The following is a 248,691-nucleotide window of genomic DNA, read 5'->3' as shown; positions in this document are numbered from 1 at the left end:
TGGTAAACAATCCTATAAAGCTCACTCCTTAAGTAATGCAAGTTTCCAGGTAAATCAACTGGACTTTTAGAACAAGGACTTCAGGATTTGACCCTGAACCTGCTTTAACCTTGGTTCTTGCTGGTTTTCATTTGCTGTTCATAGCACATTATACATTAGTACTAAGGAGTATATACTTCTAACACACAAAAATATTTTACATTATAGTACAGGTAGAGAAAATTAATTTTGCTTGCAATGTCATTAGTATGTGTCGTGGTTTAGCCCCGGCCAGCAACTAAGCACCACGCGGCCGCTTGCTCACTCCCCCTACCCCGATGGGATGGGGGAGAGAATTGGAGGACTAGGAGTGAGAAACACTCCTGGGTTGAGATAAGAACAGTTTAATAATTGAAATAAAGTAAAATAGTAATGATAATAATAACAATATAATAATGATAATAATAACAATATACAAAGCAAGTGATGCACAATGCAATTGCTCACCACCTGCCAACTGACACCCAGACAGTTCCCGAGCAGCGATCGCTGCTCCCCGGCACACTCCCCCCAGTTTATATACCGAGCATGACGTCATATGGTATGGAATAGCGCTTTGGTCAGTTTGGATCAACTGTTCTGGCTGTGCCCCCTCCCAGTTTCTTGTGTACCTGGCAGAGCATGGGAAGCTGCAAAGTCCTTGACTGGCATAAGCAGTACTTAGCAACAAGTAAACCATCAGTGTGTTATCAACGTTATTCTCATACTAAATACAAAACACAGCACTATGCCAGCACTCTATCCCAGCCAAAACCAGGACACCAAGTTAAAAGCTAACACCTTCATATCTGCATTGTTCTTTCTTGCATTGAACTATATAACACTGTAGACAAAGGATTCTAGCAAAACTGCATCTTTAGAATGATTTGTACAAGCATGAATACACCAGTAAGGAAAAAAAAATCATATTTTTAAACTACTACAAATATACACAAATCCCACCCTACTTCTTGCACATCTGTGATATCTGTAGTCCAGTATAACATGTCCTGTAAAGCTGAAGATCCAGATAAACTATAGAACTGCTGATGGCAATTCTATCGGAAGCACATCCAAGGTTTGAACTATGTAAATCAGTGGATGGTAAAGAAACACATACTAGAAACCCATAGGTATGACCCAGACTTGCAGACTCTTAGGAGACCACTTTTAACATCTAATTAAGTCTGTAAGAATTCATTGTGTTTCATATAGATTAATTGTAAGAGAAACAGGCTACTAACAGCACCTTAGAACATTACATTTTTAGCTTTATCAAGTATTATGTAATTCAAATAAAAAATTTAAGTCACAAGCTCCTTGTTTTTACTCCTTCACAAAGCCAGTGCCACCTTGGACAGTATTACAATTTCTGTATCTGGAAGAAGGTAGCAAAACAAGGTATGTTTTCTGTGCGTACTTTCTTCACTGTCTTGGCTCTTGTAGGTGCTTCTTGCCAGTAGCTTAGTTCTCAGCTTGCTGTAGATTTGTTATTATTAATTTGGCATCACCATTTTTTTAGATTTCTGTTCAGTGTGGAAATCAGAGCAGCAAGCAGGCTGAAAATCACCTCAGGTATTTGTGTACCAGCACAGCATGGGCAAAGCATATACAATATACACAGTTAAAAAAAAATCATAAAGTATTCATGGTACTGAAGTCACCATAGCTGTACTGCCATTGCATGAAAAGGTATTTCCTTGGATTATTCCTATGTTGAGCAAACATTTTTATTATTTGCAGGCTGAAATTACTTTGTGAAACATGGGCATGCACACACAATGTTTTCCCAATTTTTCCACTGAGGGAGGGACACCACCGCCACCACGCCCTATCCCCCACAGGTAACTCCAGCACTGTATCTCCCCTCAGGCAACAGCAGCTAAACGTGCGCCTAGGTTTCACTATTTCAGGAAGGAAAAGGGCTGAAAAAGGCCCAATCCCCAACGTCATTTTGGAGGTTTGCAAGGTGTGATGCCTCTCCATTTGAGTCCAGCAACAGCACAGGTGGAAGCACACGTATTATTTCGACTTTTAGTATTTTGGTACCTGGCGTTAAAATCCAGGCCTAGGGCCGGAGGCGGCGGGACAGGCAACGGCCGCTTGGTGCCGCCCGCCCCGCCGGACCCGCCAGGGAAGCGCCTCGCGGCCGCGGGAGGCCCTAACGGCTGGCGCAGCGCGAGGGTGCGAGGCCGCGCAGCCTCCTCGGCCAACGGCCGCGAAAGGGCCCCGCCCCCACCCCCCGCCCCAGCTGCGCGAGCCGCGGCCGTGGGCGGGTACCGGGCGCCCCGTAACCGCTCCAGGCCTCACGGTGTTACTTCTCTAGGTGTAAAAGGCTGCTTTTTCTCTGCGTTGTTTTCTGGGTTGTGCCTCCCTTAGGCTGCTGGTTACGGCAGCAAGTGGGGGGGCTCGGTTTTCGGTTTGGAAAGAGCTGGTGGGGTTTTCAGGTTGTTTCTGTTGGTGTCAGCCAGGTCAAATATAGATGTGTTTTGTTTCTTCCATTGCCTCCACCTTTTTTTTCTTTTTTTTTTTTTTTTTGTCAGACTGTTTCAAAGAGCAAATCTGTGTGTGTATCGCATATTAAAATAGACTGTTTTGATCAATTCCATGGTGCTCCTCTGGCTCCTCTTTTTGTGGTAACATGCCTTACAGTTATAATAAATACACATTTTGTCTTTTCTAATGTTAGGTTCTCTACCACAAGCAGTTCATGATGCTATAAAAACATGCACGTGTGGCTTTGCCAGCATGGTACGCGCAGTTGAGACCATGGCATGCCATAGCCTGGGTTAGCAGGGAGTCTCTGAGAAAGAGCATCCTTCCCCACCCCTTCTAGACTATGTCAGATACTTCTGAGAGTTTTCACTAATTCTCCCTGTTTGTGGTGTTGTGTTAAACCATGCAGTTGTGGTTGAGAAAACATTTGCATTCCAGAGGACTTGTCAGTTAATACTGAATATACAACAGATTTGCAGTTGTCTTTTATGATCCGGTTCTTAGGAAGAAAACAAAGACTTGACTTTCTTTAGGCACTGACTGCACTGTAACACTTACTAAAGCCACAGTCATCATTCACAAACACATGTAGAAACAGAATTCAGTCGTAACTCTGTTTCTGCAGTAATATTATCTGATGGCATTCTTTGAGGTCCTGTGTCCTCTGCGTGCTGGATACCTACAAACAGGAATTTCTTAAATGTCTTTATGAACTCCTTGCTGCGTGCTCTTTTATACAATGTTGTGAAGGTAATGCAAACTTCACATCATGCTTCAGCATCCCTTTGTAGTGCCCTTCGTTCTCTACAGTTTTAGAGGGTAGCATATTTGTAAATGGCTGCAGTCTATTTGTACCCCGTTTTCAGGTGGTCAGTTTGATAGTTAGGCTAGGTGCTTAATTCTGCATTTGCCTAAGTTGAAGGCCTGCTCTTCTAGCCCTCTGGGAACTTGGAGCAGCCTTTCATAAAGCTTCTCTGTAGCTACAGCCATAGCTAGTTGTCATCGCTGTGTAATATACTTTCAGCTCCTTCAACCTTTTATTTTTTGCATTCAAGCCATCTTAGGAAAGGAAAAAGAACATTGTGTTACTGACCCTTGAACTTCAGATAAAGACTTCATGGAAAAGACACTCAGGGAGGTCAAACTACAGGCTATGAACAGAGAAGACATTGAGGATAACTTGAGGGCTACTACATCAGAGTGAGTTGCTTTCTGAAGCAAAGGAAATATAATGTCTGGGGGAGTGTGCTTCTGAGATCCTGTTTTATCAATTTGTTATCAAAATCTGTTTGCATGGTGTTGCATTTCTGTGTCATACCACCTCTTCAGGGGAGCACCAAGTTGCTGGTTTTGGGACATTATGAGTTCAGACCAGCCATAAAGCATTTCCTTTTGCCGCCTACAAAAGTATCTGTAGATACTTTTTTGTACTCTTTGTCTATATGCCTTCCACAATCAAATCACATTCCTGATTATATAGAAGATAAATTATTTATTTCCTGGTTTTAAAGTTTTTAGGCATGGTTCTTTCTTCCTTTGGCAAATTCTTATGTTTTCTGTTTGTGGATTTTTTTTTTATTTGTTGCTGCTGTAGTCCCAATGCATTCTAATAAAGATAGGTATCCCCTGCTATGTATTATATATGGAGAAGGCTGTTACAACAAACATTTTTGAGTCTTATTTCATCTGTTTGAGTCCTGGACTTTTGCAAAGCTATTAAGATTTCTCTCATGAAGGATTTCTACTTGGAGTTAGTAAGATTTATTGTTGTTTAATCTTCCCTCAAAAAAATGTCTTCTTATATCTTGGGTGTTTATTCTAAGCAATCTTAAAAATAATTTGTGTTACTGAAATAACACTTACAATGTGCTTTGAGGTATTTGACACCAAAACCCACTAAAACATGTAAGTCTGACAGCCCACAGCACTTTTTTTTTTTTAAAAGTATACTCAGTAAGAAAATCCTTTTCCTTTAAACGTTTCCAAATTATTGGAGGGAATTCTAATGGTAACATCAGTATCATTTAAAAAATAATTCTCTCTGTTCTTATGTGTTTGAGTTAATTTAAATGATAGCTTAAGTGAAAACCAGACTAAAACTTTCTTTTTCCCTCCTTCTCTTTAACTTTTCTCCATATGAAATGAGTTAGATGGTTCTAATTGAAGCCAGAACACTCATATATATGTAAGTATACAGTTTTACAAACAGATATTCTTGTTCTTATTTCAAAATAAGTCCCATGAGGGTAATAAAAACCTGGAGGAAATGGTTGCCAGTATCTCATTCCTGTTGAACAAAATTTGTGTAATTTTCAAAGGCTTAGTTTGTGTTCTCATTTTCAAAATATTACAATCAGTAGCTGAATTTCATGCATATGTCTGAAAGTGAAGGTTTGGCATTGAATGAACCCCCAGATTCAGAGTTATGGGTTTGCATTTTAAACAGTCTGAACCTGTGGCTTCCCTATGAAGTTGTCAGACATGAACTCTACTCAGTCTCAGCATTTGTTTTTGCAGTAGTTGTTGTAGATTCACTTTAGCCCATGATCAGGTTTTCCCAGACTGGCTTTAATGGTTCATTTTCAAAACAAATGTGTTTTTTCAGAGTAACTGTCAGTTATACGTAAGGAAAGTGACTGTCTGCAGTTGTTTTGCGTTCAACTTTTCCAGGGCTCTCACAGGGCAAGCTAATATGTGATGGGATGCTTTTAAGATCTAGCCCATACACTGAAGGGAGACTGTGCTAAATAGGTGTTTTTGACAATGATTGACATGTAGGTGCCTTCAAGGAAGGCAAATGAGTTATCTCCTGAAAAAAAAAGTAGAATTATTTCAGGAGATTTAGTTAAGCTATGTCATTTAGGGGGAAATTGAGATGCCAGAGATGGAAGGGATTTCCTGTTCAGAATTTTAAGGGACTGTCCAGTTTTACTGAGAGGCAGATGTTCACAGAACAGGCTTTTTTGTAAAACGTTTCTGTTTGTGTGCTATGGCTTTTTAAATTAAATTGTTTTCTTGTTTTAGAGGCCGTACAGCAGTTAATTTGAGCAGCCCTAATAATAGTGTTTTGTTATGCCTGGGTAATACTGCAATGTTGACATGCTATAGCATTACTATTATTCTGAGATGTGTTTATTTTTAATCCTGTTGCTATTATCCTTGAATGTTCAGGTTTCTAGCCTGCTTACCAGTTTCCTTAGAATGGTTTTGGGAGTCTCCAGGTTTTGAAAGAAATCTGTCTCATAATGTGCCTTTTTATCCTGCTCAGGAGCAATTCAAATGCATAAAGAGGAGATGCTTCCAGCAAGGCACCACAAATATAATTTAGTAGGTAATATGGACAGAAATAAGTTATTAATCTGGGAAAAAATATGAAAGAAGCATCCAGAAAACATGACTGGGATATTATGAAGTTTTGCTGCTTTATAGCTGGGACAGAAATTTAACCAAGTATAGCGATTCTTTGCAATCTAGAAATGGAGACCCTTGGCTTAAAGGGTTACACTGAAACCATGATTTGTATAACATAGTGTCTGTTCTCTCCTTTTGTGACTAGTCCTGGTCTTTGTGAGCCCGTGTTATGTTTTTACTTAACAAAAAAACCCAAACAAACAAACAAACAAAAATTGCTTCCTTGAGGATACCCTGGCTTTTACATCAAAGAGCAGAAAAAGAACCAGATTATCACATACAAGTAAAATCCACCAAGAATGTTGCATCCCTGCTGTTTGGGTAGATTTGTAAACATTGCTCTCTTTTTGGTTGTTACTCTTTTTAGGATAAAGTAAGCTGGATCAAAGGGATTATTCTTTTGATGATATGTATTTGCCTTTTATCTGCCTTGGAAAATAAATGTGAATACTTAGCATCATATCAGCAGTTACTTGTTTTCACTTATGTTGCATGTGTTATTCACACTTCTCAGACAAAAATGCAGCCTTCTGTGGTGTCTGCAATACCCAGACATTTTGGTCTTGAGGCTGACCTCTCTGAAATGGGGTGGTTATGAATGTAGGGTTGGATACTCATCTTCAATATTTCATGCTTGGCAGATCGAGGACAAGTCCGTCAGAGCTTCCCCTAGAGGCTGTCAAATTCTGCAGATATGTAGTAGGGCTGAATGCAGTGACTCCTGTGTCATCCATATGTGTTGAGATTTGACAGGGCTACACTTTCGCCCACCACAGACTGTCATGTGAGGCATTCTGCTGCTCCTACGAGAATGCTGATTCATATATAGGTGGCTGTAAATCCCTTTGGCAAAAATGAATTTCAGAAGAGTTGAAGAATTGGCCCCTTGTTGATAATTCTTTTATTAAAAGTTTATCTTAACAGTTCTTTCAAATAAATAGTGTTGAACATGAAGAGTAAATCAAGAAAAAAATGTTTGCTGTTCACCCATGAAACAATGAATTTTAATTCAGAGTTCTCAGTAGATCTGGTTCTATTGGCTGTACTCCCTGTTCCCCGTACAAGGCTTTGGCACTCAGAAAATGGAAATGGCAATGTGCCATATGCCACATATTAAAATTGCACTGTTATAAAAGCAAGGGAAAAAGCACTTTGCAGTGCTTTCACTTATCATTCAGTGCCAGCTGGCAATGTGGGATTGGAAAGGCTATTGGTTAGTCTTTTATATTTGGTCTTGGTTGCTGAATAATAAATAATGGGTCTATCTTCCCTGGCACCTTTTATCCTAGGATCTTGAACTGTTTCAATTCTGCCTGTGGATGGGAAGGGTTTAATTAAATAAGCCCATTGCAGGTGTTGTGAAGTAGGCTTTTATTAAAGTGTTCCTTTACATGACTGTGCTGATACACACACAGGTGTTAATGCCAGTGAATCTGTGGAATGCTGCTTACAGTCTGTGTCCCATTCTGTTGATCATAATCAAAATGAAAAGATAAAGCCTCACTTGCGCTAGAAATGCAGACCCCAGCCTATATGAAGGGAGGGATTTTTTTTTAAATAGCTCAAATTCTTTAAAACAGATGCCTTAATGTTTCCATCACATTCAAGAACTGCCTGTGCACCATCTTTCCACCTCAATTCTTCATGCTATTGTAGCTGTGATCGTAAGTGGGATTCTATTGTACTTAAACAAACATTAGTGTTACTTCTTCTGTGAATGCCCAGTCTAAGATGACCATTAATTTGGGTCAGGAAGAGAGAGGCAATTTAAAAACACCTTCCTCTGCATTTATTTGTTAAAAATCTTGTCTTTGTTTTAACTATTGATTTTGCTATGTTTTGGTGTGGTTACTGATTTTTTGTTAACTCTCCCCCATCCTCTGTTTTTGTCTGATCCATTTCTGTAGCTATTGTTCCTCTTGTGTTTCTTCTTCTCTCATAGAAGAACAGCAAGTTTAAAATACTCTGTGACATCTTTTAAGATGTAGTAGCAGTGAAGAGCAATTTTACTTTATAAGGCACAGATTTGCATAACACTTGACAAATGGCCTGCCTAAGAGCTTGAAGTGTAACTGCTGAATTCAGTGGGAGGCTTTTCATTACTTTCAGCATGTTCCAGAGCAGACCCTGAGTGCCTGGTACAGAGAGCAGTGGGATATGAAGGCCTGTATGGGCTCAAAGATCTTAGCAAGAAGCAAGAGGTGTGTGGGAGTACAAAGGTTATGACTGCAGTAGTTCAAAGTCCTCTAATTTATCTAGGTGACTTCAGAATGGTGATGTAGATTAATACCAGCTTGCTTCTGACATTTACAGTTACCATTGGAGCACATGCACATTTCCAGTTTGCAATCATATTATGTATATTGATTTAGGTACCAAACACTGTTGACTACGGTAGGTCTAAGCTGTAATGGTGGTTTTCCTGATCTGCATGAGTAATAGGATTTTCCTGGCATGCCACCAGGGAAGTTTGTGCTTGTTGAAAGGCAATATGGAAGAAACCTACCTGATAGGGAGCATATGCTTCTCTTTGTCCATTTTTCTACAAGCATAGACAAATGTGGAGTAAACCTTTTTGTAGGAGGCCACTGGGCTGCCAGGCTGTGTGCTTGCAGTTCTGGGCCATGCAGTACTAGTATTTTCTGGCTTTTCTCTTTTATTGTGTAATATGTTTGTGTATGTATGCGTGTGTATATTTATACTTATTCATATAATGTGTGTGTGTGTAATGTGTGTGTGTGTGCATATATATAGGTACGGAAAGAAAGCGGAGAAGTTTGAGAGTTTGTGGTGAAACTGCACTACATTCCATGCTGTGCTAGGATAAAAGGAGAAGGTCAGTGACGCAGGCCAGCTTAGACCCAAGGGAGAACTCCTTTTAATACCAAATGTGGTGGTGTGTATAACATGCTATGTAGGAACAAAACCATCAGGGAGTAATCTTGGAGAACTTTCAGTGCTGCCAGGTGATTGTGGGCATCCAGCCCAAACCTGATGTGCAGTCATAGACATTCTGGAATACTTGGGGGAAAATGGAAAGCTGAAGTAGTGTCATCTTCTATTCCCACAACTGGAAGCCAAATTATACCATATTCAGCTGTAAAGAAACTTCTTTCTGAATTGTGCAGGGATCAGAAAAGTTCTAAAGCATGTTTATAAGATGATCATTGGAATATAAATATGGCTTAATAATGACAGTCAACTCTTTGAAGTCCTACTTGGGGATTTCAATAATTTGGAACCTGAAATAGGAATGATTCTATGATCCAGTCTACTTCACTGTAATCTTTGCTGACTTAAGCACTGTTTTCCCATGTTGAGACTTGTGCAATGTGGGGAAAAAGACTTGGTCATAAAGAGTAGCTAAAAGAGATTTTGATAATAAATAGTAACATTGCCTCTGTGTTTACCTGTCTGGAAAATGCATGTCTGCAAAGAATTTGAAAATAGAAAAATTAAATTCTAAACATGGGTTTCCATAGTTCTGTGGAAATTGATCATAAAACTTGTATAATGTTATCAAATAAAAATAGGGTTTTTTTTGCTAGCTTTGGTATATTATTAGTGTCTATGTAAAAAGGGCTGCTATATATATGTAAGAATATGTATGTACAGGTGACAAAAAATAGATTATATCAGAAAAATTAACTATGTTTCTCCATGCATTTTCTGGGAAAGATGAAAAAAAAAAAAGATTATTATTGCTTATATTTGTTTAGGTCTAACTGTGTTTTCAAGAAGAGCTATAATTACATAAAGAAGACTTGGTAGCTGCACTTCACGGTGGTGTCGTCTTTTCTGTGAAGATGTAAAAATGGACCAACTAGTCCTGTGGTAAGTTATTACTGGCAAAAAGTAAGCAAGAACAGTAAGCATTACTGAATAAAACCAGCATCTCTGTTTAGAGAAATGTGAAATGTCACAGCAAGTGAGTTCTGGAATCTGCATTTCCAGCATTTTCTTTTAGGCACTAAGATTTCAGTCTGGCTAGGTTTTGCACTTTTGTGGCCTGGAAAGGACTGGAGAGTTACAAAAGGGTTTTGTTTACAAGAAATCTCTCAAGTCACCAGGATAACTGTTCTAAAATGGCATTCATTCAGCTGATCATGTCAGAACAGGTCTATTCTGATGAACTTTCAAAATACTTTCAAGGAATGTAAAGCAGGATGTTAACAGTTTAAATAAGCTAAATGCACAAGTATTAGGGTAGATATGAAAAGCAAAATTATTCTTTTGTTAATAGCAAATAAAGCTAATCTTTGGAGTGAAAGCTTGTCTTTATTTGCTGGTTCTGCTATCCAAGGGTCTGACTGTTACTCTTTTACATCCAGAAACACTCGAATCATCCTCTTAGCTTGTCTAAGGCGAGCCACTTCAATACTGTGGTCAGTGCGCTGATGGAAGCAGTCCTGTAGCTGTTGTGAGTTTAATTGCTATTTGTAATAAACATTTCACTTAAAAGTCTTCTTTTCATTATATTAAAAGAAAATGAAATTTAAAAGGTTTGCTTTTTTCAGAAGTAATGAAGTTGCTAAATGAAGGAAAAAGTGGAAGAGAGGAAAAAGTGAAAACACTACAGAAGGGGGCTGTAGGATGAAGGCCTGTTCATGATTTGTTGGGTTTTTTTTAAATTTTTTTTATTGCACTCAGACATAGCACAAGACTATGTCTTCTAGGGCAGGAGGTAAATTATTTGGTAATATCTGCTAGCTGGTATAGTTCATAAAAACATAATAAAACTAGGGTAATGGTGTCCAGTCTGCAGCAATTACAATCAATCAAATGCCTGACACCTGGCCTGCAGATAGGTTATACCTGTCTGAATAGGCTGGAGTAGGGTGGCACCCAGGAGGTAACGCGTGTGTGGATGAGCCAGTATAAGCCAATTTTCAGCAATGGGTGGTAGCAGTAAGCTTTTGGACCAGACTAGTCTTGGCCTGTGAAAAGCTGTATATAAACACTACTGATGGTCTCGGGGAAGAGAGAAGCAGTGTATTTTCATTGCAACTTCCTCTTGCTGAAAAGCTTCTTAGCCTTACTTAACATACCTTGAAGACTAAAAATCATCAAATAACTGAGAGCCACCCTTACAGCACCAGACTCATGGCATCATGTATCTAATGTTTGACTAATATTTTTGATAAATGATTCATCTTCAGCTGTTAGGAGTTGAGCATAAAAAAGAAAAATTGAAATTTTGAGACTTGTCTGTGTCTTATCCCTCATTAGGGTGATCTCTGCTTTGCTGTTAAGAGTGGTTGTGACAGGGGCAAGTGTTCGTGAGCTATATTTTTTTTAATATGTAAAGCTGTAAAGTATTATTTCCTTATCTTGGCACCTGCAATTCTATGCCCTTCTGTACATATCTGACAAGATAATTGCCTACATCCCTGTTAAGTGTAGGGATTGAGAAATGGGGTAGAACTGTAACTAACTATGGTGGAGCTGAAAACATCCATATCACTTAAATTGGGCTCTTCATGAATACACCTGTGACTACTTTGTTTAGAAAAGGCACTCCGAGAGAGGAAGATGTTAAGCCACCTGCTGTCTTGGTGGCTTTGCAGTTTCAACACAGGCCTGGGTTATTTTTGATGTCTAAAAACTGCTTCTGCTTGTTAAACAGTTGTAGGAACAAACCCAAGAATCCTTTATTTCCCCTTTTGAGAAACTGCACAAGTGATTTCTTTCTTCCTTGCTTTCTGTTTCTGAATTTGGATTTTGCATTCACTTCCGCACAGTGAATCCAAGCCTGTCACTGCCGGGAAAAGCAGTTATGTCACTGAGCTATTATCTAGAAGTGCTACTACTTTTTCCAGCTGTGCTACAAAAACAAACAGCAATCCTTCTCTGGTCATTCATAGAACAACTGTAGGCACACAGGATTGTGGGACGAGACCTGGACTGTCCATGTTCTAGACAGATCAAGGAATTCAGATATAGTGCGGTGGCAACTGTTTCCTCTAAGGTAACTAGCTGCTTGTCATCCTTCATGCCTGCAGCTTTGGATAAGCTTTGCTTGAATGTCTGTTTCTTCCCAGACATTGTATAGGAAATATTGGTACACAACTTTGAGATTTGGATTCCATCCAGGCCTGAAAGACAGATGTGTCAGTGTGCCATTCATAGGTGTCTAGGTTTCTTACTGAACCCAATGATGTCAAAAGAAGATCTATAGTAAAGGCTGGTTTTGGTGAAATGATCTGGGGCAGCTTTCAAGTTGCTATGTAAGGCAGATTTTCTGTTGAGTACAGTCCTCAGTGAAGGATTCATTGCATATCATTTTGTCCATCTGTTCTGTGATGTTTTTTTTTTTTAAATGATAGGAAAGAAGCTGAAATTACTTTGGAATCTATTCCTATTCCTTGCTGCTTGTCTAAGGAAGAAAGTGAAGTGAAACTTCATGACTTTAATAGGAATTTAATGGATTGGCATGCTTTCTTTTCCAGTTAACATCTGAAGAGTTAGTTGTTTTCCTTCCATCTTCTTTCCCAATCCTTTCAATGCCAATTGAAAACAGGTTTTATTATAAACATTTGTTGGGTAACCACAAAAATTAAAGGAATTGCTTGTATTTGGCAGCAATTTCCACATGTTGTTGCTGGCAGTAATGGTAACTCTTTCAACTTGCTTTTATTTTTCATGCTTTTTTAGGACAAAACCTTTGAACTTCTCATCTCATTTCCAAGAGTGTTCTGTGTTAATGAGAGCATTTCCTCAGAAAGCAATGTAACCATGCAGATTATGAGATTATCTCAGAGATCTGTTAGTTTACAAATATGGACAAAAGATATTTCTATCTTAAAAAAAAAAAAAAAGGCTGCACAGATGCAAAAGTGGAGCAGCTTTGAACTTTTTATAACAAATGTTAAGATTATACCTAAATAAACACTCAAAAGACAGCACCGCTTTTTCTGTGTCCAGTTAATAAATATGCAATTTGAAATTCTTAAAATTCATTCTTATTTTAGAAAAATGACTTTTAAAAAAGAAGATACACAAGTACTCTCTAATTTCTGTTTATGGAAACTTGATTTATTGAATTCATGCTGTGATCACTGAGGTCCGGGATAGATAGCTTTGCTGCTGTTGTTTATGCTTTTGTGTCCTTCAAGAGGCTTTCTCACTAATTTCTTATGAATTCTATTATTTGATAGGAATGTCGAGTTATTTTGCTCGATTGCAGCAAGTAATTAAAAAAAAAAAAAAATTGTTCCTTTCCTGTAAACCTTGCCATTTGAGAAAAAAGTATTCTTTATTCAAAGGTGGTACCTGTTCAGAAGTCACAATATTAACAATTATTATATTACAGTATTTCAATTAATATTTTTAATACATATAGTGTCTTTCATCCCAAAGCTGCTTTACAAAATGTTTGCATCAGCTGTGATCGACTAGACTGTTTAATGCTTTCTCTAAATGACATACTGCATGCAAATAAAAGAGCTCCAAGAAGCCCTTTTACTGTGCACCTTGTCTGCTGTGGGTGTTTCTGGTTTACTTATCTAGATAACAGTTTCCATATTAAATATGTTCTGTGCTATGTAGAATGTCAGCGAAAGCTGATGTAATTATCTTGGGGAGAGGTCTCATTGTATTATACACAAACGTAATCACTTGTGAGATGAAGACTTATAGAGGACTTTATTTCACAAGTGCAAATGAGTTTACTTTTATGTTTAGATTTCTCAGAGACAAAGATACAGGGTTTGCTAGAATAGCTTAGAACCATCCCCCTTTTTCCCTAGAACTGGAATGATGCTTCAGTGTATTGGTCGAGATTGACAGGGATTGACTGGAGTACCTGGTGCATTGTTTTGGTAGGAAAAGCACTGTGCTTGAAAGGAATCCATGTCAAGATTTCATCATCTAGAATCTATGATCAAAAGAAAAAACATAAAATGTTTCATGAGCATCTTCCAGGTGTTAGGTGCATGTTGTAATCTTGCCTTATCTGTCTGTCATAGCAATGAAAGATAAACTGGAGTGTGTCATAAGTTGCAGCTTGACTTGGAGAGGACAACAGGCAGCTGGCTAGTGTGGAGTTGATACTCAAGGATATTAGAGGCCTGAATCGGTTGCATAAACATAGATATCAGTGCGATATGAAATGCCACAGAGAATATTGTCTGTTATCTAGCTGCTGATTCAAGAGGGGTGTGGTTCTCCTGAATGTCCAGTGACATACTTCCCAAGTCTGTGTAGATTATCTTGGACTTCATAGGGTATCTCAGATAGCACCAAATTGTGCCTCATAAGATGCTTGCAAGAAGTATGGCTCACCGACCAGTGTTGTTTGGAGAAAAAGTGTACGATTTCCATCCTGTGTTTCTTTTGCTTGAGTCCAGAGCAAGTAAGCCAAATCACTGAGGGGAAAATGTAGGAGATAGACCTACCAGGTAGGTGTCAATAAGTAGTGCACTCTGTTTTTTCGTCCTGGATATTGGCTCAAGTAAAGTAAACACAGGGTATCATGGAAGTTTGCAATGGCCCTCAACAAAAATCACAGTAGATAAATCAGTCCTCATGGTATTTTAATTCTTAGGACTGAAATAGAGAGAACCAGTGCTATTTTTCTCTCTAAAATGGCCAATTGTTAAACTGTGGTTTAGAGCCTCTCTTTCTCTCTTGAAGGCAGATCATAGAATTTTCTGCAGATGCTGACTTTGGTTTCAGATTTTTCTTTCCATCAGTCAATTATCTATTTTAATAGTTATTAATGCTTAACTTTTGAACTTTCTTTTGATTTAATAAGCAGGAATAATTAATACTTTTTTCCTGAAGTACTGCCCCCCAATGAAAACATAGTAAGATGCTGCAGTCCTTTTTCAGTGAAGTAATTAGACCAGTTATAAGAATAATCCTTGAAATTGGCCTGTGCAAACTATTCTTAGTCAACAGAAGTGGTTCTCTAAGCCTTTATTTCCATTCAGGCAGGTTACAGCTTTGACTTTCCTGTCAGCAAAAATAATGCAATATTAAATTGATGCATGCCATGTGTTTTGGCATAACTTGCAGAACTTGTTTTTCTTCCTGAATTTTCTGGCTTTGCCTAGATTCATATTCCAATCACTGGCTGTAGATTTGTCCTAGTTTACTAGATTACGTGAGTGTCTAGATCAGGTACTTACAGTACCTGATCTAGGTACTCACAGACACTGATCACACCATCTCTCAATTTATTTTTTCAGTGAGGTAAACAGATTGGGATCCTTATGTTTCTCTAGCTTAGGCAGGATTTTCATGAGTCTGTCTGTCTTTTTTTTTTTTTGTCTTTTTTTTCTTCTTGCTGTTTCTATGACATCCTTTGCAATATGGTAGGATGAAATGAAAGAGAAGTATGCTGAGACAATGAAGAGGGGGAAGGGCTAGAAGCACAAACAGTGTCTAAATTAGTGGAATGCGAATGTCTGGAGAACGTGATCTCTGTATCTGAGCTACTACTTCAATTCTGAAATTAAATTATGTTGGCTTGGAATTACAGTCTTTTCACATCACCGTTCTACACCTTTGGGGGATTTATGGACCTGTCGAGCTGAGCCAGTTTGCACATCATCCTCACTTAGCTGTTGTTTTGTTCCAGAATCAATATTAAAATATGGTGCTTAAAAATGTTGCTCTGCCAGATGTGCGCAATGCTGTATGATAGAAACAGCTGAATACATCATGGAAATAACAACTTCAAGGGTCTTATTCTGTTTATCTTAGACTATATCTGCTGCTTCTCTTGGCAAACTCTATTTGAGTGTGACATTAAATTATGGTTGTGTCCATTCTGCCTTGTAGTGCTCACTAATAGAGACCTTGGATTGTGTTTGGAGTTGTGGAAGGAAGAGGAAATGTTTTTTTCAGGTGCTTCTTACATTTTTCTGGCCCCGTGCCAGCCAGTATGACACAAGTGAGAGATACAGCCTGAGCTGCTCCTGCTAAGACAAAGCAGCCAAAGTTCCCTTTGGTAGTGGTGTCTCACATAGGAAGGCTCCATACTGATGCTGGTAGAGTGTCACGTGTAATACGCACTCTTCTGCCCTCGCTCAGCATTTGAGAGCATTGCAACCATTCCTTAGGCATCAAGTGTGGAAAGCAGGTATGGTGAGGAGAAATTCTATGTACTTTGAGAACATGTGCCCCATATATAGTGCACTGGGTAGTTGATGTACCTATCTCACTGTGGTTTGCTGTGAATAAATTTTCTACAAATCAGATGTAAATTTAGCTGTTCTACTTAACTTTAACTTGCATGCAATGCTAGAATCCTCAGTGCTAGTTTCTGTCTTTATAAGCTGCAGTCTTTACAACTCCCTAGTTTAAGCGAAACCTTTTTGACGTATTTCTTGGGTCAGGGCTGAGATAAAATAAAACATTCAAAAATGCTTTTTCATTATTTGATTGTTCAGCTCCTAAAGTGGAACAAGCACACCTTTGAAATCATGTATTTGGAAGAAATACCTGTGGGAACCAAATGCATGAGATAGTCAACCCATTGCATTGAAATAAATGGATCAGGTACTGCTAGTTCTGACATTCTATAATCCTAGTCTTAGTTGGAACTATTTGGCTTCCTCATGGGAGCAGAGACTTGCTCCTGTGAAAGAAATGTGGAGTCAGGACTTAGTAAGTGCAAGGCATCACCTGGTGAGCTTGAGAAAAAGTAGATAAATTGCCCAAGCTGTTACCAAGAATTAAATTTAAGAAAAGAAATAACTCCCAAGCAGGTAATCTACTAACAAAGACTTTCTAAGAAAAGGCAATATATGGAAAGCTTTTGAAGTTACCCAGGAACCAGAGTTTTCAGTAGCAGAGGAGGTTTAGCTACCTGTCAACAGGGTGCTGAAATCCATGTAGTTCACCAAATTTAGATGTTAATTCTTTTCCCAGTTTGGTAAGTCTGTGCAACTTTGAATACAGCAGTGTTTAGCCAAGAAGCTTATTTGGCCCAACTCTTCTAAATCCTACCTTAGGGAATATAGTATTGTAATGGCAACATGGTCAAAACTTTTATTGTTAGTTAAGCTCAAGATAGGAAATTATATTCTTTCAAAATGTATACTTGGAGCACAACTTATTAAAATCATCAATACTGATACAGCAGATAACATCTTCAGAGAGTCTGGACACCATCTCTCACAGTCTGACTTAATTTTATGGTTGTTGCAAAGTGAACTGACAGTGTAGAAATTTTCACAGAAGTCAGCTGGAAGTATGTCATGGTTTTCAGGTAAACCTGTGAAATGTTGTAAATGGTGTTTGTGTATTCATGTTATGTAAATGGGAAAAGCACTCATTTGGGGGAAGGGTTGATTTCTGTTTGTTTGCATCCTGAAACAAGTTTAAATTCTGTTTAGTGCTCTATTGTACTGGAATAAATTATAATTGAATCCTTGATACATGCCTTATGTATCTCTGCAGGGAAAATTGAGCATGAAATCATTTGCTCTGGAAGAATTATTGAATACAGGAAATGGCAATTTTTAAAATTGAATAAGACTTGAGCAGTTTTTGTTTTTACCTTCAGATGGCAATTTAAAATGACGATTGTTTTCTTTTCCATAGTAAGCATTCAGTTTATGGCACCTTTAGCATTTACGTGATGTTTTATGTAATTAGGGTAATAAAACACCTGTGATAAATTTATTCAAAATTATATCAGCGCATTTTAAGGTATATTCATTTGCTAAGGTTTTACAGGACATAAGCTCCTTAACAATAGGCAGACCAGTGTGAGTGAGGTTTCAAAAATGGCAGTAGTATTATGTCCTGAAATTGTTTTCTTGATATGTGTGTCATTGAATAAGTACTCAAATATTTTTCACTAAAGATGCAGTAATTGAAATTACAGATGAAATAGTTTCATGCGCAGTAAGAAGGTCCTGTTTCTCCAACACTTGTATGCTGTAAGTTATTCGTTAATTTCGTTCCCTTTGTTAAAGTACTTAGCAGTTCAGTGTTTTGATATCAAATTCACTGCCTAGTGAGGTATATGTGCATCCTTCTGTTTGATATTTGTGGGCATTGGATCAGGACTTCCTTTTTCTAATTATGATGAATGTAAAGACTTGAACCCTCCTAATTTGTGTATTCATATGCATGCTTGCGCACATTTCTCCTGTGTGCCTGTCTTAATGTAAATCTGCTAAGATTTGTTTTATCCTATATAAGATCTTGATTTAGAAATGTATGCATGATGAATAGCGCTCTTGACTTGCAGAATCATTTTTTCAGAAACTACTCCTTCCCTCTACCACATATGAACCAGGTTTTCAATTTTTAAAATAATACATTTCCATAAAATACCAGAGTAGTTGCCTGATTTTGCAGTTGTTTGTATGGTGTACAAGCAGGTGATCAGTGTAACTCCTTGGGTCAGTTACTGTTAATCAGTCTCTGTCTTTTATGAATTCTTTTGATGCACCTATTATGCTGTTTCACTTAAAACCTTCCTTGTGAAAAAATGAATCAAGTGAACTTGTCCAACAAGCATGCCCTGCCCTGTGATATTCTTGCCTGTTCTCAGAAGACTTTGTCCCCAGTTACAACTTATCATTGCAGCAGCTCTGTATCAGTCAGGCCACATGAAGTTACTGTTTAGATTGTGCTTTTTCAATAGCAAAGTTAACCAGAAAGTGGACATGATACCAGTCATAGTTATTTCTCCACCTCAGTTTAGTTCTGTTACATTTGCCCATCTGTATAACAAAGCTAAAGAAATCTTGAGGTTAAAATGTATTCCTTTTCATGGTATGATGGTGAAGACGTAGTACAAGGAAGGGGAGTAAAAGAGGAGTGTGGCTTCCTTAACTTTTCCAAGAGCATCTCTTGGCTGTTAGTGTAATAATTGTGGAAAATGTAATAGCTTTAAAGGCCTTTTGATGGAGATGAGCGCAAAATCCAAGATCATTCTTTCTTTTGCCTGAGATAAAGTCCAGGTCAACCTTCATCAGTAATTATTCTTGAGAATGAGATTGAATAAAATCATTGAAGGCATTGCAAATTTTTGGATTTTATTAAAACTAGCTGAGAAGTTCAATACAATGGAGGGTTGTACTGCAGACAAATGAGAGTTCATTTAAAAAAAAAAAATTGTATATTGAGTCCTCAAGCTTGAAAAGTAACTTTGGAACAAAGGAACTCTTGGATTTGATGAACAGTGGGCACATACCTGGGGAGAATAGCAGTGGTGTTGTCCTGGTTTCGGCTGGGATAGAGTTAATTTTCTTCCTAGTAGCAGGCATAGTGCTGTGTTTTGGATTTAGTAGGAGAAGAATGTTGATAACATGCTGATGTTTTTAGTTGTTGCTGAGTACTGCTTATGCTAGTCAAGGACTTTTTCAGCTTCCCATGCTCTGCCAGGCGCACAAGAAACTGGGAGGGGGCACAGCCAGAATAGTTGATCCAAACTGACCAAAGGGCTATTCCATACCATATGACATCATGCTCAGTATATAAACTGGGGGGGGGTGGCCAGGGAGCAGCAATCGCTGCTCGGGAACTGTCTGGGTATCGGTTGGCGGGTGGTGAGCAATTGCATTGTGCATCACTTGTTTCGTGTATCATTATTATTATTATCATTATTATACTGTTACTATTAGCATTACTATTTTACTTTATTTCAATTATTAAACTGTTCTTATCTCAACCCAGGAGTGTTTCTCACTCTTACTCCTCCGATTCTCTCCCCCATCCCATCGGGGTAGGGGGAGTGAGCGAGCGGCTGCGTGGTGCTTAGTTGCTGGCTGGGGCTAAACCACGACAGTCCTTTTTGGCGCCCAACGTGGGGCATGAAGGGTTTGAGATAACAACAGATTAACCAGAGTGTATTAAGGAGTCTGTTAACAGTTGCCGGTCACGATATTAGTTCTTCTGATCTGCACCATGTTCTTTTTTTTGCAGCACGCGTTAAAGCTTGCTGTCAGTTTGTGTAGTGTGCTATGCTCTGCAGTGATTCATGATCTTTTGCTTGGGAGGCTCCTTATCAAAACCCTGACCTTGAGCATTCTTTGGTATTTGGGTTTCATACAGAAGTCACTACTGTACTTCGGGTACTACCTCATAGAGAGAGTTAGCAATTATACTTCTTACTCTGAGAGGCTTGTTGTGGAGGAAATACAGAATGGCACCTTTGCTGCTTTCTTCTATGATGTTTCCTCCTTCATTACAACAACTTTCCTGTATCTTGAACACCCCTGGGCAGTTAAGATACTTCTATTGATAATTCTTGGGAATGTTGTTTCCGTTTTGATAAAGGTCAGTAAGCAGTTTAAAAATACCATCCAGAGATCTACCCCAAGGCTGGATAATTATGAGTGGCAGGGTGTGTGGGAACATATGCGCAAGTACCTAGGGCAGTGGGGACATCCAGTGTTTTGGAACTTCACCCCTGAACAAGTGCAGAATCCTGAAGAATTAGTAAAGTATTTGGAAGAAGTATGTTGTCACCCTGGTAGCTCCAGAGAGACACAAATCATTGCAACATGCTGGGGACTGGCCCATGCCTATCGAGCCGTGGTCAACGCTAATCAGTACCCTCAAAAGAAAGAGAAGGTCTCTGGATCTGATGACAAAACAACAAGCACTGTGGCTACTCAAACCCCCACTACAGGCCCTGCGGCTACTCCAACCCCCACTACAGGCCTTGCAGCTACTCAAACCCCTGCCCCAGGCACTGTGGCTACTCCAGCCACAGCCATGAGCACTGCGGCTACTCAAACCACAGCCATGGGCACTGCGGCTACTCAAACCCCAGTGACAGACACTGCGGCTAAACCAGAGAACCAACCTGCGCCGGTATCAGTTGCCCCTATACAGAAGAAAAAATACACGAGGAAATCAGTTCGTTTAGTAAGGGATAAAGATGAACCAGGGCCATCACGAGAACCAGAGGAGGAAGAACCCATAAATGAGATGGTGACCACCCGATCCCTATCCCTGAGTGAGCTGCGAGATATGCGAAAAGATTTCGGTCGTCATCCAGGCGAGCACATCATCACCTGGCTGCTCCGATGCTGGGATAACGGGGCCAGTAGCCTGGATTTAGAGGGTAGGGAAGCCAAGCAGCTGGGATCCCTTTCCAGGGAAGGGGGCATTGACAAAGCAATTGGAAAAGGGGCAAAACCGCTCAGCCTCTGGAGGCGACTTCTGTCAAGCGTGAAGGAAAGGTATCCCTTCAAGGAGGATGTTTTATACCGCCCAAGCAAATGGACCACCGTAGAGAAAGGTATCCAGTACCTGAGGGAATTAGGCATGCTGGAGGTGATTTACAGTGACCTGAATGATGAGCAGTTAACCAAAGACCCAGATGAAGTCAGGTGCACACAATCCATGTGGCGGAAGGTGGTACGGAGCGCACCAGCATCGTATTCCAACTCGTTGGCAATACTAGCCTGGAAAGACGACGAGGCACCAACGGTGGATGAAGTGGCTAGACAACTCCGGGACTACGAAGAAAAGCTCTCTTCCTCCCTACGGGCCTGTGTCTCGGCTGTGGAAAAACTGTGCCAAGAGTTCCAACAACTCAGAGAGGATCTGTCCTACTCCCCACCTGCACGGACCAGTGTCTCAGCCATTAGGAGTCAACGTCCCTATGCTCAAGAGAGAGGATATAGAGGATACACACCACAGGGCACCCTGTGGTTTTACCTGCGTGATTATGGAGAGGACATGAGAAAGTGGGATGGAAAACCCACCTCAACCTTAGAGGCACGGGTGCGTGAGTTGCAAGGAAAAACTATTAGAAAAGGCGGTTCTCCCAGGAAAATTGCAGCTCCAGTTTCCAGTGAGCAGTTCCCGAGACAGAGTAAGAGGGCTAATTTTACTTCCGACCTTGATCAGGGGACTTTTGATTCACATTTACAGGAAGTGAACAGCGAATACTGTGACCAGTGTTAGAGGGGCCCTGCCTCCAGCCAGGTGGAGGAAAGGGACAACCGGGTTTACTGGACTGTGTGGATTCGATGGCCTGGAACGTCAGACCCACAGGAGTATAAGGCTCTAGTGGACACTGGTGCACAGTGCACGCTAATGCCATCAAACTATAGAGGGGCAGAACCCATTTGTATTTCTGGAGTGACAGGGGGATCCCAACAGCTAACTGTACTGGAAGCTGAAGTGAGCCTAACTGGGAATGAGTGGCAAAAGCACCCCATTGTGACTGGCCCAGACGCTCCGTGCATCCTTGGCATAGACTACCTCAGGAGAGGGTATTTCAAGGACCCAAAAGGGTACCGGTGGGCTTTTGGTATAGCTGCTTTGGAGACAGAGGAAATTAAACAGTTGTCCACCTTGCCCGGTCTCTCAGAGGACCCTTCGATTGTAGGGTTGCTGAAGGTTGAGGAACAACAGGTGCCGATTGCTACCACAACTGTGCACAGGCGGCAATATCGCACCAACTGAGACTCCCTGATTCCCATCCATAACCTGATTCGTCGACTGGACAGCCAGGGAGTGATCAGCAAGACTCGCTCACCCTTTCACAGTCCCATATGGCCAGTGCGAAAGTCTAATGGGGAGTGGAGACTAACAGTGGACTATCGTGGCCTGAACGAAGTTACACCGCCGCTGAGTGCTGCCGTGCCAGACATGCTAGAACTTCAACATGAACTGGAGTCAAAGGCAGCCAAGTGGTATGCCACAATTGATATTGCTAATGCATTTTTCTCCATCCCTTTGGCAGCAGAGTGCAGGCCCCAGTTTGCTTTTACCTGGAGGGGTGTTCAGTACACCTGGAACCGACTGCCCCAGGGGTGGAAGCACAGCCCCACCATTTGCCATGGACTGATCCAGACAGCACTGGAACAGGGTGAAGCTCCAGAACATCTGCAGTACATTGATGACATCATTGTGTGGGGCAACACAGCAGAAGACGTTTTTGAGAAGGGAAAGAAAATAGTCCAAATCCTTCTGAAGGCTGGTTTTGCCATAAAACAGAGTAAGGTCAAGGGGCCTGCACAGGAGATCCAGTTTTTAGGAATAAAACGGCAAGATGGACGTCGTCAGATCCCAATGGATGTGATCAACAAAATAACAGCTATGTCCCCACCAACTAGCAAAAAGGAAACACAAGCTTTCTTAGGCGTTGTGGGTTTTTGGAGAATGCATATTCCAAATTACAGCCAGATCGTAAGCCCTCTCTATCAAGTGACCCGGAAGAAGAACGAATTCAAATGGGGCCCTGAGCAACAACAAGCCTTTGAACAAATTAAACGTGAGATAGTCCATGCAGTAGCCCTTGGGCCAGTCCGGGCAGGGCAGGATATTAAAAATGTGCTCTACACTGCAGCCGGGGAGAATGGCCCTACCTGGAGCCTCTGGCAGAAAGCACCAGGGGAGACTCGAGGTCGACCCCTAGGGTTTTGGAGTCGGGGATACAGAGGATCCGAAGCCCGCTATACTCCAACTGAGAAGGAGATACTGGCATCATATGAAGGGGTTCGAGCTGCTTCAGAAGTGGTTGGTACTGAAGCACAGCTCCTGCTGGCACCCCGACTGCCGGTGTTGGGCTGGATGTTCAAAGGGAGGGTCCCCTCTACACATCATGCAACTGATGCTACATGGAGTAAGTGGGTTGCATTGATCACACAACGGGCTCGAATAGGAAACCCCAGTCGCCCAGGAATCTTGGAAGTGATCATGGACTGGCCAGAAGGAAAAAACATTAGAATATCACCAGAGGAGGAGGTGACACATGCTGAAGAGGCCCCACTGTATAATAAATTGCCAGAAAATGAAAAGCAATATGCCCTGTTCACTGATGGGTCCTGTCGTCTCGTGGGAAAGCATCGGAGGTGGAAAGCTGCTGTATGGAGTCCTATACGACAAGTCGCAGAAACTGCTGAAGGAGAAGGGGAGTCGAGTCAGTTTGCAGAGGTGAAAGCCATTCAGCTGGCTTTAGATATTGCTGAAAGAGAAAAGTGGCCAGTCCTTTATCTCTATACTGACTCATGGATGGTGGCAAATGCCCTGTGGGGGTGGCTGCAGCAATGGAAGCAGAGCAACTGGCAGCGCAGAGGCAAACCAATCTGGGCTGCCGCATTGTGGCAAGATATTGCTGCCCGGGTAGAGAACCTGGTTGTAAAAGTTCGTCACGTAGATGCTCATGTACCTGAGAGTCGGGCCACTAAAGAACATCAAAACAACCAGCAAGTAGATCAGGCTGCTAAGATTGAAGTGGCTCAGGTGGATTTGGACTGGCAACATAAGGGTGAATTATTTATAGCTCGGTGGGCCCATGACGCCTCAGGCCATCAAGGAAGGGATGCAACGTATAAATGGGCTCGTGATCGAGGGGTGGACTTAACTATGGACAGTATTGCACAGGTTATTCATGAGTGTGAAACATGCGCTGCAATCAAGCAAGCCAAGCAGTTCAAGCCCCTTGGGTATAGTGAACGATGGCTGAAATATAAATATGGGGAGGCCTGGCAGATTGATTACATCACGCTCCCACAGACCCGCCAAGGCAAGCGCCATGTGCTCACCATGGTGGAAGCAACCACTGGATGGTTGGAAACATATCCCGTGCCCCATGCCACCGCCCAGAACACCATCCTGGGCCTTGAAAAGCAAGTCCTGTGGCGACATGGCACCCCAGAAAGAATTGAGTCAGACAACGGGACTCATTTCCGAAACAACCTCATAGACACCTGGGCCAAAGAGCACGGCATTGAGTGGGTGTATCACATCCCTTACCATGCACCAGCCTCCGGGAAAATTGAGCGATACAATGGATTGTTAAAGACTACCCTGAGAGCAATGGGTGGTGGGACGTTTAAACATTGGGATACGCATTTAGCAAAAGCCACCTGGTTAGTCAACACCAGGGGATCTGCCAATCGAGCTGGCCCTGCCCAATCAAAACTTTTACGTACTGTAGAAGGAGATAAAGTTCCTGTAGTGCACATGAAAAATATGCTGGGGAAGACAGTCTGGGTTACTTCCCCCTCTGGCAAAGGCAAACCCATTCGTGGGATTGCTTTTGCTCAAGGACCTGGGTGCACTTGGTGGGTGATGCGAAAGGATGGGGAAGCCCAATGTGTACCTCAAGGGAATTTGATTTTGGGTGAAAATAGCCAATGAACTGAATTGTATAATATTAATTGCTTTATAATACTGTATGTTATCTCTTAACTATATGTTATCTCTTAACTGCATGTTAATATAATAATATAGTAGGTTAATATTAAGTATATAATACTATATATTATGATTGCTATATGCCGCATCAATGGTATTGCAGTAAGAATTGCCCAGCTTAATGAAAATGAACTTTGATGAAACCATGTTGGAATGAGAACTGACTTCAGCATGCAACAGTCCAACACTGCACACCACCTCTCCTGCTCTGAAAGACTGTGATGACAGATGGAACCCAAAGTCATGGGCTAAATGAACTCAATGGACATTTTAGAGGGATGGGCCATAGACGAAGGGAATGATATCTGTGTGCATATCAAGATAGGGAAAGCGGTGGTGATTAATTAGAACACATTGGAAAGGGGAGGGCCTGTGCATGACGTAGATGGTATAGAATAAGGGGTGGATACTGTCCTGGTTTCGGCTGGGATAGAGTTAATTTTCTTCCTAGCAGCAGGCATAGTGCTGTGTTTTGGATTTAGTAGGAGAAGAATGTTGATAACATGCTGATGTTTTTAGTTGTTGCTGAGTACTGCTTATGCTAGTCAAGGACTTTTTCAGCTTCCCATGCTCTGCCAGGCGCACAAGAAACTGGGAGGGGGCACAGCCAGAATAGTTGATCCAAACTGACCAAAGGGCTATTCCATACCATATGACGTCATGCTCAGTATATAAACTGGGGGGGGGGGTTGGCCAGGGAGCAGCGATCGCTGCTCGGGAACTGTCTGGGTATCGGTTGGCGGGTGGTGAGCAATTGCATTGTGCATCACTTGTTTCGTGTATCATTATTATTATTATCATTATTATACTGTTACTATTAGCATTACTATTTTACTTTATTTCAATTATTAAACTGTTCTTATCTCAACCCAGGAGTGTTTCTCACTCTTACTCCTCCAATTCTCTCCCCCATCCCATCGGGGTAGGGGGAGTGAGCGAGCGGCTGCGTGGTGCTTAGTTGCTGGCTGGGGCTAAACCACAACGGTGTATAGCAGTCTGGGTTCCAGCATCCACATGACAGTGCAACATTACATCAGACTGGAATCATAGAAAACTATGTCTGAAAGTGATGTTGAGAAATCACTTAGTTCTATCTTTCGCACTGAGTTGGGTGGAAGAATTTGTTCAGAGATTGGTTTGTTGCTTTATGACTTAAAGCACATATATAAGATGCTTGCTCACTAGGATTTTATTTTAGTGGCCTTAATTTAATGTGATCCTTTTAGACACTGAGAAGAATATGACCTCTGTAAGGCAGATAGAGCTGAATGGGTTGTGTAGCAGCTCCTAAACCATCACAGTTTGCAACCCAGTGGTTTTAAGCGGTTGCCAGTTTCAGATTACTTTAATATGCTGGATTGTGAACTGTGGCAATTCAGCAGTTGCTACATTCAGCCATCCATGCAGCAGGCTCTGGGAGGAATGGCATGAACTGCTTGAGCAATTCCAGTTTAGTCCTGGACCTTGTGTGGATTAAAAGTGAGTCACTGAGTGCTTCCACAGCAGGCAGACCTAGTACTTCTGTAGTTACTGGTCCCATGGTAGGACCATTTCAGAAGATTCATATTAAAACTGTTAATGGTGAGCACAGAGTCGCAGCTGCTTTCCTCCATCTGTTATAAGCAGTGCTTAATTCTTTGAGTGCCTCATTTACCTACATATATTTTTCATCTTTTTTTTTTTTTTAACTAAACAGCATCAGCAAATGCAGATGGACCAGAATCTCAATTTGACATTGTTATTTTTTGTTTTAAGAGGGATCTCTTTTGGTTTGTATAAATACAGGACTGAATGTGAGCAACTCCTGACATAATTGTTCTCCAAACCTTAGTGTTCCCAGTCTGTCTCATGAAAATCCATAACAGAGGTACAGTCTAGTGTTCATCTCCTGGTCTACAAATTGTGTGTACTTTTTTTGGAATTCACATTTAAAGTAAAACAAGATGAAGTTTTGTCTAAAAAAGACTGACACTAATGAGTGCTGTAGAGGCACGAAGGGCAGGGGGGTGTGTGCAAGGGCTTGGCTGAAATGAATTTAGTTGGCTCATGGCGACCTTTGTAGCTGTCTTTGTCTTGTAACATCTCCCTTAGTCCAGTTGATCTTAAATTTAGACCATATCCACTTCTAGTCTTGCTTGTCATGGAAAGAATATCTGCCCGTTAAGACTGGGGCAGCTATTCTGGGAAACAGGTGCCTAAAATGATTTGTTTAAATTGTTTGACTCAAATTTTCTGCAATGTGTCAGGCCATTACAGTGTTTATCTGAGGCCTGATTCTAGGCTGGAATGCATTATATGGCATCTTGGTGTATCTTGGCCCAGCCAGTAAGCCATCTCAGCAGGACACCGTAAAGAGTGAGCTGTAATCACTCAAGATGAGTGTGGAGTGAAATGCTGGTTTAGGTGTTGAGTTCGAGGAAACAGCATCCCTTCATTAGAAAAAGCAGCATCTGAAAAGATGCTATTTTCTATTAGATCCGTTGTTCCAAGGACAAATACCCTAATTACACTCCAAAGCCTCTGTAACCTCTGCAAGAGTTTAGGCTCTTTTGTTTCTTCTCCCTTCCCCCAATCCCAATCTTGTAATTGTGTCAAAAACAACCACCCCCCACCCCTTTTGCACCAATGAGTGGTCGTTAATGCTATCTTCAAAGGTATTCTCCATTCTACTGACTCACACAATAGGTTGTTTTCCAGGAAACCTATTTTTGAATGTATCCTGAACATTTTAGGTAATATGGGTAAAATATGTGTATGGACATATTTTTAAGGAAAAAAAAATCCCCCTTTGCTCCAGATTGTAATGAACTCATACATATATGTGTATATGTATTTGTATATCATTGCTGTAGTGGAGTCTTTCGCCAAATGAACAAAAGTCTTTAATAGGTTTCTGCAATACCCAGACACCCCCAAAAAAGAGACTAATATGTAGGCTTTATTCAAAGAGGTAGTTTCATTCTGGTATTTTGCCTAACAATGGTGTATTTCTAGAGTCTTGTTGAAGATGACTGTAAGCACAAAAGAAATAATTATTCCGGCTATTCTCTTGTCGTATTCTGTAGGATCTGGAAGGGATGAAACCTTTCTCAGTGTTTTATTGCTCCTCTGTGCTGGAAGCAGAAGTAGTACTTCTCATGCAAACATCACAGTTAGATGGTAGAAGAAAATAATGTCTTAGACACCGTAAGAGAGTAGATGTGATATGGTATGGAAGAAAGAAGAGTATGGTTACAGAGACAAAAAGGGAATGAAGGTTTTGGTGTTTTTAATGACAATGTGAAAACTGCCCGTTTAAATTTTTTTTTGTTGTTTTGCCAATCTTGTGATGAGGGTTTGTTTGGGTTTTTTTGTTTCAGTATCTTGTAGTTACTGCTAATTGTGGCTTCTGCTACGCATCTTGCAGCTCCTTTATTTGCCCCTCCTCCTCTCATCACTCAAAAAAAGAGGTGTAGTAAACTGTACATTTCTGAAGCTTATCCTGTCAAATATGCAATGGTTACTGAGACCAGTTACTCAACACGCTAAAACTGTCTGGCTTATTGCTTATGTCTACTGTGCAGGTGTTTGCAAACTGTGATGGGAGTTGTGAGCTGCTGCCCTTCGTTCCTCCTCAGGACACTGGTGACAATGGCAGGGCATTCTCTGGGCACATAATGTACTGATCCATGCTTCTTCACTATGCTCCAGTCTTCTCTTAGTATAAGGTAGAGTGTAGGGAGGACTTTCTGTGGTGATTGCTAGCTTGAGATAGAGCTGTTAAGTAAATTTAAAACTAACAAACACAACACCAAAAAAACCCAACAGTGTGGGAAAGTTGGAACTATAGAATTTTTTTTTTCACTGGAAATAAATGTGTTCAGAACTTCATGCATGTATGTACGTATGCAGGAATGATACACAGATCAAAATGAAAACCTTCACTTCCAAAAAATAAGTGCTCATAGCAGAACACGTAGGAGAAACAGGCTAAAAAGAGGGTGGAGGAACATGGTATAGTTAAGACAAGAAGGGGTAACCTATAGCTCAGGGGCCAAACACAGCCAATGACTTCATCTGTAGTTATGTTAAACATTTTAAGTACTTAAGTATGCTTATGTATATGCCATATGCCAGTGTATGGCCTGCTGAAGGCATCCAACCTGTGTTAGAGTTCCAGGTCACACCGGACTGTGTTTGGCTCTGGCCGTGGTAAAGCCTGTGGAATATTCAGACCACTGGCAGGAAAGCTGCTTTAAGCTCTGAGAGTTCCTTTAAGCTCTTCTTGACCAATGTAATTGATATACTGAATGAAATGGTTTGTTTTTCAAAGAAAATAGGTATTCCAGCAAGATTTAATTTCACCATAATATTTCTGGCTAGCTCTTATCTCAGCCTAAATCTCATGGAAGTCTAATTCAGTGTAGTAGTCTTACCAGTGTACTTTCTGTGCTGTTTAATGTCAGAACAGGGGAGACATCCTGCAATTTGACGTATGCGGAAGAAATGTCATCTGCATAACTTCTCAACTTGAGGAGATCAGAAGTCATCACCAACTCTGCTGGTTCTGTGAGCTCAAAATGCAATAGTACCTCTGTGCAATGGGAGCTTTTAGAACAGGCAAGTTTTTAGTCTGTGGATTTGGGGCATTCTAGTAGTGGGCACAAAATACTGCTAATGGGGAGATCTCTAGCGGTTCCTTGGGCTTCTAAGGGACTCTATTCTCAGAGTTGCATTGCTTGTTCATGCGAGCAATAGCTGCAATGAATAGATGTGTTCAATAGCTGTGAAGGAGATGTGTTGTGTGGTTTTGGTTTTTTTTTTTTATCCCCCCCTCCCCCACCTTAAGCATGAAACTTAAATGAATTTCAAATACTTGGACTCTTCTTAGGGTGATAGGCATTTATGCCTTTGTATAGCAGCTAATGCAAACAGAAGAGCAGATCTACACTGTTGTTACTACCTCCTCTTTGTACTGAGTATCTTCCCGATGCTGTAGATGTCCAAGCTCCTGCTGCTGGTAAGTGCTACGGAAGACTATTCGGCTTCCTTTTGCAGTCTGCTCTATCCCCTGATTCACCAGGAGATACCATAGCTGTGGCTGCAGATTAGACTTTTCTCTCCCTCCCCCTGCGAGACCTCTGTGTGCTTTGACGTCATGTGTGCTCCTTTCAGTTGCCATGGCAGCCCCATTCCCCAAGCTCTCTGCCTGTCTCCTCTGGTAGGTTCCACAATGGTACAGCCAGCATCACGCTGCACAATGGTTTCCAGGCAGTGAAAGAGCGTGATTCAGCAAGCCACTCTTTTTTTTCCTCTCTTTTATTTCATCATTATCAGACATTTTGCCTCCCCTTTTTCTGTTCTGCTCTACCCTCTCCCCCAGGCTTTTATTTAGTTCTTTAAAGGAAAACAGTGATATACTTCGAATACAACTGCCCATCTTTTTATTTTATTATTATTATTATAAATAGCCCATTTTTTCCTCAGCGCTGTTTGGAATGTGATTTAAAAATACCACCTAAAGTCGCAGTTTGGGAGAAAGGTTTCTGGACGAGAATAGCTCACAAGCACGGAATGGTAGGTGGTTGATGCTAATATTCTATGACTAACTGCTTTCGCAGGGTGGGGTGATGAATATTGATTGCTGTTTAAAAAAAAAAAATGGGGGAGAGGGAGAGAGAGACAGGTTAATGAAGTAAACTGCTAACCGAAGCAAGAAGGCTGCAGCTGTTCATTTTGTGGCCAGAGAACCATCATTTTCGTGTGTTCGGGTGTGTATGAGCTTTTCTGTTTGGGCACTTTAGGTGACTGGTGATTGTGAGAGCAGCACAGAGGCACATCATGGACAGGAGTGTGAGAGTGCTTTACCAGCTGGCTCATGTAAACAGCAGTGTTTTAGTCAGCCTCATCACCTCTAACACTGCTTGGGGACTTTTGGGGGAAGGAGGTGTCTTGGCTTGCAATTCAGTAGAAATGAGTACATTATGTGGGTTATATAGTCCATACAGAGCCATATAAAATTTGAATTTGTAAAAATAAAAAAGAGAGAATAATGATAAGCAACTAGAAGATCCAGAGGACAGAAGTCTTGGCCTTTTGCAAAGTGGTTGAATGCCAAAAAAAAAGTCTGTGTGGGGAGAAGTGAGTATTTGACAAATTGTGTTGGATGTGGGGGTGAGGGTTGTTTTTCAGAAAGTGGTCTTTTAAGGTAATCATCACTCTTCTGCATTACTCTCAGATGCAAGTGAACAACTTGGCCCGTTGGATCTTACAGAACCACCAAGAGCTTTTAGGAGAAGTGTTTACAGCATGCTTCAGGCCAGTTATTTTGCAAAAGAGAATCTGTAGATACTGCAATGAAATCAATGTTGCTTTGCAGGGAAATCCTCTGGCAGAAAAGTTATTGCTACAGGAAGAAATGTTGGGTTTGTTTTTCACTTGTAGAGAGGCATTATTAGAAATAATACAAATTTGACTTGGATAATTAAGTGTTACAGCATTGTTTAATAAGCAGGCGGTGCTTCCAGTGAACCATGATGGACATATTTCACACCATTTGTGTACTGAGTGATTGTAAGCTTGTTTACACAGGGTCTTTTTGCTGCATAGCTTCACGATATCCTCAATGCAGCCTTCCCCTCCTCTGATATGTTCACTGTGAGTTTTGCCAGAGACTTGTTTAAAGACAAACCAAACCAACTCTATATGAAAATACAGATTTTGAAGAAAATGATGGCATAGAGTAGAAATTTTTTAGGAGGAAAATGAAAATGAGTATATTGTAAATGATCAGTAGAAACCTGAAATCAGCTTGCTGGAGGACACAGCTTGTCATGCAAGGCCAGCTCCAAAAAAAGAGAAAGGTTAAGATAGAATAGGATGGTGTTGGTACTGCACAAGGCTGTTCATCTTTGCCCACATGTAAGCTATCTTTGGTTCCTGTGCCTTGGGGAAAGTGCAGTGCACCAAACCTCTGGTATTTTAACCCTCTTTCAGAACATTGCTATGTAGTCACTACCCAGGAACACTCTGGAGTAGTATTTTCTTCTGTGGTGCTTCTGCTGTGTGCTCAATCTTCCTGCTAGGAAAGGTGGTATAGAAATACCTTTTCAATTGGCTCAACTAATGACTTTCTCTTACAGGGACACAGATGTGAATGACAAAGGTGATTTGATCTCAGCTGTTAAACAATATTCTTTCTCCCTGGCTCTCAGTAAACTGCACTCTTGCGCATTGCTCTCTCCTGCTGTTTCAGAGTATGCATAATTTGTCAGGGTCCTGTTGTAATTATGATTTTGTTGAGGAGTATTAGGATTACAGTGATGTTCCTAAATAGGATAAGGGCAAAAATAGCTTAACATATAAAATAAGTTGCCTTCAGCTGCCTGTCTGTCTGCTTGATATTAGAAAATGTCCTTCTCATTGTTAGAAATATGTGTGTACTGAAGGGGCTCTTTATGAGTAGACCTTGGGGATGAGTGTTTTGTAGTTCCCCCTGCCCCGCTGCCAGTGGTTGGCCTGTTTGCAGCCATTATTTAGAGATTTAATATTACTGGATCAATAATTGTAAGACAAAATATCTTCCAGCATTGTTACAGTACCAGATCTGGCTTGTGAAAACAAAGGGAGAGCTATCAAAATTTTCCTACCACGGTATTGGAGGATGTCATAAAGCTCACTTGTAGTTTGCAGTCCGTTGCAAAACTCGTGCAATTTAAGGGAGAGCTAAAGCAGGCCCAAAGGAGGAGGGTTTTTGCATATGACATAGTTTCTTTAAGATTTGGAAGGCAGAAAAACTGCATTTAGAGAAAGGTCCCCAGCTTTAAAATTGGTTATCTCTTAGACTGTTGTTCAATAGAAGCTACCCAGTTCTTTGGACAATTCCTGAATAACAGGAAATATCACCAGCTTGATGATAAATTTTCAAAACAAAGTAAGTCTTTAATTTTTTTTTTTTTTTTAATGGCAAGCATTCTATACCCATAGCCCCTCCCATTCCACTGGTTACATTTTGAGCTTATAATAGTACTACTAGAAATTATGAACTAAAAGCCTAGTGATTGCAGTTTTGCCACAGTTGCTGCTCAGTTATGTCATCAGGAGAAAAGGAGAGAGACTTCACTGGACCACAATACTGAATATAAATATAACCTGGCTTCCAGTGCTCATATTCTGCCGCCCTTTTCCATGGTTCTTGCATGCTTACTCTTTTGAAGGCCACTTGCAAGAAAAATTAACCCACATAAAAGGGCACGAGTTAAAAGAAAAAAATTCTGCATTTGCTGTGAGTTCTTTTTTTCTTTCTTTCTTGCAGCACCAACTGTGGAGGCAGACATAAGAAGAAGTCTTTCACAGAAACAAAAAAATCTTTTGTACTCAAGTACTTATCTAAAACTGGTCTAAAACTGAAAGCAACATACAACTTTAATTAGTGTGAAATATCAGGTATTAGGGCTATGTTTCCTTTATCTTATGCTGTGAGAGTGAAATTAAAGTATAGCTCAAAAGCAGTACAGGGGCTGGGACAGAATTTAATGGTCCCCTGTCCACTGTTTGCAAACGTTACACAGCTTTCCTTGACTTGCTATATTGTGTTTTAGCCTGATAGCCATAGCTTTATTAGCAAGCTTTAGAATCAGTCTTGGATAGTTGTTAGAAGAGAAGGACAGGAAATTAAAGTCCCAATAATTTCCAGTCTTGTTTGTTTGTTATGTAGAGAGATTTTTATTAAAGGATTTCGCACATGAACTCAACTAGTGGCAGTGAAATGTTCTCCTCAGCTTCATCTCTACAGAAGGGAGGTGAAGTCATGAACTTTTGTGTATTTTAGGATATCCTTGCCCATGCCTGGAGCATAGGACGGAGTCAGAGCCCTTGTTACAGCAAGAAAAAGAGCTGTCACATTTTCAGGCTTCCAGGTTTTTCTCCTGTCCAAGGAAAAGAAGAGGTTGATGACCACATGAGTGCAGACCCTTGGTCACATCACAGTAGTGACATGGGAAATTTTGGGTCTTTAGTTTCGCAGGACTGCTGTCAGCTTTTTACATTATAATAAACAGTAAAAGTTGGAGGTCCAGAAGAGCCTTCCAGTCAAGTCAATAGCTGCTTCACCAGGATTCTACACTAAGAGGTCAGATAACTCAGGAAATTAGGAACTGCTATTTGAAGTGGGATTTCAGGGAGCCTGAGTATGTGCAACTCTTGTCCCAGTTCAGTGTAGCGAGCCCTCTCTGGTTAAGCAGTGGTTTTCTCATAAGAATTTTTAATCTTCTAAGTACAAATTTTTAGTTCTCTTCTGAGCTATTTGAAAACATGTTGTGAAATGGTGGTAAGAAAATGTTGCCCAAATCTTCTGCGTAGTATTAGTCACCTAATTTTGTTCAGTGGTTAGACACCAGAGTGGTACATGCTTGATTATTGCTCCTCTCATTCGCTGTCTTAATACTACAACATTTGCTTTTTACCACATTTCTTTAGGTTATCTGTAAGTTTCTTAATTGCAAACACTTTGTCAGTTGAACGTATTTTGTCACATGTTTTGTTGTTTGTTTTTAAGAGGATGTTAATTTGATAAACAGTGGTAATTCACAGGCCTTTTGTTATGCCTATATGTATATATATCACAGTTTTTAAAGGTGTTCATAATATCACAAGTAAAATTTAATTTCAATCCCCAGGTATTAGTGACAGATGACTGTGTACAAATCTCAACTTGTTATAGTGAAAGTTTCTGCTCTTCCTTATTCCAAAGAAAAAATTTGAAGATCTGACCTGAGAAAGATAAGAAACAAAAATAATTATTTTAGAACAGTTTTATGATTTTTGGTGCAATCTGTTGTAATTTGAACAGTCTTGAACAAGAGCTCTTGAGCACTAGAGTCTGCCTGCCTTGAATTTTATCCTTTTTTTTTTCATTTTTGAGGAAAATAACCGTGACACCTCTCTCCCATTTAAACAACACTTCATTCTGCATTATTTTCTATCTTTGCATGGAAGAACAGAAATTTATGGTACAGATACTGCCTGTAACTGGATGCATTATGGTATTATGAGAGGAAAATCTTAAGTCTTTGTTATATGATGTGCAAATACTGACATTCTAGATTAGCTTAGTTTTCTGAACTTTTTCAGTGTCTATAGGACTTGAAAAATAAACCCCAAATACTTTTCTCTTTTTGTGCTTAGGGCTAGTATCAGAAACCTGTACCAGCAGCAGGCCAGACTCAAATATCAGCTATGGCAACCCATGCATGAAGTTGATGCCTTTGAACTATTTGCTATAGATGAGACATAGCACATGCTGTGGTGAGTCAACAATGTATTATTTTACTAAATCATAGTGCTTGGCAAAAAAAAATAGCGCTTAATGTCGAAGTGCATGCTGACTTTATGTTTTGGGGGGCAAGGGGGAAACATTAAAATTACAACTTCTAGTAATATTTAGTATACACGAGCGTAAAGCTGTCTTCTTATAAATGCCTTTTTCAAGAGTATTGTTTCTGCATTGTACATGTAGTTATCAGGTGGAGCGCACTGGGAATATGGTTTTGGTGAAAGTGTGAAGATAGCAAAATAATTTTAAAAATTCCTACATATAAAGTGTTCTGCACTTGATATATCTGCTGGTTTACACCAATTTTTGTAATTAATGTTTTGTATCTCTTTGATTTGGGGTGGAGGAGAGGAAAGGTTGTTTTCTTTCTCTTTTTGGATGACTGAAAAAGACTGAGGAATCCTGACAGAATTTTTTTACACATATCTCTTTATCCTGAGACAGGAAAATAAATTGTGAGAACAGTGATGAAAAGCAAATAGCCTTTTTTAAAAATACCATGTGGCTTTAACTATCTGTAAGTCTGCTAATAATTGTAATGCATAATTCTTACATAATAAGTCATTTTGATCCTGATAATTTCTTTAAGATGGCTCTGGTACACCTTTGGGAGATGAGGAATTGTTTTTAGATGTCCTATGTAATCACAATAGAATTATTGTGAAATCTTGTAACTCCTGAAGGTAACCAATTTTCTATTTAAAACAGCTTATATTAATTTTCTTTTCCCCCTAATGCTAGCTAGATGTTTTTCAGTTGCAGTCACCATAACCAGGATAAATTGAAAGCCAACAGCTTTAAAAAGAAGCCACAGATCCAAGTTGATCTGTGGACTTCAAGCAAATCTTGTGTGATTTGGCCTTTACCAGTGGCCAGTGTCAAATCTTATTCCTGGTGCTATTACACAAAGCGTAGATCCAAGTCACTAAAATGTTTCTACTCTTTCGTTAGGAGATAGAATTCTGTTGTTATTTGTAGATCAGGCAGAGATGGAAACACATAGTACGTGCTGACTGGTGGGTAGTAGTGATATGTGGCTAATATAACAGTAACGAAATGAGTGCTCTGATGACATGTCATTTTCATCCTTGGTAGAGCTGCTGAAAAAAAATTGAACAGGTGTCAGTTAAATCAATTTGACTCTGCTCTGGAGTAAAATGAGAGAGAAAGCAGCAGAAAGCAGTGCCTATAGTCCATTGAAAGAATCTGTGTTCTGTTGAAGCCTAAGGGGTTTCCTAGGGGGAGAGACCATATGTTGGACATGAATAGTGATTTGTGGCATCAAGAGTCCCAGTCTGGATGCTCATGTCCTTGAGCTGTGGACATCAAGTGGAAGCAAAACATTTATGTAGAACTTAAAAACCTCCCTGTATTACTACTGTGACATTTTTAACTTCTTATGGCTTTTAAGGCCTATTGCATTTGTCCTAGGGCAATTCTTGTTAGCAGACAGCCTTCATCTTGGTTTAATATGTGGACTCTAAAAACTGTGACACTTAACCTTTCTTATATGAATGGGTCTGGGTGAATTTTTAATTCATGATGAACCCCAAAACCATACAACCTTTTTTTTTTTTAAAATTTCTGTGGTTAGCAGCATATAGGTAACCTGCTAGTTGTAGATAATGAGAGCTTTAGATAAACTGGCAACAGCAAAGTATATATGATTGATGGTAGTTGATAGTGTTGTGCAAATAAAGGATTGTGTTAACATGTCCACAACGAACAGTAGCTAAAGAGAAGTTGCATGGAATTTTTATGGTGCCGTGTACATTAGCCCATAGTCATGGCAGTTCAGTTCCTCTCACCATTAACATTTTAAAAATTGCTCTATATGTAGAAACATCTTTCTGAAGAAGCTGGGTGACGATAGTACCCACTCTTAGCAATTTTACATTTAGTAGTATATGCAGTGCTAATTTTGGAATACAATGATACTTCTGTCTACAAGCAGTGTGACTTGATCATTTGTCTGTCAGGTCACCAAGATGTCTTTGTCTTAATGTTGTAGCTATTGATACTGCTGTGTGGCATTTGAAGCGTGCACCAATGGCTCTGTTCAGTGTACTTTCTCTCTGAGTTCAATGCACATCTAAGTCACCTCCTCCAGCTTTGTTCTTCCCAATTTAGATTTTAGGATGGGTAATCACTACAAATAGACAGTGGGTTTTCAGAAACAGTAGATGATATGAATCAAAAGAACTCAGAGATGTCATAGGTAGGCTGCTGCTTGAGAAGTTTTCCTCCCAACTGAAACAGTTTTAACAGACAAAAATAGTTAAATGTTTTTAACAGAAATTAAGGAATTTAAGGTCTTGTTCTGAAGCTACAGCTCCATAGAAGATGTCTGAAGGTGTCTTCAGGCATGTAATACAATACTTTAGCATGGATTTAAAGTTTTGTATGTGTATGAATTAGGGATACAGTCTTGTAAACACGCATGAAAAATACAATTTGAAATCTGGGGCCTTGATGTGCAAATGCTTATGCTTTCTGTGCAGGTCCTCTCCAGTTAATATTGGTCGTTAAGGCATGCAAATCACTTTGAACGTGTAACTATATTTTGTATTCAGCCATTTCTGTTTATGAAAATGCAAGCTTTATAGCTGTGGAACTTGTATGCGAAAACAGAAACCAGGTTTAAAACAGCATATAACTGTCAAAGTTAAATTAACTGCCAAACGACTTTTAAAAATGGTCAGGAAAAGTAGCATTTGGAGAACAAAAATACTTACCAATATTCATCACAAAAAAGAGCAGGTAATGAAAAAACTTAGGGTACTTTGTTTAACGTGAAAATAAGGTTAGTGCTATGGGTGATGGGAGTTTTGTAAAGGTGAGTTAGTAATTTTGGTAGAAATCACATGAGATGCACCATATCTGTGCAGATGAACAAAGTAAATTTTTTTTTTTTTTTAAGCACTTACAGAAAGATCTTCAAATGTTTCTTCTTCAGAAAGTCTTGGCTTGGTATCTTACAACTAGAGTTGCATGGTTTTATGAAACATTGCATTGGTTTCTCTTATGTTCATCCCTGTGTAAGTTAACAAAGAGAAATTCTGAACTCCATCTAGCCAAGTAAATGTAAAATAGCTCAGTAAAATACTGAGTTTTGTACAGTTACACCAGACTTGTATCAGAGGAGCTCAGAGCACAATTTTCTCTGAGAAACCTGTGGTTTGCTCCTCTGCCTTCTTTAATAGAAAAAGCCTATTTATATTAAATTTGCTGCATATGATAAATGTAAAAACTTATCTATTATTGATGGTGGCGATGTAATGAGCAACACTTTTTCCCATTTGAGAACTGTTGCCTTGGCATATTTCCAAAAGCTATTTGTCATGTGATCAACTACATACAAACAAAGGTTCTCCAGAAGTGACCTGTAATTGTCAACACTTTAACTGTTCACCTTCCCTACTCTTCAAAGAGGCTGGATTTTTTTCCAGAAAGTGCTGAGATCTTCACTTTGAATTACAGACTTCTAGTGGAACCACTTGATCACCCTTTATTTTAATAAGCTTCACTGGAAATGCTCATAAAAGGGAATTTTCCTGCTTTTGCATTTTTTCTTGTTGTTGATTTCCCCACTCCCCCCCTCTTTATTTGGGGTTGGGGTTTTGTTTTTTTTTTTTTTTTTGGTCTCCTCAGGGTATTGTTTTGCAGGAGGTTTTCACTCCATTTTGAACTCAGATAGCATTCTGGGTTTTTTTAGGCTATTACTTCTCATTCTGATTCATATCCTTTCTCCCTGCATCCTTGGTTTGTCTTTACTGATCCCTGTAGCCTGTAAGATTAGTATTTTAATTAAATGATATTGAAATGTAGCATTGTTGACTGTTGTGGTATTTGGGGTTTTTAATGCCCTAGGCTCAGTATCACATACATATGGGAAACTATGAGCTTTCTTTTAATAAAAAGTAGGCTTTTCATCCTACTTCTTGAAAAACATGAAGCTTGAGTATGTGAAAGTTTGAGGCTTCAAAAATATATAATCCTCCCACCAAGATTATTCCCTAGCGGTATCTCGGAATTGTGGGGACATATGACATGGTTCTTAGATGTTTGGGACTGATAGTCTTAAAAAATTATTTTTAGAGTTAGTTGGAAAGAGAAGATTTGCTATCCTTCTGAATGCTTGTAAAGACACGGACATACCTCTGTTGTTGTATCTATGTCTGCATTCCTCCAGTAGCTAGGAGGTAGTAGTTCCTCCTCTGGCCTAGGAAAAGTCAAGCTATTTATGCATTTAAAAAGTGAAAATGAAATTCTTCTAAAAATTCTGAGTGCAGATGTCTGTCTTTGGGGGATCTCCAGTTGTTTAATTTCACTTTGGAATACTGATGAATCAAATGCTTTTATTCCGCCATATGTCAGTCTGTGCATATTGAAAAGGAGTGAACTTACTTTATGAACTTAATACTTCCCTGTGCCAGGTGTGACCTGTGAACATATCACATGAAATATTTGTGTGTCTGCTGTATTTTTTGAGTTGCTGATGGGAAGAATAACTTTGTGCCACCTAATGGGCTAGTTCAGTATTTGGTAGGCTCCCATCACATCCTTATGGAAAATATCCAGGACTGGGCTATTGCTGTAGAATATGGGAGTACAATGTCAGACAAATATCTTCTGAACCTTTGAGTAGTTTTTCAGTGTGATTGTTATGAGTTGTATTAAAATAATTTGAATAGCCTGCAGAAGAATAAATGGAAATGCCAAATCAATAACAAAAAACACAGAGAATGGTGCCAGCGGAAGAGTGGAAAAGAGACCAAGACAGCAGTAAATTTAGCTATGTTAATGGGTATGGCATATGAACCCATATTATATAAAGTGGTGGGAAGTATTTTGTAACCACATGGGGAAATATTTTGCCTGCTTCCTCTTCTAGACTTGTCAGTGTGGCGTGTTGACTCTGTGCCTATTTCTTTATGTACTGTTTTTAGCAAAAGAGCCTTTTCTTATCACAATCTGTCAACAGGAGCAGAAACCTGAACATACCGTGTAGTACTGTCAGCTTTTCCTCTACTCACCTTCCCTCTGCTGTTGTGTGTATCAGAAAGAATGGGGAGCATTTGACTGTGAGTGAAGAGTGTAGCTCTTGTAGAGAGAAGCATCCGCAGTACTGGCAGCATCATCTATCATCACACTCATGCTCACTGCACTAGGGTTTAGGTCAAGTTGGCTCAAGGCAGCAGTATGCTAACAGCTGTAGAGGCATCAGGTTAGCTGCTTCGAGCTCTTGGGGCAGTCATTTCCCAACTATGAAAAAGAAGTAAAACAAATGAGAGATACACGTACAGGTGTATCGATGCAATGCAGCAAGTATGATGTTAATGTCATGATCCTTCTCTCTTAACTATTGTGTGTTGGGAGGGAGTGTGGCAGAGAAGTGAAAGGATAAAGCCAGATACGCGTGATAGAGGACTATCCAGAAAGGTGAGGTTATCCAGAGGTTATTTAAACTCATTGTACTTCCACAGCCTTATCTACAGCACCTGAAGTATCCTTGTTGTGTTGGATGCAGACTGCTGTGCAGTAGCAGGTTGGCAAGAAGAGAGCGAACGTTGCAGGCGTGGTCCAGTATTTGTACATTCTTAATATGCTCTAAATTCCTGGCAAAATTAATACTGGTGATGAGTTTGAGGAGATGTGATTATTAAATAGGCATTCTTGAGCGGCTGGGTGTTGAATAGCTCTGGCTTTGTTTTATAAAAATCATAATTGTTCAGGCTTACAGTTTTTAATCACTTTAAAGAAGATTAAGATTATAAGAACAGCAGTAGTCTCACAGGAAAAATCCATCTAGCAAAGGCTTTTGTCCTCAGTGGCCATTAGCTAAATATTTGGTGAAGAAAAGTAAGAACAAGTGTGCTGATTTTGGCTGGGATAGAGTTAATTTTCTTTATAGCAGCTAGTATGGGGCTATGTTTTGGATTTGTGCTGAAAACAGTGTTGATAACACAAGGATGTTTTAGTTGCTGCTGAGCAATGCTTACACAGAGTCAAGGCTTTTTCTGCTTCTTACACCACCCCACCAGTGACTAGGCTGGGGGTGCACAGGAAGTTGGGGGGGGACACAGCCAGGATAGCTGACCTCAACTGACCAAAGGCATATTCCACACCATATGACATCATGCTCAGCATAAAAAGCTGGGGGAAGAAGGAGGAAGGGGGGACATTCAGAATGATGGCCTTTTGTCTTCCCAAGTAACCATTACGTGTGGTGGAGCCCTGCTTTCCTGGAGATGGCTGAACACCTGCCTGCCGATGGGAAGTAGTGAATGAACTCCTTGTTTTGCTTTGCTTGCGTGCATGGCTTTTGCTTTACCTATTGAAGTGTCTTTATCTCAACCCACGAGTTTTCTCACTTTTACCCTGCCAATTCTCTCCCCCATCCCACTGGGGAGGAGTGAGAGAGCAGCTGTGTGGGGCTTAGCTGCTGATTGGGGTTAAACCATGACAATAAGATAAGCAATCATTAATGTTTCACTTGTGTCCTCCTGTATTCCAGAAGTCTGGTTTGGGGGGGGTGGGGATTGTTGTTTGGGGTTTTTTGGGTTTTGGTTGGTTTTTTTTTTTTCTTGTTTTGTTTTTGAGACAGAAATTGTTTCTTTGTGGTTTTTTGTTTGTTTTTTTAAAGTGATGTCAGGTGTAGATATTAGTCCTATCCTGCAAAAAAAAAAATTTTCTTCTTGTGTGAACCCACTGTAAGACTGCAGGGGCTTTGAAGGTAATATAAAGATATAATAGCATCCTGATAAGAAGTTCTGATTCACAGCAGATATGAAATCATTGCTAAAGGTAATGTTCATACAACAGACTCTGGAGTAATTGATCATGTATGTAGCTTTGTGTTAACATGGCTACTATCCCAAGTTAGTTCATCTAGATCAATGCAGCATATGATGCAGAGACTTCCTAATCTGCTTCCTTACTGCCTTTGTTTCCAGAAAAATGTAACTCCAGTTAGGTATCCAGCCAGTAGGGTTACTTTCCTTGGAGTAGTGCATAGGGAGGGCTGAGCAGGTGTCACTGCTCTCTGTTTTGGCCTGCCAGCACTGCATGAGAGGGGAGAAGAATGGGAGGATTTTCTTGTTTTATAAGCTGTTAGGATTGAAATAGAGCACACAAGAGAAAGCAGGGAGGAATTAATTTACCCTGTGTTTCATAGAGTGGACGTGAAGGTTTTTCTTGGTTGCACATCAGAACTAGATGACATAATGACCTATAATGGTATCCAAATGTTGTTGTCTCTGTACTCTCAAGACAAATTTTTCTCTGAGCTGAAGTGGTTACTGTTGTTGGCAGATTTCACCATTTAACTTCACGACTTCCTTCCTAGTCCAAATACTGTGTATATAATTTACCTGAGAAAATTCAGAGATAATATTTAAAGATTGGCTCATATCCTTAAATAGGAACATAAAAATAAAAGGCAAGAGAAAAAGAAAAATACATTTTAATGCTTCTTTTTGTGAAACAAAACAAACCCCCAAAATCGTCTCTGAGCTGTTCCTGAAAAAGATCTGCATGGCTTAATTGTGAATCATAATGCTACTTAAATGCCTGCATTAATTTTATGTTAGATTTCAGTCATCAGTGTGTAGATAGATGTTTTTTATGGCATCATGAATGCTTGATTTGCTGTTGCGCTAAAAATTAATTTTATTATCTGTCAAGCTGCATGAAGAGAATCTGGTGGATGACTTCCATGACAGATGAATGTTGAAAAAATTCCTACATGTTTGTACAATGGCAATGATCTATAAATCCTTTCATAAAAACAGTGATTTCAAGGTGGTCTATACTCCTTAATATAACAAATCTGTAGTGCAATTCTCTGCTTTTCTTTTGAGGATTTGAAAAAGTAAGGACAAGGATATATGCTTGGTTTTGGCTTTTTTAGGTAGCTGTGACAATTGTTAGTTGAGCTTACATGTGTAGGCTCAAATCCTCTATATAATTACATTGATTGCAGTAAGAATGGGACAATTTACACCAGTTGAGATTTGCATTCTGTAGGTTTGATTTAATGTTGTTTTTTAAGTGGCACTAGTTTTGTTGCAGAAAATCTCTTCTCTGATTCGATGGAGACTGAGTTTCTGGACTACAGACTTTTCCACTTCACCCAGCTTCATTTCTGAGCTCTTATGTCTTATTAATGTGGAAAAAATATCTCTGGCTGTCAACATTACACGCCATTGAAACTGTCACATGTGAAGCAGTATTGTCAAAACTGAAGTACTCAAAAACCTTGAGTGAAATGTTCTGACTCAGACGCTGCTTGATTTACATTTTGTGAGCTTGTAGGCTACCTTTGGGTCTCATTGTTAAGGTTTTCTCTGAAAACCAAAAGGGTGTAAAAAGATAAGACAGGCCTTCAGGAAACAAACCAGCTAATATGAAGTTACAACAAAAGTTTTTGGTGTCAGCAGTGGTGGAATAAATTTTACAGCAAATTTTGTTGGAAACACAGTTATGTATGGATCAACTCCCCAGCATCCTTACCAGGTAGAATGTGACCTGGGAAGTACTTTTTTTTTTTTCTTTTTTTTAAATAATTGTCAAGATCCCCCCAAATGGCTATCAAATGTTAAAATTACAAAAGGAAATATAGTTCTTTATATATAAAGGAAGCTTTCTGACACATTTATTGTATCTTGAAGTAGGAAGGTGAATTTGCACTGAGTTGCATCTCCCACAATCAATTTAGATGCACTTTGCCCCAACTTTTTTTCCACCTGAAACTTAGTATGATCTTGGCTAGCTGGTTTAAGAGTTTGTTCATCTGAATGGTCTGGACACCAGATAGTCTATATCAATTAGCCAACGAAGCAGAACTTGGTGGGGTCATGGAAACAGTACAGATGATCTAGATATATCCCTTGTGCTGTGCAGTCTGTTTTTATAGTTTTATAGTTCTGAGCCTATCGGGCTACTGTCTCATTAGTTTTTTGTCATTTTTGTCAATGAATGAAAGAAAAATTAAAGCTTAGTTCAAATTTTGAATGGTGTCAGGAACATAAGCTTTTTGACACTAGATTCTGGTGGTGTTAAAAGAAAATAAAGCCACACAATCCTCTCTCACTCCTTTTCTTTCTCAAATCCCTTTTGCAGTATAAGGAACATCTCGTAATGTCCTGTGTAATCGTCATGATACTGTTATCTGAGCTAGTTATGCTGCAGCTTTTCTTAAGGGTTTAACTAGTATACAGGACCAGATGCTCTGCTTCACGGCTCCAAAGTTTCAGTAGCTAGAGAGAACTGCAAGGAAGAGAGCTATAATCAAGTTAGGCTTTAGTGGGCTTGAAAATTATAACTGAGTTATGATATCCAAGATTTCAGAGTAAAAGTATAGCAAGCGCTTGAATTGCTAATCCTTGTGCAAGTGCTACTGTTTTTTTCCCCACTGTAAGAGTACTTTTGGACTAATGATTAATTTATGTGTGAGTTCTGTATTACACAACTGGTAAGAGATCAGAATAGATCAAAGTAGGCTTTGAGCTGGTTCAAGCTAGAATTGCTTGGGTGTTTTAAAAGGAGGAATGTTGAATTGTGGCAGGAGAGAAAACGATTTGCTGGTGAAGGCAGATGCTTCTTTAACATGGTGAAGGCAGTAGCGGCAGTTTTTAAAATGACAAGAAATGTTATGTATAAAATTAATTCCTAGAGACCCTAGGGCATATAAATCAAACAGTAGCCCATCATACATGACAATGTTTGGGTTTTTTTTTTTTTTTTTTTTTTGTAGGAAAGAGAGAAAAAAGTAATATGTTCTAAATCTTCTGTTAGGATTGACTGTCAGCAACAAAGTCCAAACTGGGATGTAAGTGATGATCACTAAAATAAGTTTGACCTCTGATCTCACACCTGGAAATATTGCAGAGAAACTTTCTAGTGTTCTGAACTAATTTTAATCATCTGCAAGCATATATCAGTTTATTTAGCAAGTCTACTCGACTCTGGTGAGACCCCACCTGGAGTACTGCATCCAGCTCTGGAGTCCTGAGCACAGGAAAGACATGGACCTGTTGGAGCAGGTCCAGAAGAGAGCCACAAAAATTATTAGAGGGATGGAACCCCTATGGGGTTCTCTATGGGGAAAGGCTGAGAGGGTTGGGATTGTTCAGCCTGGAGAAGAGAAGGCTCCAGGGAGACCTTATTGCGGCCTTTCAATACTTAAAGGGGGCTTATAAGAAAGATGGGGACAGACTTTTTAGTAGGGCCTGTAGTGATAGGACAAGGGGTAAAGGTTTTAAACTAAAGGAGAGTAAATTTAGGCTAGATATAAGGAATAAATTTTATATGATGAGGGTGGTGAAACACTGGAACAAGTTGCCCAGAGAGGCAGTAGATGCCCCAACCCTCGAAACATTCAAGGTCAGGCTGGATGGGGCTCTGAGCAACCTGATCTAGTTGAAGATGTCCCTGCTCATTGCAGGGGGGTTGGACTAGATGACCTTTAAAGATCCCTTCCAACTTAAACCATTCTATGATTCTATGAAAAGAAAAACTTGGCTGAGTAGATAAACAGGGTATAAACCAACACCCCTGAAGTAGGACTAATACTATTTCACAGTAGGTGTCTTCGCTGAGCAACTTGACCTAGCAGTTGTATGCTTATTCCCTTCTCCAGTAACGCCTCGTACAGATTTTGGTGTTGTCAAGCCTCAGGTTTTTGTTACCTGTCCTGCTGGGTTACAAAGCTCAGTTGAAGCTTCTCTTGATCTTGTGATGTGAGCTACTTTTGTTCTACCGCCTACTCAATTTCTTGCTGCTCTAGATAAACACTACTGCTTTGCCAAATTTGCCTGCAATTTAAACACTTGTATTACAATGCATGTCATTTTTGCAACTAACACAGTTCTCTTGCATGCAGGGATGTTCTGAAAGGATTCTGCTACATCATCATTTACAAGGTCTTTTAGTCTCTGCTCTTCATCGTTTTTCCAAGATACTCTTTTTGCATGCTAAAGGTGAAAGTGAGATAATGGTGAAACACAAATGCTAGACGGTTGTCTTAGCCTTCCATACATTATTGTAGCTGTAAACTTTTCCCCGCTTACTTATATACTTCTTTTTAACAGAAATGTCTTCCAAACATACTTTTGAGATATGAAGAAAAAAAACCCCAACCCCAAAACAGAGAACATGTGGCCTTTTCAGTAGTACCCTAAATTCTTCTTCTCTGCTTTCTACAGATGTCAGCAGAACTCTGTTTTTTGATCCCATCCAGAGCTCTTTGGAGGGGTGAAGAGGAGGAAGTTTGCTTTATTTCAGCTATCAGGATTACCAGTATTTTGCCTTAGAACTTGCTTCTGAAATAAAAACAGATTCAAGAATCAAGTTACTCTTACTGTTGTGCCTTAAGTGACAAAACTGTTGTTCCTCCTCTGCTGCTGTCTTGCATCTATCACCTCTGTTCCTTTTCAGTGTCTGCCCTTTCCTCTCCGAATGAGTTGCTTTTTAGTTTCATCCTTTGCTGGTTCTGTGTTAGAAACTGTCCTTGAAAACATTTGGTGGATATTTCCAAAAACAGATGCTCAGAGTAATACTATGTGAAATGTCCAAAAGAACAGCGGCATGATTTTGGGTTAGATCCGCAGGCTCTTTTTGCGTCTAGTGCAGCTCAAGGTGACAAGTAAGTGTGATGTTAAAGATATTAAAGAAAGTTAAATGACTTCTTCAACACAATACCATGAAAATTCACCTCTGTGAGAAAAATTCAGATTCAAGATGTAGAGGAAGTTCAGACTAGCAAGTCTGTACCTTGAAAAGCTTGGCTGTAATGAGACTGTTTAGTAACCATGCTGGAAATGAAACAGACTTCCTTGCCTAGGATGCTCTTTTATTCAGTCAGTAAATCCTTTAATTCCTTGCATAGCATAATCTGTGAAAGATTCTCAAAATTTTCTTGCTGCTGTCCAGTCCAGAAATCAGTAACTGTTTCAGTTAGTTCACTGGATGCCATGGCTCTGGCTGGGGAACAGGTAGAACAGACAACAACAAAACAGTGTACCTTTGTTTTGCAGGATTTCTTTCACTGATTCTCCCCATCCGCCCGACATGAGGCGCTTGCTTTTGACACTTGAAAATGATGTTGTTATTTATTTTCAATCCTTATGTTCTAATGCAAAGCTTTGACTTGGAGTTGAGAGTTATCTGAGTGAGCGAGTGCCATGAATGTCTTCTGTTGTCCGTGAATGGGAATGTCTCTGTCCTCCAGGAATTGTAGCACTGAGCTGCAGTTTGGAAAGACTGCTGCAAAAGACAAGCATATGTAAAGATAACTAGCAGGCTTGGCAGCTAGATGGAGGTGGAATGGGGATAGACATAGCAAGGTAGAGGCAGAATGAGTTTTAAACAAAGTAAGACTTATATTTAACTGCCATTATGTTGGATTTGTATCTGTTACATCATTGCACTTAATGGCACATGAAGAGCTTTGCAATGTTGATTACACCTTAAACCCATGGAGAGCTTTTTCATGTTGATTACACCTCCACCTGATATTGTTTACATTAGCTTTAATGAATATATAACTAGCCATAAGCCCCAAAATTTTCATTTATATTCATGGTGAATAGTATTAGTGTTTCTCCTGGTAGATTTCATGGTTGTACATTAATAAAACTTTCTGCTCTTTATTATCGTGTATGAAAATCAAAAATGGTGTCGAGAGATCTAAGCCATTATTCCATCTTCAATACTGAGTAATATTGCAGACTGAGAATGTGAAATTCATGTGTAGAATCTCTTTGTTCCTATAGCAAAAAGAAATATTTGGGCTCAAAGCTTCTGCTAAGCTAGTAAGTCATCAGAATGAATAAGATTTTCATTATGGTTTTGGTATTATGAGTTTATGTTAAATATTGCTCTTTAGTAAGTGATGGAAGCATTTTGTTTCAGTTAGGGTGAGGCCCAAAATACATCTGCCTACTTATCAGAAAGAACAGATGCTGCCATTAAATTGCTCAAATTTACCATCAGAAAATGGTGTTGCTTTGGTATTACACTTCTTTTTTGGCACTTAGACCTTATACTCAGTTATTTTTTTCATGTTAAATGTCAGCCTTTTAATGATGGCTTCTCCATAGTGCATATAATGGGGAGTTTAAAAAAAAAAAAAAAAGCAAGCTATGCTGGGGTTTACTGTAATTTCCTGTTGTGAGATATAAAATGCAGTAAATTTGAGGAATACAAAGCCATTTCCTCAGGACACAGAACTTGGCCTCTTTGTGCATGTGGTATTTTGCACTGTTTTCCATGCTACACAATTTTACGGCTTAATTCTCTAGCACAGTGCGTCATCAGCATTGCTTATTTGCATTGACTTGTCAGTCTTGGTTTTGTTTTGTTTTGTTTTTAAATAAATAGAATATGTAGTAAATCATAGCTGGCTTTTGAGACTTAAAATTAAGTCAGTGAATGAATTGATTTGTCCTTGCATATAGTAAATAAGTGTTTGTTTGTTTACAAAGTACCAAAGGATGCTGGTTGGGAAAGTCCCTTGGGAGGCAGTCCTGAAAGGCAAAGGGGCCCAGGAAGGCTGGGCCTTCTTCAAGAAGGAAGTCTTAAGGGCGCAGGAGCGGGCTGTCCCTGTGTGCCATAAGACCAACCGGTGGGGAAGACAACCGGCCTGGCTGAACAGGGAGCTTTTGCAGGGACTCAGGGAAAAAAGGAGAGTCTACCACCTTTGGAAGAAGGGGCGGGCAACTCAGGAGGAGTACAGGGATCTTGTTAGGTCATGCAGGGAGGAAATTAGAAAAGCAAAAGCCCAGCAAGGACTCAATCTGGCCACTGTTGTAAAAGATAATAAAAAATGTTTTTATAAGTACATCAACAATAAAAGGAGAGCCAAGGAGGATCTCCATCCTTTGCTGGATGGGGGGCGGAACATTGTGACCGAGGACAAGAAAAAGGCTGAGGTACTTAATGCCTTCTTTGCCTCTGTGTTTAACAGCCAGACCAGTCATCCCCAGGGTACTCAGGCCCCTGAGGTAGAAGACAAGGACGGGGACCAGAATGGAGCCCTCATAGTCCAGGAGGAAGCAGTTAACGACCTGCTACGCCACCTGGATGCTCACAAGTCTATGGGGCCAGATGAGATCCACCCAAGGGTACTGAGGGAGCTGGCAGAGGAGCTTTCCAAGCCACTTTCCATCATCTATCAGCAGTCCTGGTTAACAGGGGAGGTCCCTGATGACTGGAGGCTTGCCAATGTGACGCCCATCTACAAGAAGGGCCGGAAGGAGGACCCGGGGAACTACAGGCCTGTCAGCCTGACCTCGGTGCTGGGAAAGATTATGGAGCGGTTCATATTGAGTGAACTCAACAGGCAAGTGCAGGTTAACCAGGGGATCAGGCCCAGCCAGCATGGGTTCATGAAAGGCAGGTCCTGCTTGACCAACCCGATCTCCTTCTATGACCTGGTGACCCACCTGGTGGATGATGGAAAGGCTGTGGATGTCATCTACCTGGATTTCAGCAAAGCCTTTGACACCATCTCCCACAGCATTCTCCTTGGGAAGCTGGCAGCTCATGGCTTGGATGGGCGTAGTCTTCGCTGGGTAAAAATCTGATTGGATGGCCGAGTCCAGAGAGTAGTGGTGAATGGAGTTAAGTCCAGTTGGCGACCGGTCATGAGCGGTGTTCCCCAGGGCTCCGTTTTGGGGCCAATCTTGTTTAATATCTTTACCGATGATCTGGATGAGGGGATTGAGTGCACCCTCAGAAAGTTTGCAGATGGCACCAAACTGGGTGGGAGTATCCACCTGCTCGAAGATGGGAAGGCTCTACAGAGGGATCTGGACAGGCTGGACCAATGGGCCGAGGCCAACTGCATGAGGTTCAACAAGGCCAAGTGCTGGGTCCTGCACTTGGGTCACAACAACCCCATGCAATGCTAGAGGCTTGGCGAAGAGTGTCTGGAAAGCTGCCTGGCAGAAAAGGACCTGGGGGTGTTGGTCAACAGCTGGCTGAACATGAGCCAGCAGTGTGCCCAGGTGGCCAAGAAGGCCAACGGCATCCTGGCTTGTATCAGGAATAGTGTGGCCAGCAGGAGCAGGGAGGTGATTGTCCCCCTGTACTCAGCACTGGTGAGGCTGCACCTGGAATACTTTGTCCAGTTTTGGGCCCCTCAATACAGGAAGGACACTGAGGTGCTGGAGTGTGTCCAGAGAAGGGCAGCAAAGCTGGTGAAGGGTCTGGAGCACAGGCCTTATGAGGAGCGGCTGAGGGAACTGGTGTTGTTTAGTCTGGAGAAGAGGAGGTTGAGGGGAGACCTTATTGCTCTCTACAACTGCCTGAAAGGAGGTTGTAGTGAGGTGGGTGTTGGTCTCTTCTCCCAAGTAGCTAGCGATAGGACAAGAGGAAATGGGCTCAAGCTGTGCCAGGGGAGGTTTAGATTGGATATTAGGAAAAATTTCTTCACGGAAAGAGTAGTCAAGCATTGGAAGAGGCTGCCCAGAGAGGTGGTGGAATCACCATCCCTGGAAGTGTTCAAAACATGGGTAGACATGGCACTCTGGGACATGGCTTAGCCTAGTCTGCCCTTGATTGGTTTAGTGTGGATTTGGTAGTGTAGTTTAATGGTTGGACTGGATGATCTTAAAGGTCTTTTCCAACGTAAATGATTCTATGATTCCATGATTCTATGTTTGGTATTGAAATGTAATGTTACCCCAGGAGTAAAAACAAGGAGAAGAGAAAGGGAAGATGGTGCAGAGCAAAGACAAATGGCAGCAACTTTGACATGGTTATTCTTGGAGTCCAGGACAAGGTTGTTTTGATGCTGTATGTGACATACTGCAATTTTTTTTGCAGGAGACACCCATGTGGTCAGTGAGTGTTGTTAAACACTCAATAAGTCTATCTGATAAGTGTGCTATGCATGCAGAACCAGTGGTCTAGAAACATGGAGGACAATGTAAAGGGTGTTTGCATAAGAGGGCAGAAAAAACCTCCTGCTAATATGATATTAAGCCTTTGTAATTGAAGTTGTTTGGTAGGACAAGCCAGTGCCATAGGAAAATCTGCCAAGGGAACAAGTACAATTAGTTACCAGCATTTGAAATACCCATTCAAATTACGACTTTGATCTGTTAATAAAGCCTGGAGTAGTAAAGTAGAAGTAAGTGTCTGACAGTGTTGGTAGTTCAAAATCAGCAAAACCTTTGCCTTCAACTACATTGTCTGGAAGACGGGGAAATTGCTGTAAGGACATCATGGTTGCAGGGAGGAAGGAAGAGAAAGCAGCCCAGTGGATAACGTTGTGGCTCTCTGAATTAGTTGCTGTTGGAATATCACCAGGGGGAAGAGACAATGTACAGCTGCAGAAAGAAGCAGGCACATTCTGGTTCTTAACTGCAAGTTCTCCTGCTCACTTCTGTAGCAGCACTCTGCTATAACTCTGTGATATTGTATGTATTCACTAGTCTGTCAGAGTCCTGTTAGTACTAAGGCTTTAGTGTTGCACCTGTCCTTATTTTTGCTTTGTCTAGAAGACATCAAGGCTGTTCTGTCAAATTATTTTGGTGGATTTACTCTCCCATCTTTCCATTTTCCCTCTCCAATCCTGTGCTTGGGGTGGTGTGTTGGGGTGGCATGTGAAATGATGCTCCAAGAGCACTGCAGAGGGGAGGGGATAGTGGTGACAATCTGCTGTGTATTCCCTTGTTCCAGGGCAAGGTCCAACTGCACCTGAGTACCATTGCATCTCATGACCATGATTGACAGAAGTCTCTTGATTTTATTGACAGTTTTCTTACTGCTGTTGTAAATCTAGAGAGCTGTGTTTCCTTTTAAGCCTTGATTTTTAAGCTTGCAAAATTTAATTTAGATGAAATATTCCTGTTGGCGTTCAGTGAAGAATGAATGTCTTTTTCAGTTCTGCTCAAATCCTGTTTCCCAATACAGACATTTGGTTTGCATTAATATTGGACATCTCCATCTCAAGACAGGGGTTTTGTTGGATATCAGTTTTGGTTTTGTGGTTTTTGTTGCTTCACACACTGCCTCCCCACCCCCATCATGAAGTGTTTATTTTCTGTTCATGTGACTATTTCTGAAAATCACCATTGCCGCCTTAGAGATGCCAATTCTGAGCAGGGAGTAGCATGAACACGCAACTGTAGAGGAGCCTTTTTAAGGATGCATTGTTTTAGTGTCAGATACTTACCCTCTTAAAAGGTTTGTGAGCAGTGCCTCATTTAAACAGATTTTATGGTTATTTACCTCTTCTGATGAGCCTCTGAAGTACAAGTAGGTGGTAGGGTGGGAGGAAATGGAGTGAGGTAGTTGGATTTTCTTTCTGTTTATTGTCTGAAGTTCTGTCTTTATTTGCATACATTGTATAAGTGATAGAGCTTAAGGTCATAGAACATATTTGCAGAAGATTTGGGAGTGAGGATTTGAAGTGATACTTTTTTGACAAATATGCTGTGTCAGGTAAAAGCAAGTTATTTTGCTCAATTCTTTCTTTACAAAACCTGCACTACCTTCAGTATATACTTTTGTAAGTCCTACGCTGTCTTCTGAGCAAGCCACTTAAAGGATTTTATATTGTTTGGTTAAAGGAAGAGCTGTGCTGTCTAGGATTTGTGTATAACATTGCAAGACAGTCTTATAAATTTTAAGTTATCTTGGTAACTTGGTAAGCTGATCTTGGTAAATTAGCCTATTTTCCAGGTTAGGAGTTGTGCCAGTGACAATCACATGTGTAGCTTAAATTAGTATACAGCAAACAGAATAGTTTTGTATGGAAGCTATTTTTTTAATCAAGATTCCAGTGATGGCATGTCACCAAGTAAGGTAGTGGGTATTGTTTCTTGATTGATTAGACACTAAATTTAATTTACATGTTACCCCTTCTTAGCTTTAATGTGGAAAACAAATGTAGGATTTAGAAAAGTGGGGATTAGTGATAGCAAGATGCATATAAAATCAACTTGTACTGTTTTAAGAGTAAGTGAGCAATTGCTGGCTTGCGATTCAGAGTTCATTTTTCTAATATGCTTATGTTAAGTCTTATAATTAAGCTTCACTTAAAATTACGATAATTTCCTTTTCCATTCAAGCATAACAAAGCACTTAAACAAGCATTAATAACCCTCATATCAACTTTGAAAAATAAGTATTATTGACCCTATTTTACAGTTGGGTAAACATAATTGAGGGTAAGTGATTTGCTCTGAAATGACAAATACTGCGAAGATCAGCTCCCGCACACTCTTCCAACTGCGTGGACCATAGTGTAAAAGTGCAGGTAGCTGGGTAGATCCGTAAATATTAAGGTTTAATAACAAAAAAATGAGCTCAACAATGCTTAATGTAGATGAAAAAACTTTGTGTAAATAACATGCATTGTGGCAGAAAGTGTGGGTCTGAGATTTTTGGGGGAAAGACAAGGACTTGGTATTTTGGTTGATCTGCCTTTTTTTTCCTGAGGTCTTCTGCTCAGCTTTTTCCATAAAAATAGTAGTTTCTCTTCTGAACAGGCTTTTGTGCCTTTCTGACACATAAATGGAGACCCTTGAACTTCAGCTGTGTGAAGGCCCAAGACAGGCCTGCAGATCTGCAGTGTATCACCCTTGCAAGGGATAGAGGTCTCTCTGCGCTCTCTGCTGCTGTGGAGATGAAGAGCCAAGGAGCACGGCCTGTAGTGGATGACCATGTAAGCAATCCATGAGCCTTTGCTGGGCAAAGCATGATGGTCGATCTGTTATTTCACAGCTCACCTGTTCAGGCAAGAAGACCCTGAATCTTGGCTGGGATATATATTGATTCAGCCCTTGACAAAATGCCCAGCCCAAGCTGGATTTGAAGGTCATCATGTGTTCTCCCAGCTCCTCAAAGTATTTCCATCTTCTTCTGAGCAAAGACTTTGTATGAAACCTCTCCACAGTGTTTTTCTGTGCTCAAGGCATATGTCACTGAGAAGGGTATAAGCAGGAAAACAAAGCAGTCTAATATCAGTTACATGTTAACGTAGAGAAAACTTTCCTTTCTATTGGGAAGCAGATAGGTGGACCTCATCAAGATGCATTTAAGGACTAAAACAAAAAAAAAGAGTAAAATTGCTGGACTAAATAAAAGTTGACCTTGCATTTTTGTTTGCTTTATTAGCATTAACTTGCAGGAAACATATATAACCAGGTACTTCCAGAAATGTATCCTAACATACACCATAGCAGGAAATGCAGTATAAATAATTACAGATGCCTCGATGGAAGGCATACCACAGCAGGCAAGGAATAGAAAACCTTCCTTCCTTCAGAAGAAGAAAACCTAAATTGCACAGTGAGAAAGTAGAAGAAAAAAGTAATGAAAAAATGGAAGCAAACCATCATAAGTGGTGATGAAGCCACCTGGAAATTAAAAGCCCATCTCTTAGGGGGAGAGGGAATTTTGGTGTGGCCAAAGACTGCTGATGTCTTCTGGCTTAAATTACACTGGTGTTGTTTACTGATATTTTTCACAAGTGTCATCACAGTGTTTATGTAGTATGTATAAAGTTCACAAATACAGAAGTCAATGCCATTGACATTGATCAATAGCTTACATCCCTATGGCTGAAATGGCACTTCCCCATATAACACCATATACATTGTTGTATATATAAATCTGTCTATATGTATTGTAAATTAAAGACTACAAATTTATAGGTGAAACATTTTGACGTGACTGAGACATCTGTTACCTCCTGAGAGGTAATTTAGATATGAGAACATAAGGTATTTTTGACAAGTATTTAACCTTCATGCACATTAGAACTTCAAGTACTTACCATATCTAAGCACTATTTGGCTCTAAATTAATTATTAAATAGAATTTGCATTAAAGCATATTAATATTTGACCCACAGATTAAAGGGGCAATGAGACAGTGTTTGGTACCTGACTACAATGGAAGGAGAAAGAAATTAAAATAGTGCTGTCTCTCAGTTCATTTTTAGGAGTGAACGATTATGATAAGGAAGAATTTTTTCTAATAGGAAAGAATATAAGCCTTTTGCTGCATTGTCAGTGTTAGTAGTAGACTAGAAGTAGCTTTAGTCTGTCTCTAGGAGGACTAATAAGATGACAAAGTGAGGGAAGCAAGATAAGCGCTCTAATCAGGGTACTGGAGTTGGAATGGAAGAAATTCAAAATTTGGGATACTCATCTGCATTATTAGTCTGCAGTTATTTTTTTAATTTTGATTTGAGAAACAACAGCATCCATCAACTATTGAGTTCTTGTTATGGAAAAATGTATTCAGCTGCATTCTGTCCTTTCAGGGTGCTTCATTGTTACTGTCAACAGCATTTCTTGATCCAGTACCTACCCACAGGACTAAAAAAGAGGGAGCTCAGTTTACCAGGATAATTGTATGCATACTTAAACTTAAGCAACTGAATCATCCTGACAAATCTAACTTTAAGCAGTTGAACAGTACCTTAATCAGACCATTCAGGTACTTAAAATTAAGCACAGCATTGAGAACATTATTACATTAGGTTTGAATGCAGAAAAACATAATTGCAATACAGGGGGGAAAAAAAAAAGTTTCCACAGGCAGAAATCACGGTTTTCTCTCCAGTGTATGTCTTTGACAACCTCCCACATGCACAGTTGTATTTACATCATAGTTTTCTTCAACCCTAGCAATAACAGCATGTTTGTTGGCTAAAGCTACTGAACTTTCTAACTGTCATTGCTTCCCAATATTAGAGACCAAGAGTGAAATAAAAGGCGCAAATATGAAACAGAGCTCTCATTATTAGATACCAGACAGCTATAATCCCATCTGTGTAGATCTACAGCCAGGATCTGGGTCATGTGAAATACTCCCTCTCTCCAACCAGAAGCCCTCTAATGATTATTCATGATTAATTTTAAAGAGAGCACTGCAATATACTGCTAAGTGGATGTATTCTCATTTTTAGAATCCCTCCCACTGAACAGCATTTCAAGCAACCATTATTATAACAGTCCTGACAACTCCCTGATTAATCCTCATCCATGTGTGTCAGATATTATTAACTCTTAACTGGTCAGAGCTCAATCTTTACTACTCTCTGAGTCTGTTTCTTCATGCAGTGCCTGAGTGAAGCTGTCATATGTGTTGTGCTGTCAAGCTAGAATGCATAACCCATTTCCACGTACTAATTTGTTTATTCACACTTCTTATGTAAAGTGCATATCTAAAGATGGTGGTGGCAGTTCTAATTGCTGGTGCAAATGTTGGTTGTTGCTTCTGCTGTTCTTTAAGTATAAATAAGTGTGCTATGTATGTGTCACATAGTACACTGTTAGGTGTTTCCCATTTGTGTTGCCTTGATACTCTGCTGATGTCTCAATTTGCTGTGACTGCAGTGCTGGGCACCGGTGGTCATTATGTGTGGGCACAGACTTGACTGTAGAAGGTGACTTGGCTCTCTGACAGGAGTATTTGTCCCTCTATTCCTGGTTGCTAAGCTGTTGTCATGTAGCAGTTGTCGCAGTGGTCAAATAGGTTTCATCTGGCATATCCTGCAACTGGATCTTCTGAAACACTCTTTACACTTCCAGATTTAGAAGTGGCTTTGAATTCACTGGCTGGGTTCTGTCAGATAAGAGTAGGTGTCCCGTGCATTTGTCTTCTTTCATCACAAACTAGATTTTACTTGGACTGGCCTTAAAATTTTCTGCTTGGGCCTTTGCTATCTCAGTCTCTACTTGAACTGATGCTCTTATCATGTCATCAGCTATTATATGAACACTGGCAACACCTTCAGGTTTTTCTGTGTTCATTAGCAAAAATACTTTGTCAGCTGATTTGATTGCCAAAAATAAGGAGATTGAAAAATATTTTTTTTTCTTTCTTTCTTTCTTTTCCCCCACCCCTTAAAAATACATGGTTCAGGCAGTTGATTATCTGACCTGATTTGTTAGTGTCTATATGGATTACTAAGTAAGTTTTTAGCAATTTGGCTGTACTGAACATCTGGTATGGGGACTGAGGAATGCTGTCTTGTGATAGCCTTTGTTAAGATGTCTGAAATCAAGGTGGATCCTATTCTTGCTATGTGTCTCAAGTTTTTGCCAGGCTATCATCCTGCAGAGTGGGCTTGTTTGCTTCAGCTGTGAGTCCATCCTTTTACCAGCTCTGCATATACAGCTCCCTACATCTGGCATTGCAAAGAACGTATTTCTGCATCCACATATGATGATGGTGACTCAGCGATTGATATATTTACTTGGCTTATTCAAGAACGCCTGTACTTCATCAAAACTTCTGGATGTTATGTAATCATCTCTCTTTTGGTGTTGTGCGTGTTTGTTTATAGTAAGCTTATAATGCGTTGTAGCTTTAACTTCATATATTTATCCAGTTGATATTAAAATATAAGTGGGGGAGAACTGAAGAGTGGCCTTGTTCTTGATTGTAATTTCTAATGGAGGATTTCATCAGTGACTCTTCCTTGATCTCCATATACTACAAACACAAAAACGCAGGTGGTTTTTAGATACCTTTGCTACCTTTTGCAAATGTAGGGTAGTAGATGAATTTTAGCTGCAGTACCAAACTTGAAATGCATAGGTATATTGCTTTCGTACTGAACAAAGTCCAGTTGAATTCCAGTCTTCCACTCCATTAGCAGGTTTCCTTCCCCAGCTGTACGGTTCAGAAATGAGACCTGATACATAGGAATGTACCCAAGGAAGTGGCTAATAGCTTGCATTGCCTAGGGGGAGCATGTCTGCAGTTTGGGTATTTTCATGCAAAGATTTTCCACGTACTGGGAGCGTGCCTATGTCAGTGTGAGGGTTAAGATATCTACAGGTGGCTTGTGGTCTGTTTGCCCTCTTAAATTGTAATTTGGAAGCCACTCTACTGTGTGATTACTCTTAATCTGTGATACCTTATACACAAGAGCAGTCTGATCACATCAGAGTTCAGCAAACAAATTGTAGGTCTCATATGGCTAAATTTTTGGCTAGTTGTGTGGGAGAACAGACTTTTAATTTTCTGCTTTTTTGCTGCTACTTCAAATACTGAGCATATTCTGGGTGTGTCTGTACAATTACAGAGTCTTTTCAATTTGTGTGAGCTGTTGTTCTGTGTTTACTTTCACTGGTCCAGCTCCTCCTTCCGTTACCTTGAAACTGCTTTTGTGCAGCTGGTTACACAGGCTGGTCAATATGTGACCTTTGGGTTCTTGTGACTTAAGGCAGGCTCTGCGATTATATATTGCCTTTTGTACCTTAAAGCAGAGACTTTCAATACCTCTTCTTTTTACCTAGTTATCTGTTCCTCCATAACTGTAATTCTTCTTAATTCTCAATTTTTTATTTTTATCTAAGCTATTCTTTTCTTACATGCAGACATATCCAGAACTAGTTAAAAACAAGCATTAAGTGTGTTTATTTCCCGAAGAAAAGAAATCTCTCTACTGGTGTGCCTTCCAGCATCAGGCTTTCTCTTGATAACTTTACAGATAATAGCAAAGACAAATGTTGTGAAAGAGAGGAATATTCCAAGTAAATTTAAATATTTCTGTATCGTATACATCTGGTAATGGTGGAAATCTTAGTTCAAGAAGTAACGTATTGTGATTGTTCTAGCTGTTGCTCAGCTAGGATGGCAGTTTGTAGTCTGTTCTTTCTCTGCCTTTGTATTCAGCACAAAAGTCTGTCATAAGTATAAAGTTACAGTACACCTAGACTAGTTCATTGATAGATGATCATACCTACTGCTGCCTACAAATGCATGTCCTTCCATGCAACAGAAGCATCTCCTTACCCCTGCTACTCAGGAGTTGCACTGCAAGCTGTATGCAATAATATAAGCAAGCTACATTTGAGTAAAAAGATATGGTGCTTATTTCCTTGATTCTTAGATGCTCATACTGCCTATCGGTAGTATTAGTTGCTCCGAGCTGAAGCTACCATTTAGATCTCCTTTTTCAGATAGGTCCTTTCTTTTGGTTGCTGAGGATTCCTCATAGGGCTGTGTGTTTTGTTCTGTCAGTATGCAGCAAGAAACCTTTTCTTCCTACACTTGAAGCTACTCTAGTCACCACCATCCATTTTGTTTTCATCCTTACTGGCTTCATTCATTGTCTTTCACTGCAAGTGGTAAAGAAAACCTTACTTTTCTGGCTTTACCATTTCAAGTGATTGTCAGAAGGAATGAAGATAATAAATTTTTGGCATCACTTGCTTTACACACACACACACACACACACACACACACACAAAAGATAAGAGTATTATTCCTGTGGTTTCTCTGTTTGTTGTAGCTGGGTCATTCAAAACAGAAAAGTGTGTGGAATGAGAGATGACTGATAGGCAGGCAAATATCAGGACAAAGCAGATAAAACAATGTGTTTAAGCTTGTGGAAGAGCTCTAGGCACAAAGGCCAATATGAAGAAAACTGACAAAAATCCTGCAGCAGTGGACTTCATGCAGCCTTGTGCATTTCTAAATTCATAACAATAGCAGCTGCTGGACCAGCTAGTCTCTTTGGTTCTGTCCCTCTCGTTTCCTGTGAGAGGATAAGAGAAAGCAAATGGGAATTGCATTACATTTCCTGTTCCTGTTTATTACAGATCTGGGAAGGGCTTCTGCTTTACTCTGGTAATTGGGTTATATACTGCAGGAGGCCAATATATTTGCATGATTAATAGTCTATTTTGACAAATTATGTATTTCTGAAAAGTACATGGAGCACACTGTATTTTAATGTTGGAATAACTGCAGTTTGGTTTACTCATCTATAAATATGCTTCTCTGCTCTCATGTAGAATGTGCATAAATCACATTTCAAACATGAGATAATCTTCAGCAGTCAGTAAAAAAGATATTTCCATGGTAACAGTTGCTAAATTAAACAGTGCATCAGTATCTCCTCCGTATTTTTGCCCAGAAACCTCCCTGACTTTAGTTCAGATAGCATGTACCTTACTGATTAGTAACAAAATAATCATACCTGTTACAAAATAATAAATTTACTATTGCCTGTGTAAAGAGTTATTAGAGCAAAAATCAGCAATAAATAATCAGTGCTGACAGTGCTGGGCATCAGCCTTTTTTTTACATCTGCACTTCTGTAACTCTCCATAAGCCCTGTCAAACACTTAAGTATGGTCTTTCCACATGCCTGGTGGAGTTGCTGTAATTGTATTTCAAAAGCTCTGGATAAATCTTCTGGCGTGGATGAAAATCTGACCAGTCTTCCTGACTTCTGCTTGAAATAAAAGAAAAAAATGTGGAAGTGATGGCACTTCCCATGGCCTTATGGTCTTTCTTCCTTTATATACATTCAGGAAAACTACTGTTTTAAGGAATAAACTGACATTGTTCAGCAGGCAGTTGGAGGTTATTACGCCTATGTGTGGCAGGTAACATGAGAGCAAGCATGAGGATTACAGGACGATGGACGCTGGCATCCTGGGCTGATGTGAAGGCTACTCATTTGATACCATACTTGACAGGAAATTGTAAGAGGGATGGAGGCAGATCATGTGGGACCTTTACAGGAGCAGAGAGGTGGCTCACCTGTGATAGATGGAAGATGGTGTATGTTAAGGCCATTATACAGAAAACATCTACAGAGTTGTTACCTTGTGATGCTCCCGAATCGAAGACAGCTGCCAGGGAGAGTGGTCCCAAGGAGGCTGCAGAGGGGGAGGAGTTACTGGCTCTTTTCAGTGCTGGAGCACACTATGGAGCTGGTTGTTAGGGAGCAGCCCCTTGGGCCCTGACCTGTTAGGGGAACGCCCCAAGGCCTCATTCAGCTTGCACAATTGCTCGTGTCTGAAAGTTGCAAGGAGGGATGGCACATTCTGCTGCACAGTTTCTTCTGTGTCTTCTTTGGGTCATCTGTTTCACCTTTCACAGTAGTCATTATATCTGAAAGTTAAATTAGTTGTGCACAGTGTCTCAGTTGCTTTTTCACTGAATTTCTTTAGATCCTATACCAGTTCAATTACAAAGGGAATGGGGACCTCAAGCGGAATCATAGCTGATACTTCTGTTTACCTCGGTTCCCTCCTCTTAAGCCAACAGAACCTCAAAGGAACGAGACCAGCACTGTGCAAACAGGGAGTCGTTTTGATACGTCTGCAGGTTCACAGGGCAGAGACAGAGCTTGCTTGAGAGTGTTATTTATGCTTTTGTCATTGCTGCATTATTGAATGTGGCTGTTCCAGCAAATGTACAGGTGGATTTATAAACTCTTTGGAAAATTAAGTGTAAGATAATGCCAATTAGTAGTTCAGTTTGTGTCCCAGGTCCATGTGATTTCGGTGTGTTCAGAAGTCACTTCCTCAGAACGCACTTAGGTGGATTTTCACTGCAGTTAAATGGAGAGGAAACCTTGTCATTTGAGAGGAAGAGGAAATCTTAGAGGTTGGCAGAGGGAAACTGAATTTGTAGGTTCTTGTCCTAAATCTACAGTGACTTGGGTCACATGGTGAATGTTTTCTTCTTTGTGGGTATGTCCTATTCCACAAATATTCTTATGAATGACAGGGCAGTTACTTGTAAAATATTAGCTGGTGAAAGGAAAAGAGCTTCCAGTCTGTGTGTTCAGATACTCATTTACTAGTTCTTCTTAGTAGAGTGGGGACACATCAATAGCCCAGTGGGTTATGTTAGGATGCTGTGAAACATGAGAAAGGAATATTGGGATTTGGGTCATGTATGCATTATTTTAATGATAACTTTGGTTTCAGTGGTGCGTATTAATGGGAAAGAGAAAATACCAAAGGACAGAAATCATTAGACTTGTATGATAAAATATTCTGAAAAACTTCTGCTTCAGTGGGATACTGGACAGTGTAAGAAGGATCATGAGTAATTGTCAGATGGAAGCTACTGAAGGAGGATTATATGAGTCAATGTGTTTCATAACCATGATATCCTGTATGAGGATATCCTCTTCTGTTTGATTCCTTTTGCTTTGCTTGAATTATTTGTCCTGTCATCCTGAGAAATCTGGTTCTTATCTGTTTTCCTTTCTCACTCACTCCTCTGCATTTCTTCTGGTTCTGAGGATAGTTGTCTTTTTCACTCCCTTAGTCCTCTCAAAGCAGTCTGCAGTTGTTTCTTCCTCACATCAAGAACCACCAGACACCTTGTCTTATGGGTGCAGGCAGTCTGTATGAGGCAGTTAGAGATCTCAGCTCTGCTGGTTTTGGCCTGACTGTGAGCAGACATGAGATTTGGTCTGTGTGTGTTGTATAGGATAGCAATGTTACCAGTAGGGTTGGTGTTTTATAAGGTTCCTCAGTAAAGACTTTTTAGCAGTTTTGCAGAAAGGTATAGAAGATAAGTGGGAAGATTTGGTTTTTTGGTTATACAAATTACAAAAATTTGAGATAAACCTCTCAACAGTTCTGTCTGACTATGCTCTTTGTGTGTGTTACTTAATTAACACTTTTTTTATGCATTTTAATATTCATGGTTTTGTTGGATTTTTTTGTTTGTTTGTTTTTTCTTTGAAGTGCTTGTCAGTAGGAATTGCTCTCAGTAGGTTAAAAAAGAAACTTGGGTTTTGTTTCCATGCACAGTCAACATCATCTTTCTGCTGTACAGTGTTAAGTGATTACTGTTTTCCTTCTAGTATATATTAACTGTTTTTACCATAATGAAGCAAGGCCTCTGAAAAGGAAGAGGCAGTTTCTAACAACAGGAAATATTTTGCTTTCACTCTACCTCATCACAAGCGTGAACTATTTTAAATTTTGAACCAAGGATTTCCAAAGAAGAGATCAGAAAGGCAGAGAATAAATTGATACTTTTTCTTTCCATTTTGTTCTTCACCGGCTAGAGGGATATATTTTGACTGTCTCTGCATTGGAAGAGGAAAATGCTTACTCTTTGCTATTATCTAAAATATTTCCGATCTACAATGCCTTTCCAAACTCTCAACCCTCTCAGTATCTCTTTGGGTTTTTTTGGCTTGTAAAGCATAACTTCACATAGTCTTGTTCCATCAGCATTCTGTTCTATTTCACGTCTTTTAAGGCTTTTTTCATGTGATCCAGTTCATCTTACACCTCCATTTGGCCTGTCCTCCCTTCATTCTAAACTGGACACTTTGTGACTTAAGAGCGAATGGCAGAGGCAGACCACACATTTCTGCAGCATTAGGAGTCTGGCAGGAAGCTGAAGTCTGCACTGTTCTTTTCCTTGTCTCTTAGCTCTATCTTAGGCAACTGTTAGATAGGCAAAGGTGGAGAAGATAGACACTAAGGCATTCAGAAATCTTTTGCTTCCCTTCAGAGGCAGTTGCAGATGTAGAACTGGACTTCCTTATGGGAGTCAAGTGAGGAATGGACCAGTTGCTATAGAAAGACTTGGAAGGAAGAAAACTGTCACATGATGTGGGTTTTAAAGTCCAGTGTGTTCCTGACCAAAATGGGACTGTTACCAGACTGTCTGATGTATGGTAACTTCTGAAACTAGTACAATGTTAGCAGGCCTTAATTGACTTTACAGCTGCTTTTTTTTCTTTTTTCCCCAGCTGAAAAGTAACACTAAATTTAGTCACTGTTGCTCTTTATCAAGAAAATGAAATGAAAAATCTCAGCTGCTTTTAACTGCTCACTGCATCTCTAAAACAGCTAATTTTCCAACTCCATCTGACCTTGCATGTGATCAATTGAGCTTAATCTGCTGTGTATGAAGGGAGTTTAATGACATTTATCCTGGCAGGAAGAAAGTCTGTTGAGTTCAGGGGGTTGTGCATTTGTGTCCTTGCACATTTCCTCAGAAATGTGAGAAAGAACAACTGTGTAAGGCTACTGTTTCCCAGGGAGCATGTTTTTCTTCTACACTGAGAGCCTCTCCATGTTTTCTGGCAGCTGGGTGCTCCATTGGATTAAATTTTAAGAGGCTGTTTTTCATTGTTAAGCTTGGAGAATCAGGGACACTGATGATAGCTTAAGCACTGTTATAATTAAACAAACACAAATAGCCTGGTCTTGGGGTTCCTGAAAATAATTATGTGGAGATATTTTGGGTTTAGATGCATGAACTGAGTTTGGGGTGACTTTGAGCATTTGTTGGTTTTACCAGTGTATGAAAAGTGACTTTTTTGGTGTGCTTTTTTGTTTTATTTGCCTGCTGAGGCTGTGCCTCAACTCATGTGTAGAGTTCACTGATGTATTCAGCAGTATTAGGAGTTTCAGGCAGAGCTGTCAAGTAATTTAAAACTCCAATCCCCTGTCTCCAGGGTAACTTAGCCATGAGGCGCGTCACTGGGAAATCAGTCACTCACTTCCTACCATTTCTTTGCTCCCAGACTACTTCAAAACAGGTCTTTAATTGCCCAACAGACTTTGTGTGGGTTACCTGTCTACAGGTGGCATAGGTATCCAAGGGTTGCATGAAGTAGGTGAAAAAATGGCATTCTGTCCGTTCTGTTATAAAATAGGGATTCTTCTCTTTCCCTTAGTCTGGTGTGAATCATGTCCCCTCTTCAAAAATCTTGTTCAACTAACCCCAGCTGAAGATGAGGACTCTTGAGGCAAAAGATCATGCAGGCAAATTGATGTCTAGCAGTAAGGCTTAGTGATCTCCAAACTGCAACTAGAGATGCAGCATTGATATGATCAACGTACTATTCTTGACTATATTGCTTTTGTTTCTCATCTGTCCATTTCACTTTTATTGACCAGTAAAGCCAATAATCTGCTCTTCTGTTTTGGTTGATACTTGAAGATTATACCAAAGCTTACACTGAGCAGTGGGCTTGGCTTCATTTCTGGAATATCTTTCAGTCTGGAGACTGAAGACAGGAAAAGGAGTGAAGTAACTAAAGATATGGGAAAAGTCAAGAAGCATCCTTGAGGGGAAAAAGAAAGTGTAGAAGTGAGAAGGGTGTGCTCAGGAAGAGGCATACTGAATGAAGAAATGAGAAGAGGATGTTCTGGGCAGTAGAAAGAAAGAAAGAAAGAAAGAAAGAAAAAAAAGTGAAATGTTGGCTGTTGAAAAACAGCAGTGGACAGAATAGAAAAGGAGGAGGCAGTACAGGTAGAAGCAGCAGAAAAGGAAGTGGTAAAAACTGTAGTAAAGAAACAAAATAAGAGAAAGGAGAGAAAATGAGGCGCAGAGGAAAAAAGATACCTGAAAGAAGGAATGCATTGAATTGTGAAGGCAGCAAGCAAGTTTAAGAATGGCATTAAGGGGGAGTGAAATTGGTGAAGAAGGATACCATCCCCTGTCTGAATTGTGTGCTTCCCCACAAGGCTGTTTTCTTCAAGCATTTTGGAAGGATGATCCCCTTCGTCTCCTCTGTCTTCCTGTGGCATCTTCAGTCAGCCTCAGTTTGTCTTCCATGGACTAATTCCTCACTGCAGCTGTTTACAGTCCCTCTCAAGCTCTAGAAGAATAACAGCTGTTGCCAGCAATTGAAGAGAGGTAGTGGTTGCTTTGTGTGAGTATTACAGCTGGTAATTTGGGTTTTTTTCCTTCTACCTTGCAAGAATTAAACCACTGTTGTTTGGGGTAGAAGTGAGCTGCTGCTGACTACTTTTATAACTCCCAAGGCAGTCATGACTTGCTGTTGGAGAACCATAGATTCATGAGATCAGTCTGCAGCAGTGATTTTATCTTTGGCTTTTGTAAAGGTAAACACACTAAAACTGGGCAGTTTAAAATCCTGGTTTATGTCACTTTTTTTTTCTTTGCGCTTTTTCACCCCATTTTTGGTATTTGTCAAGAGACATGCTTCTTCGAGGCAGTAACTGACAGCACAAGTGACAGAAATGTGTTTTGCCTGTCTCTCTGGAAGTGTGTGTTTGTTGTGAAAACCTCATTCATATTCTTGTCACTGGTGTAATGTTCAAATATTGTGAAATGCCTCTGAGTGAGACTTGACCTCCTGGCCTGATGCTGGTATTATGCTTGGTGCAGTACATCTAAGTATTGTTTGGCCCTGCAATGTTTGGTAATGAGCAGAAGATTGAAGTAGCTAGACATACACCTGTGTTTTATGTAATTAACACCTGCTGTCACGTGTGTTTGTTTATTTCTTGTATCCAGAGACATAAGTCAATGCAACCAAATATGTAAGTAAGCCTTAAGTTATTATAAAAGATAAACAAGACCAAAAGATCTGAAGAATTTTGGATTTAGCTTCTGGACATAAATTAGGTCTTTTCTTGCCATGGAGAAGGTAAGACCTTCATTCCAGTGTCTTCTGTAAACTTATTGTAAGATTTTGTGCCCTTTGTGTAACATGGCTGTTGATGACTTGTACTAAAGGCAGTTGATAGACTGTCCGCTAGTGTGATACATAATAGAAGTTCTCTTAGTTTTTAACAGAGACTGCTATTTATTGTCCATATTACTAGCATTGTTAATGGTGTTAGTGAGATGAAGACTTCTAGACTGTGTCCTGTTACAAAGTCTGCACAGAGGTACTATTTTTGGTCATTAAATAGAGGAAGCAGCAGTTTAAACTACTTGTCGCACATCTCTGTCAAAAGGACTGAGGCCTTCAATGTAACTTCCCAAGCATGACCTTTACTTTGAGGTAAAAAATGCAACTTGCGCGCGATTAAAACTGTTACATTTGTGTTGGGTATTTAGCCAAATTGTAATAGTTTGATAAATGAGTTCTAATAATTTTCCTGATGAAATAAATGGAGTTTTTTATTTAGTTTGTAACTGATATATCTTGACATTCTCTGGTGGGTAAGGCAGAGGTTATCTCCAGTTCTGGTCATTAAAGAACCTGGGACACATTTCTAAAAAAATCTTAGCAAGTGTTACAATAGGCAACATCTTTTTTTTGTTGTACATGCTGTTTTAGTCTTCAAGGTGTTTCTGCAGCAACAATTGTTTTTTTCGGTATGAAAACTTCTCTCATCAGTGATTCTTCTGGTGATCTGTAAGCCCAAAATTATTTCCTGTGCAGTTCTGTGAAGCAGAACTGAGTTAACAATGATCTGACAAATGAAATGGTAAATGCTTATTCAGCATCTTTAAAAATGCCTGCAGGATATTAGTTAAGCTTTTATCCAAAACTGGTTAAAGAGAGCCCCACTTCATATGAAGTGCATGAATTGGATAGAATTGGTGGTTTGAGGGTTCTGTGTTTTACTGAGTATAGGAAGGGTGCAAATATAACTAGCCTATTAATAGACTAATTCATTTTGAGTCTGCGAATGGAGTTGAGCCAGGGACATAGGTGACAATGTAGTATTTAAGACATTTGGATACTTGACCTCTCTCCACTAATCATTTCAATCAGCAGCAACATTTCTGCATTTCAGCAGCATGCATACCTAGTTTTGACTTAATTGCACTGTTCTGAGAACAAAATAGACACAGTCCATACTAATAATTTTTTGCAAAGGGTAATGCATAAAAGGATTGGAGTCCTCAGAGTCAGAGTTCACAGCATGCTGGGCTGTGTGTTCTGTTGTGCTTTGATGATAGATTCACATCTCAGAAACCTGTGTTAGCAAGTATAGGGAAATATTTTGATCAGCCGCCAAAGGATTTTTTTTGTTTGTTTGCTGAGCAGTACAACATTGATGCAATATGAGATACTGATGCTCTTCACACGTCCTGAAGGAATGCTCACGTCTTCTGGGTGGAGAGGACTTCGGTGGTGTTTCAACATGTGATGTCATTATGCATGAAAAACATCTAGTATGTGAAGCAGAACCAACCTTCCACTTCTGTTTGAAATAATTTCAATGTGTAAAATGGCCTGCTGAGCTGAAACCTAATCACAGGCTGCTCAGTCCCTTGTCATAGATCAGAACCACAAGTTTAATCAGCAGCTTAGATAGTTCAGAGTCTAAGCTGAAGAAAATCATCCATAGTGAGGATAAGTGGTTATTGACATGGGAAGACTTGCTAATACCATTAAAATGATCAGCAACAGTTGCACTGTCAGCAACATGTTCAGAGTTAATTTCAAATTGAAATGCCAGAGCTTTCATCTGAACACCTGCTGTTTAGAATTGGAATATGAAATATCAATCTGTGATTACTTCCCCTATCCCCAAAGGCACCCAAAACCAAGCAGCTGTTACTCTTTAAGATTATGTTTAATGTCAGTTTAAAAACAGTAATACTAGGGACATGGCTAGATTGCATATAGAGTTCATAGGGTTCACTCTTTATAACAGAGTAAAATTATAGTCTGCTGATAGATCAGTGAGTAAACAGAAGTAATTTCTTGTGAAACATATTCTGTGAGAAATGAGACCACTAGCCATTTTGCAGTAAAGTTGAACAATGTTACTGTTCACTGTGAGGGACAAGAGAAGCAGCAAGAAATGTTGCTTTGGCTGCCAAATTAAAAGTCTAGTTTTATGTAGACTTCATGCTCAAAGTACCACATATGTTCAATGAGTATGACTAGATAAATTTATGTATACATATAGCTGGTATATGTGCTCGATATTGCAGTATAATGTGGGCTTTAGAAAGAAGTGCTTTTGATTTAGGAAATGTAAATAAAATTACAAACAGGACTGCTTTTGCTGTTGCATGTGAGATCCTTTTTTAACTATTTGTTGAGATCTGGGCATGTGTAGAAGGCTTTGAATTGAAGAGTGATAAAGTGTGAATTTTTTTTTTTTTTGGTACAGGAAACTGAGATGGTGTTTGTCTAGTTGCTTGATGTATTTCGTACTTTAGATTGTTTTCCCATATTTTCAGTTTGTAAAATACAGGACATGAGTAAGACGGCATTTTTATGAAGTACTTAGCAATAAATATGCACAAAGTGTTATGCTGTAATATTTTGTGTTGATGTTAGATGCTTTTCTGTTTGTTATCTGTAAAACTTTCTTGATAACATTGGCTACTTTAGTGCACAATTGTGATAGTGAAGGGAAAAAGACCTACAGTCCATATTTTAGTTTCTTTTACACCTTTATATATTTGGTCTTAATTACTGTGATGAAAGCTAAGACTTTATGGAGTTATTCTTTGAGGAAATGAGATAAGAATTAGCTCTGGATCTTTTGTTTTGTTTTTTTTTTTTTTTTTTTTTTTTTTTTGTTTGGTTTTTTTTTGTTTAATAGTCCAGGGTGGTTTTTTATCATCAGCTTCAGGTCACTAGGTAGTTTGGTTTTTGGATGGGGAAAAAGGGAAGAAGAAGAAAAAGGAGGATCTTTATTTTCTACCTTTATACACAATGGCTAAAGCACTTTTTTTTTTAGGTCAAATAATTTTTCCTATCTTTTGTAAAAGACTAGTTGCATGCAGGTGTTTAGGAAGCCTCACAGCGATTTAACGAGACACATATAAAACAGAGATGCAGAAATTAAAGCAAAATTCTGAAGGATTCCACTGATTTGGAGTACTTCTCACTTTTGAGTTCCTAACAAAAGAATACTTTGGAGCTCATTTTCTGAGGGCCTGATTGTGCCCACACTCTCATGGAAAGTTACTGTATTTGTGAGTTTTCTACTAGTCCTAGATTTCTGCTCTCGCAAACAGTTCACATAGAGCTTGACATAGGATGTTCGAACGGTGTGCTGAAGAGAATTACTGAAATTAGCTGCCCGCTGTGAATTATAAGTGATTACCCATTTTTATACCATCAGAAATGCTGTGGCAGCAACACATATGGTATTCTTGCCTGGAATTTAAGGTGGTGTGAAACCTCTCAATCTTGGAAGCGTTGAGCAGTTAGGCACAGGCTGGCATCAATGTCAGCCAGCTCGGTGAGTGGATAGCTATCCTGTGCCATTTTCTCTGTGTTTCCTGTAGTACTGCATGGCTTATTGGACTTTATTTTGACTATTTTATCTGACTGTTCCCAATATCCATGTGGATATTGTGATTTATGTTTGATATTTCTAGCCTCATTTACTGTGGGTAGAATAGCCTTGTTGAGAAATGCATGTACAACAATAATTTACAACAATAATCCAGGTACTCCCAGATAACTAAAATTTTTACATTGCGTGTGCAAGTAAAAGCAGCCTCACCTGGATTGTTGGATCATTTAATCTCTGAACAGGTTGAGTTTTGTTAACAAAGGTACTGTTTGTGTCAATTATATTTCAAACTGTTTGTCCTACTGCACTTTATTTCCACCAGTATGTCATCTTTTCAAAATGCATCTGTTTGTAGAAAATCTTTTTCATAGACTATATTTCACACATAAGAAGTGATTGAAGATGTAATTGCTTTTTGAAGTCCCATTTGTGTTTTCCTTAACATGGTACAGCATCCATTATTATACAGAACAGATCTACCTCATCTGACTTCTGTTTATTAATATGTTCCTATGGCGAGAAATAATTTCTAACTTTCCTTTCTCAGTTCTGGACGCAGCTTGTTTGTACCTTAGCTAATGTTTTGGAAATAATATTTTGCAGGATAGTGCCCATTGTCACATAGGAAGATGAAATGGAAAATGTCTTAGGGTCTGTATTAATTTTGGTTTATTTTGTTATCAGTGCTTCTCATTTTCTTTAATACAGTGGAATTTGTGGGGCAGCTTACTAAGATCAATTGGGATTAATTTACTGTAGATTTTAATATGCCCATTTATTTATAAGCTGTCCTTTTGTTTAGGAATTTTCCTACATTTACAATGGCTTCATTTTTCTTTATCCAGATTAAGGCTATACTCTGCTCACATTATGCCATCCTGGCAATACAAAGATACCGTATACTAGTCAAATAAACACATTCACATCTACTTTTAATGTCAATGGCTTTGCTTCAGAATTGGTTCACTGTACTGTGTAAAAACTTAAAATACCACTTTAAAGTGACTTGTGTACAATTCCAAAATTCCATGGATGATGGTTTTATACTTAGTACTGGGAACAGGCATTTTGCTATTGTCAACAGCAGGAAGGAGGAAAACTACAGGTATTTTAATAAAAACTTTTTGGCAGTTGGCTTGTTAAATGTTTTCATATAGGTAGGTTGATTTATCCTGGATATCATTCAGATATGCAGTGTGCTGTTAGATATGAATATTATTAGTATGCTTTTTTCCCCCCTTGGAACAGCTGATATTTTAAAGACAGCCAGAAGTGTGGTCGCCTATGGCTCTTCCAAATGCAGCTTTCTGTGTTGTACCAACAAAGTAATGCTATCTATTGTACAGAAAACAAACAGAAGAATAATGAAACAAGACCAGCCTGGGATGTTTGTTCCCCATTTGCTTTTGCAAATGCTTATGTTGATTCTAGGGCAAGAAGTATGGCCCAAAGCTAAAGGAGGAAGAAAGTTTTCACTGGATGTTAAAAAATTGCTTCCAAAAGGAAGAGCAAATAGTAAAATAAACAAGGTGGTCATGGAAGCATCATAGAATCATAGAATTGTTTAGGTTGGAAAAGACCTTTAAGATCATCCAGTCCAACCATTAACCTAACACTACCAAGTCCACCACTAAACTAATTAAAGATAGAGTAATAATTCCATGTTTCCTGGTTGGTGGCTGAGTTATTTTTAAATGAAAGTAAAAACTAGGAATCATTAAAGTTGGAAAGGACCTCTAAGATCATCAGTCCAACCATCAACCCAACACCACCATGCCAACTAAACCATGTCCCAAAGTGCCACGTCTACCTGTTTTTTGAACACTTCCAGGGATGGTGACTCCACCACCTCTCTGGGCAGCCTCTTCCAATGCTTGACTGCTCTTTCCATGAAGAAATTTTTCCTAATGTCCAATCTAAACCTCCCTTGACACAACATGAGGCCATTTGCTCTCATCCTATCACTAGTTACTTGGGAAAAGAGACTGACACCCACCTTGCTACAACGTCCTTTCAGGTAGTTGTAGAGAGCAATAAGGTCTCCCCTCAGCCTTCTCTTCTCCAGACTAAACAACACCAGTTCCCTCAGCCGCTCCTCATAAGACCTGTGCTCCAGACCCTTCGCCAGCTTCGTTGCCCTTCTCTGAACACACTCCAGCAACTCAATGTCCTTCTTGTACTGAGGGGCCCAAAACTGGACACAGTATTCCAGGTGTGGCCTCACCAGCGCCGAGTACAGGGGGACAATCACCTCCCTGCTCCTGCTGGTCCCACTATTCCTGATACAAGCCAGGATGCCATTGGCCGCCTTGGCCACCTGGGCACACTGCTGGCTCATGTTCAGCCGGCTGTCGACCAACACCCCCAGGTCTCTTTCTGCCAGGCAGCTTTCCAGCCACTCTTCCCCAAGCCTCTAGCATTGCATGGGGTTGTTGTGACCCGAGTGCAGGACCCAGCACTTGGCCTTGTTGAACCTCATACAGTTGGCCTCGGCCCATCGGTCCAGCCTGTCCAGATCCCTCTGTAGAGCCTTCCCATCTTCGAGCAGGTGGATACTCCCACCCAGTTTGGTGTCATCTGCAAACTTTCTGAGGGTGCACTCAATCCCCTCATCCAGATCATCGATAAAGATGTTAAACAAGGCTGGCCCCAAAACGGAGCCCTGGGGAACACCGCTCATGACTGGTCTCCAGCTGGACTTAACTTCATTCACCACAACTCTCTGGGCTCGGCCATCCAATCAGATTTTTACCCAGTGAAGAGTACACCTGCCTAAGCCATGAGCTGCCAGCTTCCCAAGGAGAATGCTGTGGGAGATGGTGTCAAAGGCTGTACTGAAGTCCAGGTAGATGACATCCACAGCCTTTCCCTCATCCACTAGGCGGGTCACCAGGTCATAGAAGGAGATCGGGTTGGTCAAGCAGGACTTGCCTTTCATGAACTGATGCTGGCTGCATGTATAGTTTACTGCAAGTAAACCATAGTTTTCCACATAAAGATTGACAAGAATACAGGCTGGACTCTGCTAGCTAGGGTATTCTGTCCCTGTATTTTTACCACACAGTTTAATTGTTTTCAGTGAAATTGATCTAGACAGTTGCATGTGCAAAATGGCAGGAGCTCATTCTGAGTTCACACCACAGTCTGTCAAATTCAGTTACTTTTTCAGATTATCCAGTGAATCTCCTCTCCTATAATGTGCTTTCTGTCATTACATTTTAACTAATTAATTGTAAATTTAAATCTCTGTACAAAGTGAGTAATTTCAGGTCACGAATGCACTGTTGCTCTATTTTCAGTGTACTGCCGTCCTTGCTTAGTGCACACTACCAAGTTCCTAAACATCTAAGAAATGCCATGGAAATGAATGTAATGAATGTTATCTTTGAAGTTAGACACAAATTATATTGCTGAATCAGGACAATGGAGACAGAGAAAAGTATCTTTGGATTAGGGAATACATTTTCTTTTGTGGGTATTACATTATAGGCATTAATAGCATACAACAGGTACCTTAGTTTCTTAGTAGGAAACAGAGGGAGGAGGGTAGAATTTCTTCTAGTAGTGGTAGCGTGAATTTTGACTGTAGAAACAGAAATGGCTGGAATAGATATTGGTCTTTTTGTAAGAAGAAGGTATTTTTGCCAGCATTGTCAAGTTGTTTGTTGCATGTGTTTCTACTTCTCTTTAAGTATTCTGATGATACACCTAGTCTTTTAGAAATGTTATCAAATATATTTTATGGTCTCTCTGTTTTTAATAGTTAAAGTACTCTGGTAATAACTACATCATCATGTTTCATAAGGATTCTATTACTGTAGGTATGTTTGGTCTTTTTGGAAAATGTCAGAAAATTTTGCAGTGTATGATCAGAGGTTGAAACTGTTTCATTCAAAACATTTCCTTTCATATTCTGCAAGGTAGTTGTCTTAAATTGTTAAAATGTTTTGTTTAGTGAGTGCAGGGTCTGAGCTTCAGAAAAGATACTACCAAAATAGCATTCAAACTTCATTAGAAAACTACAGGTTCTAGCTTCAGCGGGGAACCACTTCACCCTGCAACAGTCTGCCTTGCCCCCATAGGACACTCGGTATGAGAGGATGCAAGGCACGTTTGTCTGGTTGATACATTTGGAAGGAGATCTAACAAATGTCTCAAAGTTGAGTCACTCAAAATATTCAGTCAAAGGTAGCTGAAGCTGTGTTATCAGCATAAGTTTTGTCACTAGAATTATGAGGTATGGGACCTGGCTGATGGAACAAGATCTCTGGAAAGCCAGGTTTGCTGTTCTTGCAGCTGACGGAGTGCTGAGGAAGGGGAGCACAGAGAGCAGGGACTACAGAAATTGCTTCCATAGTAGTCCTGACTCCATATATGGTAACTTTTATCAAATAGCAGTGGGAAATCTGTCTCTCTAGGGCTTGGGCACAAATCTATTAGGCAGAGGAGTCAACAGGTGTGTGCTGTGCCCAGAATCATGCTATTGTAAGTAGTTGCTTCTTTTGCCTGTGCCAAAGTTCAGGCCTGAACTTAATACCCCAAATTTCATTTGGGCAGCTTTTGCTGAAATGTGAGATATATAAACTCATCTTGTGTGAACTCAAGCCAGTCCTTAAAATGATGACTACTGTTCAGTAAGATTTCATATTTAGGGATAATGGAGGTTTCCTTAGGACAAAAAAAGGGTAACAAAAATTGGGAAATAGGAAAGGAAGAACAGTGGTAAAGAGGCAGAGAAATAGAAACAGAATTTTATTTTTGTTTACAATGGTGAATAAATTGTCCTTGTGTGAAGAACTTAATTTTTTTAAGACTAGAACTTGGCATCTTAGCATAACCACTGAAATAATGAAAGGGCCATTTTGAAAAGACATTCTGAAAATAATTAGTATCCTTTTTATTCCTTCAATAACTTGAAAAACAGTCAATTTCTGCTTATATTCCTCTTAACAAAGAAGCAATTTATATTTTGATACATTGAAAACATCCTTGCACTTTAACCCTACTGAAAAGCCACTTTTCTAACAGTATTATGTCTCCCTGTTGTTTGAATACGAAAGCTCATTTGGGCAGTAGATGGGCAGTAGTCTGAGAAAAGGAAAAATACATTGCTGTTTCATTGTTAATACTTTAAACCCAAACTATGTGTAAACACACTGAACAATGAGAGGAAAAGAACCCACCAGACTTTTTTGAAGGAAGACCCTCTATTTGTGCATTTTTAATTTATTCTACATTTTGGACACTTAACATATTATGCACATATTGGGATGACCAGACACAGTTTTTCAGTTGTAATATGCTGGAAGATAACGGCCCTCTCCCTCCATCCCTACTTCCTTCTTGTTTTGGCTTTTCACAGATATTTTTTTCTCAATGGATCAGACTGGTTTACTGCTATGGAAAGTTCTTTCTGTTGTCTTCCTAGAACTTTCTACAATTCGCTTTGGTCTGTCCAATAATTGTGCTACAGTAATATATCTGACTCCCTGGTATAGGATGCTGATAAGCTCACACTGGGCTTTTGTAGACCAGAGTATGATATACAAAAATAGCAAAATGTATTTGTGTATTGCATCTATGGTCTGGTTTCTGGTACAAGAGTATCTGTAGTTCACAGTCCATTTCCTAAACCATGGCTTATTAAATGCTTTGACTGATGGGTAATAACCATCTCAAGGTGGAAGCCAAAAAGTCCATGTTTAAGAATATGTCCCAAGGCTTGAAGTAGTAATTTGTTCTGTGTCAAATGGAGCTCAGCTTTAAGGGGTTACTGAATTATGACCATTTCAGTTGGCTTGATGTGCGTTTAGACTGTTTGAGCTGCCATTTTTGAAGGTTACATTTGTTATGGGGCCTTCAGGCCACTTCCAATACTAACTGATTGACACTCAGTAGAGTTCATTTCTCTTAAAACAATGTATCATGCAAAAAGTTGTCCAGTCCTCTTAGGAAACTGGTAAATTTGTGTAAAATGGGGTCTTGGGCATTTTGTTTCGCAAGGGAATTATCCCAATTTACTATCCTCATCTCTGTTAAAATATAGTCATAGCATAAGGGGCATTATAGACAAAGATATTAAAACTTCTGCCTTCCTGATAATGTTTTTCATTACCAAGTGTTCTTTTTTCACCTTAGGGAACCGAAAAGATTGATTTCATGAATGCAGTCTGGGGTCATACATTGTTTTGGCATGCTAGCAAAACCCATTGGTTTTCTAGCATGTACAAGGTGTAGAAAAGGGTGGTTGACTTACTCTTTATTTTTCTCCTAATTAGATTGTTTTCTAATAGCGGCACATAATATTGTAAAAGAGTGGAGGAACTAATTGGCTAGCCTTGAACTGTCCTAACATTCCCAAGTATTGAGAAGAGGGCCAAGAAGAAGCTTGTCTATGCTAGATGTATTGTTTCCCTTAAGAAGAGATAGAGAAGTAGTCTTAAGTTTCCTCCCATGTTGTTTGGGTTAAAATGTAAAGTTACTTGGATTGATACAGCAAATTGTAGTTGGAAAGTGAAATAATAGGAAGTATTATGCCTTTAACTTTTATTTAAGCCTGTAGAAGGATTTTTTAAATCTAAGGCACCGAAAAAAGTCCCAAGCACATCCATGTTCTAGAAACAAATTTTTAAGTTTATAAAGTGACTTTGACAATCAGCTGCTGAGTGCTGATGTTCTGCTGCAGTGCTGTATTTGCAGAATACTAGCGACTTTATCTGTGCTGCACAAGACACAAATATAAAGGGAATTTCTGCTCCAGTGAACTCCTGTCCCAGAAAGCAGACATAAAGAAGGGCTCAACTTACTCTGCATCCCAGAGGAAGGAGGTGATTATAGACATAATTCCATGTTATTAAATAATTTCTGGAAGGCTTCCCTCTGTCCTTTCAGTTTTTAGTGATTTTGGTTGACAGCTGTAATTTACAAAATATTTGGCAGTGTCTGGGGGCTTTTCAAAGTGGTTTCGATAGCCTCAGACAGGAAGCAGAAAAGAGTTCACTTTTTCTGGAACAAGTTATAGCTTCTTACTTTGATAGTTTCTTTACTTCTAATAGTCACGTTGAAATTGGTGAGGATTTCCTTGCCTGATGACTCAGATATTTTTTTACTATAGTGTCTGTTCTTCAGATGTTAAGGACATCTTTCAATTCAGTGCCCAGATTCTCTGAAAGTTGAAGGAAAAACTGTTCATTGAAAGAAGTCAAGTTATTTTTCTACTTGGACAGAATTGTGCTTTCATTGCTTTTGACAGATAATCCTATAGTGACAACTGTGGGCTTGTGACTACTGTTTGTTTGCTGTAGGGTTTGTGGTGGGAACAATGGGAGATAAATATAAGCTTGAAGGACAAAGATGTGCAACACCTGGTCTGAAATGGACATTGGCTGTCTGTCTAGATTTCTGGTAAAAAATAATGCAGCTTCATAAAAATGAACTCTTGAAAAAAAGCCTGTGATATGGGTGTACTGAGTCTCCCTGGAGAGGGATGCATAGGAAGAGTCAGTACAGACATTTTTTTCTCTAAAGTTTTTATTGTCTGTGAAATTATTAAAACAGACTTAGTAAGTTGAAATCTGCATGATAAAGCTGACAATCTTTAAATGAGTCACTAAATAAAGTCTTAATTGTTTTATGTTTCATATATGAAGGACTCGGGATCACAACAGGGCTCACCAATGGGCAGAAAACTGTTAAAACTCAGTGAGCAAATCTGTGCTTGTTGACTGTGATTGTTCCTGGAATTTTCTAATCATAGAGGAGATAACGTAGAATCTAAAAAGAAAAGCCACATGGGAACAGTAGGGGTTTACTTGTAATTTGAATAGATATTCCTCACTCTTCTGTACTGCAGCAAACTGAAATAATCAGAAATAAGGTGCTCTGAAAAGAGCTAACAGGCTATGAAAAGCTGCAGCCCACGAAGAAACAGAAAGTGATCTTTAAGCAGAATTAACAAAAGAAAAACTTTTTTTCAGAGGGAAGGTTGTAGATTCAAGTACATAGATCTAAAGCACCAAAGCATGCAGTAGTAAGTAAAGGGATAGTACTTTTTCTTCCAAAGATTAGAGGCATTTTCCAGAAAGTTTTCTGATGTATATAAATTTGTTGAACACATCAGCATGCCCAAAATAGGTAATTTTGAACAGCTTCACACAGTATGATGCCAAAAGTTCCTATATAGTTGATAGAAACACACAAAAAAAAGATAGAAAAATGCTTAAAATACAGGATGTTACATCATTAGCTTTAATAGAAACACACAGAAAATGTGTGAAAAGAAGCACAATAAGATATATTGTAACAAAAGAAACGCATAATTTAGGAACTGGAGGTGTAGACAACACAAAGGTGTCATTTCTGGAAAACAAGCCTATACCATGACCAAAGATGCTGTTTAAAGAAACATACCCAAAGCGTATGCTCTTTTTACATGACTTCCAAAAGCATGTGAGGCTATAACAGTAAAGAAAAAAGTCTGGAGAAGAAGAATATTCTTGGGCAGCATGTTGAGAGCAGACAGTCGTTGGCTGTATTGGGTGTGACTGCGTTGCAGTGACAGAAGCAAACTGGATGTGGATCTTGCTGTTCAGAGAGGATGTGTGCTGTTTAGAGAGAGAGAAGGGGAAAGAAAAGGAAACCACAGAAAGCCTTCAGTAGTCTGGCAGCATATCCATTTCTTGTGATGAGAAAATAGAGATGCCAGTAAGATGTGGTAGGTTAGCACATTCAGCAAACTTGAAAGGAATGGAGACAAACATTTTCTCAGGGTTTGGTAAATAGTCAGGGTTGAGAGGTGGGGAGGGGGACACTAAAGAACCCTTTTGTTTGTTTCATTTAATTTTGGAAGAGATATTTTCTTAGTTGGTGGTAAACATTTGAGAGACATTCTCCTGGGGAAAAAGAAAACTATTTGCCCCTTCTGTTGTTTTGTGGAAGAAAGGAATTTTTTTTAATTTATTTTAACTTTTTTTTTTTGCTACTCGTTCACTGAGAGCTTGACACTTCTCAGTGGGAGAACACTAACAATTTGTTGACCTAATCTTTCACTATATTTGTATTTTGTGGCTGTGTTTTGGTGTTACAGGCTATAGCTCTGGCTGACAGGCAGCTCATATCAACCAAAGTGTCTGACGTGAAGGCAGCAGCTGGGGAAATCTTGCTTATAGTGACCTTCAGCTTGTTAAACCATTTGGTTGGGAACTCTGGCAGTGAATTTGTACAGGCTCGTGGGGTGAAGGGAAATGGGAGTAAGCCACACAACCCCAAACAACATCTGAAAGGTGACTTTTTTTTCTCAGCAAAGCACTGACCTGCCCTTTTGGTCATTGTAGCAAAAGTGGGAGCCTTAATATAATTAACAGCAATAATAATAATATGATAATAAAGCATTAAAAATAAAATACATAGATCCATTGTTGATTCAAGCAATATGTATTTTCAGCTTTCTAGTTGCCATTGCCGTTTTCTGTGTCATGTTTGTTCTTTATTGTTGCACAACTTATTGTCATTTTGGATGAACAGCTCTGTGGGGCACAGATCCTGTCTTTTTGCATGTGACTGCTCTACAAAGAACTGCTCATATAGCAATTGCCACGAAAAGCTACGCCTCCCTTCAACTACAATGAAGCAGTAACCAAGCTTTCCTGCTGACGAATTTACTACTGGATCTGAAAGCTGTGAAAGTGTGTGGTGCTGTGCCATGGCAGTAGCTTACATCTTGTTCAACTGTTGTATTGTGTTGTATTCTTAATAATCAATTAAGTGGAAGATACAGCTAGTTATCCAGCCAAATAACAGATTATATTGCTAAAATCCATAAAGATAAGTAAGTCCAGTTAACCCACAGGTAGCTTTAGATGGCAAACTGAATATATTGTAGGTGATATGGTGGAACATTATAACTAGTCACAGAAATCATAACATCAGCAGTGTGGGTGATGAATGTGTTCTGCAATAGCTCATTTCTGGCTGTCTCTTCTTAAAATTGGTTAGGACGAGGCAGAGCCTCCAAGTCCACTGGTGGTAGTGAGGTTAGAGCATTAACAGCCGATGCTCGTAGTTTTATCACCGAAGGTTACCTGCTGTACATATCACAGGTAGATGATTACTATGGTTATGACTGTTACTTTACCTGTTGTCTTTGTTTTTTGCAAAAGGGTAGATGTATTTGCCCAAACAGCATTCTACTCTGAGCAAGTTAGTGCTGTAGTGCTCTGGTCCTTGTAATCCAGACTGGCAACTGTGCCAAACATCTTGGCAGTACTTCAGAAAGATAGCGTTTATGTTTAAGGAAGGTGATGCATTGTGAAAGCTGTCATGTTATGTTGTACTGATGGAGGAGCCAACTGGAATTACTGACACAGAACTCTCTTCAATCATTTGTAACCTGTGATTTCTGAACTGAAAAGCATTTTTTTTTTAAAGCCAGTGAAAATGCATCTTTAGATACTTTGAGGCAAAACATGCTACAAATACTGTAAATACTGCCCATATGTAGGGATCTTTGTCTAAATATGTCAACTGCAAGAACACTTATGAATGAATTTTTGTCCAGGAAGATAAACCCATGAAAAAAGATGTGAAAAGTAACTGACTAATGTTTAACTAAGGTGCATGGTGTCTAGGTCAACCAGTTAAATTTCTGCCTGACCTGCATTTCTTACTGAATGCAATCTAAAATAAAATTCTTGGCTGAAGAAAACAATCTGATTATAGCCTTGGAACTTCAGTGTTTGCTACTACCACATTTCTCAACAGCATTTATTATTTGGGGCTCATTGGTGTGCTATTATAGTTTCTGCACAGGAAGTAATTGGCTTATGAGAAGTCATGGAATGGGATGCAGCAAGGAACTCTTTGGATTTGATCAAGCCATCATACCGTACATCACCTACTCAGCATTACCGTAGGACTTGTTGCTGAAGTCAATTTAGAGTTGCAAAATCACAAGTTGGCAGCCTTTTCCTTCAGGCCGTTCCTTCATTTGTTCCAATCTGAATTATACTGGTATGTGGCACAGTTGAATGTGCTGGGATGGGCCTTTGGTAATGTTTAAAGTGAGGTAGGTAACTAATACTAATTTCATTGTGTCTTGCCTGCCCGCAAGTCCCGGACAAATGAGAATTAGATGAGGAAATGGGATCAGGGGCATGATGGAGCTTGTCTATGACTGTCCACCCTACTGTTTCCTATGCAGTTTTAATGAGCTAATGTGCTATGCAGTTGCAGTTAGTAAGAGGTAACACCAGACATGGGTCTCCCTTGGGGAAGTATGAGCTAGCTGCATGAGCAGTGAATGTGTCAAGAGGTAAATCTTGTAGCTGAATCACTGGTTTTACAAGAACTCCAGTGCACTGCTCTCTCATTTGCTTGCCTTTTTAACTTTCTAGAAGATGTGACGTAGTAATTGGTATGATTTCCTTACTAATATGATGTCTATAATACATACTTTAACCTTATGAGTCTTTTGAAAACTACTCCAGCTATAGCAGATGAACAAGTAACTTAGGTGTTTTTTGGTGAGTGTGTTTTTTCTCTCTTGAAAAAATATAGCAAACTTTCAAACATACTTTCATTGCGAGTTGTTATTTCTCAGGCAATTCACGTACTGACTTAGAGAGGCCCTTGAACAAAGAGTAGCTACATGGAAATACAACCTTGCTCTGTAGTGCTTTGCTTCTGATTATGCTTGAAGCCTCACTCATCATTCCAAGTAGTAAGTAGTAATCAAATCTTGTTTAGCATGTTGCAGTACACCTACAAAAGCAGGCTCCAAATCAGTCAGTATTCACATGTTACCACAGAGGTAAAGACTAACTGCATCAAGAGAAGATGAGAACCAGATAGTGAAATGAACTCAGGGGAGATGGGAATTACGGCCCAAGCTAAATGAAATACAAGCCAGTAATTTCACTTTGCCCTTTCAGCTTTTAGATACTCTACTGCTTTTCTTATGCAAAATAACTTTTCAAAGGGTGGAAGAGGAGACAGAGGTTCAGGAGCACTATTGCTTATTCACATTTCTCTACATATGATTCATGCAGACCTTGTCATCAAGAGGGTGAGCTAGTATTTAACTGTGTCTGATAGTGTGAGCCGTGCAACAGCTTTTATAGTTACATTATTATCCTTTCAAGTTTATTAAAAAAAAAAAAGAAAATCTTTAAAAAGATTCCTTTGAGATTGTGAAAGTGGCTTAGAAATGCAAGTTTGAAAATCATCAGTGGCAGAACTTTTTATCTGAATATGGTTTATTTGTGGTGGGTGGTTTGTTTTGTTTTGGTTTTCTTGGAGGTGCTAGGTGAATGACGTTAAGTGGGCTTTGCTTCAGATGTCCAGCAGCAAAAAAACTTGCTTGGTGACTCTAACTTAATGTCTTGTTTTGGGGACATCAAAGGCAGCTGGATATGATGCTGTTTCTCATAATCTCATCTACATAGCTGCTGTGGTTTTCCATACTTGTTTGGTGCATCATCTGCTCTCAGTAATTTTTTTTTTAACTTATTACACCGTTTCATTTTGCATTTTAAACTCTAGAACCCTGGTGGCAGAAAAGGCATGTATATATAAATAAAAAATAATAACCTGTATCTGTGATATAGTTAAAGATATATCTCATATAATAAGATTAGGTAATCTGTTTCATTGAAGTATGTGACTTTATTGTGTGTATATATATTTAATGAAAGATGAGATTGTGATCCTTACATGACTTGAGAGTTAAGGGCTTAAAAAAAAAAATTACCAAATAACAGAGGGTTCACCATAAAAACGTGAGTATTAGGTACCTGCTTTCAGCATCAGCGTACAATCGGTGAAGGAGGACAGAGACATACCAGGTGGCTTTGCCATTGTTCTTGCTGCCCAGAGAAGTGTGCCTGGCTGCTCCCACCGTTGAGGAGGGCTCAGTCTCCATCTACTCACTGTACCACGAGGAACTGTGAGTGCCAGGGTTGAATAATGCTGTCCATTCGCCTATGGCATTGCTTCTTTTCTCTGGTCATTAACTAGGACAATGGCCTAGTGCTGCAGCTCGGTCGGTAATGTCACCCTGATTTATGTTAAGATGTTAATGACTAGAAGTTTCTAATTTATTTTACTTTTGCTTTGTATTATACAGCTTTGACTAAGATGCAGCTGGTTGTTCTTGGATATTAGAGAATATTTAAGTGGTGATAACTTTCTCTTAAAATTACAAAAATTTCTTACATGCATAACACTAGTCAGAAGGGAGAAGCAAGTCAGTGAAATAAGGATGCTTTAGCTTAAAATTCAGCTTATCAGTTGAGCAACTTTCAGTTTCGTTTTTTAGATTTGTTATGCAAAGTCCTTAAGCACATCCATCAGGGAAGTACAACACTCTAGACCAGTTACTTTGCTGAATCTGGACTGTAAAACATAACTGAAAGGTATTAAGTTGGCATTGTAAATACGAGGCCTTTATTGCAAACTAGAACACCTTTTAATGAAACAATCCAAAGCCCAGTGAAATCAGTAGAAAGATACCTATTGAATACACTAACTCAGTACCAGACAAAGTGTGACATGCAGCCATTTTCTTGAGATTGTGAATGTGTTGTATAATCAGAAATGAAGTTACTGAACTAGCACAAAAAATTATTCCTAAGGTTGAAACATCTATAGCAATCATAGAAAGCTTCTCTGTTATGAGGTTAAGAAATCTTGTATTTTTATATAAATATTGTAATCCAGAGACAAGATGCCACTGATATTCAGGGAATGGGGGTCAACAATTGCTGTCAGTATCTGACTGTACAGGAAGATTTATCTTGGCTTTTGCCTCCCTGCTAGCTTAATCTTGCTGAATGTGACTGCCTTTTGGGCGATGTGTATGTCTTCTCCAGGTTGAGACTATGGATGTTAATTTCTTGCCTTTTATTTACTACCTTCTGGCTTTTGTTTGTTTGAAAATTTAGTTTCACAGTGACACATTTTGTATTTTCTTTACTAAGCATGTTAAACTGTTGGCTCTAAAACCTGAAGTAATTGTACAGCCTATTCCTTTTGCCTGTCTTGAGATGAGTTGGGACTAGCCTTGTACTTCTACTGCTTCCCTTTGCATATGTATAGTTGTAGTCTATTCATTCTATTAGACTCGGTTGTCTCGGTGTTTTTGTTTACAGTATCTTTTGTTTTGATAGAAAATAAATGTGGCCTTACAGATACATTTGTATCCCTATAGATTCTATCAAGTGTTTTGATCAGGCAAATATTTTATCTCATTAGGTAATGTTTAATGTTGTAATGTTGCAGCGATACTGTTCATTTCTGTTGACTAGACAACCTTTTTGGTATTATTAAGAGTAAAATATTAAAACATTGATCAGTCTTTTCCCCCATTTTCTTCTGTGTCTAGTAATTGCAGATATAATTTAGTTTTCCAAATTTGTAGGTACATTGCTATTTATGGATCTTACTCTGCCTATTTTCATTTTTTTCTTTTATTATTTTTACTAGTTACTGCCTTAATATTTATCTTTTCCTATTTTTAACACAGTTACCAGATATGTAAACTATGTATCCATACATGAAGTACAGGGAAAACCAAATTATTTTGAAGTATCTGTGTGCTTTAGGTAGACTGTGTGATGTACAGAACTGGCTCTTTCCTTTAGTTTTTGGTAAAAGTATGTCTACACTGTAGTCAGTGCAAGATTATAGTGCATGTGCAACTGGATTTAAATTAGCTAACTTGAGTCCTGAGAAGAGTGGAGTCCCAGCAGTATGGAACTCTATGAACTGCAGCAAAAATTAGTTGGTGCCCAGCTGTTGCTGCTCATCTGCACGCTACTGTAGGTATTTTCTGTGCCCAAGCAGTGCCCCAGATGGCTTGTTCAAAGCTTGTGTGCTCTATGTACTTAAGCTGAAGCTACAGCACTCTGAACTTACTGATAATTTAATGCGAGAATGCTAAACCTATTTTGGAACTCAGGCTTGCTTTTAGTATTGCAGCAGATAGTGTGAGACCCGACTTTAGACGTTGGATTCATAGCATGAGTTTGCATTCCCCTGAGACCTGAAGGTACTGGGATTTAGTGTCCAGATCCAGTACAAAACAGAGAAAAGATCCAAGCTATCAAACCCTTTCCCTTTTCAAAGGGAGTTGGGTCTCATGTCCTTATTCATCTCCCCCTAAACTTCACAATGTCCTCCTATGTGATGCATATGATTGTAGCAACAGCAGTGTGCAGCCAGAATTTCAATGAAGGGTTTTTTTTGTTTTGTTCTGAACTTTTTGATGAGTTGAAATGCATCAAGAACGTGCATATCTGACAGTACAAAGAGGTAAAGGACAAAGACCCGTGCTTGCTCTCTGTCAGAGAGGTTTTTAAATACTTGCCATTTGATGTGCTTCATTCCACTGTAGAGGCGGAAAAATTGTAGATTCATTTCTAGCATGAGTGATCTAGCAGTATGCAGAGAGAAGTAGCTGTACTAAATTCAGGAAAGGTATTAAAATTGAATTTGAGAAAAAAGTTAACTGAATTCATCCTATGTACCTTAATAAATTTGCAAAGAGTGCCTTTGTAATCCATTTATTTATGGAAAGGTCATTGAGCCAATTACAACAGTTATTTTAGCCTGACTACTACAGAACTCCTTATACTTGATTGTGTACCGTATGTAAAGAAATGAGAATCTCTGATAAATATGAATACATTTTTCAACTTACCATCTCCATGTTGCCAAGAGCGATGGTCCTATCAGAAGTAGTGGTGTCTCTGTACTTTGCTTCAGGTAACAGTTGCATATGTGTCTAGTCTCTGAAGACAGTAATTTTTAACCCTCCTAGTTATCACCTACTGGTGATAACTGGATATTGGTGTTTCTTGCAAAGACATCAGTATCTCTTGGCTATTCATTCTGCAAGCCTGAACATACATTGTCTGAAAACCAGTGCTGAACAGCACTTCACAAAAGGTTGATGAAATCAAACATTAGATTGTATATGTTTACCAGAATTGCATAAATTTATTTGAATAACTATACAAAGACACATGCTTACGAGGACTGCTGCATGTTCATATATTCATGGACACCACCTAATCTGAGCTTATCTTTACATGAGTTACACTTAAAATTTGTGGTGCATATTGCATAGACTATAGTAGATAAGTTTACATTTGATGAAGAACCAAGTTCGTGGGTTTTTTTTTACATGCAACTACTCTATCAGGTGTATCATGGTAAATTCACTGTTACTTCCTAGAATATGGTACCACGTGCTCAGCTGTTTTATTTATAGGATTGTCTTCTGTTTCTGTTGTACATTATTGTTTCTGTTCATGTTGCTTGTGGACAGTTATTTAAGACAATGTAATTGTGATTATTTTTTACTTAATGCTTTACTTCTTTGAAGGGCAGGTAGTGCGCACTCATTTTGCGGGCCTGAGGAATCCCAGATGTAACCCTACTGGCAAGTAGTGCTACTTCATTGTGCCTGTATGGGTTTGAGGAAAGACAAGTAATCAACACATGGAACCCTATGAGCTGAAATCTTTTGAGATGAAGGACATAAGGGGGCTCTGGATGCTGTAAGTACAGAGAATATGTATCTGTTTGGCAGTGAAACCTAATGGCCTGTGGGGGTGGTGTTTCTGAAAGTATTCCTCTGGTACTAAGTTTTATTTATATACATTTTAAGTATGTATAGTCTGAGCTTGCTATTTAGGCACTAGGCAGTGTGAATTAGGTATTTATCTGTGGTTTCCATGGGATAAGTAGGAACATACAGTAAAATGTGCTGATGCCAGAGTATGAACTTCGTTCTGTTGTAGTACGCGGTTAGTAGTTTTATTCTCTTTGTGAGTAGAGGCTGTGCCAGTCAGTGAAGTCTGTCACAGTGGTTGTGGACATTGAGCTAGAGTTGACAAGAAATGAGAAACACAGGGTATTAGCATGTTATTTCTGTGATTTACGGCTCCATTCACATTTGTGATTAAATACTGCTCAGCACCAGGTGGCTATCTTCCATTTGAGTTGTCATCTTTCTTGAAGAAAGTATTTTCACAGTGTTTTCCAACATGAGCCTGAACAGAGGAATAATTTAGCTATTCATGACTCATTTAGTATGAACAGAAATGAAGGAATCTCAGTACAGTCCAAGGATGCTTAAACTGATGTTTTCCTCCAAGATAAGACCAGCTTTAGATTTTTTCATCACTGATTTGGCTATGCATGTTGTAAGAGGAAAATCCTGAAGGAACTGGGGAAAATTGCAGCTTATGGTAGACTGTATACTTGCGACTTCTGACATGTATAGGGTCTGCATAAATATAAGGAAGTATGCTCGCGAAGCGCACAGATACAATGGTCCATACTCAATTTGGTGTGTCATTAGGACTATGAATACAGCTGCAGGCCCAAAAGGAGAGGTTCATTAGTGAAGCTAGGTGAATTTTGGTGCTCAGAAAGGAAGTGTGTTCCTTCTGCAGCAGATAATTGCATGCCTTGCAGGTGTGGGAGTATAGGAAAGATTATAAGCTTTTGCCACCTTCGTGATTTATGCTATCACAATGACATATCCTGACCCATAGGACATCAGGCAGCCTGATCACTTAAGCTATTTTATGTTTTTTAATTATGTATATTTTTTTCTGAGACTAAGTCCTTTGTACTTAGACCTTGGTTTCCTTCCTTCCCTCTAAAGCAGATAGACAGTACCAAAAATAATTCTTCCCCGCCCCCCTCCCTCCTCACTTTTGATGAGATCCTTCAGTCTGTCAGGCCCTTTTTTTCAAAAGGACATGTGGAAATCCAAGGTTTATGCTGTTTGGTTAAAGTTTATTTAAAAAAAAAAAAAAAGTCACAAAATACATTCTTCAAAACTTAAAATAAGGGAGCCTGGGGTGGAGAGGTTATCTCCTGGGTGAAGACCTACAGAGTAATCGAATTATTTTTATAAGAAAGACTTGCCTGTCGAAAACCAGACCACGTAGTCTTAGCCCAGAACAAGGGTTTATGATTGCCTCTTGGTGATCAAACCAGATATAATCTTTTCATGAGCTTTTACAGCTCCATTTTTTTTACTGCATTCACACCTTTTATTGGTTTATAAACATGACCTATTGATGTTGTAAACGACGTCTCCTAAACATTTTGTCCAATCTTTAATCTTAATAGCTATTTTATATATTTTTATAAGTTTCTGTAGGTCAGGGCAAATCAGCGTGTTATCTGACGCTTACCCACTTTGTAGTATTTAATGTCTGTGACAGAAAAAATTCTGGGTTCTACTGTGAAACAACCCTCCACCTGGTGATAGCAGTACCTAACTGCTTCATGGTGGTGTATTTCAGGATAGCCTTGTTTAGTCAATGTAGTAGAAAGAAAAAAAGAGTAAGTGTTTCTCTTTTTCCCTCTCCCTTTTGCCCTCCTTCGCCAGCTATAAGCTGCTTAAACTGTTCCAGTCTTCATTTTAAGTAACTGCTATTCAGCGTTTGCTCAGTGAGCATTCACTTGCAGTTAACTGGGATTCATTAGAAGTAACTTCTTGCAGAGGCTTTACATTATTGTACAAGTGAGAGAGAATATGTTTAAGTATGGAAGCATGGATTCATGCCTGTAATGTAATGAGGAAAATCATAATGTAATGGTAAAATTAACAAAATTATTTCCCTCAATGGTGTTAAAATTTTGCATATATCCATAGTTAAAATCCATGTGATTGGTCCCGCTGGTTTGTTTTCCACCCACATGCTTTGATGAGAAATACATTGGCTAGTGAGCGATTCTTTAGTCTCTTGTCATTCCAGTTTGACATATAACTTATGTTCCTGTAGACACTGGGAATTTGCACTCAGAGAGGGATTGGATAATACCCACTGTACAGAGAAAGATGGTAAAATCTCATCTTGGTGAAAGCTCCTGTGTAATAAAGCTCCTGTGTAATGTCGGTAGAAGAGGATAGTGTAAAGATTAACTCAACACACCATTGAAACTATCTTTGGGAAAGGCAATCTGCTTTCACATTGAACCATGGTTCAAATGAAGTGTATGTAGGCTAATCTTGGATCAGACTTTGAGCGACCTGATCTAACGGAAGTTGTCCTGCCCACAGCAGCAGGGATGGACTAGATGATCTTTAGAGGTCCCTTCAATCCAAACCACTCTAGGATTTTATAATTCATGCTTAAATATTTAACATTCATTCTGATCACCAAGTTTCACATCATTAGCTACTTGGATACTTGACTTGAGTCAGCATTTGGGAGAGGAATTAGCCAGACAACGTACAAGTTGTATTCTGGTCAGTTGTTGCAACATCAAGTGTCCCAGCAAGTAGTCAGGGCTTAGGCATGGCCATTGTGTGAGCTCCTTAACCCTGGCAACACTGTGATTTGGCGGAAACTTTTGTACAAGACTGTGTGTGCAAGGCAGTATTTCTGGCTATTCTTATGGGCATAAATTTTGCTTGCTTACATTATTCAGGCAGAATTTGTTTATTCATACATTTATCATTCTTGTTGAATACTATTTATCTTTTATTTGTATTTTATTTTATTGGGTTTTGTTATTGAAACAGGTATTATACAAAACAAAATATGATACTCTTGTAATAATGCTATTATAGCAATAGTGTGGTATACAAGATATTGAAGTTCAATACTTTGTGTTACTATCAATCTCTGAAAAGTAGAGAAACTGGGATGACAGTTCTTGTTATTGAAAATGTTTCATACTTTTCATGCAGGTCTTCGCACTTTTTCAGTGTTCTGCGTAGTTTTGTCACATTTACATAAGAATAATTACATTGAAATCTCTTGTTACAGACTGTCTCTGATACACTGGAGTAATTTCTGACAAATAAAATGCTCTCCTGTAAGAGAGTGCCCTACAGTTCCTCCTCCTCATATGCAATTGTTTTCAGATTAAGCCACGAAGATTTCAGTAGCACACTGACACAACCACGCTTTGCTCATATGTATTCATAAGGGCTGCAGTAGACTTATACACTGCCAAGGTTTTTTAAAATGTTTGCACTGCAGTGCTCATGGTCGCAGTGTGGATGAGATTTTGTCTCTCTGCATTACTCCAAGCTAACCCTTAGTTAATGCTGCAGAATTTTATTTGCGTGGTAATTTTCCTTTGGACTCTTCACTTACTCTGACCTTTATTTTAACAGTCATGATAAAGAAGCTCTTGTATAGTGAAAAATTTCATTTATTCTTCATTAGCAATGATTGATACCAATCACCAATGAACCTGCTTTTCCTCCCACTGAAATAACTGGTAGAGTTTCCTTTAAATACTGATGCTAGAGGAAGGAATCTTTTCAAGGCAAGGAACTGTATTGAATTTATGGCTACAGGTTGGTTAAATAAGCATATGCCTAGGTCTGCCTTTCATTTGCAAAGTGGATTTTTGTCTCCATGTATTCATAACTCATGAGTTGAAACTCAAAAAATTATTGGGACATTTTGTTTTTAAATAGAGAATCTGTGTGTGTTCTCGTTTTTCATCATTTGAGGTTGTTGAGTGTGTTCTCTTTCTGCAACTGTGGGGGACAGAAACTTCTTTTAAATGGAAGTTAAAATTCTTAATCTGAAGCTTTGAGAAGAGTAACAAATACTATTGGACTTTGTGAAACCATAATAGGAGTTGTCAGCACTAGCAGTAATAATGATAGGAAAAGTGAACAAAGGCTGGTCATGTTGGGCAGTGGTTTATATCCTTTTGAGAATAGCACACACCTGAAGTTGGAAGGGCTAGACTATGCTATGGACTTACACAAATGAGTAAAACATTTCTGTTGCTGAGGATTATTTATAATCACAACAAAACTCTGCTTCAATCCCTGCTCACTGCAGGGGGGTTGGGCTAGATGGTCTCTCCAGGTCCCTTCCAACCCAAAGCATTCTATGATTCTATGATTCTGTACTGGTGGTGTTTGGTTTTAAAATTGCCCTTCCATTACAGCTTTGCAATTTGTCGGAAAGAATTGTGGTAAATTTTGTGTACTTGTGGTGGTCACGTTCTTTTTTTCCTTTTCCCCTTCTCCCCTTCCAATTCAAAGTAGACTTCCTACAAATTCAGTTTTCATCCTGTCAGCAGCGTGACAGCTGCTTTGTGCTCTGCTGACTCTGCATGTCTTTGAGAAGTTCTGCTTCAGAAATTGTCTCTTCCATTCCCAGTCATGGAAGTGCTCCTACTGTGGAGCTGGTGTAGTGTACATGTCATTTTATTTTTAACTTCATTGAAATGCAGCCGGGACTAGGCATGAATCCACTAAAATGTCTTGGAAATGGAAATGTCTTTCTCTGACTGGTTTAATGTGCCTTTGTGATTGAGAATTGGAGGCGTCCATCTTGCTTTGACGAGCTTTTTAAACATCTAATTCATTATTGCTGATGCTGTGAATCTCATTTGTACAACATCTCTTTCAACATATGGACTGATAAAGTGCATCCTGCTTAACAGTAGGATAGAGATTTCTTTTTTACATCGTGGTTGAATGTTCTTCAGGACTGATTAACTATTGAACAGCATACGCTGGCTAGTCTAGAAAAGGATCTGGTGATCTTCTCTAACCATTTGAGTATTGCAAGTATGTTCTGTCTAGCAAAACACCCCAACTTCCTAAAATCCCAAATATTGCACTATACGCTTAATGTTTCACCTTCAAATGTCAGTTTGACAGCAAATGCTGCCTGATTCTTTAAGTATGAAGTAATTCTACTAAATGAAATAGGCTTAATTTGTAAACCTCATTGAAATAAAATTAGTCCAGAACTAATGCCCTTTCTGCAATCCAGTAGAATTGTTTCACTGGTAGTGTATGGCTGTTAATTTTGGGGAAATTATGTTCTACTATAGGACAAATGGATGCATTTGCATAGAAGAATGGTTGTTTGTCACCCACCCTTCTGTGACTGACTGGGTTGTTCTGCAGTCATGTGGGAATAATATCCCACAAATGTGAATTTATTTTTCTTTCAGTGTATCTTTGAGGTAGGAGCTTCTGCTTAAAATAAAGCACCAGCATTCTTATTGAGCAGCTTTCAGACATTATTTGGAATATACAGAGAAAAAGGAGCTACAAGTATAATAATACACGCTTTAAATGAGACAGAGGCAAATGCTAAAATAAAACATCATGTTTCAAAAGGTAGTGTCTTGTTTAGAGAGAGTAATCTCCCTTAAAGGAAAAAATCTCGAAAGAAGTGAAGGGGACAGTAATTATTCTGAAACATGTCTCTGAATTAATGAAATTGCTAAGTAGCAAAATACAGTGACACATTTTTGATTAAAGCATTCTGCCTCTGAAGGAGAAGGGTGTTGTAAGCTGCTGCTCATTGTGGCATGCTTCATTGCTACCTGCACGGCTTTTGTAAAGCCTATGAGATGTTAATGGACATAGTGATTTCTTTTGCATGCCTGCCTCTGGTAGGAGAGGTATCATGTTAAAATGATTATACAAGTCAACAGTAGAAGTGCAAAACCAGGAAGATTATCTGTGTGACTGAGGTTTGCTTGGCTTGTACATCCCTTGTACTAGCTGCAAAATAAACAAAGTACTTGTGTTGGAGATTTTCTACAAGTAGTACATCACATGTTCCCAAGGGGGTAAAAAGCCTGTCCTGTCTGGGTACTTTTGCAAGGTCTAAAATAAACCTTAATTTTCTTATATGGTAGATATGAAATAGTGCTATGAATTTTCACCCTTGTTGAGCTCTACAGTGTGCATTGGTTGTTTCACTCATCTTGTTCCAGGTCTGTGGTTCATCTCTGGCAAACCTAAGCCAGTGGTATTCTATTTCCCAATCTTCTGCCATTTCCTCATGAGGTATGCATTGAGCAACCCTGGAGTCACTTCATGGAAGCTGGGCCTTGGAAATGCCATGGGGAGTGTTAAGGGCCATCCCCATACAAAGGAAATGTGCTACAGTAAGATGCTTTTTGAGCTGCCATGTGCTTTCTTGTGTCTTCCAGAGATGCTGTGAGCTCTCAGAGTAGGCACCTATCCTGTGTTGAACAGAAATTATAGTTACTGTGGTTATTTTTGAAGTGACACTCATAATTTAAAAACAAAGAAAAACCAACACCCCCCACTCCAAACAAACCAGCGATAAACAGTTACTGGTTAATAGTCCATATCTGGCAGGTTTTCAAAATCTGTTTCAAAGTGACCATGCAAAGGCATTTACTCTCAGTGTTGTTAAACTCGATGCAAATGTGGTAGAAAAGTGCTTTGGAGCCAGAAGATCAAGTCTTGTTGGCTGTAGTTTCTCTGCTTGTTGTGAAGTGGATAAGAAAACTCCTTGACTTAAATGAAACATTGAGCTCTTCTGGTCAGGTTGGATAGACCAGTTTCATCAGATTACAGTAATTCAAATGCAGTGGCTGTTTACAATGCTATTTGGTATGTGTAAAGCAACTGACACAAGAGTGTACTAAACATACAGGCTCTTCATTAAAAGATAAAACTATCAAGGTTTTATAGAGGGCATATACTGGTTCATCATGGAGGCAGGCATAACCCTGATTAACCTTTCTACCAGCAGTGAATTTGGCTCAGAGTATATCAATTTTCTGTGAATTCTGTTATATCTTTGTAAGCCTAGCATTCTGTTGAGCACTGTTCTTCTGATGCTACAGGTTTTATTCTTTGTAAGCAGGAACTTCTCCATTGAATGTAATGTAAATTGCAAGGGCATGTTCCATTGTGAAGAATAAGTTATGAAAATATCTGTCAGAAATAATTACAGTTGATCCTGCTATTGAGCAGGAATATAGACTGGATAATTTACTGGTGTCTCCTTCAGCAGTATTTTCTATAGCTCTGTTACCAGGAGAATCAGGATTTAACTCAAAAGGGTGAGAAAAGCATAAAATCATGTGTAAGGAAAAAAGGGAAAGGAAAGGTTATTAATCTTGTATTCTTGGCTTTGCACAGTGGTTTGTGACATGGGCTTACTCTTCCTTGACTGTGTAGAAAGCAGAGTGCACTCGTGGATACTGTTTTTGAAGATATGTGGAGGCTCTTGAATGTACAAATGCTTCCCTGTTTTTTCACTGACACCTAATGATGGTCTTAAGGGCTTCAAACAGCTGTTCATTCCTTTTAAAGTTTATACATTAAATCAGATGTGGCATACAATACAACCCTTTGTGGAAGACTAAGTGCATATGGAGGTAAATACACCGTATGGTGGTCTTAAGTGCGTATTTTGCCAAGTTGTCTGTAAGAGTGACTTTTAAGCAGCCTGTAGAATAAGTTAACAGGAGAAGTTGCAAAGGTGTGAGTTGCCATTGCCCCCTGCTCCCCCGTTCTCTAGATTATAAGACTTGCTACAATTGTTCAGGACAGAAAGGCAAAAGAGAAAGATGAAATGTATAGTTTGCAGGACCAGAAAAAGGTAGGTTGGTAAACAGCTATTGTAATTTCATGAGTCTGGTAGAAATTGAAGTGTTGATATTATTCTTAAAGAGCAGACAACAATACATCTTTCTAATGTACCCTTTCCTCACCCATACACAGTTGATAAGATTATATTGATTGCCTCTGTTACATTTCTACTCTTGAGTATTTCAGCATTGATGTTTTGGGGGTTTTAAAGAAACCTTCTGAGGAAAGGTAAATTATTTCTCCAAATAAGGAATTTTCCCTTTCTTGTAAGCCTTCAGTACTGTGCAGAAAGAAGATCCAGGATGTGGACTCCTTATTCTTGTATAATGGCACATTTAAGGAATAATGTATTGCTTGTTCATTTGCCTTTCGGACTGTTCTCTATACCCAAAGGTCCACAGCTACAGAAAAGTTCTCTACCTGGAGTTGAACAGGATGTTGCAGTCATTGACTATCACAATGTATTGTACTGACCTCCAGCCTTTTTTAATCCAACAGAGTATACCAGCGGGTGAAAGTACTGACCTTAGAAAGGCCGCAGAGGGTTTGAAAGAAAACAGCTAGTTTAATGAGAGAAAATGAACCACTCGGTGTCCCTTGCTCATCTTATCTGTGCTGTTTGGAACTGGAGCATGGTAAAATGGAACAAATGGTCCTAAAATGAGCTCACTGTCCCAATTCAGACCCAGGCTTCCTTAAGCCTGCATGTCTTTAACTCCTTTGACAGATGTCTTCCACTAGGATAGAGGTGAAACTTTGCCAGGCTGCATTTTTTGAGCAGCTGTCCCTGGATTTGCAGCTCTCTCAGGTAAGACCTCAGAACAATTACAAGAGTGTCACCTGGACAAAATGTAAAACTTTGCTGTCAGGCTATCCTGTCCCTGGTAAGGCATCTGGGGCCACCTAATTACTGATAAAAACAAGGTTAACAAAAAGAAAAAACCCTGCAAAAGAAGTGAACTACTCTGGAGATGTTACTTGTTTGTGAAATGTTCATCTTTCACTGTGGTGAGTATACTGTAAAAATGCAGGCAAGTAATAGGAAGAGAATCAGTACAGGAAAAGAAACACTTTCTAAAGGTGTTCTGTAGTTTGTTGTTTGTAGCTGTTGTTTGTAGTCTGCCCCCTGTGAGTGAGAACTGATTGTGATCAAAGACTTCATTTATGAAAAATGCCTGTGAGTGTTACGACAGAGCTGGTTTTGATTTGACCAGTCAATGAACCTTTGAAAAAACAATGAATGAATATGATGTTTTGCATGATATCTCTAAGCCTGGACAGCGTGTGGGTGAGGTAGGCTGTATTCTGTAGACCTGACCTATTTAGCTGCATATTTTACTGCAGAGTTTCACCTCTAATCTACTTCCCTTTCATGAGCATCACTAGGCAGCTGTGGATCCTATGCAAAGCTTTATGTATATGTTTACCTCTGTGGTCTAGAGGACATTGCACATACTGATACTTCCTTTAGGCCTATATTTAAATTTTTGCAAAATCAAGATCTTGATATTCTTGTAATATTATTCTCTGTGTAGCATGGATGTGTAGTATTATAATATAAATAGAATGTAATAATAGTATAAATGGTAATATAAGAGATGAGTTAGCAGTACCTAGTACAATGTGACTGTTCTTAGTTCATCTTTAAGTGCCCGTACATTAATATGATAACAATGATTAATCACGATAACATGCTAAAACACTAGCAAGGACTAAAGATAGTTCTGAATGACATTCTGTGTTAAATTCATTTGCTAAGCAGTACTGAGAACAGCTGCATAAAATCACAAAGCATTCTTGTATCTTATGTAGCCTACTTTTTTTTTTTTTTTACTTGGTGAGTGGCTTTCTTGTTTTAACATGGTTTGTTAGTTTTTGGTTTTGTTTCTTTTTTGGGGATTTTTTGTTTGTTTGGGTTTTTCTTTTGGGTTGGTTTTGTGGGGTGGGTTGTTTTGGTTTGGTTTTTTTTTTACTTTGATAAACATAGCCAATTAAGTTCATGATATAATGTGACCGTGTAAACTTAATTTCCTAGGTGCTGGCCCTGCTGAAACTATAAGTGTTGGCTGCATGTTAAGCAAATGCATGGGAAATAGGAATACATGAGACATTTCCATTCTTGGGTCCTCCGGATGTGATTTTGAGATGATCTGCCATTAAACAATGCTTGGGTGATGCTGGAGAGGAGGTGTAAATGCTGTTCCAGCTGTTCTGCCTGGCATCACTCCTAGGTCAGCCTAGGAACACTGGTGCAGAGCCTGTACCAGGAATTAATTTTGTCAGAAGCAGCATTATCATAACAACGTTAAGGTCTGTTCATACCCCTCCACTGGAGGTTAGAGAGGCGACACAGCTTCCTGTGAATCTGTGTCATAGAAGAGTTGATGGCAGCCCAAAATGCAAGAGACTCAACCTGTGCTTATTAAGAGGCTCAAGTCCTGTGTAGATGAGTGCAAGAAAAAGCCTTTGTTTGCTTTTCACTTTGTGTCTAGTGAAACATCACTCAGTATTAGGGTTCTCTAACAGCTCCAGCAGCAAACCAACAAGCAACAAGTCACTGAAATGGTGGAGTTGACAGTTTATGGCTAATGGAAGGAGGATCTAGGCTGAAGCATGCAGGCTCCATGCCTCCCCAGAAGTCACTTCTTGTACATTTTTGGTAGGAAGTATGTGCTTAATATAAAACAAAAATAGTCCTCCTCTCTGAGACCATAGTCTCTGTTAGCTGGAGGTACAGGGCTTAAATTTCCAAGGAAGTAATTATTTACATAGCTTAGGTATAAGAAAGAGCACTGAAGTTCTCACCACACACATGTCTCAGAATATTTTTAAACATGCTGAATGTGTGCTTTACGTCTGAGGATAAATAGTACAGTTCAGCACAGGAATATCTCCAATATGCTATGTTGGATACTGAAATCATGGCATTCACAAACATGTATATATTTCACGTATCTTGTCTGCCAAGCCTGTTCCATTCAGTTTATAACTTTTCAGTGGTTCTTGAGATGTAAAATTAAATGGTCAAATGTAACACTGTTCCCTGAATCTTCTTTTTTTCAAAGATAGTAGCTTCAGCTGTAAATTACAAAGACATGCTACCTGCAGATAAAATGTTTCTGTATATTAGAAAGCCTGAGAGATTGTGAGAAGGAACTGAAATCAGACACAGTTTTTGGACAGGACTGAGGTAAGATCAGTCTAGTACATCACAACTCACAGTAATCTGCTGAAATGATTCTCTCTTGTTATTTCAAAGAATGTGTTTCATTTAAATTATGTATCATGGGGTACTAGACCCTATGTGAGAAAAGTAAAGGCAGCTGGCACAAAGGATTAATTCTGATGCATTTTTTTTATAGCAGAGATATAGTCCTGTAAGTTAGAGAAACAGACGAGTCACGAGAAGAACAGGACAACATTTTTCCTGCTATTCTGTTGTGATCAATACATGGCATTTCTGCTGATTTGAGTTTCAGTTTGGGAAAGTGTCTGAATCATTTATGTTGTATTACTGCACATATCTGTATACATTTATGGAAAATCAATAAAGGTATAAAAATGCCTGTCTTCAGTTTGAACCTGTTTTGTGTAAATTAGGGATGAAATGTTTTTATAACATTGTGTCTCACCAGTTGTCTACTGCAGTGAATTTGTTGGACTCATTAAATAACCTAGAGGACAAGATATCTGTAAACTCACTCAAATTAATTCATGAATACTTAAACTACTAAAACTTGTTTTTCTCCGTATTTCTAACTCCTGATTAACTACGACTTTCAAAAGTTATTTAAAGCTGAAGGATGAACAGACAAGCTTTATTCCAGTAGGAAAACTGCTTGGCAATAATTGATATCCTGCTTGGCAATGTCTGCAAAGATGCCAGAGTTTACCCTGAGATGCTGCAGGACAAGAGCTGTTTCAGTCTGTCCAGCTTAGGGTGCATTAGCAGGCATCTACAGATAGCCTTCACTGGAATTGCAATGGTTCAGTGTGGCATCTTTCAGGTGTGCTCTATTGTAATGCAGGAAGGGTAAAAATGGCATTGTACAACTCACATGAGGGTTTGTTAGGTAAGAAAAAATGGCAGCTGAAGACAAAGTTTGGAACAAGCAAACAGCAGTGATGGTTAGTCAGATTTCAAGCGTATTATGGTAATCATAATACCAATTGTGGCCAATTCTTATTTGTTGTTGTAAAAGTAATGAAATAGTATTATATTAAAGATCTTGTGATAATGCAGTCAGGCTCTAATAAAAGTGGAATTTGTTTTTAGTGTATGTGTTACAGTTTTAAAAACCTGTGGTGTTAGAACTCTACTTTTAATCAGAATTGTTAGTGGTGGTCAGCTCAGGGCAAAAAAAGCAAAAGACCCTCTTACTATTAGCCCCAGCTAAAAACATACCCAAACCCCCAGACACCAAGCAAAAAAGAAAAGAAAAGAAACAAACAAAACAACTTGTGAAAATAGCAACTGGTTTGGTAGTTGCAGTCTGAAAAATTGTTATTCAAGTTGATGGGCTATCTAGGTTAAAAATAAAATTTAAAAAAACCCAGTATTGTAAAATACTTCTTGTGAGGTCAGGATCTGGTGTAAGATTTTATCTTTTGTTTGTTTGTTTTTAAGGCTAAAGCTTGTATATTGGTAGCTGTAGGTACTTAAATACCACAAAATCTAAGCCTTCCTCTTTGCTGTGCCCTGGCGAACAGAGTGTTGAGGACAAAGAGGATCAGGGGAGACATGGAATGACTGATAAAAGGTGTTTGTACTGATGCAAAGAGGTAAGGGGGGGAAGGTTACTTTTATAGCCACACTTACAAGCACTTTAAAGGCTCATTGTGCTTCAGAAATGTCATGTTCCTTTTCCTGTTTCACACCATCTCTCACAAATTTCTGCCCAGCCCAACTTAAAACTCCCTGCCACTCAAAAGAATATGGAGTGTAGTTATTATTCATGCATTCATTTGATTTCACACCAAAACCCAGAAACATGTCCTAGAAAAAAAAAGTTAGTAAAAAAAAACCCAAACAAAAAAACAACCAAACAAAAACCCCTCAAAAAACTAGATGTTACAGAGAAATGTATCAGTCTATTCAGCTGTTCATTTCTATACTCCAAAATGTTTGGATTCAAAAATGAAATTAAAAAAAAAGAAAGCACTTGGCTATGCAAGCAAAATTGGATTTTGTTCCTTTGTTTCTGGGGCAGCTGTCAGAAGGATGGGTTTCAGTGAAAACCCAGTCTTCCTTACCTTTTGTTTTGTTTTAGGAATTTGACCCATCCTATTTATATTAGCTTTCAGTAGGTGGATTAAAACTGGGCTCCCAGGCCACTGTTCCTGACTGAGTGGACATGTAGTTCATTCTGGTGGTGCCTTGGTTTTATTATCTGTCAAATGTGTGTGGAAGAGCCCTTGAGGACTGTGGTAAACCTGTTTTTGTCAAATATCTAGCTCCTACTTTTGCTTAGCACACTGTACTTTGGGGGGGGGGGGGGGGGGAGGGGGGGAGGTGTGGAAGCCTAAAAGGTGGGGTTTTATCATCAGGTTTCCTCCCTGTGGAGTATCACTGAACCTGTCTCCTATTGATTTTGCTGAAAAAGCAGTAAATAGTCAATTACCTAGGAAATACATGAACTATGCACATTTTTGCAAAGGGTTTATGTAGCATAGGGTATGGAAAGTATGCTCTGATCTGTAGTCTACAGGAGGCTGGAAAACACGTGAAGCAAATTTGTCATGTGAATTCAGGTGTTTTTCGTGGACAGTGAGTCATTTTTGTGTGGAGCATATTCATGACATTCATTGCGTGTAGCAGTAGCTCACACTACCACTTTGAAATGGAGAAGAGGAATCCATTGGCTGTCTCACAGTGGGATAATTCCTTGCAAATGATGGAAGGTCAGTTGGATTTAAGTTGATTTGTCTTATATGCAGCTTCTATGGGAGCTATAAATGATACTGGAAAATACCTAGGGACAATTATATCTGATTCCCTGGGCATCTGCTCTTGTTTAGGAAGCAGGTCTTAAACTTATTTATAATACAGGAAATTAGTGTCCTTCAGTGCATTTTTTCAGCCTGGCATTAAAAAGTAGACAGCAGAGCTGTCTGCTTATGCTTGTATTCTGGACACGTGGCCTTTGTGAGGTTCAAGAGAGCAAGAAATCATGGAATTTCCTAACCTTCTGGAAATAGGAACACAGAAGGAGGCAGTCTGTCTTAAAATGCTCTATCAAGGGAGTAATGGCAATGGTTCATGTGCAGGCACAAAAGAATACCTCTTACTCCACCTGTGTCGTCATGGCAGCAGCAGCTTCTTGCCTCAGAGATGGATAGGTACCTCAAGTAAGCAGCCCGTGGGCAAGACTGGGGTCACAGACTGCCACCTGGGCCACCCCAGTAGATGATGTAGTAGACACAATAGACAGTTGCTTCAGAGGAAACATTCTTTAACTGACTTCAAACTATCTCGTTCAAACTCTAATTGCAAATTAGGAACAATAAAGCACAATAAAGCTTTGTGCAGGCCAGCTGACCAGGTATTTATAAATGAAATTTATTCCTGAATATTTACAAAAAATATTCATAGGTTGAGCTACTAGCCCATGGTATTTTCCAGGTAGGTACTGAAAGGTTGTTATTAGCACTTCCTAGCTGGATTGCAGTGTAGAAGTAACCCAATATAAGGGTAAATCACAAGATGAAGGTAAAACGAGGGGGAAATGGCAAGAATATGATAAATATAAATGAATGAATTAGGATTGGTGCATATTATTGGTAGTGTTGACAACATCTCAGCTGTTAGATCTGTGTAATTAGCAGCAATAAAGGCAGCTGTCAGTGATAAATGTTCTTAGAATAGAATAGAATCATTAAGGTTGGAAAAGACCTCTAAGATCATCTAGTCAAACTGTCAACCCAACACCACTGTGCCTACTAAACCATGTCCCAAAGTGCCACGTCTACACGTTTTTTTTAACACCTCCAGGGATGGTGACTCCACCACCTCTCTGGGCAGCCTGTTCCAATGCTTGACCACCCTTTCAGTAAAGAAATTTTTCGTAATATCCAATCTAAACCTGCCCTGACACAACTTGAGGCCATTTCCTGTGATCCTGTGGCTTGTTACTTAGGAGAAGAGACCAACACCCACCTCATTACAACCTCCTTTTAGGCAGTTGTAGAGAGGGATAAAGTCTCCCTTCAGACTAAACAGTCCCTCATAAGACTTGTTCTCCAGACCCTTCACCAGCTTTGCTGCCCTTCTCTGGACACGCTCCAGCAACTCTATGTCTTTCTTGTACTGAGGGGCCCAAAACTGAACACAGGCTTCGAGCTCATTACATTTACCTGGAACTTTAAACTTCATTCACTGTTTCATGTATTCACATCCATTATAAATTGGGAACAGTCACTTCTGGAAGTTCTCCTTAGTTTATTTCTTAATTCATCTTTCAGTATTTCTTCAATTAGTCTTCTCTTCAGCTAGTTTCTTTTGGAAGTGATTATTGCATTTTATGAAGTGACCTAGAAACTGCACTTCTTCTGGCATATCATATGTCTTTTCCTATTTCTAGCAGTTTCTGTCTTTCTCGCTGGCTGGATGCTTTCCTAAAATTGCCTGAAACACCAGTCTCTTTTTCAGAAAAACAGCCATGATATTCATTGCCTTTCTAAGAAGAAAAATAATTATTTTATTCATAGACTAGGGGAAAGAGTTTGAGGGAATTTATGAACTCACATCTTTTGTTCACCTTGGGACTGAAATAAATTATCCTAAAGTATTCACGTGGACTCATATTGCTCTGTGAATAAAAAGTTAATACAGATTTTCTCTCTCCCTGCCCCAATTTGGTAAACTGTTTTTGTATAACCTGAGCAAAAATACTACACTTGACCTTGGGAAGAAGCAGCACATTATAGCATTTACAAGATGGTGATCAAGCCGCAGCCTGTCAACTGGTCAGTTTTTCCTCTCCATTTTGCCATGTTTACATGCTGGAAATTTTGCTGCATTCTTTTTCTAATGTATTTCCAATTATCTTCTGTCTTCTTTGCCCCCCTTTTTGGGCCCCCTTTTTACCCCCTTTCCCACCCCACCCCTTTTTCCCTCACTGGTGTTCTAGCTGTGGAGAAGCTCTGGTAATTGAGACAGCTGAAGACAAAGCCAAAATATTAGAAAAGCAAGTGTCGTGGTTTAGCCCCAGCCAGCAACTGAGCACCACGCAGCCACTCACTCACTCCCCCTACCCTGATGGGATGGGGGACAGAATTGGAGGAGTAAGAGTGAGAAACACTCCTAGGTTGAGATAAGAACAGTTTAATAATTGAAATAAAGTAAAATAGTAATGATAATAATAATATAATAATGATAATAACAATAATAATATACAAAGCAAGTGATGCACAATGCAATTGCTCACCACCCACCGACCGATATCCAGCCGCTGCTCCCCGGCCAACCCCCCCCCCCCCCCCCAGTTTATATACTGAGCGTGACATCATATGGTATGGAATAGCCCTTTGGTCAGTTTGGATCAACTATTCTGGCTGTACCCCCTCCCAGTTTCTTGTGTACCTGGCAGAGCATGGGAAGCTGCAAAGTCCTTGACTGGCATAAGCAGTACTTAGCAACAACTAAAAACATCAGTGTGTTATCAACATTCTTCTCTACTAAATCCAAACCACAGCACTATGCCTGCTACTAGGAAGAAAATTAACTCTATCCCAGCCAAAACCAGGACAGCAAGCTATGGATCGCAGCATTTTTTGAAACATATGTAAGAAGGTGCTAAATGGAAGAGCTTGAGAATTACTCTTGCACTTACATTTAGGCAGTCAAAAGTAGGATAAGGTTGTGTTCATGTGCTACTAAAAATTCTTTAGTAAAACTAACTCACATAAAATACGTGTTTACACTGATCATGACAACATATCACTTTGTGGTACCCATCTCGGATCTTCCAGTCCAAACTCTTCCAAAGTAATACAAAGGTTTGTCATTTAAATTATTCTTTAGTCTTTCTCTCTCTCTTGCTTCCTGGCATTACTCGCCACAGAGTTCTTCTGATGGCAAAGACTTTCTCAAGGATCCACAGCTTGTTCTTGCTAGGATATACCATACCTTATTAATGTCAGTGTTTTGGGGAGAGAAGTCCTCAATCCATCTGGCGTACCCAGGTAAATTAAACTTGTTTCTGTACTGTCTTTAGCCCTTGGCTTACTGGATCAGACACCCATATTTGTTGCTGTTCACCCCTTTGCCCAGCTCTGAGGGTAGCTGGGATACAGGAAAGAATACAGTTCTTGATGTCATTTCATGTTTAAATTATATTCAATACCTGCAAAAAATCTTGATTTCATGAGGTGTTTGACTTTGCATGTTTCTGTAGATTTTGATAGCCTTTTATTTCCTGTCTCTGAACTCTCTGATTCCTCAGCAGAGTCAAATATTTCTGAAAATTTTCAACAGCTACCTGAGAATAGGAAAGGCAGACAGTTACCTGTTTGTCTAAAACATCTGCACTGTATTTCTGCTTTAATGCACTTGCATCGTTTCTCTATAACTGTGGGGTGCCCCTGCTTTTAAATGGTGCTGTGGGCCTCTGCCTGGCAGAATTGATTCTAAATTGCTGTTTACCCATAACAGGGAGTCTTTCCCTACAGAAGATGTATGAGCTAGATGTCTCTGTGCCTTAGTGGTGATGAAGAGGGAGAAATTACGAAACAGCCTGTTTTGCTTTCCATTTTCTCTTTTCCCAAACCTTTTGTCTAGAAAATTGCCCAGTTTGCCTCTTAGGCTCCTTTTGTCTTACTGAAGCACTAGGAGAAGCTCTTCTTTGGTTAAAAGAATCTTGCTAAGAGGGCACCTCTGCCCTTACACCTTCAGCTTAATTTGCAGTGATGTGAAGGACAGTTTTTACATTGTTACTGGAATCTTGATATGCTGCCTTCCATTTCAGTACTGTCTACTGGCACAGGAAAAGAGACTAAATTTGGCACATATGATACCTGCTGGCCATTTTACACTTGGGAAAAGAACCAAAGCTAGCATTATTTTCATGCACAATTCTGAGTGTACTACATCCCAACTCTCTGAAGTCCCTGCCCATTGAAATAAACTGCTGGGCCCTCTGCAGGGGTCAGTGTGTTGTGGGGTAATATTTGAAGTGAGCCAGCATCCCAGGCTAATGGAGACTGGCCATGGGATTCAAGAAAGTCCACACTCTTCCCCGTTATCTCTTGTCCCTGTTCCTATATTTAATCCGTGAAAGCCTGTTAAAAATGGAAGAACCTTGAAACAGAGAGAGATTCTAAATACATCTCCTGAAATGGCAGTGGCTTGAAAATGCTGCTGTAGTCCGTATAGCAGAGATGCAAAGTTTCTGTTGCAGCAAAGCCAGAAAATGGGAGTGCTCTGGCTGTCCTGTTTGCATCTGCTTCTCATGGCCTGTCACAGAAGATTCACAGGTAAGTGTAAGAATCTGTAAATAACCATGGAGGACACTACCTGCAGAGTAGGCCTCAAATAGGAGGACCTTAATTGAAGTCCTAAACCAGAAAATTTTATTTGCTGCAACCATTAGCTATTATAAACCTGGATAGCCTTGCTTTTCATGTAAGGCTCAAATACCTCTATTAAATTCCTGGCCTTGGTACATTTTCTGCAACAATAAATCAGTTTCTTCATCTAAAAAGAAATGTACATGAAGAAGTGTTTCTACTTACCATCTTTAAAAATTCCCACCCTCTGACTTTGTCAAAGTCACTTTGTTCCAATGCTACAGAACAACGAAAACAAACAACCAACCCCCCCCGCCCTTACTTTCTTGTGACAGTTAACCTTCACGTTTTAATGCACCGTTTAATGCATGTTCCTTGTTTTACTTGTATATAAGAACATAACAGGAACAGGATTTGGTTTTAATAACTCCTTACCTGTCCAGTCTAAGTTCACAAAACTCTACATTTCTTTCTAATGTGCTAGTTTGTGGCCATCTGTATAACAGGTAACTAACAATAAGCTTTGCGATTCTGTATCTTTGTATTAATCAGCTACTGTATTTCTGGTTTTGCTTATGGGAAAACAAATGACACTGTTGCAGCACCATCACTCAGCAGCAGCAGATATGCTTTCTTTAAATAGTTCCCCTCTTATTGTTTTGTCAGATCCTAGAACTTTATTTGTATTCACTGGATATATAATTATCATTATTATTCCTTGTAGTATCAGATAGTTTTATTTCTTTTTGGTTTATTTTTGGTCTAGCTGCTAAATGTAGTAAGCTAAGTTTTTTGCAAGTCATGTGCCAGGCAGGAAGTAGTTGGGCATCAGTGAAAGCGTAGGTGCTGTGCTTCGCTTTTTGTGTAGTTAAGGGCTTGATTAATTTAAGAACTTCATGGCCAAATCTGATGTAGTGCTTAAGGAGAAGTGCCTAGTTGGAGAAGGGAAAACAAATGTACATGGGATTAGTAGAACATAATGCTTGTAGTATCAGCGTACATGTGCTACATCTAATGCATGCAGACAGCCAAGGAAGCTAAAGCAGAAAACATTGTGCAGATACATGCACCAGATTATAGACTGAAAATCGTTTGGTATTAGTACTTTATTTAGCACAAAGCCAATTATCGTTTGAAAAACTTTTACCCAGCATTAGCTACAGCTAGATTGGAGCAAGGAAACACCTACTTTTGCTGGGTTTGTACCCTGCCTAACTCAAAGGGAGTCTTGGTTTCTGTAGCCTTTCTGCACTAGCATGACATACATTCTAAACAACAGCAGTATCGGTAAATGGATATAGTCCAGCAGCAGAGAAGCTGTTCTTTCCAGTCTTGCATCATATTAGATTTAATTATTGATCATCAGAAATACAGGACCTCTTCTTATTCCATTAAGAATTTTTTCTCATATATTTAGCGTTTTAATCAATACAACCTGGAAAGTATAAAAATATTTTCTGTGTTTTCTTAAACAAGATGTGACTACCATTTGATATTAACAGTTTGCAGTGTTTTTGCAATAAATCCTGCTTGCATCCCTGAGATGAGTAGTTCTAGTAGTGTTTTTGTTATGGGAGTAATTAAAATTTACAAATGTGAAAGCTTAAGAGGGGGGAAAAGCTTTTCAGAAGGGAAAGAATCTGGATTTTAGTTGTTTGAGAAATACGTTATTTTGTAGCTGCAGTGTAGTCTGCTCATGGCCACAGGCTTGTACTCCAGAACTAAGCCTCTTACATTTTTTTTGAGTAATAGCATTATTAGTTGTGTAGCTACTGTATTAATATATAAATACAAACCAAGGCGGGGACTGAGCATGCTGGCTTAGTAAACAACTGAAGCAACTGTCCTTGCTTTGAGCAGAGAAGTTGGATAATAGATTTCCCAAGGTCCCTTCCAATGTGAGTGATTCTGTTATTCTGTTCCTGAATAACTGTGAGATGGAAATTGGCTAGCTTGGTTCAGTGGCCAGTTATACAGTTCTTTTAAAGTTATGATGATAAATACAGATGTTGCAGTTGAGCAAGTTATTCCATAGTCCTAAACAGCTTTTCGTATCTCCATCATCATACAAACTTTGATATAGTAAAGATGAGCATTGGTAGAGTGTAATACAATTTTTTATCAAATAAGTCAAAGCATGGCTAAATACTATTTTGTTTACGTAATTTGTTCCTCTTCAATCACCAAACCCATAAATATTTCCTCTAAATTGAAGGAAACTGTCATAGAAATGGCTGCTCACCCTACCATAGTGCCACAAAATGAAGGTACCCTGAAACAGGATTTATATCTGTATCTAAGTGCTCAGGCCTTTCATACATTTCTTCTGAGGGTAGAGTTTTGCTTTTGACTAGGATATTTGTTCTTTTTACATGCACCCTTTGTTAATGGGGTGGTTAACTTGCATAACAGAGCAACATATTGAGAATCAGATCCAATAGCATACGGTTCAATGTATTAGAAATTAATTCCAAACTGTTAGAGCTTGTAATAATAGTTTTGACCAAATTATATAATTTTACTGATACTGCTTGATGCAGATAGTAATGAAATATTTTTCTCTATGTATTCTATAGAATATATGTAATTTTCACCAGTCATACAGTGCCAGGGCCATCTGTGTTGAAGGCAAATTTAAATGAGTTTGAATTAGGTTTGGAGGTTGTGCTCTGACTTGGGAGTGTACTAAAAATAGTTTTGATGTGATTCATTACATACCTTCAGGAAATTTTACCACTGGCTTTTATCTAAGGAATAGCTTTTTATTGATTTTTTTTGTTTGTTTGTTTTAATAGAAGAAAACAAATTTCTGAAGGAGCAGATTTTTTCATTCAGCTGTGCTGCGATGGTTACCTCAATTCCCCGCCCCCTCCCCCCCCATCCCCCCGAAAGAGAAAGCAGATTAAAACTAAGAACTAAGTGCCAGAGTAGAAAAAATGAAAAATGCAGGGGGAGTCGGGGGCAGAAATCTTGCTTTCACCATTTTGGTAAACGTTGTTATGTTATGGTAGCAAAGTAGTATTTTGCTGTGCCTAGCTCTTTCCAATTAGGTTTTCTTCATTTTTTTGGTGACAATAGTAGCCATGGTCTTGCACACTTACCACTGGAGGTTCATCCTGTGCAAATTCAGAGCTGCTTCCAACACCAAAGTCTGATTTAATGCCTCTAGGAAGTGGCTGGATTTTATTTTCTCTTTCAGTTTGCATCAGAGAATGAAGATATTCAGCTACAAATGAAAAGATGGTATGAGAGCTTATGACAAGATTATCATAAACTTTGACTAATAAATCTGCTGCAGCATCTCACAGGAGCAGGTTCTTTCTCTGTTAGTACCTGTTCATAGAAGTAATTATTACTTAGGTAAGCGATAACTTGAACTGTTATAACTTTGGCATTTACACCAGGTATTGCTGAGTATGGAAATCTGACTTGTAATAGTTGACTTGAGAATACATGGGAAGCTGGTAGCAAGGCCAGGCTTAGAGCTCATTTGTTCCTGTCTTCTGCATGTGAGCTGTGATCATTAAGAAAACCTGCTTATCAGTCCCCTATGTTTTCAGTTTGTATGCTCTTTTTCCTTTCATATGTATTTCCATTGAAAGCCCTTTCAGGGCTATTCCTAAATGCTTTCTTTACCACTCTCTTTTTCTCTTCCAGCAGTACAGTTTTAGAGCTGCTTGCATGATTCTTGTGAATTTTTACATGCCATCACTTCTCATCCCAGTGGAAGATGATCTGTTTCTACTGGGATTTAACCTTAGTAATTACCCTGTTCACACCATTGCTTTCCCCAGCTATTCCAAGAATAATTAAAACGAGAGCATAGGCACAACAGAAAAACACTCTTCTCAGCAGAAGAATCCTCCTTGTCTGTTATTAATCTACTTGCAAATTTCAGTTCATATTTATCCTCTGTCAGGTCTTGAAGCTTCTTGCCAAGCAGTGGGTCTCATTTGAAGCTGATATTGAAAATATCAGCCCTGTTGTTGGAGTGCTCTAAATTAGATGTGAAAAAAAAAAAAAAGTCCTATAAAAATTGCTGATAAGCCTGAAGGTCTGGTCTTTGAAGACCAATTTGGTAAGGATATTTGGACATATATATCCCAGTCATAACTGGCACCAATTATATGAAAAATATGGGGAAATTGCAGCCCTTCTTTCTTGATCCAGCATGTTAAAGAAGACAGAGCCAACGTATGAAAATCCGTAGCAGTCTGAGGATCAGAAATTTCCATTCTCTCCTGGTAGACTTTCTCACACTATGTGACTTTGGTCAGGTCTTCATTATTTCATGCATTCAGGATATAAAGATGCTAAATGGAAAGATAAGGTATACTGACAATATTCTGTAACTTCTTTACTGTTCTCCTTGTTGTTTATGCAGAGCAGAATAGCCAAATTTCAGTAAAGGAAAATATAGTTACAGGAGTTGAGAGCATTGCTCAAAGCTTCAGAGAGCTGATAAGCTACTGTGATGAGAGTATATATTTTCAGATGAAGGAGAGAGGAATTCCAGTACTGGAAATGCATGAAATGATTCAAACACAGTTTCAAAACAGGAAACATTAATAATTCATAAATGTTAATCTTTGAACATTAGTGTTTTCCAAGAAGGTTTTTAAGTGACAGCTGAATTGATAAATTGCCTCCTCTCACTGAAGTAGGACAGGATTTTTTTTTTTTAAATAACTTTAAATGATTGTGCTATTTAATTTTTTTTCATGCTTTGAATCTTTCTGTTCATGAATGAAATATAATGAGGCAGCAATAAATACTTTAGTTGGTCTTTTGTAGCACAAATATAGAACTACATGCCTGTGAAGATAGGGAGCACATTCACTGTACGAGTTGTGCACATGTGATGTATTTGGATGGTAATATCAAATAAGCAGAAATGCTGGATTTGGCTCTTGATATGAATATATATAGTTTCCCCTTATTATTGAGATTATCACACTTGATGGGACTGAGAATAGATTATAGCATATTATTGGGGGATGTCCTGTGATTCTGTTAAAACCTACCAGTTTGCAGCCATACTGTACCAGGTTTAAACCTAGCGATGTTTCAGATACAGGTAGTTCTGTCTATAATATCTTCAGCTGCCATTTGATTTCTGTTTAAATTGGAACTTGTACTTTTTAATATTTTTTTTTCACACAGGGTTATTTTTTCAATTAGGATTTGAAGTACTTGTTTCCAATTTGTTTTGTTGTAGGACATGTAAATACCTCTTGGAGTACAGCCTCAGGAGTATGGGAGGTGGTGAGAACAGCACCTGGGCTAGTTTGGGACTTGATTAATTTCAACTGCAGCAAGATTTGTTTAAATACATGTCAAACAGCTGCTGCAGCTTTTCTCATCAAGAACTTTGTTTCAACCCTGGATTGGTGTATTTGACATAGATGATTTTGCTGTGGGGTGAGGTGAAGAGTCCTGCCTGTCCAGGCTGTGATGAATAAAGCAGCATCACAGCAGGGCAGCTGGCTCCTTCATCTCTCTCAATTAAAAAGTTATATGGAACTTTCCTGAGGCTCCAAATTTGTCTTCCGAATTGTCACAAAAAAAGCTTTAAATATGCTTTGACAAGCAAAGGCAATATCCATTGGGCACGAGGGATTTGCCTGTTGGTTAGGAGACACAGGGATAAGAAACCATCATGGAGATATTTTCTGAAAAGAAAGTGACTGTGATGCTTTCTCCAGACAAGAGAGCTTGTTAAGTGGCAGCTAGAGAAGCAGCTTAGGGGCAACATGGTGGGTGCAAGTGCTGAGACTCCTTGCACTAGTACAGCAACAGTTTAGGCCCCTCAGGCTCAAACTTTGCCTCTGTTGGGCCTAAGGCAAACACAGTCTCTCCTTTCATGATCCAGAAGCCAATTATGTGAACAATAGTGCAGTCTGGGAAGGAGAACAAGGCTCCCTAGGCCAAAAGACTGGCTGCCAAATTGCCCAGACATTCACTGGGTACCAACATCATATAGCTTTGAGGGTCAGGAAAGAATTCAAGGATGAGCAGAAAGATTTACTGTGGGAGACTATATTTGAGAACTACAGTTACTATTGGTTTCCTAGTCTGCTTTGTCTACTGTCATTGTACTGTTTCCTCTCTGCTCTCAGTAATTATACTAATAATATTGATTTAATCCTTTCAGTCTTCAAAGAGATATTTGAATAATAATGAGATAATCCTCCTGACCCCTGGAGAGAAAGATAAGTATTATTAAAAATAAACAGTCCTTCTCCAGAAAAGACAGATTTGGTAGCAACACTGAGGGGAAGGGGAAGTTCGTGCCTGAAATTGGGGCATGTCATTAGCCCACATTCTGTTTGGAAGAGCAGCTGTTGATAAGGGAGGAGGACGGGAGTGAAGAAGAGGATGGTGAAGCAGCAGGCCAGGTAGAGGCCAAGCCTCAGTGGTATATTCACAGTACCAGGCAGCAGTTCATTTGGGGACTGTGCCACTGGACAGCTCAGAGGATTTTCAGGATTTTCTTACTCTTGCCTTCATGTCTACTTACCTCCTCCTATTTTAGTGCCTCCTAGTTTTGCTTTGCCTGAAAGTAGATCATGTATTTGCTGCTGAGACTTGTATGTTTTTATGGGTTCTGGCATACAGATGCCTGGATCCTAAGGAAAATTTGAAATCCAATTGTGGTGTTGGTGTTGCATAGACAGGTTTTCTCCTTGTGATGCTACTGCGATCTCTGGCTTCCCAGCTAGATGCCAGCCTGGGTCATTACAAGGTATTTTGTTGTGTCAGCCCAGTTCCGTTCTCCCAGTTCTTCCCACCCTGGGTGGTTTTGCTCAAGGTTGAAAAGATAAAGCATCAGATGTAGGGTAAAGAAATATTGGATGCTTATGCTCTCACCTAAAGCTCGGATCCCTAGTGAGTGAGGCCGTTTGTGAGTAGCTTCTTGTTTTATAACTGCTTTATGTTGTGACACAATTATCTCAGCATCAGGTCAGTTCTTTATTCACTTTACACCAACACTTCTTCAGTGTCTCTGGTGATGCGGTGTCAGCTAGCACCAGAGGAGGTATAATCAAGGGTATTTACACAGTTGAGTGTGAATGTATTTTCTGCATGAAGAAATTAGAAGTTGCTTACATGTGTGATTACTTACAGGGCACTGAAGGGAATCTTGTATGAATTCACTATACAAAGACATGCACTACGTAAAACATGAACTCAAATCTGTTTTGCCCTGGGTATACGGTCTTACAGACCTCTGTGCTACAGAAAGCTATTCTCACTCCTGGTGTACAGTTGGAGGATCTCAGCTCTCTAGTGATTCATTTGATATATCTCATGTACAGAGGAATATGAGTATTGATCTAGGCCATTAAAACATATCATACTTCTATTATTTTATAAGCAGTAAGTGCGTACAAGGACAACATAAATTGTAAAATGTATTCCAGTTCATAAAATTCACCAGTCTATTGCTCTGTCCAGGGTGACTATTAACACTTACAGTCACTCCTGTGGAAAGCCAAGGAGATGTCTATGACTAGTAATGCATGTGTAATACAAAGTGTGTCTTCTCAGTAGACCCGCGCAGCAAATTCAGTGAGGAACCAAATTTCCCCAATTCCCTTCCCTTCCTTTCTTCACTTTCCACTGTTAGACTCTGTCTTGAATGTGATATGTTATGACTAATGAAATTTCAGTCATTGATTATTATAGCAATATAATGCATCCAGCCATTAGGATTTCATAGTGTATATATCTGCAGCGTGAGAGTGTAATTATCTGCTGGGTTTCCAGAAATCACTGGCAATATGACTAATGTTGAGAGTTTTTTTTATATCTTTCTTTTTCCTTCTTGTTTTAATACAAGCCCTCTGTGAAATGTGAGGGTCTGGTAATGACTCACTGGGCAATGAGGCAGCAATCTCAGACACTGTAACATGATGCAGAAAAGGTCATAAGCTTGCTTTCATAACAGGATTATTCATTCATTCATTAAAAATTAAACACATGTGGGAGCATGTGATGCATTCAAGTTGGCAAGTATTGCTGAATACTTTCTTGTAGTTTCTTAAGTCTCAGTTTGTGTGAGATGAAGTTACTCCAAATTAAGTCATGTCTTATTTAGTGACGTTTACACCTGAAGTTAGTTAATTCTTCCTATTGAAGACAAGTGCCGTAAGGAGGCACATAGTGTTTCAGAATCATACCTATATCTTAATGGAGTGATAGTTGCATTTTTTTGTTTCTAAGTCTTTGCAATGAGCTTATATTTAAAAGAAAAACATGAAGTTCTATATTATTTATCTCTTTTTACCTAAAAGTTGCTGGTTTTTAAATTGTACTGTTAAAAGTTTGGGGTTTTTTGAAGTGGGGTCATGCAGAAAAATCAATGTGCTCCAAAGTCTTGTAACATAGCTACCTGTTTCAGCCTGATAGCATTACTGTGGGGTTTTTTCATTGATGTCTGATGCTAGAATGCAGCTAGGAAAGGATTGGTTATTCAGACCTGAATGTGGTACTATGGAATAATTAAGTTAAAACAGCTGAATAGGGTACACAGGGAGGCCTGTCTAGTCCAGTGTATGGCTCCCTTGGCCATATCAGAAGCCTGTGAAAGGATCTGAAAATAGGGTGAGCGTAAGTGGCAGACTGTTGACTCAGGGTTGTCTTGAGTCAGAGGTGATATTTTTGAGGTTAATAGCCTTCAGCAGATTCCTTCTTATGTGAATTTGCCTAATCATACTAGGACTTACATTGACTTCTGACATCCACAGAAACATGAGGCAGGGAGTTTCACAGTCTGACGAAACAGCGTATGAAGAATTGTCTCCTATTGCTGATTCTGAATCTGTTCTTTGATTATTTAATTTGATGCCACATACTTCTTTTATTAAAAAAAAAAACAAATGGGGAGGAGTGTTTTCCTTTTCACTTTTCAATATGCCACTCATTATATGGATCTCCAGCCTATCTCCACAGCTCTTTTCTAGACTAAAAAAAATTCTCAGTCTGTGCAGTCGTTTCATATAAGGAATCTGTATGTGCTTTGGACCCTTCTTACTGACCATTTCTGTAACTTTTCTAGTTGTAAAAGAACTACATATAGTACTCATAAAGTGGTTGTACCATGAATTTATACAGTGATGTAATTAGTCTTTCCATTTTGTAACTTTCCTAATAATTGTCAACTAAGGACTTGGTTTTTCCTCCCCATAATAATAACCATCTCCCATTCCTATATTGTTTAGAACATTGTTGACCTGATTTTTATCTTTGTTGATGTAAGAATTTAGAAGTGATGTGATAAACTTTGAGGTAATGGCATCAGTTACTGTAAAATTTTGCAGTTGCAAAATTTTGCAATTTTGCCTTGAGCATCAGAAGGAATTTAGAGCCTATTTACAGTCCAATGTTCTACTGATTTCTGTTGTTCACAAACTGGGTAGCAACTCAGGTTGGTTTTGTAATCCAAATGTAGATAGAGCTGCATTATACTTGCACATCAGCAGACATACAAGATTTACATGTTTACTTTCCTTTAATTGCAGGTATTTATGAGCCGCCATTTCTTGTATTATTGTGGTGAACCTACTCTGGATGTGAAGATTGCCTTTTGTCAGGTGTGTGTTCCTTACAGGTAAAACAAGGTACAGTATATACTTCATTTTTGCAGTTCATGCCATAATAAAAAAATAGAAGTGAATTTCAGCAGCTTACTGCAAGTAACTGGTTATAAGAATGCAAGTAAATATAAAAAATAGAAGAATGTATCACAAAAGTTACTTTTTATTTTTAAGTTTATTTTGTAGTTTGCTCTTAATGATTTTTAATTCTGTTTTGCTAAAATGTCAGTTAATGTTCTGAGATTTTTTTTAGGTAAAAATAATAGCAGAGTTTGCAAACAGAAACAATGTTGGCTGTACTTCCAATAAACTTTATGATGACTCAGACAACATAACTGTACATACACAGGTGCTTTCACAAAATATGCAAATTGAAACTATTTTATCTTAGCCTCTGTTTCTGTGAGACAGAGCCTTTTACATTGTAGCCTGTGATGACAATTTTCTGTGCCTTAGTATACCTTTACTAGAAGTGAAGGGAGAGTAATTAAAATAGTGGGGTTTGTCTTGTCTCCAGTTGAATGCCAGGTGCTATGCAGGTTCTGGAGTCATGAGACTGCACTATAGCCAATTCTGTATTTCTAAATTACCCTTGAAATTATTTGGTCACAATGCCTGGAAGTCTTCAAGGCTGAAACTAACTTTGTGATACGAAGAAAAAAGCATATTGATTTGTCCAGTTTTTGGTTCTCTAGGTTAGATTAAGTTAGTTAACATATATGTATGAGTCACAAATCTGTGTGCATCTTTTTGCATCGTGAATGAAAGACAACTTTTTTTGCTAACTTCTGAACAGTGATTTGTGTTTGAATTCTGTCTTTTCATAGGTTTTTTTTTGTGAGATGGGATACCAGTAATCTAACTAGCTGGGGGGATGCTAGGGACATTCTTCATTTTTTGAGGGGTGAGAACGGTGCTGCATTCTTAGAATTATAGTAAACACTGGGGTTTTTTCCCCCTAAGTAAGTGAAAGTACAATTCTAAAAAAGAAAGGGCTATTACTTGTATGTAAGTATTTAACACAAAATAGTGACAGGTGTTGGGAGGTTTGTTTTGTGTTTTTTTAACTCAGGAATACTAAATATTTGTTCTGCTGAGAAAGTTGGCTCTGCACTTAGTAAATTATCTGCTCTAGGATGGATCTTGGCTATTCAGTTTTTTAATCTGTTTAATGCTTTTTTATCTCCTGTTCTTCATGTGCATATGTTTATCTAACTGGCTTAATTCTTCCACTGTTTTTGAGAGAAGAAAGGATTTTGTCAAATGTAGTATTTTTGTAATTTTTGCCAGAGTTCACTTGCAAAAAAAAAAATTTAAAAAATTTGCAAAAATTGCAAAAAAGGGTTTTTCCTCAGATTGTATGAGAAAGACATTACTGACAAAAAAGTTCCTTTCACTGTGCAGAATACAGTGTTTTGCATAGCTCTGCTTGTCAGCTTTCCTCTCCCTTTTACTTAGACCAAAGCAGAGCTGTAGAGAAACATTTCTATTTCACATGTGCAGAGGAAAGGTACTCTTAATCACTTCCTTTTATGTTCAGTGCTCCTTTAGTCTTGGCATCAATCAATGCGTGACCATGTATAGCCAATGCTTTCTGTCACTGCACTCCAGGTTCTTGATTCATGGAAGCATGCTGCTGTAATTATTCCTTTGCTGTTACCCTAACTTAATAAAAGGTATTCAGAGGCACATACAGAACCAAACGTATTTAAAATGTTTTTGTTAAAGTGTAAGTGATGAAATCAACAGGATTTTGGATTAATTTTTATCACTGAATGAAACTGATTCATGTTTAACACCTACAGCAGGTACCCAAAGAGGAGTCATCCCATAAATACATACAAGAGATGCTATCCTGACATTGCAGGAAATAGGATTCTATCCTTCAAGCACTTATCGCACAAATACCTTTTCAGGGTCTTCAGATCTTCAGATTTATTCTCCTGAGGATAAAAGCTGGCTCAGGCTTCCTGTTAATTTAGAGACTGTTCTTGTACTTAACGTTAACTGTGTGCTTAACTGTTACTTGAATCAGGGCCTATCTTTATGGAGAGAATAAATTAAGTATTTTGTTGCATTGAGACCTTAACTGTCGTGGCTACTGTTCATCTGTTATCGCACAGGGCTGGATGTGGGTTATATCTGTATTCTGGTAATACTTGGTCCAAACATCCAGATCTTTATTTAGAGACTATTCAACAGTCTCAAGGTAGTAATATTGTTTAGTCCATGCTTATTCATAATGCTAATGTGGAAATCAAATGCCCTGTGATTTACTAGTAATTCTTCTGCTTTAAGTGTAAAGTTCATTTGTACCTTTGGGAAACTTCTATCTGCTTAAAGTGGTAAATATAAGAGGTTCAGGAACTACTGTCAACAAAAATGATGATGTGACAGCAGAATTGTTATCATCAGCAAGAGGTAGATACTGCCACTCAAATCTTGAGGTGTCTACAACTGACAAGGATCCCAGTAGTATCTAGACAACAGACCACAAAAATGTAGTTTCCAGTGAACATAATTCAACTCAGTAATTTTTTCATGTGGTTCAAAAAATGCAAAAATTATTTCTACTATATAAGCATGCAACAGATATCAGAAAAAGTCAGTGTGGTATAGTTCGATCCTGCCCTGTTGACCTGTTAAGATGAAAGCCTCTAGTGATGGTGTACTAGAATATACAATTTATCCAATGGACTGTTGCAATTTTGTGACCCGTGTTTACCACGTAGAATAGAAGTCCTGCTTCCATTTGGAATTGGTGCATCACATGGACTTTGTACAAAATACAGAGTTGTGCTGAAGTGTCTTTTATAAAGGCACAATATTGAAGAGTACTCTAATGATTGTTAGTACTGTGGACATATTTTTCTTGTCATAAACATTTTGTGGCAATTTATCTCTCATGGCCTAAAAGGCATAGGTTTTTATGTACTGTGAAGCTGACATATACCTAATTATAGGCTGTTCCTCTTGACACAGAGCTTATGTCATTGAGTATACTAGTTTTATATGATGAAATGCTAATTCAATTTAAGGAAAAAAGAAAAGCTCTTCCTGAGAAATACTCATTAGCATAAGTGGGGTAGATATGCCTCCGCCCACCACCACCCCATTTACAGTATAAAAATACCTTAAGTCTGGCATTGCTGTACGTTGCTAGCCAAATCATGTTCTGAAACAGCCTTTTTTTTAAGGCTGAGGAAAAGAACATCTGCATTTCTATCGCAATAGAAAGGTAGGACAAGATTTCTCTTTTAGGCCTATAGAATGTCATTAGACTTTTGTAAGGCTGATATCATCAACAAGTTTTATCTGTAGGACCCTATACATTCTTATGGAAGTACAGCGTAATGCAGAGTAGTATATTCTGAGTAGAATAGGACATCGACATTTAAGTGCTGAATAATAGCTAACAATGTCTAAAGGATACTGGCTGCTTCATCCATGTTTTCCTTCATTTAGTTTTTCAGTATTTTTTTTAATCAACATCAAGATGTGTAAAACCTGTCAGAATTTTCAAGTTTTCTAAACTGTATCTGCACAGCATACCTTTACTTAGAATACAATTCTATGATTTCTTTTTTTTTTTTTTTTAAACTAGGAACAGTAGTCCTGAATTTTCTTGTCTTTGAAAAACACATCTTTATTATTAGAATCGGTATGTCATGCTAGTTCCATAGTGCTGCATTAATGTTTTTTAACAGAAAAGCAGGACATAGGATAAAAAAAAAAATCAGGAAGACTGGATGACTAATACAATCCTTACGGCATGTGAATGAGATGGACGAATGGGGAATGGGAATGGAAGAATGGGGAACTGTGGTGTGATATGGCTGATAAGATAAAAATCTGTAATACTACACCCAAACACACACACACAAGACGAAAAACCTATTTTTTTGTAGGAGATTTGACCACTATCTATGGACTTTTGAGTTCAGGATGAGCCAGAATAAGTGAGATGAGGTATCGGGGACCTGGCCATGCACATTAAGAAAACATTTAATGTGAATCAGGAATGTAAATTCAGATGCTAATTCTTTGGTATGGCATCATCACTAGTCTTTATTGCCCAATTTAAACAATTTAATGTCTCAGAGTATGTCAGCATTTTTGCATACTGAAATTGGAATTGGTGCTGTACTGATGCCACCAAAAGAAAACCTTGGAATGAAACTTTAGTTCGCCTGTCAAGGGTATTTTTGCAAACTGCTACTCACTTCGTGCTTTTAAAAAAAAAAAAAAAACAAACTAAAAAGATTTAGAAAGCTTTTTTAATTTCTCTCTAGACATCTTTTTTTCCCTTGTATTCTGTTAACTTGCTTTATTTCCAGTCATGCTTACCTGTCTTGAACAAAACATGTATAGACTTACTAGATGCAGTCTTCTTGCTGCCCTGCTTGCGTACTGGAAGCAAGCCTCTTGAACAATACCCGGTATTTCAATGTAATTCCAGTTTTCTGAGAAGAGGAAACCATTTGAAATATACTGTATTATCAATATATGCAATAAAGAGGAGCTGTTAATCCCGTCTTGGATCTTCTATGCTCTTAACACACTGTGCTTCTACGTTCCCTTCACTACTGTTGATAAATTGAGTGTACTTTAACATTTCTTAGTATTGCGATGTTTTGGCCAACTTTTAGTGATCCCATTTCTCTTTCCTAATCTTAATTGTATCTTGCTTCTTCCCATGTTATTGTTTCTTTTTCAAATCTAGGGCCTCAGAACAAACTGACTGATACAAACTGCAGTGTTTCCTCTCTTCTCATTTCTCCTGCAAGTTAGATGTGTCTGCTGCCATCGCTTTCCTCTGTTTTGGACACAATTCCACAGTGTATCTTTGCTAGCTTCCTATCTCTGGAGCTGTGCCTGAATGAGATGTTTCCAAACATCTTTACTGTAGCTTTCTCACCTACTCTTAAATCTTTCTTTCCTGTATTTTTGGCTACATTTTCCATTTGGATTGCTGATTAATTTCTGTCCGTAAAGAAACCTCACTCTCAAGGAATCTTTTCTCTCAGTGTTTCTTGATTGGTCTGCTTATCCTTACCTTCTTTGGTACGATGACCAGGGTTGGATGTTACCTGTGTGTCACTGTTGGATTCTTCAGGCATCGGGGGAAGGAGGAATCATTTTGAACTAGTTGTTTTGTTGTGCAGATACTTGCATATTGCTCATCTCTTAGAAGTCTGGCCTGGAAAGAAGCAGACGCCTTTGGGTCACTGACTTCTGAGCAACACGTGATACCACAGTTACAAATGAACTACAGAAATTTTGTGCCTGTAAGAAAGAAGAAATTAAAAGTAGTTAAAGCCCAGTGAACAAGTGAGGAATATGTAAATAGTGCTTTGTTTTGTGTTTTGGATAGATACTGATGAAAAGAAAACAGAAGGCAGTCCTGCTGCTTCTTGTATAATCAGAACTAGGTAAGAGGCAGTTCTGAAGCTGCTGGGATTTTGGTATCTTGGTTAGAAGAGGTTAAGCAAGGACAGTGTGTTTAAACAAAACAAAACAAACAAAAAAAAACCCAAAACAAAAAAACCCACAACCCAACTAGCACTTGTGAATATTTTACTCCATCTAATATGTTTTAATATGATGTTTTGAAATAGAGTGAACAAAGTAAACATAGTAAAAAGATCAATGATTAATCGATTGAGGTTGAGTTGTTTACAAGGGTCAGTTGGCTACTTGAAAGCCTGACTTCATAAAGGAGGGTAGATTGTGTCTAGGACAAGACTGCTGGAGAGAGATTAAAAGAAGGCACAGAATTAACGTGTTAAAAATCCCACTCAAAACACACTAAAATCAGGAAGACTGGGTGACTAATACAATCCTTACAGGATGGGAATGAGATGGAAGAACGGGGAACTGTGGTGTGATATGGCTGATAAGATAAAAATCTGTAATACTACATCCAAAAAAACTCACACACAAGATGAAAAACCTATTTTTTGTAGGAGATTTGATCACTATCTATGGACTTTTGAGTTCAGGGAGAGCCAGAATAACTGAGAAGTCTGGCTTTATGGTGAGAAAAATAGATAGTATTTCTGCCATAAATGTGACATATACAGAATACACAATGCAAAATAATTTAGTAGGCCTTTCTATGCAAAGATACTTTGTATTTCTCAAGTGGTGGCTTCTGTGGCCATCCAAATTTACACAGCAAAACCTGTGACCATTAAATCCAGAGCGGAAGGTTCAGTAAATGTCTGTTCATCCCAGAATTCTGGCACTTGAATCTCCTGAGAAAATTACAGCTATACAAGTGGGAGGATAGCCATTAAATTAATAGCGTTGTTGACTTAGCAGATGCACACAGGTGAGCAGGGCTTGCCTGTACATACATTTTCAGAACTGGTAAGAAGTGTCTGAGGATTTTACCATGCTTCAGAATTTCAATTTGTATAATCTCAGCACCTGACTTTTAAAGTCAAACTGTAACTTTAAGATATTATCCTTCTGGATCCTGAGGGAATTGAAGGCATCCACCTCTGAAACGTGCTGTCCTCCATACCAGTTTGAGATGGGGTGGAGACGTGGGGCCCCTGGGGAGCCATTGTGATTGCTAGCTCAGAATATCTTCTCTTTTGCATCCTGCTCATCTTTGGGTGCTGTGCCAACTGCAAATTAGGAGTCAGCCTTTCAGGCTTCCATCTAATTCTTTTCCTTGCCTGCATTCACACATGTGGAGTCATTTAGTTATTTTCAGTAGCCTTGAATCATAGCACCCTTAAAGGCTGATATGTTCCTGTAGGTATTTCTGTGTGCGGACAGGGAAGGATACTAATATTGAGGTAAAATTTCCCCTCAGCTGATGCCTGCTAAAAGACTCTGTGACAGCACTCATTGTCTTGGAAATGCAAAGGAGAGCAATTTAGCTTAAACTGCCATTTGCATGGCTTGTATTTATAAAAGCTAAGATGTATGAGATGCTGAGCTGTAAGAAATTGTGATATTTTAGGCTCATCGATAATAGGAGGAATGGTATTCAGAAACAAAGGTCTGTCAGTGAAATATAATACATATAGTTCTTTTATGGGGCAAATAAAATGGGATATCAGGAATCAATTCACCTCATAATACAGAAAATAACATCATTTTGTTTCTGTTCTGCTTTTTAACCCTCTCTTGCTCTTTATGCTGTGAAACAAAAGGAAAAGAATTCAACTTGTAGCTGTGTGTGAGGCAGTAAGTCATTTGAGTTTCACTGAATTGTTAAAAAATTGTTCTTTGAAAGCAAAATATATGTTCTCTAAGCATTTAGTAATGGTGACTATCTTTTTCCTTCATCTCAAATGCTTGAGTCTTGACAGTTCGTTTTCTTTCCTCCTCCCAATTGTTGAGATATTAAGCAAACATCATTGCAGGTATGTCTACGTGTTTAAGTGATCCAACAAGAATAGCTATGTTTTAAGGTCTGAAAAATTTTTACTTCTCTTACTCTTAAATTTCTCAGTATGGAGGAAAGAGAATGGCATTAGGTGTATGTTAGAAGTTTTCAATTAGATACCAGAAAGAGAAAATAATGGTGCGTGCATTCTTGTACATGTGAAATGGAAGTTAAGTTCTGGTCAGTGTTGAAGCAATGTAATTCAACTGTCCAAATATTTACAGAAACCAAGAACAAATGGCACTACAATGCATACTTTGTCTCTGAGGAATAATCTTTCATGTTACACAGAGGTCTGAGAAACTAGGTGTGTTTTGTTCAAAGCAAAAAGGATGGAGAAATTTGCTTTTATTTCACACCTGCAATGTTTACTATTACTTTGAGGCCCCAGTATTGTAGCTTGCCCAAGTTCATTTGAAGTTCACCTCAAAATTTATTAACTCAGTGAATTTGACTTTTCTATACAAGACCTATGTATCTTTACTATAATATCCTAAGAAGTAAACCTGATCGCCATGTGTATGTATACCCTTCCTTTCCCCAGCTAATTCTTAATGAAGTGCTAATTCCTAGTTTCTTAAGGTGTCGGTATCAAACAAATTTGAAAGAAGTTTTTGTTTTAGGTGTGTATACAGAAGGGTGTATACTTGAAATTCCTAGCCCTGTGTTCCTTTTTGCTGTCAGATAATCAAAGCTTTAACTTAAGCTGCCTAGTACAGAACTTCTAAGCATTATGCAGTAAAACCTGAATTTGAAATAGCTTGCATGGGGGGGGGGGGTAGTAACTGCTATAGCAACACCAAGGCTTCTGGAAGGGGATTGAGTGAGCACTGAGAACAAGACCAAAATGTAGTGTGTAGGTAGGTTTCTTTAAGATCAGCAATGAGGATCTGAAGACTTTGAGGAGAACCATTTAATCAGGCTTTGAAACTAAAACTAACATTGATGTGCTCTATTAAGAATATGAATTTCCTTGCTAATGGGAAAAGCTTTTTTAGCTTAACTTTAGAGGAAACAAAACTGCCATTTCCTTGTCCTTATTTAGGAAGTGGCTGTTTATCAACTTGGAGATGGTTCATTATTTGATTACCTGTCATCTTGGTTTGGGAATCTGATCAATATGATTAATCCAATAACACTGTTAGTTCATTGATTTAGGGATTTGACTTAAATTATGATTGTGACAAGGATAGTTATATCATTCATCTCCTGGTTCTTATAAAAGTAAGCAGTACTTTGGGCTTATGCAGTAGGCTTACTGTGTTTTAATTTTGCTTATTTAGGCTTTGGTAAAAATCAGCAAAATATAGAGAGTAGGGGGTTTCGCCTTTTTTTAGCAGTGTGGGTTTAAAGGGAGAAGGCAAATTAGTAGATGACCTGGAGACTGGCCTGTCCACAAAGGTGACATGTTTGTCACTCAGAGGAGGCACTCTACTTGGAGTCAACTTCAAACTAAATCAACCTGCCTTGAATTTTATAAGTAATTCTTGATGTTGATATTTTCTATCAAAGCTCCTTACGGCTCACAGATTTTTAAGTAGGCAGACTTTGAGAAAAATATTAATCTAAAAAGAAAAGAAAAAAAACATGAAAACTAAAACAGTCTTTCCCTCCCCTACTCACACACAATTAGGAGTGGATTGTCGTAGGAACGGTCTGTGTTACACAGAAGAGAGCTGCTCATCAGGACACTTGTGTGTGCTGACCAGGTCTTACCAGTTGTGGTCTTCTGCGTCCCGTTGATCAACATCACTTTACTTGCTGTTGAAATGACTGAAGTGTTTGCATACATTAATTATCCATATAACTGAGGTAATACAGAGTGGTTCTTCTGAGCTGTTTTAATTGATTTTTAAGACATTCCTGTATTTAAAATAACCACCTGCTGGAACTGCAATTGTTCAGAAATCACACTGTAGGCAGCATGGGATTCCTGAGGCCAGCAGTTCACAGGGTCAGTCTAACTTCAAAGCAAGTAATTTTGATGTGCACAGAATTCTAAGTGTAGAGTGACAAAGTATCTTTTCCCATGTAGCTCCATACCACATGACAAACTGTTGGGTATCTTGGGATGCAAACAAGTTGTGGCAAGCCTGACTCACTCAAGCCTTAAGACAGTCATCTGGCTTGTTTTAAAAAGTCACTGTATCTGTACTTCCAGAGGAGCTGGCTACAAGTCAGGCTCGCGAAGGAATGCAATTTTTATGCTGACACTTTACACAACATTGGTTTCAGAGTAACAGGTTTTCATGCTGAATATCGTCTGCACTGTTCTGATAATGACATCAGAAAAAAGTACACTGCAAATGTGTTTGTCTAGCCAGAGGGAGCTGTGATTATTTCCTGTCTATCAGGAGCATATTATTAAAATAGAGCCTCTCAATTCCAGGTCTGGTATGAATAGCTGAGCTAGCCATATTTACGCATCTCTCTTCCCATAATGGAAGGAGTTCTAAGACTAAGGCTACACAATGTGAATCAGATGCAGCCTGTCTGTCTTCAGCTGAGAAAAATTCAAACTTCTTTTGGAGTCATTTCACTCTCTGTAAGCTTGAATTCAGCACTGTGTCAGTGTCCATAAATTCTCTCATTTTCTGCGTTTGGAGAAGAAAGAAAAAAAAGCCTTGCCCTGTGTCTGATTAACAAGTAAATGTTTCTAATTGTTCTTCTGAAATGAGATTTTCTGTTTGAGTGAACAGCTACATTTATTAAAATGTTTCAAAGTCTCTAAATGAGGTGGTTAGGATTAACCTATGATGTCCAGTGACAATGGGCCTTCCGGTGAGATAACGGACAGAAAAAGAGTATTAATCGTTGTAAGGCTAACCTGAGAATCCAAGTTCTCAGCAAGGTCAGTTATCTGTTTTTAATGACCAGCTTTGTGGAACACTGGAATGATGTCCTTTTAAATTGAAAAAAATAATATTCTCCAAATTTGACTTTACAATTTTCCCTGTTCCATCAAAATTCAACTAGCAGTCCATATTCACATAACACGGTTGATTATTCAGAATTTTTGGGGAAAGTAATTTATAATAGAGCAAATAAGGAAATGTAGAAGCTGCATTTGTGAGCACTGAAAATAAATGCACAGGCAGAGAGGGGCATGGTGGGTTTTGCTTCTCCTTATAGAAGGCATTTGAAAAGTCTTGACTTACATAAGTGAATTGTCAACTACCTGAGGACAGATCTGTTGTAATATGTTGAACTTTTGCATCCTATGCTCAGCATCATGTAGTATAGAATAGTAAATTACAAACACTAAATTCTGATTTTTGTCTCAAATTAGTATATTCTTTGCTCCATAGTCTTCAGGAAACTGAGCTCAGTAGTAGTCATAAAATGGTTATAATGTAACTTTCTGCATAGTAATTCTACAAATTTGGGTGAGGTTACAGCTCTGCAGTGCTAGCATCAGTGTGTCATGAAAATTAGCCTTTGCTTAGGACTAATGCATTTGTCAGGTCATGAGAGTAACTCTTCTATCCATAGGAACCCAGAACTTGGGAAGATCTCCTGAGCTACTGAATACTCTCCATGATACTGAGCCATGTCAGGTTACAGTTCATCTCATAAACTGCTCTGTTTTCTTCTGCAACTTCTGTTGAAAGGTTCTCAAGGCCTTTATCATATGCTCAGGGAAAGTTTTAGTGCTCATGTGGATAGATTTACTTGCTCTTTCTGACCAATGATGAAGAGCCTAATTCCTATGTCTCTTGTCCCACTTCTACACTGATGTAAGGCTTCTCATTTTAAAATAAGATATTTATTGCAATACAAATGAGGGCAGAATCAGCATGAACGTATAAGCTGGTAGTCATAAAACAGCGGTAATGGCAAGCAGAGACCCGTAGTTGAGAGTAACTGTGGCACAAACAGCAGCTGGGCAATTCACCAGCTTTCTTTAATCAGTGGCTTTTTATGGTTATTTAATGGGTGAAAAAGGGTTTGATACAGTCTTTGAGAGCATTTGAGGATTCATGTCGGTCTATGATAATGAGCATAAAATGACAAGAATTTATACTGGAAAATTAAGCTGACTGTGTTTTATCAGTATTCTGATGTTTTACCAGGCTTGGTTTCTTTGTTTTTTCTACTCCCTCCCCCCTTCCCTTCTCCTGTACAACAGGGATTTGGGAAACAAGTGGATGTGTCATATATTGCCAAACATTACAACATGAGCAAAAGCAAAGTTGACAACCAGTTCTACAGTGTGGAAGTAGGTGACTCAACCTTCACAGTTCTCAAACGCTACCAGAACTTGAAACCTATTGGCTCTGGAGCTCAGGGAATAGTTTGGTAAGTATCAGCGGTTTCTCTTATGCTTTTAAATAGGATTTGTCTTTGCATTTCTTTACAGTTTGCTAGCCACAGACATTGTCTAGAAGCGCAAAAATAACAGTCAGGCAAATACATCCTGAGGCAGAAGGAGCCTAGTGGTTCGCTAATAAATTCTCCTGCTGGTGAGAATGATACCACTAGGTTTGTTTCTCCACATAGCAAAATGTAACTAGCAAGAAAGCAGGAGGGAGATTTTATCATAATTGACAACTGTGGCACTATTTCCAGAGGCAGTGCAAATAATATCCCAAGTAAACCCTGCAATTTTAGTCTTTGTACAGTAAAAGTCACTAAGAACCATATAGAAACTTGTCACATCCCATAGCATTCTCAAGTATTCAGAATGGAAGCCTTTTGAATCAAGGTAGCTGCTAATGTTTCCTTTATTTCTTAAAAGAGGTGTTGCAGTGATGTGAATAATGTGAACAAAAGACACAAATTCAGTAGCTCTCCTAAATAATACAAAAGGCTTATGGAATTCAAAATTATTATGTTCAGGAGTTGTGATATCCCAGTTGGCTTTTGCCTCTGCATTATTAGAGATGGCTCTTAAATTTCAGTGGCTTGTATTTAAATGTCTGTGCAGGTACTTGTTACCTGTTTAATTATGAGGCATTAGGGTAACTAACATGATGTTTTATCTGTAACTTGATCAGAGATGAAGTCTAATTCCATCTGTCATCTTTATCACTGCTCTTTTCTGACTTTGTAGTGTGTGTTACCTTACAGTTGGAGGCAGTGGTAAAGCAACAGGTTCCTTTAATCCAGGGTCAAGTGGGCTTCCATGGATCATTGGCATTGGCACTGTAATTGACAGTGCAACAACAATTAGCAACACATCCTTAGGTCTCAGTCTGTCACTTCCAGTGTCTAGTATACTTTGAGGCCACACAAGTCCAAAGATTGATCTAAATGATCGAGTACTTTATTTCATATCTTAAACACAGAAGGGCTAAAGGTTAGTTTAAAATCAGCTTTGGGAAAGAAACATACTTCATATTAATGTTCATTTTGCATTATTTGTCCGCTTGCATATATAGCAACAGATGTTTTTTCTTCCTACTTACTACACTCTATTCATTTTAGAGGAAAATCAGATTTTGTTGAACCTCTCTGCAACTGAATTGCTGTAATGATCAATTATGAGCTGCAAAAAAACATAGAAGTTAAGCTAAATAAAACCAATAACATCCTGTGAATTTGTCTTTCATACTAAGAGTTGACAGGCAAAAATTAGGAATGCCTTAGGAAAGAAAAACAAATCAGAAGACAAGTAAGTTCAAATGAAAGTTAACACAAATCCCCTGAAATGGCTGAGCAGCATGGAGAGACCATAAAAGGCCTTTTACGGTTTGATGATACAGATGTAGAAGTATTACATGGTAGATGGGGAAGATAATGAGCATTTTTGCTTAGTATGTGTTACACTGTAATCTACCTGTCATGAGGCATAATTTACCACAAATACATTAACAATGAGCAAAGCATGAAGAATCAATGGTGAAGTGATAAATTAATGAAAAAAAATGAGATAAATATATGTAGTTTAGCTAAGGAAAGACAATACATGATAACAAAATCTTCAGTTGTCTAAGCTTCTACTTGTGTAATAATAATAATTATACAGTAATAATAATAAGTTTACATAGTAAACACTATTTAGAAACTATAGATATTTTGATGGATATAGGGTTACATCTAGAAAAAAACAGATTGATTTAAGGGAAAAATATATACTGAAAAACTGCGTATTTGTGGAGTGCTGCTGGCTCTGGTCGGGGAGGTATTTTGCCCTGCTTATCTTGTTCTTTTGTGAAGAATAGCTATGAGGACTGCCTCTATGAAAGCAGTGGGAAAACCTAGGTCATAGTTTCTTTTAGATTGAGTGGCTCTGTTTATACTTAATGACTTGTTGTTTGAGAAGTGTAACAGATCTGGGATACAATTCTGTCTTTTGGCACCAGAATCAGCAGAAGTGTTGGAGCTGAATGGGTGATTTCTGATTGTTCCCTCTACCAAGGGCAGACACAGGTAGGATAGCTCAGAGGGGTTTACGCTCAGACTTCTCATAGCTTGCGCTATTTCTGGATTTTCCTTCTGGATAATTGTAGGTAAACAGACACTACCTGGTGTCTGGCTGGAGTGATGGGCTACCCAGCTACTGGAGACAGCTTTAGTGCATAGCAACATCTGGTTTTATGGAGTGGTATAAAGGTGGAGTATTATTGGTAAATGCTAACTACCCTTTCAGGACTGAGCTGTTGCCAGCAGTCGCAGCAGTGGCCTGCTTCTTGACTAGTCTAAATTTTTGCAGCTTGGCAGGTGGAGTCCATGCTGTCTTCCCCATGCTGGAAGAGCTGAGCTACTGATGACTTTTCTGCTTTGTCTAGTACCTGGCCACACAACTGTAATTCCCTACTTAAGGGGCCTACTTAATAATAGATTTTTCAATAATTTGACATCAAATCTCCCAGTACCGATCAGGTGCAAGATATTCTGTGCTAAGGACTGCCTCAGCACTAACTTCAGGACCAAACTCCACTTGCTAACAACAGCTTCCCTCTTAACTTGGATGTGGGACCCCATATGCCTGGCATGCTGGCTGCCTTAGCACTTTGCCAGATACACTTGGACAGGCAAACTATCTGCAGCCCAAAAGGTAATTGTAGAGGTAGAGGGAGATGGAGGAGAGACATGATGTTTTTCAGGCGGCTCTGGAAGCTGATGTTACAGGGTTCATAGGCAAAACCCCAGAGTACTGAAATCTTTCTCATACAATTCTAGAAATAGATGTCAACATAAGCAGGAAAATTTCAGTCAAAAATAATTCATGTCACAGAACAGAAGCAGCACAGGAATCAGGCAATGTGGTTATGAAAGAAGTTGGGACCTGATTTCACTTGATTATTCTGAAAATTACATCAAAGACAAATCATTTTCTTGATATGGAAGCATTAAAGTAAAGATATTAAGGTCTTCAGGGGATGATAATTTATTAAATTATGTGAAAAAGAGAAAGCCATATGGTGTGAGTGTTAGTTATTATCGTCATTGTGCCCATGTGAAATGATTATAAACTCAGTGAGAAAGTGGTATTGGCTGTAGATTTGGTATCTTCCGATATCTGTAGATTTGGTAACTTCCGAAATTAATTGTGGGAGCTTTCAATGGGATTTGCGTTAACTATGTTCAGAGAATTATTTTTGCCAGCAGGAAGAAAGGAAAAGCTGTTTGGAATCTCTTCATCAGGGAAGTTCCTCTTCATTCTGCGAAAACTACTCTTAATGCAAGTGTAGGCTGTTTGCTTACTGTACATCACACTGACATCTGTGAGAAAGACTATATAGGGTGTGTTTGCATAAAATTATCATGTTGTTATAGGCATGATGACAATGGGATATAGCTGAAACAGAGCTTGTTGTTTATTAGACCAAGACGTAGTTGTAAAAACTATGCAGGCTTTTAACCACACGAATTGATAAACAAGTCTGTCATAGAAAATGTCAAAGTTAAATGAGTTCAGAACAGTTTTCTGAGTTTAATTAGATATGTGGCACTTAAACCACTGAGAGAAGAGGTAGCTGATACCCCTCTGCAATGTTAGAAGGGAGTTGACAACTACCTTATTTTACAAGGGGGAGAGAGAGAGACAGGTCACTTTCAGCCTGTGGGTATGGATGGTTTAGATGAGGGTGGAGGGAGAGGAATTCTCAGGTTCCATAAAATCGACAGAAATATGCTGATGTTGGAGTGGGTGTTTCTTCGTGTTTTAAATGAATACTTTTTGCCTGGAAGCAATGCAATTGATCTGTAGGTTTTCTGCTGTGGTTTGCAAGCTATCATTTTTTATATTGCCTGTGATATTTTTGATACTGCCTGTGATGTCGAGAAAAATGATGTAGTATAGGAATATTTCAAAAGCAATTTGAAGGGGCTGTGATAGTTTTTGAATTTATGATGGAAGCAAGGGTGAAGTCCAGTTTTCCATGGCAGGTATTGAAGACATCACTTACAGGCTTGAGGATACAAGTAATTAAAATCTTAGAAGCAGCTTATGAAGAAATTTGGCCTGGTTTATGACCACATTGGTGCCTATACCTGTGTGGATTATGAGGAGAAAGTGTTAGCTTTGAAGACAAAGTTGTCTGGGTGAGTATCAAATAGATGAGTCTGATGTCTTTCAGCTGAAATCCTGAACGTTTATCTTGCTCTTTTCTGAAGAGTGAAGACAGGCTTTCATGCTGTATGATGTTGGGATGTGATCCAATGACAGGTCAGCTGGACCAGGAGAGTGTTAGCTGGGAAGTGCTTTATGCTATCTAGTTTATGCAAGAAGTTTTTGTGTTTTGGAGTAATGTTGGGGGGTGGAGGGGTGGAGTATGGAAGCAGGAATGATGGTTTGAGGATAGTTTTGAAGAGTCCTAGTAGATCTTCAGTGAATGTGTTATAAATTTAGAAAGATCTCATCTTCAGATATAGAGGAGACTATAAATATATTCTTGAAGTGGTAAATTGTGCAATTTGTTGTGGGTTTTTTCCTTGGAATTAGTGATTTCATGATATCTTTGAGCCTAAATATAAAGGAGATTGCAGGGTCATTTTGTGTTCCCTGTAACAGGTAGACTCAGCAAGTCAACTGATAGCTTGCCATGTTGCCTAAGTTTATCATAGGTTCTCCTTTGCTGATTTAATTGTAATTTGGTGGTTGAATCTTAAGGACTGCAGAGTTCTTTCAAATCAGCATGTGATGGTGGTGCTTGTTGTGGATTATATAACTGCTGATTCTTTCCCTAAAGTAATCATAGAACCATAGAATCATTTAGGTTGGAAAAGACCCTTAAATCATCATGTCCAACCATTAACCTAACACTGCTAAGTCCACCACTAAACCACGTCCCTAAGTGCCATGTCTACATATCTTTTAAATACCTCCAGGGATGATGACTCAACCACTTCCCACAGTGTTCAAAGGTCGGAGGAGGAATGTGACAGATACTGTCCACTACAAGATGTCCAGTATGAAGGGGGTTTCTGTTGCTGTTCTCCTTGAAACTATCATAGGGAAGTGTCCTGTTGTGTCATGATACTGGTAATGGAAGATTTATTAAGATGGAGTTGGCTAAAACTTCCTCTAATTTTCTGTATATTCATATGTTATATATACTAAGACAATTATTATAGGGAAACCTCTTCCATCCCACAGATCTCTGGTGGAGGTCTGTGAAGATATGAACATAGTCATCAACAGAACCACTTAAAAATAGATTTTAATTTGACTACCTTCTGTGTAGAATGTGCCTGTAAATGATGAAGAGGATCAGACCTTTGAGTTTGCAAAAATATTTGAACTCTTTTGTATGATGTTTATGGTTTTCTGTAGCACATTTGGCTCCTGATCTGAGTATAAGGTTCTAAAGTGATATTGCAATTGGAATAATGGAAAACAGCCATAGAAAGAGGAGCTGACATTTCTGAGCATAATAAATTCTGAGCCCACACTGATCAAAGAATAAGAATAGTCTATGCTTTTGCTGTGGTGCAGTGGAAAAGCGATAGAGAATAGTGCACATCTCAGTGTCTTACGGTTAATGCATAACCTTATTTGTATTTTTTAGCTGGACACTGGTGTATTAAAGTTCTTGAGAGATCAGTATATTTCTCCATCATCACCCTGTTGTCCCAGTAATATTGCTTTTGTTTCTTTGTGCCACTGAATTGAAATACCGTATTCCTTGATAGAGGTCAACATTTCCACTTGTATAAACTGGCATAGTTCCATTGAAGTTCAGAGGTGTTCTCACCGTGGGATAGATCACTAATTTTCCTCAGAAGAGGAGAACAAACAATACATGTCATTCAGAGGAAAGTTGAAGTGAACCATGTACCCAGATATGCCTAGAATTTCAGTGGCCCTGAAGGGAGTGGCAGTGTTAATTTTGTCAGTCCTAGTCTGTGCTGGTTTTGGCTGGGATAGAGTTAATTTTCTTCATAGCAGCTAGTATGGGACTATGTTTTGCATTTGTGCTGAAAATAGTGTTGATAACACAAGGATGTTTTAGTTACTGCTGAGCAGTGCTTATGCAGAGTCAAGGCCTTTTCTGCTTCTCACACCCCCCCACCAGTGACTAGGCTGTGGGTGCACAAGAAGTTGGGAGGGGACACAACTGGGACAGCTGACCCCAACTGACCAAAGGGATATTCCACACCATATGATGTCATGCTCAGCATATAAACCTGGGGGAAGAAGGAGGAAGGGGGGGATGTTCGGAGTGATGGCCTTTTGTCTTTCCCAGTAATCATTACGTGTGATGGAACCCTGCTTTCTTGGAGATGGCTGAATACCTGCCTGCCGATGGGAATCAGTGAATGAATTCCTTGTTTTGCTTTGCTTGCATGCGCAGCTTTTGTTTTACCTATTAAAGTGCCTTTATCTCAACCCACGAGTTTTCTCACTTTTACCCTGCCAATTCTCTCCCCCATCCCACTGGCAGGGAGTGAGCGAGTGGCTGTGTGGGGCTTAGCTGCTGGTTGGGGTTAAACCACAACACAGTCTCTCCTGTGAATCAGTACTGAGCGCATGACATGAGTTCAGTTACTTGCATTTCAGTTACACAGTCACATCTCGCAGACTTTTTGTGTTTAACATTCCGTTGGCTGGCACTGCAGATTTATCCTGTTCTATTAAAGATTCTCCAAATTGTATCCATTAGTTCAACTTGTATTCTGTTTCTCATGCTGTTGTGTGCTTTGCTGATGTGCTTTGACACTCCACTCCTGAGGAGGTTTTTGAACACAACCTTTAGAGAGTTTTACAAGTGTTTTGTGCGAGACTAATGTAGAAAATAGCTGACAGTTTGTACTGTGAACGATTACTGTACTGTTAGTGAAATAAGCATGTCAATTTAAACAAGTTCTCTGGTGTTTCCCAGTGCTAATATCATCTCATACAATGGCAACACCTGATGAGATTTTTTTTTTTTTCTCCTGAGAAGAAGTGGCTTAAACTATTGCCAAGTTTTTTTTCACTTTGGGAAGTTCTTAAATGTTGAAATACCAGAAGTAAACTCACAGCAAGCTTCAAGCACTGATCATTCATTTGTACATTGCAGGATTTTTCTTCAACTACCAATTTGCATTCACATTGCAGTATTCTGTGGATTTTCTAGTGTGTCGTTGCTCTGAAATGCCAAAAATTTATTTGCATGTATTCAGCTAGCCATTGGTCACCATCTGATGTACATCTGGAACAGCATATTCTGTTTTGTTGTTCTGATATATCTATGCGTTGATTCTTCAGAAAGACAGTAGATTTCCCAATTGTATTTGGAATCTGGATCACCAGCATGTGAATTTTAAAGTGCTGAGAGACTCCCAGCGGGAACAGCAAAGACTGAGTGTTTCGGTGGATTTCAGCTCCAGAATATTGAGTGAAGGTGCTTATCTAAGTTGGTCAGATTTGTGTTTCTTAACATGATATTATTAGAACTTGCATAGGAACACATATTCAGAGACAGTTTGCATGGATATGGGGTGAGAGGAGGAGGCAATGTCTTGCAGTGCTCTTGCTAATGACTCAACAAAGAACTTGCCTTGAATGTGGAGGAAACTGCCATTAGGATCATAAAGAACAGCTGCCATATGTCAAACTATACAAAACACGTCTGAAAAATAAGATGAGTTAATTGTCTTTAAGAATAAGCAGCTTCTATTCCATGTTTACTTTGATTCTTACAACTTCTTCTATCTGCTACTAATATCTTTAATATAAGTGGGAAAGAAGCAAAAAAAAAGTATATATCCAGTAGCAGTGCATGAAGGCACCTGAGGCAGGATAAAGACCCATTTTTATATGACAGGGGTACCTGGGATGTAATGTTTGAGCAAGAATTCTTGTTGTGATTTTGTTTTTTTTTAAAGGTCTGACATGTAATTACTTTACAAAAAAAAATTCTCAATTTTTCCTGTAATGTACTTTTTGTACCTAACTGCAGACATTCCTGGTAGGCAGGAAGTCACCACTTATTTCATGTTTGTCTTATCATGTTTCATTTCCCTGTGCTAGTACACAGAAATCTAAAATGTAATTTAGGTTCTGCTAACCACAAACGATATGTAATAAAACATGCCACAGTATGCTCTTGTAGCAAAGAGATCATGGTCTCTGCCTCTAAAATACTCAGACTGCCTGTATTTCTGACTGTCCTTTCTTCTTTTCTCCTTAAAGAACCTGTATGGTTTCCATAACTACAATAGTTAAGCAGGCAAAATCTATTCCAAATTTTCTCTCTGCAAGTTTATGGAAAAAAAATGTAAATAAGTTGGTGTAGAAACTCTGCACAACCTGTTTTTGTGACCACTGACAGCAATACTCACTTTACTTGGTTGTAAACTGCAGTACAGTAAAGGCACTGTCAGGCTCATTTGAGAGCATTGACATCCAGGATTTTCAGTTGGATCAGTACAACTCTTTGGTATAAAGCAGGTTTCTTCATAGCCATGACTGGGTAAGCATCTATGATCCTGTTAAAGTCATTTAAAAAATTTATCAGCTGCTTGTAGGTTCTGTGGCTGCAGAGAAGTAACTGACGTTTGTGTAATTTAAGTCCGTTCTTTGTTGGCTGATTAAAAACTCAATTTAATTTAAACTTTTTGCTATCAGGCAGTAACATTTTATAACTCCCTTTATGGATGTCAGGCACATATCTGCTCCTACCCCATCAAAAACTTCCTTTTGGTCTCTGCCAGATCTCCCTTTTCTCACATTTGTTCTATCTCACTCCTACACTGCGACATATCAGACAGATTGTTTTTCAAGAGTCTCCTTGCTTCTCTTGTATCAGGTTGTCTTTCTGGAATTCAGTAGCAGAAAAATTTCAGTTCAAGGAGGAAATCAGGTTGGAATTAACTACTGTCAGTGCATCGCAGCTATTCCTTAACTGAGTTCAGACTTTTATTTCATTCACTTGAAATCCTGTCACCACTGAAATGAAGGCTGTTGCATCGTCATCACTGATTACCACGTGTTTATCATAAAAGCAATTGCACTTCTGTTCCCACTTAGGGGCAAGGGGTTTCTCCTGTGATAGGAGAATAGCTGTGACCATACGGAATCAGAGAGGTAGGGCTATAGGACAGAGCATCCAAATAAAAGGGCATGTATCAAAACAAAGCAGCAATGGAACCAGAAATAGAAAAACTAGAGCCAATAGGGAAGGAAATGCAGCTCAGATAATTTGATTTTCTTTGTCAGCATGTATTGTTGATATTTATTCTCTGATATTAATGTATCCTCCGTGATATTGTGATAAAATGTGATATTTATTCTCTGATATTAATGTGGTCTACAGATTTTCACAGTGCTTTACAGAAAGCAAAAAGTTGTCCCTTGTCCCAAGACCTGCTGTCCTTAGACAATCATGAAAAAGTGATGGCCAAAAAAACAGGAATATAACAGAAGTTGTGCAAAATAGGAAAACAATATGAAACAAGAGATTGTGTATGAAGCCTAGGTGAAGTTTGTGAACAATGTGAGACGTGTATGGCATGACATGAGTGGGCAAACTCACCAGAATGGGCAAGAGTTGGTGATAAAGAGAGAGGCAGTTAGGAAGGGAAGCAGAAAGGAGGAAGACTCAAAGGCAGGAGTGAAAGCAAGTGGCAAAGAGGACATCAAGGGGTTTTTTTGATTGGGTTTGGGTTTTTTTTTTTTTGCTTTTATTCTTTGCTGGATTCATGGTGTTACACTTTTCCATCCCAAGATGGTTGGTGCCTGTTTTCAAACTGGAAATAAACTTTGTATCTCTGGGTCACTAATTCACCATGAGCCACAGAAGGGGGTAGAGTTTCTAATTCATACAAAAATCTTATTTTAAACTTGTATCAAAGCATCTACATCCTGAAATCTCTGGTGTAACAGGACAACTTGAAAACCTAAGTAATTTTTAACTTTGTTACTGTTGAACAAAGGCATTTTGGCTTGTTATACAGCAGGTAAAACATTTTGTATCCTTACAAACCGTCAGTTTTACCTGCTACCATCTTACCTGTGTCAGTGATGTCCCTCAGTATGACAGACTGTAGATACAGAATTACCCCAGCTGGTCTAGAGTTGACTTTTCTAACTGAGTGAGTTAGAACAACCTGGGTTGGTTGAGTTAGCATCAGCGTAGGGGCAGGCTGAGGACTAGCCCTTTGGCTGGGAGGGTAAAGGTGACATATGGGGCAGCATTGGCTTTCTTCCCTCCCAGAACAGCACCAAGTGACATCTCAGCATCTTCCATCTTCTGTTTCTGTCTGCTTAGAATAGCCTTGCAGAAATTGCAGGGTTAGTTTTGGGAAACTGAGTAGCCTTTTAGGGTTAACCTTTGTACAGGTTAACCTTTTTACATTGACTTTCTTCCTTCCATGATTATCCCATTGCAGAAGATGACTTGCTGACAATACGTTTTTAGTGCTTGGTTGAATTTTGATTTTTAATCAGTTGAGAAATGCAGTAAGAAAGTTCTGAAATAATGTTTCTTTTTCTCCAAACTGACAGCTTTTGTTATGTTTGTCAGGCAAGCCAGCAAGTGTTTTAGATTATGACTGTGAGGTGGCTATGGAAGGTAGTAGTTGTTTTCTATTTCAGTTTGTAGATCCAAAAATAACAGATTTATCATGTGACTGACAGTTTGAATGTGCTACGTACTCAACTTCTGCCAGGTGCACAGACTCTGCCTCAGCATCCGTATTTCCCTAGTTAACAATTAACAATTTTAATTGCTGTTAAATGAGGAAACTGGACTTTTTCTGGCTTTGATGCTTAACACAACTTGAAAATTGTCCAAAGTTTATAAACCCTGTTGACAGTTCAGAGCGCTGAATGTGAGCTCTCTTTGCCAGATTCAGCGTCTTATACCCATTCTCAAGATGCTGGGCAAACATTTACTCAGTGTGGTTTACCTACAAATCACACTTTAACTTCCTTTGCCCATGTATTTTCTGCCACTGAATATTGATAGGCACCCCCAGGTCTGACCCATTTTTCAGATTTTTACCTTGCTCTGGCCTCGGTAAATCCTTGAGCATAGAAAGAGTGAGTAGTGTAGCATACTTTGGAAGAGAGACGCTCTCTTATGTGTCACACAGGTAAGGAAAAGCATTTTGGCCTAGAGCCCCTTTAAAGCAGAATAAAAAAAAAATCCCTTGGCTTCCTTCACTGACCAGGTTGAATTTCCTAGGCTAGCGGTTAACAAAATTTATTGTCAGCTAGCAGACTATATAGTGAATTAGTGACAAGAGAAATGCAGAACCAGAAAGCACTGGCTTTACAGTTCTGTTCAGGAAAGGATTCTACAACTGAGTCACTTTTAGAGCCAAGTATAAAGAATTAGCAGAGTACATACAGATAAGAAGTATGTAAACGTACTTTATGTTCAGCATCCTCATGAATATTTTAGTCACCAAGCAAACTAAAATGGCACCCATTATGAGAGGTGTGCCAGGCGATGTGTGAACAGCATAGCTGTTTTCACGTTGCCTTTCCTACCATATCCGTGCACCATCTTTGCAAGTGAGAAAGGCTATGAGAAAAGAGTTTATCTTGCATCAATATACAGAACAGATCAATGGATTCCAAAATGGTTCTTGTTAGGGCATCACCAGCTCATGTAATGAGAAAGATAACTAAAGGTTCAAGCTGCAGATGAGAGAGTCACAGGGATATCTTTGTACAACTTGGGCCAAAAAGGCATAACCTTGCACATCTGAATTGTCAGCTCAGCCAAGCGATTTTGGTCTGTGCAAGGTGTGGAGCTTCTGTATACACAAGCTTGTGGTTTGTGATGGTGACGGCGCTGGAGGGGATAGTCACCTTTAAGAGGTTTTGATGGAGGAGCACTTTGTTAACATGAACAAATTTGACACTTTCATGTGTGTAATTGTTTTAAAAGAAGATATCAGCAGAGCAGGTTCAGCCTAGTAACAGAAGAATTTCTCAGCAAGTGGTAGAGGGCAAATTTTACTCCAGACTCTCCTTTTTCTTAATAGATTCCAGCCTGTGATTCCTTTTTTTCCCAGCAGTTTTCCAAGTGTGTAGGTTCTTTTGCTGCACAGTGAATTACTTTGTTATCTAACAGTTTTACCCCATAGTATAATTGCCAAAATTATAATATAGCACATTTGGAGCCACCGGTGACAGATGTTGAGTGAACTTTTATTGTAAATATGTTTACTAAAAATAAGCATTCCAGCCTTTTTTTTTTCTGTGCAACTTCTTTTACATTGTCTTATGTATGATGGCTCAATCATCTTCATTCTGACCACCCATCTGAAAGTTTGGCGGATAAGAGCTGTCTTGGCATGACTGAATTGTAAAATAGATTTCACAGCAAAGTTTTCAAATCTAGTTGCCCTTAGAAATACAAATTCATTGTGCTTCCCCGTTTATCTTTGCTGGAAAGGACTGCTTGGCTTTTACATTTCAGGCAATGACTGTAGTACTTTAAACAGAATGAGTAATATGCATTCAATATTGGACTGCAGATGTCATGGATATGAAAATGATACTATTGTAATCCTTTATGGGTGACAGTAAAGGGACTGGTTGAGTTGTGGACTTGAACTTTGTGTTTGCTTTTTAAGAATAAGCATGAGTGCATTTGGTTCTTTGAACAAGTTCTTTAAGATCATAAATACCTAGGCATGCACTGTCACAGATCTGACTGGGGAAAGATTCCTGTTGAAGTACTTTCTTCTAGCTGTGGCGAAGATTTGTCTGTTTGACTCCCCTTTCAATAAGCACAGTTAGAACTGGTCATGGGAGCAGTTCATATTTCTTTTTGTGGTCATTTCCATACATTTTCAGACAGAAATGTGTGTAGAGCTCTTTAAATCACTTTTTCTTGTTTAATATATGGGTAACCAGAGCGCTTTGGTCTGATTTCTGAAAAAATGTAGTTCAGCTAAAACATATTTCCATTTAACCAGGGCCTTTAGAGAGCTGTATTTTGCAAGGTGGGAAATAGAATAAGTATGTTGTAGTGAAGAAACCTGTATTAAAATGCTACAGTAATAATTTCAGTGACATTATAATGAAATTATACAGGAGATGTGGACATTTTTTAGTCAAAATGTGCCACATATGCTCTTCTCTGTTCTAAAATATCTAATATCTAAATGTAAAATCCATAATATGAATTGGACAATAAACTTCTTCATTTTCACAGGACTTTATTTCAGTTTCAGAACCGTAAGTCTTAAAAGCAAAGTTCAAGAGCAAGCATTTTCTAGTGTAGTACACTAAATTAAGAGTATTTTGCAAGCAGAGAGCAAGACATATCTTTTCTGTTTTTAGCTGGATTTTGCCAGCCATAAATTTATTAAATATATGAAAGCATGTGCATGCTGAACAGTGGGCCTGATTCTTTAAGAGTTTTCTTTGAAAAGAAACCTGTCTTCCCTGATTAAATGCTGAAATGTAAAATAAAGCCACACATTTTGAACTTTTGTCTTAAAATCATCCAGTTTTAAACATAGAATCATTTAGGTTGGAAAAGACCTTTAAGATCATCCAGTCCAACCATTAACCGAACACTGCTAAGTCCACCACTAAACCAATTAAGGGTAGAGTAATAATGGTACATCTTCGAAGTTTAACTGCTACAGAATTCGCTATACGATCTTGACAGCAATGTTGAACTCTCATTCAAGGACTAGGATGATAATTCCAAACGATTCAAGCACTTCCCTCCTCTCTCACGTTACTTCATTCCAACACAGTATAAGAGATCACATGTTGAATATTTGGCAGTGAGTTACCTTGCTTTGGCTGCAATGTTCCCAAAGGCCCAAAGAGGGGACCTGCTCCCATTTAAAATGCACTGAGGTGACAGCTTAGTTTGACCTTTCTTTTTGTCTTTGCTGCTTAGGTTTCATGTCTTCTTGGCATGTGAAGGGGCTCCAAAGGGCACCAGCTGGAGCACCTTGCTGGCAAGGTATTTGCTGTGGCAGGATGCCTGTGTTTGACTCCTGCTGCACTTCAGCACGCGCAGCCTTTGCCGCCCCATGCAGTGCAGGAAGGAACGTTTCGAGCGCAATCAGTAATCTCTGCTGTGATGAGGAAGCTCACAGAAGGTCTTGGAGGCTGATTTATTTATTCTGTGAAACATCCATGGTGATAGTAAAAATGTAAATGATGACTTATGTTGCAGTTGGGGAGGCAGCTTGATTGTATTTCCTAATCCAGCCGTTACCAGCTGATTGCAAGAAGCTGTGAGCTGATGGAAACTCAAAACAAATAGCTGGAACCATACACAGTAACAGGAAAACTGCAGCAGTCATCAATTATGAAACTGTATTGGTCTCCTTAAGCATCAGCTCTGAATATTGTCTCAGAGGCCACTGAATTTCTCTGCATTTTGAGGAGAAATAGACCTGATCCTGAATGTAGAGTAGCCATTCCTGACAACAGGTCTGCAACTGGGTCATATTGGTTATTTTCTGGGTTTTCAGCACACAGGCTTGATTCCAAACCTGTTAAGGACATTGAAAGGCTCTTGTTCATTACAGTGGCCTTTGACTTGTACTGTATGTGGGAAACTGTTTCTGCATGTTGGTGCATGTATGGAATTCTTTTCTTTTACACCATTTTTGTGGAAAACATTCACTACTTTTAAAGATACTTTCTGGAGAGAAGTTTTCACTCTAAAAATAACAAATTTTTTTTTTCCTGTTTAAAAGTAATTACTGAAGAGAGGAATATGCACTGTTTGTAAATAGAAATGTATCACTGTCTGCCTTTAGAAACTCAGAAGTTGCATGTCAAAAGGAGGGGAAAAAAAGGTAAGAATGAGAAGGTCTAATTTAATTCTAAAATTTGGACTGATAAGTGAGATCAATATAAAAAGCAAACAAACAAAAACCACAAAAAAATCCTACCAGAATACACTTTAAAATGTGCTTAAAGCAAAATAACTTTTTCACTCCTTTTTGTTAGAGTGCTTGCCTGAAATAGGACCTTAAGTAGAGAGAAGAAAATGCACTTAAAATATTTTATGGTTAACGTTTCATAAACTACTTTTACAGAAATTTTGCTTGATACAGGAAAAAGAGATTTGGCTCTTGTTGTTCCTAAGAATCACTTCTTCAGAAAATGCAGAGGCGATAGTTATCTGAAACCAAGGGCAGGGAGTTTGAAGTCAGAGAAATTACTGTGAAAAGGATTTATATATACATCCATCTATGCTTTTATTTTTATGTATATGTGTATATAAATTTAGATGTGTATCTGTGTGTGTATATAGAATGTGTTCTGCTCCATATACCAGTGGTGATTGTTGAGGATGAGCTATCATTAGTGTTCTTGTTAAATGTGATTTTCAAGGTTACCAGTTCTCCCCACTGATGGAGATCTCAGCACTAAATAACCAGGGTATTTCAAATACACAGATCAGTGCTTTGTTTAACAAGATCAGTTTAATCTTTCTTCCCTCTTGCTGTGCTGGGATGAAGGAAATAAGGCAAAAATGCTAATGTCAGTGGTAAAACTACCTTACTTAGAAGGATCAAGGAATGCAGATATAAATAGCAGTGATTCGTGATAAACAGAGTTGCAGCTGGAGTCTTTCTGGAGGAAGGCAAAGATGACTGAAGTTTGTTACTTTACAGAGTAGGTGTAATATTAAGTAGCTTTTCAGAAAGATTTTAATACTATATTTGTTGCAATATATTTATATATATAGTGATAGGTAAGAGGAATGTTTGGTGTCCCTTGGATTTCTACAACATTCAGTGAAGAGACTTTCTTAATATAGAAAGCTGCTTGCTGAGATTGCCAAGAGTCTCCATTTCACAGCCCGCCCTGGGAGGCTGGAGGCTGGGAGCTTCCCTTCCTGTTTCGGGCTTCCATTCCATCATCTGAGAGCTAATAATAGTACATTAATTAAGTAGTGGCTTGAGAAAGGGTAAGCATCTTGAAAAGGATGTGTGTGCCCCATCCAAAGAATCCTGAAACTAAAGACTATAAAAAATTGCCATTTGTTATCCTAGGAACCCATCTCTAAGAGTCGATTTTTAAAAATATGTTTTCTGTGGTTTTCACAGTCTATTCTGGGGTAGAATATAACGGCAGTGATAAATGTTAAGCTTCATTCTTGATTAAAAGAGTTATTCCTGTATGGGAAGAATAATTTTAAGTATTTACTTGGTAAGTGTCTATTGAAATAGAAACTTGCACATGAAACTAGAATGCTTTTCTTTGCTTTTTGAAATAGGTGTAAAAATGAATGCCTGGTCCTTCAAGTATATGATAACAGAGCATTGCTCATTGATCATTACAGTTTGAACTCGCACACAATATTAGTGGTAAATGATGATCTGGGTTTGTGTAAATCTGACTAGAATGAGTTTAATTTATTTCCTTTTTTTTTTTTTGTCTACTGAAGTCAGCAAAGAGTCTTGTTAAATAGCTGTAATGTCATATATCTCTTAGTAGTCATGAATTTATATTCGCATCTGGCTAAAATTTTTTATCTCTGCTAAATAGGCTTGTTTCAAATTATTTACAGTTTAAAAAGGCATTTTAAACACTAACATTTACGTTGCCAAACTAGCCATAAACAGAATTTATAGGGAGAGTTTATTTACTGCATTTTCTCTCTGTAGAGCTGCCAGAGATATGGTAGTAAAGTCGGAGGATTTTTCTGAGCTCATGTTGCAGTAAAACTATCATTTTCTTACAAGACCAGGGGTGAATTATAGTCTTTGTTATAAAAATAGGGCAACTGTATAAATTTAAAAAAAAAAAAAAAATCATAGTTGAGCAAAAGGTGTTATGATAGAGTTTCCAGAGAAAGAAGCACAGGCTTTTAGATGCAAGTCCAGTCTCTTAGTGGAGATCTTGAAATTGACTTTCACACTCAGCCTTTTCATAGTGGTTCGCAGACACTCATTACTCTCTCTCTCTTATTCCTGCTCCCTTGAGTCACCTGCTTATACAGACACTCTTCTGCCAGTGATTGAAGTTTGTCTTAAGAAGGCTGATATATCATCAATACTAACCTTGGTGTTCCAAGGTAAGGATTTTGTGTAGCAAGCACCAGAGAGAGGACCTACATGTGGTATTTGTAATTTCGTTGTAGTAAAATGCATAGTTGGCTGTCTGTAAACAAAAGCTTCTCTCTGGTGAATAGAAAAAAACCATCAGTGCTATTAATTTACTCAGTGCAATGAATTTACGTATCGACTTCTTGAAGTAGTTGGACACCTTCCATTTGATAGAAGACAATGATAGAACTGCAGTCAAGATCCTTGTATCTCAAAGTAAATATCCCTGTAGAAAGGATTACTTGAGTTGTTTTATTTTCCTCCATGGTATATAAAGGACTGAGAATGGATCATAAAAGCCAAAGGCTTAAGAAGTCTTTGGTTTTCTGATTTTAGATTGATGCTTTTTGTCTCTTGTTTTGATGGAGAGAGAAAATTCGGAAAAGCAAACAGAGGTCAGAAACTGGAGAAAATGGTTGTCCAGGCAAACTTTTGGTGTTACTGTTTTCTAACTCCTAGTCAGTGATTTTATGATGTGACTAATGAGATTAAAATATGAGAAGAGAAAAGATTATTAAAATGATTCAAAGTACTCTTACATAGCTCAGATGAGTGTTATGTAGGCTTTCTTAAAAGAAGTTGGGTGATAAGTAATATGAATTAGCTGAGAGATTTGTCTGCTAAAATATATGTCCATGAACGATAGAGACCAAACATTTAACTGTTGAAAGATTGTGTTTTTTAAAATCTTTTGGCCTTGACTTTTATTTGTTTAATACTTTCTTAATGGAATTAAAGGGTATTTGAGTTGTGGCCTTTATGATGCCCTGTTGTGGCTGAACTCAATCAGAATGAAAGACACAATTCTGACAGTTGCTACAGGAGGTTTGCTTTCTGCTATGTGTTATTAGGCTATAAATCACACTTCTTTTTCCTCCTAACATAAGGTTTAGTTGGGTGAAATTTTCTGGCCAGAAAATCAGACCAGATCTTTGATAGCCTTATCACCTAAGCTGCTTCATATATGCTTTAACTAGTGAGTGCAATACTTTTGTTCATGCATCAGCCTAGCATGATATTAGCTGGGTCATAAAAGTTATATGCCTTATTAATGAATAAGAGAAGGAAGACTTGTTACCAAATGACAGAATGGATGATGTTGGAGAGCGCCTGGTCCAACCCACCTGTTCAAAGCAAAGTCAACTAGAGGATTTTACTTAGGACCACTGGAAGAGTCTGGCTCCATCTTCTTTACTTCTTCTAGCAAATACTTAAGAACAGTCATAAGATCCCCCCTGAGCCTTCTCTTCTCCAGGCTAAACAACCCCCACTCGCTCAGCCTCTCCTTGTATGACATGTCGCAGTCCCTAATCATCTTCATGGCTCATCAGTGGAATTGCTCCACTACGTTTCTATCTTTTTTGTACTGAGAACCCAGATCTGGACCCAGCACTCCAAACGTAGCCTTCATAGCACTGAGCAGAGAAGAAAGATCACTTCCATTGGCCTGCTAGCAACAGTCTTCCTAAATGCAGCCCAGGATGCTGTTGTCCTTCTTTGCTGCGAGGGCACATTGCTGGCTCACATTCAGTTTGTTGTCCACCAGGGACCTTCTCTGCAAAGCTGCTTTCCAGACTCAGCCCCCGAGCATGTAATGGTTATTCCTCCCCAGGTGCAGTAGTTGGTATTTCACAGTGTGGATAATTTTGGGAGATTCAGTATTTATTTTTACCTTTTTTCTGTAAATTAACATTTTGATCTGAAATAGTTTTATGTGAAAATGTTAAAATGGAACTTCCTTACAGTTTCAGAATACCTGCAAGGGTAGTCATGAGAAATTTTTTTCCCCCTCTGAACATATTTTCAGGAGAAATCCCACCATCCTGCCCCAAGCATTGACAGTGAACTAAAACATTCTTTGAAAAACTCCTCATCACCTTTAACAAACAATTATTCTTATTTGTGGGATGTATTTGGTGTGTTATTTATGCAGGGGTAGTGTAATTGAAATATTTTTTCTCCACCTGTGTGGTTTCCAAGACACACGTTGCCAACACTTTTTTACTTATTTAGAGCACTTGTACATTTTTGTTGGCTTTGTGACTAAGCTTGTGATGCTTACATGCTTTCTGCTCTGTACTTGGTCAGTAAGACTCTGTGAGTAAATGTCAGTGAATGTCTACAATAAGCAGGAATTGATAAAAAAATACAGAATTTTGAATATTTACTTTGATGCTTTAAAAAGTAATTTTTAGAACAACTAGTGGTTTGGTTGATTTATCTTTTGGGACATACACTGTGGCTCTTCATGGAGTAGCAGAAAACTTATGTCACACCTTTCCTCATTCTTGGTAAAAGGGACAATCAGGAACTAATTCTAAGAACTAGTGTCCTTTTTGTTAGAAGTGTGAAATGTAGAAGTCAAAATTTGTGTAGTCAGATTTGAACCACCAAAATAAGTGGTTCAGATTCATCGGAGGTGAAGATTATCAAAATAACTGAAAGTTGTACAAAATATTTTAAAGTTTAAGGAGAATTTTAGGAGCCCAGCTTTAAAAGCCCACTTTTACAAACCAGAGTCTGTATTTCTTCATGTTTTCAAAATCTTTAACTAAGCATATGTAACAAACTTTTTCATTATCAGAAGGAAATGGTAAAGAAATTTTGTGAAATGTTTCTGTTTCTAGGTATGTTATTGGGATTAGATGATGTGGTCTCGAAGAATGATTCCATTAGAAATATCATAAGGAAAATACAAACTTCATTCTAGATAACAGTGGGCAATTGTTCATTGAGCCACTTGGTGAAGGTGTCCTTAATCATGACAGAAAAAGCAAAAGCCTCTCAGCTGTAGCCAATGCACAGAGAGTTGCTTTATGAAACAACTTTTTGTCTCATCCAGGTTTTATTGTATTTTTATTTGAAGTTATTGATTTTTTTTTTCCCACCCCTTGAAAATAAGTGTTAATTTCCTATGGAACTGGAGTTCAGAAGTAGTGGTGCATGCTGTCTTCTGCTGATGTGGTGGTACATGTTTCCCTTTGATGTCTTCTTTTTTCTCACTAGAAACTCTCTCCTCCTTTTGTCCCAGTATTTTCTCAGTGGAAAAAAAGGCAATAGTAGACTTGAGGCTCAGGAATTTGCCATGAGAAATGCAGGATATCCTCTAAGATGCATAACCCCTGTGTTTGTAATTACTGCAGTGCTGCATATGATGCCGTCCTTGACAGAAACGTGGCCATTAAGAAGCTCAGCAGACCATTTCAGAACCAAACTCATGCCAAGCGAGCTTATAGGGAGCTGGTCCTCATGAAGTGTGTGAATCATAAAAACGTAAGTTTTCAGTAGGTAACTGGAGAAGTGATATGTATTTTGTTTGTTAGAAAGAAAATCGCTTTGTTGGGTGCCTTTTTAAAACAGAAGAAATAAAAAGCAAATTACGCTCAAGGGCTGCAGTCTTTCTGGTACCATATGCCCACATGAAAGAGTGAGGATCTTCTGTGTGCTTATTTAAAGGCTATGCCAAATGGGGGTGCTGCTAGTAGGGTTAGGGTGATAGAAAGGGACAGAGCAGAATACATTCTTGTCAACTCCTTATCCAGAAATGCGTAAGTGGTTGTTAGAATCCTGGCTCCATCCTCTTGTCACTGGGATTTGTGACTCAAAACAGTGTCTCTTGAGCTGAAGTACCTATGCACAAACATCGCTCCTTGTTCTGGACTTCATCTGAAAGCTAGTCATATAAATGCATTGTATAGATTGTACAAGATGAGGAGTCATCATGGTGAAGGTTGCTTCAAAACTGATGAAGAAAATTAAGAACCAAAAGCACTTTTCCATTCTCATGTATTTGTGTGGAGCCAGGGACTGAAGCCTTATCACATTGTGCCGTTCCTTCTAATTGTGTTCATGTTGGAATAAACAGCACTAGCACGTTCCAGACTTTCCAGCTTCTTACACCTGCTACCTATTGTATATCATTTAGTATCCATAGTGAATGAAAATATTCCTGCACTGCAGCAAAAGAGTTATTCCAGGGCTCTATGTTAATTAAAAATGTAACCATTATTATTATATTAGTTAGAACTATCTGCCTGACACTGTATAAGCCTGCTTTTTTTGAAGTGAGATATGTAGGATCGCCCCATTGCATTGTCAAGGGATCTCCCAAGGATTTAATTTTCCTACAATTCTTCGATTTCTGCTGTGGCTTGGTGCCATACCTGTGTGCCCCTTCCTTTTCATTAGGAGTGAATTTTTTAGTTTGCTACATGTTTACTCTTGCCTCAGATCCTGCAATGATTCTTTCTCCTTATGCAAAGCATAAATGAGCTTAAAAAGCATGATGTCAGGTGATATTTAACAACTGTTCTCAATCACAAATTCACATGGAAAGAAAAAGGACTGACCCTAAAATGGCAAACAGCAGGACTTGTCACCAATAGTGTCCTCTGCCCCATTTCTGGGTGTTGACTTATCCTTACACTTCCACTGTGTTGATCAGGACTGTACCTGTCTCATCCTCTTGGATGGAAACTACCTTCAGTCAGATCAATGCACAGGGCTTTGAAACTGCAGGGATGAGTGAGTAGTTCTCCCTGTAGGTGGGAGAATGATGCATTCTAACTTCATGTTTTTAATGGACTGGAAAGAGCAGAGGACAGCAGGAGTGGTATTAATTTTAAATATATAATTGAAAATGCTGCATAAGAGCTGATAACAGCACCACGTTGGCTGGGTCAGAGTTTTAATCTGTCTGTGTAGAGAAGGACAGGACTGTAAAGGCACCTGTGCGGAGGCAAGAATCAGTCAGAATATGGAGTAGACACAAAGAATATTAAGCCATTTCTGTTAGCCTTGAGAGCTGATGGAGGCGGGGAGAGAGATATTCAGATGTTGTCTTCATGGCAGCTGTGCTGGTATCTTCTACCTCTGTTGCCCACGCAGAAGGAAAGCATGGTAAATTCAGATCCCTGAGGTCACATTTTCCCTCTATGCTGTTTCACACATTCTTATCAGTGTCTTTCAACAGCCCAACCCATTTAAAAAAAAAAAAAAAAAAAAGTAAAAAAGGAGTTACAGTATGCAAGATGTCTTTGCCCAGAATGTGTCAACAGTTTTAAAGTGCTTCTACTAAAAAGTGGTACCTCTCATGATGGAATTTATGTCAGTGTGTGTGTGTATGTGTCCTCAAAGGAACTGAGGCCACGTGGCCATGTCAGAAGGAAGTTCTGTTTATTGTTAGTAAGATAGTCCTTGATTATTTGTCCCCTCAGATGAGCATTCTTCATATATAAGAAATTTGTGGCTGTAGCACAAGGGGTGCTATGCTAGATTGAGCTGAAGCTGGTCTTTGAACCTATAACTTCAAAATCCAGAGGACTGTCCTCACCGTTAGCATTTTGGTTTGTCACTGATCATCACTAATCCTTCTCTCAGAAACCATTTGAAGTGTACCTAGAAGAACTCTTGGAGATCTGCGGTATTTTATTTTGAATGTTGCTGACTTTTTACTGATCCATAAAGAGTTAATATAAATGGAGCATGGAAAAGACAGAGTTTATCCTTTAACACACACTTCAAAATTTGTTCAACTGCTTATGTTTATCACTTCTCTTAATCTTTTTGTCTTACTTTGCTTTTCAGATTATTAGTTTATTAAATGTCTTCACACCACAGAAATCTCTGGAGGAGTTCCAGGATGTGTAAGTAACACAGGCAGTAATTAAACTAAAGCTTTAGAGACGTGTGGGGCATTATATGTACCTTGAACACAATAACTCAGCAAAATACAAAGGTAATAAGCTCCTCTAAAAAAGATCATGTGTAGTCTACACTGTGCGTAGACAGTTATTCTGCATTCCCATATTGAGAGCACTTTTGACACTTATAAGGTGCCAAATACTGTGTTTCCTAGGTGCTTAATAGTGTGCAAAACCTGCTGGTGGCTCTTCTTGGGAGGGTTAGTGTGTTTGCATTTGCCTTCACATGCAGAGGAAGAGGTATGAGTAGTTAAAAGGGCCTGCTTTTGTGTTACTAGTTTGCTTAGGAAATGATGGTTGTTATGTGACTCCCTGATGTGTGTGAGGTTTTGAAATGTGGCACTTCATTCTGAAATAATTTCCCGTAGAAGAGACTGATGTGAAACATTTCCTCATTTCATATTTGTTTTGATATAACCTTTGACTGAATAAAATTACTTGCCTGTAGAACTAGTGCTACATGGAGAGGACAACTAGCAACGCTGCTGAATGTTGCCCTGTTGCACAAGCACTACTGTGCATAGCGTCAACCTGCCCTGAATGAAATTTTAAATATTCAGTGTTTTATATAGTTGTACTCTTTTTGTCTTTCAGTCTTTCCCCTATTCTGTATCTGTTGTATGGAAATGTATTGCTATTCTGTACTCTGAAATTGGTAGTGGTAACAGACAGATAGCAATGGCTGAAGCCAGGCAACTACTGTTCTGGTTTTGGTATATGGAATTTCCACATAATATTGTCACTGCAGTCTTGTGCAGAGCAGAGGAGGTAACTAGTGCTGGAGAGAAGACAAGGTATGCAGTTCCCATTGAAATGGAGAGCTGGTGTTTTCCCCAAAGTTTGAGAGTGCTTTAATGTAATGTTACAGTTACAGTTATGGCTGTGGTTGTGAGATGTCTCATAAGAAATGAGCTGATGTGTTTAACATATAACATATGTTCAGCTCACTGCTAAAGGGGATTGGGTTAACCGTCCTGCTGAGGTTGTCAGTGAAGCTTATTTATCAGAAGCACAAGACCAATTAGTTGTAATGAAAATTGTGTGAAGTCATGCAATCCTAGGAGGATTTTTGGAGACATTTCACATGGGGATCCATACTTTAGCCTCTCAGACATCTCTGCTCTCAGATTCCTACATGTACTGTGGTAGCCATTCCTTATAATGGTCAAAGGACAAGTAGTTGTATCATTTGGTGCTTGTGACTCTTCTGTTTTCTGCACATATCAGTGTTGTGCTGCCTGTTTGCCCATGTAAGGTACAGTTTCTGTGTGGGAAATGCACCAAGAAAGGGCCAGCAACCCACCATTAAAAGAATGGTGTCTGTGCAGTGAGATGGTGCAGTGAGAAACAAACACCACAGTGGTACTGTTGTGAGTCAGCCCAGTCTCCAGCTGTGTTACTCCCAGTCATCAGAAATAAAGTGAATTGTGAAGCAAGAAAAGGCGTTGTTACTTATTTGAGATGATGCTGTGGTTCCTCTTCAACACAGACAATAACACTATGACTTTGCTTTTTCATTCAGTTACCTGGTAATGGAGTTAATGGATGCCAATCTGTGCCAGGTCATTCAGATGGAGCTAGACCATGAGCGAATGTCTTATCTACTGTACCAAATGCTCTGTGGTATCAAGCATCTTCACTCTGCAGGAATTATTCACAGGGTAAGGGGCCTTTGGTTTAAAACTTAAGGCAGCATAGGACATCATCATGAAAACTTTAGAAACCGCTTGAGTTTCTTATGTACTGTGGATCAAAGCCCTATCTCCCAGTAAAATGACTATAAACTTACAAGTCATAGTCCATCCCCTTAGCAGAGTAGCTTCATGCTTGTGTTAGGAATGAGATTATTTATGAACTTAATCAGACAAAAAGGTAATGTGATTATTAAAAAAAACCAAAACCAACCAAACCCAAAACCAAAACCAAATACCAAGCACATAATAAGAATGGGAAATCATCAAAGTGATTATGATCTCTGAAATGTGTAGGTAAATGTTATTTCTTCTGAAAATGCAGCTCGCTACATCTACCACGTTACGACATTCAGACACGTTGAATTGATGTTGTAGTGTAGTCCAAGTATTGTTTGATCAGGATCCACAGAGGTCAGGGCATACGGAATTGGCATTTTCCATCATTTATGTGTGCTAAAACAAATGAAAAGGCTGCTGAGTCTATATTAAATGCATCCTCTCATTTTGCTTTTCCACATCAGAGTGCTGTGTCTGGTGAGGATGCATTACTGGGCTGTGAATGCCAGAGGTGGTGCTATGTGTGATAGTTGACAACAGAGAGAGCCATTCATGTGATTGTGAACAGGAGGCAATTCTGAATGGACTGAAAATATCCTGAGTTAACTTCTTTATTGAAATGTGCTTTTACTAATTTGGGATTTCCAGATGAAAAAACAAATCCAAAAATTTTTCCCTTCTGCAAAGAGAGGAAGAAAAGAAGGGCTGATAAAATGGGTTACAAAGTGGATGTTGATTTACAATATACAAAGGTCTCCTTTCTTGGCATGTTGTATGTTTAGCAAAGGATGATAGATTTGGCTTCTAGATGGTCATCCAGCAAAGGATGAGTTGAATTATTATAAATGAGACATTAAGCTATCTCCACATGTATAGTTAGAATTAACCTATTGGGCTCACAACATTAAAAAAATATATATACTCAAAATGGTACTCTAATACTAATCCTAGTTTCTTGAACTGCTAAATGCAATTAATTTAACACCAGCAGGCTCCTGCTATCCAGATAAAGCCTCACAGTATGCCAAGTTAGAACATCTTCCAGAAGAGTTTGCTAGAGAAACAGTAGCAAGGTTTTGCTGTGTATTTACAAGTATTTCTGATAGTAACTGTAAGTGTCAAAAGAGTAAAAGAATATTTGAAGGGTGACCTAAAATATCAGTCCATATCACAGCTGTGTCTGGCTTTATGAAGGACAGTCATATGTCTTTTCACTATCTTTTGCAGGATTTAAAACCAAGTAATATTGTGGTAAAATCTGACTGCACGTTGAAGATTTTGGATTTTGGACTGGCCAGGACTGCAGGCACTAGCTTCATGATGACTCCATATGTGGTGACACGTTACTACAGAGCACCAGAGGTCATCTTGGGAATGGGCTACAAGGAGAATGGTAGGGCTGCAATTTCATAGCAAGCACAGTGTGACCTGAAGTGTAAGGTCTGCCTCTACAATTGTAAGGGGCACCAGAAGGAGAAAAAGAAAAACGTAATGGTGAATGACATCTTGAATTTCAAAGGCAGGTCATTTAGAGCAGTTTCTCACTGTCATGCACTGCAGCTACAGAATCTATTTGGGATGCAATGCTGTTGAGTTTATCAGTATGGGATTGCAGAGTAATGAGAAGCTTGTTCTTAGTTATGGTTGAACTTAACAAATACAGTTAGCTCTTTCTGACCGGAATGTCTGTGGCTTCTGTGGCTGTGAAACAGCGTGGAAATCACTGAAATTGCTGAATGAGTGATGTGTTCTAAATTTGAGTCTAGGTTTCTGAATTGTTTGAGGGAAGAAGAAGAGCTACAAGCTGAAAGAGGGAATCCTAGCCCTTCCAGAATTTCTCCAATCCAGAGCTAGATCTGAATTTCAGGAATGGTTTCTGTCTTTATGATAGGTTTATCTAAAGTGCCAGGTTTTGCTGACAGGTTTCATGTGGTCAAGATCTAGGTATGAATTTTGCAGTTCGAGTCTTTTTTTTTAATAGAAAGTAGATTTGGAGAGAAGAGGAAAAAGCTGAAGCTAAAAAAACATGCATCTAATTTGTATGTAATCTCACCAGATGTAAATAGGATTTTGCTCTGAACAGTCTGTGAGGGATCTATGATCTGGATACCTCTTGGTCCCTGGAAAGATTGTGAAAAGCAGGTAGGGGCTGCTCACTATAGAGAAGCGGTTAAGGAAGAATGCACATTTTGCAGGGCATGAAGGAAGGGACAACTTTATACGTGATTCTCATTTTGTAACAAAACTGAGAATTGCATCTGAGTGCCAGATAGGCCAGGCAGGAAAGCATGGGATACAACATATAGTGGAGAAAAATTCACTGTGAGTCAGATTCTGCTGTCAAAAGCTGCCACTTGTCTGTTTCACAAGGAGACTTTTCAATGACAAATAAAGCAAATGTCAAAATGAGGAATTTATTAAAAAGTCTCCTACTTAATTTGCATTGAAGAGGTTAGCTAACCAGTGGGAGAACTTTTACTAACAGCCAACTGCATCCTTTAAAGGGCACTGAAACGGATTTTGGGTGCTGATTCCATGACTTAAGAATAAAGGCATACTCACACAACCTCTTCCAAAATTAGCAACTCCCTGCATGAATTATTTGTAATGCTTATGAATTTACAGTACCCATTTTAATATGAAAGTCTAAAAAGTAGAGAATTACTTGGTAGTGTAGGTTAATGGTTGGACTGGATGATCTTAAAGGTCTTTTCCAACCTAAACAATTCTATGATTCTATGATTAAGCAGAGTCTAAGTGTACAGAATAATTTCTGAAAAAGGAACGATCTTCCTTAAAGTATGTTGTAATTGATATTTTTGATATGCCACTAGAAATTTGAACTAGGCTTGGCATGCTTTAGATAGTTCCTTAATCAATATCCAGACCTCCTTCTGTTGTGAAATGAATTATTCTGCATTTTTTTTTCCTCTCCAGACATTTAGTAGATGATTACCATTGTTGTTGTTATTGTCCCTGAAAGAACAGAGAAAGCACTTGCTTTTCACATGATTAAAATTGCACCAAGAAAAAGTTAGACACACTTTTGTGATGAAGTACACAGCTGGGAAGGTACTAAGAATGTTTGCCACATCCAAAGGTCCTGATCAAATGCCCACTGAAGTTAACATAGAGACTTCCTTTGACTTCCCTGGGCAATGAATCTGGCTCAAGATGAATGGTCTCATCTTACTTGTACAAAGCAAAAATACTAAACAGAGAAAGAAAACAAAATATTTGAAAATGAAGGTCAGCTATCTGAGGAGCCGGTCTGCTTGGAGGCTCTGATCCAGCTCCCAAGGAAGTCAACAGAAAGGATTGTTCTTTGCTTCCCTGCTCTGGCCTATGCTGCCACATTACTGAAGCTCCCCTATGGTTTTGGGTTTTTTTTTCCTCTTATTATGTACACTGCCTGTGTAAGGACTGTTCACTGCTTCCATTTTCTTTCTGCACTTGGTTGGCTAAAGATGCATAATTATAACCAGTTTGCTGCACTTCTGTGGAAGGTCCCAAAACTATCACCATGAAGAAAACTCTGCCACTGCCTCAGGCATGCTCTTGCTGTCCCATGCCCCTGATACCTCTACCCTCCTTTTCCCAAATGGAACATTTCACTTTTATTTTGTTTTACCAAGAAATGAGTTGTTTGTTTCTTTGGTTTGTTTTGGATTGCTTTTGAAGTATAAAAAGGGGGAAGAAAGAGAGGAGAAACCGGTTGTGAAGGTCAAACATGACCACAAAATGGGGTTTCAAAGCTGACAAACAACATAGTCTTTTAAAGCATTTGAAAGCAGTTTTTTTCCCCTTCACATGGAATACAGGTCTTCTCTCTCTGTGCATACTGTGTCACTATCTAGCCTTTTTTCTTGTAAGACTTAAAGGGCAAAAAAACCCCCCACCCAAGTCAAGCAGATAACATAACTATGCATATTGCATCTAAAAGCTGAAGGCAGGATCAGGAAGATAAGAAATGCTCTTAGTTTTGTTGGTGCTTGTCCTGCGAAGCGTTAGTTTTAGCATTTGAGTACCTATGCAGTAAAAACCAGAGTCCACACAGGTCACACTCTCCAATTCTTTCCAGTCGGTATGTAGGTACAGACAGATACGTACAGACAGATACATATAGATGGGTACCTATAGATAGGATACAGGTACAGATCCTGAAGCAGGAGTTTTAAATAACCCTTAAGGGTGGTATTTATCCATATGGCCTTACTCGTGTGAGTAGTTTCATTTGGAATGTCTTGTGTACTGCTGCAGAGTGACTCAGTACTGCAGGACAAAGCCTAGAAACTGCCTGGCTGCAAGTAGAATTTATTCCAGATGATCATTGTCTGGGTTTGGGGTTTTTCTTCTTTTGTTTTTTTCTTTAAAAAAAAAAAAAAAAAGTTGTTTTTTCACCATAAACTCAGTGTATACCATGCTGTGGTATACGGGTCTGTGCAGTTGTTAGTTGATTTTTACTTGCTAGCTGTGGGCCTTTACCCAAAAATGTTGATTTTAAACTTTTTTCACCATCATTACTAACTACCGTTGAGCTGACTGACATGGCTTTTACTTACTTATTTACTTATTTATTTTAGCTTTCAGTGAGACATGAAAAAAAACCCAACAAAACCACAAAACAAACTGTACTGTTCTGATCAACCTGCTCTTTTTCCCTGCCTTTAGGAGTGAAATGTCATAGTTAACTTTGCTTTTTTTTCCTCCTTCTTCACTTCCCTGTCTCTGCTGTTCTAGTGGATATATGGTCTGTGGGATGCATTATGGGAGAAATGGTTCGCCACAAAATCCTCTTTCCAGGAAGGGACTGTATCCTTGTGCCATTTGCTGCAGCTTCACCTATTATTTGTTCCTCTCCTCCACCCCATTCCTTTTACCATGTAATAACTATACCAGGACTGTAAAGATAGAAGCAAAAAGTTGAATCCCAGAGGTATGAGTAAATGAAAATAGCTCACTACTCTATGAACAAAATTGAAAATGAAAAACAGATGCACAGAATTATTTCCATCAAAAAAGCTACCTTATTTTAAAACCTGTAATCATTCCATTTTTATGAAGTCCTTATGTCATACTAATAAGCAATATAGAAAACAAGCATTAAGACTGCAAATTGGATAGCTTTACTTATTGTTCTTCAAAGGAAAAATAAGAAAAAAAGAAAAGAATCCTAACTTGGCACACCTGGTTCCTGTAATTCTGTTTTTCTGCTTTTATGTTTTGGAAATAGTGACTTCATAACAGTTGTGGTGACATCATCATCTTTTGCTTGCTAATGCATCACGGATTTGGGTTCATCTCAATGCTGTATGGGCTCAGAGTTGAGTCAATACAACATTTTTTTTCTTTAAAACAAAACAAAGAATTTGGCTACCCAGTTTAAGGCAACTGTTTATCTGCTGTGGTTTCCAAATTGGCCTGAAATTAGATTCTCTTGATTTAAAAATGGACTTTCCTTTACTTGCATGAGGTCTGTGTTGTTAATTAAACTGTATTTCCCTCCTATCTTGTTCTTCTTGTTGTGGGTGATATTATTTTTACCACTTCCAAGGCGGTGAAAGGGATATTAGAAAATGAAAACAAAAGAGGTGTCTACTTAGCCTTGGGTTTATCACACACTAAGCAGGGCAACCTGCCTGCAATGACTAGGAAGTGTAAGTATTGTGTATTTTGCCCATCAGAATAAAATGCAGCAACATAACACGTTCTCCACTTTCAGAAACAAAAAGGCATATTATTTTCAGCATGTTGGCAGAAAGACACCATAAAAATCTGGCATCAGCAGACACTGGCAGTTGGTGTGGAGAAAACCCAGCTTTTACAGACATGTAGTCATGGAAGTAATTATTTTTTTGCTGTCTCTTGAGTGATTGCTGTAGTGTTTGTCAGCGTTAGGTCCTGCCTGTCCTATTTTCACAGCTCTGTCGACTTTCTCTGAAAACAGAGCTCTGCCTGGTAGCCATGTGAAGATGCAGTTATACTTTCTTAACAGGTAGATGGGGAAACTGCAGGTACCTCCTGTTTGCTGAGCAGGAAACAGTAACATTGTACTGGCTTCCAGTCTTATAGGGATATGGCCTGGAAAGTTACCAGATGCAACACACGACAATGAAGTAAGAACAGAGGTTTTTATTATTAGTGGATAGCTTTGAGATGTCACTCCATAGGTGCTGAGCTTTTCCTGCAACATGTGGAGCAGGCTGCACATCCACCTTCTGCTGTAATCTGAACGTGCAGAGCAGCTCCCAGCATTCATGGGACTGTAATTCAGGGTGATAGCTATGCTGTGTTTTGGTGGTAGCGACACCTCAGAAACACCGTCATAACTCTTCCTCCAAATACTGTGCGCTTTTCCTCTTTTTTTTAATGTACAAAGAAAAACTAAAGGATCTATAATATACTTGAAGTTCAGCTGTAAATACTGAGGATACTTCCATTTAATCTACTTGGAGAGAAGTCTGATTGAGTTTTTAGTTGATAAGTAACTAGAATACAGAAAAAAAGGTATTTCAGTGCAAAAACGTAGCACTGTGGTTGGTGGGTTGCTCTCCTTTTTCAGCAACAAATGATACTTAAGAGTCATGTTCTTCTGCCCATTTCCAAAAAAAAAAAGAAAAAAAAAAAGAACCCAAACCAAAAAAGCTATATAATTTAAACAACATAGTTTTTAAAAAATCATTCAAACATAAGAATTGCTTTGTTTCTGTCTGTCTGTGACAACAATCTCTTATGACAGTGTCTTATTCAGGGATAGCAACAGAATATTTTTAAAATACCTTTTAACATTTCAGTATCAGTTAAAAAAAAAAACAACTGAATTTTTGAAAAAATGCAGAAAACATTGTGTAAGTTGTGGGATAGTCCTACTTTTTAAATCATTGGTAATCCCATACCCTGAAATGCAGTGTATGAGGGCCGGGTCACAACTGCTACCACATTTTAGTGGTGGGTGTATTTCAGGTGAGTTGGAAGTTTAAAAAAAAAAAGGAATCTGCACATTCATTTCCAAGTCAATACTCATAATACTTATTTGTTAACCAGTTCGATCCCATGAAGAAGAGTTTTCAGTGTTAGAAAGACTGGTTTGTGTATGGGTCCATATTATGTCCCCTCCCTTTGTGGCTGTTGATGAGCAGATCTAGTTTGCCTCCTAGATACAGGAAGAGCTGGAGAAGTGTTTATGCAGCTGCAGGTAAACTTCACAGAACAACATTACAATAAAGCTTCCCTTGGGCTACTTAAGGCCTTCCAGCAGTGGGTTTTCTAGCTGAAAGCGGCAAGTCTGTATAGAAACTAAAAAGTTCAATTCTTGTTAATTATTCAGAAGAATGTCTACTGTGTGCACTTGCTTTCAATATAAGGAGCTTACTTGTTTCTAGCCTGGAGAAGAACATTCATGTATGGCACAGTATACATCTAAGAAATATATCAAAGCTGCTGCTAAGTTTTATAGAAAGAAAAATTGTAAAAACTTAATCTTAACTAAACCATCGCACTGAGTTACCACTGCACTTAGGTGCTGCTGACTAAACAAAATTTAACTTTTAAAGTCTTCACGGAAATTAAAACATGGAGAAGATTAATTTTGGATCATCTCATCTACATAAATAAGAAACTCTCTCTAAGTTAATATAAGAAAGCTCTGAAATCTGTGTAGACTACAGGTACCAGTATAGGATAACTGTCCCAGTTATAAATGTAAGTTATGCATTTTACAAAAAATGTGTATGTTTCTTAACTTTATTAAAATGCTTTCTGAACTTGTGTTCAGTTAAACGCTATTTTCATTAGTGAAAAGCCAAACAGTACTTGAAAATGATTGCTGTGTGAATATTGCTGAGGTATTTAATCTAATTGACCGAGTAGTACACTTAAGATACAGCAGGGCTAGAGGATTGGTCCATTCAAGTGCTGTCAGTTTGTGATGAGCCAGCTGGTTTTCAGAAAAATAAGAACACCCTCCAGCCTCCTGGAGAGTACTGAGTAGAGATTGCATAGCAGATAAAAAGTTCCCTGTTACTCACCTAAAGCAGACATTTCAAAATACTGTCAGGGAGACTTCTTTGTCAGAAGTCAGATGCTCATGAGAAGAAATCCACCTTTTGATCCATTTCCAGATGGATTTACAGGCCAAAATATTCCTGGCAAGTTCTGGTAAGCTTTTGTAGTCCACTTCTGAGCTTCTCGCACCGTGTTTCTTCGATGTTTATTCCACTCTTGTCACAGTTAAATCAGAGTGTGAGCAACTAAAAACTGCCCAAACTCTTGGATGCCATTGGAAATATGTTGGAAAACTCCAAGACTTTCCCCAAAGCTGTGTTCAGCTCTAGCTAATAATGTCATAAAATTTTGTAAGATTTCAATTTAAGGGTTGGAAATGTATTTCTGTGTATTTTTTTTTTTTAAGAGAAGGGAAAACTTAAAATGGTCTGAATGCTTTCAGGTGAGATAGATTTGTTAAGATCTGAGCTGCTGAGGCCACAGTGATGTCCCACAGGCACACGTGACTTAGTGGGGAACTAAAGCAATCAAAGAGCATTTCTTTTCAGTACTTGGGAGGCGTGTACTCTAGCAAGTTCGTGTGTGAGTCCTTCAGCAGATCAAAGGGGAAACAGTGATTTAGTCATAGAAATATATTGTATTAACAGCCAAGTGTCAAGTTTGGCTAGGCCTGGATTACAGTGGTGAATATGGAAAACAGAATTCCTACTGCACATAGCTTAGGGTCTAAGGCAGTCAAAAGAGAAAAATACCATTCAGATAGCAAGAGAGAAAAAAATCCAAACTTATTCCATGTAGCTATGAACATCCAAAAGGGACTGTGAAGAGAAGTCAGCATTAACAGATGAAGTTAATATTTTCTGTGGCCATATTTTCATAAATTCCTTTGTCCACCAACTGTCTTTGAGAGTGGTGAGATTAGAATGCTCTCTGACACCTGACAGAGATTGTATTTTCCCAGAAATTTATATGGAAAAAAAATTGCTTGCCTTAGGGAAAAATTTTTTAATCAAGAAAGTCTTTTAGGAAAAGATGTTGCCTTTCCACCACTCATAAGCAGAATTTGTCTTTGCATTTGAAATATGATCTGCACTTATTAGTGGGTATAATCCTAGTGTTTTGAGTGCATGTTGGGGGTTTTCTTAAACTTTGGTATAATAAAACTTCTGCACTTTTGTTTAGTGCAGTCTGTTGTTTTTCATGTTCCCAGTAATATTTTATTAAGGCTTGTTTTGTCTTTTAAAAAAACCAAAATGAACAATTAGCATCAGGATTATTTAAAAGAGACTATTAGGAACAGCTGGCCTGGCTCTCCAGGTTGGATCAGCTGGTACATGTTAGCCTACTGTTTAAGTGTCTGTTAGCTATGATGGCACTGATGACTAAGTTTGGATTTTGTTCAGCTGGATGATTCCTCCCTGGGTGTATGGTATTTGGTTTTGGACTCAGGATTTTTCTGAGAATATAGCAAGAGTTTGAATTGTGATGATTTTATTGGGGGAAGTTTGCTCATATGAGACGAGGTCTGTCTTAAAGAAACTTCAGTGTAGCTGTGAAGAAAATTTGGCTGTTGTCATTCTTCTCTTTCTTGGTTAATTCAGATATATGTATTCTAACAGTTTGCAATGCAATTTGCACTTAGTATAAGAGCCCCACGCTGTCTGTGATCCGTGTGGCATTTGGAGTGGATCCCAGCTACTACAATGAAGATGATCCATTGCTCGTTTCCCAACACTCACCTTAGAGATTTTCAGCATGGGTCTGAACACGCAGTTTCAAAAGTGGCCAAGTGTTGAGGTGTAGATATGTGCTACACCTACTGCTGCCTCACATGAATTTCAGCCAAGGCAAGTTGCCTTTTCAGGCACTCATGAAAATTGGATGGTCTCAAATGTCTGTCCCTTCCCATGCTATTAAATCAGCTTTTGCTTGATGCCGACTGTACTAATTTGAGCTATTTCACTGGTACAGTTGAGCAGAGAATTTAGAACGTGTAGACAAAACAGATAGTACTGAAGTGTCTTTTGTCAAGAGCATGTAGGTATTTGGTCAGGATCAAAGTAGAGGACTGGAACACACTCAAAATCACATATCATTTATCAGATATGAAAATATATAAGTATACTTAAATTATATGCTAATCTATTTGTATTGTAGCAGGAGAGACTACCTGTGGGATTCCTGCTTGAAGAGGTAAAATGAGTGTGCTTGAATACTCTGAGACGTGGGAAAAGATACTTCAAAGTCAAAATTTAAATTGAGCTAAAAAGAAGGTCTGAAGCTAACAACTGCAGGATCTGCAAAAATGTTTAAATGTTACTCTCTGTTAGATGCAGTGTAGTGTGTTTCACATTCCTTGGCAAGATTCTCTGTGGGTGTCTCTTACTGCAATGATTTTTTATATAGTTATATTCAAAAGAAAATGGGAGACAGGGAAGGGCAGTCTATGGGACCTGATGAGATGCATCCCAGAGTCCTGAGGGCATTGGCTGACGTAGTTGCCAAGCCACTCTCCATGATATTTGAAAAGTCATGGCAGTCAGGTGAAGTCCCTGGTGACTGGAAAAAGGGCAATGTTGTGCCCATTTTTAAAAAGAAAGGAGGACCCCAGGAACTACCAACCTGTCAGCCTCGCCTCTGTGCCTGGGAAGATCATGGAACAGATCCTCCTAGAAGCTATGCTAAAGCACGTGGAAGACAGGGACGTGATTCGAGACAGCCAGCACAGCTTCAGCAAGGGCAAGTCCTGCCTGACCAACCTCGTGGTTTTCTATGAAGGAGTGACCGCATCAGTGGACAAGGGGAAAGCCATGGATGTCATCTATTTGGACTTCTGTAAAGCGTTCAACACAGTCCCCCACAACATCTTTCTCTCTAAATTGGAGAGATATGGGTTTGATGGGTGGACTGTTTGGTGGATAAAGAATTGGCTGGATGGTCGCATCCAGAGGGTAGTGGTGCATGGCTCAATGTCCACGTGGAGACCGGTGACAAGTGGCGTTGCTCAGGGGTCCGTACTGGGACCGGTGCTGTTTAACATCTTCATCAATGACATAGTGGGATCGAGTGCACCCTCAGCAAGCTTGCAGACACCAAGATGAGTGGTGCAGTTGACATGCCAGAAAGACGAGATGTCATCCAGAGGGACCTGGACAAGCTGGAGAGGTGGGCCTGTGTGAACCTCATGAGGTTCAACAAGGCCAAGTGCAAGGTCCTGCACCTGGGACGGGGCAACCCCCAATATCAATACAGGCTGGGGGATGAAGAGATTGAGAGCAGCCCTGCAGAGAAGGACTTGGGGATCCTGGTGGATGAAAAGCTGGACACAAGCCAACAATGTGCGCTTGCAGCCCAGAAAGCCAACCAAATCCTGGGCTGCATCAAAAGAAGCATGTCCAGCAGGTCGATGGAGGTGATTCTGCCCCTCTACTCTGCTCTGGTGAGACCTCACCTGCAGTACTGCGTCCAGCTCTGGGGCCTTCAGCACAAGAAGGACATGGACCTGTTGGAGCGGGTCCAGAGGAGGGCCACAAAAATGATCTGAGGGCTGGAGCACCTCTCCTATGAGGCCAGGCTGAGGGTGTTGGGGTTGTTCAGCCTGGAGAAGGGAAGGCTGCAGGGAGACCTTATTGTGGCCTTTCAGTACTTAAAGGGGGGGCCTATAGGAAGGATGGGGGCAATCTTTTTAGCAAGGCCTGTTGTGACAGGACAAGGAATAATGGATTTAAACTAAAGAAGAATAGATTTAGACTGGATATAAGGAAGAAATTTTTTACAATGAGGGTGGTGAGGCACTGGAACGGGTTGCCTAGAGAGGTAGTGGAGGCCCCATCCCTGGCAACATTGAAGGTCAGGTTGGCTGGGGCTCTGAGCAAGCTAATGTAGTTAAAGCTGTCCCTGCTCACTGCAGGGGGGGTGGGCTAGATGATCTCTAAAGATCCCTTCCAACCAAAAGCATTCTATGATTCTATGAGTCATTCCTCATGCCTCCACTCATTCTTGAGCTTGCATCTCAGGATTCCTATGCCCTTTTCTTAATATACCTATGCCTTTTGATATCCTGTGACATCCCTTCCAGTCCCTCTGCAAGCTCTGTTGTTCTGAAAGGGATGGTGGAGCACGAGTTCCCAAGGAAAAACAATAGTTTTTCAGCACGTTTGGCACTGCAACCTAAGAGCCAGCCTCTGAGGAAGAGCACAGATTTGGATGCGATTCGTACCTCCTTCTGTATTTTTCCAGGTGGGCTAGGTTCTGGCACCTGCCTGTCTACTGCAGATCAGTTCTGCCTGTGCCAAAGGAAGGTGGGCATCTGTTAGTCTGAATCCCAGAGAGTGATGGTTAAGCTGTGTCAAAAGAAGGCACGATGCATATCAGTTTGGAACTCACAAAAAGTTTAAAAAAAAAAAAAGAGAGAGAGAAATTCATACATTGATTTGAAGCACCACACTTGTAAAATTGTGGCAACTCCTTTTCAGGCCATCTAGAATCTGTCAGGAGAGTAGGTATACTCTGCAGTGTTTTGCAGCTTTGGTTGCAGGTAGAAATGCAATATTCAAACACTTTGGAACCCTATTACTGTTATTGAGAAATTTTAAGGTTTTAATAACATCACGTGGAAAGTGGTGTTTCAAATTAGAAAGGAAAGACCTTCTCGGGAAATCTTAATGGATTGAGCTGATACTGTGCTGTGCACTTGTTAAAACACTTTGAAATCCACACGTATAATAAATACAAGCATGAAGGGAAGGTTTTTGATATCTCAAATATCAAAATATTCCTGAGATTGGAATGTCGCAAAACTGGGAGTTTGCCATGATTTAGACAGAATTGAGGGAGGGAAGGGTTTGGTGGGTTTGGGAGGCTTCTAATCTCTTTTAAGTGTTTGAGCCATGTTCACGATTGTCATTAGGAGTGGTGCGCATCACAAACTTTCCTTGACATTGGCATTCGGAAGCCTTTGTATCTGTGCTATCTGGAATTTATGGAAAAAAGCAGATTTGCCTGTGTATTACCAAGAATTACTAAGTATTTTTATAAACCATGTCATTTTTTTATTGCATAGAAATAACAGAAAAACCTGTAAAAACAAGGTCCAGTGTCCATTACAGACTGCTGTATTTTTCTTCCTTGAAAATTCAAGTAAGGGCCTGGAGATGGTTCTTCAGAGCAGACCTCAGTGCAGATCTGCAGAAGCACTCAACAACAGAGATGGAGGTAAAGGGAGGTCCCACCCAGCAAAGTGTCCTTCCATCTTAGGAGAATTTGGAGAGAGAAGCTCACTGTTGTGACAGGCATGCTCAGTTGCCTTGAAATTTACTGGAGTTTGCACCTCAGCCATTGAGCAACAGCATTGCGTGCTAAATATTTCGGCCTACAGTTAACACAAATAAAATCAGGTATCATGATTTGCTTGATAAATATGTCCATCCTAGTCTTCCCAAGTCAGTTCTGAGGACATGATCATCTCTTTTCGGCTTGCAGAGGGGTGATTTCTGCATCACTAAAACAGCAGCTATTACAAATGTGAATGTTTGGCATTCTCACTAATGCTCTGGGCAGAGAGAGAAAGTGTGAACTAGCCCATGAGGTTGGGAAAGATAGCAAAGCTTATTCAGCTGCGCCAGCATCTCTGGTCTCCAGAGTTTCCCTTGGCATGCATTTCATGAATTTTAATTTGACTGTCATGATTTTCATTGAATGAAAACCAGAGCTTACTGAGTGCAAGTCTGCAGAGCCTCAGTAGGAGTTTTATCAAGGGCAGTTGTTTTTCTTATGGGGTCCCTTTCGTTGTGTTTTGTCAAGTCCCAGAGAACCTGCAGTTTGACAGGAGGTGAATGCAGGGCCACTGTGAAGGAATGAGGAAGGAAAAGAGCTGTGGTGTCTTCAGTATCAGAGTGACACCAATGCTTTTTCCAATTCATCCAGCATTGTAGGAGCAGCCTTCTGCAGAAACAGAAAGGGAAATTGCATCCACAGCCAAGTTACGAGGGAGGTGTCCATGGAAGGTCAGCTTGGATCCTTTCCATATAGTAACATCTTTGTCTAGTTCTACAGTTCCTGATCCTTCTGCAATTTTGCTGAAGGGAATCTGAAACCTGGGAGGATGAGCACGCACTCATTTGGGTCAGGAAGTGCATGAGACTAAAGCACAAAGAGGAATAAATGTCTTAATATTATTCCATCCCAACTCTCCCTTCTCTCCTCACCATCTCTTCTGGTCACCTTTCCTGTGAAGGGCCATGTCAGCAGCCAGACCAGACTGCTTCCCCAGGACACAGGAAGCTTTGGGGGGCAGGGGGCATGTGTTTGTGGCAACAGACCAACTTCTGTTCACCCTCCCCAAGCTCTATTTAAGACCCCAGGGAGATTTTGGAGGTTCCTGTGGAGGACAGATTCATTCCCCAAACATTTTGCAGGACAGCCCTGACACAATCACTGTAGAGGGTATTTCTTAACTGTTTGGCATGGAATCAGAACCAGGAGGTGGCTCAGAGGTTAAGATTTGCTGTATGAGTGAAATATTTCCTCTGTTGAGGAGAACACACGTGATTTGTGGTGGGCATTTATGCAAGGTGGCTATGCCAGCGAGACATTTGGTGTCCTTGGAAAACTTACTTATATTTTGAAGCATATGTACACACTCAAGAATGCATTTCAGAGCAGCTCTGTGCAATAATCTGCTCTGTAGAGATTTTGAACAAATTAAAAATCCCCTACTCTTAATAATCCAGGACAGAGGTATTCTAATGGAGAGGGGGCTTCTCACCAAGGGCTACCCAAATCTCAGCAATTTCAGTTCAGAGAGTTGTGAAAAGTTGTAGGTTTAATTCCTTAATACTGTTCCATGTGCTCCTAAAACATCAAGGCAAATAGTTGCTAAACTGAAGTTTTACCTAGAGTCACGCAGAGGTCTCTGTGACTATAAGTTAGTCTGCATTTGATTAAAGCTTAGGGATATTTCACGTGTTGGTGGAGCATTGCCAGTCTTTGTGAATATCTTCAATTTGGAAAAAATCTCAAACCAAATGTAAATTTTCGGTGCTTTGGAGTTGAGTGCAAATGTTTAGAGATTGTGGTTTTTCTGATGCTTGTATGTCTGAAATTACTCAGACTGCATCTGGATTGATGTTGGACTAAATGAAACTGAAGATCAAGGCTTAGGTCTCTGTACTACAGTCCCTTATGGAGCTTTGCACGAGTCTCAGTGCCTTAACTGGGGCTTCTGACAGCTGCTGCTGTATATGCTGAAATGCCTAACCTCCAACTAACCACTTTTCTTAAACATGCAGTGAAACTCTGGGTTCTAATTTGACTTATTTCTAATTGGCTCAGGAGAGGAACAAGAGGCAGCAGTCAAGAAGGCACCTTTTTTTTCTCTTCAGACATAGGTTATATTCAGATGTTCATCTTTGCTCTGTCTGATTTGGAAATCCTCAAAGAGCTTCCTTCCTAAAACCTCAGGAGTAGAGGTGAATAATCATCTCTGCTTTACACAGTTTACAGTTTAGTAAGTCACTAGTTCAACTTCTATGTGTGTGCTCTTGAGCACAGCATAGAGCAGTAATGTCAGAAGGCCGCCTCTGAAAATAAAAAGGAATTAATAACAGATGAACAAACAACTGCTTGCTCTATCTTTTCCTGATATTTTGCATGCCATTTAGCTTGTGATAAAAGCAGCAATAATTTGCATCTCTAGGTTTGCTTATTGCTTCCAAACAAGTAGCCTTTTATTTATTTGTCTGTTTGTTTTTTGATTTATTTATTGTGTAGTGATGTAGCTTTTCATATGCTAAATAAAGCAACAGGGAACCTTAGACCCAGGCATGTAAAGATTTCCACAGGCAGGACATTTGCCTTCAAAGTCAAATCCACTTTAAACTGTTGCTCGGTATGAAATTGTAAGAGTAAATTTAACCAAGCAGCATGATGCTTTCAGGTTTTTCCCCACAGTTTCTGGCCCTGAGAGACCAGTCTGTCCATTTTTTTGCTTCCATGCCCTATGACTTGTCATAGAGCAAGGACAGCAGAGGTAATGTGGTTTCATGGTATTCGTACAGGGGAAAACATCACCTTAATCCCGTACTGGATATAAGGAGTCTGATTTTCATCTCGTTTTCCAGTGTAAATTGTGGTTAGCTTTGTTTGACCCAGCTGAACTGCTTCTTCTCTGTATGAGGTAAATAGTGCCCCAGTTTGCTCTGAATTCCAATGCAGAAGGTACAGCTTAGTGCTTCTGTGTCTCAACTACCTTATTTAGAAATCACCATTTCCTATCATGGCAAATGGAAATCTTGCGAGATTCTCAAGACCCCTATTATGGGCTGCTGGCTTCATGGAGATTCAATCGAAGTGAGCCAACAGGCTCTAAAGCAAGCGTTATTGGAGTCGAATGACCTCAACAAATTCTATTCAAACCCCTGAATAAGAGGTGGATAATGTCTTCACAAGGACCCAAGTTCCTTTTGTGGCTTCTGGCAGTTCAGCTTGTGAAAATATGCATGGATCTCTGGTAACTGAAAGGATAAAGGAAAAGCAATTTGCATATCCTCATTGAATACAGAGACCAGCATTCATTTACAATACAAAGCAGTATAAAGCTAGGTAATGAATGCAAATGAAAACTTTAAAAAGACAAAATTAATTGGTAAATTTTAATTACAAAGTTGTATTATGACACAGTAGCCAGCCGTGGGTCTCGCTTGGTTTTCGGTATTTAATAGTACTGTCTTTCATCCACACTGGGGTAAAGAAAACATTGGGGCTGATTTTTCTCAGACCTGCTATGCTGTCATGAAACTTGTACGCTCAAGCAGAAAAGCATCTGCAGGGAGTGAAAGGCAGGTCTGTGTCTGCGGTGTGGGCTGCAGGGTCTGTGCTACAGCATGATTAGATAAGTCTTCTCATTTATTTGTTGTTCTGTTCCTGTTTTCTTGTTTACCTTCATTTCATTTTTGTTTTCAGTTGACATGTGGTCAGTAGGGTGCATCATGGGAGAAATGATTAAAGGTGCTGTGTTGTTTCCTGGCACTGATCGTATCCTTCCTAGCAGCCATTTTGGCCTCAGTAGGTACTTCCAACCCTTTCCCCTCCAGCCCCTTCCCGCTAGACTAGTGCTGACATACATTTGTACTGTACCTAAAGAGCTGGGTTAAGTCCTGCCACAAAATCCTTACAAACCAAAATGTCAATACACTATTACTGCCTCTCAGTAAAAGCCTTAGGTGGAAACTGCAGTGAGTATAGTGTAAGGAGATGGAAAACAAGGTCCTACATGGTTCATCAGAATCACTTTCTGCAGCCAGTGACCACTTGTTTTTAGTTTTGTTGTTATAAATGTCTAATTAGGCAGGGGCGGCAGGGATGTTTCATAAATTACACTTAATTTTTAAGTTCAGGTGGTAGCATGGTAGGCACAAGTCACTTTACCTCAGGATGACGTGTAAGAGGTTCTGCTTCTTAGGAAGAAGGTATGATTAACTTGGACATAACTTCTAGAAATGCTTATTTCTTTGCTTGTTTGCTCTGCAAGTGGTATTGAAGTAGGAAAGTAGGAAGTGGCTTCAGTCTGGGGACAACTTCTGCTTCCCAAGACTAACATTATCACTTAACTTTGTAGCCATTTGATGGCTCAAAAGGCTGGGAATTTCCTTGAAAAACATTGTATTGGACTTCAGTCTGTCATCCTTTAAGTCCATGTAGGTATTATGTGAAAGCAGACTGTATTTTTGACATCAACAAGAAGTGATCTACAGATAAATGTCTTAAATTGGTGGACAAGCGGTCCAAGCAGACTACGTATATGTACCTTTTCCTTAGAGACCTTTCTGCATTCAGGACGGAGGCAGCCATAATTATTACTTTATTTGATGCTTTATTAAAGCTTTGATATATACGTTATTATTTAGCAGATTGTGAAGGTTGTTTCTTCTTGTGCACAACAACTGAGCTCCACGCATGCTCAGCCTAACTCCAGTGATTCATGGTCCGTAGGATTACACAGATGAGAAATGGAGATGACCTGTGTACAAGTTTTCATTCTAATTTAAACTCTGTACTTAGATGACAGAGGAGTTTCCAGGCATTGTTCATTTTTATGTAGTTTTCTCTGAAAGTGTGTGCGTGTACACTTATGTATGTGTGTGTGTGTGTGCGTATATACATATATATGTATACACATACATACTTAACTAATTCAGTTTAGCACTTCACTTTTGGTCTCATTCACACTTTAAAGGGTTCAATATTTTGATTAAAATGTGGAAAAAGTAATATCTGAAGAGCATTAAAGACATGAAAGTAGGCAATTATATAATTAATATTTTCACAGCTTTATCTAGTAAGATTCTGATTTGTGTTTTGTCTAAAATGTTGGATGAGCATATGCATACTGAAATGAATGCTAAAATTCCCATGCATTTTCATATGATCTGGAGCACATCTCATCTGCATATGTGAAAGCAAACCTTTCCTTTCTATGTGTTGATGTAAATCATTAGTACCTATTTGTGCTCCATGAAGATTTGGCCCAGGCTGTGCTTGTGTTTTCTGTGAATGTGGAGTGAGAAATTTAAGTGTGGGGGTTAGCATAGTTCAGTGTTGTAGTCAGAACTGGTTTTATGTTAATACTTACATTTTGTAAGATATCATTTAAAGAAATCCCTAAGTACAAAAAGAATTGAATGTGTCTTATATAGCGCTTCAAAATCTGGTTTCTTTGACACAGCTGCATACTTGTTAAAAAGAAATCACGCAAAGCCTCTATAATGAAATTGTGATGTGCTGTTTATTATTGCAATAACCCCACAGAAACTGGCATTACCAGCTGCTGATTTGTTTGGAATTGTTCTGTAATTGAGTTCACATTCTTCATTTGTATTTATAATATGTTGCTAAATTTGCACTGGTTTATGTACTGCTCCGCTTTTCTTCTGCTGTTCCATGAGTGTCTATTCTGTGAGCAGAGAACGATGCCATTGCTTGCTTTCAGGTCACTGAGCACCCCTCCTCAAAGCCACCTCTTCTCCAAATCCTTCCCTCACCCTTCTCCCCTGCTGCTGAGCAGCCGCTGGCAAGGGTTCAGCACTTCTTGCTCCTGTACCCATCTGTGCAGCTCAAAACCAGTCAGAAAGTTGCAAGGGCAGACCCAGCCTGCTGAGGTTGATGACCTTGTGGCATCTTCCTCCTTAAATCTGCATAGAAAATGCTTAGCGTTTCTGTTAAGAGAGGTTATTTCTTCAGATGTGTGATGGAGTTGGGCAGTATAATTCCATCAGCAGGGACTATGAGCCCTAAGAGCTTGAGGGCAGCATACTTAAGGATGTATTTAAGTGTAGAAGGAGCAAGAGTAGTTAGAAATCTGTTTCTTTAAAAAAAAAAAAAAAAGCTTCCTCTTCAACATAAAATGTGTGTAAAATGGATTAAGACTGGCAGCGTACCAGAATTTGCTATCAGCAATTTTTGTCTTCACAGGCATTGCTTCATTTCACAACCACACTGTGATTTGGAGAGTATTTAATACTAATTTGTGTTAATTCTTATGCATAAATAACTGTGGAAAACAGTTTTGAAAGGTTGAATAGTTGTGAAAAATGCACTGTCAGTCATATATTTGACTGCAAAATTTACTATTTGGCATTTTCCAGTGGTTAAGGCGTATAGGTCATCTGATACTGTTTCTGTTTACAGAACTAAATGGTTCATTCAGCTAACTGAAACAAGTTCTGTAGCAAAACAGAGCCATCTTACATGGTCATGAAGAAAGAAAATAAATAGTAAATGCCTTTGAGTAAGCACGGAGCGGAGTGCTTAGCTAGGCTGCAGCTCTGCTCCACTCCTGTAATCCATTTGAATTCACTGAAATGGCTTCTGAGAACAGAATCTACCTCTATTCTTTTTTTAAACTCCAGTTGTGAGTGAACACTTTGCAGTGTCCAAAATCCCCATGGATCCTTGAAATTTTACTATTTCTTTACCATTTTTGGTATATGTATGTGATGCAGTTAATTGTGAGCTAAAGCTTTTTTTTTTTTTAAATGTTATATGAAACTTCTTTTCAAGGTTGACAGCAGTAGTTCTGCTTATAGAGAAACTATTATCATGAAGCTTGGATATACTTGTGCCTCGAGCAAGGAGAAAACGGCAACACGGTTTGTTGTGCTGCCTCAGGAGCAATTTGGAAAGCTGACTGTACCTGTGACTTGTCTCTTCCATGTGTTTTTCTCAAAATTTTATAAGGGAGACTGTTACTGTTTTCTCACCACTGCATAAATGATTTGAAAGAGTTAAGAAGGTGCCTTAGTCCTCTGGTGAGCTGTGAAAGTGGTAGTTATACATGGATTTTTTTTTTTTAAACTGCTGAATGCATTTTGGGCAGAGAAGGAAGAATGGGCCTTTAAATTCTGAATGCTTAGGGAGACAAGTATATATTCAATAGAGAGATGTAAGGCTAGCATGATGTCAGCCTCTCTTAGTATAAATCACAGATGGCTGTACAAGCCATCACTTATAGAGCCTTATTCTACAACTGCAACCACGTTATGCATGTCACAGACATTGGGGTATAGGATTTTTATTTACAGTTTTACAGTTCATTTAGAAGGTATTTAATAATGCTAACATTCATAGGCTGCCTCATAGGCTAGGTACATGATCGTCATACATGTTACAAAGACAGAAGTGTACCACAGCAGAAGGTTCTAGAAGCCTAGAAACAGCCTGGAGTACTGCAAGTAGACACTGCAGTGGTGAGGAGACATCCACGAGGGAAATGGTAATACTTATCCAAGGCCAAGATTGCAATCCTGTGCTGCAATATCTGGACTATTCACTAAGCACTGATTTGCTTGCTGCTGTGTGAGCAAAGATGCTCAGCAACTGAATGAAGAGCCAGCTAAAACAAAAATAGCAGTTGAAAATTTTAGTGAAGGTGTCATCATAGATATGCATCCAAAGGGTTAATGACAGCTACACAACCAACACTTCTTTTGAAGTAATTTTATTTGTGCTACACGTTATTTTTATCATCACCACATGTTTTATTATAGCATGTGAGTAGCGACTACTGTTCTTAAGGTTGCAAAATATTTTCTGTTACGGCCTAATTTTTACAAATGCCATGTTCTTCTCAAAGCATTCACCTTGGCACAGAAAATGGTCTACACTTGCTGTCTCATCAGATGCTAGCATTTTCAATTTCTTTTTTGTGTTTTTTGTAAGCTGTGTTGACATCAGTGTGTAAATTATGGGACTGTGGAAAAAATACGTATCTGACACTGATGTCTCCCACAATGAAGTTGGTTAGTTATGTTTTACATTAGCAGATTTATTTTTAAAAAAAGGTCCAGTTTAAAAAAAAAGAAAATGAGTTGAGCTATCAACTTTACAGTTGGTGCAGCAATTTGGTGTTAGGGAGGGAAATACAGAGCTGCTCATAGTAATTATTCTAATTTTGACAAGTTAGGAGCATCAAAAATTTGTACCCAAAGCAATGCAGTTAGTTTTTGTTGGTGGAACATGCACATTTAATGAGAAAACTATCAGAAAGGTGGTTCCCTTAAGATTTTGAGATTGAAAAGAGATGAACTAACCATGTCTGCCTGTTATTAAGGAACAGCTCCATGTCCATTTTGGTTTTGTTGTGCCTACCTTAAAAAAAGCAAGATTTGGCATGCCCTACTCCCAACCATCACCAGAAGGAGCATGTTTAGCCAGAAAGAGCAAATCCTGAGAAGGTAAAAGAAAACTTATTGCCATTTTGAGGTTAGCTAGCTTAAGTACAAAGACAATAATTTGCTGTCTAAATTTCATTTTTTTAATCACAAGCTATTAATTTGTGCAACTGCAGAAATGCTTTTAATATTTTCTGATTAAGACAGAGAAGTATTGTAAGTTTTCCCTTATAGCCAAGCTCCATTTCCTTCGTTGTTTGAATATTTGTAGAAATGTAATTTAACTGAAGTCTGCAGGCCATCTGAAGGAACAAAACCATGGTCCTTAATTCACACTTCTGAAATACTTTGCACCAATGCACACATTGCATCAATGGGAACAGAAACAAAAGTAATGGTAAACTTTCAGCCTGTACCTCTAAATAGATGACTTCACTGTGAAAGCTGATTTTTCCAATAGAAATACTTTCTTGTGCATTCAAAATATTATTTTCCCATTATAAATTTTGTGCATTTGCTTTAGAAAAACATGTCTCTTAATCTGCAGTTCAGATTCTGGATATTTTCCAAGTAAATAACTAAGTATTTAGAAAGCAAAGGAGAACAATCATTCAGACAGTATTACAGTGCAAAGAGAAAAGGTGGTTGGGAAGCTCAAGGCAACCTGAGGCCTTACTTGATGAAAAATCTTCATTCAAAAGATATACATTTTAGAACTGTTTTCTTAAATAAATTTCTTTGCTGTAACTTTGTATGGCCATCTTAATGTTAGTAAAAATGCCACAGTGGTAGTGCCAGGGACAAACTAATAAATCCAGGTTAGAACCCTTCTTCTGTCTTAAGTCATACAGATGCTATTGTGTATGGTTGACACATTTTCCTTGATCCTGTTTGGGGCAAGGGACAGCTGAGTTGATTCAAATAGCTTTAAAGCAGACATTTCATCATATTCCAGATTTTTGGGTTGTAATTCTTTCTAATTTCCAGTCTGTCCAACATTTGCTTAATTTCAAGGGAAAAAACAGGGTCTTCTGTTAGCAGAAGTTTTTCTTTTTTTTTTTCACTCAAATACAGGTTAATCTCTTTTGGCCTGGGCAATTTCTGTCAGAGTTATGTGATCATTAACTCATAGTACTGTTTTTTTCAGTTGGTGTGCAAATAACATCTGTAGTCACAATCACTCATTGGCTAATGTAACCTACAGTAGGTTTTGATTCATATTAGGAGTGTTCTATAGTAACATTTGTTTTCTGCACAATTTCTGAAGTTAATTCTGACTGCCAGCTGGAGAAAGCTTCTTCTCTTTGCATCAATAAGTAGACCTCAGATTTTTCTCAAAACTTTTTTTTTTAATCTCACCATGATGGGTACAACCTCTTATCGGCAAGTGCACCACAGATGCATTACAACCGGTGACTGTATAAAGTGTAACAATGAAATGGAGCCAGACCAGTAATCAGCAAGAACTTTATTACATTCTTGCATGTTTTCATGTATTGGACCTCAGAATATAATCCAATGCTAGTAAGGCCTAGGTAAATGGAGAAACAATACTAGAGAGAAAATGTGTGTGTCCATCTGACTGAAAAATGGTGTGCTTCCTCCTGTTCTCGCTGGGCCTGGTTTTGCTATTGCTATTATTAGGACAAAAACAGGTCCCAAGTGCTCCATCACGTCAATTTGTGTGCATGTGTACAGACATATATATATAAAAAGAACTAATGAATATATTTTATTTAAGGGTTTTGGCAGTATTTGAGCAACCTAAGTCAGAAATAATATGGTAAAGAAGCATGTTTATCTATTCAGATCATTCAGTTACTCAAAACCAGTCCCTGAAGTTGCTGTGATGTAAAGCCTGACATTTCTGGCCCTTGGTGCAAGCCAGGGCTGCAAAAGCTCCAGTGCTGTCCTCCTGCAAATCAATACTAGTCAAGGAGCGGAACATGGTGGCTCTGCCAGCTCCCTTGGCTTTGGCTCTTGTCTTTGTACTGATGACTGATGAAGCTTCTTCCATCTCCTAAAATCTTCCAGTCATGGGTGAAGGCCTCCTTGTCTGTTGTCTCTCAGTGAGAGCCTTTCTGTCATCTTAGGAGAAATGTGTGCAGCAGGCAGTGGCCTTGTTGTCTGAGGATTCTCCTTCTCCCCCCTCCATCCCCGCTGACACTGGTTCCCACCATGTAGGCCCTTTTCTGGGATCTTTTTTTACTCTTTTTCCCTTGTCACACATATCCAGAGCATCTTACTACATCTTCCCTCTCAACATGTCCAAGTCCCACAACATTCTGTAATCCCAAAGATCTCTCTCCTTTTCATTAAGTGCCTGAGAGATGGTTAACCTGCTCTGTACAAGCGTAAGCGTCCGATGCCTGCTTTGAAGCAAGTCCTGTATTTGGCCTCCCCTGTTTATCAAATGGCCCTCACTCAATCTGCACAGGTAATGCTTCCAGTGATGCTTTTGTAGCTTGGCTTTCTCATCCATTTAGCTTCTCTTGGCACAACTAACAGCACCTTCATTTCTGTGTTCTCTGTTCTTCTCTGCAAACCATATACACACTCTATATTTTCAAGTTTCTCAGAAAGACCTGCTTCTGAAATAGTCCAGCCAGCAGTGATGTGTGTTAACTTCAATATAAGTTTAAAATGTCAAAACACTTTATTTTCTAATAAAATGTTTAATGAAATATTTAGGCTACTCTTTGAGCAGCTATAGTCTTGGATAACTTTACTGTTGTTGCAATTCTTTAGTTTTCTGTTGAGAAAATGGTATTTTTCACAGACAACATAAGATACATACAACCTATAGAGTGTGTGTGTGGGAGGGATTGTTCTAAATAAATCTTTGATTTAGTTTAAAAAATTAAAGTTATTCAGAAAAATCCTTACAGACCACCGCTATTTCTAGCAACCTTTTTCAGTTGAAATTAAAACCATTCAAAAGACTGTTTCAGCATTCTTAAAGCACATGTTTAAATTGTTTTCATTCCTTTAAACACTTTTTATTGATAAAGCTTCAATTTTTAAATGAGTTATTTGATTTTTGTTCAAATAAGACAGTTCAGGTAAACTCAAATTAAGTCTGTCTTGAATTTTCAAGGTCTGTGAAAATACTGTTTCCATTTCCCTAAACTAAAATACTTTTTTGAAAATCTGAAATTGCTACTGCACCAAAGAGCTGGTTTTTGCCTGACTATTTTCTTTTTTTTTCTTGTTATCTTCATTCTGTTGACCTGATCTCTCTCCTAGATTGTGAGGAACTGTCTTTAGTATTTGGGAAACTCCTCCACACTTATGACACTCAAATAATAACTTAGAAGAACAATTTAAAAAAAAAAAAAACCTCTGTGTTGAAATGCTTTGAATGTTTGTCTTTTAAAAGCTTTTTATTTCCAGTATGTTCTTAATGAAACTCCCTTCATCACATTTCTTAGCATCAATGTACCCATGGCTGCATGTACTTTTCCTTTTCTTTTTTTTTTTATGTTGTCACCAGATTCTTAGCACTGCGAATTAAACAGTATGATGTAGAGATGATGCTGATTTTATAGACGTTTGCTTTTTTTTTTTTTTTTTTTGGCACAGTAAGGCTTGTTCTGAACATGGCTGGAAGAGCTACATAACACCTATCAGATGCCTAATTCTTATCTCAAGAAAACTAAAAAAATCAACATCAAAACAAAAAAAGTGCTCAGTACAAATTGCCTGTAATACAATTTCTTTTTAAGCATAAGAGCCTCTTTCTTATTAGTCAGTAACAGTTTAGGAATGTAGCTGTCACATTTGCAGTTAAAAAGAAACATCTGTCTATACCTGAGGCATCATTTGTCATTTACAAGCACATTCTTGTAAAATCAAATGAATTGCTTTTGAGGGGTTACTGGTTGGGTGATTTTAGCAAATTAGCACCAATAAAGTTATTGGAGAGAGTAAACATACAAGTGCGAAGCAGATGAGTTGAAGGTGACTTCTGTTCTGTGCAGAACTCCTCTGAGCCAGCTGGGTCTCACTCTCCACAGACTGAATAGAGAGGGCGGGTGAACATGTCATTCTTCCCTGCTGTGCCTGTGCAGCCAAGGTGACATAGAGGCAATTACCTGCATGTAAAAAAAAAAGGGAGTGCAAGTCATTGGATTGCAAGCTAAAAATAAAAAAGGTAACAAGTGTTGACCCAAAGAGAGGAAGCTGTGTATTTTCCTGTGGTGGTGGTGGTTTTAGGATTGCACAATGCCCTCAAGTAAGTATAGTTGTGAGAGAAAGTTTTGCCCTTTGCAGGCTGTAGGACCTGGAGGCGTAATGACGAAAAAAGATAGTGACTGTAAAGGTGTTATGAAGGGAATTAAACACCTCTGAGGATTCCCAGAGAACACTTAAACAGAAATGTCAGGAGACTACACTGGGGTTTGTGTTTTGTTTTCCTTAACTACTGATGTTCAGATATTGATCAGTGGAATAAAGTTATTGAGCAGCTGGGAACACCCTGTCCAGAATTCATGAAGAAGCTGCAGCCAACAGTACGGAACTACGTTGAGAACAGACCCAAGTATGCTGGCCTCACTTTCCCCAAACTTTTTCCAGACTCTCTCTTCCCAGCTGACTCAGAACACAACAAACTCAAAGGTATGTCTGACAAAGGGACGTGGTTCACATGTCAACAGCTACAATGCAATGAAGGTTTTTTTTCAATTTTTCTTCTCTCTAGTTGCTCTCCCTTTTAATGCAGTTAGTTGCAGAGATGAATGACTGCATGGGTTTATTTCAGCTGAGAGGCAGCTTTTGGAAATGATTTTTGGATACTCTGCTTGTTTGGGCAGCCAAGGGAACATACATTATCACTGATGTTTTCAGCATATCCCCATGCTATTCCGTTGATGTTTCTGTACCATGAGGAACTGAAGTGTTCCTTTACTCTCATTCTTAAACTTGTAACAAAAAGGAACAGTAGAACTTCTATCAGAAGATCTCAGCGCTTACGCTGGGTTTTTTAGGTGAAAAATATCAGTTCCGCCAGATGCCTGCCTCATAGCTCTATCTTTCCTAAACAATAGAAAGATATTAGCAACATCAGCCAAAATGGTCTTGATGTAGCTGAGGTTTAATATCTGCTATGGGTGGATTTCTTCTTTTGAAAAATGCTGTGGGTCGGTTTGGATATGTGAAGTAGAGAACTAACCTAATTACAGTGTGACTAGATATACCCCTGTAAAATGTAAGTTGCAATGATTTTAATCATATATTGAAGTCTTGTTTTACTTGAACAGGGCATTGACCGTCAGTTGGAAAGAGTGATTAACATGTGTTTGGTATAGAAAGGATTTCTCATCACAGCTCTGGAACCCCTGCAAACTTGTACTGTGTATCAGTTCTGCACTGCTTGAGTACTTGGGGCTGCTTACTATGGTGGCATGTAATGGTTTTCAATTGCTTGCAATTTGCATGTCATTACACTACCCAGAATACTCTTCCAATTAACAACTATTTCATAGCAAGGCTGCTGTCTCGGCTCTGAGAACAAAGTGAAAGGTCTGAGCAGATGCTTTTGGATACACAGAATTTTATACTCCTGCTAACAATAAAATTGAATAATGGATTTTTCTTGGATTTAGAGCTAATGAATAGAAATGACTGTCAAACAGTGCTATTATCTTTTGGATACAGGAAGCACATGCATTTGAGCATACTGAATGCCAGTTTTTAAGATACAGTCACAGAATAAGAAGTCATGCATTAAAAAAATACTGCTCGTACATCGTTGTATCATTCCATGCCCTGCCTAAATTTTTTACCATAATGTAATGTTAACGGTTTACTTAGATATTACTTTTACTCACCCCTGTCTGATGAGATACCTAATAATACTTTTGCACTTCCATCTCTTTACATTCTTTTTCCTTTCATTTGCATTTACACAGGAAATAATTTTGAGCATGGAAGAGCTCAGAACACTACATTGATAGTAATACTAGAAATACATGTTATGATTTTTTACATGGATTTAGATGGTATTATATTTGTTACAAACTCTAAACAGTAAAAACAATTTGGATAATAGAAGGATGAGTTTGTGGCCTGATAGGCACAATGGGCTATATTATCAGGTAAAGTAAATCAATGTTGCAACATAAAACCCAATGTGTATATGTAAGGCTGTGCATTTTTGTAGTGGGGGATGATGAGTCCCACTGATTTCAACTTTGTTATGTGGGACAAATAAGACTTAAGCAGTTCCAAGGCACTTCCATACCATTATGTGTTGACCCCAGGCTAGAGATTTGACATTATTGCTTCTAATGGGATGCCCTAAGACAAGCCCAGTACCTATGCCTCACTAAAATATTTAATGCCTTCCAGCAGGCTAGGTGAAAAACTTTAAGACATACAGAAAAGTTTGGATGTTTTTCTGAGCCACTCTAAGAGTACCTGTAATTTCAAGGCTTTGGTTTAGTAATGTAATGCCATGATTTTAGACTTCATTATGTGAGCTTTTGTTTTCTGATCCTGGCAATAATACAGACACCTCAAGCACACTTTTCTTGGGCATGTTATTCAGCCCTCTACATGGAATCTGCATACAACATGTAAAATCTCATTGAAGCTTGTTAGGGGATTTATGGTATGCAGCCCTGGTGTTGGTACCTTCCTGATGAATCTGACCTAAAATGATTACTGAAGAGCTCTTGCTATAACAAGGCAGGGGGCAGAAGTGCATACAAACAATCTCTAAAAGGGTTGTGTCATTGTTACTTTTGTAACCCAATTAACCCTCCCCTGGAGGCAGTGATTGTTTTTTACTAATACTGTGTTTATCTGATTTCATTGTTCTAGCCAGCCAAGCCAGGGACCTTTTATCAAAGATGCTAGTCATTGATCCAGCCAAGCGAATATCAGTAGATGAAGCCTTACAGCATCCATACATTAATGTCTGGTATGACCCAGCAGAAGTGGAGGCGGTAAGTGAGGCGTGACTCCTTACTTCAGACTGCTAAACGCAGATATGATTCATAGATTTCTGCTGCTTTACAGCAGCTTGATAACAAGCATGCTATAAAGAAACAACGTTGTTGTGACTGTGGTGGTCTTTGGATTTACATGAAGTGAGATCTGTAGGGACAGGATGTATCTCGTTGTTAGATTAACTGACAATAGATGGGAGAAGCAAAAACACTTCAAGCATATGAAGCCATTTTCTGCTTTCTTCTAGACAACATGAAGAAAGGATTTTGAACCCGGTAGCTCACCTGGTTTTTCTAGCCATGTAAGTCAGGCTGGCAAAAGATACTATCTTTCTCTCTAAACCTTTCCTTGTGGAAAGCAGCAAACATCACTTCCTATGTTTGTGTTCAAGGATACATGTGGAGAGGAGGAGGATTAAACAAAACAACACAAAATCCTGAAGACTCAGGATTCAGAAAAATCTTAGCAGGACATAAATTATTCTTTAAATGAAGTTCATGTGTTTTCCTGGGCCCCAGCTCAATGTTCAGTATCATGTACACTGTGTGCAAACAGAAACGGATTTTTTCATATAATCCTGTCATGCTCTAGACACCTCTCCATATACCTTAATGAGGCTGGTATTAACAGGAATAAGTGCAACCTGTAGGCACTTCAGTGACATGATATAATAGGTACAGATATAAATTCAGAGATGTTCTCTGTAATACTATGTATGAAAACAGAGCTCCATATTTCAACAGGTTTAGAAATCTTACTTAACCACAATAGGAAACTAAAACCCTGAACGTTGCAAAATTAAATCACTGCTATTTAGTGATATGCTTCAATTCAGTGTGTGTTCTTGAAAGTGCAGTAAACTTCAAAAGTAAATGGAATGCACAAAACTGCATCAAATTTCACACGCATGGGATTTTTGCAGCGTATGTTATTTCAGAGTGCTTTATAGGGGCTGGTTCTGCTATCTAGAGAGCCTTGAGTTTTTGTGTCCTGTTTAGTTTTCTTTAAGAAAAAAGTTTATCAGTCTGAAGCATAAACATTTGATACCCTGCAATATTTTACCCCCTAGCACGTACATTTTAGTTTCACATCTGTCTTAATGATCTGATACCATTGTCAGATACTTTTGTTGTATTTCCATGCATTCCTTAACTCAGTTTTACAGAACTACTCTGATATCAGAATGTAGATTTGGGTCCCTCTTTAGATGTGCTTTGCCTGTGAATTTAACAAGAGAGCCACTTCTGATGCAGAACAGGAAGGGAATTTCATACAGTGGGTATTTTGATGTAATGATTTGCCCAATTTCCAAATGTATGCTCTTAGTTATATTTCAGATTAAAGCAGAGGTTGAGTTTTTGTCACAATGAGGTTGCCCTTTTAGAAAGAAAAACTTGCCACACCTGCCTAGAATTACAGCTGATGTTGAACCTCCTATTCCTGTCCTTTTATGCAGACAGAGATCAGGGGTACATCTATGGCTGAAGAGACAATGGTTTAATTTCTGATTGTACCATAGAGTCCTCACGTGATCTAGAACAAACCACATCCTTTCTCTGGATCATGACTCTAAACCAGGAATTTTTGCCTGCTGAGTGAATTGGCTGGAATCTAATGGGCCCACTAGCTCTCAAAAGCCTGCAGTAATTACATTCTAGTTAATTGAGGCATTAGTCTCTCACATGCACCTCCTATCACCATGATACCTGTACAAACATGGTGCCACACACTATGAAATCACATCCTTGCTTTTCCACTATTGGCTGTATTTAATTGCTCAATAAATGACTACAGAAGGTGTAAATCAGTGGAAAACCAGACTGTCGTTGCTCCCATAGCGCCTCAAAGAACAGAGGACGTCCTGTGAGGAAGGAACAGTGCCTTTAAATGTTAAACTTCAAATGCTTGATGTTGTCACAGTCATTTGTAGTTTGCATCTTTGTCTGGATTGCACCTTTTTAGGTAACTCTCTGTTCTCTTCACCCACCTGGTTCTTTGCCCAGTTACTGTGTAGTTAACATGAGCTAAACATCAGCGCCTCCAGCTACTTTCTCTGTCTCTCTTAGCTTCAGAGTTTTCTCTTCCAAAACATCCTATATCTTGTCAATAACATACTGTAGAATCATACTAATACTTTTGTCATGAGTACTTTGACAGTGAAGTGTTACTGAATTACTTTGACACAAATTGCTCTATGGTACAGAGACCCTTCTTCTCTTGGGATCACAGCAGATTAAGAACCAGGAAGGTTCAGGTTGTGTGCAGTGTAACTTAAATAGAAGAACATGGGATTAATAAATATTAATTTTATTTTGTCAGTGCTAGGAACTCTAGAAAGAGCCTGGCGTAACACTTACTATTTTTCCAATCTCATTTACAGAGGTAAAGTTGTACTGGAGGACTTTCTTTTTGCAATTAACAGTTTATTAAATTCTAAATTTCCATCTGTTCATGCTGGCACACCTTCAGTGGCTAGCTGTGAATCATTTACTAATTATTTTCTGAAGAAAACTTAACTCAGTTGGATTTTCTTTGCCTCTTGATTCAGTTGTTGAAGTGCAGTCAGTCCATGTTTTTCATCACCATTGTCTTGATGATGGAATAAGTTTCTCAAACAGATTCATGGGAGATCAGTGGCTTTCTCTTCTTTCTCAAAAGAGTGTCCTGAGGTTCTGGGACTGCTACTAACTGGCAGTGCTTCTACGAGGAATAGTTGTTGCTACACTGGAGAGAAAGTTTTACTTGTGCATCCACGTTACAAGTTGCCACTTCTGGCTGAATGATTGATGTCTGATCAGCTATTAGTTCTTTACAAGACAGCAAGGTACCTGTATGTGATAAACTTGTTTGGTGGTAACATGAGTGACTTAGTGCTTCAAGCATGAAGCAACTTGTTTCCTCTTGGAAAAAGCTGCATTGGTGTGCACAACAGGCTGTGTCCATCTGTCTGTGACCTCAGACGTGGACCAGGGGAACCTAGCATAACATTCAGAATACCTTTTGGAGTATCTTGTAACACTGCGCTGACATCCAATGTCTTAAATGATTACAGTTTTGTGCAGTAGTTTATACTATGCCATAAGCCCTAGGCTCTGTATGAAGAACAGATTGCGGTCTGATTCTTCCAGGTCGTGTACATCTTAAGTTTCCCATTCCGATTTGAATGGAACAAGTCATTTTTCCCTGCCTTGGTAAGCTATTTTATTAATGTGTGCCATGAAACAGCTGCACCAACACATTTCATCAGTGACTTTGCTAATGGATCTCTGGATCTAGCCCGCTGAATTTTGGAAGGTGGAAATGGAATTTCCATCTGCCACTGGACCTCAGTTCTGCAGCTGAACGTGTTTCTAGATGTAAACTAGAAGACAATTCTAGATCAAAGCACTGTTGAAGTGTGTTGAAATCCTCATGCTACTAGTCTAGGTCCTTTTTGCCCACAAACTATGCTGTAGTTTGTGAAGCTTATAAAAATGCCTCATGGGAAAGGTAGAGAAATGTGTACTGATCATTAGCTGTTTCACTGAATGCAGTTAAGAGTTTGTCCCTGTGTGGTCTCAACTTTTTGTGCCTACCTATCTTAGCTGTGTTTGGCAGCCAGCTTTTATAAATGAAGGACAAAAGCAAATGAAAGACTACAGTCTAAAGAGGTTTTTCAAACCATTTAGCCCCATTTTTCCTTGTGATTATTCATGTACAGATTTAGGATCTGTGTTCATGATTGGAATAGGTTGACAAAAGGTTTACACAAATGTGTATCAGCCTAAGGCGAGTCTGCTACTATAAAGTTTCTGTTCTCATTGTGTAATAAGTTGCATGAAATTGTTGGTGTTCCCTGTCTGGAAGATTTCCAACCCAAGGTGATATTTTCTCTTTCCATGACAGTCTTGCAAACTTACATAATAGTAAAGTGATGGAAAGAGATTGAGCCGATGTGGAGCACAGTAGCCATTCTTATTCAACCTAATGCCCTTTGCAACTCTTTGTTCAACTCTTCTCTGTCTCTTAAAGGTGTTGTCTCATATTTTGATTATCAGGAGACTGGGTTATGCTAAAGCTTTGCTGCTTCAGTTAGATGATAAACCAGTTAATGGATTTTGCATTTGTGGTCTCTGAGTATTCAGTTTTACTCTTGTTTTCTATTCTCTTTGTTTATTTCATGTTGAAATTCAGAAGTGCTATTTTTACTGTGTTGGCCATTTTTGAAGCATTTGTCCCCTGATATCTTTACCCCAAGATGATCTTTTGTTAAAACAGGTTTTAGGTGGGCATTTGTGATTTGTATTTACTAGAAACACTCCAGTTAGTCAGTATCAGATTTGGTCCTTTTTTTTCACCCTCTTTTTGTGGATTTTCCTTGAGGTAATCATGAGCCTTACTAGTTTGCAATTGCTTGCTCCTGCATTTTACAAACATACTGTTTTGGATCCTATGGGGTTTTTTTGTTTGGTTGGTTGGTTTGGTTTTTGGGTTTTTTTTTTACAATTGCATTCAGTGAGTCTTCTCTCCTGTCAGGCAAGGATGGAGTGGAGGGAGGAGCAGGAGAAAGGATGGACTAGCAAAGATGAATATTCTGCCACTTCCTTAGGGAAAGTTTGCAGGGGACCAGCTGGCACCTTAATGAATTCTCCTTTAGGATTTGTAGCATGACAAGGCTCTATAAAGCAACCCTGTTTTTTCACAGACTGCCCTGCAAATGTGCAGGCCAGAGAACATGACAAGAGAGCGATAGGAAAATGAGTGACGGAGATATTTTTGGTCAATTGCATTGTGCTTAACTTCCCACAATTTTTTGTGATTGCCTCACTGGGACTTGGGAGCCTGTACTGTGTTGCATCTGCTCACATTCACTGCACTCTCTCTTTTGTAGCATTTGATAAGCACTTTTCCATAGAGTGAGGTCTTCCATCATGTGACTAAAGGTTTGGTAGTGGGTGGTTTTGGTTTGGAGTCGTCCTCCCGTAGTGTGTAACATGAGGCAGGATTCCCTCCACTGTCAATAACCCTGTACAGTAGCGATAACACAGAAATTAGAATACAGAGGTATTAAACAAGATGGCGTTTTCAACCAGTATAGCATTGGGGGGGATTTAGTTAACTCAGCTGTCTTGTTAGATGACTCCTTTTCCCCAGTAAACAGCTTCATCAGAAGCAGCTAGCCACATCTGTTGTGCAGTATTCATTTGGTTCAGAGGCCCAGGAGGACAGGTAACTGAAAGCATTTAATGTGACAGGAATTTTGAAGTGAGCTGTTGCAATATCATGAAGTATCAGTGTGTGCTGGAGTAGACCATGAGGAGCACTGAAGACAGTTCAGGCAATAAGCAGAGAATTTGGTGTCAAAGTTTAACCTGGAGGTAGCAACCCTCTATGTCTGCCCAGATTTACAGCATTATGAATGTGAGTGGAACAGACAAAATAACCCTGTCCAGTTAAAAAGCAGACTAGTGAGACAGTTACAGTCCCTTTTTATAAGTCTATTAAAAGTTTATGGTCCTTCACAGGCTGTATGGGGGCAATAAAGCTATTATGTCTCATTCTAATGGGCAAAGACAGTAACACAAATGGGAAGCGGTAGGAATGCAATACCCTTTCCCCCCCCCTGATGTGTAACAGCATCAAACTCCTCTGGTCAGCCTTAAATGCCATGTTGTGATTCCCTGATACAGAGAGGAAGATGATATGTTATTTGATGTGGTACTTGCTATTCACTAACGGCAGGAGGTTACCCAAACAGCGCTGTGATTCTCCCACAGACTTCAGCATAACACAAAACCACATCCAAAGCCCTGAATAGCTCTGAAACAGTCATCATATTTACAGTTAGAAACAGGCCTTGCACAGTTTTTAAGCTTACCTGTGGAGTGAGTGGGTAAGCTAGATTTTGGATTCAGAGGAAATTCTTATGTCTACCATACTAACCTAGCTACCCAGCTTCTTTTGAGCCCACTCAGCTTGCCGCAGTATCTTTGATAATAAAGTCACAGTGTTAGGTTCTCCAGAGTGTATGTCATTGCTCTGAAATTAATTTGAATAGCGGCACTCAAAGATAATTTCTGTATTCAACCAATTGTAAGTAAAATACATGTTTTTAAAAAATATGAAAAAATACAGATAATGTGCATTTATGATCGTGTGGAGTTCCCAAGATTTTAGGAACTGTTGAAATCTGTTCTCAATCTTCACACCTAATTTATATGTAGGGAAACCAGAGTTCAAAGGGGAAAAGTATTATTTACTAATATCACACAGGAAATCTACTGTAAAATCAGAATAGGAACCTATAGACCTTACTTCTCTGTTTTATATTTCAGTTAAAGGTTTCTTCTTCCTGTATGTTACATAAAGAAACTGTCTCAGTTCCACTTTTAAACAAATATTATGTTTATTACTCTCATGTTATGATATTTACTTTACCTACATAACAGCATGAGGACTATTATCATGAATAAATGAGACACATGATACCTTTTCTCCCTCAAAGAGCTCTTGTTCTGTTCTTAGGAAAGAAGACATTTCCAACATCTCTTGCCTCCACATGTAGACTATCCTGTTTATTGCAGATAATCTCAATACCTCCTTGATGACATATTAGCTTCTCTGTTTTCCTGTCTGAAAATGCTGTGCTTGAGACTTTGTTTTCATTTACATAGCTGCCCTTTTTTGAAGTTGCTATACATTCTTATCCTTCATTGAAATGATCTGTGAATAAATCCCAAATCTGCTATTTTTCATATCTCGCCTAATGTTTATGTGATGCTGCCCGTATGCATGCCACTGTTTTTATCCCAAAATATTTAAATTGTTTGTGAACAGAATGGATTCCTAGACATGTACTTTAGAATAGCTTTAGCATTGCCACCTGGGTGGCTCTGAAATAAAATTTCAGAACACTTGTGCTGGTTGTTCTCTAGGACTGCATTGGCTTGAGCTGCGTGGTCTCCAGTCTAATTCCTTCCATATTGTTTGCATTAGAAATAATTCTGAATGGGAGAGAGAGCTACTTATCAATGTCCAAGTCCCATTCTTATGCCAGATTGTTGCTGCTTTCTGTTCTTCCCCTTAATTTTTCAATTATTATGTTATTTCATAAAAAAATAACCAAGTATTCTTTGGCCAAAAGGATTTGCTTGCAGATCTCTGGAAGATGCTATCTTAGAAGAATTATTGCTGTTTAGGGGCAATGGTTCAGGACTTAATCTCGTGCATTTTTTCTTCACCTATAAATGACTTCATTTTGGAATCTTTTGAATACCTGTGTGATCTCATATTGGTTCCTGCTTGGCAACAGTGTTGTTCCATTCCATGGGAACAAATCTGGTAGCAAAATTTGCCATAGATTATTACCTGATGTTTTCTGTTAACCGGTTTCAAAATTTGTCTTAGATTTTACTGTACCTGTAGTTATTGCTTGTTATCTGACATATGCCATCCATTAAAAGAGAGATTTCTTAGAAAATGGAACGATCAGATGTTAAAAATATTCCTTTTAAGCATTTCTCTATGTTGACAGAATTTTACAACAGTGATAGATTTTGTGGGGTTTTATTCACTGTAATTCACACTGCTTTCCTTATTGGTTTTATTTTCACAGGATTTATGTTTCACTGGGGTGTCTCTGCCTCTAGGACCACCCACGAGGGTCTCAGTTTTGAATGATCATTCATTTTTCTGTGCATGCCAACCTGTGTGTTACCTTTTATTAATGTGATGCTGTTTTCTACAATGCTTATGAAGAGACCTTGGTTTGCGGTTCTCAGTCCGAGGTCCTGTCCAGGATAGAAACTGCTGCTGTTTTGTCATAGCCCTGTACAAACTATCTATGACCAGTTGTTAAATACAATCTGTTCAAATGAATTTCAAGTTTCATAGTTTGTCATAAGGAAAAAAAAAAAAAATCACCCATCTCTTATTTTACCTGTGAGTGCTAAGCATCCATGATGATGGAGAAGCGCTTCTGGAGAGCTCTGTGACCTTGGCAAACAACACTTCAAAGAAGGTGTCACCTTCACCACACGTGACACTTCATGGCAAAATCAAGGCTGTCAGGTTGTGCATCTTTTCTGGTATTCTTTTCTCTTGCTCAACCCTGTGTGTATAGATGTTGTATCTAAACTCTTTGGTGATCTGCCACAGGGGTTTTTTAGCAGTCACAGGGTTTGGTTTTCTGCTTAGAGGTTGATGGTGCACATCTGTTGTTTCACAAAAGAAGCGTGCAGCTCTGCTTTGTACGCAAGCACAGATATTTCCTCTAGTCAGCAACATCTATCCATTTATAGCTGATTAATTATGGCAGCTGAACACAGCTTCTGCAGCAATCTTTGTTAATGTCAGTGAGAAGTAGTGGTTAGAGAAGAAAGAGGCATTTCATTTCTTCTTTTTCTTTTCCAAACCAAACTAAAGCTTTTTCTAGCTTGCTGTTGTACATATCTGCAAGCTGTTCAGTCATCTGTGTGCAGCCAAGTAATCTTGACTCCTGCTGCATGGCATCCTTACAGTCCAGCTGTTCAGAAACAGCTCAGATGAGAGTTTCTTTGATGCATACTATGTGTGGAGTTTTCCAAAAGGCTCTGCAAAGAGTCCAAGAACGAATGGGCACAGAGGCACCTCTTCTTCCCTAACCATAGTTGAGTTCATGCCCAGCCTGCTGTGGAGTCCCTGGGCAATACAGGGTGAAATCCAAGGCCTTTGATACTTTCTTCTCTAGCTAAAGAGACTTCAGGCCTCTAGTGACAGCACACTGGTGTACTTTGGCTTGCACTACAAAAATAAATATATAAATGGTATCAATCTAGGTGGGAGCAAAACACAAAGGAATTTTTATATTCACCTGTTATGAAGATCTAACCCATTTAACAAATTGTTTAACCTCACACCATTAATTTTTACAGCCTCCATTGCTTCTGTTATTCATATATTGCTAATTCTATCATTGCCTTGTATGCTGCTCCACAACTACTGCTCCAGACCTTGTGATTCTGGGAACAGATGCGGAATCAAGCCTTGCTCCTGCCAAGCTTTCTAAAAAGAGCTCATCCCAAGGTCTTAACTGTGCTGGCACTAGCTCTGCAGAGGCAGGGACAGAGATAGCAGGATTTATTCAAGTGTGAGCTCCAGCCCGTTCCCTTTGCTTTCTAGAAGTGGCATACAAACCAATCCATGTTGTTTTGGAAAAGTGAGAATACATCAGCCTCAACTTATGTTTTGTTTTTTTTCCTAGTGAAAAGCATTTCCTCCCTGGATATTAGAACAGTATTTAACAAATCCAGTAATCTCCTGACGCTTACCTGACCACATGAAAAAAAACTGTCTTTTGTGGGGGTTTGGGTTTTGGGTCTGTTTGTTTCTTAGTTAGTTTTTTGGGGGTTTTGTTTGTTTGTCTTTTGAAAAAGGTCCATGTGGATATTTTCTGTTTGGTTTGGGGTTTTTTTTCTGTAATTTTTATTATATTCAATTAATGTTAAATTTAATGCAAAAATATTTTGAGAATCCATTTGTAAAATGTAAAAGCCAAGAACCACTGAAACAACAAGGTATTATTTTAATATATACAAGAAAAATATAATTCATTCCTTCTCTTCCACATCCAGAAATAAATCCTATTCTTTGTTATTGTTGCCAATGCAATTGCTTACAAATCAATCTGATTTGGGGAGAAAATGGCTACCTAAAACTGAAGCTAGATGCTGCCACCCATAGGCTTGATCCACACTCTGCTTTGATTTAATGCTAGTTTAACCATACTTTTTCTGAAACCTGTTCAAACTAAACCATTTAACTTTCAGTTGGGATGTGCTGTATGAAGGATTTATAAGAAAGTCTATAATACTGCAGCTGCATCCACATAGAAGATTAATGATTAACTCAGTCATTTTCTAAGGCATTTGAGTTAGGCAGCAAAGTCATTTTTAGGCCAACCTTTGCACCAAGACTGAAATCAGGTGCCCAGGAGGACCCAGGTATGGCAGCTGCTCTGTCTGCTCCATTGCTGTGACTATACTTATGTTAAAAATCTCTCTTCCTCCTTTTAGAAACTGGTTAAAAAAAACCCAAAACAAACAAGTTAGCAGAAAATGGTCAGTCAGCCTGGAGGGGATTATCTAGGTTGATAACAATGTATTAAGCTTTGTGGTTCTCATTAAAATTAATGAGGATCGTAGGAAAATAAATTAATTCCTGAAACTGTTATGGTATTCTCAGCTCAGGTCTGTGCCTTGAATCAATGAAAATGTGTCATAAGGGCTCATTTCCTTATATCAGGGAATTAGATGGGAAAGCTTCACTTCTCCCAGTGCGAATTGCTGGCCTGGCCTCTCAGCAGAGCTCCATTCACCTATGTTCTGCACAGGCTTTAGAGGTTATAGATCCTGCCTGTGTGGAGGGATTTATTAATGTCATTATAATGCTGAATATTTGTTACCCTTGGCTCTTGCGTTCCTGCTGAGAGCCATATTTTATAGCTGTGGGTTCTGCTAGCTCACAAATAAAGGTCAACAGTTGAATGCTGTGCAGTTTCTGGCATCCTGCGGTGTGTGAAGTGCAGAGTTTGGGTGCTCTCTCTTGATTGTCCACAATAGCAAAATAGGAGTTTGGTAACAAATTAGATTCTTCTGGGCTCTCTCCCTGGAAAATGTCTTCGTTTCCAGAACGTCTTAATCTAGGAAATAATTACTGCTGCTTTTCTTGTTGCCTATTAGCCAATTATGCCTGCTTAAGACATAGCTGAAATAAATTAGACGAGACATAAGCCAAAGATTTTGTGGTTGTGTGAACTGAGGACAGGAATGTGCATCTGATCACTTGTACTTTTTGATTCTGTAATTTGTGTTTGGGAATTGAAGTAGTGAAGGAATCTATCCTCTTATCTCTAGCTAGGGGAGAAATACCCATGTTTTTCTATGGAAGATGTAACAAGAGTGTTTACACTTGGCAGGAGCAGTTCTACCCAAAACCTGTGCTTTGTGTAAGCCCCTCCCTGAAACTTTTAGAAAGAAACGTACTTGCAGGATATTCTTGTCCAGCTTGGTTTACCTGCTTTCCTTCCACCTGACAGAGAAGCAGTGGGTCTGTTGCTGTGTTTCAGAGTACAGCTCAGCCAAATGCCTCCCCTACTGCTACCATAAAAGCCAAGAGACAGCTGTGTAGTGGAGCTGACAGCCCCTGTAAGTCTCCTGTAAACTCCTACCCCCCCCCCCCCCGCCCCAGGGTTTCCTTGTCTTTGCCAGCTTTCTCTGCTTTCCCCTGGTAGGAAATGCATGCTGCAGGGCTGGCTGGGAGGCTGAGCAGGCTCAGCTGGAGGAGTGGAGCGAGCTTACCACATCCCGTTGGTCAATGGTGAGGCTTACATGCATTGTTTTGTAGCGTTCAGCTCCCTAATATCACAATCAGCAGAAACATGGAGTCCCCACAGAGATTGCATTGATTTTTGATTGAATCTATCTTAAGCTTCAGGACTGACTGGAAGGGACCGTGAAGGGTTGCTATGCTGAATAACAGAACAGCTGCATTGGTTTTGGACTCAGACTTATGTGGTTGTCTTACCTTGCTGATGTGGCAAAACTTCAGGTACCCCTGCTGAGGCCTGGCACTCACTTTAACTCATGATCCACGTTTCAGGTTCCGCCTTGGCACCTTCTCAGGTATGAGACTTGACAATCCAGGACTTCACCTAATTCCCTTGTCTTTAGCCCTGATACAAATGTCACTCTGCAGGAACTTCTCTTGTTTTCAGTGGACATGTCCAGTTCAGCTATCATATAATTTTCCTGATCCATATTACATCACTAAGCTATTACTTTCTCAGTTTTATCTGTAGCATGCAAATAGCTTAATGGATTGATGGCATTAAGAATTCTGAGATCAAATTCTCAACTTCTTAGTGAATCAGAAAACAAGTTGGTAAACATGCATTTAATAGTAGGATGTTTTGAAAGGGACGCAATGGCCGAGTGCCCAAGATGAAAGTTAGACGAAATATCTATGAGTGAAAAAAGTATTGTAGATCTTGTTTCCATCTTCATTAGATACTCTTACCTTGGATGCTGAAGCTTCTTGGTAGAAGGAAGGAGGAGAGAGTCCTCTGCCTTGCTTGGCTGCTGTATTTGGCAGCTAACGTCAGAAGAGACAATGAACACTCTTGGAAACTCTAGTTGCCTTTGTCTCGGTAAATTCCAGGATCTGCTACTTCTGTGACATTGTCATCAACTGAAAAATACAAGTTTTTAGAAAAAAAAAAAGAAAAAGAAGAAACCTTTCTGGTCAAAGTCACGTAAAAATATGTATACTGGAATTTGGAACATGAATCAAAAATTCTGGCAGGGAGATTTACTTAAAAATTAGAGTTACTCTGGGAAGTTTGTATACCAGCAAGTATGATGTCTAAAGGGTGACTTAAAAATTAATATAGTAAAGTTACTACTAATTAATCAGGATTGGTATTTGTCTGGTACACTGACAGTACTTTCTCTGCCAGTGCAAACAATCTGTGTGTGGAGTTTCTGGGCTCAGTATAAGCACAATGGCATTGTTGACCCGTGTTCTGTTTCAACTGCAACTATGCCTCGTTTAAAAAAAGAAAAGGGAGAAGTATATTGATTTCTTATACCTAAAGAGTTGCATTCCAGAAGTGTTAATCCCTTTAATATTCAAATGTGTTTCATGTATTTTTACATGTACAGGATGGATAACAAAGAGGGAGAAGATAATTTATCTTTACTTAAATAATTACTCCTAATTATTTACAATATAACAGACAATCAACTAAATAGCTTTGTTTCTCTCCTGCAGCCTCCTCCTCAGATATATGATAAACAGCTGGATGAAAGGGAACATACAATTGAGGAATGGAAAGGTAATCACAGTTTAGAATTATATGGGAAGGGGTATTTCAGTGGCAAAATGGCCATGTCCCGCCACCAAGTGCATCTGTGTAAAACGAAAAGAATTCCTTTGATGTAAAGAATTGACACTAGCCCTATGAACTGGTGCTTTGGTAGCAAAAATGTAAGAAATGTCCTGAGGACTATCATTATCTACACAGGTAAATGTTAACACAGGAGGTGCAGATTCCAGTGCTTCATTGAAATCTAAGGATATCACTTGGAGAACAGAATACTGTTCAGCAGGACGATACATCAGAATTTCACCCACAGAAAAAAGCACCGTATTATTGTGCTGCTTCATTTCTAGATAGTGCAGCATTAAACAATTCATGTGTTCTAGTTTAACCCTATGTGTCTCAATTTAGCTCCAAAAAGAGATGATAGGAGAGGAGGGGAATGGAAGAGAGAGTTCTTGGGCAAATAGAGCTGTCAGACTCATGAAGACAAGGTAGGGCAGACCTAGGGAGCTCACGGGAGGGCTCCGACACTGTTTTGTGATAGTTGTTTTCTCCTGATCACAGGCACTGGTTCCTCTTTGTAACTGTTGTAATTATCTCTTCCAGAACTCATCTACAAAGAAGTAATGAATTCTGAAGAAAAGACTAAAAATGGCGTAGTAAAAGGACAGCCTTCTCCTTCAGGTACTCAGCCCCATTGAATAACTTTGATGTGTTTTCTGTACCGACAAGAAGAGAATGGAGATAGCTGAAGCACTCAGGCTATACTTGCAGTTATGTAGACCAATTAAGAAGTTTTTATGAAATCCAGTGCTTCTAATGGGTTGACCTTGATTAATTGTGCTCCAGTGTCATGTTAATAGTTAAAAATTGGTCTGCTTGCTGTTTGAGATATAGTTGTCCTGGTATTTTCTATGGAAAGATCTGTGGTTACAGACTATATTCCTGTGGGTGGGGAGGCTTATCTCACACTATTATTATTATACTGCTTATGGATGGATAACTGAACTAATACTCTGCTAGTTGATGTAAGCAAAATTGGTGATGTTAGCACGTATCCATCTGTTGGACACGTGACACTGCCCACCCCCCTCCCCATGTAAACATCTGGTACCTAGTCTGGTAGTTTATCCTTTCAGAAGTCTGATAACATTAGAACAGCTTGCTGACAAACTTGGTTGACACTTTGACGAGAAGGAAAATGTGTCTTCAAACACAGATTCTTAAAGTCCTTTCACAAAAAAAAATCACAAGTAAATTTTACCTGAGGAAAATTCACATCAGCAGTCTTTTCACAGAAATGCAAACTGTGACTGCCAGTACACAGAAATACATATTTGTGAAGGTACGCTTTCACTGGCAGACGTGGAGTGCCCACAGTTTGAGCACAGTGTTCCAGCAGCATTTATGGATAAATACTAGTTAAAACTACCTTACGCAGAGCCTTTCCTCAAAGTAAAATAATTTTAATTCAGTATTCCCTGCATATTTTTAGAGGTTTGGTGGTTTTTTTTTTTTTTTTGCATTCTCATTTCTCGCTTGCTGAGCTAACAATGTTAGAACAAGAATGCATCATTAATAACTAACAGGACAAGGGGAAACATGGCAACAATGGACGAAGTTAATAGAGTGCTGGATGGTAATATAAGAGTGCTAGCACTGCACCTGGATTTTGACATCGATGAAGTAAGATATTGAAAACAATCCATTGTGTTCTTGCCGAGCAGCAAACAAAATATAGGACTTGTAGATTTAATTTAACAAACTACTGTACCATCACTGAAAAGAAATCTGGGGCCCTGCCAAGTATCTGATAAATCCTCATGCTGAAATCTCTCTCCCCCATAGAATGGTGGTTGCAGTCTGATTTATGATCAAGAAACATTGTAGTTGCTGGTTTCAGGAATTAACTACCCAGGGATTTCTTTATGTATTCCATGTTCTGTTTTTCCTATGTGGAAAGTTTTTATTGTTTATGTAAAACATTTCCGAACATGCAGAATTGCCACTTCTTACCTATCTTTCTTTTGCTGTTCCCCTTTGGCTGTTTTTGGATTGTTAGGCACCAACAAGTATAGCAACTATTTAAAAATTGCTCTGAGATGAGGCTGTTTTATGAAACAGTAGGTTTCCTGGTTTTCATCACTTCGTGTGCCTGACTTAATTTTTTTCAACTGAATCAAATACTGAAAGAATGAGGTCACTACAAGTCACCAGTTCTGAGCATAAGGGAAATGAGGAGGACTGCACACACATTGCTCATCAGTAGGTGTTCTTGGCAAGAATTCAGAAGGCTAAGATCTGGTGCTCTACCAATAATCATAGCAAGCAAGCTGAAGATGAGTTTCTGTGATTACTTGATCAGAGCTTTTGGGGAGACAGCTGAACTTGACAACACCAAGGATAATCATTGCCCCATTGATAGTGCAGGCTACTTAGAGTGCCTGTGTATCAGGGTGTCTGTCACTTAGTGCTTCCTCTTGTCCTGTGAAGAATTAGTTAATACAACATACAAGCTTGAAATGTGGGGCTTGGGGGGAACCTCAAGTTCCCCTCATGCTCCTGCCCAACGAACAAAATCGACTGTGTCTAAAACTGTTCCCAACAGATACTTCTGCTGCCTGTTCCAAAAACCCTCTGTAGGCTACCTTGTTTATTTTCAAAAAGCTTTTTGTATTGTCTTGTCTAAATCTTTTTTTGCTGCAGTTTAACTGTTATTTCTTCTCCCGTCTCCAGAGAACATGGAGAACTGTTTCCTCCATCTTTCTTTCTGGCAGCTTTTAGCTCACGTAAATTCCATTATTGCATCCCTGATCAGTCTTCCTTCCTTTGAACTTCACTACCTATATCTTTCAAACTTACTGCTTTTCTCTACACTTTATCTAGTTGACTTCTTTCATAGAGCACAGTGTCCAAACCTATCTGCTTAAGGCACTAGTAGTGCTGAATTGAGTGGAAAGATTTGTGTGTATGTGTGTATATATGTATTACATCAGTATGTAAGCAACATGTGCAAACAACATATGCATGTCCCCATGCACACATAAACATTGAAATTAATCTTAGATTGTTTTTCTATTCTTTCTATGTTACAGAATTGCAAAACGGTTCTGTTTTACTTATAAATTCAGATGCCATACCCCTTACCAACATGCTCACTATTCAAAGGGTCTATGCTATATCATTACTCAGCTGGGAGAATAGAAGTCATTAGAACAAAATATTTTCTCAGAGGAACTCAGTCACAACAATACATGTGAGAAATAGCCACTAAATTTAATCAACCTTCAGGATTGTTGACTAATTCACACCCTTATAACATGAAGATATATACCTTTTATACACCTATATCCTTTCTAAAACACACACACACACACATATATGTGGCTATCACACATGCATATGTGCATCTTCCATTGAGGTCTCCTGCTGGGTTCCACAGTTGATGTATTATTTATTTTAAATTACTTGCTTTACCAAGAAGTGCAATAGAGCTTTTCACTAGCAGTCTCATGATTCTTCTGCTCTGTCATTTCTGAAGCAGAGAAGCAAAGGATATAAATGGTTTTATGCAAAGATATGGGAGGAATTTACCAATACTGTTTTCTGTTTGGTTAATGCATTAAAAAAAGTGTTTCTGACTGGTATTATCAAACAGCAGATATTTCCATTAAATAAAAAATTTCATACAAGGCTGTAGATTATTTAGAATTAAACTTGAGTTCTGTCCAAAGTAAATAACCTTGCTGCTATTTGCATATTTCCTCTGCTCTGACACTGCATACTATCTAACCTCCTCTCACACTCTCCCCTGGTCTTCACTACCCAGCTGTAGTTTCATACCTAACATTTTCAACTGTCTTGTCATTTCTGGATACTGAATATAGTAAATAGTGCTGAGCTTAGTGCAGCTTATTCTTAGCAGTTCCCTTTCTTGCTGCAAATTGCTCTTTTATTCTTCCCTTCCTGCCTTTTAGTTGCTGGCTGATTTGGTCAGTTTTGTTGCTATCACCCAGGAACTACTGGATACCTTTACTAGCCCTCTTCTGTCATGTGCAGAGCCTAAAATAAGCAGCTGATGGACTTGCCAAGCATTGCAACATTGGGCATCAAGAGTTACTAATTATACAATTTATAAGAAGCTGAGCAAATCCCCAAGACAGACACAAGGCTTTTTTTGGAAACAGCAAAAGCTGCAGTTCTCCTTTTAGTGTGTTCCCCCCCCCCCCAATCTGTACCACTTCACAGCTGAAGTCTTAAAGGCACTTCCATAGGTGCTAATTAAATAAGGCTTCACAGGAGCCGTCTGAGGAAGGAATCCCTAAGCTGATGTGCGGCTTGAAAGAGTAGCTGTCAAGTCAATGCCAGAGCCAGGAACAGATCCCAGGAGCTGTTTCTCACCTGCTCTAACCTTTTACTCTTTTCCTTGACCCTGCAGCCAGTGAGAAGCTTCCTGCCAAACAGCAAATTCATAAATGGGGCTCTCTTTCTCTTTTGAATGCACCTCTGTCATTTCTGCACTGTTTCACCTGGCACCCATCCCTTCAGGAACAAGCTGTTGTAGCACCAGGCAGGTGCTGAGCATAGCAAATGAAGCATTACTTATTGACTTGGACAGCTTTTGGTTAGGTTTCTGAGTGTTGTTGCATAAGTGCTGCTTTGTGCTTCTGAATTCTTTAATTCTGTCATTTAGGTTTGGTGTGGTTTCATTTGGTTTTGTGGGTATTTCGTGAGTCTGGGTGCTTTGGGGCTGCAACAGTAACTATCAGGTCTGTGTGTCATGTCACATGGAATTGTGCTGAAAGCTAGGAATAACCATAAAAATGGCACTTTCCAGAAACTCATGGGCTGAGTTGATACTTGCTGAAATGAACGTAGCAGGGTTTATTGAATTCAGTGGTGCTGAATCAGACAGAGTGTAACAAAATCTTCACCTGTACAATTTCTGCAGCTATTTGTTCAGTTATTTTGCCTAGCTAAGTTGATAGTACATTCATCAAAGCAAGCTGCACAGCAACAGTTTGATCAAAACTTGACTGAACCTACTGGAATTCTTTCCATTTGATTCCTGGGACTGTATCCATGACTTAATGGCAGGCTTCTGTCCAGCACTCTAAACATTTAGAAAGGTGATATATTGTTTAGTCATTAATTAATTATTAATTTTAATTTAATTAATAATTAAATTCAGTCGTGTTTTGACTCTATCTAAATGCATTTGTCTTGACTGATTAGTATTTTCATAAAATGCCACATGGCTTAATAACATGTAAACTTGAAGGAACAGTATTGTACTGAGTGATTACTGATCAATATGAATGAGGTACATATAAATAACTCTTAGAAAAACAAATCTTCTGTCAGAAAAGATGGATGATTGCTGTGTGCAGTCACCAATGAGACATCGTTGAGATTGTTCTGTCTTTTTGCAGCATTTACAAAATTAACTATTTTATCTTCCAAATGTATCAGGAGAGTAAACTAATTTAAGGGTTCTTCTGATGCCAGAATATATTTGTACTACTACAACAGCAGAAAGCAGTTCCCATCTGGAACTCTGAACGTGAGCGTATCTGTCTCTGGTTTGTGCATATTTATAGCGGATGTGTATAAGGGGAAGAAAAAGTTGAGGAAAATGGAAAAGTGGTTGGAGGTATGGTATGGTGGCTTGTTTTCTCAATGTAACATTTTTATTGCAAACTGGAAAGTGACAGAAATCCTCTCCTTTTGCCCACAGCATCATATATTTTGCCCAGGCTGTACAGATGGCTATTAATTTCTGTATTAAGAATATATGAGTTTTCTAATTTTACTAGGTGTGTTTTATTAGGTGTGTTCTCTTGCTTTTCAAGGCAATAGATGTTAATTTCTGTCCATTTTGAGGAAATTAAAATCTGTAAAAGTGAATTGAGAAAAATTTTGGCAATAAGAATGAAATGGCATCTATCTGCAGAATAAAGATCTGTCATTTGCTACTCGGAGAACTTAAGCATGAACTGAGGTTAATGAGGTTAATGGGCAGAGTGACAGTTCAGCATAGATGCACGATAAATACATTGTTCATGTGGCTCTGTATTTGTCACAGTTATCTGCATTTATAGGACAGATGATTTTTGATAATATTAAGGGATGTGATAAATGTTCAGTCATGTCAATGATAATCTCATGAAGGTACATTCGTCGTTTCATAAAGTCAAAGTGATTTTTTGGATAATACCTGGTACTATTGTCATTTTACAGAGGACACGTAAACTTGGATGCACAAAAATAGTCACAACTGAAATCCTGGGCTTAGTGACCTAGTCCTTAACTAAGAGGAAGAAACCAACCTTGCCTCCTCCACAGCCATCTTCTCTGCACTGCCACTAGCTGGCAGCCATTCGACTGAACTACCTGCAAGAAAACTGGGATTTTATGAGAGAGTATGGAGGATTGGGTTGGTTTTTTAACCATCTTGTTGGTGCCTGTGTGATCCTAGCAGGCAGAATCTGATTGTTGGGTGTTTTGTAACTCTAAGAAGGCTAGAAAGAAGCAGAGTGATAGACACAACATGAGCTATACCTCTTCAAAACAGACTGTTAAGGGAGAGAATTTCCTGGTAAAATAATTAATACTATCCAATGCCTAAAGTTTGTACAGCCCATTTTCTGCTAATGTTTGCCATTGTTTGAAATGGTCTGTGTACTTATATGCCTGTTGCCACAGCGTAAGCATCCTTCGCTTTTTAAATTGTCAGAAGTTCTGGGGTTTCGGGTTTAATCACATTGGTGTTCGTTTTCGTAGCACAGGTGCAGCAGTGAACAGCAGTGAAAGCCTCCCTCCATCCTCATCTGTCAATGACATCTCATCCATGTCCACGGATCAAACACTGGCGTCTGACACGGACAGCAGCCTGGAAGCTTCTGCAGGACCCCTTGGTTGTTGCAGGTGACTAGCCGCCTGCCTGCGAAACCCAGCGTTCTTCAGAGGATGATGTAGTTTAGGAGGAAAAATTAACAGGAGTTAAGAGATGAAAAGGAAGAGAAATAAAATACAAAGATTTAAATGAAACAAAAAAAAATCTTTTCAGCCTGCTTCTCCTACAGAGTTATGTAATGCAGCTAAGCTCAAATGTATATTTAACTTATAGTTGCTCTGCTTTGGTCTTCTTCCAATGATGCTTACTGGGGGGGGAAGGAACTGAAAAATCCTTTTTTTTTACCCCCTCCCCATAAGATGTAAAATTAATGGCTGCAAAACCAGCAACCTGCAACTGTCCTTTTCACACTGGCATGACAAGGTGTGCAGTAGCCACTCTCAAACATACGAGTGTGTATCTACCTTCACTCTCTGTTCTGTCATCTTCTGCCCAGTGAGGCAGATAGGGATATACATGCATTTTTCTTCATATATGAATAGCACATACACACATGTGCCAATAGAATTCTGGCAGTGTATGCAGCTGTGTGCCTATAGGAACATGCACATCTGCATACGTACTTAGTGTGCACTCCACAACTAAATGGCCCATTTCAGGTGAACTGCATAACTACATATGTGATATTACCACTATATATTCTATTTGTTTGTTCACTGATGAGGTTGCATACCTTGTGTGAGGATTTGTGGAAGTGTAAATAACCACATCGAACTGTGGTTCCCTCAGACACTTGAAGATGTAGCACCAAAATTTCTGCTGAGAGTTGTACATATATTTTGAAATAATAACCAGTTTGTATTGAAAGAAGAAGCCACAGAGCTTCATAGAAAAATGTTCGTTTGTGAGTGTTAAGACTTGTTGTTCTGATTTTTAGAGCAGATATGCCAATCTAAGACCAGGTTAGAAGGAAGCACATGTATCTTTGCAAGCTACAGGGAACAAGAATTAAGGTTTTTTATGCATGTCTAAGCCCAGAAAGATTTATCTCAGTAAGCAACTTTTCCTGTCAATGTTAAGTGAGTTATCATCTTAGTTCATAGATAGGCTCACTGTTATGAATTACATGTATGCTTGTATGTTAGGGGGTATGACAGGGTTGGGGAATGGGCAGATTATGATCAAAAAGACATGCAAAAACTTGTTTTTATTTTACGTCTAGATCTTTACTAGGTTAAACAGAGAAAGGATATTTGCAGCCCACTCCCTCTCAGTGTATGTTTCCGGCTTAGAAGTTGTTTTCCCTTTAAATCATTCCCTTGCAGGGATCTCCACTATGAAGAGAACAGGCCTTCTCTAGGTACTTTTGGCTGTTCATTTGCTCATGACAAATCATCTGACTCCCCAGGAAGTTTTGTCAGCTGTGTTACATGGAAAAGAACCACAGAGTGCATGGGTCTAGTACGCCTATATTCTAAGTAATAGCAGAGGATATCAATCAGCTGGTGCACTGGGCTGGAAGTGTCGCAATCAGGAGTCTTAGGCAGTTTTGACAAGTTCCGAAGAACCCAACAGTGACTGAATATCAAATTGATTTTACCAGGTAATAATACATAGGATTCCCGGTCATAAGTAACAGCAAGTGTTTTTACCAGAGAATGGCAAAACTCCACACATAATTTCAGAACAACTGAACATTTTTCCAGCCAAAACAGCAATTAGCATTTTCCACTGCAAGGTCATCATTACCTGAGTTAGAAATTAACTAAAATCAGAGTAATCTCTCCTCTTACCAAAGTGTGCCATGTAAACTGAAATGAGCTAAATCATACTCTAATGCTTTTCCAAATGCCAGAGAGAGAAACTGTTTATAATATATCACTGGATATTTTAAATTCATTAATTCTTATGTATTCAAAATGCTACCAAAATAGGACTGTTCCATTAGGTGGCTTACAAGCCTGCCATTCTGTGGTAGGCAAAAAAAAATTGAGTATCAAGTCAGATTTTGTTCAAAGGGAAGAAAGCAAAGAAAAACCTTCTCTCCAGGGTGGGGAGGAGAGGAGATGAGATATAGAATAATTTCAGACTTGTTAGGTCTGAGCTGTCTCAAAATTGCTGTAGGAAATGTTTGGTTTTTTTTTTCCCAGGTATATTTCTGGTAGATTTTTATGGACATTTTTTTGGGAATAAAATTAGGTCAATAATGTTCTAAAAACTCAGAGCAGTAATTGTAAAAGCAATAATTTACTACTGCTAAAAATATTTAGCAATATTCTCTCTTAAGCCATGAAACGTCAAGTCATTGTTGAGTGATATAACTCACTTCAAAGCCAATGATCATAAAAGTATTGAAAGGTAAACAGCAATGCTCTGTAGGTAGAAAGGCAATAACACCAACAGTGACTTCTTAGCAATAATGAAATTTATCGCCTCCAGATTTAATTCACCATAGATAGATATTAATAATATTCAGGTAACTACTATCTGCTTTACATTCCTTAGTGTGCACCATTTGGGTGTGTTATTTCAACAAAACAAAACAAAGTGTCTCAAAGAGGCAAAGCTGTATGTAAAAGAAACTGCAAAAATACCACAAATGTAGACTGTAGAAACTTGGAATAATCACAGTTCATTGCCAGTGATATTATGAAGATGTGGCATAGGCAATAGCAGAGAAGCCATTTGTAGTAGATGGATGCTTACAGATCTCCCATGTTTCATCTATCGAAGCCAAAAAATGTGCTTTTAGTCCCATGGTATAATTCAGTCTTGTTTGCGTTCATGAGTGCTGGGTGGAGAACCAGTCACCATAGAAAATGTCCTAGTGAGTGGCACTAAATGAACCCACAACATAGAAGTTACATAGCTTTATTCCCAGAAGCCCTGATTCTGCTAAGCTCCAGTGCTTGTACAAACATTTAATGGAGACTATAGGGATGCATACATAATTTTAACTAGCATATGCTTTTGTCCATTGCTCAGCAGCGATCGACATCAGCATGTGCTTAAGTGCCTTGCTGAAATGGGGCCTAAAAGAATTACTGCATCTCTCTTTGTCCTCAAATTAGTTAGTCTCCTTTATGAGAAGCTCCATCTGGGGGAGGAGACTTGGGGCTGTCCACATTGGACTTTAGAAAAAAGCCATCGATGAAGAAAAGCAATAGATCTTTACAATTCTGTTCCTTGTATGTCCAAACTGAAGCAGCGACTATCGAACAGGAATAATATCCTTTGTTTTGCTTTGTGTCAGGAAGTTGGTGCTGTCAGCTGATACCTTACAAGAATGCATGTACTCTTGAATAAAAGATTGCAGTGATGATGTTCTGTAGCTGTCTTAAGGTAAAAAAAAAAAAAATTCTTTCAGATTCTAGAAGTCTTGATACCCTGCTCTTCAAGTCTATTCCCCTTTATTCCAATATTCTGTTCAGTTTGATAACAATAGATGCTTTTTTTATTTTTCATGCCAGTGATCTTTTAAATCTACCTCTGTTTAAAATGTTACTAAATGGTACTTGAGTAACCATTTCACCTCATTCTCTGAGGTTTGCAGTTGTAAGCATAACTGCCACCACTACAGAGATGTAGGAAATTGGGAAGACAGAGATCTATGACAGATGATCCAAGGTATTTAGGCACTAAAGGGGCAATCAGAGAGCCTATGCCAGAAGTGGCATATCTTCCATCAGCAACAGCTGGACACCTTGGTATTTCTGAAAATATGCCTAAGAGCCTGTTGGTATCTTAAGTGCCTGAATACCTGAAGAAATTCTGTCCCAAATTGCTTAAGTCATGTAGATAGCCATCAGCAGGGTGAGGAAAATGGAAGAAGCATCTTAACTACCAGTGGCTGCTCAGAGCACTAGCTGCAAAAAATAGCATTGAGAAAGTAGAGAGGAAAGTTGCTGCAAAACATTCCTGCTTTATTTTCAGATAGAGTACTTCTGGATAGTAGGAGAAACTTAAAAAAAAAAAAAAAAGTTTAGAATTGCTCTTAAAAGACCCTTCCTCCATTTTCCTTCTCACTGATGAGTTTAAATGAGGATGAGGTATTGATTTACTTCAATCTGATGCAAGGTTATGCATGTTTTCAATCCAAAGTTTTCAGTAATGTTTTAAGTCAGTCTTTCAGATACTGACTTGGTAGCTGGAATAGAATCATGTGAGTTTTGACTATATTCCATTAAAATGTAATAGATCTTTAGAGAGTTCAGATATCTCAGTTGGTCACATGCTGATTTATGCAAATAGCATTGTGGTTGATAATCCTTCCATACTATCTAGAATTCCATGGCACAGACAGATTCAGAAATCTTAGCAAGCTTGCATTATATAAAGTGGAGCTTAAATTGGAGTGCAAGTATGATAATGTGTCAAAAAAAAAAAAAAAGCAGCTACAGAAAGCCTGATCAGGTAATTCCCTAATGCACTGATGGTTTTCCTCTGGAAATCACCAGTTCCTGCATGATATTGGCCTCCAGAGATTACACAAGACATGATCTGTGTCACTCTTCTAAACTTAAACCCAAGAATAGATTCATATATATGGTTTTATCTTCATATATATTGCTTTACCTTCAAGCTTTGGGCTAAAGATACCGAAGAAATTAGACTTGTTGCAGTGCCTTTAGGAAGTTTTCCAAAGTAGTGCTACTTAACTGATTTGGATTGTATTCTAATGTTTGTCAGTGAGCACCAATGAATTCTTTTCCACCAACATATTTTCTCATGAAAAATATGCTAATAGTCAATTTTAGAACTGCCTGAAACAGTCAGTTCCAGCAAATCTCCCAAATTTTTTATTAAAAAAGAAAAAAGGAAAAATGTGTTTTGAGTATCCTGAAATCATTGTAAAATGTATTTAGAATATTTTAATTCAAAGTAACATTTAATAGCCAATGTTAGCTTATTTATATTACAAACTTGGCAGTATTTCAAAAGATCAAAAATTATTTTAGTTTCTGATCTACCTATATTTCTTTCTTCATGCTTACTGAGATTTTAAAATTTTGTGTGAATTCAAACATGCAAAAACACACAAAAAGGCATTTTACAACAAACTCTGTATGCTTCCAGGGAGAGCAATATGAAAGAAAACCTGCATGGAAGGATTAGACTTTTCTTTTAATAGTCTGGCAAAAAAGTCTGAGTTAGTGGTTCACTGTAAGTTTAGGCTTTTGTTTTTCTTTGCTTCCATATGTGTGTGTAGGAAAGAGAGGGAGTGTATATGGATGTGATTTTTAGAACCTGTGTTCTATTCATATTTGATCCGAGTTCTCAGTGTGGATATAGTTGTAACATAATCACACATCTTCAAGAATCTGATGGCTGTGCTTATTTGAACTTCCACCACTTTACAAAGGACACAGTTAACAAACTGCAAGCTCAAGGTGATCTTTTTCACACACACACACAAAAAAAGAAAATCAGTAGGTTTGAATATTCTACAAATAGGTAATGTCTTAATTAGTAAGGTACTTGGGGGAGGCAGGGGAATGGTGAATGTGTCATCTTCACTGATGAGCTGGAAAACAGACCTGTCCAGTGGAATTTAGTGGAATCTGCTTAGTGTATTAGGAACTTGCCAGTGTGGCCTGATTTTTTTTTTCTTTTCTTTTGTTTTTTTTTAAATTAACTATTGATTGCAAGAGGTGAACTGTTTAACTTAATTTCTGTTCAGGCTCATTGACCCATGGCAAGTTTGAGTTTTAAAGAGGGTTTGATTTGACAAAAGAATGTTGAAAAACTTCAACTGAGGCTAATGGTGCCTTTTTACCTGAGAGCAAAAAGCTGAAAAGCACATATTGAAGGAAGACACAGTCCATTTGGGAAATAAATGTATCCCTACAATGCTTATGATTTCAGACAGGTAAGCCTGTCTCTTTTGCTAATTTTCACTGAACAGGGCCATTCTTGTCTTCTGGAAAGCAAGATATTTATAATGTAAATAGTTGTATTGATTTTTTTTCCCCCCCTTCCTCTGTAACTAATATGTAATAATCCAACACACTATTTCTGTTAAATCTTTTACAATAAGGCTGCTATATGCCTAAATATGGTTGACCTCTGACCTTTTCCTAAGTCAGTCACATACTGAAAAGGAGGGTGCTGGAGGTTTCAGTGTACATATAGAATCACGTATATTTAGTAAATTGAGTAAGTGGGACTTATGGCCAGTATACATTAAGCCACAACAGTAACAAAGCTCCAGATCTTAACTAGCAAAAACAACTGTTCACCTTGCCATGTCCACCCTGTAATAAGATCTAAGTTGCACCTGCCTGTAGTTCTGCATGATCAGACTTCAAAGTATAACTAACAAGATCTGTAATGTATCAGTGTCAATAAATGTAGATGTAAAAAAAAAAAAAAAAAAAAAGAAAAAAGAAAAAAATTGACCAACAAAAGAAAATCAACAGCAGCAACAGTACAGTATCAAGACTGGAAGATGACACATGTCCGATTTTGTTGCGCAGTTATAGCTGAAAAGAACAACCAGTGTCAGTCAGCATAAATGGACTGCAGTAGTGACATTTGTTAAGGAACCAACAATTTTCCTTATTGTTTTGTTCTTACTCTGTTTTCCTTTGACCATCTGTTGTTCCCTGTGTGTAATACAGGGGAGAACAGGGCCTCAGTCATCAGTGTTTTATGGGTCAATGTCGCATCAATGATTTCCGATTTCTGTTTGTTTAGCAATTACTGAACTAAGATGGGAATCTGGTGTTCTCCCATGTGTCAAAAGGAATCCTGTCAGAGCTTCCTCCTGAGGATACTCTTCTCACTGCTGTCTTGACTCCTGTCGGTTGAATGACTTTGTAGTGTTCCCAGTAAACAGCACAACACAGCAAACCATATTGATTGAGGGCTTCATTACATGTGTGTTGTGCATCTGTACTTTCACAGGGGCTCAAAGTCATGCAGGGACAGGACTCAATTGAAATATGGTATGTACTCTATGCATGACGCCTGTATTACACCTTTATGACCTTATAGTGGCAAAACTGCTGATCTTTACAGATGTGGATTTGGACCATCTTTTTTTGGAAGAAAATTGTAGTGAACTTTGGTCCTTATCCCACAAACCACTCGCTCCTATCCAGAGCAGCTAAGTGGAAGTTAAAGCGGTGCAAGGGCCTTCTGGTGGGCCGTGCACAGGGGTGAATTTCATGCTGTTTGAATGTGATCTTGCCAAAAAACCTGTATGTCTAGCAGAGGAGACTGTGACTGTTCTATAAGGAGTGTTTGTGTTGTTTACTTTAAAACAAGCTTTGCTAATTAAAATAGTGTATTCCAGAGTCCTATTTGAATGGCATGAAGGGTATCAATGAAGAACATACAAAGTATGCTCGTACAGCTCTCCTGGCTTCTTGTTTCTTTTCCTTCAGCCCTCACTAGGGGACACAGATAAAGTTGTAAACATGCGGAAGTTGCCAGGATTAGAAAATCCAGTTAGTGCTCCCTCTGACGTGCCTCATAGGCTTAATCCTGTATACCATCATTCATTTAAGAAGCATTTACAGTGCTACAGAAATATAAAGGGATCTTAATGCATACGAGACTCAGACTTTTGTCTTTAAGTAGCTTAAGAGTTTATTCCTCTGGTTGACTGCCTAAAAATATTGGGGAAAAAATGACCACATGACTGGACAGAATGAAGAAAAACTGCCAAGGAAAAGCTAGTCCGTCTCCCATCTCTTCCCCCATTAAAAAATGTAAACAAAAACAAGTCAACAACAACAAAGAAAAACCCAAAACAAAACAAAACACCCAAACCCACCATATCAGCTGCAGTTACTATTTGGGGACCGATTTTTCACAAAGTTGAACACACTTCACTCCAAGTGAAAGAAGAACAAAAAGGAGAGAGATGTTGCCTTTTGGAAAACATTGCTGGTTTTCTCAATTCTTGCACAAGCTATCTGTGCCCATTATATTTCCAAGCAAGTCAAACCATAATACACAAAGGACAATTTTATGTTTGGATTCATCACGTGCAGAGATGAAAAGAAAAATCACAAACAGCCTTCTGTGGAAACAATTTGAACAGGGGGAGCTATAGAAAAAATGAATTAAAGCACCCTGTAAGCACTGTAAAGAAAGAAATTCTTACAGTTGTTGGTACTTAAATGCCATTTCAAACATACTGTGCAGAGCTGGTACTCTTGCTCTGACCTGCTGAAACAGGACAATTTTCAAGGTCTATTCTTCTCCCAGTTTGCATATGCAGAGATTGGCTAAGCTACAACATACAATACAAACCTCTGATTCGCAGTGGCTAGGGAATTTTGGCTTTGTGATTCTTACTGCAAAATGGGAAGGATCAGGACCAGCTTTTTTGTTTTACTGGGTACTTTTTGAGACAATTGAAGATACATCTTTTTTTGAGAGGTTTACCCTTTTCAGGAGTCAGAATTTTTATGACCATATTTCAGTGATTTACAGACCACTGAATCCAGATCTGAAGCTGTAACTGTGATTTAGCTTCAAATAACCCAGAGTCCTAAATTCCAGAAAATCTGAAGTTGTATTTGCACAGGATGGGTCTATCTCCTATAATGCTCCTTGGTATTCAATGGAAGTACCTTTTATAGCAACACACCAGCCTTGGAATTTTTCTTCAGTCAGCCTGCGTGATGGCCTAACATCTCCTGTTTGGTAAGGGGGAGTATGTGTTGCACACTGATGAGCTGTAGCAAATCAATGGAATCGTCTGTATTGAAGCAGAGTTGAAGGAAGGACATCACAGCACCTCTGCAAAATGCCCCTTCCCTCTCTGCTTGAGGCAAACGAATGGGATGAAGGTCAGTGAACAACCTATGTGCTCAAACTGATGAACATGCGCTATGGTGTTGTGAGGCCCATTTAAACGCACTGAGACCAGTTCACAGTCCCCTTACAGCATGTATGGCTGTTGTGATCTGCATATGCGAGTCACTTTCTAGTTTGATCACAGAGTTGAAGTTTCAGTTCTCCTGTAGAACCTTCTGCTGGAGGCTGTTCAGTTTTGGCTGTTTCTATGTATGTGCTGATGCTTAGAAAGCAACAATTCTGCAGGCTCCATTCACTGCCCTGTGGCTGCGACTCTCTTCAAGTACATACAGATAAAGACCAAGATTATCTTGCTTTTCAACATGCTCTCCTAAACCCTCTGTTAATGGTATAGCTTGGAGCCTGAATTGCAAATCTGCTGTGCGTCTAAGAAAACATGATTATCGGTAAAGTGTAAGGAGCCAGGGAGGAAGTTTAGCTGGTTAAATTAATACTGACTACCCAATGTATTCATCTTATTTTGAAATCAGCTGCTAGGAAGGAGTGTTTGTCTCCTGATGTTTCCATATGATGTTCTGTCCACATTCCAGGAGCACTTATATATGGAATAGTAACTAGGGTGCTGGAGAAAATAGCTCTCTTTCTGAACATGTCTATTTAACGGATAGATCGGGGCTTTTGTTAAGTAAGTCCCATTATGGGGAGTGGCTGACTGTTGCTGTCTGGAAGATTTTAACCTTTCTTGCACCATAAGCCTGGAACTAACAATGGGGGCATTTAATGTTTCTCTAAGCTAAATTTGAAATGTGTGAAATTATTCCCACCTCTACTTCACATCTAACTTTGGAGAGTAAGGGGAATTATCTTTGATTCTCACAAACTCACAAGACAGAAATTACAAAGAAGTAGCGCTGCAAGAAAATACCCCTTCCATTTTCCAGAACAATTAATGGTTTAATGTGTGGATGAGGTAAAAAGCTGTACAATGACCCCTTCCTGCTGTTAACCCTAGCTAGGTAAAGATGTGTCTGATGTTACAAGATTAACCTGTGTTAGTGATTAAGAAACTGATAGCAGATACTATGAAAATGTCTTTAAGTCTTGATTTGTCATCAACAAATGTTCAGAAAGATTACCTCTGGAATTTTTTTGTCTTGGAGGATATGTTTATGCCCATGTTTTGCTGGATTTGTCCTCAGCATTCTCTAGATGATGTTCCTGCCCTTGGAGTAGTCTTACGTTTTTAGTTCAGTTGCATCATCTTAGAGGGGAAAGGATATATTTTAAGTGTTCTCAGCAGAATGCTAAATCACAGCTAGAATAAATGTTCACTTTTTGGTTTTCTTCTTTTTTATATGAATAATTACCCTAAGTACTTTAATAGCAAAAGTAAAAGTCCTGGAGGTATGTCACCACAGGGTGCTGTTAAATGTGCCCACCCCACACCTGTTTTCCAGAGAGCAGTATGCCTTTCAGTGAAAGATTTGTGGATGTAGGTGTTCAGGGGCAAATGGAGACTCTTTCTTAATGTCAGCCTCAATCCAGAATTAACAGGGTTTGAACACAGATAAATTCAGAGTAAGCACAAAAGCTCTCATCACTAAAATTGGAAGTACTCTAGGGCCCAGCACGCAACTGAGTGGACTGAAGGATGAAGCTCTGGTTTTAAAATTAATGAACATTATGAGAAATAGTCCAGGAATCAAACCTCATGTCTGAATACCACTGAATTTCAGAGTTCCAAGCAGCCAGAACATTGTCCAAATTCTTCCTCAAAAGCCTAATACCATGTAACAGATCAGAATGCATAGCTCTGTTCTCAGAGCAGGAGTCCTCTGAAACTTTTAGTGCATGTCCTTCTAAAATGTCAGTTAGTTGAAGGATTATTGTGATTCTCTGCATAAAGGAATACACTAGTTTTTGGCAATGTGCAGACCTCTCATCTTTTTTTCACCAGAAAAGAAAAAAGTAGCATCTCCTTGAACAACACTGCAACAAAATACCATGCTGCTGACTGCAGGTGGGTCAGTGGCAGAATGCTAGACAGATTTCAGCACAGTTGTACTCATCAATTTTAGCTTTCTGACTCTGTTTTGTCACAAGCACAAGACAGGGTTAGTGGACATGGCAATAAAATTACAGCTAAAATATTGCTAAAATAATTAATTTGCTAACAGTGTCATGTGATTTCTGAAATATATGAAGGAAGTTTTTAATTCCCCTTTTTGGCTATAATTACTAGCATCAGCATATTGACAGGATAACCAAGCTGTCCATTGGTTTTAGCACTGGGTTTTTAAGCAGTTAGCACAGAGACAACACTCATGTGTACTGCAGAAATTCAGTGCCACTGTTATGTAGCACAGAATCCAGAGGGACTGTGATTGCACATCAAATTTGCATTGTGCTGCAACCAGTTCACAGGACCATCCAGTAACTGGGGAGAAAAGAAAAAAAATTTACAAAATCAGTGTGCAGTGCAAAGAGTTTTTTTAAAGCTGATGGAGGAAGGCAACCATGGTTATTCCAGCTTCTGCTCTGTGTTAGATCAGATCCCTTATCTCAGGTTAATGTTGTGCTCATCTTACTCCTCTAAAAGTGGTATTGCAGAGCTGTATAGACAGAGCTCCCTTCAGCAAGGAAGATGCACGATACGGGTGAAGAGTGCCACCTAAAGGCAAAAACGTGCTGAAGGCTCCAGCAAGAGCAAAATTGAGCGAACCCTTCAGCCTGTAAATCATCTGCTTGTTGCATTTCTTCTCCAGCCAGACTGACCCTGGACAGTTCATGGTGTACTTGATGGTCTGGAGCGTTTCTTGGACAAAGCATAATTCCACATTTTCAGTAAGTTTGCATTATTTTTTCTTCATTTTCCAATAAATTTTATGTATGAATGTGTGTAAATCTCTCCCTGAAGTGCACGGGATGACAAGAAAGAGGGTCAAATGAGCAGAATTGAGGGGTAGATGATGGTGGTGCTAAACTGATTGGGGTTGTGGGTAGATTTGGCCACCATCAATCTCTTCAAAAGTATTTGGAGTCCTGGAAGTTAAAAGGCCACAAAGAATTTAGGCAATTACCTTTTATGACTTTTCAACTGTCTGGTCTGTGTCCAACTTGAAAGTACATAGTGAAAACTGCTTCCAACAGAGCATACAAAGATATGTCCAAATAGACATGCTATGTAAGCAAGTTTCTCTTCCCTTTAGATAGCTCAGCCATCAGACAGCAGTACAATTGGACAACACTATGTTGTGGTTTAGCCCCAGCCAGCAACTAAGCACCACGCAGCCGCTTGCTCACTGCCCCTGCCCCGATGGGATGGGGGAGAGAATCGGAGGAGTAAGAGTGAGGAACACTCCTGGGTTGAGATAAGAACAGTTTAATAATTGAAATAAAGTAAAATAGTAATGATAATAGTAACAATAAAATAATAATAATAATAACAGTAATAATAATAATAATAATATACAAAGCAAGTGATGCACAATGCAATTGCTCACCACCTGACGACCAATACCCAGACAGTTCCCGAGCAGTGATCGCTGCTCCCCAGCCAACCCCCCCCAGTTTCTATACTGAGCATGACATCATATGGTATGGAATAGCCCTTTGGTCAGTTTGCATCAACTATTCTGGCTGTGCCCCCTCCTGGTTTCTTGTGCACCTGGCAGAGCATGGGAAGCTGAAAAGTCCTTGACTAGCATAAGCAGTACTTAGCAACAACTAAAACATTGGTGTGTTATCAACATTCTTCTCCTACTAAATCCAAAACACAGCACTGTGCCTGCTACTAGGAAGAAAATTAACTCTATCCCAGCTGAAACCAGGACACACTATCATGCTGGGAAATTGCCTCGCGTTAAGTTCTTTTCTCTGCAAATCTCTGCTCTAATTGTTTTCTTTTTTCTTTTTATGCCCACTTTAACAGAAAGGCATTCTCTGAACCATACCTTAAGTATACCTTCCTTCAGTTTCTGTGAATACAAAACCAAGATGGAGCTTTCTGACTTACCACAGTACCTTTTGGAATCTGCACAGAACTTTTTTCTAGTTAATTTAGTATATTTAACACAAAGCAATTTCCAAGCAGGAAGATGTTGCCAATCTCTGCTTCCTGTTCTCTCAGGACTCTTCTTCAGTGGGCTCTGCCCTGATGGTATATGGGCTCTCTCCACCCATTCCACCTACACTTACTGAGGTACTATAGGTTAGAAAAAGGCAGGCATGTAGTGAAACTGTAATAAAAGTAATTACACATCTGTAACGGTAACTCTTTCCTAAAAAAAAATTGCCATGCTATCTGAATCTGCCATTGACTCTGGGTTTCCTGTGTTTCTTGCTTTGGAGACTGATGAGTCTTATGTCCAACGTGGTGTGTAATGTAGTAACACCTGCCTTGTTATCCAGGAACAATCACAGAATCATAGAACAGTTTGGGTTGGAAGGGACCTTTGAAGGTCATCTAGTCCAGCCCACCCTGCAATAAGCAGGCACATCTTCAACTAGATCAGGTTGCTCAGAGCCCCATCCAACCTGACCTTGAATGTTTCCAGGGATGGGGCCTCCACTGCCTCTCTGGGCAACCCACTTCAGTGCCTCACCACACTCATTGTAAAAAATGTCTTCCTTATATCCAGTCTAAATCTACCCTCTTTTAGTTTAAAACCATTACCCCTTGTCCTATCTTAACAGACCCTACTAAAAAGTCTGTCCCCATCTTTCTTATAAGCCCCCTTTAAGTATTGAAAAGCTGCATTAAGGTCTCCCCGCAGCCTTCTCTTCTCCAGGCTGAACAATCCCAACTCCCTCAGCCTGTCCTTGTAGGAGAGGTGCTCCAGCCCTCAGATCATTTTTGTGGTCCTGCTCTGGACCTGCTGCAACAGGTCCATGTCTTTCCTGGGCTGAGGACTCCAGAGCTGGATGCAGTACTCCAGGTGGGATCTCACCAGTACCACCAAACTATAGAGATATCAACCTTGTCATAATATTAATTAGTCCTTACCTCTGTAATGCCTTCTTTAGCAGTAGAAACAGTCAGGAGTTGCAGACTGAAGTTGAAAGAAATCACACGTGACTACTGTGACTAATACTGCTTTAGGCTAAACTTTCCTTTAGATCTATACAGTTGAACCTGAGGCTCCCACACAGAGCAAACAACATTTTAGAAAACATTCACCTTGCCAAGTGATATAGTTTGTATCTTCTGGTTTTAAGCTCTAGTGCATTTGTTTATTGGGGGCTACTCCACCAGCTCAGGAAAGGAGCTCTCTCAAAGATTCAGTAATTATCACATCTCTCATTTCACCATGTCAGAGAAGCTGCTTAAAATGATCATTCCTGCTACATTGCCTGTAAGAAGTGTTTTACAAGTAAAGAAAAAAATGTTACTGCATCAACATTGCAATCTTGCTGTGAGGAGTTAATGACTTGCACTTCATAGTGAAGTGCATGCAGGGAATTAATATTCTCATTCATTTGATGGTGTAGGTGATGTACAGTTAATATGCAGGGAACAGCTACATAATATAGTAAGTACACACAAAAGCATTTTCTTTTCTTCACAAAAGAGCACTAGGTAGAAGAGCAGTCAGAGCAATAACGACATAGCAACTAACTGAAAACTTGCAATTAATTCACTAAGCTAAATGGAAAATTTGTCCTTACCAAATTTTTTGTAAAACAGAATCCAGTAAGGCCTGTCTCAGGCAATGAGTTTCTATCAGGTGTTTCTTTAAGTATGAATTACCTACTATGTGTAAGTCATATCACAATGTTCAAATATGCTCACAGGCTAGTTAGGAAAGCAAATGGCATGTATATAGGCAGCAGCTGATTTCAATTAGTGTGTTGTTTTGGGGAAATACCCCTGGAAACATTTTAGCACAATAGCTTTTTCTTTTTTTGTTACAACACAACACTGAAATACAGCCACAGACTTGCCCCCAGGTCACTGCAATGCAGAGGATATTTTATGTTCTCTTCCTTTCATTCTTTTAACTACTGAGGAGTACAGTTGTCTCAGTAGTAGTAACAAATTAATCTACTGTAGTGGCTTTTTTTTGCAGTTACTCAAGTCCTTATGTAAGAATGCATTGGATGTTTTTAGGAGTTTTTATGTTGAAAGAAAATAAAGCAGATTGTTAAGAATGTGGGACAATCATTTCAGCCAAGCTGTGTGAATAACCAGCACTACCAGACTGCTGAGCAGCTGTTTGAAACAGCTCTGACACTGTAAGCAATTTGGTTGTTGATGCTGTGTTCAGCATTTTGAACTGATGAATGAACGCCTGACAGCCATGCTGGCTATACAGCCATCACTCTTTTAGGAAATACCAAGTTTAATGAGCACAATAGAACAAAGCAATACCTGCTAATTGGAAACAGTCTGCCTGTAGGCAAATGGTTGTCAATATTGCCAAATCAGAATTTCACCTTCAGCCCAGGTCAGAAGTCAGTTCAATACCACATGTGCTGTTGGAGCATCAGGCTTTTGTAACCTTGTGTAAGATTACCCCTGAAACACCCCCACACACGCATGTGCATCAGGGTAGGGAAGAATGGGGAGCTGGGGATGGTCAGCACATTGTCCCACTGTGTGAATACAGGCGTGCTGGTTTTGCACCGCAGAGAAGCAGCGGACTCCCCATCATTCCTCTCTGTGCCAGGAGGACTTCTCCATTTCTGCACGATGTTCTGAGAGCAATTGCTGGTTTGATGGTTGTGGCTTTTGATGTCAAATAATTTGACTGGTTTTGCTTCAGTTAGTGCATGATGTTTTCCATGAGGTTCAGTAATGCAAACTGGAATGTTTATTGTCACACAGGTTAAGAACTAGTCTTTGGTTTGCCCGTGGGAGGCCTCTTCTAACTCACTCACATGGCTCTGACCTACCCATTCAGATATAGTTTCAAACTTAAAAGACTAAAGCAGGCAGCTCCTAAGGCTGGGAAAGAAAATTACTATTCTTCAACTAGGCAGGACTTAAAATAGCAATTAAAAGAACTAATGTGATGGTGATAAAAGTATGGGTGGTGTACTTCTATCCTTCAAAGTACCCTTTAAAGTTTAATCCATTCCCTCCACATTCTTGACACAGTAAAACCTTGTCATCCCCTTTCAGGACAAAAATGTTGTAGGAGTGGAGTTTACTAGTGTGATGCATTACAGTCTCCTCCTCATCCCAGTCATGGATGCCACAGTGGCATAGAGTTAAGACCTCAATGCGAAAGGGAGACTCAGGTACTTGCTGCAGTCATTCCGGTACCGCAGACCCCATGTGTATATTCTCCTTTACTAAAAACACACAGGTCCGAGGCTATATCCCTTGTTCAGGCAAAAACTCCTCTTCCGCTGTCTAAGAGGAGATCTGGCTGAACAAGGAGGTCAGAATCCAGGTCAAACCTTATATACAGATGGAGGTGGAGAAAGAAACTGTTTAACTGCTGAGACTAAATGTAATTATTTTCTGTAAAATAACTAAACACATAGCAGCTCAAGCGGTTTTGGCTCATTTTTGTACTGATTGTGACTGATTTTGTTCTGGTGTGAGAAGGAGTTAAAGGCACGGTTTCTCTACAGCAGTGCAGTGTAAGAGTCTGACACCCTTCTCTGCTCCCTGAATGTCAACTCCGATCACCACCAGACTTTTCAGAAAAGTATAATAATTTCAGGAAAAGACATACCTCTGTCTCCTATCCTGAACTAATTGTATTTTTTTAGAAGGAAGAACCAAAAACACTCAAGATTTTGAAGTTCCTCTGTATGAATAACTACTATATGTATGTGATTGAAAATAAAAGCAAGTCTTTGAAATCAGAACCATAGTGTGGACTGCTTCATACTCTTTCACCTCTCAAACCCTGCTTTTCAAGAGTATTATTATTGTCAAATGCAGTGCAGTTATGTTTGGCAATTGCCTTCTGGAGAAGAGCAAAGCAAATAGTAAAACTTTGCCTTGCAATTTAGAGATACTGGATGTAGTTAGTTTCTGTATTGTAATACTCTGGGGCTTGTGGTGGTAAACATTTGACATGATATAATATTTTTCAGCCATTTCCTTGACAAGAGAATTAAAGATTGAATAATATACTGAACTAGAAAACAATTTACTGCCAGGCTTAATTCTGGTTTGTTTTTTTTTTCTAATAGTTTGGTATTCAGGCGTGGTATAAAAATGTTAGCTATACTTACTTTAGTGCTTTGATAACAACTGTTTCTCTAACAATTCAAACCCATTTGCAACCACAGTGCTGAGGAAAAACCTTGTTTTTCCTCCAGACGTTGTTCATAAATACTTTTCATACAAAGCTGTAACCTTTACTTAATGAGAGATTGAATTAGAGTGGAAATAGGAAGGTATAATAGGATTTAAAAAAAAAGTGAAGTGCTTTTCATATTTTATCTTGGCCATTTGTTATCTTACACTTTTGGCTAGGATACTAGACATAAATGAAATGTCTAACATTTCCAACAGTGTTCTGAAGTTTCACCACCACCAGGATATTTCTTCCAAGCGATAAAAATGAAATCAGGTTTTATGGATGATGTCTGAACTCATTCTATATTGACATTAGGTTTTTAGAAAATTATTTACATCATTTTTTTAGTCAAGGACAGATTCATTGGCACAAACGGCACAACCACAGTGTATCCTATTGTTTTAACCATAGAATCATAGAATCGTTTAGGTTGGAAAAGACTTTTAAGATTATCCAGTCAAACCATTAACCTAACGTTACCAAGTCCACTACTAAACCAATTAAACCAATTAAGGGTAGACTAGACTAAACCAAACCATGTTCCAAAGTGCCATGTCTACCCATTTTTTGAACACTTCCAGGGATGGGGACTCCACCACCTCTCTGGGCAGCCTCTTCCAATGCTTGACTACTCTTTCCGTGAAGAAATTTTTCCTAATATCCAATCTAAACCTCCCCTGATGCAGCTTGAGCCCATTTCCTCTTGTCCTATCGCTAGCTACTTGGGAGAAGAGACCAACACCCACCTCACTACAACCTCCTTTCAGGCAGCTGTAGAGGCGATAAGGTCTCCCCTCAGCCTCCTCTTCTCCAGGCTAAACAATCCCAGTTCCCTCAGCCGCTCCTCATAAGGCCTGTGCTCCAGACCCTTCACCAGCCTTGTTGCCCTTCTCTGAACACTCTCCAGCACCTCAATGTCTTGTATTGAGGGGCCCAAAACTGGACACAGTATTCCAGGTGTGGCCTCACCAGTGCCGAGTACAGGGGGACAATCACCTCCCTGCTCCTGCTGGCCACACTATTCCTGATCCAAGCCAGGATGCTCTTGGCCTTCTTGGCCACCTGGGCACGCTGCCGGCTCATGTTCAGCCGGCTGTCAACCAACACCCCCAGGTCCTTTTCAGCCAGGCAGCTTTCCAGCCACTCTTCCCCAAGCCTGTAGCATTGCATGGGGTTGTTGTGACCCAAGTGCAGGACCCGGCACTTGGCCTTGTTGAACCTCATACAGTTGGCCTCGGCCCATCGGTCCAGCCTGTCCAGGTCCCTCTGCAGGGCCATCCTACCCTCCAGCAGATCGACACTCCCACCCAACTTGGTGTCATCTGCAAACTTTCTGAGGCTGCACTCAATCCCCTCATCCAGATCATTGATAAAGATATTAAACAAGACTGGCCCCAAAACAGAGCCCTGGGGAACACCGCTCGTGACCAGTCGCCAACTGGACTTAACTCCATTCACCACTACTCTCTGGGCTCAGCTACCCAACCAGTTTTTTTACCCAGCAAAGAGTACGCCCGTCCAAGCCATGAACTGCCAGCTTCCCAAGGAGAATGCTATGGGAGACTGTGTCAAAGGCTTTGCTGAAATCCAGGTAGATGACATCCACAGCCTTTCCATCATCCACCAGGCAGGTCACCTGGTCATAGAAGGAGATCAGGTTGGTCAAGCAGGACCTGCCTTTCATGAACCCATGCTGGCTGGGCCCGATCCCCTGGCTGGCCTGCACATGCCTGTTGAGTTCACTCAATATGAACCTCTCCATAATCTTTCCCAGCACCAAGGTCAGGCTGACAGGCCTGTAGTTCCCCGGGTCCTCCTTCCGGCCCTTCTTGTAGATGGGCGTCACATTGGCAAGCCTCCAGTCATCAGGGACCTCCCCTGTTAACCAGGACTGCTGATACATGATGGAAAGTGGCTTGGCAAGCTCCTCCGCCAGCTCCCTCAATACTCTCGGGTGGATCCCATCTGGCCCTATAGACTTGTGAGCATCCAGGTGGCGTAGCAAGTCGTTAACTGCTTCCTCCTGGACTATGAGGGCTCCATTCTGCTCCCCGTCCCTGTCTTCCTGCTCAGGGGGCTGAGTACCCTGGGGATGACTGGTCTGGCTGTTAAACACAGAGGCAAAGAAGGCATTAAGTACCTCAGCCTTTTCCTTGTCCTCAGTGACAATGTTCCCCCCCACATCCAGCAAAGGATGGAGATTCTCCTTGGCTCTCCTTTTATTGCTGATGTACTTATAAAATCATTTTTTATTATCTTTCACAACAGTGGCCAGATTGAGTTCTAACTAGCTAACTATTGAGTTCTAACAAGTAACATTATACATATATCATTTTTTTAGGCTGTCAGGATTGGCCATTTTGTTATCTACAGTGTGCTTCTGTTTCATGTTGTTACTGTCTTATGAGTGCTGTCATACATTGAGGTTGGCTGTTTGCATAAATGCTATGGCCCAGCACCCGGTGATTCCTCACTTGTCTTAGTAGAAGTGCTACAGATCAGGACTGGCCATCTGTGAGCATACCCTAAACAAGTTGCAAATTCTGTTTCTGATGTTTGGAGCTAAACTTCCCAGGATAACTACATCTCCACTCAAAATCATGGGCAGAAAACCAATCACCTCCCTCTTCCCCACCTGTTTTTATCAGAATAAGAGACTGCAAAGGTGTCACAAATAACAACACTAAGATATCCATTAAAGAACTTTTGTTATGCTGATTATGCAATTTTTTTTTTATCCTGCACATAGTCTGAATTAAAATTTGCCTGGGCCTCCCTGTATTTAAGAATCTGAGAAGCCAGATATTAATTCATTATAAATTATAAGAAGATACCTTGCATTCCTACAGAATGGAGAACCAGAGGTAAGAGATTGGTTATTAACTCATCTATGAATGTTAAAGCATGCAGGAGATAGCAAGAGACTGAAGGTAAATTTAATTGCAAAGAAAGTAAAAGATAGTACAGAGAAAATACATGTATAAAAATATTTTTTATAAATAATTCCAGAGTTTCAGCCATGCTCATCAATTTATTTAAATAACATTACGGGACCATAGATTTTGGGGAGAAACATGCTATTCTAGAAAGCTGTCTGTTCTGGTGTTTTGAAGGAAACAGGTTTTGGTCACAGCATCCATGCTAATGGTGTGCCAGCTGTGCCAAGAAGATGTCGCTCTGCTGCACGTACTTGAAGTGTATTATATGAAATATAAAACAGGCTTAACACCCAAGCATACAGATTGCAAAATATTAGACTGAAAGATTAAGTAGCATATTACTTTCCAGTGCATTTCTTAGACTACCTGATTTTGCTCATTATTTGCTTTACCAATGAAAGAAAAGATGTCCAGGGAGAAAAGGGAGCTGCTTTGTTTTTTTCAGAGCAGAACAGATGCGCATCGGACCGCAGTCCTTTGTGTAAGGAATACATTTCAGTTCTGCAGCATTGCTGAGATAACATTAACAAAATCAGCTGAGTTTCAGATTTGTTTTCTTGAACATTTCAGTCACTTGACTTAAAGTGTCTGTGGAACAGTCTGTGTTTTGCAGTAAAGTGTGTTTCTGAGACAGAAAAGAATATGTACGGTGTTAAGCCAGTTACAAGTGGGCAGTACACTAAAATACCTGCTTTTGGATTATTGTTTTGCTAGTATTCTGTAATAGAAAGCACTCCAACAGCATCGTAAAAAAATATCCTCTGGACCCCTTCCTGGGTAATAATTACAAAACTAATGGTAACAAGGACTGTACTCTGAGCTTTAGCAGGCATAGTTAATCAGTGCAGCTCCATTGACTTCAGTGTATTTATGGCAATATCAGTAAATGATCTTACTTGCAACATCTCCTTTCAGAGAAAAACCACATTGCATTCCATTTTCTAAGACAGAGTAATTCTTGTATAGCTTCCTATGCTTCATACCGTATTTGAACATTGGAAGTATTAGTTTGGAAGACAGACTAATGACACTGACATCGGAGTAGACTAATGCACTTAAAAGAAACAAAAACTGCTTTAAAATGAGATTTTCTAGGTACAAAATAAAGTGGATGCTGCACCATTGGTGAAAGCAACTCCCAGCTAGAGTAGGACAGAAAACAGACAGAAAGAGATGAGCCAGTGGGTAAAAACATACAGGATGTTTCAAGTCAAAGGGTGAAACAAGTCCATAGAGAATTACAAATGCATGATCAGCAAGTTTTAGTTGGGCACAGAAATGGCAAAGGTGGCAACCAAGAATGAAGTAATCTCATCCCCACTCCTGGAGCAAGAGTGTGGTCAAGCCACAGAATTCTAACCTCCCTGAATCTGGAAATTCTTAGGAAAGGTGCAAGAAAGGAGTGTGCATATAGGACTGTCAGGACAGAGTCTAAGTGCAGGATAGCATCAGACAGGCAAGACAGGAAACTACCATGTGCTACTGCAAGGGATAAGTTTGTTTTCTTCAGTGGTTAGGTTCCAAAAGCAGATCACATTGTGCACGTGGGAGATCAATTGTGAGTCAGTTATCTCCAGTGAAGTCTCCTCTACCATGTCAATTTACACTGGGGAAGAAGACTGCAGTGATATTACAGAAAACCCCTGCTCTGGATTGGAGTGGGCCAAAAGGAAGTTAATGAGTACAACTCAAATCACTGCTGATTTGTTGATGGCTCATGTATATGGTATTTTTTAAATTATGAAGACCTCCCTACAGGTTTTTTTTAATTATTTCCACCCAAGAAACACAAGGACAACTGTTAACTACAAAGGATTTGAGAAGAAAAAATACCTGCCCACACAGTGGAATTTTGGAATGAATTCCTCCTTTTTTTTCTCTTCCAAATTATATTGTAAGACTGCTCTCGTCCTGCCTTGTTTTCTTTTTGTAAGTACTTTTCTTCTGAGTACCATTTTATGCATAGTGATACTCAGAGAACTCCGATTTAGGGCCCAGCAAGCAAGAAAATCTTGGTTTTTCTTCATTGCAAGGTACATCTGCTTTTAGCCCCCAAATTTGGGTTGTCTACTCGTGGAAGAGCAACCACAGCATTTGACTTGGGTGTGCAGTCACTTAGTCTGCTTGAATAATTCCGAAGACTGAATAACCAAACCATACTTGTTTTGAACAAACATGAGCCATCCACAGGCTCATGTTTATTTACACACACTACTGATCAGACCACTTAAAAAATAAGTTCACAATTTACATGCAGAGAAGTCATAAATCAGAGAGTAGACTTCTCCAGGTAAATACTTTGAAACTTTTGAGCTAATGTAGCTTCAATTCTTAGCCTTGTTCCACTCACCAGGTAAGTTTCCTGAGCATTGCTGAGACAGACTAGCCTACTGTCAAAAAGAAGATAGTTAATTCATATTAAAATCAAGTAATGTCATGTCTGCTTCTCTTTAGAAGAAAGAAAAATGACAGTGTAATAATGGAACTTGTCAGGCTTACTTACATAGAATACACCGCTCATTGGTATAAGTCAGCCATACCAGCAGCAAATACAAATCTTAAAGACTATTTTTAAAAATACTAATATATTTCCCCAGGGACTGGGAAAAGATAAGTTCTTCAAATTTTCAGTGATCTCCAGATAAATTCATTTTCCCTAACTCACGTTTTTACTCTCGCTCTTACACAGCCTAAAAAATGTGGTTATTCTCCTCCAGTGATTTCATATCTAAGGTATTCCTACAGCTATCTAGCAATGATAAGTTCATTCAGACTAAAATAAGAAATGAAAAACATATTCTTTCATATTTTGTTTCCTCCATGTGCATAACCTATGGTTAAGTTTGCATGTTTAAATCTCTGCTGATAAGCCTTGGAGACAATGGTTCTATTTAAAAGTCGTAAAGGAAATAATTGACACCAAATAGTTTCCTGTAATAGAAAAGAGACTTCTCCCCAAATGCATCCAGCTAAGGGTTTGGGCCAGCATCTGATCCAATAGTACATGCTAATGTATCTTAAGCTTCATTTTAAACTGTCATACAAACCAGGTAAGTTACTGATAGACTTGGTCATACTGCATTTGGGTGCATTCCCTTGAATGTTTTGGGTTTTTTTTCCAAAACAGGAGATTAATAGAGGGTGCTGGACACCCTTTATTAATTTTTTTTTCACCTTGTTTTTTTCTTCCTAGTATTTAAATGAAAGCTGGCCAGCTTCTGCTTCTGTCTATGAGGCTTCCAAGTCAAGAATCTCCATGGGTTTTTAAATTATGACTCCCTCAAACCCTTCAAGTATTAGCATTTACCAGATTGCCAGGCAAATACTGTTTAATGGGCAAGCCTCACAGAATTACATGTATGTCTAGATTAGGCTTCCTCAATTTTCCCAGTTCATTCCTGGCTAAATACAGTCTTGTCACACAGAAGGATGTGCCCATTCAGGCTCAGGGGGGAGCTGTCAAAGTCATGACAACTCACACCTTGCTTTTACAGACTGCAGACCCTTTGTCACTGGACAACTGCTGTCTACCACATGGGTATGGAGCTCTCTTTCTCCAAAATCCTTGGTGCTGGCTCTCTAGAGGACCATTTACTATTGATGGTCTGTAGAAAGGGCAGAGAGTGTCCCTACTAAGGAAGAACAATCTCTGAACACTTAAATTAAAAGTTCATAGCTGGGGAGAGATGAAGGAAAAAGTAGAGCATCCACTGGCAGAAAAACAAAATACTGGGTACTCAGAAAAAAACAAGAGTCGTTACAGAAATGGGCTATCTCTATGCGAGTCTATAGATGGATATGGGTCAGCTTTTCCTTAACAAGACACAAAAATTCAGTAACAAGAAAATGTACTACTGCTCTCTTCCCAAGCCCAGAAACAGTCTGCTGTTCTTGAAGTTGTCAAGGTACTTCTCTATGGAATTTTGGTACATGAAGGTCAGAAAATATGTTATGGAAAAACATACGTCAATATTTTTCTCTGTAAATAATGTCAGTTTCCTAATTGTGACCTCAGGTAGACCTACTGTGATATGTGTCACAGGGGACTAAGTGTTATTTGTAGTTGTGCAATAGTATAAGCCCCTTAGTAACAGCACTCCATTAATGATGACCTCTATAATTTTTTTTTCTCCAGCTTTAACTGGTAATGTGGTTAGGATTTGCTGTCATAGCATGCTGTACGATTTGAATACACCCCTTCGATGTATTTTGCATTCATGGTAAGTGTGCTTTCCCTGGGGCACTACTATTTTCTATTTCCATGCAATGGGATAAATTGCATAGAGATAGGGACAAAACAATCAAATCCTAGCACAAGAAACAGAAAAATTACATGTTTCCTGCTTAAATGGGAATTAAACACTTTGAAAAGCTTCTTTGAGGACTATCATTTTAGAACTAGATTATTCTTTGTACCAGTGGTAACAAAAGACAGCTAATGTCTCACTGGTGGCTCTGTTTTCTCACCACTCAAATGTCATGGCACAGATTGTGCTGTCCAGACACATAGCAGACACTTGAATTAGTAGACATTCCCATTCCTGACTCTATGTCTATCATGGATGTGCCTGCCTCCAGAGCTGCTGCAAATGTGGCAGACAAGCACTGTGCCTCGAGCCTCGTTACCAAAGAAGAGTCTGTCTGACAGCTCCCTGACATGCTCCTCAACCTGTCACACCAACCCACCCTCTGACCCCAGTGACACAGCTCTGCTCTCCTGTCACAGGCTTTACACCCAGCCCTCCCATCCACATCTCCCTACACAGACCCCAGCACACAATCAGCTCAACCCCAGCAACTCAAATTCCAGCTAAGTGCTCTGACCTTTGCAATGCATATCCAGTTTTCTAGCTATGTATCTAGCCACAGTAACTCTTGCTTTCAATTGGCAATCTTTACATGTGGAGGAAAGCAGGCAGAAGGAGTAGCTAAGGCCTGAATTCTCCTTACCTGTTCAGGGTGTATGTGCTGTCTTGGATGCATGATAGAGGAACACTTCGTGGCTTTGCTGGTGTACAACCTCTGTCTTTGTTCACTGATGATATCATGCCATGGACTGCCGTGGTTCACTGGGGAAAGAGGATGTACAAAGTGCTCGTGAATTTAATGATGCTATGAAAAGAGAGGTACCACCACATGCTGTTGCATCAGTCCACTCTGTATTGCTGTTTCTCCTATCAATGGATTCAGCCATCGTTGTGTGGTGGTTAATGGCAATGACCGATTGTATTTGACATAGTAAGATGCATTCCGTGAGTACAAAGTAGGTGGATTGTTATTAGTCATGTGATAAGTATACATGGTACATTTTATGCTTGGGTTCTTAAAAATACAAGCTGCCAAACAAAGAGAATGAGGTACAGTTTCTTTGATTTTTAGGTGGCACAGGTCAATTAGTTAAAGTAGTGTCAAGCCAAAGAGTTGCAACCTCAGAACAATGGAAGTTACTCAAAAGATCAGAACATTCTTAGACTCTGGCTGCACTTGTACACACTAAATTCTGTTGCAAACGTAGCCTGAAATGCTCCTTATGTGCAATGCCCTGTAATTTCTAAACATGCTGAGTAAAGTTTTTATTTAAAAGCATAAACTAGTGGTTCCACCATAAGGAAGTATTTTACAAAGAAGCCCTTTGAAATTTAAATAAGATAGTCTTCTACCTAACAATCTCCACAGTTGCAGGGAGAAAAGGGCATGTTTTAAATTCAGAATAGTACAGGACATTTTATGAAAGGTAGTGAAATTAAAATAGATTAATAACTATTGCTATGTGTAGCCAGAAGAAAACCTTCCAGGGAATAAGTGAGAGTGCTTCCTTCTGGACTACCAGCTCTTCTGTAGGAAGAGTGTGGGACTGGAAGTCAAAACTTCTAGTACTTTGCACCAAGTTTCCTGCGTAACCCTGAATATATCAGGTCATGCCTCAGTTCTTCCTTCTTTGAAATGTGAATAATATTGCCTTTCCACATATGTTGTGAGATTTAGCGTATCAGTGTAGCGACCTGCTTTGAAATCTTCAAGAGGCAGGAGTTACAGATGTCAAAATATTATCAGGCATAGAATGACACATGAAAATATATACTTTGGATTATAAAGCCAGAATTGAAAATTAAGGACTTCATTAACACTTGACCCAAATTATCAAGTGTTCCCTTTATAGCAATTAAACAATGACCTAGCTTTTAGAAGACAGAAACTTTTACAAGGGCGTGTTTCTATTACAGACTGTTTTCTGTCTCCGCTTGATCCAAAAGTAATTTAAGGCCAGGGGCCAAATTTCTCTTTGGGACTAATGACTGTTATAAATTCTGTTAAGATTTTCAGTCATGGAAATATATAGTACAACAGCAACATAAAAAAGACTGTCCAACATACTGCTTCATACTTCAAAAATAATTTCCAGTTAACAAAGCAGTAAAATGTTATTAAGAGCAGCAATGTGACACAGCTAAATAGAAGTAGGAAAGAAGTGTCAAAAAATGATTATATAATTACATTAATCAATATAGTTCTTTTAATCGCCAAAGTATATGTGAAACTTCTACAGATGTTCACATGCAATGACATAAGAAGATGAGGGATGACATAAGAACAGAGAGGCATTTCTTAGGAACAAAGGAGCTTTTTGGTCAAATTAATTCACAGCTTTTTATTGCAAATGTGAGTAGAAATGTAAATTACAGTAGTTTATAGTGTAAGTAAGGGAAACAATAATTGTCCCCTATAGAGTCAGATTATGGTCACTGTAACATCAATGTAAATTTGGAGCCATTCTGCAGATTTCAATGTAAATACTCTGGACTTACTCTGGTGGAACTCTTGTAGAGAATGATACCCTTAAGAGATTTACAGATAGAAGTGATTTTGGTGAGTATGGAAATAAATTCTAGCACCATTAAATGGAGTACAATATTTCTAAGGCATTAGATGTATTTTCTTATTTTTGTTTTCTTTTGACTCTTTGATAGTTCTTTTAGTAGTTTTTACAGGGATTTTACTTCTTTAATTCTGTGATTCTTCTACTCTGTTTCCCTGGAGGCTATCTTCAGCCTTTTTTTGCTGGTTGTTTCAAAGCATTTAATGATTTGACAGACAGGTTTGCATCACTGTCTCTTATCGTTATCTCTTCATCCATGGGTATTTTAATCTTTACCAAGACATTTCATCACCTGTAACGTCAGCCATCTCTTTATGTATGCTTTGCTGCTACCAAAAAATGCAAAGACCCAGGTTTTGCCACTGAAAAGATGGCACTGGGAATATAAAAAGCATAAATAACATACTAAGCACAGTTTCCAGGACCAGAGAGGTTGTTATACTGTTGCTATGACCAATGTTCCCAAGTGAATGTTATCAATGAGAGAATGTGCAAAAAATTCTCTTAGATGTCAACAAAGGGAAGCAGTGATAAAACAGTTCTGGCAAAAAGTTGGGTTATGTTAACTTGGTTTGTATTTCTTTTACTGGTTTTGCTACCTTCTAATGAAAAGTACTGCAATTAATATATTCAGTTCCCATCCCTTCCAATTAGGTTTAAGATCATGCATCTCAATATGCACATATTTGCTAGTCAAAAGTAGCAAAACTGTGCAATTCTTAAGTATTAGTATAAAAAACTTAGTTTCCAGTCATTTCTATCACCTTAGACAAGTGAGACTTGATTGAGCAGAAAAAATTATGTGAGTAGCCTTAGGAATTTCAACTGCTCTGGAAGCGTAATAAAATAGTGCACGAGCTATAAATGCTTGATCTACATGTTAGATTGTTCGCCTGCAGACATTCGCTTACTGAAACTGTCATTGTGCAACCTTCATTGCATGACATGAAAAACAGAAATAAAGGATGACCCCCAAACTATAGAATTTACCAATAGATAAGCAGAATTTCTTGTTGACATGTGAGTACTGAAGATCGCTGCAAAATATAAAGCTGTCATTTGTACAAGTCAGAGCCTTCTCTAAGGGAACTATGACGCTCTTACCGTGTTCAGCAAAAGTCGTACTAGCGCTTGCACAGAGGATGATGCTAAGTTGCGTTGCAGCAGTAGAGCAATGAATTCTTTGAAGATAAACACAATACTTTTAGATGTTGGAAAGCTACAACAAAGGTTTATTCAAAATCCAAATTGGCTGCCTAGCCTTTAAAATTTGGTCAGCCGAGAGTCATCAATTAAGGAATTATAGAAACACTACAATATTGGAAAAAAATATCTCTTTTCTCTGTGCCCCCCTGCCCCCCCTCAACTTGTCTAGACTTTGGTCTGTCTCTCCACACAATCTAGCTACTGTTGATGTGAGAGCCTTTTCTTCAAAACAGGCTGTAGTCTGGGAGAGCCTTTGTGTATTTCTCAGCCTCAGTGACCCTTCATCTCATTTCAAATCTCAAATAAAAACAACGCCTTTTCTCCTACTCTCCCTATACATTTTAATGTCTCTCTTCCGCTGCTCTGATTTAACTCTTGACTGTAATACTCCCAAACAAAACCTTCATTAAGATAGACTCCAAAGTTAAACGCAGAAAGGACCTGTTTGAACAAGTAGTTTCTGTCTGGGCAAGATTGTTCTCTACTGTATATTTACTACTATGTCAACCAGTCTGTTTTTAAATATCTAAAGCTAATTAGCTTCTGTAAATTAGATTTTCTTGAAGATTATCCTCAAGACCTCTAAGTCGTAGTGTAGGAAATATTTTCCTAGTAAATTCTCTAATTTTTCTCTGTTTTACACAGTATGTATGTAACTATAGTCCCAAATATGTTTCAGGCCTCTTTTCTGCAACTGTACCCATATAGGACCAACAAGCACACTTTAAACCTCACTGGCATTAGCCTACTAGATGGATTTCATTGCAGATAGGAACCAAAACACTTACTTCCTCTCACTGGCATTCAGCCTCATCAAAAGTTTGTAGGCAGTGTTCTCCCTGTCCCTTGATTGCCATTTAGCCAAAGAATGTAAAATGGCTAATAGTTTTAAAGGGATTTGTGAATCAAGCTGCCAAACTTCAGACACCACTTACTGTGTACTTTCTGAAAATAAGGTCCCTGTTTGGGTACCAAAACTGGGAGACACCCAAAATTAATTGTCACTTTTGAAAATCTGAGACAGTCACTGTACTAAGTCTTAATCTTTCTCAGAGATTTAATCTTTGTGGTAGCTATTTCTCTTTGCTGCTTTTTTCTGAGCAACTCATGTCATTTCCTTAGGATCTTTTAGATAATATAAAGACAACACCTAATACCCTAATACGGTCTAACTCAAACAGAAGGTGCTTTGTGGGCCAAGAACTTGTGTGTGAATTGCCCTAAGATGTAGTTACGTTGGGCTTTTTTCTTTTTTTTTTTTTTTTTTATGGTTTTCCTTAGTCGCAAAGTGTGACTAGTCAGACTTAGTCTTCCTCTAAACTGACCTTTACACATACACTGCAGCATGCCACACAATTTTTGACTCCTCAGTTACCCATAAGCATGAGAGTAAAGGAGAGTTCTAGTTTATGTACAGGTTTTGTCCTAATACGCAGTCAAGGTGTGGCCAGACATACATCCCAAACCAGGAACTTGGAGGTGCTCTTGAATCCCCCAGTTTAGACATAGATAGAGGCACACCTGCTTATTAAGGAAGTTTCAACAGGAACAGTAGATAATGTAATTTTTTTTTTCTCTAAACAAAGTTGCACTACACTAAGAAAAAGCTATCAGTAAATGATGTAAGATTTTGATGGTGGAGTAATTACAGTATATTTATATGCCAGACACTCTCTGCAGAGGAAAATTTAAAGTTTGTAAGTCTGGTTAGCATGGAAACTTCCTCTGAACAGCTAAGGAAAAAGTCACACTCAGGTATCTATTAAGTCAAGTACCGGCATGTCAGTCTTTGCAGTGAATGTATGTTGCATTCATGACAAATGGCATAAGTACCACACTGACAAAAGCCATTTCATTTTTCCACAGTGGAGGCAGTCCAAGGCATCAGTCTTTGTGCACAATGTGTTATGTCTTTCTTTTAGTCAGTGATGTAAGATGTTTCTAAAGTTATGAGAATGTTTTCCATGTATTTGCATCCCTGTAAAATGCACAGTAGGTGAAGATGGAAATTATATTTTTCATTGATCCTGAGCTCCAAGTTTCCTCGTTGAAGGTGTTTAATTTAAAAAAAATAATCAGTCTAATGAGATAATTGTTAAGGCATTCACATACATTTACAAGGCTAAGGAAAATGCTGTCCCAAACAGATGCTCATTAGTAGAATGAAGAACAAGGAACTAAATCTTCTTTAGAGGGAAGTAAATTACAATCAAATTTGCAGTCTTTTAAGAGAGGTGACTTCTTGGGGCAGACACTTCTACATTCAGAATCATAGTCTAGTACAAGATGACAATATTGCCTTATTATGTAGGTTGGGTTTTAACACATCTGTAAGTCCTGTTTTACTGATTCTGTTTACTTGAATTAATAAGGCATCTTTGCAAAAAAACATATTCCTACAAAAAGTTCTTTCTGTGCCCTATCTTCAAATACAGTGAAAAAGACAGAATATATAGCAAGTATAAATTGACCTGAGGCATGGAAGCAGAGTTTGAGGGTAAAATCTACTACAGATCAACATCCATAAAATAAATTCCTATTTCAGTAAGACACTAACCTGCACAAAGAGGAGGTGGGCCCTTGCCATGGAATGTACAGAGACCAAAATGAGCTCGTTGGAAATGTGGATACCAATATATTCAGTTCACCTTAAAATATAAGTAGATAGTTATCAACTTACAGAACTTGTATTACAAGAAAATAGTATTTAAATTAAATAACTAACAACATCTCAGATTACTGTAGCCTCTTAAAATGTTAATTAGTTCTACTACTCATTTTTGTAATGACTTACACAAAGTCACTGACACTTAATGGCAGACTCACTTTCATGTTGAGTCCTTAATACCTTAGTTAGTACAAAGGAATTGGTATTTAGTTATGATACAGTTACAGCCAAACATTTTTTATTTATTCTAAAGCAACTGTTTCCACAAACAAGTTTTGTGTGGTTTTTTTTTTTTTTTTAAATAGAAATTATTCTTCTAGACTGTCATTCTGAAAAAGTTAATTTTCTCATAGCCTGAATTTGGGGCCACATCTGTGGTGTCAGTATTCTTTGCAACTAAATGCACTTTTCCTACCCTGAGACTATTTCCTTTCACAGTCTGTCTCCACAACGGAGGGAGCTCGTGCAGAAGCCGCAGATGAACCCACCGGAGAAGTTCCAGCCCTATGGCACAAGTGGTCAGTCGGTCCCCACAGTAGATCTCACATTCAAAGTAGAAAAGGAAGCCTTTTTTTTTTTTGAAAAAAAAAAAAACCAAAACAAACAACTTTTCACCTAGCCAAGTAGACCTTTTCCTCACCACAATTTGTCTGACAGGCTAAAAACAACCAGCCATACTTGAAAACCTTGCCATTAAGGCTTTTGTTTGTGTAAGTTTGCCTTGTGCAACTTTTTTCTTTTTTTTTTTTTTTTTTTTTTCCCCCCGAACAATGTAGCAACGGTTTGGCCAGCGATGGGAAATGAAAATTGTGTTAATGGCTGGCTCCTCTCCTGGCTTCCCCATCCCGTCAGTACCCTCAGGGGCAGGTGACTGTACAAAAGGACACGGGACTCCTGTAATAAAGAACCAAGACTGCCAGTTTAAGCGCCAGGGACGGGGAGCAGCCAGAAGTTAAGATCATCCCCGAAAAAACCCGCCTTTGGGGCCAAGAACACGTTGCCGCTATCAGCACAGTAGCTCACCCCCAAGAAAGTCAAGTCTCGAGTTACCTTCAAGCTCCAGCCGGACGCTGAGGTGGGCGGGGGCCGGGGCCGGGGCCGGGCGGGGCGCTGGGGGCGGGCGGGGGCGGGGGCCGGGGCCGGGGCCGGGGCCGGGCGGGGCGCTGAGGGAGAGGGCGGGCGGGGGCCGGGGCCGGGGCCGGGGCCTGGCCGGGCCGGGCGCTGAGGGAGAGGGCGGGGCCGGGCCTGTGTCAGCAGCTTCCCCGCCGCCTCGGGGGCGCGAGGGAGGGAGCGGCCGTCGGGGGCGGAGGGCGGCTGCGCGGCCGCCTCCCCGCGCTGCTGGCGGCCCTGAGGGGGCAGCGGCCGGAGGAGCGGAGCGGGCAGCGGGAGGGCCGGGCCGGTGGAGCCGGGTGGCCGCGGTGGGTACCCGCGCCCGCTAGCCCGGTCGAAGGCGCGGGGGAGGGGGCGGCTGCTGGCGGCGGGCCGGCCGTGCGGGGGGGGTGGGGGGTGGGGGAAGGAGGGAGCCGCGGGGCGGGGAGCGCGGTCGCTCCCGCCCATTCCGCGGCGTGCGGGAGAGGGGCGCCGGGGCTGGCGACCAGTGCGGGAGGAGATGCTGCTCCGCTCTGACTCCCTCCCCGCGCTCCCTTACAGGCGCCGACCGCAGCCTTACGCGAGCGCTGCTGCGGGGGAGGGCGAAGCTCCGGGCTCCTGGGCTCCATCGCCGCCCTGCATGCGCGAACGGTGTCCCTAGACCGGCCGGTAGGTCCGCGGCTCCTGGGGCCGCTCGTCCCTGCGCGCCGGGGAGCCCTTCGCGGCCGCTCTGGAGGTGCGTGGCCCTTGGCGGGGTCGGGAGTCTGGCGGCGGCTGTTGGCGGCCATCGAGTCGGGCGGGCGCTCTTGTGGGGCGGCTTCGCTGCCCGCGGGCTGGCGGGGGCGCCGGCGGCGCCAGGTGAGCGGCAGGTCCCGCGGGGGGGGGGTGTGGGGTGTGCGGGCCGCCGCGGCTTTGGGGCCCCGCGGAGCTGTGCGGGCCGGGTGAGGCAGCGGGCCCGCGCCTGTGCGGTGCGAGCGCGGGGTGGCCGGGGCCGCGCAGCGCCGCGGGCCGCGGGAGGAGGAGGGAAAGAAATCCTGCGCAGAGCACGGCGGGTGGCGTTGGTTCTCCCCCTGGGCTTCCTGCCCGCGTCGCCTTTGGGGTGGAATTGGGCTTTCAGTAACAGCAGTACACGCGTGGGGGTAAGGCGGCTAAAGGCTCGGTTTTGGTTACGCAAACCAAACAATGCAACCCCCCGAACTTCGTGACAGAAGGAAACTCTTTGCCTTATTAACGTTTTCGGAGGGACAGAAATGGAGTGTGAATCTGTTGGCCAGTGATGAGAAATAGCGTAGGTTTCATTGGCTTTTTATCTCCCAGCAATCGACACCTCCACAGACCGCAGGATAATCTCTCTCATATTCTAGATTGTGTCATTCTCTTTAAATTGCATGTTTAAAACAACAAAGGCAGTGACTTCATAGGGAACCGCCAGGAGCTGCTTTGTACCCCTCCTGTTTATTGGGGAAACATCTGGGAACCGGTTTGGTTTTGTAGGTGGGATCAGAAGTAAATGTAGGACATGAAAACTCTAAGGTTGGTTGCAGGTAATCTGTGTCTAGCCATCTTATTACGGTATGAGTTTTGGAGAAGAGAATATGAAAGTCTTTGCATGTGGAACTAGCTGGGGCAGTAACCATGATCAGTTTATGAAGCCTTTTTCAGTGGGAAGAGAACATGTTTTATGAAACTGTACAGTGAAACTGGGTCAGAATACGCAGACTTTCTCCTGGTGGCTGAACCTCATGTGAGAATGCTGTCATTGAATACATACGTTCCTAGTTGTCTTGACTCCCAGGTCATTTGTTTGGGCTTAGGCTAGTGAAGTGATGACATTTAATACCTAAAGTAGTGACACCAGAGCAGGACCGCTTTCTGTGTTCAAATTATGTATCAGGCCTCTAGCTGATACTCTTGCCTGTGCAAGTCTGTCTTTGGATGACCAGAAATACGTTTTAAAGATATTTCTGCAAGACTTAGGATCAACCAGGATACAGATACAAGTAGGAAAACAACTTAAATAATTTGGTTCTTGTGCAAGAAATACTGATGAAGAAAGAGTAAATCTAGTCTTAGAATCTTTTGGTAGTGCAGTTACAACAGAATTTGCTACCACTCCTAGTACTATCAAACATACCTATCTGTTCAGCTTTCACGCTGGGCATATGTATTTCATCTGGAGTGTCTTTTTTATCTGCCAACAAGCATGTCTTTCCATAAACAGTTTTTAAATGTAAGCAGTAATTTAAGGAAAGAAAAGAATGATAGCAAGAGATAGAAAACAATACAGTCTAACTTTTTAAGATATTTTATTACTTGTTTTTAACCTTAACAATCTGTCTGATGACTGGAAAAGCACGTAACGTATATTTAATGAGACTTTTTATTTCTTTTGCTGTTGCATGATAAAAAAAATTGAACCTTCTGTAGATGAGGGTTTTTGTATTGATTTTTTTTTTTTTCTAAAGTTAGAGGTGCAGTACAAGTAAATACTTTTGAATATACCAGATGTAAAAGGAGACAGGCTGCATGACAGGGTGTTGTTATAACAGCTTAATTTAAAAAAACCCTCTTCATTCTGAGACTGTTGTTGAGTGGAGTTGGAGACTCTGAGAGCCACAGTCTCAAGGACACTTGAGTGGATAGAAGAGCATGCATGAAACAAGGAAGTACCTGTGGGAGAAGGATGGGCTGAATGTTAAGGGGTGAGTGCACAGCACATATTTTCACCAGGATAACAGTGTATGGAGAGGTGGGATCCAGCAGTCTATTCACAGCTTCACAGGTCTTTGAAAGTAAAAATGGGCTCTGATATGGTTGAGTGGTAAATAACTACTGTAACTGGTCATCTTGAGCCTGTGATAACTTGTGCATAGCATTGTCATTTTGGATGCCTCAAAGGGAAGTAGTGAAGAAGCCTAGGAAGGGGAGGAGATTGAATTCCTGCAGGTGGGAAGTTACCAAGGCACAACTGTTGCATTTGCCTGTTCCTTCCTTCCTGTGGGAAGGAAGGTATTGTGTTTCTTTGCTTTTTTTTCCTTTATGGTGGCATTTTTTCAGCCATGTGACTCTTATAAATATAGAGTAAGTGTATCACAGTGAAGGACTGCAAGTTAAAATGCAGTCTTTTATCTATTTACTTTTTAAAGAGCATAGCAAAGCAAATATTTTCACTTTTACATGCGGAACAGAAATTATTTGGCACATAGCTATTTTCTTCCCAACCAAATGCAGGTATGAACAATAATAATTAGCAGTTGTATAGTACAATAAATCTTCAAAGTGCCTTCAAATCTTAATCAGCAAACCTTAATAGCATGCTATTCCTGCAAGAGAGGTAAGTAATTAGACAGATAAAATGAGACTGGGCAGGCTCTTAAATGGAGTTTATTGTTGAAGTGCCAGTCAGTTGGACAAAGCTCTTCTTTATCACTGAAGTCTCTGAATACTGCTGTACATTAAATGGCTTCAAATATTTATATGTTGAAATACATGACAATATGGCCCAGAGGGCCTGGTTAACATAGGCATCCTCTTGTTCCAAGTCCTTTGTAGTTAAGGAAACCTTACACTGAAGAGTCTCTAGTGGTTGTTCCAGAGCACCTGTCAAGGCTTACTAACTTGAACAAGAGTAAGGTCAGCTCTTTGAGGGGAATGATTTTCTTTCGAAGAGCTTTCCAGTTCACTCACGTGACAAGCCTAGAACCTTTAGTCCATTGATGATGTTGGTAAAACTCAAAGTGATTTTGCCAGGAGCCTGTTAAACCTAAGAACGCATAAGTATTGATCTGGCTGCCACATTTTGGACATTTGAGAGGGAGTGTTGGTCAGCAGGCTAATGCTCCTCTGTCAGCTGCCCTTTTTTCTTTTTCTCTGCTTGCAGAAAAACTGGCTGGAGTTTACTGTTTTAAAATGAGCTAGTCAGTGAGACAAAGAGACTGAAAAGCAAGTCTTGGGGTAGTGTGTCATGGTGCACAAAATATTTGTAAGCAGTTGCCCTAAGCTGTCACTTACCCTGGGTAAGAAAGGTATGAATACCAAAGTTAATGTTGTATGTTGCCAGTTAACTATTAATGAAATCTGTGCATCTGTAAAGAAGGGTGGAACTTCTGAAAGAAGTGTTTCCCAGCCCCACCTCCTCCTGAAGTGTAGAGAAGGAAGCTGGCATTTACAGATGGGAAGGGCAGAAGACGACTCTTTGGTGCCGTTTTTATTTTGTCCAGGCTTCTCTTTCTCCTATGCCAGTTAAATACCTGGTGAGTAACTAGGCATATTCTTTGTGCATCATTATCTATTAAAATGCTTTCATAAAAGGCAGTGAATTGAGTAGGCTGCCTTGGGACAATGATATGCCTTGTGAATTGGAAATCCAATTGCCAGGATAGAGATCTGCTCCAGGTAGCTTATGAAACTCTGTAGGAAGAATAACAGAGGTGAGAAGGCTTTGTTCTTAGGGTTTCATCTGTTCTTTATCTTTTATGTGTATATTTAATGTACTACAGAGATGTCTGCAAGTAATGTGTCAAGAATTAAAGGAGACCTAGTATTAAAACTGCTGATTTTTGATTGCTGGTATTTATAGGGAATACTGTAGTTTTTCAGGATGTTGAGTGTTAAGTATTTGTAGATGATTGGGTAATGTCAGATTTAGGACTAGGTGGTATGCGAGCTCGTTGTTCCCGCTTCAGTCTGTCGTTAAATTAGATGAGATGGGGCACTTGGAATAGAGAGGGAAGCGTTATCTCCCATTTCATAGCTATAAGTAAAGCATGGGGAGAAGAATTGACTGACCTAAAAATGATGAAAATTTAAGTGCACAGGTTTGGAATTGAACACAAACCTCTTCATGAACTAATCTGATGCTGTTGAAGAATGCGTCACTTTTTTCAATAGACTCTGAGATGAGAAGACTTCCAATTTCTTTGTGCTTCTACTTTGTCAGAGGAAGGACATGGTTTGCTGGGGTGTTATCCCAACTCTGGATAAAGAATATTTTTTTTTTTCTTGAAAATTGTTTAGTAAAGAACATTTGTCTGTATCTGCGGGAGAGATATGGGAGGAAACATGCTATAGAGCTTGCTGAAACTTTTGAAAGTGAATCTGAAAATGGTTTTCATGTGGTGTTGACATCTTCTCTGAGCATTTGTATGTAGTGTAGCTACTTGGTTTCACACACATGTGCAGAGAGGTACCTCAGAAGAGGCATATATGAAGTTTGTTCTATTTAGGAAAAAAAAAATCTTGAGCTGAAAGGCTACTTGCATGACTTTTCTTAAACAGTGCCATTGCAGGCAATTTATATTTGTGCTGTAACCTTGAAATTGATGCTGAGTTTAATAAGAAAGCGTTAAACAGGAGTGTTTCCTAAGTGAGAGAACTTAAACAGAGGCTGCTTCCCATCAGACCTTTCCCTGAAATCCAGTTTTGTTTGTTCCTCTATAGTTTGTCAAGGGGAGAAAACTGTTAGATCATACAAATTCCTCATGTTTTGAAGGTAGAATGTGGTTTTCATCATAATGAATGCTAGGCTCTTACTGGATAAATCAGTGGAAATACCAAGTTCTCCTGTGTTTCATATCCAGATCGCAACAGCTGTAAAAACTGTTTTGACTACATCTATGTATGTAGGTGTAGTTGATATTCTCTAACAGCAAGATGACGGTAGTCGTCTTAGTAGGTTCCAGGATGTCCTCGTATGTTGGAATCTTACCACTACTGCTGTGTGCTTTATGAAACTAATGATACTAGTTCATTGCAATAGCATAGTTATTCCAGTGTATTAGAAATTGTTGCATTCTCTGTTGATTTCAGTGCTATTTCAAAATTGACATTGAAAGGCATAAAGAGTTGTTAATGTAAATAATATTTACAGTAAAGTTGCATGCTTGGAGATGTAAGCTTCTCTGAGTCTCGTGTCCATTTTGTACTCTGTCTTTATTTTCATTCATGTAATAGCTAGTGTTGTACTTGGGTAGTGGGCAAGTGCTTAAAACCTGCTACAGAAAAAACCTAAGGAACTGAGTGCAAAGGCTTTCTAAGTTATTACTGAGTACAGACAGAACATGGCTTATCTCATTATCTCAAGGGTTATAGTCACTCTCATTTGCAGCTCCCTGTTTGTGCAGGGGAGTTGGTTCCCAGTGATTAATTTTATGTTTCGGATGAGGATTTTTCCCTTTTTAATATTAATTTCTTTAGTATCTCAATAGTGTGTGTAGATTGGCTACTGTATTTTCAGGTTTTTGTATAGACATGAGTAGCCACAAGGAGGGCATAAAAAAAAACCCAGTAAACTTGTGATGCTGGTGGTTCCAGGGCTTTCTTAGGGTCACCAGGGAAAGGTAATGGGACTTGACTTGTAAAGCCATGTCTGATGTGCAGCAGGTATTCAGAGGCCTTGTAGGACATTGCTGTTGAAATATTCACTCCAAAATTTCAAACTTGTAAGCAATCTTACTTGGTGTTGAATGTGTTCCAGCTTTCTTGATGGGGCTGACGACTTCTGCTAACAGCTTCTATGTATTGTAATTTTAAAAGATAAAATGGCATAAAGAGGGGGCTAAATTAGGGTTTGAAACTTAAACTTGTGCTTCCTAGCAAACTCATGTGTGGTTTAAATGATGAAAGATTTGGACTTGCCTATTGCCTTAAGTAACAGAGGCATGAAAAAATGGAGTATTTAGATTTTTATCCATGTCATACGTAGATAGTTAAACTTTATGTGAATTTTCTACATAGTTTGCTCATTAGAGTATCAGTACTGTAAAAAATCTTGCTGATTCTTCTTTTGTCATAATTCAAGTGCAACAGTATATTTTTACTGATTTTACCCATTTTTCTCTTTGCATAGTTTAGTGTTTCAGCAAAGAGAAGAGTCAGAGAAGGGAAAGGGAGCAGACGTTCTGCCTTTCAGTATCTTTACTGTAAAATCAGTAAGTGGAAAATCCTTTCCTAGTGCTTAGGATTATGGTCAGTGAAATAATAGCTCGCTTTTCCCAAGTCAATGCAAAGCTGTATTTGCCTTCAATGAATTAACTTGGGAGTTTAAATCCCAGGCAAGCAAACGGTCGACACAGTGGTACAAGTGTTACTTTTGTTCTTTACTTCTTAACGTCAGTGAGTAACAGCACATGTGTTACTTTGAGAGACATCTCTGTAGTATACGTCGCTGACTGGACAATTGTGTGGTTAGGTTTATGTAGGGTTATCCCTCCAGCAGCCTAATTAAAGGCTATATGTAACTTCCTTCAATGGTATGTTTCAACAGGTGATAAATACTGTTTTCTCCCTCAGAAGTTTTGTTACGGTATTTCTTTCAAGCGCCTTAGTATGCTTTAACTATTTTCCAATGATTGAGGTGCATTTTTTGTGGACTTCTTCACATTAATTTGACTTAGAGGAAATAAGGGAGTACTGCCTGTATGCATGTATTAATCAGATTTACTTGTCAATAAGCTCGCTCTGCACTTTTCAGTAAAGGATTTATCATCTCAAGTTTTTAGGAGGAAAGAGATTCTGTCTAGCCTTCATAGACTCTGTCTTTTAGAGTTCTTGTATATATTCAGTCATCTTTTCTCTGTTCTTAGACCGGTGCCCTGCACTTGAAGGAATGCCTTCTTAACCATTTGAAGGAGAGCTTCAGAAACGCTTGCAGAAAAAGTCAGCTTATTGATTAGTGTTAGAAGTCTGTATAAGGAGTAGCAGCAAAAAATGATAACACATCTAATGAATCCACTGCAATATTTAAAAGAATTGTTGCAATCTAGGGAAAATTAAGATTTTTTCATGGTATTTTTCCGTAAAAGTAACTTTGACATTTGTTCATGCTGGTGTTTGGCATCTGAACTGATGTACCCTGAAGAGCAATGAGAATCTCCCTGCTAACTTCACTGGAAATTTGAGTAGGATGCTAGTGGAATACAAATGCTTTTGACATCCTTGTTGATAGGTAACATTAAAATAGACAATGCAGTATATATCTGTATGTCTGTAAATTAAGAAAAAGTGTTCTCTCACAGGAAGAGCAGTTGTGAAATGTTAAATGGCTTGTATCTGAAAAAGGAAGAAATTATTTAACAAGCTAGCTAGAATATACCTGTACAGCACCTTGAAGACTTTGACCTAGAAGGCCTAGCTTGTGAAGACAGTGCTAGAAAACCAGTATTTTTTGGCAGTGCATACAGTTTAAAAAGGGAAGGTGGGGAGAAAAAAAGGGCGGCCTCATTCAAGGTGTGCTGGAGCACCTTCACTTCCCTCTAGTCCAGGTTTATGGGCCTTACCAGAATGTCCCTAGCATCTCATGTGCTGGTGGTGGAGGCTTCTGTGAGCTGAGGTCTCTCCCTGATAAAGATTGGGATGAGTTTTCAGACCTTTGAACTTGCAAGTACTTTTGGGTCTCCCAGCTTAGTGGTCATGTTTAAGGCCTTCAAGTGTTAATAATTATCTGATGTGTGGTGTGGTTGGTTGGTTGTTTATTTTCTTGGGGTTTTTGTATATGTTTTTTAGAACTGTTGGTCCTCACCCCTTTTTATTTGTAGGGTTGTTCAAACTCCAAAAATCAGAAATTTGCCTAGGAAGTCCACTATAATGATCTATTTAATAAGAATTGCAAGAAATAGACACTGTAAGTTTTTGAGGAAACCCCAAAACGTTAGACTTATTTCCTGGTTTATCTGGCAAATGTACATGCTTAGCAAAACAAGCTAATTCCCAAGAACTTTAAATTTTGAACAGCTTAATTTTTCAGTGTGCCCTGTCATTGCAATCCCTTGAATGACCTTAATAAAGAATTTAAAGATTATCTCATTATAAAGATTTGCTAGCTGGCAGTGATGAAAGTTTGTTTCATCGGCTATATAGACTCATTTATTGAGTGGCTTTGCAGTTAGGTTATCACATGTGTGGAACAGCCAAATCAGCCTGGAGCTTAAAGCGCATGGGCTAATGTGTAGAACTGAATTACTGAAATAGCTTTGCAAAGCTCCTTTGTGTCAAATTAAAATGTGTGTGCTCATGATGATTGTTACAAGACTCTAGTGTTTCAGAAGTGTGATAAATTGTAAAAACTTTTTGTTTGTCTTCAGTAGTTTTTGATACCATTGTATCACATTAGCACTAGTGTTTCCTTTAATCTATTGGCAAACAGTTCCAGCAAGAACAGTTTTCTCCCTTTTTCCTTGCTCCCTGGTACAGTTCTGTCCTCTGTGAATTTGAGGAACGCAATATGTAAAGGGAGAAAACCTTAAGCCTACTTTTTGTTGTTTTGTCACAGAATACTAAGGAAAACCCTTAAAAGGTTTGTGTTATAATTTTGTAATTTTATTTGCATGCATTGTATTCAGAATAGGAAATATTTTGTATGCTGGAAGATGTTTGCATTTGTCAGTTACTGTGGTGGTAGCGCACACAGCAAAGGTTGGTGGAAGAAAACATTTTCTGTTATTTTCAGTAGCTGCAAACATTTACTGCTGAGTGGCTGGTTAAAGTCAGGTGATTGTGAGGCATTATGGGGTCCTTCAAAACCCTTAGCATGTTCTTCTCTGGTGAAATTTGAAAAGATAGGTTACTGCCTTCGAAGCAAACAAAATAAAAATACTCTTTGTGAACTGCACCATTACAGCTGTGTTATTGGAATAAAATGTCATGTGGAGTAAGAGTGTAAATATGTTCAGAAAGGCATTAGAGAATTTAACAGAACAGAGACCATTAGTGACTATTAGATTTGACTGTGCAGCTCTAACCTTTAGCTCAGGAACTCAACAAACTGGTGATTGCCAGGGAAGGGTGAGGGGGAGAGGTGGTCTGATCCAATATAGTACTTCTTGTATTGAACATTGCTTAGGCTTCTAAATACCAAAAGAAATAGGAAGCTCTTCCAAACCGAAAACTTCTTTAACCTTTTTTTAAAAAACCTTAATAAGAAATCTTCTGTGATCTGCCTTTGAAGCTTATGTGTGTCCGCATGGGCTTGCTTGCTGTTCAGAGAAGAACCCTAGGAATCGAAGGAATCCAAACACTGGGAGCTACTGTGCTGTCTATGAAAGTCTGCATTACAGCAGTGCATTGGTTGCAGTTAGGTCAGTGCTCTGGATTAGAGGCATCAGCAGTGGTCATGGCTGTACCTGAAAGATGGGAGAAGTTTCCACCTAGCTGAAGAAATGTAAACAGGACATTGAGCTGTCTGGTTCAAGCTGTGGTTCCTTGCTTGTTTTTTCATCCCTTCTGTCATGGAATCCTTATTCCCTTTTCTTCAGACCCCTTAAGGAGAGATTAAATGATGGGTAGTCATGTAATCAAGGGAGTTAATTTTCACACATACAACTCTAGAGTAAACAGTGGCTTAGGAAGACAGGACAAAAAGACAGGAACACCTTGGTGATATCACAAAGTTTCAGTTGCAGTATTACTTGGTGTTAAAGAGGAAAGTGAAAATACAATACTTGCTAAAATAATAAAATAGATTATGTAAGTGATTGTAATTTTAAATGGTATGATATGAAAAGCACAACAAAAAACAACTTGTGGAGACATAAATAGTTCGCTTTCTTTTACAGATGAGAAATATGTTACTTAAGAACTGAAAGGCATTCTGCAATGCTAAAAGGCATTCTTTCTGTTCTTGCTTGCCTCAACATCAGATTCTTGTTCTCTGTTGATGCTAGTATGTGTGCTGTTTTGCTGTGTGTGCTCTTTTGCCTTGCATGCTGAAATAAGCACAGAATAGTCAAAAAGAGTATTTTTCAGTGCAAACCCTGTAGTTTTGTGATATTGTCAGACACTGATGGAATTTGTGTCTTTCAGTACTCAGTATTAAAAAGCAGAATAGAATCAGCAAATTGCATTTAACGTGGTACGTGGAAATTTCCCTGGTGCTTGCACAGTGCGGAATATAGTTTGCAATAGTTTGCAGTATTATAGAAAGTATTTTTGTACTTGACGTTAACTGAGCTCTGTGATATATGCGTTAATTCTCACTGATTCTGTCCCACCCATTGCTTTTGCTTTGAGAATATTAAAGAACTGAAGATCACAGAATTTAACTTTTCACCGTAATATGAACTGCTGGTTGGGAAGTCTGCTAATGATGCAAAAGCTGTTTGTTCTGCTTCCCTCTTCAGTGGTTTTGGAAAAGTGGAAGAGAAACCATTGTCTGTCTAGACTTTTAATAATTTATATATAAATTTACTTTTTATGTAGACAACATTTGTTTCAAGGCTTATGATGTATTTTCAATGATAGGCTATAAATTCCAGTTTAAAAAAAAAAAAAAAACCAAACCAAAACACCACAACCAAACACTACAATGAAACTGTTGTGCCAAGAAGTAATATGCATCTAATAGAGCGATTGCTTTTTATAGTAGTTTTGGAACCCCGAGGTATACTGTCTTTAAACTGTTTTCAAAGAATTTGTGGAACTTAGATTTTTCTGTATGACAAAGGCTCTAATTAGTGACGAGTAGGCTCTTTGATATAGAGCAACTGTAAATTGTGTGTGACTTCTGGGTGAGGAAAGTTTGGGTTTCCTGCTCCTCTTTTTTACCCCCCATCTGTCAGTTGGAGAAACTGGGGTTTTTTTATTGCCTGTGAAAGGTGAAGTCTTACAGCCACTTTTACAGAAGTCTGATCGTTGTGGAATAAGATCACTAAAATATTGGAGATGTTGCTCATCAGTGTGATAAAAGGCAAAGGCTAGGTTAGTGCCAGCTGTCTTCAGTTAATTCTTTTTGCCAAAACTCAAAATTTTAATCTGTAAATCTGTACCTTTTAATGCAGCCTGTGAATGGTTTATGCATTTATTTCCCCCTACATGACTGGTGTAATGTTCAGCTTCTAGATAAGTGGATGAAAAATGGCAAGTAGTGTAAACCAAATCATAAAAATACTGAAAATAATTATTTGAGGAAACAGTATTTTTCTTCTGTAATTGATTAGTAATGGTCCACAGGATGCCTTAGGTTTGCCAGCAAGACTTGGCATCTATAATCATTTTTTAATTCATTTTTCTTATGTGAAAGTTTCCAATGCCTCTAACTGCTACTTTGTAAGTTGGGTATTTCTTCCTTGGCTAAAACAGTATGTGTACGCTCTTGTGCAAGCATTGTTTCTTTCTGTTCTCTCTCTACTGTCTGATGAAGTCTTGGTTCTGGCTTCTGTGCGTCTGCACAGTGAGGAATAATCTATGGATTATTCCTCCCACTATGGACTGAGAAGATATTACATTGTCCTGTGTTTGAGATTTAAATCTCAAGATTGTAAAATTTTGTTCCTTCCTTCCCTTTTTTTTTTTTTCTCCTTTTTGCCTCCTTTCATCAATATCAAATTGGGTATCTCTAGAAGTGGTGAACCCTTGATGCTTCTCACTGATTATCTAGTAAACCAATACAACCGGTCCAGTTTGATAAACTATCATTCAAATTCAGTATTTTATAAGCAAAGTTCATAGGGAATGCATGGTAGTGAGACAACATATATCAAAATTGAAAATGTTTTGAAACTATTGATAAAACATTCTAAAGTTCTGAAATCTGCCCAAGTGCAGATTTTTTTAAAAGCCTTACATTTATGAATTTTCTATGTGCTGTGTCAGTGAATAATGTCTTTCGCTTCTTTTCCAAAGTGTTTATTTAGCAATGAAAGATGGAAATAGGAGTTGAAGAGCTTCAGCCCATTTTCTTCTCACACAGAATTTTGAATTTCTTTTTCCTAAAAGCAGCACTTTCTATTAGACGTTTGTACCATTTATATACTGAAATTTCAAATAATATTTTTTATAGCATACTCATTTTTTTTATGTTTACAAGACTAAAATTGAAATACCGTATTCAGGACTGGGGGAAAATTTGGATTGTTGTAAAAGTTCTAGCCATGCATGGAAAGGATGAAAGTTGGTATGTTGTACACAGAACATACTGTATAAGACTTGAGCTCTTAGGTTTTGGAGGGATGAAATTTTTTTTGTGTCAGTGTGGTGTTTCTGTTTATTTAGGTGGTTCTAGTTAGTGTTTTCTTAGGTCTCCATGAAATAGGAGTTCTGGGGTTAATTCCATGGGGACATGGAATTATCAATTTGAGAAGGCAGGAAAAACTGATGCATTCTTTAACTGGCCTAACTCCCTGTGGTCCAGCTGCATCAATAAAAGATTCAAGTGCTGTTATATTATCCTTCTATTCTCCTTTCACTTAATTCCTCACCAGGGCAGTGGGTTCAGAGGTTAATATGACCTTCTTCTTGGTTCCATTCCAATACAGCAAGTATAATTTGTACATGACCATTATCTGTGTATGTCCTCAGTCTGACTAGCTCTCCATTACTGTTCATAGGAATGTTCTTAAAAGAAAAGAAGGATGATGCTGTGACTTGCTTTCCTCTCATGGTTTCTAGGCTTGTGGAGGAAAAGTTTCTGCTAGTTTGTCCTTGTTAATGCAGCCAAGGGTGTAATATGGCTCTTTGTCCTGTAACTCTACTAATATGAATGTATTTATCATCCAGACAAAGCAAAACTTCCCTGAACTCTGTTTTTTGGCGACAGCGGGCTTGGCATTGTTTCATGGGAGGAGGTGCTGCTATCTTGTTCTTCCTGTTTTTTTGGCAATGCCATCTTGTGTAGCTTGTTCTGTCCTGTCCTGTGATCTCTCCAAATGCCAAAATATTATGGAGCGCAGATAATGATCAGATGGAGTCCTTGTCCATTCTAGAGTGTGAAGCTAAGTCAAATCTCTTACATCATGGTCTATCTCTCTGTCTTTACTATAGATCAGGCAGTCTGTTTTGGGCAGAAGGTCGTTAAGAGTTCTATAAATCACCCTTGCAGATTTTTCATGTTGCTATCAAATGATACTGAAGCTTATGTTCTTTGTGGTAAGGGTCTTTTTTACACTTCAATTCCCATTCACTTTCTTGGCTCAGAAACCATAAGCCTGGTAAGGATCTGAAGCTGGGCAGCCACAACAGATGAATCTCTTGTGAAAGAGAAATGGCATGTTTTCCCATCTAAAAGGAAATGGACTAATAATCACATCACCTTTGAGGGCAGTTAAGACATGGAGAATATCATGGCTGTAGGACTGAATAAATTATGCATAGCTTCTGAATTTAAGATGAATCATAAATTGGGTGTGTGTTAGAAATTTGTTCAAGGGGCAGTATAGTCAATTTAACAATTGCTAAATTGTAAACAGCATACTGAATCATGCAGTATATAATTACATATTTTTCTGAAGTGCGGTGAACAGAGTGACAGGCTGAGGGACTCTACTTAACCAGTCAGGTTCCGATTAACTTGTATAATTTTGGTACAAAGCCATATGTGCTGTGTCAACTCATGTTTTGGAGCAAGATTGTGATTTCCTAACCATAGGCATTCCAAGTCTTCAAGTGGCTTTGTCTACTAATTAATCTGGAGCTAAAACCTCATAATTGGAGGATTTAAACTAGACTGTATAAGCTGCTCGGGAAGGTTTTGGCCTCCATAAAGAGCTCATTTAAAAAGCAAGCATCCGTGACTAAAAGACTTCATGTTTTGTGTGGAATCTTTCAACTGATAGGTATCTCTAAACATGCTGCTAAATTAGTTGATGATAGTTGTCACATGGAATGTACTGTTCTCAATATTTGGTCTATACCACATCTACAGAGTTGAGTGGAGCAGATGGGCAAACAGTAGGTAAATCTTGATATATGTTATCAGTTGCAGGAAATGGATCAAGTATAGTTGGATTAACAAAGTCTGCCTTTAAAAAAACCAGTTATTTATTCAATACCTGCAAGATGGTGGTGAGTAATGTGCTTAGAAGCCCTGCTAAGGATAGATTTAACAGAGAACCTAAACAACTTGAGAAATACTGGAACATGGAAACACCAGCAGCAGATGATTGAGAATTGTGCGAAATCCCGTAATGAACCAGTAGGGAATAATATCCTTCCTGTAAAACTTGTCTTCCTTTTTCTGCGTAACTGGTCTGTTTCACAGAATGAAAGTATACACTGTGTGTTTTCTGCTCTATCTCAGATTTTTTTGTGGGTCCTGCAAATTGGTTACTAGTTGGGAGTGTGTATGCAGAAAACTTGTACAACTTTAGTCTTAAATGAATTTCTGCACATGTGAATATGGAAGGAAGTGCAGAAAGAAAGTATCTGCAATCTGAGAGGACAAATGAATACCTTAGTTGTGATGGATTCTGTGCTTGAGATAAGCAGGTGTTAGGCAGAAGAAGGAATCTCCATGGTTTTTTTGTTATTGGTTTCACCGAATACTGTTTAATATAGTTCATGTCTGGACTTCATTGTTAGCTCACCTGAATTACATTACATTACATTGACAGATCCTCAGTTACTGGGTGAAAAAATAAATGTATCCTGTTCAAGGACAACATTAATGAATTTCCAACAGTCTGCTCCTCGGCTCAGCATGACTTCAGGAAGGAGAAACATCTTTTATATCACTTGAACAGCAACTAAGTGCTTTCAAGCAGTAGCAGTTAAATAGGATACTTTTTCTCTGGAAAGTTAGTTGCTTATGGAGAGAACTTGCTGTGAAGTCTCTTATGAGGACAGGTGTATTCACAGATGATGAGTGCCATTGAAGTGCTTCTCAGGAAATTGTTCTACCCTTCAAGACTTGTTAGTGCTACACTTGGCAGTACCATGTGTATAGAATGAAGAGCTGGTTTCTGGACAGATGGAGGTCTGTTAGTACAGTTGCAGCCCATCTGCTGGTATCAAATCTGTTTTTACAAATGCTTGCAGAACATTGCTTTAAATCTGCCGTGGCCAAAACCTTTAATAGGCTTTAGAGACCCTCTAACAAGGCTTTCAGGTAGTTGATGTTGACTTCTTGAAATAGATCAGTGTTCCTGCCCCTTTACAACTCCGTTTGTCCTTCAGGGTTTTTCTCCTGTCCCACAGCAGAAACTTAAAACAAAAGTGAATTGTTTGGTGTATATGAAGTATATAAACGCACATACACATTTTATATAGATAGATGATAACATAATACATGCATATGTATATGCACATATATATGCATGGGGACACACACACACTTTCTCACATGGGTGTGCACTATAAAAAGCACATCCTTCCTGAAGGCTGATGTAAAGTTCAGAGAGCCAGGTATGTAATCTCACCTGCCAGTACTTCTCATTTCCTTAGAATCAGTCTGCTTTCATTTGAGGAGAATGTTATGAGGCAGCAGCTTATCATTTGTTGCTCTGTGTAGGAACATTTCTTCCATGGACAAGTCAAATCCAGTCAGCTGCCTGTTCACATCTCTGCTGTTCCCTCGGAGTGCACGATTCCTGATCAGGTCTCAGTATGAGAATGGGGTATCATCAGATATCTCTGTTTTGAAGAGATAGTTCACTTGGAGTTGGTTCTCACTTGGAAATGTATGAAGTTGCTTTATAAAAGTTAGTCACTGATTTCCCCGGGCTTAAAATTTATTCAGCATAAATCTTTGTACAGATTTTCGCACCTAACAGGAGGACAATATATCATAGACCTTTTTAATTGTATTTTTGGGCATATAAAAACCATAAATCTCAAGCCTTGTACTACCATATCTGAGTAGAGAAGGGCTCTCTGTCTGAAAGCAAAATTACTTTTTTTTCCCCTGCTACAGGAAGAGTGAAGAAAATGCAGTGCTCTTTGAATAAGATTTGATATTTGCTACTGTGCTTGAATTAGCATTTTCTTCAACTTACAGATAAGTAGAGCAAGGATCTCTCAGCTTGTGCCTTGGTCCAAAGGACGCAGCTCTTCTTGTGTATACAGTTCTTGATAGCTGACATGTAGGCCTATGTTCCATCTTGTCTGTTTTTCAGGGTAGAAATTTGGACTTTCACAATAAGAATTAGTCACCACTTTTGTGAGTAATAGCTTTACTCCCAGTACTCCCAGACAGGTGAGTTCACAGATAAGATATCCGTGGTGTCATCTAGCTGCAGACTTCATAATATTCTATTCCTTATGCCATATTACCCACCCCACCCCCCACCCCCCGCAAGGAACCAAAAATTCATAACTGTTTGGGCAGGCAGCACGCTTTTTTTTTTAAATGCTGCAGGTCCTGGGATTCTGTGGTGTTGTCTGTATCATACAGCATGTACAGTTGCTTAAAGAAGTCTAAATTTCCAAGGAGTTGGGAATATTAGTCTTGAGCATCAAAGACTGAAGAAGTGGTGCAAAATAGATCCTCCAGATAGATAGTGTCCGCAGGCATCCTAAAGTTTGAGAACATGATCACTTCTTCACCCAGCTGTAGGGCTGCTTCAGAATTGTTCCTGACAGTTACCAGGAACTAAAATATCATTCAGAGTCATGGCTGAGGAGAGTATTGTTATTCGGGAGACAGTGCATCTCCATCAGTAATTGTTTGGACTCTCATGAATTTTTTTTTCACCAAGAGTCATAAGCAGAAAAAATGTGAATGAGGATGTAGATCGACTTAGGGCATTGGGTAAGAAAGCCATTGGACTGTTTGTAGCAACTGATTAACTGAAGAGAACAAGTGCTAGGTGTTAACTTTTAAATTGGTTGGGTTTGGGTTTTTTTCATTTTCATAGCCAAAAAAAATACATACAAATGCAATTTAGTAGAAATATTGGTAGGTGTAGTGGCTTAACCCCAGCTGGCAACTAAGCACCAAGCAGCTGCTTGCTCACCCTCCTCTCCCATGCAGTGGGGTGGGGGAGAGAATCAGAAAAAAAAAAAGTA

At 39.2% G+C, this 248,691-nt stretch overlaps 1 protein-coding gene across 6 annotated transcripts; it reads left to right on the top strand.

Moving 5' to 3' along the window:
* The first annotated feature begins 30,190 nt into the window (after positions 1-30,190).
* Positions 30,191-212,970, top strand: MAPK10 (mitogen-activated protein kinase 10). 6 transcript variants are annotated; one of them, XM_075708695.1, is made up of 14 exons: positions 30,191-30,253; positions 30,520-30,609; positions 114,496-114,567; positions 126,105-126,274; positions 146,542-146,671; positions 148,985-149,043; positions 150,623-150,761; positions 152,079-152,244; positions 155,592-155,663; positions 176,957-177,139; positions 179,345-179,469; positions 192,260-192,323; positions 192,918-192,995; positions 199,100-199,242. In XM_075708695.1, the coding sequence occupies exons 1-14, from the start codon at positions 30,191-30,193 to the stop codon at positions 199,240-199,242; spliced, it is 1,554 nt and encodes a 517-aa protein (XP_075564810.1). The 6 variants fall into 6 exon arrangements, with proteins under 6 accessions (XP_075564810.1, XP_075564811.1, XP_075564813.1 ...); XM_075708696.1 differs by lacking the exons at positions 30,191-30,253; positions 30,520-30,609 and adding exons at positions 210,705-210,783; positions 212,965-212,970 and having other exon boundaries at positions 114,502-114,567; positions 199,100-199,238; XM_075708698.1 differs by lacking the exons at positions 30,191-30,253; positions 30,520-30,609; positions 155,592-155,663 and adding an exon at positions 167,817-167,888 and having other exon boundaries at positions 114,502-114,567.
* Positions 212,971-248,691: the final 35,721 nt, after the last annotated feature.

This window comes from Pelecanus crispus, chromosome 4, assembly GCF_030463565.1.
Source record: "Pelecanus crispus isolate bPelCri1 chromosome 4, bPelCri1.pri, whole genome shotgun sequence".
NCBI classification, from domain to species: Eukaryota; Metazoa; Chordata; class Aves; order Pelecaniformes; family Pelecanidae; genus Pelecanus; species Pelecanus crispus.
Note: the sequence above shows the minus strand (reverse complement) of the source record. Positions and strands in the feature narration are given on the sequence as shown.

Coding starts and splice junctions, on each gene's coding strand:
- MAPK10 (XM_075708695.1), top strand. CDS start 30,191: ATGTGTGCTCCTTTCAGTTGCCATGGCAGCCCCATTCCCCAAGCTCTC. Junction 114,568..126,104: donor TGAAGATTGCCTTTTGTCAG/GTGTGTGTTCCT, acceptor CCTGTACAACAG/GGATTTGGGAAACAAGTGGA. Junction 179,470..192,259: donor ACCCAGCAGAAGTGGAGGCG/GTAAGTGAGGCG, acceptor TCTCTCCTGCAG/CCTCCTCCTCAGATATATGA.